The sequence below is a fragment of the Colius striatus genome, chromosome 2 (genome assembly GCF_028858725.1).
Source record: "Colius striatus isolate bColStr4 chromosome 2, bColStr4.1.hap1, whole genome shotgun sequence".
Taxonomy (NCBI): domain Eukaryota; kingdom Metazoa; phylum Chordata; class Aves; order Coliiformes; family Coliidae; genus Colius; species Colius striatus.
This window is the reverse complement of record NC_084760.1, coordinates 56,958,937-57,247,294: the sequence shown is the minus strand read 5'-3', so window position 1 is coordinate 57,247,294 and position 288,358 is coordinate 56,958,937. Positions and strand designations below refer to the sequence as shown.

General features: G+C 41.1%; 4 protein-coding genes and 1 non-coding gene across 15 annotated transcripts; 1 reads left to right on the top strand and 4 right to left on the bottom strand.

The window, feature by feature from the left end:
* Positions 1-71,020: 71,020 nt before the first annotated feature.
* On the bottom strand, positions 71,021-107,278 carry TRMT11 (tRNA methyltransferase 11 homolog). 6 transcript variants are annotated; one of them, XM_061990631.1, is made up of 15 exons: positions 99,279-99,360; positions 98,278-98,746; positions 96,639-96,725; positions 95,801-95,866; positions 94,602-94,675; positions 92,275-92,356; positions 92,090-92,182; positions 90,942-91,076; positions 89,490-89,646; positions 85,304-85,384; positions 84,510-84,674; positions 83,069-83,141; positions 82,208-82,339; positions 78,805-78,925; positions 71,637-72,149 (listed from the first exon to the last, which is right to left on the bottom strand). In XM_061990631.1, the coding sequence occupies exons 3-15, from the start codon at positions 96,672-96,674 to the stop codon at positions 71,970-71,972; spliced, it is 1,395 nt and encodes a 464-aa protein (XP_061846615.1). In that variant the 5' UTR covers positions 96,675-96,725; positions 98,278-98,746; positions 99,279-99,360; the 3' UTR covers positions 71,637-71,969. The 6 variants fall into 6 exon arrangements, with proteins under 6 accessions (XP_061846616.1, XP_061846615.1, XP_061846617.1 ...); XM_061990633.1 differs by lacking the exons at positions 96,639-96,725; positions 98,278-98,746; positions 99,279-99,360 and adding exons at positions 106,496-106,620; positions 107,208-107,278; XM_061990634.1 differs by lacking the exon at positions 96,639-96,725.
* Positions 107,279-108,872: 1,594 nt separating this feature from the next.
* HINT3 (histidine triad nucleotide binding protein 3) lies at positions 108,873-116,568 on the bottom strand. Its single transcript, XM_061990636.1, has 5 exons — positions 116,395-116,568; positions 115,687-115,804; positions 113,956-114,025; positions 112,449-112,575; positions 108,873-110,675 (listed from the first exon to the last, which is right to left on the bottom strand). Exons 1-5 carry the CDS (start codon positions 116,530-116,532, stop codon positions 110,628-110,630), a joined length of 501 nt encoding a protein of 166 aa, XP_061846620.1. The 5' UTR covers positions 116,533-116,568; the 3' UTR covers positions 108,873-110,627.
* Positions 116,569-118,752: 2,184 nt separating this feature from the next.
* On the bottom strand, positions 118,753-215,027 carry NCOA7 (nuclear receptor coactivator 7). 6 transcript variants are annotated; one of them, XM_061990622.1, is made up of 16 exons: positions 214,943-215,027; positions 187,952-188,083; positions 163,148-163,401; positions 144,935-145,014; positions 143,973-144,080; positions 142,507-142,605; positions 141,323-141,448; positions 138,857-139,041; positions 136,363-137,429; positions 134,948-135,116; positions 128,313-128,460; positions 123,812-123,937; positions 123,188-123,340; positions 122,560-122,655; positions 121,852-121,925; positions 118,753-120,977 (listed from the first exon to the last, which is right to left on the bottom strand). In XM_061990622.1, exons 2-16 carry the CDS (start codon positions 187,999-188,001, stop codon positions 120,842-120,844), a joined length of 2,871 nt encoding a protein of 956 aa, XP_061846606.1. In that variant the 5' UTR covers positions 188,002-188,083; positions 214,943-215,027; the 3' UTR covers positions 118,753-120,841. The 6 variants fall into 6 exon arrangements, with proteins under 6 accessions (XP_061846606.1, XP_061846603.1, XP_061846608.1 ...); XM_061990619.1 differs by lacking the exon at positions 214,943-215,027 and adding an exon at positions 209,876-210,018; XM_061990624.1 differs by lacking the exon at positions 214,943-215,027 and adding an exon at positions 209,876-210,018 and having other exon boundaries at positions 136,777-137,429.
* Positions 215,028-217,819: 2,792 nt separating this feature from the next.
* Positions 217,820-217,891, top strand: TRNAE-CUC (transfer RNA glutamic acid (anticodon CUC)). The gene has a single exon. It is a non-coding gene; the product is annotated as a tRNA-Glu (tRNA).
* An 11,832-nt stretch (positions 217,892-229,723) lies between these two features.
* On the bottom strand, positions 229,724-240,097 carry HEY2 (hes related family bHLH transcription factor with YRPW motif 2). Its single transcript, XM_061989991.1, has 5 exons — positions 239,915-240,097; positions 238,682-238,760; positions 238,492-238,575; positions 235,783-235,864; positions 229,724-230,896 (listed from the first exon to the last, which is right to left on the bottom strand). Exons 1-5 carry the CDS (start codon positions 239,995-239,997, stop codon positions 230,217-230,219), a joined length of 1,008 nt encoding a protein of 335 aa, XP_061845975.1. The 5' UTR covers positions 239,998-240,097; the 3' UTR covers positions 229,724-230,216.
* Positions 240,098-288,358: the final 48,261 nt, after the last annotated feature.

The following is a 288,358-nucleotide window of genomic DNA, read 5'->3' as shown; positions in this document are numbered from 1 at the left end:
CGATTTAAAAGCCATCCTTTTGTAATTTGCTGCCTAACATGTATTTGCAGAACCAACTGGAATAATGCTGGAGAAGAGCTCACGGGAGCTCAAACCGGAATTACATAAATTACAAAACCAGCAATAACAATGGTAAGATAAAAAGAGAAGGGAAATGGAAAGCTTCAAAATTCAGGAAGCAACACTGCCATGCACGGCCAAGGTTCAGGATAAAATTTTCTATTTTATGTCTTTCATAATTTGCTACAGAAGTGCCTGGCAGGGAGAAGTACACCCCACACATGAAGCAATGCCTTTGCATGTATGCTGACAATATCCATCATGGCAATGGGTAAAGCAATCCCTGCTCACACAGCCAAATCATGTTCTTCTACACATCACTGGACATTTGGAAAATTCTGGGCATGTTGTCCACTCTCTCAGTACCCGAATGGTGTGATTTTTCAATATTACTTCATATGAGTGAAGACTAATACCAATACAAAAGCAGAATAGTTCAGGTAGAACTGAGCAAGTAATAAAAAATCAGGAGCACTATTAAAGATACCTTATCTGTATTCTGATTAAAAAAAATATCTAAATAAATCTATCTGACAAAATACTGCACAACACACAGGTTTAGAGAGAAGGCAAAAAAGCAGTGATGCCAAGTCAACAAGCAGTTAAATTAGTACAAGAAAAACAATGCTTATGTTTCAAGGCCTAAGTCAGTCCCCAGCAGGAGTCAGGAATAAAATTGTGAAGTAAGACACATAGAGCCAAATATATTATAACCATTGCTCTTGCTAGAGGCAATGTTCTGTTCTAGGATGGAATTTTTTTGTTTCTTTTGCTGGGTAAAACTGCAACCAGGTAGTTCCAACTATTTCTTTTAACAAAAGCTTGCTAATTAAAGCAACACTACCCAGCCTCTTTCTTGGCATTAATGAAGTGCCAGAGGAAGGAAGTCTTAAGCGTTTATTTTCCTCTCAGAGCATCTAATATCCCACACTACAGCTGGTGGAAAAATGGTAACATATTTCCTGACCAAGGAAAGGAACAAAGAAAAAGAGAGAGAGAACATATATAAGACAAAATTCTGAACTGCAAAGTTTCTTTTGCAGTCTGTCTGAAAGTTGTTGAAAGAATAATGTCCTTTGCATATTTGAAAGAAACATAGGTGGTATTAAAAAAAGATCCTTCTTGCTTTACTACAGCACCAGGGTGGTTTAGGTTGGATGTTACAGGCTCTAAAAGATGTACCCAAATCTGACTGTACACAGGTTGCAGGTGTTGTGACAGAAGCACGGCTAAGGAAAACAACCCTTGACTTGTAGTCCAGGTGTGAAGAGATGCAAAGGAAGAAGATAGCTTTGGATAACTTGCAAGGTCATCATTGCTAACTTTAAGTGATTAATCTACAATTATGACTTTCATCCAGTTTTCTGTTTTTTCCCTTATTCTACTGCTCCCACCTAAGAGCTGCCTTTCATTCACTCTGGCACCGAAAAGCTTTTAGAAAGAAAAGTGATTCCTTGGACCAGATGCAAGCCAAACCAAACTTCCACCTCTAAACATTTCTCATTTAGAATTGCTTGAAATTTAAATGCATCTCTAGATCCAAATTTGGCTTTTTGAGGTCACCTTCACACATTTTTGTTTTTAAAAAAATAGCATTGTCTGATTCCCCCAACTTTTTTCAGCTTCAGCCTTTTGAGGTCAGATTGGTTTACCAGAGGCTCTGATAACCTACTGTACACATCCCATTCCCCACCCCCCCACCTTTCACTCTTCTCTTGCACAGATGAAATTCAAGATTGCCCGCTAATTGTAACAGGACAGCTTCTCAGACAGATGACTTTCCAAGTAACCTTCTCATTCCTCTCATATTCAGGGAATGAAAAAGTATGCCAGAGTGTTATGTGATGACGGATGAGGGCCAACATTACAATTTATGTTTGTGACCTGGCACACAGATGGAAACACAAAGTATGATTCAGTGGTTTTTGCAGCCTTAATCCCTACTAAAGAGTGGCTCTGCCAAGGTAAACCTGACATTTTAAATGAAACTGCTTTGCATACACTGCATGGAACCTGAGATCCCACTTTTGTGCTGCGGTTTCCTTCTAAAATGTAGCTACTGCCTGACAGGGCAGAGTAAGTGTAGCAGTCTGGGCTCCCCTGTGCTAACAGTATTTGGTCTGCTTCGGCAAATGGCAGTGACGAGTAGACCAGGCAAAAGGAGTGAGATAAATGTCCCAAATTTCCCAAAGTTGAGAAGAGAAGCAAAAATAAAGGCTGGATCCCACTTTCCTTCTCCACCCAGGCAACTCCCAAGCAACAAAATCCAAATTAGGCCCCACATTTGTAATAACATCACATTTCCTGGTAAATCAATCATGAATCTACGGAACTAGGAAAGGCAATACATCTCGTCATTATGTCCACAACTCAAAACAAGGTTTTAGCGCTGGGAGTAGTTTCCTCTTTCTCCTCACCATTGCTTCCCTTGTGCTCTTTCTGAAAATAAAATATTGACAGCTTTGAGAAAAGAGGAAGGGAAAGTATTCAAGTCATTCAGTGTTCATTATAGCACCAATCCAACCCAGCACAAAAAGCTTTCCTCTGCTTAAGTATACAAGTAGTCAAAATCAATGAGATTTATCCAAGAGCTTAAAGGCACTGCACCAGAGCCTGAGTATATCCATCTGAGCCTCTCTGCACCACTGTGGCAGGAACAGTACTGTTTTTCCTCAGGCAAAACTCCACGAAAACACCTCACAAAACACCTCATGTTAAAGTCAGACAGTGCCTTGTGCTTCAGACTGAGAATCATAAGTACAAAAAGCTATTTAAGGGCTTGCAGGTGGCAATTCCTTGCCCAGATTTACCTTCATGTGCACCTTTTCAAGCACTGGCTTTTTGAGCCTTCACAAGAGCTGCACTGCCTCATCTCCCAGGTCCTGACAGAAAGGAAGGAGAGATTTCTATTTATCTTTGAACATGTGACTGTCCTATGTGGACCTATTAAGACTCAGGTAGCTGGTTTGTCTCTGAAAGTAGTTTATTCCTTATGCACTACTAAATGTGTAATTTTGGAAATAGCTGCAGTTTCTATGCAATCTCTATTTCTATGTTCCTTTTGTTAAATGTTACTAGATAAGACTCTTTCCAATCATGTCTTTGATCTAAGCTTACTAATGAAAATGCTACCACCCCGTCTACCCAATCTTTTCAACCTCTTAATACTGCACTTATAGGAGAGAAACAATGAGAAATTCCTCTTCTTTCAAAAGAGGACAGTGAGGAAATAGCAAAGAAGTTCATGAAGAAATGAAAATCTGAAACATTCAAAAGACTTGATTTTCAGGTCAACTTTCTTAAAAAGATTTTGAAGGACAGAAAAGGGAATAATCCCATTATTTTTTTTCTAGCTAAACAGCAGTGAAATGGGCACTTCCTAATCTCTGAGACGTGCCAGGGAGGTGTCCCTGGTGTTTTACCTTAGTCTAAAGTCTTTAGCTTTAGTTCTAGGTATTTTAGCTTAGCCACTGTTACTCCACCTCTGCTCTCCTCCTTTAACTTTCCCAGTAAATCTGTCACTGACCAGCTGTATGCAAATACCACTTAGCAGGGATAGCACAGATTTCTGATCCTTTCACCAGGGTCAGTTTGTACTTCAACCACATTTCTAGAGAGCTAGACACAGCATTCTCTCTCATGAAGCTATAAGTTTTTCCTAATGCAGCGGAATCTTCTACTATTTAAATAATTTTTTCCAGAGTACAATTTAAACAGGATTGGCCATAATTATATATGTTTTGGAAACTGGAAAAAGTGTATGATAGGAAATTTATGTTTCCGCTTTCTGCTGATCTTGAGGCTCTGCAAAGCGGTCTCTAAGCTTTGAAAAATTTTCTTCTGCTTTTACTAATCATGGATTTTTGATATTAAAAGTCAAAATGACAGTTTACAAGCCAACAAGCCCACCACATTTTCTTCACTATACAACAGAACAGTATTACATTTCAGGAATTGTGATATGACAAAGTTTAACAGTTTTAAACTAAAAGAGGGCAGATTTAGACTACATATAAAGAATAATTTTGTTACAATAAGGATGGTGAAACACTGGGACAAGTTGCCCAAAGAGTCAATAGATGCCCCACCCCTAGGAACATTCAAGGACAGGTTGGACAGGGCTCTGAGCAACCAGATCTAGTAGGAAGTGTCCGTGCTTATTGCAGGAAGATTCAACTGGATGACCTTTAAAGGTCCCTTCCAACCCAAACTATTTTACCATTCTGTCTGTTGTTAGAGCATAAGTGCAGATTAAAAAAAAAAAAAAAAAACAACAAACTTGAAATGCAACTGGCAACAAGGAGAAGAAACAGCTACAGAGGGATTAATTTAAAAACAAACAAACAAAAAAGCAAAAACAGGACAAAAGATACAGGGACACAAAAGCCCATCCATGTATCTCTCTCCCTACCCACTAGTGGATCATTGTATCTTAGGGATACATCACACTGAAAGGATAAAAGACCTAAAAGAAGCTTTGAAATATTGTTAGCTGTAAAGACTATCCAGGTACAAAGATGTGTAACTGAATCAGGATACCCTCCTCTCATTGCTTGCTAAATGTTTCTGCAAAGATAGAAAAAAAAAAATATACATTGTAACATAGGAAGATTATTTCAGTTAGCCAAGCTGTAGTATAAATTTTGTAAACACACAGATGTTAAAAACCTTTGGACTGTGCATTATCCCTTGTAACTAAGTAGTTAGACAGTAACTTTAGAAACATATTGCACATCATAATGTTTAGGAGCAGATTTTATTGGTGTAAGAGCCCATAAGATTCTCAGGTCACTTGGAATTTTTATTTCCAAGAAAAGAAAAACAGAGAAGTTGCAAACAAAAGCCCCGCCAATACTCAAACGAGGAGAAATGTAACCAAAGCAGTAGAAATCAGAAACCACACATTCATAGTTGTGTGAAGGTGCTGGCGTAGAGAACCAGGTCTCCAAAGCACATGCTATCTGTTTTTAAACCAAGAAGAATTCTTGTATGGTTTCCTGAGGGACTAAAACAGTGATAGCTACTTCCAAGGACTGGAGCACTTCAGGATAATATCCTGAGCAGCTCTCTCTGTGAAATTCTGCAGATGATGAAGGTGGCACCCTGTTCTTTAAATCTTACCTGCAGACACAACCAGATTTACACAAATGCTAATCCAGTTCTCCTTCAAATATACAACCTAGATTCATTTGTTCCTCCCATATAAATGGTCGCTGGCTATTTCCATCTTTATTCACTTTATGTGCAAAAATGTATGCTCTGCAGAGACAGACACACAAAGCTGTGCTGCAGAATCATTTTGGTGTGTGAATAATATGCCCGAATAAGTATCTAGGAGAAGCATGAAAAGTTAAAGACAGAAGTAACATCGGTATCTGCCTTTGGATAGTAAAAGATTAGAGCAGAAAGCAAAAGGGACTGATCAGCCTATAAGGAATTAAGCCCACTCACTGCTTAAAAATGCTCAAATCACCAAATCGTAGGGTACGCTGGGAAAGAGCATTCCTCATTCTCCCTCTTGACATTGAGCCACAGTGCAGCTGGGCATGCAAGAGCTACAGCAACAGCCAGAGAAAAGGCAGCAAGGAATATGAATGTGAGCTAGTGGTTAGGGCACTCGTCTTGGAAAAAGAGGGTTAAAAGGCCTAGTCCATTCTTCCAGATATGTTCTGGATTTCTTTCACCCACAATAAGTCCAGTGACAAACTGAAGGGAAATGCATAACCATCCCAAGAAGAAGGGTCTTACTCCTATCTTCATCTCTTCATATTCAAGTAACTAACTAATCAGCTAAAATCAACATGTCTCTTGCTGCTGTTTCCTGTTGTTGCCCTTCAACAGAAAGAAGAGATACTCTCACAGGGAATACAGTATGACCTTGCAGCTGACAGACCATAAGAGATGGCACTGCTCACATGACTGGCACAGAGAGGGATGAGGAGGCCAAGCAGATGACGAATACACCTAATGCTGGTTTGTGCATGTGTGGGTGTGTGTTTAAAGACACATAAGCATCTTCAATTCTAGTGATCTCTCAGGTAACATCATGAGAAGTTGACACACCTATGTCCACAGATACAGTGTAATGATCCAGCCAGACTGCCATAAGGTTTTGGTTTCTTGATGAGACTTAGATTTCTGAGTTTGCTTAATTCCTTGGAGCATCACTTTACATTAAACGTGAGGCATCTTTTCTCACAGCTCTCTTTTCTCTCACATCAAACTTATCTCAGCTGAACAGATTATCTATTGTCCAGTGGGAAATGTCAATTACATAACATTGTTTGCAAACTATGAGGGAGGAGGGGAAAGAAAATAATTGTGACATTTTCCAGGCAAAACTGCATTTGTTCCCTTCATTTGATCTGATACAGTGGCTCGTTACTGTCAATTATAGATCCAGTGATATGTTTAAGCAGACCAAAAAAAAAACCCTCGCACGTTTCAGCATTATAACATGAATATAAATTTAATGTACAACTCACTGAAAACTGATTTAGGGTTTTAGTCAAGATATAATATCATTCTGCTCTCCCTTGTAAACAGGTGCTTGGAGTATTTCAGAGAAAATGTACCTGAATAAAAGAGATAAACATCTGTCCTGTTCTACTTGTGTGAGATAGTAAACAACAAAAATTTGGAATTTCAATACCACTTAAAGAAAATCTATATGTTTTCACAAGTAGCACAAAGTGCCTAGAGTCTTGTCATCACAAATGTAGGACTATTGATGTTACAATGACATTTAGGAAGAGGCAGCTCATGAAAGGGAAGTTTCAAATTTTTTGCTTGCTGCCTTGTTCCTTGCTCCCACATGGCAAAGCTACACCTAAGAGCCTACCCAGAACTACTTCACAGGAGTCAAGAGACAGCAAAGAGGAGGAATCATGCTCCTGGCCATGCTGCTGAGGTCAACAGGAACAGTGTCCCCAAGGTCTATTCCTTCTTATATAGAGGAGACAGCTGGACTCTCCCACTACACTTTAACTGTCTCAGTCCAAAAAAGAGCTGAGAGGAGAGACGGGGAAGAGTAGGACCCTCCTGTAACAACTAATCCCCTTCAAACTAGGTGCTATAAATCCATTTTGCTTCCCAGCTGTGTGCAGTCTGTGTCTGATTCACAAACAGGAAAAGCAACCTTTTTTCCTAAAGGAAAATTGCTTCAAACATGGAAAGTGTGGGAAGACATAGCAGACCAGACTATACAGCATGGCAAGGTCTCTGACCAAAATAACCTTAATTGCACTTATAAAATTGACCAAAATAGCTTTAATTGCACTTACAAAATGAACAAAAGTTGCAGAAAAAATAGAACTTATGGATGATCTAGTAGAAACTTTTCACCTAGGAGATCTAGTATTGTTTTTGCCATTTCCACATATTACTGAGAAAATCTGCATTTCTGCAATGCATTTACATTTACAAATTTGCACATATGTTTAGTGCAGTGCTCTGCAATAGCATACCTACCTCACCAGAAGTACACTGGTGAAGGAGCTGGCAGAACTGACTGGACTGATTTCACTTTACTGGTTTCACTTGAACTTATCAATAGAGAGAAAAAAAAAAGTAGGAATTGTAACACTGCTGCTATCTCTTATCATGTAAAATTTGAGTGTGCATCTAGCTGTTCATGAAAATCAACTTAATTTTATGATCAGACAACCCATTCACATAAATATTTCAAAATCTTTTCTTTTCCGTTTCTTTTTTTTTCAGTATCAATCAGCTCTCTACCCTTCCCCTAAATCAGCAAGGGTGATCTATTCCAGAGAGAAGATTTACAGAGCAGAAACAGAAAGCAAATTACTAGAAAATAAATAGCTGGAGACATTACTTTCAAACTGAGGAGTGCAAAAGCATGCAGCAAGGCAGATCTGTAGATCAGTGGCTTAGAAAGCTGTAGAGGACTACAATGTAAGTGGATGTGAAAGAGACAATGTTTGCAGTGCTGCAGATGTTTAATCAATTCAATGAGTAAATAACAGTAAAAGCAGTCTACTGGATGTGATGAGTCTGCAGGGATGCATATACATGTGGAAGAAACACCCTTCTTTTATTAGGATCAGAGAAAAGGAATCCTGAAACTCCCCCTTTTTGTGAGTTGGGGTCACAGTCTGGAAAAGATTGAGAACCACTGTGTTAGAGAGACTCAGTCTCTGACACTAATCAATCCAACATCTTTCCTGAGTGGTAAAAGAGGTGATTGCCCATCTAAACTGCCCATAGATCACTGATAGCAGTCTAGCAGGATTACTGATTAGCCAGACATCTCAGTAATATACAAAATGAAGCAAAATAATTAGCTCCAGCTGTAGATTTTAAACATACATCTAACTAAAGCATCTCTCTCTTTGAAAGCATGTCCTCCTCTGTCAGTCTTGTAAAGGCTCTGTTGAACAGGCCTGGTCTCCGTGGTCTCTCTATGTCTGGCAGGCCTGGTACTACCAGCTACTCTGCAATCTTTCCCATGTATTAACTGGAGACTCACAAGTCCATTGAATTCCACTCAGCAATAAAGCATGTAAGTAGAGACACTGTCTTCTGCTTCTTGGATTACTCACTTGCTTTGTTTTTGAGCAGTGCGTAAGTGCTTTTCTGGAACAAACCAAACAGCTCACACCATCCAGGATCTGGCTTTGCAACCTTGCAGTTGCATGCCCAGTGTTCTACAGAGAGTTGCATTTGGGGTCAGAAAATGATGAATATTCATAGAAGAGTAGGTAAATTACAGAAGATATAAAGGAAGATGATCAGAAGAAGTGTTACACTGGTGTGATCTTTAATGTAAACAAAGAAAACCTTCAACCAGATGTTTTTAAAGATTTTACTCTACACAGAATACACTAAAGGGGAACAGTCTGAGTTTCACAAGGTACACAATGTGCTGGAACAATCTAACACATTCAGATGACAAATTTAGCCTGAACATTACAAGTTAAGCATAAAATCAGTTGGGCAGAAGTGCAGACTCTCGAAGGAGGCAGATAAAACCACAAGATCTGCAGCTGTGCAAGAATCAGTAAGATATCAATGGGACACGAACCAGGGCATGGTCCCAGACGTGTAAGAGACCCTTTTCTGGATCACCCAGGTCGACATATTTTTCCCTATCCGTTGACAGACCAAGCTTGCTTCCATCGAAGTCAGTGGGAATTTTGCCACTGACTTCCAAGGGAGCAACAGCCCTATGGTTTGGATGTGTAGAATTTCAATTAAAAAGTCTATGAATCACATCATTCTGCTCTTGGCTACTGAGAGATGAAGACAGTGGGATATGAAAAAGGCAGCTCAAGCAAATGGAAGTAATTTTTCTATTGAACTCTTTTTTCTTAAAGGGAGATATGCAGCATAACTTATTCCTTTTTTCCTTCTGTTCTGCTACTAATAACTATCTGGTGTGATTGAACTCATTCCCATACAGAAAGAGTTGTCTTGTTCAGGGTTCATTCAAGTCCCCACTCAGCTCGATTTTGACAATTTGGGCTTTGGCTAATGGCACAAACTTGTGAACAGGGCATGGGAAAGCCTCTCAGAAGTCTTTCTCTGAGCTGTCAGTAGAGCCAAGTAGTTGTTCAGATAGGAAATAGACTTCTGACCTTCCACTACCTCTCTGTCACAAGTACCCAGCTCATTCAAAACATGCTGTTGAATGTGTATGCTTGCAATCTTGAAGTATGTTCTACAAAAAAAAAAGCCATCCTGTGAACACAACTGCAGTCACACAAAGAGCTTTCATATACAATATTTTCTGAAGAATATAGGATTAAAATTGATGTTCAGATAGCCTTGGCTCAGCTCCAGGCTTCCTAAATGCCCAGGTACAAGTCATTAGGAAGGTGCCAATGTAGGTCAGTAGACAGATGACTCTACCTGATTCCATCAATGCTATATTCAAAGCTGAAAAAAAATCCCAACCAAACCCAAACCCCAAAGAACTGCAGGAAAAGGGTACTGAGTATAAGTGAACATAGATGGGGGCAGGCCTGTCCAATCAGTCTGTGGGGAGGCATTCCTGTGGGCTCAGGGACCCTGCTCCACAAGCCAAATGATTCTGCATCCCCTCCCAGTCAATCCATCTGTCTCATCTCCATGGTGATGCATGGTGTTGACTCAGGCCAGTTCCAGCACTGGTATCTCGGATGCTCGAGGCACTTGGATGTTTGGCTCTTGCTGATTTCAGTGGGATTTAAGTACATAAAAGCAAGAAACATTTTTGAAGATCTGGGCTTCAAATCTCTGCAAATCTCCATTTTGATCTGTAAGACCTTTTGGGTACTTTCTTGCTTTGTGCATATGCAATGTTTAGCACAGCAAGGCAGCAGCCTCTGCATCTATTCTCTAAACATAATTCTAACATAATATTAGTAAAAATAGCATATATGTTTTTATTGGAAATCAGCACTGACCTTGAAATAAAACTTCCCTAAGCCTTCAGAAGCAGTAGCTTGCTAACTTCAGGTAAGTACTACCAAATGACTCCAAACGTAGCTAAGGTCATTGCCAGGTGCATTGACTCAAATATACTGCAAAGATCTTTTCCAAAAGTGTTTTTCTAGAGGTAAAATACTACTCTTACCTCTTTCTCCTAATAGTATCTGTATTTTGTACCACTGTGACTTTGTCATTATACAGTAAATTAATGGAGGTATTATGATAATTTTTCATCTCGTAAGAAGAAAAGCATCAGAGCTGCAGTAAGGCTTAACCTCAGTGAAATACACTGATCTGAAGTTGAACCAAGAGAATATGAGATAAAACACTGAGTGCAGTGATAGCCAGCAACCTATTTCAGCAGAGAAATACTTGATTTTTTTTCTTTTATGAAGGCCTCAAGTCATGAAGGAGAGTCTAAAAATCTTCCAGTCTATAAATCCATTTATCCACAAGGTCTTCTTCATATGTGTGCCATGTGTCCCCTGGTAGTCCCTCTATTTAATACTCATAATCCACGCTCTCTTTCCGTAACACTCATAATCCTTTGATACTACATGGCGCAGAGTTCAGAAGCTTTGAAAGCCAAGACATTTTTAGGTGATTTATACAGTGAAGTAGAATTTCCTCTGCCCACCTGCAAAAGCTGAAGCATTTCTGTGATTACAGTTCATTTTTTAAAGTTTCCATTCATGTAGGGTTTTTTATTAAAAAAAGAAGCACATTAAAGAGATTCCTATATATGTGTCTGCTACTTAAATCTTCCACGAGTCTCACAGCGTGCCACTTGGAAAGACAAATCTGATTTAATTTGAAACAATCTGCTTGCTACACGCAATTGTTTTAGCTGTAAATGGTTTTGTTGTGCTATAAACAAACAGAATATAGGAAAGGAAAATATCAATTACACATGTAGAATTTTTCCTCTAATAGCATCACCACGCACTTGTTTTTTATTGTAGAATGAAGTAGCAATCTGTTCATTTTCATTAGCACCGTCTCACTCTTAACAGCTTTTAAAATCACTTCTTAAGGATCAAATTAGAGCAATCAAATGCAAAAAAAAAACAAGCAGTCTTTCTCATTCAAAAACATTCCTTTAACTTCCTCAGTCTAGATGTGGAGCAGCAAGATAGTGGCAAACATTTTCATATCCCATTGCCTACTCCCTGAACCACACTGTCCCTTGTTAACAGAAAAGAATCTCAGATTGATCAAAAGGATAAGTAGCAGAGAACACTCTATTTAGAATAAAAAGAGAAATTATTAACAGTATCATAAAATCACAGTTGGTAATTAAATATCTGCAAGGATTGCAGGTAAAGAAGCGATGCTCAAAACTCTAAATCAAACACAAATAAAAGGCATTGTGGAAAATTAAGAGAAGCCTCCCTACTTTTAAAGTGTATGGAATAGGATATCGAAGAAACTAGCAAAAGCAGTAACCATGGAAGAAAAATTATTACAGAGTACATAAACACTAGTTAGAGGAATAGCATGGCCTTCTTCCATCTTGGAAGGCTGTTCTGTTACTAAAAGGCAGCAGTAAAAGATCAGAGCATTGTTAATCAGCATGGAAGGAGAAGATCAGCCAAGAACAGCAAAAAATAAATATATTTTTAATGGCTATTAAAAATCGCAGGTCTTCTGGCCAAGCAGGGAGTCTGGGATGTCTGGTTACCTCACTCTAGCAGGAGACACGGTAATTGAATTTACCCTTTGGTGCTTATACAGAGGCCAGTTTTAGCAGCACCTGAGGTACATAAAAGCAGACAGTACTGAGAAACCCAGAGAGCTGCTTTGTCTGCCCTCTTGGTGTTGGCTTTGGGAGGCAACAGCTTCATCTGTTTGTACAGAGTAGCTGAAGAACCCCAGGATTCTGTGTCACTGAACCACTGTTCATAACAATAGCTTAAGCCCACAAAGACTAAATTCCACTTAAGTTTAACATACTGGGTAGTCTTCTTACAGGCTGCTCAGATAGGTTGTTGAGTCTTCTTCTCTGGAAACATTTAAAACCCACCTGGATGAGATTCTGTGTGACCTACTGTAGGTGGCTTGCTCTGGCAGGGGGGTTGGACTAGATGATCTTTAGAGGTCCCTTCCAGCCCTTGAAATTCTGTGATTCCTAGACAGAAAATACCCTGCATATGTGTTTCCATCTGGATCTGTTGAGGCACAATAGACAATAGAAAACACTGGAAATTTCAACTGCTGAAAAGACTGTAGAGTTCAGTGAACAAGCAATACGAAAAGAAACACATCAGTGTTTAAGACTTACAGATCAGCAATGTACCTGTTAGAGGAGCAGGACGTGGGATCACCACGTTAAAGAAAACATCTAAATCCTACCCTCCTGGAGGAGAATCTCACTGCTTGAGTTTTGATATCCCCTGTGGTATTTCAGGAGCTGCCAGGCATCTCTCCAGTGAAGCTTCAGGCTAGACTTATATCCAAACACCATCTCATGAAACATTTTCAAACATTTAGGGTCAGATTGCTAGCTCAAAAGTATTGGGTATTGCTTACATACTAAAGGGAATTGTTCTGCACATTGTGACTTTCCTCACTCACCTTCTAATACAGAAGTGGCTCTATACTTCACAGGAGTTTCTGAAGTGAGACAGAGTTAAAAGCCTTATTTCACAGGAATATGCAACAAGAATAACAGCAGGCCTTACACCACATAACAGCTATGGTTTCAATACGGCTTATTGCTCTACATATGACTCTGTGACCAAGGCATTTCACAGAGCTGATGACACCCTACTCCAGGGAAAATGAAGACTGAAAAATAAAAAGCATCTTAAATATGATACTTCTGTTGAATCATATGCCAACAAACTGTCTCACCCGTGGGTCATTTAATATGCAATTTCAAAGCAGATATATTTTTCCTAATGCTATTTACAGATCTCTCAAACTACAAGCACAAATACTTTTGTTGTTCAAGCTTTTTCCCAAATGAAATGTAACACTGATACAAGTCTGGGTGTTATTTTAGGATGTCTCTAATCTTTTTATTTTTGTCTTCCACAGCTTGTTAAAGATTTTTTTGCTCCCATTTTAAAATCCGTGGAAAATACAAGTGGATTTACATTTCAATAAGAAACTTTCACTGCCTGTTTTTTCTCCTGGATAAATCTTTCCTCCTATTTTCATGTTTTCATGGGAGGAAATCCATTTTTTTTCTGCAGTTCCTTATTTTTGTTTAGTTCATTTTGAAAACTTTAAGTTATCTCTTATTCTTTACCTGATTGGGAGAAAGAAAGGATTCCTTTACTTATCTCTTGTACTGGCCATTCATTCTTATCAGGATCTCAAAATAATACAGATTATATTGTCAAGTAATATATTGTTATATTTTCTACTTACATAGCAATTACTGGATAGCTCTGCATCTTTAAAACTCTCTCTTTCATTCAAGCAGAAAATTCAGAGGCAGTGATGACATTGATCTATGTGAAAAGCGGCTTACTCTAACCAAAGGCAGTTCAAGAAAGCAGTATTTAAGACCCATGGTATATTTCAGCTGGGGTTCAGGGTCTGGATCTGAAACAGAACCAGAGACAAGAATAATGCTCCATTTATTTCTGTGGCTTTATTTCTCATTTAGATTAAAAAGAAAAAGAAGTAAAACACAAAAGTGCTGTAAATCTCACAAATCAAATGTAGTCAGAACCATAGAATATAATCCCACAGGTTCAAATTCAGGAACTAGAGCTTTAATTTTCAAATGCATGGGTTTTACATTTGATGGTGCACTTAAGATGATCCAATCTAGGACTTTACTGGATTATCTTATTTCTTACCAGAAATTAAAATAAACCATGGATTAAATGCTCTTGCCTAAAACAGTGCTGTCAGACAGTGTTAATATCAGAATAAATTTTGGCAGTTTCTGTTGAATGTTGCACAGGCTACAAGGATCTGCTACATATAATATTGCTTTAATTCATAGCACTAGCAGGAGGCTACTCTTTGACAGTTCTAATTTCAGCTCAATTTTGATGAATTCTTGGAGTTAGGACTATCCAAAGATACAAAATTCATTATGTGAGATTAGAAATCTTTTGGAAGTGGACTTTACCACCTGCTTTCTAGGACTTCATGAAGTCTGGGACTATTAATAGCATCTCAGGACCTGTGCTTTCACTCCTGATCGCAACCAGAGAAATTTGAGAAGCACTTCAGCATCATACTGCTTTATTCAGTTTCAGTTATGGAAATAACCTATATTTTGCAGACAGAAGCACTGGGGAGTCAATTATGCCAGACTAGTTCATCTATCTATGGTCTATATCACCTGACTCCAGTACTTAATACAAGCCAAGTATTGTATGTTTACTGTCAAAGGTGATAATGCAAAATCTTACCACTTGCTGCTTCAGCTCCTGTCATTCTTTCTCTGCAGGATGAAGGCAAAGATCCTCCTGTTTTCTATGTTCACCTGCGACTTTGAAAAGCATCTGTAGGACAGACCCGTTTGAATAGAGACAAGTTTGGGTATTCTGATAAGGATGTAAAAAAAAAAAATTGGCCTGGAGGAGAAGGTGAGAGGAAAACTAGGTATTTTCATTTGTGTGGGGTTTTTTTTTCTGAAAGAGGCTCACTGCACATGGAGAAGCAAACCAAACCTGCAGACTCAAAAAGAAAACAAGCTTCAGGAGAACCCCATTTGAGACAAGAGTAAATGGTGAGCTCCTATATGCTTTTCATGACAGCACATTTCTGCTTCTTCAGGCTTCTTTGTTTACTATGACCTGAAAACAGAGACAAGATTTCAAGGTTTTCACTTCATGAACAAAGCACAGAAAATTTTAAAAGATGGTAGATCCTATGGGAAAATAAATCTTTACCTTCTTGTTGTTCTGCTGCTTTAAAGACTTTCACCTAATTTATTCAGATTGTTTGGCTCTTATAGATTAAGAACCAGATCTACAACACATAATAAATTAGTGTAGCACTGCTAACCAAGTCAGGTTCATTTATAGGAATCCAGATCTGAATCCTCTGTTGCCTTTGGGCATGTCTTCTGCAGTAAGTGATTTCCCCAAACTGTTTAGTCACTTTGGAGTGTTAGGATATTTTTTCACTCTATTAATGAGATTAACTTTATTAGATCTAAAGTTTCAAAAGATGATGTAATTTTAAATGACTAAAGCAATAAAGTTGATGAGGGTTTTTTTTAATACTAAAAAAAACCCCAAATCCTAAAAGGTTTGCCAGCTCTGTAAAGTGAAAAAGAAGCAGTCAGAACTGGCAAAAACTTCAACATGGATGAGGCAGGTTACTACTGGGAAATATGGAAAATTATTTGTCCAACTGCATAATGACTTAATAAAAATATGTACTTTACACAGTGCAGGCTACTATATCACCATTTATACTTGTAAAAACAATCTCTCCTTTTATCTCTCCAGGCTGTGGAACATCTGGTAAGCAGCTTCCACTCTGCATTCTTTGTTGCCCACTAAAACTTGAAGGTTTGAGGAAAACCCATTACCCTACTTGCCCTTAAAAAGTAAATATTTTAAGAGATCCACCAAAATGTCTGAGGATAATTCACTTATTTATGGACATGCTATTAACTTTATAGTTCAAGCCAGTTCTGCCTCAATGGTTCTGCATCTGATGGTGAGAAACCTGTTTTTCATGGCAGAAGCATGGGACGAAGGATAGCCCTTCTCAGAAGGAACACTTCTAACAGCTTTTGAGAACTGAGCTGTGCAGTGCAACTCAATCACATGTAATAAGCAGATCTGAACACTGGGCTTCTCAAAAATATTTCCACCATGGCTGTCTTTGGAAGGGAATTTTCTCACAAGTATCTTCTTCCTAGCTCTGTTTTTTCTATCTGTCCTTGAAAAACTTTATGTGCAAACTCTAAAACCCCTCTGACCTGCCACATCATTGTCCCCTGGGGTGGTCATGCTTTTCCCTACTTTCCTTAGCTGGTTGTTCTTCTTTCAAGTTCTCTCTGGTCTTACCTATGGGTGACATGAGGAGAGCTATGGGGCAACAATGGATCTGAGCTTGCAAGCCAGATGCAGCAAGTCTTCTTTGGAGTCTAGCCTGGTCTCCTTAAAAAGTGAAAGATACAGAATGGAACAATATTGTCCAACCTGTTCTAAATCAAACCTGCATATTTAGTGCAGCTACATAACTGACCAATATTTTCACATTTCCTTTGCTTCAGAGAGGCAAATTTTGAAACACTCATATTTTTATGTGGTTTGACATTTGCCTAACTTAACTCCCAGCTTGCAAAGGATGGCTGGATGCCATGAGATGGAGGGAGGCAGAAACAGTTTTGCAGCAACTTGTTCCTCCAGGCACACTGTTGAGGCTATGTCTATGGCTTAGTCCTCACCATGCTCAGTGGCATCTGAGCCCATGGACCTATCAAGGGTGTTAAGCAGCACAGTATTCAGAGCTGCTTGTGCCCAGCCCTTCCAGAGGAACCATGTCAAGGGATAAGCTTTGAGTTCTTCCCTCTTCATAAATTTCTAGGGCTAGGCCTGGCTTCACACCAAAGAAAATTTCTAGTGATAGCCTGAAAAAAAAACTATATGGGGGCAGTTGCTCTGACAGGAAGATGTCTGAGTTGCTAACTATACGGTTTTGTGTCAGGAGCCTGGGCAGGATAGGCCAAGGAACGGCGTAGTCCTAAGGATGAAAGGCATTGAAGTTACATCATTTCTAGACATTGCAAAGGGACACTGAAGCATGAATCTGAAAAGTTTTGCTTCAAATTAGCATTGAAAACATATGCACAGGTCCTAAATTGAGCTCTTATGGCTCATACGATTTGTTATACTGGCACTTCCCGCCCCTGGCTTTGTTTAATCTTACCCAGATGTGCAGTAGTACAGAGACCCAGACACAAGGCATGCACGTTTACTGCTCCAGCCCAGCCCTGCAAACTGTCCAACAGGTGGGATTGCTGAAGAGCAATATACCCTGGTGGTACTAAACATGGACTAGGAGGGAGATGCTCTGGGTTAACAGGAAGATAAGAGGCAGGGGAAGGAAGTTTTACTTATTTTGACAACTAAGTGGCAGGGTTCTCTGGAGGGAGCCCAGGATGTCAAAGAGAAGGTACAACCTTCTCCTATGACCTCCCTCTGTTCCACTACCCCCATCTCAACTGCCTCCCCTTTCCTGACTTTGAAGAGGAGAAAGGAAGGAGATCTCTCTTGTTCTCATGAAATAAAACTCTCCCTCTTACTCCTGCCCTGTGCTGTGGATGAAAAGAGAGGATGAACCCGCAACATTCCCTCCCATGGGGCTCCTGGGCAGATTAAGGGGGCACTGCTGGCATGAGTTTCCTTGTTTAACTTTAGGCACACAGAATTGCATTTATGTCCTTAGCTTTTAGCCTGTTTCTTTTTAAGAGAACATGCTGGATTAAAGTCATTGCTTAAGGCAAAAAAAAAAAAAAAAGACACTGGGCTTTGAGTTTCATTCAACTTATTAGTCCAAGCTGACTTGTGGTATAATTGTAATTGTGCCAGCTATCTGGTTAAATATCCAGCTTTCTCTGGTTCTGTGACTGTTTCTCCTCAGGGTAGCTTGTAGTTGGGTAGAAAGGATATGAGTCTCAGACAAGGAGAACTATCACTTTTAAATTCACAGGTTTCAGTATTTAAAGGGTGAGGTGTTTTTAATCTGCCTATGCTTCTCTTAAAAAGTTCTCTTCTTCTAAAATGATCTATTGGAATCCAAACATAAAAAAAAAACCCCTAAAAAAACCCAGCAGAGAATGGCAGCAACAGTAAAACACTGAGAAGTAACAATTTACCTGTAAGAAACAACAAAATATCAGAAAATAGGATCCAGATGAATAAATACAGTGAAGTGTTAAGTTTAGCCTACAATAGTACTACAGACCTAGAAAAAAGACTCTTGGTCTGTCAGCACAGCTACCAGGAAAGCAGCAGGTCCTGGACAGGGGGAGCTGGGATGCTCTGCCTCATTCGGGAGCCAGGGTGGAGCTGGCTTCTTGGCAGCACACATCTCCCTTCCCAGATCTCCAGGAGACCTCTCTGAATGCCAAGAGTGGTTTTCAGACATCTCTTTATTTGCAGATCCCCCCTTAAAAATTACACTGGAGAGGTGGAGTACACGATACTGCTTTAAATCCTACTGCCACTAGCCTTGTTTTTCTTTATTACCACTCACTGGTCTTTTCAAAGCAGTCTAGAGACAGTCCAGAGGCTGAAAAGCACTGCATTTGGAACCTTGCTTGTGGCAGCAAGGCAAGGCAGAGACAATGCCAAAGCTGAGAAAGCATACACCCATCAGAGGCAAAAATCCAGGATGGGAAAAGGTTCACACAAAGTCCTAAGAGAATCTGCCATGGCCCTGCCCAGGGAGGTATTTAGGACTACCCTGGGAGCTGCATCAGCTGCCTTTATGCCAAGAGGCACTCCCTTAGGAAGATTGACAAGATGATAGAGTTCATCAGAAATGCCAGAACATGGCATACAGAGAGCCTTGTTTCTTCTGGTATCAGACCTACATGAGGTTAGAGGTTGAAAAAACTTGTTCAAGAAATAAAACTGCTCTCTGTCCATGACAGAAACGTGGCCAATTCTGCTTTGCTTCAGCTGCTTTTGAAACAGGTATAATAACCTTCACAAAGCACCCAGAAAAAGCACACGGGAAAGGGTACCTTGCTCTTGAGTTCAATGAAAATTCACTATTTTCAAAGAAAGTAGCAGCAGCTCTCTTCAAAGCAGAAGTATCTCTCCAAGAGCCCACAAGGATGGTCTGATAAAGTGAGAGAGGGTTTTGTGATTTTAGGATGAAGCCCTTTGGGAATGGAGATAGTAGAAGGTTGGGTAATGCTGACAATATTCCTCTGTACATTTCAGTCTCCATAAAGCCCTGGACACAAAGCACTTCATTTAATTAGGAATAGAACGAGAAGGCCATGTTATGGTTTTGGCTTTAAAGAACTACAACAGTCAGGTTGTGATTTGCACAACCCAAATCAGGGGTGGTTTAAATCCAGGTTCCATTTTTAAACAAACCACCAAAGTCCACAGGGGACAGAGGGCCCAGATAAAAGGTTTCAAGTTCAGTCTCATGTCTATAATGAACAAACTGGAGTGGTTTGGGTTTGGATTTTGCAAAACCTCACCACTCAGGTTTTGGTTTTGCAAAAACAAAAACAACTTGGGGTTGGTTTGGATGTTCTATTTTATCTGAATCATTAAATTTAGGGGATGGGATGGGGTTGGCTAAAGGCTCCATTTATGCTTCATCTCCAGTTTTAACAGCATTGGGATTCTTCCTGTGATTTTTCAGGAGACAAAACCAGCCAATAAAACCACCCCAAAACAATATGGATTATGAAATCAATTTAGGACACATTTTTTTCAAGATGCTAAGCAATTCTGCAATGTATCAAGCTGACACAGCTGCCAGCACCTTTGGAAGATGTTGAAGGAACATGGTATTTTGTGGGGGACTAAGACACTGGCACTTTACAGGTCAGGACTTTGATTAGCAGAGCTGTCACCATGTCTCTCAAGCTTAATAGCCAAGGACCTGCTTCACTCAACCTAATTTCACTGTTGTAAGTCCCATTTATGAAGACTGTCAACTTGGAAAGAAGTAATTGGAAGTAAACAGAAGTAAAAGGTTAGAGATTTAGGAATTCAGATGACATTTGAAACTGAGAAATTTTTATTCTCTAAGCTGAAAGGTTAACACTGTCCAGTACAGGACATGTGTCGGGAATAATTGGAAAAAGAACATCTGATTTGTAGTTATGAAATAACTTGTTTAAACAATGCTAATCATAGTGTAATTCAGTTAAGTTTTCTTATTCTTTCTTCTTCTGCCTTTGTGTTGATTTTTCTCCAATGTAATTCCATATATAAAGCAAGTTGCTGACATTTTCAGAAATCCATCCTCTTTGTGTCCTCTAGAACAATTTTGCCTCCCCCTTATTTGATTGCTCTGTTTTCAGAAAGTGAAAAAATAAGATAGATATAAATAAATATCTTTATATATAGCTATTGTGAGCATTACTAAGAATCGGACCCAAGATGCCACATTTAGGTACTTTTAAAATTTGGAGTGGAACAAGGGCTAATACAAGGTTCATTAAAGATACCTCCTTTCCTCAAATCAATGTTGGATCAGTTCTGCAAACAATTACAATGAATCATAGAATCATCGAATGGTAGGAGTTGGAAGGGACCTTTAGAGATCATCTAATCCAATCCCCCTGCAGAAGCAGGTTCACCTAGATCAGGTCGCATAGGAACATGTCCAGGTGGGTCTTGAAGATCTCCAAGGAAGGAGACTCCACAACCCCTCTGGGCAGCCTGTGCCTGGGCACCCTCACCGTGAAATAGATTTTTCTTATATTTAAACAGAACTTTTTGTGTTCCAGCTTCATCCCATTACCCCTTGTCCTGTTACTATCTACTATAGAAAAGGGATGTCCCAACCTCCTGACACCCACCCTTTAGATATTTGTAAATGTTAATAAGATCTCCCCTGAGTCTTCTCTTTTCTAGACTAAACAGCCCCAGTTCCTGCCACCTTTCCTTGTATGAAAGATGTTCCAGTCCCTTGATCATCTTGGTGGCCCTGCGCTGGACTCTCTCCACGTCTGTACATGTCTGTACATGTCTGTAGAGTGTTATTGGACTAATGCACAGATTATGTGGTAGAGCTGGGCCAGCAGAGACATGTACTCTACACAGTTTTATGTCTAACCTCCTTCGATATATCCAGGATTCCAAAATGTCAGGGTCCACAAGGAGCCTTCTAGAAGGCAGAGCAGATTGAAGGCACTTGTGCTCATTATCTTATTATTAATTCTTGGTCAATTTTCCTGACTGTGTAATATATTCATCAATCTCATTGTTGTCTTATCTATTTTCCCACTTATCTGGGTCTCTGTTTTTTATACATTCTTTGTCTGTTTTGTCTTTTCTTTCCTTGCTTTCATTTATTCTTTTTCACTTTCCCAACTAACTTCTTCCTATGCCTTTTTCCCTCCATCTCTTACCACATGTCCCCCATATCCTTGCTCTCTCTTCCCATCGACATACCTACACCCTCAATACCAAGGGCATATCTCACTCCCTTTACATGAACTCATATCCCTTACACTGTTGTACTAGAATGACAGCAAATTGTCTTAAGGAGTTGCATGCCCCCTCACAGATAAACCAAAGATTATGGCTTTGGTTTCACACACCACATTGATCCCTACAATTCTTATCTGTGTACTGGCAAAGTTTTTCACTGAATACTGTCTTGAATGCACTTATCAAAGACACAAAAGCAGTACTATGATTTCACATTTTGTACATATATCTATCTAGATGTGTGTCTGAAGAAGAAACATAACCTTACATCTTTCCTGGGTGTAAAATAGCATTTTACATCACAGCTGAAAGCTCTACAAATACCTTGGCTTTGCTACGAATGCACTCCCACTAGATGTGTACCTAGTCTCTAATCTTCAGCTTTGAGGGTAACAGGTTATTAGGCTCCTTATGTTCTTTAGCCTGAGACCCTACAATTCCTGTTGATGTTGCCTTCAAATACATAAGGACCCTCACAGTGCCTTTCTCAATGAAGTACTGCCTGTTGCTAAACTCTTTGTTGTTATCTTTGTACTGTGGAATGAGGTACAAAGGGGAAAATGATTAACTCAAAAGAGCTGCTTTGTCCTGTGGTCAGCTTCTGCTCCAACAACCTTATCAGAAAAAAAATTGAAGTTTTGCTGGCAGTATGTGGTTCCTTGTCTTCAGGCTCTAGGCCTTACTCCTTTCCTGACAAAAGGGTGTTAGGAGCTAATTTTAGTTGCTGAGGATGAGTGATCAAAAGTATTAGACACTTTTCAAAAACCATTCCCAGAACGTTTCTCAGATAAACAAAGACAACTCTGGGCTATGATAACAGTACATTCCTCTCCCACTTAATGTTAGGGAAATTAAAGAAACTCTCATGAGATACAGGTCAATCTCAAAGAGCAGCTAAAAGCATGAAACCTTTTAGTCTTTTTAGCATGCTGGGAATATAACAATGGACTGTTTCACTGAGCAAAAAGAGGATGCTGACGAATGCCAGGTGGTCTGCAACCAGCATTTTAAAACAGAAAATTGCGATAGCTGTTGGGGTGAAAATTCTCCTTTGTAATACCCAAAACAGACCTGATGTTTACATATTCTGGCATAAGTGAATTACATAGCATGAATACTAACCTGCATTTTCCCAGTTCTCTACCTCAACATTCTCTTTAGTAGACTCGGGGAAAAAACCAAAATAGTGGAAAAGCAGCAAAAGCATCTTTTTACAGATGGCAAAATCAAAACACAGAAGTCAGGGGAGATGCCAAAGACTGATAAAGACCAGAAATAAATCCCAGGGCTCTCATTCTTCCCTGAACAAAATTCCACCTGAGCCAGAACTCAGCTGTCAGTGGGAAAATGATAGTGGCAGGAAGGGCATTGCATTTCCTCAGGCCTATTGAAAAAACATTTTTCTCTTACCCTAGTAATGAAGGATATATGAGGTTTTTGGAGAAAAAGTCAAACAAAGCTTTAAGATGGAGATGTGTTAGATTGGCAAATTTTGTCACAAAGGGTTGAGGGAATTATTTTTTTCTGCCTTTAACTAAGGAAATGAAATGCAAACAAGTCTCCTTTATAACTCATTCGAGATTTTTAAGCACTGAGAACTCAAGAATTTCATTACTAACATTCCCACAGCAACAGTAACTTTTCCATACTGCACACGTATATAGCACCATAAAAACTAACACTCCAGACAGTAACAGAAAATTTCTGAACAGTACTCTTGTTCTATGGCAGTTATTGCAGAAATTAAAATGCTGATTTCTGTCCTACATGGTGTATCATAATGTCAGCCAGAAGGCTGAAGTAACATTGTATAGTTTTCACTTAAACATTATGTATCTGTCTTAACGTTCTGGGAGAAGCTCCTTTAACATCTCTATTATCCCTGAACCTTTTCCAACTTCACCTGTGAACCCTTCCCACCTTTACCCACCATCATACTGTCTGTGGCTGTTTCCACTGTCATGAGCCATGAGATGAGAACAGATGTAGATTTGTTACATGCATGAGAGGATGCAAAAGGCTGGTAGCACAGTCAGTGGGATTTACCATTGACCCTGTTTCACAGGATCAAAAGAACAAGTAAAAACAGAGGTGGCATCAGTCACATTGGCCAACAATTTGGTCTTACCTACAGATATGAGATGTTAGGTCATTATCCTACTTGAAAAACAAAGCTTCTCCATAGGCTATGGGGTGAGTTTCTCTCTGTTTTGCACAAATCCAGGATTTAGGGCAGTTAAACACAGCAGAATCAGAAATCTGATTTGTTTTTTTTTTTTTTGTAACATGGCCTTAAGGTTACACTCAGTCAACATGCATCTGCATTAAAGAAGTACTAATAAACCTTCTGTGAAATGTATAGTACATAATGGGCTACTCATAATACCATCCTTCAACTCTGCAATAGCAGCTAAGCTTGTGGAAGCCAAACTGAGTCAAGAAAAATGCTTTTTCTTTGCATCTGTCTAAGCAGCACAATCCAGCATCCACGGCTGGTGAACCACTGAAATGCTTGTCTTGGTATCACTGCCTGTCACATGGAGGCATAACAATCATGTAATATGTTCAGGTGACCAACTTCCTCACGGGAACAAAGGGTGTGAACAGCATGTGGGTCCCATTGAGCCATGGAGGAAGGCTTGAGCACACAACTAGCAGCTGTCAGAGAGCCTGCTTTTCCTGTATCCATGTTCTCACTTTTTTTGGTCTTCCTTTCTGAAATATCTCTGCTGCCTTTTGCTCTTCTGCTCCCTCCAGCACTGCTCCCAGAATGGGTTTTGCTGAGCATCTGGCTCACTCCTCCAAAAAAAGTTCCCACTGGGTAAAACATGCAGACCGTTGGCAATTGAGACCACATGAAGGCAAACCACAGAGGTGTCTCCTATTCACAACACACCTCCTTTTTCTGGCCTGCTGGCAGAGAAGGGAGCTGTGGATGAGGAAGAGATCACTACATGTACAGAGCAAGTCATGAGGATGAGGGAGCTGGTATTTTGAAGAGAAGCTGAGGATGTTGGCCAGGGAGCAAGTGGAAAGATGAAAACATGGCAGACTTCTGCTCCAACTGCATTTTTGGCAGTTGTGGGACTGTCATTGGCTCGGAGCACAGTACATGACTGGCACAAATAACTATTTGGAGGAACAAGGGAAAGAGAACACTATATATTTCACATACAATTTGACCCACCATAATCAAATTTGTTAATAATAACCAGCAAATAGTTGAGCAGTAATGAAATGACACAGAACATATTCTGTGGAAATTTCTAGACATCACCAAAATTCTCATGCTGAGTTCTGTAAAGCATCATCCTTTTAAGGAGGAAAGAAGTCATTTGAAAAACAGCCTTCCCATCCTCCCATCGGTCAGATGCAGCAGATGGATCCAGTTATGGCAAAATCAATAGAATAAAGAAAGGAAGCAAAAGCAATCAGGTAGCTGAGCATTAATACATCCAAGCAATAGAGTGAAGGCAGCAAATAACATATTGCCAGCGACAGGGAGCAGAACAGGGAAAATGTCTGAGGGAGAGGGAAAATGAGAGGAGTTTGTGGCAGAGAAGCAGCAAAACAGAGCTAGAGACACTCCCAGTCCTGGAGGTTACCCAAGCAGCTCTGTTCAAGTGGCACCAAACAGGCATAGTATAGCTGCGCATACTATGGAGGAATATTAGCCAGTCTCTAGCAAAATCTGCCTTGCATGGTGCTAGCCAGGAAGAACACCTTGGGTTTGAAGACACACACAGAGATCTAACAGGGATATAGAGAGAAGGCTGAGAAAGAGAAGTCCACTGAAATCAAATAAAGATTGTAAGCAATGAGGAAGCAAAGATAAGCAGCCATGCCAGTCTGATTTTTTAATCAGATGAAAGAAACTCTGTGAACTGGCCCTCAGTATATGGTACTCCATGACTCACATGACAGAGAAGTCAGCAATATTGATCATTGCAGTCTCTGATGGCCTTACGTTTTATGAATTTCTGAATTTCCGTTTGAAAGTACTGTCCTCTCTCGGGCCCAGCAAGAAATGCCATGGCCAGTAGCAGTTCAATGGCAAGCCAGGTGGGAGGAACACAAGGAGGGTAGTCATGAACAACCAGGCAGTGAGGCTATTGCAATCACTTTTTAGGCTACTCTTTAGGAAAAATCTTAAAAATTTCCCGGTGGTTTTTCGGTGTGTGCAAAAATTAGCTGCAAGATCCAGGTCTCAGCATGGGGACAAGTATCCAGGCCTGCCTGGGAAGGTTCTGCTCTGCAGCTGCTCATTTTGCACTGCTTATCTCACAGCTGCCACACAGTTTTGTCAGCACAGTGCTGCTTCCTGACTAGCGCACTTCATGAATCTTATCTACTGTCAGTGCATCATGTGGTGAGGATTTTGTTTATATACACACATGCACATGTGACACAGCTGTCTGGAGCTGGGTACATTACAACCTGTGCTTTTGGCCTTCTTCCTTGACTGGCTTTGATCAGAAGGCAAGATTTTTGTTGAAGACTTGCTATATATGCAAAGTAGATTTCAGGCAGAGTGATAAGGATAAAGCAGCAGGATGCTAGCTGAACAAACAAACAAGCAAACAAACCCCAAACCACTTCTAAAAATTGAATTTGCTGTCACACGATTCTGTTTTGTCTTCTGTTTGCAACAGTTAGTGATAACCACACTGGCGGCTGACCTTAAAGAGCCCAGCTACAAATCCCTCTTTCACTTTGCTGTCTTCCTCTAGGTTATCCCACAACCCTGTTTTCTCTCCTTCATATTTTCCCACATAGATCACTGCATTTGTAACAGTAATATTTAAAATAATAAACATTGAACTTTTTGCCTGTCTGCCTGGAAACACTGCAGCCACTTCACCCGCGTGCACATTCATCTGCTGTCCTTCCATTCCACTCCAACTGCTTCTGAAGCTGTGTGCCACTTGTCCTTGAGGATGGTTCAGGAGATTGTGCCCTGCATAAAGGGAGAAGTGCCCTTAGCACAGCCCAGTGACATGAGCAGGGCCCCAGAGATGCTCTAGTCCCAGGAGGAGTCTTGGTCATGGCTGGTGCCTGCTCAGCCATGGGATACAAACCATACCTAATTAGGCTCATTCATTCCAGCCCACGGGGAGCCAGTTATTTTTAAAGGGAACTACATAGATCCTGGTCCCACATGGACCGTCTGTGGCCCCTCCTAGGGTCAAATGGGGTGTCAGTGGAGTCACAGTTAAAGTTTACAAACATGCCTCAGAGTAACCCAAATGGAGAAGGCGGCTGCGGGAAAGCCTGTCCCTCCCCACCCCATTCCCTGCTGCACTCCTGTGCCACCCGAAAAAGCCCTAGAAAGAGACAGGAAGCTGAGATCTCTCCCTCTATGATTCTACGATTCTTGCTGTTGTTGTGGGCTTGTATTTTTGTTGCATTTGAGAGTGGTCAGAAGCAAGTTAAGCTCATTACACAAGGTAGGGTGAAAATAAAGGTGAAAGTTCCTGCCCCATATATGCATCTGCTACTTCCCCAGGAGGTGTGTGGGTCTTCTGATGTGCTGTCTTCCTTTCTTTTGTTAAGTTTTTGTACAATAACATTCTCAAAAGTTTCTGAAGCTCCACTTAAACATAAACATCAAATTAGATCTACCCAGGCACAACTGTCCTTATACCTTCAAATAAACCTACAGTTAGAAACTGAAATCAGAGACATAGCTACCTTTAAATTTTACTTTATACATCTGAAAAAGCAGTGCCTGCCCAGATTTCTACAAATTATGTCTCTTGAATTTGATTCTCAACTTATCATACACTGAAAATGAGAAATGGAGGAGAAAAGTGCAAGGGAAAACCTGACAGACACTTCACATTGTGTTTTGCAGTGATCACTCCGTCAGCTAAGAGGGCTGGCTTCCAGTTAAGGACTCTGACCTGTAAGGTGTTATGTCACTTGCAGGGTTATTTCCTCTGGGCTAAATTGTTGGCATAAGAGGTCTTAAAGTTCACATGAAAAAGCAATAGCTCTGAGAAGGGCAGGTACCAGAAAGTGTGGGGTTTTTTAAAATCACTGTTATATTCCTAACACTTGTGCAATGACCGTATCCTGAATGGGGTGGATTTTCTGTCTTTCTCAGACCTGATTGATTTAGATCAGAATAGTTCTTTGGTTTTCAAAAAAGAGTTATTGTTCCCATGTGCAGTGATTTTTATATGGCCAACAAAGCTTTGTGATGTTTCTAGCATATGGTGTGAAAGCATTTACTTGACAGCTCACTTTATATTTAGTCCAGAAGCTTGGGTTAGAAGTGGGAAAACATAAGCAGTGATTAGAAACTCCTTAGCTCTCACCTGGCTCTTCTCATTGACTCCTTGTGTGGCTCAGGATGCTGGGATAGAACAATTTTTTAAAACAGCCTTTGAGCAGGACTGCCAAGTTTCTGGCTAATGTTGAGACACTGTAGGCCTTCTCCTCACATTGTTGTAAAAAAATCAAATGTGGTATGGTGGGGTTTTTTTCCTTTCCTGAAGTGCTCCCCTAACAACTTAACCACCTAAAAGTTACTGGGCATAAATGTCCATATCAGTTTCCCCATTTCCAAATGTAATATGCTAATATTAATTTTATTCATCGATATGGACTGAAAACCAGTTATTTAAAATCTATACAAACCTTTGATGTTCACTTTGAATCTGTTCATACTCAGTCTTTCTTATTTCAATACAGAATTAAAGTCAAGTTGAATCAGGGTGTACATGTGCTATACAGCATAAGGACACTTTCCTTTACTGGCAATCCAGAATGGTCTGTTTCAGACCAGTTCTAATGCCAATTGAAGTGTTTACTGCAAGTCCAATAAGTCCCAGCTGCAAGAGTCTTTGTGCAAATGTGCAGGTTGGCTTATGCACCTATGCCGAGTGACCTTCATACAGGATTTCTGGACAGCCAAACTAAGCGACAAGGCAGTAGAGAAGCACTAAAATCTGTGATCTACTACCAAAGCTTATAACGCCAGCAGGGGTAGAATATCACTGATTGTATCTGAAAAAGGGAATTCTTCCAGCATGAGCTGTCTGAACACGAGTTGCATTCTGGTGATTGCTTCAGGTGTCTACTCGCATGAATCACAGGCATTCATTCACTTTTTTTCAATCATTGATGCCCTGCTGTGTCTGGAGAAAGTGGCAGGGTTATGAAAGGGCTACTGACCTTCCTTACAGCAAAGCATCACACACATAGACTTCAAGCATTTCAGAAAAGAGTAATCAGCAACTCACAGGTGACCTGCCACATGGAAATGCTGTCTGCTCTCAAGTATCTCAGGCACTCTCCAAGGCCTTCTTCTCTGAGTCTCCGTCTCTCAGTGCTGAGGTGGTGAATGCTTTGCTGTGTTTCCATCATTGTCACCCTGGGCCACAAATAAGACGTCTGTTGGGATGTCTTCCGGGCTGAGGTCTTCTTACAAGTTATTGTGTTGGTCTTGACTGGGATTTTTAGTGGTCCTGTGATGAACGAGAATCAATCCCCTCATCCGTGTCATCACACAAATTATGCTTTCCACAGAGAAGATATGAAAGCAAATTAAGCAGTAAACCTCTATATGAGGACAATCCATCACATAATGTGGCATGGGGACCAGTGCTGGTTTGATATCTGATGACAAGCAACCCCTTTAGCAAGTATTGTCCTCTTAAAGGCTGCCTACTGTTGTATTCCTAAAATTGCTAAGATCTCCTTAAATCAGCCAGACATGGGTGATTCGCAAGCAGTTGTCGATTTCTGAGTAAAAGTTTGGAAGGGCCTTTGTTACTAAACCCTGTTGACTTTTAGTGGCACTTAGAGATCAAACACCTGGTCAGGTTACTCAAACTTGTCCAGCCAGGACTTACCAGAGGTTGTGCATAAGCTGAATGGCAGTAAATGTCTGTGTGCATACAAATACAATGTAATTTGACCTAATTTAAACCTCTCGTGTTATGAGGCACGTTCAGAGCTGCCACAGACTGAAAGCAGACACTTGGAGAGGTATTGCAGCTTAGCAGACATGTGGTAACCTGCTATATTGTGGGTGATGGGTGGTTGATCTGGGTTTTCAGATTCCCAAATGCCTTTCCAAAATGAAGCTCAGGCACTCAAAAAAATTTTGCAAATCTCCCTTTACGTTGACAGCCTAAACTCAGCTTTGTGAGCACCGCGTATCTTTGGAGGCACTTTTGGAGATGGCTGATACCGATAATCATGGCACTTGAGGGGAAAAGGGCAAATAAGGCTTTCAAAAATGAGGAGGAACTCTGACAGTTTCTCTGTGCTTCTGTGATACCCTCGACTGAAAGGACTATGGGACCTTGCAACTTAGTATGATTCCTGACTCCCATGCAGAACACAGCAATATCCCTCAAATAGTCACAGTGAGTAGATAACTCGGTAGTGGAAAACTTAATTACCATGTACTTAGCTTTATTTTCAGAGGGGTTTCTGATGAACTTATCATGTAATTTCCATAACAAAGTGTGTTATTATTCCTCTTTTTCTATTGTGGAGATTTAATATTGAGTAGTAGCCTCCGGTCCACTGCTAAACCACATGCTAAAATAAAGCTGTTGTTTTGTTTGATTTTAATTCTTAGACCTAACAAAAGGACACCCTGGCAGAGACTGTTTAAAGTGGAAAATTGGCTACATCCCTTGAAGCTCAAAGAAAATGTAATTTATTCTACAGTCTTCTCAACATCTTCATAAGCATTGTCCATTTTCTGCAAAACCATGCCAATAAATCAGCCACTAATTGTCGTTTGAATGTCAAGCTAAAGGTTTTGTTTTTCTTGCAGTTGACTTCTGTAGGTGAAGAAACATTTGGTTTCATGGCTACACGTTCTTGGAATTAATTTTCCACCAGTTCTCATGCTACTGAATGTCAAAAATTTCTGCCTTTGAAACTGTCACATCATTCTGAGGGACTAAATCTAATTGCCACCTCCTTGAAATGTTTCTTTGAGTGTTTCTGTGGCTTTTTAATTTTTGTCTGTATTCTTTCCTCTTCTGCCCTTGGCACTTTTTCTTTTTTTTTTGGCTCCAAAGATGCTTCTGAATCTGAGTGCCTTCTTAAGAACCAGGCTAAAACCAAAAACTGTAGAGTGAAGCTTCACTGCTGTGTGCTGACTTCCTTAATACTTTAGAAAATGGTCTCACATGCCCCACTGGGCTGAGGGGGGGAGTGTGGGTGGCTGGGTGGAGATGCAACCAAGAGACTTTGCTTCATAAATACAATAGTCTGCATGGCAATAGATGTAGTGGATAACTGGACAGACAGAAGCATTGACAGCAGCTGACAAGAAGAATACAAAGGAGCGAGCAATCCTGGAAATCTGTCTGGCCGAGGGTTTCCAGGCTCTAACTGTGGGCAATAGAAGTGCTGTGGGAAGGGCTGCCCAAGAAAGGCAAGAGGCCATGATGAGAGTCTAGCAAGCAAGGTGAACTGGAGTCTGTATGCCTTGAAAAGGAGCAAAAGTATTTTCAAGGACCCAAATATCTGGTTTTACCTCATATAAGGGGCTGGTGGAGGGAACTGGTGTACGTAGGACACTATCACAGTTTCTTTCCCATAGTGTGGGTTGAGTTATACACCACTTGGCATTGTTCCCAGGGGGCTGGCTGTACCAATGTTCATGAAACTCTGGCTTTGCAGTCCACTTCTTTGCTCCCTATGGTAAATAATGGTGGAAGGGTGCCACATCACTCCTGGCACGGTGTGCATCGCAGCATCCATTCTGTCATGGTCACCGAGGCTCATCTCACCTACTGTTAGATGTGCCAACAGACATCTGCACTTGGACTAACTGTCTAAACTCACTCTATGGTTAAAGGGGAGAAACAAACGCATCTGAAATGAAGTTCATTTCTTCCCAAGACAGACATCTTAAACAGGGCAGATGAATTGCTCTCCCAACACATTTGTTTCTTTTCTTTGTAAAGGACGTGGGCTCTGTAAACCTCTGAAGTTAGTTTACCTGAATTTGCTGTGCACATCTGTAAGAACTAATTCTATTTTTACAATGTTGACATGGGCAATATTTGCTGTATTTTTGCTTCTTTTTACTCTCTGTTCTTTTCCAGGCCATTAACTCTTTTTCCATATTTTAATCTCATTGCCTTTGACATATGTATGAGGCACAATGTCTCTGTTGCCTTGTGGATTTACTAGGTACCAGCAACATGATTACGTGCCAGTTCCATCACAAAATATTCACTATGAATTCACTGACTAAGCAAAAGTAGATCTCCTGGTACAGATGTTGACATTTGGACCAATGAACCCCACTCTAGGTGAGACTTCTTAGATGCAGAGCCTGGCAGTTGCACAATGTTTCAGAAATAGAGAGAAACTCTTTTAGTGAAGAACTCTTTTCCAGTCGGGAGAGGCAATTAAAATAGCAAGGACCACACGGCAGATTGGGAACAGATGATTTCAGAACAGAACTGAATTTTGGACAGGACTGTTTGGATGTGTTCGATGGAAAAGAAAAATCTGTGTCTAGTCTTCTAAGGAAGGAAATGAAATCTTTGCACATAGACAGGAGAAAAGATTAAAACGAGAGAAAGGATTAAGAATGTGAGGAGTGAGTGAGGGCAATCTGGGAAGAATGGCTATAAATCACTCTTATCTCCCGCTCTGCTACAATTAGACACAATTTTAGAAATGCTTGATAGTGCCTTCCTTCCTTGTGCCACCTCTTCCTACAGGCAAGTGTTGCTTGTGTCATGGTGCTGCCTGTGCCCATGTCCCTGAGGAGAGAGCCTGGTCTCCAAGAGCAGCCAAGATGAAAGGGGAAGAAAGGACTGCATGAAGAGATTTGAAAAAATTGTTCAGCTCTGTTCAGATGGGAGGAATTTATAACCTACTGAGGTCTAGAAGAACAAATGGAAATAGTAGCCATAAGTTTTGAATAAATAAAACAAATATTTTAAAAAAAACAAAACAAAACCAGTTCTGCAGTTCTAAAGAGAAAATAATATTTGATTAAAAGACAAAACATGTATGGGGTAACTTTTTCATATCCTGTTCATGATGAAGGTATTACCAACATTATTTAAGTTGTGTTGAAGACTTATAACTAGAGTCTAAGCAGATATAAATGTTCTTTTGGAATGTTATTTATAGTTCCTTGGTACCCAATGCCAAACATTAATACGGTTTATGAGAAACCAGTGGAGACTGTAAATTGTTAGACTTCTAATTTAAATCATGTTGCTGACTCCATTTGTTTCCTACACATTGATCTGACATTCAGATAAATCTGACAAAATTCTCCAAGCTGGAGAGCGATTTGTTTTCTGTCAGTGGGAATCTAACTATTAGAAAGACAAGGAGTGAGGTTATTGGGACAAAGCCACAGCCAGTAATATACCACACTTGAATACTTCTTTTTTATTTATTTAAATGTTACAGTATTTGATAAATTGCTTACACAGCCATTTAACTGACTCTTCTGGAAAGTGTTTATTTGCAGTCACCTCAATGTCAGCAGTGAAATAAGCCGGGACTGAAATTTCATTAAGAAAGTCATATTTCATTATTATGGCTCCAACGATCATCACTCTGTATACATTAAGTCCAAAACCTATAGAATGTTTAAACAATAATACATCTATGGCAAAAGAACGGGCATGAGCCAGACAGGATATTCACTGTTAACGCACTGGCCATACCAACAGCTTGGGCTCTTGTGGGACAAATAGCTGAAAGAACACGTGGATCTTAAACTTCAAATTTCCTTTGATTTGCCCATTTCAAATTGCAGCCTTAATTTCCTTTAGTGCAAGGAAAACCTCAAGGTACCTGCTCTGTGCCAAGTTGAGCCCTCCTGCTGTAAAATCTGAAGGAGAAGGCCAAAACAGGAGAGGAAGCTTATGAGGATCCTCCTTAGGATGTCTCCTCTGAACACTTTCCTTAGGACAGAAGGTGGTTTCCCTCCTGCGAAGAGTGAGGTTAGAGGTGGGTCAGTCTGAGCCAGAAGCTGGTGCCCTCCTGCTTCTGAAAATCCCAGCACTTTATTTTCATTTTAGAGTAGCTAAATGCAGTCTTTTTCTGAACTCCTCCATAATGTGTGTCTACAAACCAACTTGACCCAGTTCAGCTAAACTGGCTTAAGCATTTTGTCTTCCAGATCACAAGCCTACGTTGTATGGGTTTGGTATTCCTACAGAGTGACCTGATTCAGAGCCTATGAAGGCAACAGAGAGAGGGACAAACAGGACAAAACAGAGGCAGGCAGGCAGAGCTGCAGCAGCTGTGTTGGCCCAAAGCAGGTGAGAATCCATGCACAAAGCTCAAGGCAGGGTAAGACCCTTCTAGGAGGGATGTTTTGCCCAGGTGTAGTCGTGCACCTTAATTTTTCTTACCATCCCATACCATGTTACCTAAGGGGTCTGGTGCACTGCAAATGTCGCACACTGCATCAGAACCAAGCTGCAATATTTGCCTCTGAGCATGTTAAGAAGGTAACTATGAGTTTAGAAGTCTCATTTTGAGAAAAAAATATTTAGAAATGACCGCCTCTTAAGAAACAGGACATGGAGCACATTTATGGCTCCTTACGCCTTAGAGAGAGTAATGATATGTGGAGTTTTATTCCTATTTTCTGTTAGTCAGGAAAGTCCTCAAAGAATACAGGCATACAGAAATGAACATAAACTAGATATAGTAAACAAAATAAACCATAGAAGGTAGAGTTCTATTGAATAAACCAGATTAAAACCAGAATATCACAGGAAAATGAGACCAAAGGGGACACTGAAAGACAAGCAGCTCTTAGACAGCTTATCTACACCTACCCTCCTAACAGTTTGATTTAAACTCTGCAGAAGTTGATGTATGTCTTAGGCTTCAGTGGCTTTAAGTCAGTTCCTCAGTGTTTTACAGTCCCTCTGGAGCAAGAGAAATCTAACTCACCTCCTCCCATACACCAAATAAAGTTTCCAAAATGGCACCTCTGCCTTGCTGACTACAGTCTTTTCTGTTTTAATTGTACACGTGTATCCCTGAGAAACCTCACTCCGAGTTCAGGATAAACTCATGTTTCCTCTACTTGCCAGAAGAAAATGAAAAGTAAAGCCCCATCAATTTTATTGCTCATAATTGTGGATAAAATGCAATATATTTGGCTCATATAAATTTGCTAGCAAATTATATTCAATAAAACCCTGGTGAGCAATTTAAAAGCATAAATCCCCCCATGCTGAAAAAAAGCTCATAAATTATACAAGAAAAAGGAGTGATTTCATCAAAGAGCCAAGCTCTGCCCATGGAATGTTTCAATAGTACCGGATTTATAGTTTTCTGGGAGACGATTTATGATCCCTAATTTTCTGCAATAAAAAGCTCAGCAGGGATTCTCTGAATGAAATATCTATTAACAAAGAAATAAATAAAAAAAATCCATCTGAGAGTGAATGCAGACAATGCCATTCTTGGAGGGCTGCCCCTTTCGTGTTCTTGTTCCAAAATTAATCATGGAAGACCCTAATAAAGATTGCATACTGAGAAAGGAAGACCATTAGACTTTGAAATAAATGTATTGCACAGTTGGAGAGGGCATTTTTAGTAATAAATTCACCTGTGATTCTTTATAGCCATTGTCTTCAAATAAGAACAAAAGGATCAGGCTGATTTACAGGAAAGGTTAAGCATTTCCAAAACACACAAGGATTATTTAATTATATAAATATCATAGAGGAGGAGGTTGTATGTGAAGCCTGTGCACAGATACGACATGTAATCACGGCTAGATGCTCAGAGAGGATTCACTCACTTCCCCTAATTTTAGGGTTCTGATTCACATTCCTTGTCAAATTTAGTGGTGGTGGATGAAGATGTTGCTGTTCCCGCGGGCCATCAGTCACCAGGCAGTAGGGACCATGAATCAGAGCATGCGTCTGTCACAGGTCACAGACCAGGGCATTAAGGTGAAGTGAGAACAACAAGAGTTAAGTTAATATGCCAGGCTGTGAATTATGACAGCTGAGGAGGAAACTTAATGTCTCTTTGGCCACTAAAGGGATGGGATAGAAAAAAAGTCTTCAATTGCCTTTTAATCTCTCACATAAATCCCCAAGGTTGTGACCAAGAACTCTTGCCTTGAGAAACTGCTACAGGGTGGTAAAAAAAAAAGAGGTAACGGGCTGGATGGGCATTTGCTGTAGTACACCATGGTTCTTTCTCAAGATGTTACTATTCCCATTTTATTGATAAGCTGAAGCATATGAACATGTAAAGATCTGTCTGATTGATCAGACAAGCAGACCGAAAATACTAGGATCTTAGCACATTATACTACAAGTCAGACTGAGGACTGTTCTCCCTTTCTGCCATACTAGTCATCTATACAGAGATCATGATCCTAGTACACAGGGATAGCCACCAAGATAACTGGGAGTAGTAAAAGTACCTACTGCTAAGTACCAACATCACTGGAGACAGTAGAAAACTCTCAAAATTGCTGTCTCTCCAGACTTTCAGACTTCGAGAAACAGAAAAAAGGTGAAAGTGCAAGTAGATTTCTCATTTCTGTTAATTGGATTTTCCCTGTTTATTTCTCCTGAGTGAGGGCTCCAATCTAGGCCTCCAAGCTTTCAACGTGCATGGCAAAAAATACAGACAGAGGCAGTTAGAGGCTGATCCAAAGCTCACGTGAGCCTGCAGATGAAAGGATTCTATTGCCCTTTGCTAAGTATTAGATTGAGCCTTTGCCTAAACCCACATAACACAAATTAAAAGAAAACGCTCACAAAAATTTTGACAGCAAACCATGGACAGAAAAGATTGGTGAAGGTATGTGGCTGATCAGTCTTTTTCTCATCATTTTACTATGAAATAGAGTGAGAATAATTGAAAACAATCTTTGTTTAACTAACTCTTTATAGCAGTACATCAGACTCACTTGACAGAGCTTCAAAAAAGAGGGGTAAGAAAACTGCAGCAAGGAGAAAGATTTTTCAAGAAATTAATTCAAACTCACATTGTGGCTCTGGAAGACTACCAGCTGAGAGTGCTGAGGCAGAACAGCTGGCTGAAAGGAAGGAAGTGTGTCTTTGGAAAGGTAATTTGTAAGTATTAAGTATGTAAGATTTGCTATCTATCATCTATCCCTGCTCCAAAACACTTTACAAGCACTGGGCACATTGCCCATGTCTGTCTGGCAGGACCTAGGAGTACTTCCTTGCTCCTCTGCCTAGATACTCATGCCAGCTACCTCCAATGCTCTGTTGAGAGTAGATCCAGCTATAGACTGGTCCCTTCATCCCGTGGAGTCAAAATCCCAACTTATGGCCCAGGAGGTACCTGCAAAGTGCCCCTGCCACTCCCCTGATCTGGGCACAGAGGATGTGCCTGTAGCTAACTTACCCCATTCTATTAAAGCAGTTGTGGCTGAAGCAGGCCAGGAGAAGGCATTCATCAACACCTCATTCATTGCTCCTTTAGGGAAAAAAAAAAAAGAAAAAAAGAAAAAACAGTAGACTGCAGTTTGATCATTCACTGCTCTTATGGAGGTTTTTTTGGTTGGGTTTTTTTTTGGTTGGTTGGTTGGGTTTTTTTCCCCTGAGGATCTGGACTGTACTTCTGATTGACCAAAAATGCAACATAAGACCTTTTTTTTCAGACATAAGTGTTCTAGTTACATTCAGATATTCTAGTAAATATGTCTATATTCTTTTCATCCACTATTGATAACAGAAAAGACTGGGAATGCATACATATAGCCATATATTAACATGTCTACTTGGCATCCCAGTGTACCAAAAAAGCAGCATTTTCCTATGCAGACAGTGGCGTCTGGCTTCCATATCAAATAGCAATAACATTTATTTGACATAAGTAGAAACATCGCTACAAAACAACAGCTCCCCACAAAATAAAGGCATTCAAAACTAGAGCTCTGTGACCCAGTCAGTTGACTACATTAAATTCCAGAGACAAAAATGACGTTTCTTTTTCAAATATCCTGGAGATAGTTCCAACATTTCAGTGATGAGGCTTACCACTGATGCTGCAGTGTCCTAGTGTGTTCCCTGAAGTCCCTCAACCGTCTGACCTAGGCAGAAGCTGTTTCTCCTTAGGGATTGTTGTTCCTGAAAGAGCCTTTTAAATACTTATGTAGGTAGATCTCTCTGGTACTTTGCCACAACTTGGTGGGAAAAAAGTGGGGAGCAGAAGGGGGAAGAAAAAACCCTCACATAGTTATTTTTCTTGATCCACTGAATAGATCCAAACCAATTCTCCAGACTTTTACGTGATCTCATATGGAAAATCATGTCAATCAACATGGTAATTGTTCATGGCATTGTGAAGCCATAGTGCATTACTGCAGGCTCCCAGTGATCTGCAACAATAAAAACAGGATTTTTGAACAATCCACCCATTATTGGTGCCTAAAATACCAGAGCTGTACTCGCAGAATAGGTTACGTTCAGAGAAGTGAAGGAACCCTGCCTGAAATCTTTCTCTTTTTCTTGTTCATCACAATCTAACTGACCTACCAGAGATCTTGCAGCTACTGAAAAAGTATCCAAGCAAATAAGCTGATTCCTCAAATTGAAATACCTTAAGAGGACATCCAGAAGGAGACAAAACAACTAAAACACAAATATACAGCAGGCATAAAAGAAGCAACCTGAGATGGAGACCAGACCGCATATATAGACTGAAAACATCCACAGACACACTGCCTGGGCAGGGGTGCAGCTTGAACAAACAGCCTCACAGGCAGCATGTATAAAATGCAGAGTAACATTTTTGCATAGTGTGTTCTAATAAATTGAGAGTTATAAACATCCCAGAAACAAGACTGGAAGGGATCTCAAGAAATCACTTACTCTACACATTTAGTGTGAAGCAGGCTAAATGCAGTTGAGAATGTACGGTTCAAACGGTTCTTAAAAATCTCTGATAAAGGTCGATACACAGATAAACATAGAGAGTAAAGGAAGGCAATTCATTCAAAACCCACTACCTGCCTTGCAAATGGCTGGGTTCCCCAAGCTGACCTATATGTTATCTGGAAAGTTGCGTTATTGGGGTAGTAAGCTATGTCTTTATTGTCAGTTACAATCAGAAGCACTGGGTATGGGTATCAAATCATCAGTGCTAATGCTAGGTGTCCTTATTTTCTCCAGAGGTGTCAGAAGTGGATAAGGAAGAAGCAGGAAATAGCCCCTTTGAAAAGTAAATCTACTGTTATTGACACAAGAACACAAGAAATATCTCAATGTGACAAGGAGTTGGCAATTGGCTCCTGATGCCTACTTAGTGTATCCAGGAACACCCCAGAGTCACAAGCCTGACCAGCCGTGAATCATGAGTTATGATCCTGAAGTCAGCCTCAGAGAGGTCAAGATATCTGCACATCATTCAGATTCCAGGCAAAAAGGTTTTTTTGTTTGGGAATCTTTCTTAGAGCTGAAGGCATAGCAGGCTCTTCCCAAATATTGTGTATATATTGTGCTTTGCTAAGGATGCCCCTGGTAATGAATCAATAGAAAGCAAGAAAACAAAATACCTGGAAGAATACCTGCATCCTAACCTGCCTACAAGCCTACTGGGGCAATTTGATATCTCATGGTGATTCTGGACCACAGTGAGACAAATTGGTGCTGATGTTCATGCCAAGCCACAGATACCACACTCAATTTGTTAAGGAATAACCCTAGGTCTTTCCAGCAAAATATTCACTCCTTCCATATCCTGTCAGTGAGCAATATGGAAAAATTTCCCTCTAATGGGTGAGTGCTGTGTCCTAAAACAGGACTGAGAAACCATAGCTTGTACTTCGTGCATGAAAGTACTGGACAATTAGAAACTCAGCTGAACCATGCAGATTGTCTGCTGATGAGGGTAGACGCTTATTATAAAAGCGTGGAGGAATTTATTCTTTGAAGTTTACAGCTGTTGCCATTTCAACCACAAGGTCAAGATTACATCCATGACAGCCGAAAAACACAACACAGAAAAAGAGATCCAGCTTGCTAATTACATGACCATTTTCCACCTTTCTGAGGGAGGCATTTGTTTCCTTCTATTTCATTCGCTTTGACAGGGCAAAAGATGATTTGCTTCGTACCCCAGGAAGATGAAGTCTCTTGTAGCTGGGACAGAAAGAGTGCCTTGGAGCAATTTCTGTCCCCTCTGAATGCGAGGCCAAGCTGTTTTCAGTATGAGTGTGATTGCTAGTCTCTCCTCTCCATAATGCCTTCCTCCTTTCACACTCCCCATAAAACTATCTACACCAAAAAAGTATTTCCCTCCCAGAGGGGAGCCATGATGGGACTCAGAGATGAAAGACCACACTGGTGTCCATGCTGATTTTCATTTCGAGATCCAACAAAGACTCTGGAGATGTGTTTTTCTTGTTGCCAGCATAAAAAGCTTATGCTCCCTAGTCACTGCAATGACATTCTGACATCATACGTTAAACACAGTCTGTTGAACAAATGATAGCAACCTTCCACTACTTTGATGTTATAATCTTGATTAAGCTGAGCTGTTGCCTGTTAGTACTTCACCTCAGAGTTCTGTGATCTCCTCACTGTTGTTTCAAAATCGGTAAAACAAGATTAAGACCATCCAAGACCAAACTTTAGCATTACCGCATAGTCTCAGTTCAAATCTTAACAAAATCTTTTTGGAAACATCCCTGAACCTGTAGATTGCTTAGTCTGATCAGAAGAGCACAGGTGTCAGGGCAGAAATCTCTTCACGTTCATCATGCTGTGTAAATGTGATGGACACAGAGGTAGTCTGCAATGATTTTAACAGCTTGTGTTGGCCTAATAGCTGTTTATTGCACAAATATTTTGGTTAAGTTTAATAGCAGACTGTAAAGAAAACAATCAGAAAGGAAGAAAAATGGCTTGAACTCAGCCAATCCTGCAGTTAACACAGGACAATGAGAAAGTCATGGGCTCACAGGAGTCTGGTTCAGCTTCCTGCAGGGCCTACTGAACTGGTTGGGAAAAACAGAGCCAAAAGTCTGACAACCGAGAAGCACAAATGAACTCTGGCTGCATCAGCAGGTCTCTCTTTTCAGAGCCAGGGGAATCTTGGGGAGCTGTTCAGGGGCACCAGACCGAGACACAGGCACTCACCGTAGTGTCTGCAGAAGCGAGACCTGCCTCAGTTGCCAAAGGGGAAGAGCTCTGGATAACTTGGAGAAGGGGGAAGAATTGCTCACATTATAAATGCATTTTTCTAAATCCTACTAGCAACCCTATAGTTTTGAGAGAGTGTTTTTGACATTTTTGCGGGCATTGTCACATTATATTCGACAAAAAGGCCAGAGACATCCAAACATGGCTGGACATTTTGGTGAAAACTTTCCATCCCCTGGCAACTCAAGGAGAAATAAGACCCAGACTCTTGAAATCTCCCCCAGCTGGCCAAGGCTTCAGTACCGAAGGTGGAGTCAAGACCAAGTTGCCAGTAACAAACTCTAGTAGGACTATGAGTCCATCCTTTGAGCCCAACAGCCCAGTTGGTCCTGGATCACCCTGGTCAGACACTGGCTCCTCCCTATCTCTCCTGACAATAAGAGCACCAGACAGTGCCTGATGAGTCAAACTTTTTCTTCCTCTTCCTTCTTTCAGCCCATCAGAGTCCCAACATTGGAGGGGTAAAGGTGTTGTTAGTCCTCCAGTCAGTCTGAGTGGGACAGCGTGCTTGCACAGACACATAGGACAAGCTTATACCATCAGGAGAAAGCATTGCCTATTGGTGCTGAAGAAATGCCTCTAGCTAGAACCTAGTATCTTTTGCTCTACTGTAAATAAGTAAGCTAGGCTAGCCCAAGTCACTTGACATCAAGTTTAATCTATGGGCATATTAATGATTTTGCTTTACATTTGCAGTGGGGTATGTACCAGGCCTGCTCAGTTCCTGCCTTCCAGCTCCAGGGCAGTAACAAGAAGTGCTAATGCATGTCCTCCTTGTGATCATTTGAGCATATCTTCACAGCATTGCTTTTCCATACTACATTTTAGGGCTGGCAGTTCACCTCTTCCAAAGCCGAACCGCTTATTTAGATGAAATTTCACTAAAACTTCTTTGAATGTTATAGATGCACATCAGTAACAAAGTCCTTGCTGGACAACAGCAAACACTCACTAGCTTATGTATATGAGGACAAGTGACTGCTAGGTCATATTTAATTTACCCTCACCACACTGACCATAATTCTGTACAAGCAGAAGAAAACATTGCATGATAGGGAAAACAGGCAGACCACAAACTAAGTATACACCACAAAATCCAGTACAGTGTGTTGAGTAAGCAGATGCCACTGGAAGGAAAGTACAATACTGTAGGTACTGAAAACTTTCAACTAGCATCTGTGTTTATTTCTGTCTAAAGGTCTCCTTTAAAGCCGGCTTCATGATCACATTTTTATTCCTCCAGATGTAAAATGATGACAGCTTATATGTGCAATTATCTGAAAGACATTTTTCTCCTGGTTAGAAAAGCAGGTGTCTTCTTGTTACAGGTGAATTAATCTTCATCTGATGGATGATTTCTGACCAACACTTGCAAGTTACTTTAGAGAAGGTCATACATGATCATAAATAAAACAACATCTAGCTGAAGAAAGAGTCAGCAGCAAAACCAAAAGATTTGTCAGCCTTAGATAACCTAAGCAGCACCTTGACTCTTAGCAGGGAGCTAGTCTTGAAAAGTGATACAAACAAGGGAGGAACTGGCCATAAGAGTAATAAGCTTTTGTCTTCTGTCCACAGTTGCTCACAGAAACTACAGCTCCAAATCTCAGCAGGGAGCTGGTTGCCTAGCACCTCATGCTTTGGATGCACAACTGGAGAAACATTAGAAGGCCCCAATTTTAAAGAATCCTCTCAAAAATCAGGCTTTGTTTTGAACATCATAATCTACTCAGCATTGCCAGTCAGATGCTGACATCTTGGCTAGGAAGTACACCTTCCCATAAGCAGTATGCACATCTTCACAACAGGACCCCAGTCTGCTGTTTGTAATGCTTGGCATTCTCAAGTAACTACACCAAGTAATCTGCAGGATATGTCTCTGAGCATGTTTACACGGTAATAACGATGTTAAAGCAGAGCGGCCGTATGATTTATTATGCCTCGTGAAACAAAGCAAAGCCAATCTTTTCCCACCATGGGAAGTACCATCAGAGTAGAAAATGGAAACAAGAAAAAATTAAATACCACCCAGGCCCAGTTCAAACATGTAAACTTTCTAATAAAATATCAGAACCAGATGCTGCTAAAGATGAGTGATAATTAAAGAAGATAAATTAAAGAAATGTTTTTCCAGGGAATGACTCCACTGCACACAAATTGTTTCAGGATGGGGGAAAAAATATAATAAAATTACCGCTGCTCCCTGTTCTCAAAAGTTTCCGTTAATGAATCAAGGCAGGTTCCCTGCTAAATTCCCTCCTATCCAAGCTCCCTCTTTGCCTCTGTTGGTTTAATCTCAGTGTGGTTTAGCAGAGTGAGTAGAGCACTGAGTGCCAGGAACTCAGTTACGGCACTGACTCACTGTGTGGGCTCCCTTATGTCATGCTCAGGGCAGGTCAGCCCTGGAAAGCACGTCTCTAAAAATGGTCTTGAGGGGTTCAGAGCCTGACGGTCTCCCCACTCTCTGTGTCAGATGTGCACAGTTCACCAGAGGATATTCCCTGACCGTCAGCCCAGCAAACTGATCTCCGCCTAGGCTGGTGTGATTTTTATTTTATTTTTTTGGTCTGGTGTCCGATCGCAAGAAATGAGCACACTGGAAGCCAAATTATGCAGACACCTGTGCAAACTCACAGCAGGAAACATGACTGGAGCACTGAAGATGAAGGGTGGATTCAGCAGACCTGCTAAGACCACCCTGGAGCTTTATGTGCTTGTGTATAAACTCATCTCAGTCTAGGTTGTTTTTAAGCTTCACCTTAGCTAAACAGAAGATGAAGTTTAAGCCCCTCAAAGACTTTTCATTTCTTTAGACTTCTTGCAGCCAGAAAAGTGCCTATCCAATTGCCGTGGGCATTTTCAGAGCAAGTAAAATAACATGCTGCACCAGGAAAGGAAAAGAATAAAATGAAACCATGTAAATAACATGGCCTAGTTCCCTTTTAACCACATGTTCCCCAGGCCCATAACCTCTGCAAATGCCTATGAGGAACGATGTGGTTTGCAGTGTGCCTTTAAGGTCAACAAATCCGTCCTGTTTCAGGCTGACTAAGGGCTCAGACACAAGATGGGGTTGCTCTTGGCTCATGAGCTACCGTGCAGCAGGCACAAAGTCAACAACACAGCTTTGGCCCATCTCGCCCTGGCTCCTACCTTGCTTGCCCTAGGGGCAGAGAGGATATGTATGGCAGGTCACTACGGTTCAGTGGCCTCGTGCCCGCTCCGTAAGCCAGGGTAACCAGCTACGTGTCTCACACACCAATGCCAAAGCAAAGACAGCTTCTTGAAGGACACTGAGCTCTCAGCTCTGTCTCCTGGATAGCAAAGTCAAACAGAATGGATGAATGCACACACGGTCAAGAACAGGGACGGGCCTCTTGAGCACGCAAGCTCCCAGCTATTTGCAGATGTTTTAGTTAAAATCAGGAATTTATACTCAATTCGAGACTCTGTGCCAACTAAATCTGTCCACAGGCCTTCGCCTGCTGGCCCCAGCCCAACCACCCACGTGGCAAGGCCAGCTGCATGCTGCACCTTCTCCTTCCCAGCCTCCTGGGAGGGAGGCTGCCGCTACCACAGCAGCACCAGCGCAAGGGGATGAGGCCTGAATGTCAGGAGGCAAGGCTGCTTCCAAAACAGTAACGGCTGTGACCTGTTGGCCAGATTAGGAGAGAGAAGAGCAGTGCTGACCACAGCTCTCACTTGATCCACTGAAAAGTGCATTTATTATGACCCTCTACCCATCCCCGGATCTTTGAACATGAAATAAGAAGTTTTGGTTACAGATCTCATAGGGAGCCTGGAGATCTGTCCTTGATCTCTGCCCTTGAGTCACTGTTCTTGCCTGCTGGATAGGCTTCCCTGGAGACATCAGAGAGACAAGAGTTAGTGGAGGGGGAAAGGAGAGGAGAAAAAGACAAAAAACGTAAAGGGGAAAAAAGACAAAAGGGAAAAGGAGACATGAATCTGGGTGTGTAACTTATATTTGAGGGAAAGTTTGAACCAGTCTGATTGTCAAGAATACAACGTTACTAAAAGCCACAGACACGCTAATTGGTGAGTTGTTTAAGTAAACCCTATTGATCTTGCAAGTTTGCCAGTTTTCAATTTTCACTTTTGCTTGAACACAGCTCAGAAAATAAGACTTAACTAGAAACTCATGATCAGTGACTTTTTAATCCAATTTTTTAGCAAATGTAACTTACCTGTCTTGGGGGGGGGGCTTTTGTTTGACCAAGGTTAACAGTTACAGATAGCTTCTCTTTACTCACCCAAGCCTCTCCCAACAGGGGCTGGAGATGCTCACTGAGAGCAGACTAGGTCCTATATGCTTTCCTCCTGCAGCTGCAAACCAAGATACTCTTTTCAACCGGTTTTTGACATATGAGGAATAACAACCAGAGACCCGTGATATCGCCATGGCACTGCAGAGGTGGGGCAATTCAAATGGTCAAGCTTGGCTCAACTAGATTTTCTGCAGTTCTCACAGCCACATGCAGCACAGGAGCTCAGAAATTTGTACTGACATCGTCATCTTGCCGACAGTAATTGAACGTGACTGACGTCTAACAGTTCAAGGATACTATGGCAATTCACATAAAGGAACTTATCTCATTATCCCCTTCCTTATTATTTAGCCTGTAGCTAAGGCAAACTTGACAGAAGTGGCCAAAGCAGGTATCCCTGGCCATCCACCCTGCTCCTCTGTGACAGGTTAGGAATGCCTCATCCTCCCCGAAAGAAGCACTATTGGCTGCCAGGCAATCCCGAGCTGCCACAATGGAGGGACAAGCTCCTTCTCCCCCTCAGAGAGAGCGTCAGTAAGCAGGCACAAGCTTTCCACATTCCTAAGCAAAATATTTACTTTACAAGTGCTGAAACAAAATTTGGAAAAGTGAAGAATAATATTTATTTTGACAATGTTAAATTGCATTAAAGTTGAAAGTGAAAATTGGATGCATGCACATACATTGAGGGCATTATCCACTAATCACAGGAACATGAAAGAACTGGAAAATATCCTCCTTCACTGCCACTAGGAAAGTTGGTCTGGACTAAATTACAGAGAAAATGTATAATTAACCAAGCTATTATTATCCAGTGTCTTAGCAGATGCTGACCTCGTTTATGGTGATTTGGATAAGAACTCAACCAAGGTTTGATTTCACAGCTGTGTCCACGATGTCTTGGACCTGTTGTACTGCCCCAGAAATTCCCAGCATGTTAGCACTGGTGTCTCAGTGAGGTGCTTACGATTTCCTATCCTCCTTGGCTGCTGACTGAGGAACTTTTCCTTAGCTTATTGGGAAGCAGAAAATGGTTTTACTGATCCGTCAGCCAGGTTTTATACTTGAAACCTGTGTTTAATTACTTTGAAAACAATTTAATATTCCACCACTACACTGAGAGGGGACCTTCCACTGCTGTTATTCCCTTATTTTTATTTTTTTGCAAGTGTAGGCTTGTGGCTTAGTTACTGAAATAATAATTCTGTTGGAAATATCATTGGCATGAGAGATGAGCTGCCAAAGTGTTATGGGCTCAGTAATTTGTACATGGAAATGAGGATTCAGAGAACAACATGAACATCAATGGCCCGAGGAGCTTATGATTAAAACATGATGCTGAGCTTTTATGATTTCTACAGCTAATTAGCAAGATTTATAAGCATCTAACAAAAAACAAGGCTGAATATAGTAATGATGCTTATTTTCCACTTGGAGCAGAAAACTACTAGGTTATAAAATAGGGAAAGGAAGAAGGGAACAAACACCCTTATCTCTTCATTTGCCCACAATTTAGCCTAATTGCTTCTCTCTTTTCCATAGGATGAGTATGTCTTTCAGGTGGCAGGCATGAAGTCTGTGACTTATTCACATCGACGGCAATACCTCGTTTATTTAATAGAGAAAAGGTTTCCTGCTGTTTCTTTATGGCTTCAGACTAGCACCAGTTTTGTTTTCCAGTAGCATGTTGAGGGAATGTGAGACGTCTGAAAAAGCCACTTCCACCAATATATACTTGGTTGATTCTGTTCCCCAGAGATGCAAAAAAGGAAAAGGAGGGAGGGGAAAAAAAGAAAAAAGAAGAAATGCCGAGCTAGTCTGTAGTGGAATGAAGGACTTAGTCTGCAGCCGTAGACCTGTGAGGGCCCCCACTGTTCCCAGGAGGGCTCCTGGCCAGCAGTGGGCTGCGTGACTTGCCTGGGAAGCTCCCGGCACGCACGGAGGGGCTGTGCGTGACCCAAGCCCTTTCCCTACCGCTTCTGCATTTCAGGAAGCTCAAACATTCTCATGTAGTCACGGACTGGTAAATCCCCGGCCAGTGCGTAAAACTCTTCTATTCTGCCTGGACAAACCTTTCAGCCAGAAGAAGAGAAATCCTCCAGCAACTTTGATTGCGTGATTATCTCATTGCATAGGATGAGCCTTGCTCAAAGTGCAAATGAAAAAAAAAAAAGGATGATTGTTATTGAAGCCATTGGCAAAGGAATTGCTCCAGCACGGTCCCACACAACTGAAGTCAGATGTGATGACTGGTTGCGTTGCGATCATAGTTAGCTCCTGTGTACAGCACAGCTGAGCTTTCACCCAGAATGCAGCTGGCTGTTTTGGCCACGGCGTCCCTTGCCCAGGTTTGCCTTTGGGAAGAAGCTCTCCAGCCACTGCAGGCATTGCTCTTTATCAGCACCTGCACCAGGAACCTCTCCCAATTCTAGACAGAAATGCAAGGACCACAGGTGGGTCTGTGCTCCCCTGGCTTGGAACCATGGTGGGGGACCGAGAGCCCCATCGGCCCCTCAGCTGCTCCCCTGGCACAGAGCTATGTGGAAGAGGATATCCTGTGCATACAGCCATCCCAAACAAACCTTACCTTCAGAGGGCTGTACTTCATTTTTTTTGTCAGTTGTAAACTTCTACTGGCAGACATAGCATTTTCCCATACTCGTGGAAAGTGCCTTACCCATTTTGTGTCCCACCACAATGCAACAATTAAAAATACACTGTCTTATTACACAGTTAGTGTGACCACAAGCCCATTTATAAAGCTTCATCTATTTATACTGGAGCTGTGTTTCCTCAGCTTAGAGATATACAAATACTTGTATGCCATGCTTAATAGTATACTAGCATTTTGTTATTTTTTTAATGAACTGCTGTCATCACCTCCTCCAGTATCTTCTTGTCTCATTCCTGTATTCCTGGACAGTTGGCCTAAATGGGTATAATAGGATAATTTTGACTCCAGCAGTGGTTTGGCACTTGTGTTAAACAGTGCCTGAAAACTGGCACATCCTTGGGACGCAGAGTTTGCTAAATTCTATGGTGAAACCCTCACTGGAGTGATGCCACTTTCACCTCCAAAACTAGTCCATTTTTATTGGTGACGTAGGTGGCGAGCAACTACATAGAAACATTTTTGAGAGTTCTTGATCTAACATTAGATAGGGAGGTTTAGCCAGAAAATTTTCACCCAGTGGCACCCAGCATCCTGCTCTCTTGGCCAGAGGTGCTGCAGACCACAGAATGTCACATCGGCATCTCCAACTGCAAAACGTCCAGCATGAGGAACATCATCAGATCCTGACCTCATTCTGCAAACCCAGGGCTGCTTATAGACACAAAGCTCTCAGAACAGGGCTGTGAGTGAAAGGATCCCACCCTGATGGAAGGCGTAAGGAAAGCCCGTGCTTGGCCAGTGTCACTGGGATACTAGCAGAACTGGGGCTAGCACTAGCAGCAGCAGAGGGGGAGTAGGGCAGGGGATGTCCCACGTAGGGCAGCCCTCCTCACCCTGCAGCACAGGGAGCAAGGTCCAGCCTCTTTTACAGGTGTGCAGGGAAATGGAGGAGTGACAGGCTCCCGGGACTCTCCTCCCAAGCATGTGCGCTCCAGATGTGCCAGGAAGGAAAGCCAGCCAATGCGGAATATTATTTATATTAACAATAATAACAATATTAATAACACAAGAACATCTGGTAGTGGTTTTTCCCCCCATCTACCATTTGGCGGGAGGCAGAGCATCCGGGTGACATGACAATCAGTATTTCTGTTTCCAATTTAGCCTGAGCTCAGCTGCTGCAGTGACTCAGAGACAGGCACTCCCAGGGACGTGTCCCCAGCTCCCGGGCTTGGCCAGACACCACCGAACGCAGGAGCACCTAAAACCGTCTGGCTTTGGGTTTCCTTTGTCAGCTGTTACACACGAGATTGTGAGGGGGGTTCTGCTCTTCCATGGCTTCTCTCCATCACCCCCGTGAGAAAGTTACCCAACTACAATGGTGTGCGGTTTCAGACAGAAAACAAAAGCTAGATGTTTTGAAATCAAACCAGAAGTGGATCTACTACACAGTTCTCACTATTGAAAGTAGCTTTCAAATGTGTCCAGTAAATGTATCACTTCCACCTACAAAGACTTCAGTTTTGACATGCAACTACCATCTAGCCTAAAAAAAATTAATGGTATTTTTAAGAAATGATCCTGTAGCTTTTCTTTCTTCATGATATTGACAGAGAGCTAAAAGCAAAATTACTACAGAAGCTGCAGCTGCTGCTCTTAAAGTGTATATAGAGAGTTGTAGTAGAAATCCTTTTACCCATTTTGCTCATCCTTAGTTTCTCCCAGCAGGCTGTAGCCTGGGGAGCTGCCTTCTTTGAGATCTAGTGCATGGAGAGCAGATTCTTCAGTCGTGGAACAGGCTTTCACTTCAAAGCAGATAACGCATTGCACACAGATTCTCATCTGCTATAAATTTATACAGGTTGACGACAAACTTAAAATGTGCACTATTAAAACTTCATGTTCGAGAATAACGTTCATTTAAGTATTCAAACATTCTCTCTCAAGTCATTAAAGACAGATTTATGTAGAGCAAATGAAGAGGCCCCCGTACACCTATCTATCCTCTACCTGTCTTACAGGTCAGCGAGCTCTGCAACACACGCTCCAGGACAAACCAGGCCCCAACACTCAAATTTGCATACAAAGCACCAAAGTTGCTGATAACTGAAAAACAAACAAAAAAATCTAGGCCTTTGGCTCAGCACTTGTCCAGTTACTAAAATCAGCTGCTTTAGATAGCATCGTAAATAAATCCATTTCTCCTAATGCACTTTCCGCACCCCTTCGTGAATAATAGGTTAGATTAAATCTAATTAATGCAGCTAGATCTCCTACTTTATGCAGTGGAATTTATAGGCAATGCCAGACTGGTCCCCTCACCTTTGGCTCTAGTGCAGTGATTCTTAAAATATGTGAGGTGAAAATTTCAACAGTGCAACACTAGTAGTAACTGGCAAAAGCCAGGAATTTGAGTTAATTATACCTCAAGCTTTATTTTAATCTTCATACAGGTTCCCTGTTGTCACAAATGTTATTAGCATATGAAATCTGCTGATTGCTGAAGTTTGGGGAATTCCAATAATGAAGGAATTTCCATATCCTTAAATCTGACATTTTTTCTGAAGCGGCTGCCCAGCCAATGCATATTACAAAGCCCTTCTGGTTGTTTCAACACTAACAGTAGCCGAGACCATGGAGCTCTAGTACACGAACATGAGGCCAGACTCTCATCTCTTGGCCCGGAGAGGCAATGGCTCCCCTTCCTCTTGAGGACACTCACGATGCCACCCAAGTGTGATCCCAACACTCACCTTTCTCCAGAGCATTGTGGCTGGTCATCACTGGATGACAGGGCAGCACACAAATAGACCAGCAACTTGGCAGCCAAGAAGCCAGAAAAGACGAGGAAGACATGGAGTGGAAATGAACAGACCTGGAAAAAAGGAGCTGGGAAGGAACAAAGACAGTGCTGTAATCAGAAATCTTCTGAAGTAATGCTGTTAATATCTTACGCATAACAACATCCTTGATGGCAGTCAAGGACTCTCAGCTTGGGAAGGGAACTGTCAGCTATAAAGGAGTAAGTTGTTACATAAGTTGATACTACTAATAGTACCAGTGCTCAGTAAATCTTACCTTGTGAGCTATAACCAAGTTTTTTTATTCCTGGGGCTCAAGACAAGTCCTTACAAATCCAGAATTAAGCTGTCTCCCAGCTACAGAGACCAGCAGTCCAGCTTCACAGGCAGAGCTGAAACACTGCAACACAGCACTGCACTGGTTGCATACATTTCTCAGCATAAGAAGGTACGATTCACCTTCCTTTTGCAAGATGTTGAGCCTCTCGTCTCAATTTCTCCTCTCCTTCTCATATTCTACCTCTCCAAATTAGAGTCTTCCCTCCATCCTGCAGGGTATTCCCTCACATACAAGTTTTTTTTAATGTGAACTAAAGAAGTATCTGTGACAGTCACCTGGGAGGGTGAGAAGTGGGATCCTGCTTCTATCTGAAGGATTTGGTGCAGTGGAAGAGTGGGATCCAGAGCTCCAGAGAGGTCTTGCAGCCAGGTGAGACAGCCTTGCCTCTTGCAGTGCTTCCTCTGAATGTGATAATTCAATCCTTGAACCCAAAGTTGACAGCTTCAATGGGGAGACTAAAGTCCCCCACCACAAATCTTTCTCCTAAAAGGTAGGCTAAACAGCCCTGGTTCCCCCTGGCAAAGGAGGGGTGTCAAACATGTCAAACACGGACAGGCTATTCAAGTAGAGCTGGAAGTGCCTAGATACCTTCTCAGCCCCTCAGGGTCTGCCTGACTTTACCATCAGAGGTAGGCGGTGAGCCAGACAGTCTTTGAATATTCAGTCTCTGCACAGCCAGGGACTGAATGCCTTGAGGCAGAGGTGCTCTCTCCCCACTCCAGTGTTTCAATAGTGTGTTACCACAAAATCCTGATTATTAACAGTGATTTTTTGGTAAGACTTTCATTGTTGTTTTTTTTTTTTTTTTTAATGAAGGTGTAGAATGCTGATAAAAGGGCCCCAGAGCAATGACTGTTATGGTGTCAACATCAGAAACGTAGGAAGAAAAGCAGTGATTCACGCATGTCATCTAAAAGAAGGGCTTGGTTAGTGCTAAGCATTATTCTACTATGGAGGGACAGACAAATCAAATAATAAGAGAGGCTGCAAACACTTCCAGCCACATTAAAAAATATCCCTAGGAATAAATACTGCACTTTTCTTGGTTTATGCCTTTTTCCAGAAGTTGCCTTTGAATGTCATTCACCAGCAAGACACCTTCCTGTCCTGTCCTTCTGGGCAAAAAAACAATGGGCACCAAAGCCCATATATTTGCCAGAACGTTCAGACTTGCTCTTCAGCAGAGAAAAACTGTTGGCCAGGCTTACCCTTGATTTCTAAAAACAACTTATGGTCTCCCTGAGCACCTGTACATGCACTGGAACATGTGACACTTCCATCTATGTACTTCTGAGTGTTTTGGCCATGAAACCATGAATTACTCTATCTTACCAAAGAGGATTCTGCTAGCAGCAAAACTCCCTCCTGACAACAGGTTAGTCCTATTATTAGTGATCTGTGGGGGAAGGAAGAGAAAATACATCTTGGATTCATAAAAAAGAGGACCCTGGAGTGGTCAGTAAATGTGAGGAGAAGTGAAGATGACTAGTATCGTGCTGATTGCTGTCAGCAAGTGACTCAGAGCACAGTCTCTTGCAACCACTTTATACGGAAGGACAATAGACTAGGGCTGGGGAAGAGGTGAAGCCATCTAGCCCAGTGAATCAAGACGGACAGTCCATCTCTGCAAGGGGTAAATGAATTGATCCAGCTCCTACCACAAAATAGCAGAAGCTGGAGGGCTAAGTCCACTTAACTTTAACCAATTTTTGCTAATGTGGGACATTAAACCACATGTTTTGGTTGATCAAGAAACAAGAGTGCTACTGGCTGCATTACAATGAGCAAAATGAGCAGCAAAGTGACTGCATTTGGGTAGTAAAAATAATAGCCAGTGGGAAACATAAGGAATCGTTTAAATGATGCAAGAGAAATGATATACATCTGAGTATATTTTTCACAGGCAAACTGATGAAAACTGGTCCTCCAGCAAAGCTGGGGTACAGCCAGGGACTTAGATGTTGCAATGTTTTAATTTGCAGGTTTCCTGTTGCCTAGCAGACTCCTCAGCTAAGAATTAGACAGTCAAGATACAGTTCCTGGGGAGATTTAGGTGCCTTACAACAGTATTCCTAGAAATCAGCACACTGAGCATGAGATTATTTACAGTGGCCTAGAGAAACTGCAGAAGAAAAGAACAGGACCACAGTCAGAGACAGCAAAAAATCTCTGCTTGGTCTTGAATCTCCTCCTGAAGGTGTTTAAGCCGAATTACCTGTCAAAAAAACAAAAAAAAGATACTTTGCTCTTTTCTTTGCCTCCCATTGAACTATCTTGGTAGCTAGATCAGTCTCCACAAACAAGGGAAACTTGGTTCAAACTTCTGTGCTGCTTTACCTGGGGCAAGGATTTTGTCCTGACTGCTGCACATCGCATGTGAGCACCCATGCCAAATCAGGTTCACCTGCACCCGCTCTCTCCTACAAAGACTATGCAAAGTGAAATGACTTTACCACAAAAAAACTGAGCAAGGCTCACCTTAAAACACCAGGGAAAGCAGTAAGCTGAATGCTGACAGAGGATGTCAAGTATGGCATTCAAACACTTGTTTCAAATCAGCTAGAGAGTGCAAGTGTGCAAAAATACCCCACTACCCAGGTCAGCCTTCTGTTTACTGGGTAACATCTGTCCAGTACATCCTGAGAAGCCTAATTTATGCCAACTTGCAAGAGCAAGACCCAATCTAAGTGCTGAGGGTCGACCTACAGCTGTGGTGGGGAAAACATGCTCCATTTGAGAAGCTGCTCTGCAAGAACTCAGGGGCAAGTGAGGCTCTGAAAAGACCAGCCACACCAAGACTGAAGCCGAGATAAGTATGACAACAGAGGTTTAGGTGCATAGCATGGCCTTTCAACTGTGCCTAGAAATAAGGACTTAAGTGGCCTGAGAAATCTACCTATCTGATACTAACACAACAATCCCATAGCTGCCTATGTTACACTAACATGAAGATGTAGCTAAACTTTGTGAAAGCTTAATGTGTTACCAAGTTTCGCAGCCAGCTCTTTGTCAGCACTTTCTCCACTCTTGTGTTAGGTATGGAAAACTGATAGATAAGACTCTTGGTATCTCCCCTTAAGCTTGCTACCTTGTAGAAGAATACTTTGGTCTCCCTGAGGAAGAGAAGTGCAGCTGCATATTTCTTTTTGTATTGGATGCGTTAGCTGTTGAACACTGCAAGAAATCTTCCTTTTCTTTATGCTCCCTTATTAAGTTATTATATGGAATTAGCTGAGAGCTATATCCAAAACCCAACTACCCCAAAGAATACTTAAGTGATTTTATCTGGCTAACGGTACTATGCTTCTGCATCAGCAGAATCTATTTATGCAATATTATAACATGGACAGCTGTATACTGCTTGCAGGCAACCTCTCCACTGATTTTGATTGGTACACAGATCTGAAGGTACTGAAGAAACCTGCTTTAGAACAATTAAATGTATACTTCTCATTGTCAAATTTAGAATAAAGTTGAAAGTCTAACCTTAGAATACAATTTGGGAATTGGCATGAATTATTATATACTTCAGATTTGGTTTATGGGTTTTTCTTTTTAAGACAAATGTGTGCTAAGTAATTTTCACAATGATGCTTGCAATGCACCATCACTCCCACTCTCAGACTCAGTGGATATCTGTCTCTGTGGCTGCCAGTGCAACTCTATTTCTGCTGTTGTTAAGTAATTTTTACTAGTGTCTTATCTAGCTCCTTAAACAGGCTTTTCTATTAGATAAACCGCAGCAATCCAAAACCACGGGAGGGGAAAACAAACTGCAAACATTTTGTCCAGAATGACTGTAAACGTATCAACAAGCACTCGATAAACAAAAGGACCTTTGAGTTAATGACCATGCATGCCAACAGCCATCTTGTTTTCTGCCTAGAATATTCTAGACTGAAATGACTGAGATAAGCAGGATTCAAACAGTACTGTTGATGTAGATGTTTGATTTGACCAGTTAATGAAGTAGAAACCTACTGAATCTGTTTTGAGTAAGAGTCAGAAAACAGATAATTTTTCTGACCATAGGAGACCATTTCCCACCTCTCAGCAATATCCCAGACTACTCCGTTGTTATAATTAAGGTTACATGGGGTGTTATTGGTGGTAAAACTTTGTTGAATAAACAGGACCTATTTAGCAATTGTCTAGAGAAAACAATAGCATGAAAGCAATAATCCTGTGCTGGCAGAGATGGACACTGGATGATCTAATTGGTCTTCTATGTTTGAACCTTGTCATCTATCACTGGCTATGGGCTGCAGAAGAAGAAAAATGTGTAAGATGACAACAGGTTTAACAATAGAAAAAGAAAACACAACTGCAAATGCAGAATGCAATACAATTGCTCAAGATGCAAATTATAACCAGACCCAGAGACAGATTAAGAAATGATGAGTATACTCAGAGTGCCAGAATTCAAATAGTAGGTTACTGTAATGCCTGCTTTTTAACCCCACTCTGTCACTTTAGCCAGCAGTAACCTCCCTTTGCAAGACTTCGAGATCTTCATGTTCAGGATCTAGGTAGAAATGCACGTTCAAAGCTCCATTTTTATTTCTAGGTCTATGGTGTATTAGAGACAACAACTTAGATGTCACTTTACAACTGGAAGAGTCACAGAAAGTGGCTTATCTCATCCGAGGCAGCCGAAGGTTGGATAAAACCTGTGTTGGTGTAAGATGCTATAATTGACACATCACCTCTGAATACAGCTCTATCAACTCTGATTTACCACAGTTTATGCAAGAGGCTACACTAACGGTAATGGTGCAATTAGCTGGGGGGGGGAAAAAAAACAAACCCAAAAAACCTTGGATTTCTACTACAATCAGCCTGAAAATGTTTGGTTTGTAGAACAAACCAATCTGTATTGCTTCCATTTCTGAGTTTTTTATCACTTTGTGTGCATCCTGCAGCCAACCCCACCACAGCCTAAGGAAAACAGCATGCCAAGTGCTTCTCAACACTTTCACTCCTTCAAGATATAAACATAAAAGGATTCTCCATCCTTTTCCCCAGGCTCAAGGCCATCACCTCATCAGGCAGAATACAAAAAAAAAAAAAAAGAGACTGTTCTCCTGCTCTAGAACTGCTCTCCGTCCTTCCATTGAGAAACATTGGATCTGCTTCCCAGTTCCTGGTAAAGAAACAACCCTAATCCATTCCCATTTTGTCCAGTTGAATCTCAGAAGCAAAAATGTTATGAAAGAGAGAAAAGGAAAAGTGTTTACTAGGGATCTCAGCTATGCTCTCTCTCTTATCTCCTACTCACCTCAAGGGCCGCAGAGCACCAGGTTTTCTACATTAGGAACATCAGGAAGCAGCTGGTAAAATGACTATACCTTGCTTCAAACATAAAGTTTCCAAAGGGATTTGCTTAGAAATGTCACAACCTGCTGGAGAAAACAGTGGGAGCCGGTCACTCAGCCATCAGCTTTTATGGGTTGGCAAGACTTACTGGCAGGTGTGATGACATTTTTATTATCAATACTTCTAATCAAATTGTTTGATTACAAGATTAAGCTAGAATTTTGCAAAGTGATTAGTTCAATTGCCAAAGATTTTCTTATTATTGACCTTTTTAAATAACAAAGACTGGGATACAGAAAGTTTCATAGACTTTTTTAAGACTCCATCATTCTTCAATTAAGCAAGGTTGAGAAATACTACCCTTATTCCAAATATTCAAAGACATTTACAAATTCCTCTGCTCTCTGCCATATGACTTTCAAAGCTAGATCAAGAAGGGGAAAATATAACCTTAAAACAGATAGATTGACCTCTCCCAAGATCTTAGCTGCAATAAGAAATGGAGCTGGAAGCACGAGTGACCCAATTGCATGTGCAACACAACAGTTTCCCAATTTCTTCTATTGCAAGTAGAAGGAATAAAAGTTTAGGTTCATTCTATTCTTCAACCTCTATAACAAAAGCAATTTTTCTCTTCCATCTCTAACAAAAGGTCTCCAATCTCAGCACTACAGCAATAGCTCTAATAAACAGTTACAGGTCTCCACTGAGCAATTTCTTTGCAAATCAGATTGACACAGAACAATTTCCTTGGCCAAGAAAACCAAAAATTCAGCCAAAAGTAGAAAAAAAAAAAGCCCCTTTTCCCCTCAATTTTCAGGCAAACACACAACTGTAATAATATTTGAGCATATTTTATCATCAAAATCAACTACTTCACTCTTAAACAACTTGCACTATTTAGCCAGCCATCTAACTAAACTGCTGGTCTGTCCAAACAATTAGTCATATTTCAAACCAATGATAACAGGCAAGATCGTGGTTTCCACAATAAATAAAGTGATCATTTTTAGTAGAACCCAGACTTTGTTTCGCCAATACATATGTTTTTGTATGTATATCGATGTAGTTAATACTCGGATGACAACTAATGGGAGAACAGAAAGAAACCGAGCCTGGCGTAGATCCTACCTCATCCTGAGTTTCTGCTTCTGGGACAGAAGTCAGAAAAATGAAAGGTCTCAGTAAACTTCATTCTGTCAGATATAATGAGTAGGAAAGAGGAAGGTGAAGCCACAAAGAAACAAGAACAAGATGTGACCTTGGGCTTTCAAACTTTCTTCCAGCTCCTATAAAGAAAGGCTCTTTCCTTGGGGTTTAAATCACTACCTGACCTTATTGCTCTGCTGCACATTGCAAGTAGAGATCTCAACCATCTACCTGACTGAATTACCAGTCATATGTTCCCACAAGAACTGCTACCACCATGAGAACTCAGGTCATCAGTGCCAAGCCCAAGAGACAGGTTGCTCTACCACCAGCAAAGGTGTGGGAGGTTTTATTGGCACAAAGCGGACACATTTGCAGCCAAGCACGTGGCACATCTTGGTCCTTTAAAGCCCCACACCTCAGGGCACAATGTCCTGCCTCAACAGAAAAACTATTGACAGCACAAAATAAAGCAGCTCAACACACCAATGCTGGCTTCCCACAGTGGTAGGGAGAAGGGGAGGAGTCTCTCTTGGCCTCTGACATCTGGGCTCTTTCCTCTCTAATCATCTGACTAGGCAGGTGCTAAGAGGGGACCTGTCACTGGCTGATGGTGAGTCACCCTGAAGTTGTCCACAGCAGGACATCTTTTTTCACAAGGGCCAGCTGAAACAAAGACTTGAGACCTTCAGAACACAAATCCAGGGTTTGGTGGGGTTTATTGGGGCTGGGTTTTGTTTTGGGGTGTTTTTTCAGGCAGATATTTCTACAACAAGGAGCACCTGAACCAACTGAAATCTTAAGTAACAATGTGGGTGAGAGGAACAGGGAAAGGAGTGGAAAAGCTTGGTCATCAGTAATTCCTTACCTATAATTCTAAAGCTGGCTAAGCACCTAAGCATGTGCAACACTGCACAGACTGAAGTCTTCCTCTGGATTACCTCCAAAACATTAGTTAGAGGATTTAGAATTTTAAAATTTGCATATACATTTAGAGTTAATGAGATTACAGATTTCATGAGATCCTATTGTTTCCAGCAATATGTAAGAGCAAGAATTTTGGAGGGGTTGCCCTTTCCTACCCAAAGGACTTGCGCCAACGTAAAATTACTAAGTGGGAGGAGAATTAAAGCATGTCACTGGAAACGGGACAATTTAAGTCTCTGGAGATATACATCTGGTTTTATAGTTCATTCCTTGATATTTTTCCTTAAAAGTCTTAAAAAGTACAGGCAATTGAATACCAATTAAACCATTACAGTGTCTGCCGGGCTTTTTTTTTTCCACTACAGGCTAGATAACCTAAATGGGGCATTTTAATTCCTTCTAAGGAGTCCAGATTTACAAAAACACACCACAACACCACTTATCCACCCACACCCCTATACACACAGCCCCCCAGCCTTTGAATGTTGAAAACTCTAGTTTATAAAATCACATATTAAGCTCAGTTCTGAGGAAACTCAGAAGCAACAGTGCAGTTATGTATCTGACAGACAGCGAGCAGATAGGGGTAATTTTGAAGAAAGACACTCCTTGTCTCTCAGAATAGCTATAGTTTTGGCAGTGAGTCAAATTGAAGCACATTCAGCCATTTTAGCTACAAAGGCATCCTAAAGTTACGGCAGGGACTACTGTTAAGTTACACTACTTGTGCTTTGAGCTATAAATGTTGCAATCTGAGTTCTTAATGTTTGCGATTCAACAGAATATTCTCCACTCTGTTTTTCAGAACTTGGGTATTACAACAGAGTAGTTGGGCACTTTAAAAACTGCCCTATCCAACTTCCCAGATGCTCCAAATCTACAAAGCAAAAAGCATCTGGTACCAAAATAGAGTCTGTACCAAGCTTACAGACTGGCAAAACCTTAAGCCAAGAAGCGGTTAGGTTTCCTGCTCTCTGCCCAGACTATAAAGAGGATGCAATATTTCATGGTAAAAAGATTGCCATGGAAGATATTTGCTTGTACTTTTTAAAATAAAGTGTATTTGGCAGCTATAGAAGAAGGGACCATTAGGTATTTTTCCATCTCTAAGTGTCTATTATTCTAATTTCATCTAGGAATAGCAGTCCCAGTATTCATCTGTAGCACTGAAGGCTAGAAAGGTAAAGCACAGACATAAAAACACAGGCTGCTGGAACAGCCAACATGATCAGTTGTCCATATCTGGTAGCTAGTAATCTGATAGTCCGTCCTCTTACCTTTAAGACTGAAAATATCCATCATCATAGATTGGGAATTCATTTCTAGAAGAACAAACAGAAAACTTTGAAAATAATCTTCTAGGCATGTGCTGGAGGTACCATACCACCCTTGTCCTCTCCCTTTGCACTGATGTGTTGTATCCTGTGAAGAAGGCTAAGACAGACTTTCTGAAATGCTGTGATGTTTTTCTCTTCACCTTGTCACAGCTCTGCTGAGTGACGGAGGAGGATCTGAATGGTCTATTCTCTCTGGAGTGAGAGAATAGTGTCAACACTGCTCTAGATTTCAGATCTGGCAAAATGTGCCTGAAGGTGACATGGAAGAACGGTGAGTTTTAAATGACATCTCTATTCTCGTATGTCTCCTATGAAGGTCTGCCATTAATAAGATAAAGCTTCCTTAAAAATTAAATGTTATTCTTGTGTCTCTCATACTGAGTATCTCTGCACACCACCAAGTTAAATAAGGCAAGCACTTATTTTAGATGTGGAGTGATAAGCATCAATTAATCGCTAGTTTTAATGAAACTGTGGGTACATTTTAGTCCCAGCACCATCAGTGCTCGCAGACCAGCATAGCTACATAGATAAATTAGCCTTTCTTGACATTAACAATCACAAACATTCAATCTTTTTCTTTGGAAACCCTAACATAGTTGGACCTTTCGTGGAAAAATTTTTTCAGACATGCTTTGAAGACAGCTACTACAATAAAGGACTAATTATTTTAGTTACCTAGGTCTTGATCTGTTGGCTGTAATGCAGTGTAAAATAAAGAGTATCTTCCTTACAAATGACAAGTCATAGTGAATGAAACCAATTGTGCACATAACAATCTTTGAAGCTTTACTTCAGCTTTACTTTACTAATTGTCCTGAAAAAATTAACAAACATTGACAAGTCTGCTTGCAGTGTTGCTTGTGGTACCAAGCAGTTTACATAACCTGGATTTTGTTCAAAAGAATGTGATGTATATTGTGGACAATTGCTTTACAGTTCACCAAGAACTTTCCCACTAATTTTAAAATCAATCTTTTTTTCAGGTATTGTCAGTACACTCCTATCATTGGTTCTTTCCAGTTATAAAGTAAATTAATGTAAAGGGTGCCCAAAAGCACTAAAATATTAAGTGCTAAAACAGAACCCTGCAAAATTAGTAGTTTCACAGATAATCCACATTTAGATTTACAGATCTAGAACATTTTGCTTCCTTGGTCTCCTAGCATAGAAGAAAATCCAAGTGGATGTATGGCATTGTGAGCTGGTTGTGATCAACTGTAGAATAAAAGATGGTGAAGTAGTTTGGGAGCTAGCCTGAAACTTAGGAGATGTTTATTTTCCTGTTTGACCATGAATTCATGTACGACCTCGGGCAAGATACATTTGTAAGTTCAGAATAATATACTCATCATAATGATGAATCCTATTTCATAAGGATCTAGTGAGGAAAAACGCATTCAAGAACGGCAAGACACTCAAATCATAGAATCATCAACAGAATGGTTTGGGTTGGAAAGGACCTTAAAGTTCATCTAGTTTCAACCCCCCTGGCATGGGGGATCCACAACTTGTCTGGGCGACCTGTCCAGTGTCTCATCACCCTCACAGTAAAGAACTTCTTCCTAAAATCTAATCTAAATTTACCTTCTTTCAGTTTCAAGCCATTACCCCTAGTCCTATTACCACACTCCGATAAAGAGTCCTTCTCCATCTTTCCTGTAAGGCCTCCTTTTAAGTATTGAAAGGCCACACTAAGGTGTTCCCAGAGCCTTCTCTTTAGGCTAAGCAAACCCAACCCTCTAAGCCTGTTCTCACAGAGAAGGTTAACCCTCATCATCCTCTCAGCGCTCCTCTGGACTCACTTGAGTAAGTCCACGTTTGTCTCATGCTGGTCGCCCCCGAGCTAATGGTTTACATAAATAAATATAACAATTGTGCAAGCTGGAAGCTTTGCAGGATGAGGAGTCCTAAATTCCTGTACAATTTGTAGAAAGAATGGTCACAGCACTATATGAAAGGAGTCCTTATTCTGCATTCCTGATGTAGATGTTTCGCAGTGGACGATGTTCTCAGCCTCAGTGATGAATGCCTACTTGCATTTCACACATAAAAAACCCCTTCAGGCAGGATACAAAATCTGGGGTACCCACTGCAGTCACAACTACTGCTCTGTCACTCTTATACTGTTTCATCATCTCAGCATGTAAGGTACAAAATCCCCAACGACTATATACACAACATCTGATTCCAAATACCTCTCAAAACTCCTCTACGTGCTGTTGTTTGCTGGGTAACTGACTTAACCTGCTACGCAGCTTGAGAGAGAATTTTTGAAAGGAAATCAGAAGTATTAATTAGGAGGTACTAAAAACCAAAACATTGAGTACCTAAAGATCCATAATCACACACAAACCCCCAAAATTTTTGCTGCTGTGACACACACTGTGGTTGGACATTTCCACATCTTAAAAGCCTACAGAACCTGAAAGGAGGCTCTCCAAGGGCCCCAGGGCTGCAAATCTCATCAAGTCCCAATGCAATGCTAAATCTCATGGGCCAAAAGTCCAGTTGTAGCTCCACTACTGATCCTCATGGTTCCTCTGGGTTAACTTTGGCGCACTCAGTCCCTGGACCACAAGAAGCAAAGCAAGTTTTCAGTAGCCACAACTCAGCTCTTCATTAAAAAGAAAAACACTGTAGTTTATGTAGTTTATCTTTTCTCAAAGATATGGTCAATTTGCATTGATAAGGGCAGCTAATGACTTTTCTTCAACCTTCCATAATATTGCACTTAATGGAGCCCACTGTGACACAAAAGACCATCAGCTCCTTTCCCTCTCCTACTAGGAGCATCTTAGATGCTTCAGTGAGGAACTGCAGTCTTCACAGCCAGCCTGAGGTCTAGCAGCAATGTGACAGAGACCACAGTTCCACAACCACAGCAAGATGATCCAACAGCTCACCTCCAATGGAAGGAAATTCGCTCTTTGAAGTAATCTTTTTCAGAAAAAAATAAAACAGTTTTCTGCTGGCTCAAACTGGCACAACAGAGGGTTCAGTAAGAATTGGAATCAGTGCAAGAGTGGGCAACTCTGCTGAGCACTGTAGAAAAGCCAGAGTGTTGAACAGGGAAAAGGCATAAACCTCTCCTTTTAACAGTCCTGCACTGTCACATAAGCTTCCCTGCTTGTGAAACCGCAGGCTGAGGACTTGCTGTGGAGCTATAACTCATCTGCAGAACCTTTCATGAAATGTAATCTGGTACTCGCAAACGGGATTCATATCTCACCCATCAGCTCCCCAAAGCATCATACATATAAAGTAACAATCTAGTGAAAGGGGAAGTAAAATTAGCTATATAAATACTTAGACAACTCATGAAAAAAAGAAGTAGGCAGCAACTCATAGAAAGCATAAGCCAGAAAACTGATAATTATAAGCCAGAAAATTAATAAGGCAGTCAAAAGGATGAAGGGAAATAAATTCTGTGACCACCATAAGACAAACTGGTTCATTTTTGGTTGGACAAAGTATATGAAAATGAAGAGACAGAACTATTTCATAAATATTCTCATCCAGCATTAGAGAAGGAACAGCTGATAGGCACATATGATGTAGAGGTGAGTTAAATGGCCTCAGTGTAAACAAAGGGTTTCAGTAAAAAACTGATGTTGCCAATTAAAAAAGAAAGTCTGGGTCGTGTCCATCCAAGAGCTCTAGAAGGGCACACCAACAAGTGCTCTGGACTTGTTCCTCCCCATTGACTGGAAAGAGACTATTGTAACTGTGTTAGGTACAGAAGCTAACATGAAAATTGAGGCGGGTCAAACCTCAGTGTAAACACTGTCTGTGTGTTGTGGGAACTTAAAATATCTGGAATAAAGTGAATGTTGCGCCAGTTTGGCAAAAAACGAAGTATTGGTCTGCCAACTTGATCAATAGTACCAATCTTGATATGAGACCCGGTTAATTAAAAACTTGAAGGAGATTAAAACAATACCACTCAAAATGGGTATCTGGAAGGCAGGCTTTCTCAAGCTTGTAGTGATTCCTGAAAGCTTGCTATTTCAAATTCTAAAAAACTCAGTATTTTTTGGCTTGAATAACACAAATTTTGGAACTTTCACTGCCAAACCATGACAGATTTCCACAGAACAGGAGAGAATGAGGTATCATGGGAAACAATAATCTATTTTGTTGCATTCTTTAGTAGCAAGTTAAATGGATAGCTCTCTTGATAATTAAGTATACATTTCTAAGGTAAAAAAGACTCTTAGCAAGATGAAAAATCACAGGAAGGATTAAAAAAATCTTCCATATCTTCTCATTCTTGTAGAATTGCAAGAAAACTTTTATCATATTAAACTAAAATTCTAGATTATTCATTATTTCCTACATCACTTTGCTAAAAGCTTTAGCTTTTTCAGGGAGTTCATTCCAATCCATCACAAAAGCCTTACTGTCAATAAAGGACTTTCTGTATTTTCTTTTACTTAAATTCTCTTCTTTCAATGGCAAGCATTATCACTCCTGGACACAGTGGGAGTGGCTCATGCAAAAAGAAATGCTCCTTGTGGCTTATGTTACAGACTTTTAGATTCTGACATGCCAGCCTAAGAGTTACAAGTTGACGGGAAGGCAAAATAACCCATTAAAATATTTTTTTATTATTTCAAAAGCAGGATTCAAGATCTGCTAATATTTGATAATTAGAAGATGATAAAACAATGTATCTTTTTAAAGAAGCATGTCCAAATTTGTGTCTAGTTTTTGCATCAATACTATGAACAGGTGGATTGTGGCAGATGTTTTTGAGAGCAAAGTCTGAAGGCAATAGCTTTATAAAGAACTTGCAAGGAGAATGTATTATCCTGAATAACTCTTTCCTTCTACTCATAGTAGGAGGTGTAGAAAAAAATGCACTTTTTGCATCCACAAGATGCAAAATGCATTTGCAAAGCTGACAGTCAGGGAAGAAGTCAGACTACACATTTGGCATGGAAATATGCAAGATAATGGCTAAAAATACATCCCAGTACTTCCCCTCCTAACTGAAAATACAGGATGGACTTCAGCTGAGGCATTTGACTTTCCTCTTTCTGCCTCGACAGGCAGAAATACCTCAAGACATCCTGAGAAGGAAAGAGTTCAGTCACTGTGCAGTTGCCCTGTTCCTTCAAGGCAGCTAGGAGGTGAGCTGGGGCAGCCTGACAAGCATCTGCTCACACCTGCTGAACAGACAATGGAGAAAACCAGCAGCTAATGGTGACAACGATCACACTCTAAAAACAAAGCCCTCAGTCCATCAGAAACGAATGGAAAGGGTAGGTCTCCCCCAAGAGATCCGAGGGCCTGCATGGCTTTCCACGCCAGCAGTCACAGCATGGAGACAGAAGATGCTGCAGCCAATGTTTTTCTCCATAATTCTTTAGCAATGATCATCTAGACAATCTCCAGGTTCACCAGAAATTGCATGTGGTCCATTTGGGAAAGCTGCTGTTGCTGTTGTTCATGATAACTAACAGAATATGCCCTAAATATAACTGGTAGTATTTGTGTATGTGTGCAGGAGGTGCTCCAGGCAGGTGAGCAAGGCATTCAGAACATCTGCAGCAAGGAGCTCCTGCCATCCCCTCCAGTAAGAGATCACATCTAAGCCAACGTGCTCTCAGGGTTTTCGGATGCCCTCGTGAGCTGCAGCCTCAGACCTGGGGGTGCTATGCTGGTGGACAGGGCACTTCTGGCCTTGCCAGAACAGCCTGTCAGCATCCCGTGGCACTGTGGATGTTTGGAGCACTGTTTTTACTTTACAGAATGGTTGTGAAGAGAGGAACACAGCAAGAAAGGTCTTAGCAAGCTCACAAGCTTCCAGAAGACTCCTGGTGAGAGGGAAGAGGAGAAGGAACACGGGCCACTTGCCAGAGATCGATCTGTCCAATTTGAAGAACTTAATTTAATTGTTTGTGGCAGTAGGAGAGCTTCCAGCTGCTGGCTCCAGGAAGCCCTGGACAGTAAGAAAACAAAGTGTCAATGCTGACAGAATTAAGCAAACAAGGTGAGTGCACAGAGGGCTCAGGAAACTCAGTGGCTTCATGTCCCCACAACAACAGGCTTGTACATCCACCTTTGATGTTTGGAACAGTCACTTCCCAGCATGGCCACACTCTAAAATCCACACAAGCTGTTAACATATAGGGTAGCTGGTAAGAGACAGCACTTAACAAATCCTCTTCATCCTGCAACCAAAACCCCATCCTGCAAAAGCCAGAGGTCTGTCCCGCAAAGGGGAGCCCCGGCAAGCTCCATGCCCTGCACACAGACTCCCATCGCGTAGGGAGAGTAAAGAGACAGAGAGTGCTAATAACTGTGTAATTACAAAATTATGTTTGATTATTTTGGGGGTTTGGGTTGGCTTGTTTTGGTTTGTTTTTTTTTTTTTGCCTCAGAAGATAAGAACAGTTTGAGAAGTATATGCTGTGGGGCCTCAGCAAACCTACTGCCAGGAATTGCTGTTTGAGGCTTTCATCCATCCAATTTTAATCCAAATTAGTAGGAGCTTCAGAAAGGGATTCTGGCAAAGTCACAGCTGGAAAGATTTTCATCATTAATTCTGCCAAGCATATAAAAATACAATTAAAAAATAAAAAAGAGAAAGGGGGTGGGATATAACAGTTCTTGGCACAAACATGTTTTTATTTCCTTTTACAGAAAAAAACAAAAAGCAAAAGAAAATTTGCATTTACTTAAGAAATAGTCCATACTTTTGTCTTCTTTGACAACTTTACAAAAGGCTAAAAATGCTATTCTATGGTTATTTCTCAGTGAGGTAAAAATTTTCTTTGCTTACGAAGAGACAATGCAGCTGGGGTTGAGAGGGGAGGTCCTGCTTCCCTGGCCTCAGCAGCACAGGGCCTGCATGCTTTTTTGGCAGGTCATTCCCTGTAACAAACAGCAGTAGTTTATCAAGTTCAGCCTGCAGCTTGTCAGGTCGCTCTGGGGAACACCGAAACGGGGAGGCCAAACAAACACAGGCAGTGCTTGGGCCACTCGTCATATTTGCCCAACACAGAATCGTTTTGGTTGGAAAAGGCCTTTAAGATCGTGTCCAACCACTAACCGAACAATGCCAAGCCCAACAATAAACCATGTCCTTCAGCATCTCATTTACACCTTTAAATATTTTTTAAATATCTCTAGGGATGGTTACTCCACCATCTCCCTGCACAGCATGTTCCAGTGTCCAACAGCTCTCTCAGTGAAAACATTCTTCCAAATCTCCAATCTAAACCTCACCTGGTGCAACTTGAGGCCATTTCATCTTGTCTTATCCCTTGCAACACGGGAGAAGAGACTAACCCTCACTTCACTACAACCTCCTTTCAGGTAGTTGTAGTGAGCAATCATGTCCCCCCACCAGCCTCCTCTTCTCCAGACTAATCAACCTCAGCTCCCTCAGCTGCTCCTCATAGGACTTGTTCTGCAGATCCCTCATCAGCTTCATTGCTTGTCTCTGGACACGTTCCAGCATAACAAAATGCGGCCTCACCAGTACAGGGGGACAATCACTTCCCTGGTCCTGCTGCTCACACTATTTCTGATATAGGCCAGGATGCCATTGGCCTTCTTAGCCAGCTGGGCGCACTGCCGGCTCATGTTCAGCCGGCTGTCAATCAACATTCTCAGGTCCTTTTCCGCAAGACAGCTCTTCAGCAACTCTGTCCCAAACCTGTAGCATCGCCTGGGGTAGTTGTGGTCCAAGTGCAGGACCTGGCATTTGGCATTGTCAAACATGCACAAGCGTATTTCCTGCTGTCCATACCAGCTGCTTTGCAATGACAAGACTGTGCAAAGAGAAGAGAAAGGCAGAGAGGGATATTGGCCTCTTCATTGTCCTGGGTAGCCACAACTCTGGGTTTTTTTCTAGGAAAAGAGGTTTCCAGAGTGAAGAGACAGCCTTGTTCAGTTTCAAGTTCAGTTTAAACTGCAAACCAAGCTAAACAGCAAAGAAAGAACACATTAGTTTTTTCTTCTCAGCTTGTCTGAAGGGGTGGAGAATCAGAAAAGAGAAACACGGTGGTGTCATGAGCTGAGCCAGCAGAGACCAACTTCTGCCTCTTGGAGACTTCATCAGCCTCCTGCCAGCTAACCCCAGAGCTGCTTGTCATCTGACAGTGAAACCCATAACCACTGTGTTATCATCTTTTCCAGTCCTGCCTACTCCAATGGGGCATTTCTGTCTCTGGAAAACCTGTGGCCAGAGGTCAGGGCAAATACACAGGGTCACCATCTCTGCGGATACCCTTCTCTGGCTGGTGGCCTTGAGGCTGTGGAGCTGTCCCAAAGACAACGGAAATAACAATTAAGAAGAACTCTAGGAAAAAGTGGTGATAAAAGGAAAGAGACTATTCAGAATTATTATGGTATTTCCTCCCTATAGCGTCTCCACAGTTAACTAATATCAAAACAGACTGAAAGCCCATATTTTACCTTCTTAGCAGCATTTGTCAGTAGTTTTGGACAAGTGAACCTTGACTGAAAACTCACAAAAATTTGACTGCCCTCTACCAACTGCCATGTGTATAGATACCAATGACCCTCCTAGAAGCCACAATTGTGAGCTAAAATACTAGTTTAATGGAAAAAGAAGAGATGTTAGTAAGTTAACGACTTGTATCACAATCTTCCAGCCCCACTGAACAGGTAGAGACAGAAGAAGGATCCACCAAAACCAAACTTCAAGAGTTGCTGTTGAAGTGCTCGTATTCAGTGAGTGGACAGTTTGTAGTGCATGGTTCCAGTACAAAGTCCAGCAACGAGTGTTGAGGCAACAAAAAGCCTGCTCTACTAGACGAGACCCAGAGTCAAGTCAGATGCTGTCCCCATAACAGGCACAAGTTTCTTTGGTTAGTTTAAAGGGAGGACTGCACTTTCCTGAAGATGTTCAACAAACTGACATATCTGCGTGACTCCTCTCATCAGAGCGATAAGGAGAGCTACTAAGTTTTTGTGAGTTGGCCTCATAGCTTGAAAAAAAGTGTAAAATTCAGCTAACACCTTTATGTTCCTTCCAAAAATACTCTTTGTATGCTTTTATTTGGGTTTTTTTTCGTTTCAAAGAGAAGATCAAGAAGCAGCACTGGTTGTCACAGCAGCAACAAAACCCCTTGGTAACAGTTTTTGTCCCTCGGTCTTGTTTCCATGAGGGGTCTCTGATGTTTAATGAGAGCTGAACTCATGTAACAATCTTTTCCCTGGAAGAGATTAACTAGGTCCTTTTTTTTTTCCCCAACATCTCTATTTTAACAGAATTTGTAGCTCCCTGTTATCTGTGAGACCTCACAAAACTTTGACCTTCTGTCACACTTGTTCAAAATGGATGCTAATTAAAAAAAGTATTAGAGAAAAACAGCAGGTAGAGCACACAATTAATGCAGAGGAAAATCTATTTCCACTACTTCTAAGTTTCCTCTTCCCACAGATCCGTGGGAGGCTTTGGCAGTTAGAAACACCACCACCAGGAAAAGGCATTCTCTGAAAAGAGGGGCCTTTTTCCCTTTGTTGCCTCGACAAATGGCTCCCTACAGCAAGAGACATCCTCTGTCCGTATGACCTCGCAGCCATTTTCAGCTCCTCCCTCTGCTCAATTTACTGCAGCGCAACAAACACTCCAAAAATAACGTTTATTTTTCAAAACTGGAAAATGGCACGAACCACCCCAAAGGAGAGAATGACAACGGCATGAGTTCAGCGCGGGCTCGTGAACTGACCCTCCCTGCCAGGGACAGGAAACTGGAACCTCATGGAAAGAGACTGCATGGAACCAGATCGAAAGAAAGCGCCAGAAATCGCATCTGTCCACCTGCCCGTGGCCAAATCCTGCTGAGAGGATCATTCACCTGTCCGGGGGCCTGCTGTTACCCCCTTGCTATGAGCACGAGGACCAGGTCACGACTCGGCAGCTGCAAACACCGCTGCTCTGCAAGTCTGCAAGTGCCCTAGGCTAGACATTAAGAGAAAAGCAATTTAAGGATCAGAAATATTCCCAACAGATAGCTTTAAAATTGAGGAGCAGCAGCGCTTCAACATCTGATTCTGATTCCAATCCCAAACTACTTTTGATTTGCGGGTGTTGACACAGTACCCCAAACGTACCTACAGTTTCTCTTCAAAAGGGTGTTCTTCAGTAACGATGGAGCTGTTATGTATGAACTGCTAAACAGAGGCCACACCACTGCTGCTGAAGGGACTAAAAGTTGGATCAAGCGGAGGAGAAATAAACTAAATCATTCCCTTTGAAGAGACAGAGCCAGACGTGCCACTACCTTACATCTTGTATAACCATTTAGATCATGTCTGCATAGGGTAACTTTTATGAAAATGAAGTTATAAATGCATCATAAATCCATCTACAAAAATTCCTTGCCCATGAAGAACAGAGAGTAATTTTAATTTGTAAAGTAATAAAAGCTGAATGCCAAATTGTAATGCTGAAATTGAAGTCAGAAGTTATACGAAGACAGGTTTTCAGAAGCAGTAATTTTTTTTGATGTAATATTTGAAGGTGATCAATTCAAATTCTGCTTTTGAAAAATTGTCTGTGCTTTGATCTTGCTCCAAGTTTATCCCAGAACAACTATTATACAGTTGACATTAAAAGTCTCAAAATAAAGTGATTTATAATGGAAACACAGAAAATAAATCACTATTTCAGAACTTCCTAACACACCACAGATTAGATCCAGAAGGTCAGACAAAGTTGTCATCAAGTATGTGAGCTCTTCCTCCTGCAGCTGAGGACTACAACACACAGAAGAGCAAATTCAGTTACTGAACTTGACCAGATATACAGAGTGACATGTGCTTTCCCCAGCATACAGATTTTTTTCGGAAAGGCATTTAAAGATAATAATCTACAAAGACCATAACGTGACAAGAGTCGGCAACTTGCAGCAAGTTGAGAAGCAAGGTTTCCTCTGGCTGAAGCAAGCAACCACATTCTCCAACACCCTGCTGAAGAAAAGCTGACCACCAAAATGAGAAGAGCCATTAACATCTTGAATTAATGGTCTCAGTGGTTTTCAAACGGGGTATTTTCATGATGGACATGGTGTGGATTCAGCACAGTTTGCCCTTTAACAAATTCAGCTTCAATTTCAAAGATCTGATTAGGCTTAATACCATTAGGGAATCGTTGCTGATTTTATGCTCTTCTTGTTACTGCTGTAACTATCAGTTTCTGAACCAAAAATTGCAGACAGTTGACTTGACCAAGAGTCAAGGTTTAGGAATGCAAAAGCAAATCCAAGGTGCAGATGAGCTTCAGATGTGGACAGGCTTCACAAGGTTTAACAGGCTCTGCAGAGTTTGTCAGGTCACAGCCGCTTATTTTTGGAGGGGAGGGCGGGGGAGGGTGCACTCGTGTATTTGTTTCTTTGTGCTTTTTGTTTGTTTTAAACACTTCTGGCCTCAGTCAGTGCAATTGGAACTCAGATGAGCAGCTATTGCATGCAACAATTAAAAAAAACCCTCACAACAATCTTTTGGTTTATTGTATACCATTTACAAAAAAACAAAACAAATGAAAATGATCTTAATAAGCAATCCTTGATCACCACCACGTGTCTCTAAAACAGCCAGATGCTCACAGCTTAAGCAGCCAAATAATACTACTATTTTGTAAACAGTAATGGTGAAAGAATAATAATAATGGTTTTAGTCAATCATCATTAGTACTTGAAAGTACAAATATAAATTAAATAAGACTCAAAAACCTTGTACAATAAAATCTGCTATAAACAAAGCTAATTAAAAAGAACTGCTCCCAACCTGTGTTGTGGGTTTCGTCTCGTTTTAAAATTAAAAGCAGTGTTTATTTTTCTGAAGCATCCAAATGAATGTTCATATCCAGATGTCCTTACAAAGAAACACGCTCTTCATTCTTTCCTCATTTTTTTAATCTGTTTATATTATATTTTACTTCTGATTGTCTTTTTCTTCCTTGGCAATCCTCTTTGTCACACCACTGAAATACTTCTCACGGAAAGAATTGTGTCCCCTGTACGGCATGTATTGGTCATCCAGCAAGTAAGAATTCTGATCCTGATCCTGCATGGTACCAAAACGCAAGCATTAGATGTTGTGGTATTATGTTCAGCATGTATTGCCATTAGTTTTCCTCCAGACTTTTTCAAAACACTTACCAGCAAGAGTAAAGCTGTCGGGTTTTTTTACAATTCAGTGCCAAACATTTAAGTCACTAGATTGATGAAAGAATTTCAAAAATAGAATGCTAAGGTTTCCATTAGGATTAACAAGAACATACACATCCTACTGCAAAGTCCTAACATTTAACAGAAATGAAAAACCATATGCAACGGATTCTCATTTGACGTTGATCAAATACAAGGCGTAAGCAGACAATGTTTTTTTGTTGGTGGTTTTGCTTAGGTTTTTTTTTAATGTACTTATTCAAATTTTCAGTATTCTACCATGTATGGCAACATAATGCAAGTTGTTGGTATCAGACATTTGAAGTTTTGACAGCATTGCATCGCTGGAAATGTATCAGATAACATCACCAGAATCCTGCATGAGTGATTGAGAGCACAGGTACTACACACAAAGACTTTTGTAAAGGAAAATACAGAAATTAGTTTCTGAAAAAAAAAAAAAAAATAAGTCACTCAGAGGTTTGTGGAAGGCAGATACAAACAGAACAAGAACACAAATGACTAAAATTAGTTCCTACAGTTACTGAAGCCCAACCAGAGAGTTTTTTTCTAGTGTGTTATTCACATATTCCAAAAGTTAAAGTTGACACAGTAAATCCCTTACACATAATACCTATTTGACACCAACCAAGAACATAGTTTAGAAAACCAGTCCATTATATGCACAACGGTTTAGTTCATCATTTACTGTGGCTTTACACAATTAAGATACTTGTCAATACTGTAAGATAAACAATACATCAAACTTTCATCTGACTGCTAAAGAAAACTGACGGCAACTTTTAGAAACAGTTTTTACACTCATGGTTGATGTCAGTTTACTACCCTAAACAGCCACAAGGATCTGAGATAAGTAGTCTCACTAGAGCAGCTGAACTGTGCAATGAGAAAATACAAACCAGCATGACAGAACTAAACTACTCTTCCACTAAATGCTGCTTCTCAAAGCATCCTTGTTATTTTTTTAAGCATAGTAGAAACATACTGATTGGTTCATGAGTTAAGTTTACAGTTTAGGGTTATTTGTTTACATTTGAAAATAAGGTTACTGTGGAATGCTTTTGCATAAGTAGTAGGAACATGGAAACAGATGCAAGTCAGTAGTTTTGTACTACAAAAATATTTTAATAGAAGGAGTGGGCAATCTCACCCTTGAGCTCTTTTGTAGGCTTTCCAGGCTTTCACCTAGCAAGATCGACAGGGCATTTTGCTTTGGATATCCTAATATGCATTCTAAAGAAGTGAAACAAAAGGTTTTTCAACAGAGCAAGATGTTTGTGTGCATGTACAAGTGCCCTCTCCTGGACACAATGAGACATTCCTATGAAAGTAGCTCTGCTATCCTAGCAGATACCAGAGTGCCACTGGCCTAAAATAAACTTGCTAAACCAAAGTGCCATGTGGATATCTAACATGTAAAGCATGTAGACCAGTAGCAGCAAAATAGTTCTATTTAAATACTGCATTGTTGGAAAAATAGCAGAATATGACCTCAGGAAACTCACTACAGACACAATACTATCTCTTGTCTTTCAGTCACCTATGACAGACTGGCACCTCCAAGACCATTTTCCAGCTGATGATCACCAGGCTTTTAACATGTCCACAGGAAAAAAAAAAAAAACAAACCACAACTAAGGGCAGACCAGGGAAAAAGGAGGATTTAAGACATACTTCTCTCATAGACAGCCTGTACCCAGTTTTCCAGGTCTCTTATACAAGACCACCCAGAGGAAAACACCACTTCTCTTGCCCTGAATTTGCAGGTCAGAAATCCTTCTTTGACCTAAGCATATATTTTTATGCCTATGGGATGTCTTTTAAAAATAATTCTACACAAATTGCTTGTTTTGAGAAACAGGTGGGATACTTGACCCTAAAGGATAATGATATATGAGCCAACAGTACTTTAACATAAAAATGAATCCCCACAACCTCTAAGAGATCACATTTCTGTAAACCATTCATCTTGATTCCTGAAGTAACAAAAGGCGAAAGGAGGAAGGAAGAAAGGAACTATCATCCCCCTCTACCCTCAAGCTGGTGATGGCAAAAGAGAGAATATAATATGTAAGAGAACAGACTTCAAGTTAAGCACAGCTATGAGATGCATCTGCATTCATCTGATGGAAAGAGGTTTTAGTGCATCAGTCCACAGGAGAAACCATTTTGTAAATCGAGGCCTCATCAAAAGCTCCACAAATCATTCATTGCTCACTAGATGAGAGGAGACAGGCAGTCAGGCACAGATTTCTTGGAAGAGCTTACAGAGGAAGATCCTGGTCCACATCACTAACTCCAGCTTAAGAGCTTCCATTCCCTACCTCTTGCCTGTACACATGTGACTTCTCAATTGCTTTAAAAGGAACTAAAGGATTGGGAACTACTTCTTAAAAAGGAATAAAGAAAAGAAATCTTGAACCACCCAGAGATGCTGACATTTACTGGACAAACAGTTTTATGGACAACATAAGAAATGGTCAAAGTAAAATGAATTCTTAGATTTCAGAGACTAATGATTTTTGAACAAATTCTAACTTAAGGTATTTTACATCTACACAGGGAGCTGAGTGGCCACCATCTGACCACTAGAGGCTGCCTGCATTTAACTCTAAAGAAACAAGCACTTATGAGAAATAATCTTCATGAAGTAATTTGTGGTGACTATTTGCACTAGAATTTGCCCGGGCATCAGGCACCAGCTCGTTTCTGTAAGAAAGTGAGTCAAACATCCTCAGTTAAGCTCTATCTTGAGTAGCATAAATTGGTAGAATATGCACTCTAAATATCTGAGAGGAACCTTTTGTAGTAAGACAAGATCTCTTATGGAAGGTGTCAGTGACTGTGTCAGCTCTTCCAGTGCATTAACTGTCCAGTGTAGTTAAGATGGATGTTTATGGGGTTTTTTTAGGAAAAAGCAAGAGAAAAGTTCAAGTTCAGAGAACAGAGTTGAACCATAGCGTTTTAAGGGAAATAGTCTCTCTCCTCCTCTTGACACAGCTTGTGATACACAACTACATCTAGAGATAAGCAGCTTTTTTCGCTCGTTTCCTTTGAAACAACTGTACATAGTTTAAGGTATAAAGGTTGTAATTGGTCAACACAAAACAGTCATACTTCCCAAGAAATCATTTCCAAGAGTGACCAGAAACTATCAGCTTTCTTGGCTCTGCCAGTTTTCCCCAGCCTACCAACACTACCAAAATGGCAAAGACCTCTTCCTTTATTTGCAAAAGACAGAACCGAAGTTGTTCGTTGATCTCTGGTCCTTCTTTATCATCATTCTCGTTTCTCACTTTGAATAACCTCAGCTTTCAAAACAGCAGACTAATTAGAAACAAAAGTTATCACACAAAATTTTTCCTCGGAAATGTTTTACGATGACTTCTGTGATAAATGAAAATCAACAAAGCTCTTTGGCAAAGTGTGTGCTGTCAAACTGCTTTTAGATAAATTTTCAACTAAACACTTACTTGTTCTAAAGATAACATTAAAAAAGATACTACAGATCTCAAATAATGAAAGAGGTGAGAGGAAGATCAGAGATAACAAGAAAGCTTTATTCTTCTTTAAACCTTGGCAAATATTGATATTCTATAGTTTTTTTGTGAATCTAGCATGCCTCAATTCAGACTCAGTGTAATTACCCACATGCAGGTTTTTTTGTTTAAAAGGAAAAAAACCCAACTTCCCAGCCATTCATATCCAGGAACAGAGACTAACAAATTTGGTAGGAAAAAATTCTACACCAGCAACGACTCTGGAGTGACCATGTGATGTGAAAATGCTGACCTGTTTGTATGCCCCAGAGTCCTTTCATGGACAGCCATACGCTCAGAGTTTGTCCTTCAGTCAAGCTTTTTGTCTCATCTTGCTACAATATTTGTAGCTGTCTCTTCCTGGTCAATTACATATCTCTCCTCCAGTATTTTTTAAGAAGTTCTGATTACAAACTTCAGAACTAGATAGCATTAACCAGTCAAAGAGGTAAAAAAATACTCCTGTAGGACAGCCAGCAGAGGAATGAAACAAGCGCTTCATCAATAGCTGAAATCCTTCAGCGCAGGGAAATCAAGAAGCCTCAGAAAACAGAAAGCTAGACATGCTGTTGTCAAGAAAGTGAACACCAAACAGCTCTACAGTTAAACACTTAGTAAGTCTGCTACTTTTGAGAACAGTTTGTTGATCACCAGATAGATTCCCATGAACCCCTGGGGTAATCAGGCTGTAAAAGTTTTTATACTCCAATTTTTCTACTAATTAACCACTTACTAGTTATTTGACACATAAATTTAAAAAAAAAAAAGTGATGACAATTCAGATACAGGTGGCACAGAGTGAAGCCTTTCAGCTTGACATAACTGTATATTTGAAGGCTTTAGAAAAATACACTGGCACAATGGAAGGTAAATTTTCGTTTGATTTGGGCAGGAAGAACCCTTCCCTCACCTAAAGCAGAAGACTGGACACCTACTAAGTCACAGTTAACAGATATGATGATACAAATCTATTCAGTCAACAGCTTCTCATTCTTCCAGCACCACTGTATTTCAGTTCTTACATGTAAATGCTTACAGACTTCAGGAGAGCTGAACTGCTGTTTTCACTGCTACAAAAAACCTCCCCTCACAGCTCACTGATGGAACATTCACACACAGTCCTGCCCACTGTAACATCAATTAGAAGGTTTTATTTCAGGTATAGAGAGATATGGGGGAGATTCATATCCATTTAATACCAGAGAAGAGATGCTATGTCCATAGAAAAAAGTAACATATCAGGCTAGTACGCTCTCACCTTGCATCGCTTCTCATTTGTCCCATTCCATGCTCCAGTTCTCCACTCCTCTAATACTTCTGCCTCCAGAGTTTTAGAAGGCTAGAAGTCACTAGCTGGCTACTGCCAGCTGCCCTCTACAACTGCCTTCACTCACTTTTATTATTATCAGTGTAGTTTAAGACTGGGGAGGAGGAGTTACTAATGACCACCATGACTGTCAAAAAAGAGCCTTAAACGTTAAAAACCAAATAACTCTATTGCTCACATTTTGCACATGCTGGAAAAATCTGTTCATATCAACATTGTGTTCAGTAAGAAATCTTTTCCAGTTGGCATGATTTCATTGTAAATTTAAGCAGAACAGACTGAATGTTTAGAAGACAGTGAGTCATATACCACCTTTTGTGATGTTTATAATACAATATTTATGTTCTTCATGCCTATGACTAACTATGATGGATAAATATCTCAACTAGACATAGTCACTTTTTACATTTTTACAAAGGAAACACTTTGGTCTCCTTTATATTAGAAGCACAATCAAATTGCACCACCAATTTCAGTCAGTAACTGATTGAATTCATCTCCAGTTTAGGCTGTTAATAGTGAAACCCAATTTACTGTGAAACCTGCAATTTGCTATTAGTGATACACACAGGGAAAACTAAAGGACTGTATAACGACACTACGTGATCTGTAAAATTCCTTAGCTGCTTGTGAGTACTACGCTAAGCTGAATTAAAAGGTATTTGTGAGTGCCTGTTACAGACCAGTTTAGCGAAGCAGACAGGAGCTGTCTGTAAACAGAAATGCTTGTGTGATCATAAAAATTCACTTTCATTTAGGAAAAAGACAGTCAAAGCTCCAACTATTGAATTTTATGATCCTGTCTGGTGAGTCAGAAGTATCCAATCCAAAAGTTGTTCAGAATACTAAGGAAAAAACATGCCTGGATAATGGACACTGGCGTGGGGAAATCTTAGATAGGTGGAAACCAAACAACAAGACCCTAAACCAAGCAGGCACTATCTAATGAGTCAATATGTATTTTGTTATTTAGACAAGTTTTGCATCAAAAACAGTGCATGTGCTCTGGTATCTCTAAAAAACATCTGGAATCCTGAGTGTAAGCACCTGCACAGTTCTATCCAAGCTTGCCAACTAGACTCAGGTGCTGAGAGCTAAGCATTTCCAGATATGGATCTGTCAAAGCATGTACTGATAAACGAGTGATGTACAAAGCAAGATAATAAATGAGGGAAGTCTATTTGCAAAAGGGTGGATATATATTTTTTAAATTAGAACATGCAGCCACCCTGCAACACTTGCAGAAATAAAAACTCCCACAAACACCCTAAGACATCCATGTCAAAAATCGTTCCTAATTTATCCCCTTGGTTTGCTACCAGTGAAGTTGGCAGCTCTGGCTCTGAACTCCACCTACAATGATTAAAAATAAATAAATAAATAAAACAGGTGTTGCTTAAGAATCTCACTCACCATAAGCATTATGAATACAGTCCTGAATCCCTGCTGTGTTATTAGTGCAAGCCCCATGTGGATACAGCACTCTGAGTGTATCACCTGTCTCTTAAAACAGCTCCTCCAACTCACAGGGAATGTACTAAAACCATTTGCCCGCCGTTTGCATATGTCTTCATTAAGAATTTGTTTCACCTTTATTTAATATCTCTTTTAACAGTTTTAAGTGACAGAAGAATCAAGAACAGAAAAGAAACCTGAAGGCAATATTCCTTGGTCCCACTGTCTCAGGAGAGGCACTTGGTATGTCTCAAAACAACAAAAAAAAGCCAATGTGCTTCACTGTACTTCTGTCACAGCTACAATATTGTTTTAAATGCTTAAAAATATAACTCTAACAAATAAAGAAACAGAACTGAATACAATTCACCTGTGCTGCAATACCCAAAGGCATTTAATGTTTAAATCAATGGCATCCAGGCATCTCTGTGGATGGGATTCAGAGTTGTTTCCCAAGAAAATCATATGCAACTTTCACAAGTCACCATAAATGCAATTATCTCTTTCAAACTACTAAGTAGCTTGCTTGGGATAAAAAGTTAATTACAATCTGAGGAGAAAAACAAAAAGACCAAGACCAAAACAGTCCCTTAAATCACTGCTCAATTTTAAAGAAATGTGTAGCTACATTACAAAGGCTCTAACTCTCATCATAAAAAACCTCAAGTGTGATAGAAATAAGGATAAAATGCTGAATAACACAAACTTCTTATGAATGCAATAGCTATTGTACACAATATAATTGAGGATCCAAGCTTACCTTGAATTCTTTCACCTTTTCCATGGTTATCAGGCGCCTTGATGTGTGGCTGGAAAGCATCTGCTCACAGTTGCTAATACGTTTCAGGCACGGGTGGCGGGGAATTATCTCTTCTGTATATCTGGAGGAAATAAACATTCATAGAGCTGTAAGTTCACAAATTGGAAGACTCTGAAACAAAATTCATATAGATTTTTTTCAAAAAATGGTTTACATTAGAAAGTTACTATAGGTTTTAATCTGACTGAAGGAACTCAGGTATTGGTGCTCCAGAGGTTTTATATCATATATTCAAATCATCTTGGGACATAAAATCTGCAGAACAAATTAAAACCTCACAGCAAACAGACAACACCACTCCCCTATTTTTTACAGGTATTTACATTATATTGATGTATGCACGGAGGCCTGTCTGTACAATTTCAAGTAGAAAATATCTCAGCCACTCAGGAGTAATAACTTATCCAATCAGAGATGTGATTTTTATAACGTATTCCACAATTACCACATACAAAATTGCAGGAACAAGAGACTTAACCCTGTCTCTCTAAAAGGAGCCTATTACACTTCAGTTGTAAATTGCAATAAACCAGTGATGTTCCTGGAGTTCTTTCAGAATTCAGTGTTAGAAACTTTTCACATTGTAATTACTTCTTCTAAAGAGAAGAAAAAGAATCCACTATCTTTTAACACAGATGGTAGCAACATTGTCTTGCAACTAAATCCTGTCTATAGAAGTAAGCACTTAAGAGTATTTTAAACATCTCTATCTCATAAGCATACTATTTTCTATAGAAATATCTTTATCTAGACTGCTTTCAATTCTTCAGTTTCTCCAAAAGATGAAAAAGGAATTAAAGGATTAAAGAGCTTTGCACATTACTGTAAGAATACAGGAAGTATTGACCTAGCTAATAAGATAAATATGAGATCAAATATCCTTCTTATATACTGAAATGTGGATCAGTCATTTAGTTCTAGTTTTCCTAACAAGCTTTTCTGTAAGTTACTACAACACAATACAGAAAAGAGTATACAGTACTATCAGCAACCACGATCTAATATAAAATGTTTGCTCTCATGATTCCCTGGTGCTTGGGGTTTAACAGAAGTCAGACACTAAAAATGCAGAACAAACCAACTTTACACCTATCACTTGAACTGAAAAGATGCAAAGAAGAAGCTTCACAATCTTCCTGTAAAGAAGTCTATTTTAGAGAAGTCAAATGTAATAACCCGAAATAGGATCCATCTAGGTGCTGATGAAAAATCGGCATTTCTTAAAGGCAATAGTGAGCTCATAAAATAAGTAAGAAAATATCAAATACAGACTTGTAATCAGGAAAGACCCCAAACAGTATCACCTCTTCACATTGTTCCAAAACTTCCAGATAGCAAAACCACCTGTCAGTCACTTCTCATGTGTGGAATCAAGAACCTACTTCTGCTAGACAAAGTCAGAACATGCTTTTCACAAAGGAGAGTCAAATTAATTCCCAATTATTTTATCTATTACACAAGACTTTTGATGCATCTAGTACCACCAAACTGCCTATTTCTCTTACAAAGGTAGGCACTCCTGACACATTCTAAAAGTTTCTCTTCATAACCACACAAAGGCCTGACTGCAAAGGAATTAAAAGAATTCAGACTCAACAATGATTTCAATGTCAGATTGAAAGAGTAAACTTTGGAGCGAGATGCTATCTTGCAGAGGGAGAGATCACTATCACTTTGTTAAAAAGCTTTGTCTGTTAGCATTAATGCATATATTTCTATGTTCCTTCAGGTAAAACTCAGAACACTATCAAGTAAGAAATATAATATCAGTGGTTTTTAACAGACATCCATTTTGATCCAATTTTGGTTTTAATTTAAGGTAGTACATAAGGTTCTCAAACAGCACATGAACCTGGTGGCAAGTGTTGCAAAGGGATACATGACAACAAACATATTACTAGACAGCACCTTACCTTCCTCTCATATACTTGCTTTAATGTTTTTTCCTGTGTTCATCATTAAAACTGAAGATAAAGTGACTACATTAATAATCTGTACTAATATAGTGACTGTAGGATTTCAAATCACAACAGTATGCACAAATTAACTTTTTAAGAGGTAACTCCACTAGAGTTTGAGAGCTGATCTCCCTAAAACAGTAAAGTAGTTATCGAAATCTACAAACTTTATACTGCTATACTGAGGAAGTATGCTCTTACCAAAGTTCAATGATTAGACAGAAAGCTCTGGTGTGTTGACAAACAGAATAGATTCAGTAATTCTAAACAGAGTTTGTTAACATGGAATTCACAACTGCACAGTCTGTCAGGATTAAGTATGTATAGACAGACATCTTGAACAAGTAGTTAAAATACTAGCAATGGCATTCATTGTTGTTTGTCAACAGTCTTACAAAAAAAAAAAAGACTAAGGTACCAATTCTATCATTAAAAAAAAAGCAATCTACTAAGTGTGCTCTTTTGTTACGAAAGCATGTAACAGAAATGGCTCCTTTAGATTCCTAAATTTTCAAAACAGCATGTAATAGTCATATATAGGACTGTCACAAGCTACTTCCACATTGAAATCAGGGACAACAACCACTGTATATATCAGCATAGTTCAACTGTACATAGAAACGTATAACATTGTAGAAGCTACCTTCAGAGTGCACCTGCATGATACTTAGAAACAGCTACTGAACATTAACTCCCCACTTTACTGTGAAATAGTTTTGGGGAAAAAAAAAGCAACCAAAAAAAATGCCTCAAAACCTTATCTGTTGATATGCAAACAGATGACTTTTCTTTTAAAACCAGTTCTAAGCCCAGGCTGCGCTAACGAGCATACAGCATCGTGCGGTCTCTGCTGGCCTCCCTCGTCCTTAACAGGGCTGCTCCCCTATGCTTCCTGCCTCTCACTGCCATCTATTGGTCACTTGACTTGAGACTTCTCAGAAGAAAGCTAAGCTAGTAGTGCCAAACCCCCAAAAGCCAGGAATGTCCTTTGACTGGACCATGTCATGCACCTCTATCAACTACTCTAGTAGAAACATGTATCAGTATTAAGAGCCTTGCTACTACTATCTTGAAAATCTATCTGCACCTTGAAAGTCTAATTTTCTAAACTTCTAATTTTTTAAACCTCAACCCACTGGACATGCACTTGCTAGGACATGTGAAGGCTTTTTTCTTTTTGGTAATACTCAGGAATCATCTCCATCCAAAAAATACATTTTAAAATCAGCTTTCCCTTATATGAACTTTTATAATAGAAAGTCTAATCATTACTCTTAAGTGCTAGCACTATGGAAGTTCCAGCTGTACTACACACCAAAAGAAAGCACAGCGAGAATGTAGCATCTGTTCTGACATACTACATACCAGAAATCAGAAATACATACTCAGGCCTGTATATCGGCAGCCAGTAAACTAATCTTCCTCCGATCACCAGATGCTCTGCTGCAAACTTCAAAAGGTCAAAAAAGATGTCACTTAGATGATAATTGGATGAAACGAAGGTGTTACTTTCTGTGCTAAAAAAAAAAAATAAGAGAAGTAAAAACATAAAAGCATGGGTAAAACCTGCATTTTTAATTAAAAAAAATCAACAAACAACTAAAGAACCTAAACCACAAAAGAGCACTACCTGAGAGTTGCAAAACTACCTAGGACATAGGACAACCCAGTCCAACTTCTACTGAGGAACACGACTTCTCAAATTCCCCTACTGGGACAGTCCCTCTTCAGACTATCATCTCCAAAGAATCACAATTGTGCTGGGATTAGTTATTTTGCACAGCACCTTCCTAAGGGCAATTTAGAGTAAAAGGCAGAAGATAAGGAAGGCTAGGCAGTGAAGAAGCCACACGTTATCTCTGAAGAGAAAAGAGTAGTGGAAATCCAAGAAAATTACGGTAAAACAGAGGTATTCCATTTCAGACTGGTTCTGCAGCTTCCACAGACTGAAAAGAACTTCCTGAGAATAGGAAATACAAGGCAATGGAGGCTCACAAAGATGAGAAAGAAGATTTGAAACCTGAATACATATATGCGAACAATAAGTAGGGAAAATAAACCCAAGAGGATTTCACAAAGTGACATTCTAGTTTTGCAAACAGAACAAAAAAGATTTTTTCTTCATTATTATTACTGTCATTTTCTAACTGCTGACAGTCAACCAAGAAATAATACAGATTCTAAAACTGTGACTGGGTTTCCATGATGACATTTATATTCTACAACAGACAAGACAGCTTACTTACCTTTTTTCGGCTGACTTAACTGTCTCCTTTTGTGAACCTGTTCTGCGAGTAGCTTCTCTGATACCATAAGGTGCTATATAAAGCAAACACATAACACAGAGATGAGAACCTCACCCTCTGTCCAAACAAAATACAATTATGTCATACATACACGACAGTGCACAACCATGGCTTACGCAAAGCTCAAAAAATCAGACGCTTTTACAAAGTAAAAGCAAGGATAGCTTCCTGTTCCAAAAGGTTACTTTAAAACTGTTTCAAAGAAGGTCCTTCAGCTAACTGTAAGAGGCTTCTAGCAGTTTAGACATTTGGTACACTACTAAGGACAATGCTTTTCCGTTTTGTTAATTAAACAACCCTCGTGTTTTCAGCTTGTGACAAATAATCCCATCCTCTTTTGTTTGACTGACACACACACTTCAGCACTTCGCTAACCTTCTTCAACATGAAATTGTATATATTAGAATTTCTTGGCAATACATTACATAAATGGTAACTCTCAAACAGACAGATAAGAAGAGATAGAGATGACTTTTTCCGCATACATTTTTTGCACGTTTCTAATACTTATTTCCTATTCAACACATTTAGTTTTGTGAGACCTGTTTCTGCATTACAGAATCACCAACATCATTGTGTCATAAACACAGAAGTTGTGATACAGTTTGTAAAGTTAATTTTAAGTCATGTTAATATTCTACATCATCTTATTGTCAAACAGGCCAAGTAACAGTTAGCAATAAAAATTATCTGGTAACTCATAAAGTCATACTTCCTATTGTTAATTAATATGAATGTGTTGTCATAAGAGCCAACACTAGACATCAGAAATTGCTGTACCAACATCTTTTATGCATTCCCTTAGCCTCCATTCCCTCTCATGCATGACAAATGCTGTTAAGTACACAGGTTTCTAAAAAAGCCAAGAATCCTTTCAGACCACCAGTGCTTCCAGTAGTTAAAGGTATCAGAAACACATTAAAATTTCTCTTTGGAAGCACTCCAATAAGCACTTAACATAAGCCTCCAGAAGTCTATCAGAGCTGCACAGCAGACTCCAGTGTGTTGCAGATCAAGTCCTAACATCAGTATGGATCACTCTGATCACAAGTCTCTGTGCATCAATAAATGATAGGCTTTTACTGAACGACACTCTTAGACAGATGATTTTCAGCCATATGGATTTCTACTGGTGAACATAATATTCTTTCCATGGAAGAAGTAGTATTGCCAGCTTTTTTGTAAACTACCTTTAAAATAAATGCAGAAATGTCAAAGGCAGATCCAGGTTCCACACTGCTGCTCTCAACAGCCATCTTTCATCATATGGAAACAGCACATCTGAGCACTCAAGACATTAAATCAGCGTACATAGGCACAAATATAGGCAATAACATTTTAGTCACTGTTGTTAAGCAACAAAAAGCATTATCAAACTCACGATCTGTAATGATTGCATCAAACAGCATCCCTTTTCGCCATATTGGTCTCGAGGAATCAGAAACTAGTGCATCAAGATAATATTTCTCTAAACCATACTGTCGGAGATTAGCTCTGATGTTTTCATCTGGCCCTCTCCATTTCTGGTTCTTTCTGCTTGCCTTGCCTGCAGGGGGGGGTGGGGAATGAATAAGAAAAAAAAAGCATACTATTTTATAGGAAAAGCTTTCATATACGCTACTATTTATTTTAAAGGAAAATACCTAAACTCTGGTTTGTATGTGACATTTATCTCCTGCCTTATTCTACTCACCGTCATAAGTATTTGTGATAAGCTTCACAAGTGGCAAAGAATAATGAAAATACATGAGAAAGTTTCTACTGCACCATCTGAATATGTTGTCGCAAAACACATTTATGAATGTGTTGGTTTGTGAGGTGTCCTCAACTCTAATAAGCCAGTCCAATAAGTCATATATAATTTGCACTGCAGTTTTTCAGAGAAGCAAGAATGGGATTAGACTTCCTAGGTTAAGTTATGAGAAGCTTCCTATACCACAAGCTAAGAAAGTACACAGCTGTTCTAACTATCTAGCTTTCTTTTGGTTTTCATGATTCTTTTGATTAACTATTTCCCACTTAGAAAATAAGAGAATGGCTTAACAAGGATACACGTAAACTTGTCAACAAAAATAAGCAGGACCAAATAAATTCTGTGAAGATTAATCTTGCTTTGAAACTCACTATCCTCTGCTATCATCAGTATTCTTAGCAGCTTAGAAATATGTAACATACCTAATCCATGGATTGTGTTGTAATCTATATCAGTACCACACACATATGCTCCAAAGTGAGCTGAGGAGATTAGAAGGCCACCTACAAAGGGGAGAAAATAGAAAAAGTATCAACGGCTTTCATAAATGTTATCTGTGTTAGGATTTTTTTCACTCAGGAACTTCAGGAGTCTACATCAGTTACACACCAGACTCAAAGCTAGACTCAAGCAAAAAGAAAGAAAGAAAATGAATAAATTAAAACTATCAACCAGTTAGAATGGCTACACAACTATAATTAGAGGTAGTAAACCTAAGTCTCCAGTCTGCTAGACGTGATCTTGGCTTGTCATGCTATGCCCACTGTCACTCCTTATCTCTGGAGATCGTTTTTGGGATTTTGTTCATGGTTTTCTGTATTTCAAAGCAATAAGACCTTTTAATCATTATATGAACCAAAACTTTTCATTCTACTCTGCAAGTAGCAAGAAATTCAAATTGCTGACAAACAATTTGAAAAGTCATCACCAAATGAATGGCAACTCTACCATGTCTGCTCCCAAAGGCAGTCTCCTCAACTGCACCCAATGTTGTATAACATAGTGATTCCCTGAGTAAGAAGCAATGGTCAAAAATCCTGTAAATTGAAATATATTATGTGTGTGTATATACAGATATATGTATATTGTATACATTTATACATCTATATAAACTTAAATATACAATACAATGTAAAGAACAACAGCAAAAAAAGTTTGTTATTGTTTTGCAGTGTGAAAGGTATCTACAGATGCAATTTTTCCTATATGCTTCCTATTTTATCAGTGCATTTAGTAGAGTACTCATCCTGCAATAAAACTTTTTTTAATTACCTCTATTGTGATCTGCTTTCCTATTTACAAAAAAAAACCACCACCAAAAAAAGCATGTGCGATTTTCTCTTAAAAACTGGACAGTAGTTGAAAAGCCCACAGAAAAGAGCAAATGACATTATATCTTTTATAGCTTCCAAATTGGAAAAAAAAAAGGATGGGAGAAGATTACCAAAGACCTGTGATACCAAGTTGTTCATAAAGAAGTACGCTGCTAACACAGTGGTTTAAAACAGAACAGTGGCTGAGAACAAGACTGTGAATCCCACACTACTGATGTCAACTGATTATGGTTACAAACAGTCCTGCTAAAACAAAGGGGCTGGTTGCTGCAAGACAAAGAGTTGACCAGCACAGGGAACACCACCGACACTGGCTGTGTGGGTGACACCAATTCTCCCTTTCACCAGCAGCATGGAGAGGAGCATCGCAACTGGCTGCGCTGCCTCAGGCCACCCACTCAGCACCAACAAATCTCTAACACATGCTGTGTGTGCAGGCTAAAGATACCATCTCAGGGCACTAGAAACTCACAGCTAATGAACTGTACTGAAACTGAAGGTGAGGGAGAAAGGAAAAAAAAAAAATCTCTGTTTTTTTCTTGTGAAATGGATCAGGGAAAAGCAAGGTTACTCACCCCAGAGGAGTCACCCATTTCCCTTCTTGGCTGCAATCCCTCAGAACAGATGGGCAGTACTTCCAGAGGGTCAAGACAAATTTAGCTAGCCCTGACCCCAAGTATGGCATACCACCCAGTCCTATAAAAAAAGTAAGAAGAAAGTACTTTGCCCATCTAAGAATGTTTTTAATCACAAGGGGAAAAAAAGTTAGGAAAACATGAGCTTACAGCTTTTAATAAATGTCAGCTGAACTAGTTCAATTATGTTCATGTAATGAAGGTGCATGAATACTCAAATATTGTACTATGGCCAACTCTTTGCCCTGCTGTATCAAATAGATGTATCCAAAGGGTTAATCACAGAATCATTTTGTCCCCTCATGACTAGTAGCAGAATGATGACAGAACAGAATCTTGTACGCCATTTCCTTCATTTCTTCAGCACAGATGAGGGTCTGCTCATACTACTATCCTCCAGGATACCGTCCTCCAAGGATGGCCAAGAAAAAATGCCTGTCATTTGCAATTACAGAGCACTTTTTGTTCCAAGGATGAATTTCAGTTGTCCACTCTTAGACTACTGTGGAAGACTTGAGATTTGTCTCATCCAGCAAAAACAGTTTGTTTCCAACAAGCAAGCATCATTTTTGCAAGGTTAGAAATTAGAAAATTTGGTACTATTTACCTTTTAAGCACAAAACCCAGGAAGAAATCAAACCAAATATTAAATTTGCACCAATAAAGAAATCTAAATTGCAGTTTCTTCAAAGCACTCCTCAAATACCGAATGTATGTTCTTTCCAAACCCATCAGCTCAAACTTCCTGCACTACTCTCAACTCTGAGCTACCTCCCAATATTCCAGTGGCAGGGCACTGCTGCACTGACAATCTTGAAAATCCTCTAAAGGACTTCTAGAGACTATTGAAACTCCTGGTGTTTACTCAACAAAAGTAGGTGCAAAAACCATTGTTCAGTTGTTTAGTCATAAATACATTTTACTGACAAATGACGTGCCACCCAGGATCTCCATTGTTCCTATGAACCTTTAATCTCGACCCTGTGTATTACGGCTGTGTAATGCAATAAAACCACAAAAATCAAAATTAAAATCATATGGGAGAATTTTGTATATGTTACACTTTTGAACTGGAACAACACTTAACATTTATCTTGAATTTCTACACTTTCATGATTTTTCTTCCTCTAATTTTATTCTTTTTTTTTTTTCCCCTTCAACTTTCACTCCTGAGAGAATGAATGCCCTCGGAGAATTTTTTGTGATTCAGGTTAAGCAGATTTTTGTAAAAAGACAGAAACACTGAAATGAAACAAACTGCTTAGAGATTAAATAAAGAAATTTCCTCAGCCTTTCAAAGAGTACTACCTGTCTGCAAGTAAAAGATTCATAGAGAGCTTTGGGCTGGAAGGGGCCTTAAACATCATCTAGTTCCAACCCTCCTATCATGAGATGGTACATCTTCTACTAGACTAGGTTGCTCAAAGCCCCATCCAGCCTGGCCTTGAACATCTCCAGGGATGGGGCATTCATAAATTTCATAAGCCATTATTATGCACACAAAAACACAGGTGATATGTGAAGAAAAAATTAAGACAAAACCATACAATTCATTGAAGTCCCATGTATATGATACTATCACATCCCTAGTCTGTTTTCTATGGCAAGGTGAAGCCACATGCTATACGACCTTGTGCTACTAGCAACCCTGTAGCACTGTCTTCTCTCTCAATAACTTCTCTGCAGTAATTTATGCAGTGAATTCTCTTCATCTTTCCATTAATGTAAGTACTCTTTAATTGCCTGCATCTCACACGTGGTGACATTTTAGCAAAAACCACAGCCTTTGCTATGCTTATGAAGAAACTAATAGAGGTAGCTTAAAACAATATATTCTTGTATGATGAAATGGCACAACCTGACACAACAGATCTATTTAGTCTACAAAACAGATGAGTTTCCCTTAGGTATTTCTATGTCACACAGAGTAATACGTGGAATAAAAGCTCCCCCTCCTGGTGTAACTAAGAAAAGTTCAGCTGGAGGTAACTACATGGTATGAACAGTATTACCCTGAAGACAAGCCATGATGGTATGAAGAACTGATCATTATTGAATGCTATGACCTAACTACTGCTATGTTGTGTTATATGCCCCGAGTGCCTTCAGCACTCCTCTGAACAGCCACCTCCAAACATGCTGCTCCTTGTAACATTCTGAAAGTAGCTGCAGGGAGTGTTCTAACCAACATTTCAGCTCTTAGTCTCTGGATCTTAAGCAGTCAATGGCACTCACAAACTGGTGTTTAAGCTATGTTATAAAAAATAATACAATAAAGACAGACTTGTCAAAAGAGGAAAAGAAACTGTTTACATCTTCTGAAGTTAATCTCCTTTCCTCCAAACTCCCCTTGAGTTAATAAAACATCCATCTTATACCCCCTGTTTTGCTTTTGGAATCTCATCTCAAGTCTCAGTTGAGCACCAAAAGCTGCTGTGCTGGGTAAAAGTGAGCAGTCAAAGTGAGCAGTAATACTGTATTGGGTCTGGGGTGGTGGTGATTTTCCACATTTTCTCCCCTCCCTCACTTGCTGAGGAGAGGGGTGATAGAGTGGTGGGCACCCAGCATCCAGCCAGTGTCAAACCACCATAAATGCACTTTCCCAGTTTTTCCCATCAACAGAAAAACAAAATACACACCTGTTCCAACAAATGGGTCATATACTACATCATTGGGTTTTACTCTCCCATGGTTTGCCATAATGAAAGAGAGGCAGGCATCCATGCTAGTATTTCCAATAAAGTGTCTCTTTTTTACACTGTAAGACTCAATAAGTTCTCTTTGGCCATCTGCAATCTGTTAAAACATGTAAAAATCACTGTCAGGTCTTAGATACAAGGTATAAGCACACAAACTAACAGACTTGCTTGAGTGACACCATCCAACAAACAAGTAACTTCATAACATATCATGTTTCTTTTCGCTATCTTTAAATATGATAGATTTCTTTCCAAGCAACAGATATCTTGGTTCAACACCTAGATAAATTCTTCAAGACAGAGGTAAAAAATACACAAGCAATTTAGAGGGAAAATTCTTTTGAAGAAATAACAATGAAAGCAACTTTGCTGTTATTCCAGAGATCAGAAAAACAATTTCTGGCAACTCAGAGTTACAAGAATTCCAAAGTGATGAGAGCAGAAATGCACGCTAACACGTGCAAGCACGTACACATGCACATGCTTGAGGTCACACATCTCCCCTGACTTTTCTGTCACACTCAAAATCTAAATTTAGGATAGCTTTAACAGATAGGAAAAACAAAGAAGGATCAAATGCTAACACTTTTATATGAGATTTCCAAACTATCTTGAAGAGGACCAAAACAGTCTGGAAGAAAATAGGTTCAAAAGCTGTTCCAACACTATCCCCCAGCTCCAGTCAACATTAGTCTTACTGAATAAACAAAATACATACTCAGGATATCCTAATAATGCAGTGGGTTTGGAGCAAGTACACCCAGAAGGCAGGCAGGAAAATTTGCAGTGAAGACCACGGATGGCAAGCTCCAGATGTTTTCTGAAAGTGGTTCCTACTGTACAGCAAGCACTGCACTGTCAAGAGTCTCCCAGGGCAAGCAGCCACCTGTGGGATGGGCTTGCTGATGCCCAATGCTGCAGGCATTAGTCTGTGGAGATGTCTGTCAGGATCACTTGAAGCACTTGCAGAATGTTCCAATGAGGCTGATGCAACTCAGCAGAGCTACAAGCCATCTACAGTTCCTGTCGGTCTTTCTTCACGTTCGAAACAAGCTGCTGCTGCTTTTTGCTCCACCTGGGCCCACAATAATATAATATACCAACAAAGCTGTTTGGTCTCACTGCTATCTTGAGTACTCTGAGTGGAAGGCAAGATAAGGTGTGCTCCCAGACACAACTTCAAGTTTTTCACCTCTAAATTACTCCATTAACCTGTTTTTTCCTAGTTGCAACAAGGACCTTTAAGATTTCATATTATGCAGTGACAGAGTCAAACATAATTATATTGTCTGCTTCCATTAAAACTCATCAACAAAATCTCCTACATTTAAATGGAAGAACATCTTCCTGAAAATACAAGCTCTAAGAACCAGCGCAAGTGTACTCACGCACCCATCTACCAAAATACAGATGAAAGGGCTCTTCTGGAACATTATTTGGATCCATTCCGTAATCTTCCAAAATCCAGAAGATGTGTTCTGGATTCTTTAAATTTACTTTTCCTTGGAATGGCAGAAATTCAAGAGCCTATGAAATACAGAAAAGAAGAGTCAAAAATAATGGGGTCAAAATTTTTAAATACACATCTCCATAAAAACAGAAAGAGAAAAAACAAACAAAAGCCCAAAGTATCATTTCACTTCTGAGAAATGATAGATTAGTGCCAGAAGTAAATTTGCAGTATTTTTGAAATGTCTTTCTTGTGAACTGAGATAGCACACTTGATTAAGGATTAGAAAGTAGGAAACAACATTTTTTATTAACCAAACAAGATCCAACTTTAGAAGAAACAGACTGTGCATATTAATGATGCAATTTTCAAGTTATAATAACAATTTCAGCAATGTGCAGCTACACCAATTTACATACCCAACATTACTTCATGTACACAAAAATAGAATGGGAAAGAGAAGCTACTATTAATACAGATCATTTTAGTCTCTGTAAATGAAATAAAGCTGATAAACAGCTGCTAAAAATAAAGTCTGGGAAGAAAAAAAACTACCAGTAATTGGGAAAAAATCCTAATTAAAGTATATTGATAGAGTTAGGAGGAGAGTACAAGTGCAGGCAAGAGTGTAAGGAATCAGAACACAAGAAATCAGCACACAACACACAGCTTGCAACTGAAGTCACTCCACTGGACTGTTCCACGTTCTGTAACAATAAATGTCTAATAAGGAGATCAAGCAATAGATTTTCTAGAAATCTAGCAACTAACTGAAGTCATTGGAATCTTATAGTTTTAGACAAAAAACTTCAGTTTCCCCAGAACACTGGGCTGATACCAGCAGTGATAATTGCTTGGTTTTGTACACGCCTGATGTTGTTTTTTTCTCTAAACAGACCAAGTAATTAATTTTGAGAATGTTACTTCAGACACAAAGATCTCATTTAGAGCTGATAAGGCATAAGATGTAAACTGCATTAAGATCTACAGGAAACTCAAACTTAAATACAGTCCAGACAACACTGATAACATGGAATAAGAACAACATGAATAGATTAAACGTCAAGAGTTTTCTTAAACATCAACTTACATCTATCTTTTTAATTTTCTGTGCTTGAGTTAGTGTTTTATTAAACGTATGGATGTGTACTTTGTAGGTCGAGTCTGACTGTAGATATGGAAGCTAAAAAAAAAAAAAAGGCATTCATTAGTATAGCTGCAGTGCTATTCAGTGTGATTAAGGAACTGTGTTTTCCAGATTTTTCATAGGCATACCATCTTGTCCATTGGATAGTTCTTCAAAGATGCATAGAGCTCCCCTGCAGATCTTCCATGACCCCAGAGTTCAAAAACAGACCTAAAATTACAAGATTTTTTACAGAGCAGTCATATAAGGAGGGAAAAATGTCTCGCAGATACTTATTCCTTCTAACCTTCCTGGCCAATGTATTTAGGTTTTGCTTGATGGAGCATTGCAGTGTGTTATTTAACTCTTAGCACAGGCTTAAGTTTTGTTCTTAACAGTGATATATTTATTTTTAACCCTAAACTGGTATTTCGATGAAGCTTTTTTGTTTGGTAACATACACTGAAAGTTTCAGTCTTATCACCCCTGGATATCACCAGGTCTCCTTCTAGTACACAGTGATACTAGCAAATGAAGCAAAATTCACTTGTACCTACCATCAATTTGATGCAGTAAGCAAAGACTGAAAAAGGTCAAGAACAGACTTTGAAAGTGTGATGCTACCCAGAAGTAACACAAAGCATGAACCTCTTAACATCTTATGTATAATGAAATCATCAGAGGTTCTATTCCATTTCAAGATGTAGTTATGATGTGTGATATTGTCAGATGTTTAAACACTGTTGTCTTACACTTTTTTTTGGTTTGTTGTCATATTGCTGGCTTTAAGAAAAGCACTGCCTTAGAAGATAACTGATCCTACTGTTATGAAGGCACAACACCCCAACATAATAGACCTTTCCCCCAACATTCAAATACCCAAACCAACTGCACTTTCTGCATCAAAGAAAAAAAAAATGTTTTAGTACAGGAATCCTAGTGTCATTGCATATATTACTAAGACACTCTTATGTGCATTGCAACACATCATAAACACAGCCTTTAAGGATTAAAGTGCCATGTAACACCTTTTCAAAGATGACTTCTGAAAGAAAATCTTCAGAATTTTCAAAGGTTTAGCTCACTCAAGCCAAAATAAAACAGAAGCACATTTTACTAAGTAATAATAGAAGATCCCAAGGCACAATGTAAGATATTTTGTTAAAGTATTCCTTTCCTGAATACATAAAAGGCTACATTTGTAAACTGTATTTACACAGAAGAAAAATATACACTTTTTTCCAGTGTCTAATTTTTGCTAAAGCATCTGATTCCATCTACTGTGAGAATTTAATCTATATTTCCAGATGAAGCAATGGAAATGGTGACAGCATAGCCTGTATTACAGATAATCAAATATTCTCCTTTTAATTCAACTGACAGAAGCTCCTATAACACCTTCAAGCCCACCTCTTACTTTTCCACTTATATATGTACTAGATGAAAAAATTCCAACAAAATTCAATTTTTATTCATTTTTATTCATTAGCATTGCAATGGAAATGCTCCAGCAACCTTTCCCTAAAACTAACATATCTCCCCACCACCAGTAGTAAACCAGGAAAAAACAGAGGACCAGTTAAGCTTTCTACATAAAATAAGCATAAATTAGTGGAAAGAGCACAACATATGACATCTGCCAGATGTTTCGTCATGTGTTACTTTCTTAGTTGCCTACAGTCGCCTTTTGAGGAGAGGTACAGTTTATCCCCATTGGAAACATAGTATCATAAAGACGATTTTGCACACATAGGGTTTCTTCGGGCAAGAATGTACAGCTCAAGTCCCTACACATAGAACTGAATGCCTGACACAGGAAGCACTCACTGGAACTCACACAGTGCTCTGCAGAGGTGCCTGAACTAACCCCAGATTCAGTATGGGCAGAGCTCCTTACCACAGCTATTCTGCTTCTCATCCTGAATCATACACCTCCAAGGTATCTCTCAAACCTCACTGGAAAGCATGTTACTTAAACAACTCTAGAAAGGACTAAAAGCCACTGGAACAATCACTCTCTAGCATATTCCTATGCTCTTGAACTTTCTAGGAGAATCTGTGTCGTAGTGGTCTGGGCTGAGCACTAAGATATCAGCACTATGAGAGTGAACACAAGGAATCCCCACTTTTCCCTTCCAAACTTGATTTTCAGTTTTCAGGTATCACTGCTTCTATCTTTTAATTCCACGTACATTTTAAAACAAGCCACTAACTAAAACTTATTCAAGGCAACTAATACATCAGTGACACTGCGAGTGCTGGCTCTGCACTGATGAACACCTACATTGTACACTAAGTAAAGAGGCCGGGTATGCTACATAATCAGTCCTACAGGCTCCAGTAATGTCTCCCTGATTGCAGAAGTAATCAAAGACCGTTGAATTTAAGACTTTGCCCAAAATTAGTATTTGCCACAATATAACAGAACAATTTTCTGTTGCCCACATTATCATTTACAAAACTTTTCACGTCTTACTTTGCACATACTGTTCGTTTCATTAGTCCTCTTGCCATCTCTTCAGAAGGAATATTGAGAATCCAAAATGGAGACTGAAATAAAGAGAAGATAAGTGATACAAATACCTAGCTGGAGGATGTCACGTGAGTTACACAACTACACCACTCTTTTCTCTGAAAAGAGAACATGCATGCTGACATTTTTAAAAAGAGTAATAAATCCATTGACTGCACAGAGAACATGAGGATAAAATACCTGATTTCATGTGAAACTGTATACTCAGCTTCAATGTCTGAGAAAGTGTATTAGGTACTTCAATTTCCCACCTTATCTTTGACTTGGTAAATAGTAGTAACTAAAACTAGCAATGCTCTCAAAGCATTCCAGTCAGAATCACATAGACTCTTAGCTTCACTCGCCCAGATATGACATCTCACTGATTTTGAGACAAGCATCAAATTCAAACTGCTGCTGAATGTCTTCAGCTATTCTGAAAAGGAGAGTCTCCCAGCAGATGGCAATGTTTCTTTTCAACTTGTTACATGAAGACATCCTGAGGTGCATTTTGGGCTCAGTTCTAAGTCTTTACCTTAATGAGCAAAAGCAGACATACAGAACGGAAAGGCCTAAGAAAGTTAGAAAGACATGATTCACTGTAAACTAACAACATGGTAAGAAACCTCAGCTCAATGGAATTCAAACCGTTCATTAGTAAAGGCCTTGAAGACCCTGAAAGCTGATAACTAAGAAGCTGGTGTGCAGACAGCTGCAGATAAGAAGGACTTGGAATGTGGAAAACAGAATTGTTTGCATCCTGCTCCACAGCATGGAAATCTACCAGAGACACTAAACAAGTGTAAGCTCGAAGAGGACATTAAAATAAAGATTGGGGATAGGTCATGAATATGTAATAGGTGCTTATGCATACCCCTACCTGTACCCTATAAGTAGCCCTTTGTTAGACAATAAGGTGCGAGCTGGGCAGAATTATCTCCCTCCCACCCGCTGGCACAATACATATCTGCTTTATAACCCTTAACTTTGTTATAGAGTTTGTTCCGCAGGTCAACCTGACACTGAGAATTGCTCGGTTTTGAGCTTACTTTCCTCAGAAACTTCAAAATTTACTCAGTTATTCACATTTTATAAAAACATTATAAAGAATACACTTGTGTACTATAACATACATGCACTCAGCCAACTCAGTAGTCACTTACATTTATGCGAATTTCCTGCTCACCACTGAACTGTCCACCATACAGCGAGAGCAAAGATGTTATTTCCTAAAGTGAAAAATAAAAAGGTCAGGCTTTAGAAGCATCAACTAGAGCTTTGAAGAAAGAAATAAAGGGGAAAAAAAAGCAATATACCATAAATTCTAATTGCAGATGGCAACCTCCATAGGGATTATGAACAGAACATTTTAGAGACTAAGAGAAGCAAGAACAGTGTTTATTATTGGCTTGCTGTGGGAACCAATAGGGAAACACTCTCAAGAGTAGTTGTGTGGACAGTGCAAAGGTTCAAAATTAAATTCAGCTTGTATGTACTATTCACAAATCAAAAAATTTAGACTGTGCTGCTACAAAAGCAGCTGATTACTTGTCTCAGAATTCAGTTAAAAGCTCAGAGGTATGGTTCAGAGCTATGGTTAGGTTATGCAAAGCTGTACGGTATACAACATAGTAATATCAAGTCAGGCAAGGTTCAATAACTAAATCTCACTGTTCTGCATTTTCTCTTTCTTCAAAACCTTTACTGTTCAATTCTACGTACTCATAACAATATTCCTCTTACAATATTATTCTAGCTATTCTTAAAACATTTTTTCTGTCTAATTCACGTAAAAGCAATGCCTCACTAGTAACACTGACCAGGGCCAGGTCCAGCACTGAGCACCAATTTCTTTTCTGTTACCTCTCTGCTTTACAGATATCTCAACAGGTGTTGTTTCCAGAGTAAACTAAATCAAAGACTGTAAACTGAACACAAAAACCAGCAAATCTCCAAGAAATAAACTATAAGTAATAACTAAGAGAACAACCTCATACTCACTAAAAAGACTTTTGAACCGAGATGAGAGGTAAACATTGAGGACACTCTTCATGCAGCCCCTTTGCTAGAAATGACATGCTGCAGCCGCTGAATGTCATTAGCAAATAAACACAGATGCAAATTATTACGTTGGCTTAAATTTGGAGTGTATAAATTAAAAGATTACTATTAAGTTACCAAAAGGATTAAAAGATTACTATTAAGTTACCAAAACAAGAGGGAAAGAAAACCCCAACACAATACCAGCACACAGCTTTAGTGGGATATTATCCCATTAATTTCCATCTTCCCATTTGTCTGGAAAGGACAATTGCCACAAAAAACAGTGTGTTTGCTCCAGGGGAATAAAAGTTTAGGCACACAACTACTTCATTGTATAGTCCTGGGATGCAAAAGCATCTAAGATTTTACACATGAACTAGTGGCATCTCCACACTACCAGTAATATTAATCTATCCACAGGAAAGTGACAAGAATGGGAAGTGGAGAACACACAGTCTGTGAGGAAAGTCTTGGAGAGAAACTAAACCTCTAAATATGCTGAAGGTAAAAGGAGGTAATAATCTGGTTTTTTTTGTTTACTACAGAGGACACAAGAGCACTGGGTTCACACCAAAAGAGCACTGCTCTGGATGAGAGGTTGGGAAGACCCTTCCAAGTGCAAAGACACTGAAGCACTGGAACACTACCAAGCACTATGTGCTTGAAGATATTGGTAAGAAAATATTTGACACGCATCTATCTATCCATTAGAGATTTCCTATATGCTGGAAAACAGCATGCTTGATGCTACCTTCTCAGTATCTGACCTAACCAGAGAGATCTCTGACTACACAGCACAGTTTCTCATTGACTAAGAAACATGAAAAACTGTTTCTTCTACAGACACTTTAACTAGAGACTTCAACAAACACCTTCAGGTTTGACCCAGCACCACTACCACGAGAAAAGCAGTCCTCTATATCCCCTATGCAGGCGTGGTAGAGATGGAAATCAGACAGTTCATCTGGCTGAAAAATCTGTCCTTGCTTATTTCGTTTCCAGACAAATTAGGTCAGACTAGAAGATCGCTAAAGATCCCTTCCAATCCCTAACTTTCTATGATTCTAATGCAGCTCATCACAAAGACGTGCCTGTGCAGTCACCAGAGGGAAACGGAACCGCTTCCTTCAGCAGCTGTATCAACCAAGTGCAACTACAACCTTGGTGAAAAAAAGAAAAACCTTCTACATTACATAGATCTTCTTTTTTGGACCACAAAAATCAACGCATAAAAGTAAGCTTGAGTGAAATCAAAGAAAGTAAATGATGCGATACACATCAAATACTTGAAAGCATGTGTAACGATGGCTCACCAATTTTAACAAAATAACTGCATTTCAGCACAATTCTACACAATAACATACTACCTGGGATAACATATTATCAGCTTTTCAAAATAGTGCCTAGAAAAGCACTTAGCATATGAATATTTCTTACAGTGTGTAATACCTTTGCAAGTTATCAAAGGGGGAAAAATAATCACAAGCTAAATTTAAAAACAAGAGAGTTTTCTTAAAAACACAGCAACTGAATGAACGTTAAACTAGACATTTGCCAAAGACTCATAAAGTACACAAAGAAGCTTCAGGTAACTTACAATTCATTTCCGTTTGATCCGTGGGACTATTACTTATTGAAATAAACTTAGTGACAGGAAAAAAACTCTGCACCCCAAATTTTGCAACCAGTTGGCATAAATGTGCCAATAACAAGCAACCTGCAGCACATGAGACAGGACTTGTGGGCTCCCACAACAGACACGCTGCAGTCCCACTGCAGAAGTGATTCTACTCTCTGACCCTGCCTTGGGCAGCGTGGCACAAAACCTTCTGACTGCGTGCAAACCAACGCTCAGAATCAAAAAGTCCTCAGTGCCACTGATGCGGTGTGGAGGAGGGAGGCTGGTGACCAGGACGCTTGCCAAGGCCTTGGAGTCCTCTGTCTTCTTCTGATTCAAGAGCCAGGTGCTAAGGCTTCAAAGAAGCTCCATCCTTGCTCCTCCTCAAGTCTTCCTCCAGAAAATGAAGATATCCATACCTTCCTGCCTTACACGGGGTCACAAACACCTGGGACAGAGAGGACCTCGTGTGTCGCCAAGACAGCACCAACCATTTCTTTCCCTTACCGGTGGGAGTAGCTACATAGTTGAAACAAACTAAAAAGTCATTAAACATTTTCTGCAAGCCTAATTTTTCCCCTCCCAGCGTCCATTTCTTATCTGAAGCCCCAGGCATTTTACCGGCAACCTCTTCTAGCTCCGAGGGCTCTCGAAAACGGGAAGGAAAGCGATGCCTTACTAAAGCCCACACGAAGAAGGTCTCCGCGGTGGCCAGTGGCGGAAGCCTACGCCCGCGGCAAGGCCGAGAGAGAAAGCGGTAGCCCCTCGCCCAGGAGCCGCTGACCAGAGGAGGAGGGAGCTGCTAATTAAGAGCCTGCGGCAGCCACGGGTTCTCCAAGCCCTGCCAGGGCCACGCCGTCTCCCGCGCAACCCCGAGGCCACGCTGCCCCAGGGCGCTCGCTTCCAGGGCGCTTCGCCTCTCCCGCGTCCCGGCCCCGGCCCCGGCCCCGGCCCCGGCCCCAGCCCCGCGGGGTGCTCACCGGCAGGCGGAACTCAAGATGCTCCTGTGCCAGCAGCAGCAGGTACCGCGGGAGCGCCGGACCCGCCCGCGCCATGTCCGGGCCCCCCCACGTTCCCGGGCCGCATGCGCGGACGGGCGGGCCCAGCGCCGCGGCGGGAGCGGGAGCGAGAGGGGCGGAGGCGGCGGGAGGGGCCCGCGAGCCCGCCTCGGCAGCGCCGCGGGTACCGGTAAGCGGGGTGTGACAAGACGCAGCCGCACTCCCCCTGCGCCCCGTGCGGGGCCGGAGCGTCGCCCGCGGCGGTGTCGCCAAGGGAGCCGCCGCCGGCCCGGGCACAGAGCACTGCTCGCGCTCTGTGTTAATTGCCGTGACTTATCTTGTCATCCTTTGGAGTTTAACATACACTTTGCGTATTTTAGAATGCGCGCCGTGGGTGTTACACTGTAGTACCTGTGTATGATTTATAAATAAGTAAACATAGGTGTACGGGTGACGGATGCTTAGCGGGGTTTTGTTGATCGGGTCGTGCGATTGAAAGACTCCCTCCGGGAGGGCCCGGAGCAGGGGCACCCGGCTGTTTTGGGCTGTGCCATCTCTCCTTCCACCGGCAGCAGCCTCCCCTTGCTGGCATCGGTGCGGCTGGGCGTTAAGCATCATTAACAATTAACAGGCGCCGAAGGAGTTGGTTCATTTTTTCCGTGAGAACGAGGTCAGCGCCGGCAACGTGGGTGTAGGAGCAGATAGAGATGGGAAAGACAACCCCAGGAAAGGGGGACAGTTGTGATCACCCAACAAAGGGGGGGAAGTTTTGGTTTTTTTATATTGCAGCACATATTGTGTTTTACTTTAGCATTTACACTCTATAATCCCATACTCACTGATCTCCCTGTTATGTTGAGCTGAAAGGTTCAGTTTATCCAGATTGTGATAAGCCTGTTATTAGGACCAGGCCAGCTCAGCTCTGAACTCATGTTCTGTATTTTTTGTGCTGATTTTTGGACAGCTTTTTTTTCTAGATGGCTAAGATTGTGTTCATGACCTGCAAGCACTGTTCAGGCTGTGTTCTTTTGCATCTCCATAATCTTACCCTGCAGCTTCTCCAGATTTCTCTTCCTGCAGTAATAAAAACTGGGGTTTGCTATGAAGCTTTAGAACTGACAATGGACATCAAAACAGTTCTAAAGGTGAACTTTCCTGGAAAAAAATGGAAATGGGTAGATGTGGATCAAGCAGTTGAGTGCTGAGACCCAGCAATAAACATATTGCTGAACTGTTGACAAATCCCGTGACTCTGAGATTGCTTACAAAGTCTTGGGATTGCTGAAACAAATTTAATGGAAGAAGTCTGCTTTGTTTTTTTTCCTCCACCCTCAGTGTATCTCACTTTAAATTTCTTAGCTGTATAATTTCCATTTTAGAAACTCCTTTAGAGGGGTTATTGGTATTATTGTTTAAGCTTAATCTCACTGAGACTGGCTCTTAATTTATCTGCGTTACTTTATCTGCAGAGCATTGCTGTCTGTCATCAGAAGGTGAATGCCTCCATTTTCCAGTGATACTGTTTTCTACAGAAGAATTTAACTAAAGCCTTATTTTTTTCCTGCTTTTGACTTGAGGATGCATGCGAAATCACTGTCAGTCTCTATATGTTGGTCAGCATAGTTAGAAAGTGTATGTATATTAATAAACAAGACTTACAGAGTATTTGATCCTTACATAAAAACAAAGTGCCTTTCAAGTGCTGTGATTGTAAACTTAACATACAGTCCCATCCCGCATCTGAGGAGAGTTGAGACGTCTGTTAGTGTGGGTTTGGGGAGTCATTTTTACATTGACAATATTATTTAACTACCTTAGGGAAGGAAAAGAAGAACAATTCTTTTTAGCCTTCGGGGGAATTTTAAGTATGCAAAGTGTAATTACTCAAATTGAAATTTATCCAAGAAGCTAGACTGAACCACCCTCCTCTCTCAATATAACAGCAGGATCACATGATGATCATGAGCTTCAATTTAGAAGTCAGAGTGGGAATGAAAAGCCATTATTTAATGTGTGCTGCTGTTTATCTTTCTCGTCTGTCTTTTGAGGCTGTTGTGTTGCCATGTGCTTGCCCATGTGCTCTCCTAGACCCAAAAGCAACACAAGTGTTTTTTGACTGATTTGCACAATCTGCTGGGGCACCCAGCTGCCATGCAGCAGCATGAACATGTATATCTGGGCAAATACCCATGAAACCTTACTAAAAAAAACCAAACCAAAACAAAAAAAAAAAAAACCAAACCCAAACCAATGATGTTAAAATATAGAAATGTCTAACCTGTAATTCATTTATTAAATTGCTCAGAATTTGCATTTTTATCCATTTCCCCATAGAAAAGCCAGCACGAATCCTCTGTTTTACCTCCACATGTCTGGCAGGAAAAGTACCAACACACTATATGGAAACTCTAGTTTGTGCATACCAACAGATCACAGAATCTTAAGGGCTGGAAGAGACCTTGAAAGATCATCTAGTCCAACCCCTCTGCCAGAGCAGGACCACCTAGAGTAGGTCACAGGATCTTGTCCAAGGGATGGGATAGGGTAGAGCAAATGGTTATAACACAGTCAGATCTCTAAGGGTATATAAAAGTCTGTCCCTAATTCATCAAAATAGTTATATACTGCACAGTCCATAGCCTAAGTACATGTAATTTCTTAGGTGCTGGGCAGCCTGTGTGCCCAGAGGGGCTGGGCAGTTTCAGTTCTGAGTGCAAGCTCCCTTTCCTGCAGCCTGCCTGTAGTTCAGCTGGCAGACACGCTGTGCAGTACAGCCTTTTAAGGGAGAACTGTCTATTCTGGTTTTGCATTCTTTGCTAAATAGGGTGTTGCAAACGATGCTGTGCTCCATAACTGGATATGTGCTTCTCTCTTCAGTGCCCAACGAGGAAAATCCCCCTGCACCCACCATTTGTCGGCGTTTTGGCTCCAGGTAATGTTTTCTGTGTACAATAACTTGCACAGTGTGTGAGGACTGCGTCAGCACAGTGTGGGTTTGTCCACCTTTAATCAGAGTGCAGGCAGGAGAAAGAATTCCCACCCCTGTGCATGGGTTGGTGCACTGCTTCTGGTAGGAATGGTTTGCTCTCTCTCCCTGTCAGTAAGCCTGTGCTGAACAGGTCAACCAGCACTGCATCAGATTTGGGAAGCCTGCAGGGGCGACCAAGTGTGAGGATAAAGTTCTTCCTTGTCTGAAAAGTAAGTACTGCACTAGGTTTGGGTCACACTGAGGCTGTGGGGTACGAATGGTAACTGTGGGGACCAGTGGTGTGGCTGTGTCACCTTGTCAGCATCGCCTGGACTACCCAGTGTTACAAAACAGCTTTCTGAATTCCAGCTGAATCACTTCTGCTTTCTTCATTGCTGGAGAATTATGAGCGGACTTAACAAAATCTCCAGATATTTAATGTCTTTTTTAGCAGCCTTGCCTCTTACTCGGACAAAACTCTTCCAGAATTTACCAGGCTTATTTATTCTTTTTCCTTCACAGCTGACAGTGCTCCCAAGAACCAGTTAAAACCGATCGTCCATTCGTTTCCTGCTTGAGCACCATAAAAAGTTTTCAAGAAATGGAAGAAGATAAAGGGCAGAGTGCTAAAGCCACCAGCGCGGTGGGTGACTTGAGGAAAAGTTGGCAGACCTGGGCAGAGGATCACATTGAGTATCAGAGAAAGAACCCATTCAGCAATGACCACAGGCATGCATCTAAACCAGTGAGCGCTCACAGAGGAGATCCTACCTACGGGAGACCCCCCGAAGGGTCTCGGACAGAGCAGAGAGGGAAAGATGCTCACTCACACGTGGGTAAGGAAGTGGAAGAGCTCTGCTTGATCATTAGAAGCACTGGAGAGGTGAGAGAAGATGGACACGTGAGTGTGACATTCGGGCAACTGTTTGAAACATATGTGACTATTTCCAATAAAGTAGTGGGAATCTTGTTAAGAGCCAGAAAACATGGTCTGGTTGATTTTGAAGGTGAAATGCTTTGGCAAGGAAAAGATGATGATGTGGTCATCACTTTACTAGAATAAGGCTTTGTCATCCAGTGAATTCTGCTGTGTGGTTCCATTTGGAAAAACATCGCTAGATACCATCTTGAAAGAGGTTTTCATTACAGCATTTCAACTTGGCTACTTGCTGGGACATAAGCAAGAGAGAAAGCAGTCGAGAAGGATGTAAAAATTATAGGGATTTGGACAACGAGCTAATCCATCATGCTGCCTTTGGACTGTCCTTTCTTTATTATCATCCACTACCAAGTATATCCAGGTTCTTCCAATAACTCTGCTGGCTTACTGCTTTAGGTTACTGAAAAGTATAAATTACTAACTTGCTACCACACTACGCCAATTCTTGTAGGTTGTGAAATACTCGCTGTCTGGGGGATTCGAATTGGTAAAACATGGAACTGAAAACTTTTATGGGAATTCATATACTTCTTTTTAAAAAAGAGCCTGGTTTATACACAAACTTTAGGTTATTTTCACATGGGGAAACTGAATAAATGAAAGCTGTTTTCATGAAGTATGTGAAAATTCCCAAATTTACAGAAATATCACAGCAAGGATGTTTGATGTTTCCCAACTTAGTTGCATCTGGCATGTATTTTGTAGAGCTGCACTAGTCCTGGTATTTAAAAGTTTACTTTTATCACCGTATCTTCACCAGACCTCTGTGTCTCATGTTCTTTTTCCTCTGTATCTCACACCATTTTCTTCTAATGCTATGTCATACCTGAGAAGTTCAGTAGCCTCTTGGGTGAATTCAGGCATATATATCCCTTCATAGAAAATATGGTGCCAACACATAACAGTGTTAATGATGACAGAAACTGTATATTGGGGCATTATGCATTTTTGGCCAGGGGGGGAAGGCATCTTCTTGTACTAAAATGTAGCAATGTTGTTTACAAGAGGAGGAACACAGAGATCCTATCGTGCCAAATGCATAAATAAAAGTGTAGTGGTACACTCCCATACCCCATTTATCCAAGGCTGAGCTGTCCTTTCAGAAACTGAGAGAAAAAATGATCAGCTAGTTTGAGACTGAAAGACAACTGATAACAATTTCCTCCATGATTCTTCCAGAAGAAGAGGAACTTTTATCTGTGTTTTTCTTTCTTTTTTTAAAAAAACCCAAAGGATTGGTTACATACAATAGTTGTAATAATATTAAAAATATTCAGGAGCTGTATTTACAAGAGATCTCACAAAAAAACCTGTGTGATTAGAAATACAAACTCATTTACAAATTTTTTTACCAGTGGAAATAAGCTTTTATGTGGTGTTAACTACACTCTACTTGACAGGTCTTTTAAGGATATTCTCTTGCCTCAAAAAGATGTTGAAATTTAATATGAATTATGAACTTGATAAAAGTGATAGATGATTTTAGAAAGGAATGGGTTCTTTTAAGAAAATTAAAAGAATGAGGTTTTAATATTTTCATCCAATGAGGATTTGCATCAAAATAAGCTTTTTGACTGAGCAAATAAAATATGGGTTTCATTATCCCTGTGACTCCTTTTCCTAGTGAGAAGACAATGAGAATAGAAAAAAGGGAAAAAAATGAAGTACTGACAAAAGTGTATCGGGGTGACAGAGGAGTCAGGTGCAGGTAGAACACGGATGCAGAAACAAAGGGTGAGTTTTAATCACCACATAATTTTACCACGTTGAAAACGAGGGAATATGTGCTGCACCAAGCACTGCTGGTGCATGTTCCCTCAGTTTTCAAACCCGTTCCTTCTTTCTAAACAAATTTGTCTTGCAGCTAAAAACAGGACATACAATTTGTGACCTTAGCACGTTTGAAGTACTTTGTTCTTCTGGAAAAGCGTTTCTTACCCAGCTGACTCCAGCAAACCACAGTGCATTTCAGCTCCCATTAGTTAATGCTTGTACACACATTTGATTTCAAAACAAATGAAGCTTTTTATAATACAGCTGTGGAATGCAGTTTGTTTCATTCTAACGATTTTGAAATCCAGTCAGTTCTGCTGTAGCATTAGTTCACAGCTTGTGGGAAAGTTATCAGGCACTTCAGGTGTCACCAGCTGCCTAACAGGATGGTTAATATAATGCATTACTAGATACTGTATAAATAATACATTAAAAGACCTACAGTTGAGGTAGTGTGTAACCTGAGAAGCCTAAGATGCAAGTCTAGCTTATGTAAACTTATTAGTTCTTAATTAAGGCTGTCTCGAATAGTTAAATGTCAGGAATCAAGGCCTCCACTGCCATGTAAGTAGTTAGTGTTAGATGCTTACATGGCCTCTGCTGCACTCTTGCAGCTGGTTGGTTTAAATATCACTTGAGCACATCTACAAGAGCTTTAAGCACACCTCTGATCGTAACAGAAGAACAAACCCTAATGAAATGGTGTTACCCACTTTGTAAGCAACTAAGTAAAGCTTAGGTCAGGGCTGACTCTAGGTGTACAGACCAATATTTAACCAAGGGGAAGGCACTGGAAGCTGCCTGGTCCCCTTCACATAAAAATAAGATGTGTTCTTGGCTTGGCACCCAGTCTGACTACACAATTCCTTGGTGGAAATTGTTTATCAGCATCTCTTATTACACATCCCTGTGTATTTCAGAGGCAGTGTTGTAGCAATGTGAGGCACGTGCCAAACCTAACTCTGCTATGAGATAGGTCTTCACTTCTGTTGTGCATGGGGTAACTCTTCTCCTTTGTTTGGCTGGTCAGTTTGGTACAATTGTTTTCTCACTGTGTCTGGCACCTCACTGCAGAACAGCTTTCTAACCTTGGAGGACTTCTCAATAGGTATGTTCCAGCTTTATGGATTCACTTCTTTCTGCCTGATCCTCCTATGTTCAAGGAAGGTCCTTTACTCCAAAAATCAGTGCATAAAGGCTTGTGGATGATCTATTTTTTTTCTGTCTTTTCTGGTAGCATTGCAAAAAAGCAAAGCATGGGGGCAGCTCACCATAAACTTCTCTTCTGCAGTTTGACAGGCTATGCCTATGTCCACCACCCCATCTGCTTAACCTTCCTAGGAAGCTCATGTTAGTCTTTGGGCTCCAGTGGATGGTTTTGTTTTTCCAAAAGCCTGGCACAGTACCACTCATGCCATTTTGAATAAAATCAAAGATTGTTACAAAAAAGATTATTTATAGAAGGATGGAATTTTAAAACAAACAAACAAACAAACATTATGGGGCCAAATTTCCTACCTGACAGCATTAGATGAGCATTCTCTGAAGAGTGACTGAACTCTTCCTATGTCCCCACAAAGATGATCAAGGGACTGGAGCATCTTTCTTATGAAGAAACACTGTGGGATCTGAGGCTATTCAGTCTGGAGAAGAATGAGAAGTCTCATTAACCCAAGTATTTAAAAGATGTATGTCAAGAGGGTGGGGCAGCACTTTTTTTCTGTTGTCTCAAGTGACAGGACAAAGGGTAATGAGCACAAGCTGGAACACCAAAAGTTCCACATAAGGAAAAACTACTTCACTGTAAGGGTGAGGGAGCCCTGGCACAGGCTGCCCAGGAAGGGTGTGGAGTCTCCTCTTGAGGTTTTCAAAACCCACCTGGATGTGTTCCTGTTCCACCTGACCTAGGTTGACCTGTTTTAGCAGGGGGCTTGGACTGGATAATCTCTAGAGGTCCCTTCCAACCCCTACAATTCTGTGATCTGTGAGTACAAACACCAAGCTGTCAAACTGGGTCAGTACATGGTTTGACAAATCCAGTCTCGTGATTCCAGCAACAGAAACTTTGCAACCAGCATTTTTTTTTTTTTTTGCCACAGGCTCCCAGCAGAGTAAATGGAACAGAATTTATTAAATTATTATAACAAAAATTGTAGCACATGAGGTTTTTTAGTATTGCAGATTATTTGGAGCATTAAGTAAACTGTGACCTTGTAAAAGATGTTCTCACCCTAACAAGTAACTTTCAGCTCTTCAGATCTCTCCTCGGCTTCACTTCTTTGTGGCAAACTCCCTCAGTTGTCTTTCCTCTTCTTCCTCTTGAAGCCCTCAAATTCTGCATCTGGTTTGGACAGTACATTGCACAGGGACTCTCTGTGCTTTGTCTTGTCAAGCACTGAAAGCACTTCTAGCACTTCAATAAATGTTGCACATCAGTTTGAACTGACAGTGAGTTTCTATGCAGTATTTTATTGCTTCTATGTTTCTCAAGTTTCAAATACGATTTTCACTGGTTTGCTCAAACTTCAGACTTCAGAATAGCTTGAGGAACTATTACCAATTTAATCACATTGAAAATGCTGCCCTTAGTCAAAACCCAACAAGGTTATGTAACTCATTTTTCAGAGGGGGCAGCACAAAAGCTTTGAGATAAAGCGTTCTTTTCTGGGTTTGCATTAGGTCAGGATTTTATGTAAAACAATCGAGCGAAAGAGTACAATTACAACTTTGTCATTCCTAAACAAAAAAAGCAGCTTTTCTCAGGGCTGCTAATACTAGATCAAAGAACAACAGAGCCAGGGGCAGTGGCTAAGCAACTTTTTCTTCTGCAGGCTCTTAGAGAGGAGGAGCTGCTGAGTTCACTCTCCAAGAGTATTTTGCTGATCTTTGATCACTCAAAAGGTCTGCAGATGACTTTGGAAGTTTTAAATAATTATTTAATGCTGTTGTAGAAGAGGGTTGCATAGTTAGCGGTGTCTGCCCCTTGCCTCTTTCAGGGGCTAGCCCATAATTGTGGAGCATGTTCAAAGCATGAGGATGTGCTGCTCAGAAAAATATTTCTTCACCTAATTAAAAAAATTATCTGCCAAGTCCGAGAATGTTTGTCAATATGGAAGGAAAATGGAACACGGTTCTAGGCTGAAAATCACTAATGAGATACAGAGCATTCATCTCTGTAATTAACATGGCTCTGTCTGATGTTTTGTTGTGTGAGCTGGTTTGAGGCCCATCTGCTGCTGTTGGGGACAAGTTGAATTCCCCATCTTGCTCATCGGCAAAAGGCTGGGAGCTACATTGTATCCTGATTTTAACCTTTCTAGTCTCACTGTCATTAGTGGGATCCTTCTCACATATGATATAAAAGCTGACCTTTGTGCTTCTGTGCACATTTGACCACGTACCGGCTCTGGCTGCAAGGGAGATAATTTTCTTTGGAGCAGCCTGTTAAGGTGCTGTGGTTTGGGTTTGTGCCTGCAATGGTGCTAGCAACACACCAGTGTTCTGGCAGGTGCTGAGCAATGCTCACAGTCTTGAGCCCTTCTGTTCTTCCTGCTCTGCCCCTCCAGTGGGCAGAAAGGTGGTAAGGTTTAACCACGACAGGCACAACCTGCACAGCTGGCACATACCATGACAGATAACACATGCTCAGCAAGAAAAGCTGAAGAGACTTCGGTTTTGAGTTGTTGGGTTTTTTGGGAGTAAAAGGTGGGGGGTTGACATTGCTACTGGCCTTATCCAAGGTCAGAAGTGATTACTTCTGGATCACATACCTTGGGTTTTTCTTCCTCTTTTATTTATTAAACTGTCTTTGACTGCTGGGGTCAGGGGTGAAGAGTGAGCAAAGGCCTATCATCCATGGTCAACCCCCACGGTCAACTATTCCACTGCACTGGAAGATCATTCCAAGTTTAGCTTTTATTCTGCTTATTAATCCTTTTTGACAACAGTTCATGTTGGTATTTTAAATGTTACACATCACACTTTAAGTACCGTTACATAAATTAATTACAAATTGGAACACATACACAGTATTAACTCTCAAAAGATCTTCATGTACAGATAATATTTCATAAAGCTAGGTGCCATTTCAAACCTCCTTATCTATCTATCTATTGCACAGTAGGCACAGTTCAGTGGCTTTAATTCACATTCTTCCTACCTAATGTTATAAATTAAAACCCTAAAGGGCTGTGGGCCCCCACTAATAAGAACAAGAAGACATCAGGGACAAGCTCTTACAGAAAAGGGAGGCGTAAACTCTTCTGGGTAGAAAACATTGTTCTTCAATAGGGTGTGAACTTTCTGAAGTACTATATGTAGTTTTCCGTAAGAATATTACAATACATTGTACCACTAAGGCAAAAGGTGCTGGATCAGTGGAAAACACTGAGAAAATGACGTTCAAGAAGCTTGTGGGTGCAACAGACCACCACCACCTCAGCTGCACCTAAATGCCGCAGCCAAGGACACTTGGTTAGTTCAGCACCACGAGACATGCTCTGCAAAGAAAGAAAATCTACTCCGCGTGTTCTGGAGCTTTAACTTCTCAAACAGCCTGCCTTAATATGGTACTGAAAAACAGAATGCTACCATCACTGACTAGTGTCATACGGCAAAGGCAAATGCTCAGCAGGTTCCTTAATGCAACCCAACATCTGCCAGTTTTGGGCTGAGTCCCTGCTCTCCCAAATCCAAATCAGATTGCTGTTATGCAAGCCTGCCACATACTCGCTGCACTAAAGACACGTTGCTCTCATGACTTCATTTTTAAATCAAATTTAGCCACGGCATTAGTAATCTCCAGGGGACGTCCAGTGAGGACAGTATCAGAACCATATAAAAATTTGGATTTTCTTTCCTACCACTGTGCCAAAGAGCAGTATATTAAATCAATTCCTCTGAACTCTTCAGCCTTTTTAAACAGACAGTAACTAACTTAAAATATTGTGCACGTAAGAGGGAAACAAATTTCAAAAGTCCAACACACAAACACCGACACACACATTTAAAGTATATTCTCTCTCTCTCTATATATATCTCATTATCACATCTTGGGCACCTATTGTATTATTTACTATGTCATTGTCATGCAAGTAAGATGGGTGAATATATTAAGTAATTTAGCACCAGAAAATTAGTAGTGTACTTTCAGCAACGTACCTACTAATAAGTAGGCGTAAGTATCATATTACACAAATACAGATGGAAACATAAATGTTTGAATTCCAGAACAATGCAGATCTTTTAAATAAAAGCTTGATTCTGCAACAGACATTCCCTTTGGTACCCAGTCTGTGCTGTTAGTAGTAACCTGTTGCTTTAGTTGGTATACATTCTGCTGCTACAGCCTGCCTTCTACTAGGAAAAGTTCTCCGCGTGTGTGCATATCTCTCTGTGTGGATTATGTATGTATACGCACACAAACATAAATTTAGAACTGAAGTACATTGCCTCATTGTCAGAGAGGTATGCAGACTCAAATATCCAAATGGGAGAACTGGGTTGGCAGCTACAAATTCTATGTGGATTTCCTCATAAGGAACTAAGGCTTTTTTTATCCTGGTGTATTATTGGCAATGTCAAACTGTGCACCCTTAAATCAGAGTTCAAAGAACAAACTGACTAGCAACAGAAGGCTAAGAGAGTGCTTTCAGCTGGCAGCATTTTCAGCTTGCAGTCGCTCAATCAGTTGCTCAGCCTATGAAAGAGAGAAAGCAATACATTAACCACACCGTGGACCTTCCTGAAAATTCCAGTGAGTGACACTGATGAGGCATTTACTTTTCCTTTTTACAAAGCATACAACAGAGGCAGAATTCAATGGTTGTTTTCAACAGCAGACTCTTTTGCGCAGTTTCCATCCAAGTCCCATTAGGTGATCAGAAAAGGAAACACAACCTATGAAAGCCAGAGGATGTTTGGACAAATAAAGAGCAGATACAGCAGTGTGGTTTTAAAGACCTCAGAAAACAGCAGTGCTCAGAACAACCAAGCTATGAGACCTGGAATTCTCTAGGAGATGCTGTAGAAGAGCGTGTTGTAGCCTCTTGTCACCCAGCATCTGCACACCAGGCACATGTGTTGCTGAGGGATGGAATACATTCACATACATGGATCATGTCACGAGACATACCCTCACACCTACTTTTTCTAAGGCATACCTGGGACAGCTGTACTTTGTGTGTATACCAGCACCAGCCCACACAGTCCTCAGGAAGGCTCAGAGCAGAAAGAAGTTTGCCAATGTTGCTCTACCAAGCTAAATTGGATGAACATAGGCACTTCTGAAAAAAAATGGGTTTACTGTCAGCCCTTTTTATTGGCAATCCTGATTAATTAATTTGAACTAGTGCCTGAGGTTTTATTAAGACCTCCAAAGGAACCACGTTAAAAGGTGAAAAACTACTTAGGGTAGGAACGACTTCACAGGACTTCAGTAGCTCTTGCAGTTTAGTTGCAAATAACGCTAGATAAAGGAACTGAAGTTATCTGAATCTTGGTTTGTGTTCTTAAACAAGTATCACATGAAAGTCATGATAATTAAAAAAAAACAAACCAAAACCAATTCAAGAAAATTTTCCAATTGGACAACAGGGCAAAGTATCTTTTAGAGTGCATCCATATTGGATAACTACATTTGGTGGAGATGTCTCTGAGCTAATCCAAGATAGTAAGCATGTGAAACCACATAGCTGCACTTATTTGAGGACCAAATATCTGTGTCATGCTCTACAATATATTAGAGACATGTCTGTTTTTTTTGAGCTAGGTGAGATCTCCAGCGAGGTACTGCTGTGACAAGTGTCTTCTCTGTAAAAGGCTGTCTATATTTTTTAGATGAGATTCAGTATCTTTCAGTATCTAATTGCAAGGACAGGTTCTCTGCTGCATCAAAGCAGTGAGCTTTAGCCCTCTAGAGAGATATTTTTCAGTGATTTAGTCAGTGCCAGTTCAGTCTCACTGCTTATCTCTACTGACATAAATCAGCACAAAGACTGTTTTTTGTACAAAAAGTAGGCACTTATTTTAGCCCAAAGATGATAAGAAAAACCCCAGGAAACAACACAAGCAATCATTAGGCAGATATGTTTTTCAGATAAATTAGATGAACCAGAGTGTGAACAATACAGGCCATCACACTTGAGTATATCCTTTGAAACCAAAGAACAAATACTTTCAAAGAGTCCTCAGAAGCACATCACAATAACCTGAGTTATATATTAGATCCAGAACTACTCTACCGTTTGCTGTTGATGTTATTGGCACTCCTCTCCCCTTAATAAGCATAAATATGGAGGGTTTTACCAGTATATTTTCCCAGACAGTTAATGCAAAATACACATAATTACCAATTACAGTAATGTAAAAAATAATTGCTGAAAGAATTTATGGACATGGTTAAAATGTTAGACATCACATCTTCAGCTTCCAGTTGAAAACCCACCAAAAAGCTCATCTGCATTACACTTACCGTGATAAACCAGTAGGAATTGATTCTGTACACGAGTCTGGATAAGAAGCCCAACTGGCTGGCTGGGGCCAGGACGTGAAGATGCAAATGAGATATTGTGCAGAACGGGGGCCAGTGAAAACCCATTCTTCAGAAAAGGAAAACAAGTAAAAAACCAGTAGTGATGTTAATTGAGGAAGAAGTGGAACACTGCAAGTTATTTAACACAATCAACTGATTTAACAACTCATCACATTTTTCTTGTATGTAAAAGGCAGGAACAAAAATACACCTCTTCCTTTCCTTATGCTCTCACGAACCTTTTCAAAAGGTTACTGTCCTCCTTCACATCTCTTTATTGAAGATGCATTTTTTTACAGAGGAGGGTTTAAAACATGAAATGTATCTTAAACGTACCACATCTAGATTTTGGCTGGGAAGCCAACTGTCACCAGATGAATACTTCTACTTGTTTTAATCTTGAAGGCCCAGTTCCCTATACTCACAGAATGGTAGTGGTTGGAAGGGACCTGTAAAGACCATCTAAGTCCAACTCTCCTGCTCACGCAGGTCCACCTAGATCAGGTCACTCAGGAATGTGTCCAAGTGGGTTTTGAAAGCCTCGAGAGAAGGAGACTCCACATCCTCCCTGGGCAGCGTGTGCCAGGGCTCCCTCACAGGAAAGAAGTTTTTCCTTAAGTGGAACTTTTTGTGTTCCAACTTTTGTCCATTACCCCTAATCCCATCACTGGACACTACTGAAAAAAGTCTTACCCCATCCCCTTGACATACACTTTTTAAATACTTGTAAGCATTAATAAGATCCCCCCTCAGTCTCTTCTCCAGACTGAACAGTCCCAGATCCTGCAGCCTTTCCTCATAAGGAAGGTGCTCCAGTCCCGTGATCATCTTGGTAGCCCTGCACTGGACTCTCTCCAGAAGTTCCCTGTCCCTCTTGAGCTGAGAAGCCCAGAACTGGACACAGGACTCCAGATAAGGCCTCACCAGGGCAGAATAGAGGGGGAGGAGAACCTCCCTCAACCCACTCAACACTGTTTCAATTATGGTACAATAAACTTTGCCTCCCAAAGACATTGGCTTAAGCTACATAGCACTGAAATCTAGTAGGTGTGACTACTAGCGCTGAAAAGTAGGTGTGACTGGAACACAACACAGTGCCCACTTGATTCAGACCAAGTTTACCACTCTTTTGGAATCTAGGATTTAGAGTGTATTTTCTGCACATAATTAAATAGCAGCCTTTTAGCTGTTTGAAGTGCCCTTCTTGTCCCAATATGTGGTCTAGAAAGGATCTCAGAGCCTGAACACAATCTGTGCTGGAAATTCATCAGAAAAAAGAAGTTTATAACTCAATGCAGCACATTCTACTTGGGAAGTCATGCGATGAGTGAATGCAGACCAAATTTCTTCAAAAAACTCACACACTAGTTGTTGCTACCATCTCTAAAATAGCGTTCAGAAAAGCAAAAACCATATTCAATAAACACAGAAGGTTTCCATTACATACCGTATGTCATTCAAATCACTAAAATTGTTTCTCTGGAGAACAGCTTTGCCAACTTCCATCATCCTCTTCACTATTAAACACAAAGACATTTCATTTAATGTTTAAGTAGTATTTCACACATTGTACATCATCAAAGAATCAAAAAAAGGTATTCTTCAGAACACCGACTTCCACAAACTGATTATGCAGAGATCACAAACACGGGTGTTTCAAAATATAAATACTGTAGCTACCTGTAATGGAACAAAGATTGTCAAGACAGTCTTGTGCAATGACCAACATGAAAATTGCCAACTGTGGCAAATTTCCACACTAATGATGCTTTTAAGTGTGGTATTATCCCGAGAACTTTGGCCATGGCTATGCTATCACCAGACCGTTATAAAAAACTCTAACAAATGACTGACGGGTCAGCATTATGATGTTTACACTAATCCCAGTGTTATATCTCTACACAGGTACAGGACTTTGATCTCTAGGTCTTGTGCAGACTGGCCAAAGGAAGTTTCAGAGATGCTGCACAAATTAAAATAGAACACAAGAGTCAGTTTCTACTTATTACTAGGACAAAGTTTCATTGCTGTGTCACTGAGGAAAGAAGTAACCCTAACACAAAATCTGAAGGCAACAGTATAAGGAATTATCTTGAAGCCAAACACAGTAAAAACTTGTTTCTGGGGAAAACTATGTTTAGAAGATAAATACAGTGATGCGGTATTTGCAACATGCAACTGTAACTCTTTTATTGCATCACTTGTAAATTTCCCTAAGGTGGTATCTCTTCTTGCATGTGTGGCTATAGTTTATTCAGTTACTCAACACAGTTAGCTAGGTCATTTCTTGTGGAAGAAATGCCAGAACAATGTTTTATTAAGAGAAAACAAAAAAGCCTATCAACAATAAATCATAACTTCACTATTTTAGAATCCCTGCATCTTTTACAAAAATTACTGAAGTTTATTGGAACATCATTTCCCTCTTTCTTCTCTCACCTCCTTTTCCCCTGAAAGACAATACAGCCCTTACTACATAAGACATATCATTTAAAATTGCGTATCATAGAATCACAGAATGGTAGGGGTTGGAAGGGACCTTTAGAGATCATCTAGTTCAAACTCCCTGGCAAAAGCAGGTCCACCTCGATTGGGTCACACAGGAACATGTCCAGGCAGGTCTTGAAGACCTCCAAGACTCCACACCCTGCCTGGGCAGCCTGTGCCACTGCTCCATCATCCTCACAGTAAAATAGCTTTTCTTGTGTTTAAGTGGAACTTTTTGTGTTCCAGCTTCATCCCATTACTCCTTATCCTGTTGCTAGATACCATAAAAAAAGGGATGTCCTAACTTCCTGACACCCACCATTTAGATATTTGTAAATATCAATAAGATCTGCCCTCAGTCTCCTCTTTTCTAGACTAAACAGCCCCAGTTCCCGCAGCCTTTCCTCATATGAAAGATGTTCCAGTCCCCTGATCACGTATCTAAGAAAACTCAATGAAGCACCACATAAATGCTTTAAAAATAAAGCTGCATTTCCAACAAAGTGCAAAGGCACCTACACTCCAGGAAAACAAATGACATTTTGTGCACACTGCAATGCTTTTCTAGAATTGCGGAAAAAAAATGTGTTCCACCAAATGGTGCTCAAAGGCCTAATTTACTTGTCAACACACCATTTAAGGCTGAGCAAAGTTATTTTCCTTTTGGTTAAGCACACGTTTCCAGCCTTACCTATGGGTATGTGCTCCCTCTTCAGTGTTTTGCAGTTTCCCATGTGCTCCACTGGCACCACCAGATAGTGGTGGGGGGCACCAGGTCTGATATCTCTAAAGCAAACAAGGTCTTCATACTAAAAAATGAAGCAAGCATAAATTGACTTAAATTAATATATTAGCAAAGAGTAGGTAACAAAGTCCATCTTACCCATACCCTTATGATACTTAATGTCCTATTTGGATCAACCAGCTCGAAAAAATCTTAAGACTTTTGGGGCCAGCCTACAGAAAGACTTGTAAGCTAGATTTGTGTCCTCATTTGACCTTCTGCTGTCCAGATTCTGCAGCTTTAAGGTTTTAGCTGTTGTGCCAGCGCTTAAGGGTAGCAAGGTCTGCTATTAAGGCTGGCAACGATGCCTCACTCCCATCTCCACGACAGGGCCGAGGACCCCGCAGACTCCACAAACCCACTACAAGCCTTTCCAAGCACCACCCCTCGCCGGCAGCCGGCGCAGGCCCCGCCTGAGCCAGCGGGCACACGCACGGCTGCTGGGTTTGCTCTGTCACCCCCGCGCCCACCCCTCGGCACCCCGCTGCCCTCCGGAGCCCGGTCCGCGCCGCAGGCCCCGGCACCCTCACGGCAGCCCTCACCCCGGCCAGGGCTCGCACCCGCCCGGCCTCGCTGCGCGTGCGGGACAGCGCGGCCGGGGCACCCCTCACGCACCTGGCATGGGAAGAGCGCCGTGCCCGGCTCCTCGCGGCGGGCGATCCTGCAGAACACGCACTTGCCGTCGTACCCGCCGTCCGCGGCTTCTCGCTCCTTGTCGGCGGCGCGGGCGACCTCGGCCTCCTCCCCCGCCATGGTCTCTGGCGCCGCCGCCGGCCGCCCCGCGCGCCCCCTGCCGGCGCCTGGCGGCAGCGCGTGCGGGCGGGGGCGGGGCGTGGCCTCTCTCTCCCGCAGCGAGCGCCAATGGCGGAGCGCGACCCGGAGGCCGCCCTCAGGCGGACACGTCAGCGCGCCGCCCGGCTCCGCGCCGCAGGGCGCGGGAAGCTCCGCGTTCCCGCCGGTGCTCCTCTGCAAGGGACGGACCCTCCTCCCCGCTAAAACCCCCCCGCGGGCTTTAATTAACTGTTACGGAGCTGCGGTTGGAGAGTACCCCGTCTGAGCCTCACTCCTGGGAAGGGCAGGCTCAAATGAAATACTACATTGCCACAGTGGGTGGAAGCACAGCCCCAGGCGCATGCTGTACCTCATCCCTGAAGCACCGGTAACAACACCGTGTCTGCTCACCACAAGCTTTTACTAAGGAAAAAAAAAAAAAAGGAATAAAATTAAGGTAATGCAATCTGACCTCAATTCACAGCAATAGTTTAGGCTGGAAGTGACCTTTAAAGGCCAAAGATCAATCCCCACTGCAACAAACAGGCACACCTCCCAATTAGATCAAGTTGCTCTGAGCTCCATCCAACATGACTTTCAATGTTTCCAAGAAGGGGGCATCTACTGCCTCTTCAGGCATCTCATTCCCAGTTTCACCACCCTCATCATATCAGCTGCTTTCAAAGCTAACATCATGTAGTAGTTAACATTCAGTTTCTAAAAATGTTTTCTTGATAATTTGTATTTTCAATTCCTTGCACTTTTCGTTAGACCAGAGTTGCTGAGCTGCAGAATCCTTGACCACAGAATTTCAACGTTCACCTTCTTTGTGTGGCCCAAATGGCATAAAAGCACTCATGCCACAGATAACAGGCCCCAGTGTTTAAAGAGGTAAATGAGATGCAACATTTAGCATGATGTTTTTTAAAAAATGCATTTCTTTCAGTCCATGCAAGCTGTGACACTATCCTTTACAATGAGCTAACCTGCTCCTTTTTGTCTGATAAAAATAGGCAGGTGAAATCTTTAAAGTTTACATACAAGGATTATTCTCAAAGTAACTGAATTTTACTTCACTCTCAAGCCAGCTTGTTACAAAACATCTGGTGTACAAACTGCAGCACTGAAACCAGAACCAAAACGAACATTCACACTTATCTGGGTGCTTACAAGACTTACAGAGAATAAGCATTTCAATGCTGTCCTGAATCATAAATCATTCTCCAAGTGCCACTAAACTACATATGTTTCATGTTGCAATTACAAGCTGGTCCTCTCCCTCTGACAGAAAAGCTACCAGTGACCAGACTTTTCCTTTTACTTTACATTATGGAAATTCTTACTGCCATTTCACTCAAAGCAAGGTTCACAGACAGTATATTGTTTCCTTCCATGTGTAACTGCAGTTCATTTTTTCTGAACGCCTTTATACCATAAGATCACTAAAAACCAAGAACCGAGTATTTTTAAGACATTGTGTGTCTTAGAAAAACACTTAGAAAAATACACGATGAACACTTCAGCAACATAAAAAGGTAGTATGCAAAAAATGATGAATACAGGCTTTGGACTTTCAGGAAAAGGTTAGCCAAAAAAGATGAAGGAATACACGTCATTCACTACTGCTGAGAGAAGCAGTTAGAATCACAGAATCATAGAATCCTTTCAGTTATAAAAGACCTTTATGATCATCAAGTCCAACCATTAACCTCACACTGCCCAGCCCATCACTAAACCATATCCCTTAGCACCTCATCTACATGTCTTTTAAATATCTCCAGAGATGGGGACTCCACCATATCCCTGGGCAGCCTGTGCCTAACAAAACCCTCCTCCTTTTTCACAAAGTTCTTCCTAGTCTCCAATCTAAACCTCTCCTGGCGCAACTTGAGGCTACTAGGTCAATTGTTTAACAGTATATTGGTATTTCTTAGCGCTTTGTCACACTCTGTCTTCGAGTGAACTGAAAACACAGCTTTATTTTAGGAGATGCCATACCACATACACAAAAAAATCCACCTTCTTAGGCATTCTTGTAAAATATTTTATTTCTGGAATTCTCTTTCTGAAGGGAAGGCATGGGTATCTGTCAGTATAACCTGTAACCCAAGCTGCATCCTTTCATCTTTAAATTGTACTAAAATTTCTGAATAAAAGAGAAAATCTGTGAAAAGTTGCTGAATGCATAAATTCCTTTATTGAAAATATTGTGATAACATTGCATTACATATATTCAATATTCATAGTTTCAAGGGTCACAGAATTCCGATTGAACAACACTGTTTCAAATATAGACCACGGTGTTTAGATATGCTCTGACAAGGATAATATAATGGAGTAAGTTGTAGGTAGCAATAGTGAAATGTATGTAAAATGTTGAACTTGGTTGGTTTGGGGTGGGGGTTTTTTTTGTAACTATTAAGTGGTCTGTCACCATTTACAAGAGCAAACACTATTAGATATTCCTGGTATCTTCAAAGCGTTACGCTGTTAAAGACTTCCAAATTATTTCACAGCATTACCAGTAAGAACTCTATTTATGGCTGTAGCAGACCACACAGAAGGGAAGCGTGAAAAGCTCACGTGCAGTGTGTTACAGGCTTGCTGTATGTAGCGTTGGTTTTAGACTGTGAAACTTCTGTGCAGGATTAAGATTTAGTAATGCTTTTGAAAGAAAACCACTTGGCTTTCTTTTTGTTTAATTCTTTAATCTATTAAAAAAGGGAAAAGCAGTAACTAAATTGAGTAGTATTACTCAGTTAGTAATATTCCAAAATTGGACTGTACTGCTTCAATGCATGGAAGTGCACTACCATTTCTAAAACCTGCCTTTCTCACGACAATGACGTGTTCAAATCTAGGGGCAGGACAGAGTCCTCATATTGGTGGGTCTGGATCGTGTAAACAAAACTGCATCTTAATGGGACAGTAGAATTCTTTAGCCAGCCCTCTGACACACTCCCCCTGTTTAACCAAAATTTTCATTTTGTAACCTGAAGTCTTTTCTCTTCAGCATTCCAGGGGAGGAAATATCTGATTATTTCACCAAAAGCAAAGAATGTTTAGTTGCCCGTTAAATCCTAAACCAGCCTGTTTCTTCAAGTCTTTTTCAGGAAGGAAATCATATATATAATCACTAAGAAAACAAGTATTACACTAACATGACCTGGCTTGTTAGGGAAATAGCATTCTTTACATCTCGATTGTATTTCTCCTTAACAAAGCACTTATTCTTCAATTTATAGAGAACTGCTCATAAAAGCACAGTGGGTGGCTTATTTTGAATCATTTAGTGGTGATACAGAAAAACAATCCTCACTAAGAAATGTCCTTGGTAAACAATCAAATAACACTAGGGCAGATGCTCAGAGCATGCTGTCCCAATTCTGTTGGCTGCAATCAAGCTGATACAGTCTATACCAGGTGGCAGTTTGCCCAGTGTCTCCACGCACTGCCAAAATAATGATCTATTAACAGGAATGTGGCAGTGGAATTAATAAGAAGCACCATCCCTCATCTCAGAAAAAATCCAAAACAGAATTATGCACTCAAGTGTTTCTGCCAGAAAATAAACCCTCTAATTAAGGGTAAAATGAAAATCAAATTTCATTTACAAAATAAAAATACAAAAATTAACTTCAAAAATCAAATAAATTGATTCAGAATAAATGCCAATGCATAAGAAGCCTATGTGAATGTTAATTATGTATCAAATTGAGATTTGAAACATTAAAAGAAAAAAACTCACAGTTCATACATTTACAAAACAAAAGATCTGCTATACAATAACAATAAATAAAAAGATTTAAAAAACATGTTCCCTTAAGTGCTGCATACACCTATTTCTGATTCTTTTCCATGGCAAACAGTATGCTGTAGATTTTGGTAAAGTAATCTTTTATTTTTGGTTAGCATTTGTACGTTGAACATAAATACACATGGAATGTAGTAGATAGTTATAGTTTTCCCACAGGATCTTTTTCACAGTTACAGAAAAAGTTTTCAACTTCTACACCATGAATGTTTTTGTAAGTGTCGTATCTTTGATGGAAGAATGTTGGAGAAGGAAGTAAGAAACACTTCAGACTTATCTCTTACTGTTCTGTTTCTTACTGCCTCTCAAAACCAGCTCTGTTTTTCTTGAGTTGGTTGTTTGGCGGGTTGGGTTTTTTTTGCGTAGTCATGCTCTGGTACAAACTTGAGGAAAAAGCGTGTAACATTGTGAGGCAGCCTGCACCTTCTAGTTAGCTTTACTTGCCCAATGGATCCAGTCCTTAAGGCAGTCAGTATTTCATTCAAATGTCCATACTTCTACATCTTGTATTATGAAATCTTCTTTCTTAGATAAGATGTCATTGTTGAATGTGCTGCAGGCGTTGCTTCTCCCGTGATATAGATCTGCATCTAGCCATAGGCCAAACTGGCCACTGAAAGGAAATAAACAACAAATTTCAGCTTATATATAACAGTAAAAATACTGGAAGCTGCACAACCAACCAGAGGAGTGATACAGAGGAATCTAGGTAATTCTGAGGATCTCTTAGACCAAACGCAAAGAGCTCAATCTTGACAAAGTGCTTGCCAAGAAGCTCTTGGAACAGTCTTCTCGCTTGACTGTCATGTGCCCGGGGCCCTCTGTGCCACTCAGCTGATCACACTGCCAGCCAGTAACTGGGGCAAACACCAGGGCACGGATATGAGGGGCCCTTCTTCCATCCAGCTCTTTGGATGTGGACATGGCCCCTTTTGGTTTAGGCGAAGGAGTGTTTAAACACTCCCCATGCAAGCAATGTCCAGATGTCCCATGGTACAGCCTGCAGTGAGCTTTAGTTACGTTAGCCTTAGCTCTGGATTTCATACCCAATGACCTTTGAAACCTAAGACCTGATTAAGCACTGCCTGTATCCTTGCTCTGGGTATCAACAGAATAATGACAATTTAATAAGAACCATGTGCAAAACCTTAGAAACTGATGGCAAAACTGCCATTGGAGATTATCTTCCAGTGGTAAACCTCTTCAGCAATGGGACACATATCTAACCAAAACACCTGGGGGTTTTTTCTAGCCAGAAAAACCCAAAACAACAAACCCTACTTCCCTAACATCAGTCACTCTCTTTAAGCAATGGAAATTGTGGTGGGTCTGTAACAGAAATGAGATTGTTAAAGTATCTGCTCTAAATGGTTTACTAAAAGTAAGTCCAGCCATTTTACTGATTAACTTTTTCTTCCAACGACCACTGTTCCTAATCTCATTTAAAAAGAAAAAAAGCGCTACACAATTTGGAAACATTCACTCACCCTCCACCTCCGAGCTCCAGAGAGGTGGTGTCTCCATTGATGAAGTAGGTGTTTTCTCCACTCCATTTGAATACCTGAGGTGGGGAAAAAAACCCAAATATATTTGGACTGTGATGATTCTTGTACTCTAAAACTACTGAGGACCAACTCTTATTTTATTGTATCTTTTTCCTTGAAGGGGGACAGAAAGAGGTAATACACAGAAACAGAAGGAACAGCACATATTTTAAACTATGAACAAGACATCCTAATCCTTTCTAAAATTTTGCTTGCATCTCTAAATCAACAGGCATTCTGTTAAAGTATGTTTAATACTGAAAAATGCATAAGCCATGAACATTTTGGGGCATTTCAGTAGCACTCTTATCTCTGGTTTGTTGTCACTGTGATCCTAAGCACACATGAAATTATAGCTTATTCTTTGTATCATCTTTATTCTTCCAAGAAGAGTCTTTGACAGTCTTTACTCCTCCCTGTTTCTACCTTCAATCCACTTAAAACCATCTCTTCATCATTACAGACAGTTGTCTCTGCACTTCAGATAATTACAGCCACTTTTGCTTAAAGCATTGCATTGAAGCAACAACCGACTAATTGCATTCATCAGCAGCCAGTACATCTTCCCAAACTCAAATACGCTATCTTCATAAAAATCTCATAAATAGTGAAACCCAAAAATCTTATTTGAGAAAGTGAATATCCACTTACCTTGAAATTTGGACTAAATGTGTAGAGGAATGTTTCACCAGTGCCATAGTAATGGTCACTAAATCTGAAGGGATGGGTAGCATATGCTCCAAATATCTGTCAGAGTAAAATGATTAAACTACTTTTGAGAATGGTGCGAAACAAACAAAAAAAAAACCTCTAACACTTCAAAATATTTTTTAAAGAACAACTGAGTTGGTGTGCCATGTTAGAAGAACCAACTAGTAAAGCGCATCAGATAAGCAAATACTCCTGGAAATGTTTTATATCCTGCAAGTTAAAAGCCATGACAATAATGGCAACAGGAATGCCAACAATAGGAGCTACTGAAGTCTTAGATCTCCACAGAGACAGCTCGTTAACTGAGACACCTTAGGAAGACATTTCTATCGGTACTACTAAAAGGAGCACTCACTTCAGTTCTCAAGCTGTGGGTAGGCTATTTTTATTGGTGCTGATGTACCTTCCCGCCTGTAAGTTTAGTTTAAGCAGCAGAAAATATAAAAGAAAATGCCAATATTTTATTTTGGTATGTGACTCGATGGTGTGACCAGCACTTCAGAATGATCCCTTTTTACAATGTTTTCCTTCCATAAAGTCCAACCCCCACGGCATAAACGCTCCTCACCTGATTGTCCATATCCTTGATGACAAGGAGAACTGGACTGTCGAGAGATGCTGATTTACGGTACAAGGTCTTAAGGCTGGTCCCGTGCTCCAACGTGCTGTATGCAAGCCGCCATGGATACCCCTGCACTCGTGCAGGCAAGCGCCGGGCCAGCTGGGCAATGAACAAAGGGAAAGGGTTACATGTTCAGCAGGCGATGCTCCAGATTATTCCCTTTCTGCAGGGGCTTCTGAGCCAAAAAATGGTTGTGAAGGGAGCAGCTGATGCCAGCATTTTAACAATCTCCACCACATGCATGCAGCCTTGTTATCTGAGCTCAACTGTGTGCATTCACATCACTTGTGAAAGAGATTTCAAAACTGGTATCCCCCTCTCGGAGTACTGAAAGAGCTGCCAGTCCTTGATATCACAACTCAAATTTCAAGCTTGCAGAACACAAAAAATAACCTTTCCAGGTGAGGCAGTGCTGTAGCAAACAGGACCTTGCACAAGGACACTACAACATACCAAGTACTTTCCAAACTCTTAAAAAGCATTAGCATTGCCTCCAGAAGGCAGAATGTCCCACACCTGGTGGGGACAGCACCACAGCTAACAAGGAAACTTTATTTTTTTTAGCCATACCTGCTCTATGTGCATATTTTCCAGGAGAGCACTGGGATGCTTTAAGACAGGTAAAGTATCATCATCTTCTTCTTCATAGTAACTGCAAACACTCTTTCGTCGTTTGGCTTCTTCTACAGTAATGATCTGAGGCAAGAGAACAAGTGTCCAGCCTAAAGCATAGCTCTTACACTGTCAGTCCTCTACTGAAGCAAATTAGTTTAAAACAACGTACTTCTCTGCTGTTACACTGTGAAGAGCAAAACCACTGTATGCAAGGGTTATATCAAGAGTAGGCAGACTTAACCAAATAGGGGAAATTTTAACTGACAAGGTGTCTTTGAGACAACATGAACAGAATTTCTTCATGTCTGGTGATCTCCCACAGCTGTAAGTTTCTTTGGGATTAATAAACATTGAGGTAACCAGGTGACATTGTGGGGTTGGTATCAGACACGCTGTTCCAAGTCAGAAGGTTGAAGAGCACCTCCGTCTGAGCCACACTACACTCATCTGAACTAGATATCTTGTGGGAGTCTAAATGAGAAGGATACAGAAGCTTGTTTCCTCTCATGTAGCTAGTTGAGTACACTATTTCCTCAGGGGCTAATGCATGAGAATATGAAAAGGTTTAAAATTTCACTTCTCTTTTTTACTAAAATAGAAGCTTTTTCCTCATTTGCTTTACAGACTCAGACATAGTTTTGTGTACACAAATTGGAACTGAATATAGCAAAGAAGTAAAAATATAAATAACGTCAACAGATAATTTGAGTTCTTGTCTTGCAGGAAAGGCACTGAAAATGATTTTGAGAACTCACTTTACATAAGTTCTTGAAAATACTTATTTTGTGAGTCAAAGCCTTTATAATATTCTTAGTTGAAAATGATTAAACAGTTCTTTCAAAATTTCTATCTATTCTTTTGCTTAAGACTTTATAAAGAAAACACACTGTAATATTTCAAAAGGTGAGTCCATATAGATATTTCTAACACCAGGTTTGAATTTAAATATTTATAAAATGAAGTAAAAACTTCTGTCCAGCAACTACACTTTTCCCATACAGCTGTAAACAACATAAGAATGTGAGTCCACGCACTTAAAGCTTGTCTATGGAAGGACTCAGCAGCCTACAAGGTGACAAGAGAGAAAGGGGACCAACTTTGAACCCCATGTGGGCAGGCTGAAAACAGGAGCCCAAAGGTGGCACAGGATAGGAGCTCCCAGGCAGACATCAGGCACGATGCCTAGAGCTCATTGCAGAGGGGACGCTGCCACCCCCCAACAGCAGTCGCCCATGTGTCCTGGCTCCCCACAAACTGCTGCGAGGGCGCTCAGCCTCCCAGCTGGCAGAGAGCACCATCATCTAGCATAGCTGGGAAGCTGTTATCCATTCAGTGCAGCTCAGGGTGCTCAGCAAGCAACAGGAGCCTCAGCTCTACACAGCAGTGGGAGGCAAGATGAGGCATGCTGCGTCTGTCAGCAGGGCTTTAGCTGGGGCTCGGTGCCACCATGGCAAACAGGAAGCAACAGCAAGGCTCACAGATGGGGCTGAGCAGAGAAAAAAGGGAAGCAAGGAGGTCTAACTGCAAAACAAAAAGAAAACCTTAAACTGTCATGCTTCCATGAACATATCACCCCAGAGCTCTTATCTTGGAGCAGGAACCTCAAGATGATGGCAGAGCTCACTGTGCCACTGCCACATACCTCCCTGCGACACAGATTCCAAAAACTTCCATGTTACACGTGGATAACGTTTCAGGTAACTCCTCTGTGCCTTCATGATCACTGCTTGAACTTGCAGAAGCTGTCAACAGTTAAGACAATTGCCAAGAAGTGCCTGGAGGTCCTACACACCTGCCCCACAGGCAAGGAAGTAAACGCACTGACTGACTCCAGGTGCAGATTCAACAACACTACAACACACAAGAGATTTCCACAAGGACCAGGACTGATGAGGAGTTGACTGAAAGTAGGATAAAGCCCTAGTACCGTCAATTACACCCAGCTTCTCCAGTGGGACGCAAACAACTTGTCTGCAGGATGCACTCATGTCTAGCCCGCTTTCACCTGTGGACACCTGAAGCTGAGCCCAGGGCAGCTGCCCCAAGCAGGGCACCAGCATTCCAATATGCAGAGCAGAGTTAGAACAAGAGAAGAGACAGGGAACACAAGGCCAAATCTGACGTGCAGAACTAATGTTACATGCTCCTGCACACCTAGGTAGTACAGGTATTCCTGACAGTGATGCTGGAAGAGCTGTACAGCTGCACCTTGCCCTGCCAGGCTCAGTGGTCTCTATTCTGAGACCGCAGAGAATGCTGTGCTGGAAATTTTTTCATATGACCAGTTTCAGGGAAGGTTTGCTCTGCAAATTAAGATCAACTAAAAAAAATTACCCCAACAAACTGTTAAAGGAAAAGGGTCTTTCTGCTTTTATCTTTGTTCTATTTCCACATCCTGAATGATTTTAAATCCCTCCTCATCTCCCAAGCTACTACTTCTATTCATTATTTATTTTAATGAACGTCTTTTTAATCTTAAATCAAAAGTATCCAACTCCTCCTTCAAAGACTATTTTCTATTAATAGTTTCTCCCCCAGGGGAAAAGTATCACAACAAAAAAACCAGCAATAGCTATCTCAAGCAAAATGCAACTAAACTCACAAACGTAGGCAACCACAGAAAACCTGTTAACACAGTTGTAAATTGTGAACTGATTCCAAACACAGACAAGTCCTCTCTTCATTGCATAGATACCTACTTAGTCTGTAATCAAAGGGTACATTTGAATGAAGTTCAGAGTCAACAACTACAGAAAAAGGATTTGCAAGAGCAGGTATTTACAGGTCACATAGAAACAGAAGAAAAGAATCAACCACTACAGAAACCAGATCTACAACATCAAGATTTTATGGGATTATGAAAGCAATCACCTGGAGTCAAAATACCCTGTTAAAATTATAGTCACATTTTTCAAACAGGGACATAGTTCAACATACCTCCACAAAAGGTTCCTCCTGGTCAGGTCTTGCACAGTAAAAAATTTGAATATTCAAAGCCTTTTGTTTCCCTTTCATCATCTAACAGTTTATGTTGCAGTATCCACTACACTTCCTTGCTCTAGTGGCAAGCGGTCTTACCACCAAGCATGACAGACGGCTACTGCCTGTGGCACACTGTGATAAAACTATGTGCTTCTCTACAATCACTTTCTGTTTCCCCACAAGGGAGAGTGAAACTTTCACAGTAATCATGCCCAAATTTGGACTTTCAATAGAGATTTCCTGGCAGACCTACTTTAAATTTGTAAAGCCTGAACATATTACAAATAAAAGAGGCACACCTTTCTAAAGCACTTCCCAGCTAATTCTTCTGCCAATACATATTTAAATAAAACAATGCAAGACAAGATCTCAGTGTAGCCAAATCTCTCCCACCTCTGCTCTTTGGATCACTGTTCCTCCTCCTTCAGTTCGGTTTTACAAAAATGGCATGCAAATAATAACTCAACAGTGAAACTGAATGCAATAAATGACTGCACTCAGCTCTGGGCAAAACAAGGACTGATGACTTTTTTTTCTTTCATATGGCAGTTTACATAGAACAGCCTTAAGAAACTACAAAACTCTAAAGATAAAAACTATTTGGGATTAGAGGTGATATTGCTACATTTCAAATGACTTTTTAACAGGACAAGATACTTTGAAGACAGAAATGCTTAAAAAAAAAGGCAGCAGTATAATTTTAAAAACAAGTTTATGCTTAAGACAAATAATCAAACCATTTTTAAAGCACTATCAAGGTATTTCCCACTTTGGGGTTTCTTTTTTTTTCATCTATCCCATATCCTTGGCACAGCAAGTGCTTCAGCATTCAGAAATATCATTAGAAAATGCATGTGAGCTTAATTTTCCCTTAGAAACTAGGCTTTGTATGCACAATAGACAGATAACAAATACAGGCATGACAAGTAGTTAAAACATTGCAAAAGGCTTCATAGGAAAAAGACAAAGTCCAAGGATAAAACTTCTCCACTTTGCAACTAATACTGAAACAGTATTGCTTTGTGCACCTGAGAAACAAGGGTCTTTCACATCATCACATACCAACCCATTTCAACCAGCACACAGAAGTCTGTGTTGGTGTTTACATGTATATACACATTTTGGAGACTATTTGTCGTATATAAATATAATACGAATTTAGTAAGGCTGACATACATACATACATTTTTGCAAAAGGCTAACACCATGTAACAAAAATCATACACAATTTCTGCTGGGTGCATACCAGAAAGCTCCCAGGTGTTTGCTTGCTGTTTCCAGAGAGAGAAGAATGGAGGATTGAAGGAATGATGAGTACATTTGTGAGACAAATACAAGCCTTGAGGAGACTTCTATATGAAGCAACAAACATGATAAAAAATCCTACGAAAATCATCAAAAGAGTGTTAAGTTTCTTAACAGAATAGGCACACTTCACAGGTACATGCTTCATGTAAAGACAGAAAGCACTCACCTCCCAGCTTTTAGTAGTGGGCTCACTGAAGAAGTTGTCTATCATGTCAAGCTCCTCCTTTTCTACCACAACAAAACCTTGCTCTTTGGCATCTTTCCCATATATTTCTGGTGACCACTGAACAAAAAATGTGTACAAGTGATCCACCCTGTAAAGGCAAGAGGAAGAGAGCTGCTGTTCAGTGGTCCACGAACATAGCACTGCCAAGTAGTACAGTAGTTTTGCTCAATGATAGAGGGACAACCACACAAATAGAACACCTGTGTACTTCCACATTCACATAGCACATAAGGCAATAGCTCACTCCACCTAGCAGCCTGAAGCACTTAAATGTTTCTATGCTTTCATTCCATACAATATATTTTTCTCCTCCCTTTGATATACACACAGGCATCATGGTAAAAGCTAAGTAGCTTGTCCAGTCTCACACAATTAATATTTAGAAGCGAAATTGATTGGTATTAGGTCATACTCAATGAAAGTCTGTAAAAAACCCTTGCTTATTAAAACTCATTTGCATAAAACAAGCTGTTAAGAGATCACCAGTAAAGTCTTCTTGTGGTTTAGGCCCAGTCAGCAAAAAAGCATCATGTGTCTACTTGCTCACTCCTCCCCCTCAGCAGGATGGGAAGGAGAAAATACAATGAAAGGTTTGCGAGTTAAGACAAGGACTGGGGGGAGCGCTCATCAATTACCATCATAGGAAAAAAACTGAGTTTGACTTGGGGAAAAAAAACAAATCCATTTTTTACCCAAATCTTAAACATCTTTCCTGCCCCCACTCCCTTCTTCCCAGGCTTAACTTCTAACTGCTCCCCCCAGCAGTGCAGGAGGACAGAGAATAGACGTTGTGGTCAGTTCATCACAGTCTGCCTCTGTCACTTCTTCCTCCTCAGGGGTCAGACTCCTCACACTCTTCCCCTGCTCCAGCATGCAATCCCTCCCATGGGAGACACTCCTACCCAAACCTCTCTGACATGACTCCTTCCCGCAGGCTGTGGTTCTTCATTAACTGTTCCGGCATGAATCCCTTCTAAAGCCACAGTCCTTTGGGAACAGCCTGCTCCAGCATGGGCTTCCTACAGAGCCATGGCCTTCTTTGGACACAGACACCCACTCTGGTGTGGTGTCCTCCACGTGCTACAGGTGGATCTTGGCTCTACCATGGACCTCCAATGGGTTGCAGGGGCACAGTCTGCCTCATCGTGGGCTGCAGTGGGATCTCTGCTCCGGCACATTTCCTCCCTTCCTTCTTTGCTGACCTTGGTATCCACATGGTTGTTTCCCTCCCTCCCATCCCACCCCTCTCTCTGCTGCAGGTTTTCCCTTCCTAAAAATGTTATCACATAAGTGCTACCACCACTGCTGAATGGCTCAGCCTTGGCCAGAGGCAGGTCAGACTTGGAGCCAGGAAAGCTTCTAGTAGCTTCCCACAGGAGCCACCCTTTCAGCCTCTTTCCCACTACAAAAACCCACCACACAAACCCAAGCAGAGCTAACTTCAAAGTTACAGGAGGCTTCAGAATCTTCTCCGTTTGCAGTTGTGAAAGTCTCACAACAGAGATTCCACAACCTCTCTATGCAACCTGTTCCATGCATAACAGTCTCAAGTTTTTTTATGTTTTCTCTTCCATCTAATCACAGTTTCATGCAAAGGCACACTGCTGATTTCTGTTGAGTTTGCTCCTTTTCTGCAATTAGTCTCCAGGCCACTCACCCTCAGACTGTATTGCTGCAGGGACTCCTCCACCCCAGGAGCACAATTTTACATTTGCCTTTTCTGAACTTCCTGACATTTCAAATCAGCCCATTTCTCCACACTGAGGTCCCTCTGAACAGCATCCCTGACTTCCAATGTCTGAACACTCCCCAAATTTAGTGTTAATCCCCAAGATGAGAAAGGTGCATTCTGTCCCATTGTTCACATCATTGATAAAGACATTAACAGTAGCAGTCCCCAAGGAAAACCACTTGCACTTGGCTGCCACTCAAGACTAGCTATCGATTCTTTGAGCCCAATGGTCTAGTCAGCTTTTACTCACCTTGTAGTCTACCTGTTCAGATCACATCTCTGAAATTCGGCTCTAAGGGTACTACGGAAAATGTGAGGAAAGCCTTACTAAGGTCATGGTAAAACAATGTCCCTTTGCTCTCAACTTGTTCACAGAGCTAGCTAGCCATCTCAAACAATAAAATCATCTGGTTGGTAGAAAAACAATTTACCCTTGGTAAATCAGCAATGGCTATGGAAGATCACTTCTTGCCCCCTCCAGGTGCCTGGAAACAGCATCTGTAAGGACTTTCTTCATAATCTTTCCAGGGACTGATTTGAAGCTGACTGCTCCATGCTCCCACAGATCCTTCTCTGTTTTTCTGAAGATGGCTGCAGCATTTGTCTTTCCAATTATTAGAGACCTCTCCCGGTGATCATAAACTTTCAAAGGATGATAGAAAGCAGCCTTGCAATAACATCAAACAACTTCCTCAGAACCCAGAGTATTTCCTGTCAGGCCCCATAGACCTGTATATGCTCAGTTCATCTAAACAGTCCATAACTAAGTTTTCCTCTACTGTGGACAGATGCTAAATAAATCTAGATGCTCCAGATTTAAATGGTAGCATAAAATAAGAAATAGGTAACTGTAGAAGTGAGATCATCCTGAAAGGAGATGCAGAGCACCCCTTCTCTACTAATAAAATGATAAAATTATGCTATGGTGGTATTTCTAAGCTATCAAATTGAAAAAAATGGACACTTTTTTTTTTTTTTTAAACATGCTTGAGGAACTCTTACAGTCAGCTTGACAGCTATCAGGAAATTTATCCTAGAACTCAATAGCTGTTTTGATGATCACATGCTTATAAGGGTGTCACACACTAACACAGAAACATCAGTAAAATGAACTTCTTGGAAAGGAACAACTTCAGAAACCTGAAGCTAATAATTCCAGGAAGAAATTACTCAGGAGGAAAAGATGACAACAGGAAACTTTTTAGAATAACTCAAAAAAACAAACCAACCTAAGAGAAAAATCAAAATAGAAAGATGGAACACTAATTAAAAAGGAAACTGCCCCCAGCTGTAGTCTGATTAAAAGGAAAGTGAATACACCTACAAATATGTTCACAGAAACACACACAGAGGGCACAAAACAAAAGTAAAAAGTTTATAGTGAAGGATATAAATTCCGTAAAAAACTAATATTGGAGAGTACAAAACATGACTTAAAGATTGTGACAGTAAAGTAATAAAATTAGTGTAAGTCAAAAGCCTGGTATTATGCTACCGCATTGCTTAGTAACTTGAGTGCCATCAGCTGTGGGTGTGAATGCATTTGAACAGAAGAATAGATGCCAGAGAACAGTGAGCAGGAGCTGTGTTTGCAGGACGGTACTTTAGCCTTGGCAGAAGGACCCTAGAGACCTGGGATAATGGTGCTGAATTTTGTAGCAATGCTGATGCCAGTACTTGGTGCAATCTGAGAAGCAAGGCTTAACCTTACTCTTCCTCCTAAAAAAATCTGCCTGATCTCAAAAAAGAAACGCCCAAAAAAGCTGATGTCCTCCCAGCACCATGGTATCAGTGCAATGTTTTTAAAATCAACATCAATGCAAATTATACATTCGTAAACCAAACCTGTCTGCCAAATGTATATTATAATGAATGAGACTTAATTCTAGACTGATGAAACAGTCTATGCTAAAATTACTGAATTATTTGTTAGGCCTCATGTTTATAAACAAAGAATTTCTGCATTACTGCATTTGTCCCAGTGCAACGCATTTTCCTCTGCAAGACCTTGAGGAAATCTGTAACATAATTACTAATCCACTACTACTCAAAATCAGCTAGGGTGGAAAACCTATATACCATTTAAACATAAACCCACACACTGAGAGCATGCACAGACTTACCCTCTAACACTGTAAACTATACCCATTGCACGACTTCTTAGCAAAAGAATCACTCTGTTTATTAGCGTGAAAAAGCATGAGTGGCCTCTCTGCTCAGCTGAGCCCAACAACAAACTACCCTAGATTGAGAAATCTGTAAATGAGGCAACTTAAGATGTCTGTCTCCTCTGCTACGTGTGAGGGCAAGCGTCACTGTGAGCGAGCAGGTAGCACAGGGCAGCCCTGCAGTCGTTGATTAACTCGGCCACACTGAGTGGGTCACGGGGTGACATATGCCACAACACTCTCAGTACCTGAGGAGCAATGTAGGAAGAGAGAAGATCTAGAACAGCCACAAAAGGCAAACAAGATTTAAGACTTATTGACAGTCTTCATAAGGAATATCCACCTGACAGTCTTCTTTCTGTATTAATGTTTCCAGAGGCTTCCATTAAAAAACAACAACTTACATTTTAAAAAGTAAGTACATCTCTCCCCCAGTACAGCTTTCCCACAGCCTGCCAAGGGCAGGACAGCAGTAGCACTCTGCAGAGGGAAGAGTAGCTCTGCTGGAAGTGGCAGGCTATGGCACCCAGGCAGAAAATGGAGCCATTTTTGCAACTGATGATATAAGCTGTTTTAACAGCAAACAAGAGTCCATGGAAAAATGTAATTAAATGCAAATCAGACAAAGACTTAAGTTACATAGTGATTATAGTCATAAACATCAATTTCTTCACAATCTCAATCCAGGTTTGTTCAGTTTGTTTAATCATTACAAAACATTAAGACGCTGCACAAGTTACTGAGTGCACCAGACAAAGTGTTTTAATTACACTGCTTTATGGCCAATGAGATCAGAGTGGTTTTCTTCATATTTTCATACATGAACATAAATTACATTCCAAATGTTTTAAAATTAGTAATTATTTTGATACACTGTCTCAAAAAATACAGTGCAAAGCTATCCCAAATGACCTGCTGTCCATGGTACTCTAAAGATGCAACACTAGTAATTACATATTATGCAATAAGAGTATCACCAGAAGGTAGGAAGTGACACATTTTGCTTTGGGAAGGTATTCAAGAGTTTGGAGAAAACGTTGACTTTCTTAGGTAAAAACACGTCTTGCGTTAATGCAACAGAGTGAGTCTCTTAATTTTTGCCCCAAGTTTGACACCATTTTTTATGTACCTCAATGGCACTAAACCAGGTGTGAATAGCACCAGAGTGACTCAATCTTGTATTACATTCACCACTAATTTTGGCTACGATCTGAACAGCAGCCCTGACACCAAAGATCTGGCCCGTCAGCACAGCCAAGTGCTGCTGCAACAGCTCACTGCAGAAATTACATTTTTCCTAATTCCAAAGACTGAGGTATAAACCAGTTGTCAACACTTCTGTTTATATATGAGTTAGGTCCCCTCACTGTACAGAAAATAACGAACAGAGCAACTTTTGTTTCAAGTCTGTAGTAAGAAGCTTAATAGCATTATCTATTGTTGCACAGAACAACAATCAGAGACAACCTCAGTTCAGCTCAGTAGCTTTAATTCAATGTTAGATACTCTATCCCCAAAGCTGTAACTGACCTTGTGTTTATATTACAGCATCATTCAAGTCTTTGAAATATTTACTTTCAACCTAGAATTTTCTGAACCTGCCCTTTTGCAATCCCTGAGGAGCCAAGGACGGGATTCAGCAGATAGCAAGCAAACGAAAAGCTATCTTCAGCTACACTATGGCCACATTCCAGCTGGATTACACCCCTCCCCGTCCTCCTCCGCGTCAGCTACTTCCACACTACTCATCTGCCCAAAACTAAAACACTAATTTCTAAAATATAAGAAATAAACACTTAAATCACCATACATGTTACAAATTGAAAAATAAAATTAAATATACTTTTTAAAAAAAAGAGGAAAAAAAACCCCCAAAACTACCTCTACTCTGAAACTGATCACCTGTTCAGATTATTCCTTCTTGGTACTTAACTCAGCAGAAGTGTGATCAATGGTTTTTCTACTTCGGTTCATCAGTAGACTGGAGACTTGCTATAGCTGTCTTCTATCAAAAGAAGAACCAGGGATTTGGTTCCTCACAGACAGTCAAAATTCTTGGGTGATTTATGTGGAAAATCACAGGCTTTTTTTTTTTTTTTTTGGTAATAGTACTACTTATACATACAATATACCTACACAGGCACATAAAACATAAATCAGATTTTATCACGAAGCAAGAGACATTTTTTTATGGGCCTAAAGGCTCAGATAGACACACTCATCCAGTTAAGAGTGTCTCCCTTTTCCACATCATGCATTTGCTCACATGAAATACCTTTTTTTTAGCACTTGCATCTTACTGGATTCCTTGCCTCTCTTGCCACTGGTCCCATTTTCCCCTTTCCCTCACATCACAGACTGTGGCCAAAACCCGGATGATCTCCCAATGCTTTTATTGTGTTAGCTGCATATGTATACCTCTATTTGTCTTCCAGGAAGCACCTGATCCCTTCTTCCTTTCCACTGGGAACCGTATTAGACCAGCCACAAACACTGCTTTATCTCTCTGGCATGAAATGAAACAGAAGCACTCCTCTCCTCATCTTAGCATCCTCACTGCATTTCACACCTTGTACTACTTAGGTAAAGTCAGATTCAATTCTAGAAAGCACTACATGCTTAAAAAAAAAAAAAAGATAAACAAGCATGTTTTCATGCTATGCACTATAGCTTACCTTTCCCGAGGAACAGCAAACCAGTACTCTGGTTGCTTTATCTTTTTACTGTACTGCTGGGACATGGTGGTACTTTGAGAGACAAAGGACTTTCTCATGGGCTTGCCTACTTTAATGCACAGAAACATTGGAGGAGTCTTGCTCTTCTCCTCTTTTGAAGGAAGCATATCTGATTGAGACAAAAGAAATGGGCTTCTTACAGGCAAGAAAGAATATTGTCAAAGTTTAATATCTTGTGCAAAGAATACTCTGAGGCACCATAAACAGAATTAAGCCTGACATGTCATTCAACAGAAAAGCTGGTTTAATAAATCCTTGTTCATCCTCAACTCTGGTCATTTACTCCTATTTTGTCACAGCCTGTTTCCCCCTCAGCTGTACAGCTACCTACAGAATAGCCCTGTAAAGCATATCAGGGCTTTACACATATCACAGTGGGTGCAACAAGAAGTAGGCCAAAAAAAAAAAAAAGGGGATAGTGTTTGACTGGGTACAGGAAATCCAGCCAGTCAAAAGGTAAACCTGTGCACACACACACAATCAGTTCCTCAGCTCTTGACAGTCAGACAGCTATTCAAATATCTTTTGTTCGCACAGGACAGTCAAGTGTAAGAACAGTTTAACTTCCTGAGATTGCCAGAGGGAGAAAAAAAAAGCTTATTAAACTATAGCCTTGACCACACTGAAGTCTCATTCATTTGAAAAGTATAAGTACAGACATTTTTTTTTAACTTGTCCCAATAAGAATGATCACCAAATGCAATCATCGAGATATAAACCATTACCAAAAGAAAGGAAAAATCACTTTAAGATCAATTGTTTTTAAAATAAGATTTCCACTCTAATCATCTCCCATGATCTGATATAAATTGAGGGTGTGTGCACTGGTTCATTAAACTACCAAGAAAAGCATCAGTGTTCCAGGATGGCCTAGTGCTTAGAGGCACTGGGCTGTGGTAGAAATAATATGTGTACATGCTACCTAAACTGAAAATTCATTTTATTGTATGTCTGAACTTTATTTATGACAACTCAATGACCAACCAGGACAAAATGATCAGTCATTAAAAGACTCTATATGATCAATATGGAGTAACAAGTCCTAGGCCATGTCCCTGTCAACATTTTAACTGGATGACATTTCATTGTCCTTCTTAAAGCCAGTAAACAGAGGTGAAGGTTATATGAAGAGTGATCACTGAACATAGAGTACATAACCTATTTAGCAAACTAGAATCTTAGGGTATTTGAAGAGTTGTTTTTTTCCTTCTAGATAGCAGACAATACAAAAAATATACAGGAGTAAAAAAAAACAGACAGAAAGTGGAATTCTAGAGTAGAAGGCTATCAATTCAAAGGTTACCGTGGTAATGCTGTCCAAGTCTCAGAGGAAACAAGGATAACCAGAGACCTACCTTCAATTGGCACTTGAATTTTCTGCAGCAGCCACAGTCTGATTTCTGATTGATTGTCTAACTGTGTTTCTTGACAGGTCTTGTCTATAGCTGGTACTAATGAAGAGTCCACAGACTCTTTCAGATCCTTTTCCTCTGCTGCTGCTGAGCTGATTTCTAATGAAGGTGCTTTCCTTTCAACACAGCAGGAATCAAGCTCCATACTTTTAACTGTATGGACTTCATTAGCTTGGGACTTTGAACAGCTAAGTGTAAGGTCTATGCCAACTGCTTTATTGTTTTCACCTTTCTGGATTTCAGCCTTGTGTAAGTCTTCAGATGACCGAGACCCATTCCCATCTTTATTGAGGTAAAATTCAATAAGTTTATCTTTCTCTAGCTCGCTCTTAGTGTCCAGTGCAGTCTCCACCTTACCTGTCGGGGAACTGACACATTTGTTTACTTCTGGAATAACATCTTGCTTTTCACACAGTTCTAAGTCTAAGTCAGCTTTAGGTTCAACACTGTCCTTTTTTTCCAAGGAATCAACTGTCAAGTGCTCCTGGACTTCTGTAGGGGGTTTGGTTACCTGCTGCTTAGTTCTCCCCAGTTCCCTGGGGTCAGCCAGCAAGCCTTCCATTACTGAGATTTTTCTGTCCAACCCTTTATCCACACGATATGACACCTTTTCCAGCTCAATGAAGTCATCCTCTCCTTCTCCCAAAAGGGATTTTTCTTTGGTTTTGCTATCCGAAGCATTCTTTTCCCTAGAAGGCTTCTTGGCACATGGATCCACAACTAACTTTTCCAAATGTTCCGTGTCAATGGTGTTGTTGGGAAACTCCAGCAAACTTGATTTGATTGAGTCTGTACTTTCAGATGACTGAAGAACTTCAAGATCAGCTGACTTATCTTTACGTGAAGGCTTTTTCTGCTTGGCACTCAGAGCAATGGATGGATCCCCATTCTGCTGCCTCTTTTCCTTGCTAAGGGATTTGAATTTGCTGAAAGGATTGATATCTTTCTCAGAGGACAGGTCTTCCCATTCTCCTGGCCTGTACAGAGGACAAAGATCCTTTGGTATGTCACTGTCAGGGAAAATGATGGATGTACACAGGATGTTAAAAGCAAAATGGAAACAAAAAAGAAAAAAAAAAAAACAATGGAAAACTAAATCATATACCAACTTAAGCTCTGAAACTCAATGAAAAATTACTTTCTCCAAAATAAACATACATCAGTGGAAATAAGTGACTTTAAAGAAAATGGAGAAAAATGTGGAAAGGATAATACTGAAACGAAAATGGGTAAACTATTTGGCAGAATATGTCACATGAGTGAGGAAATGTTATGCATCTAATAACAATGTGCAAGTCATCAGAAGTTCAGTTAGTAAAGAAACCCCACAAGACATGTTTTTTAGCTGCTGGATTTTCATTCATACTATAATTAATGTTGTTGTTTCCCACACCTGACAATGAGTCAACCTCTACAACCATCCATGCTTCCTGTCATTACAGATGCATTTTTGAGAAGAAAGCAAATGGGAAATAAGTGGCACCCTGTTTGAACATGTTTAATGCAAAACAGTAACAGGCAATAGAGTTGGTAGTTTTCCCTTTTATTCTTCTCAGTTACTCAAATGTACTGTTTGAATGCAAAGATTACTTTTTAAAGCAAGACAATCAAAAGATTTAAAAATGGGCAAGTCTTAAAAGTTAACAGCATAAAATGAGCTCTTCATTGCTCCCAAAACATCTGAGGTGAATGAGAATACAAGATTCTCATTACTTAAAAGTTACTAAGAAATTACTAAACACTCTAGTAATGAACTTAACAAATGGCTGAACATTTTTTCTTGAAGTGAGAAAACAGAGGGGAAGTAGATGAATTTTGCTGATCAAGGAGGTGTTGCCTGTAAGGACAAAATCTTGCTTAGAAGAAATATATAAGCAGTACCTAAACTACACATAAATGAAAGCAGTCCACCCCAGAAAGTCTATTAGGCTTTATAAATTGAAACTATTAATGCATTTCTGGTTGTGAAGTGGAAGTCATCCACAGACTGGCATTTCTGCAAGTCCTGAAGATGGCAGCTAAGGTACTGTTATCTTCAAAGTTTTAAATACTCCGCTCAGAACAGACCTGGTAACACAACAAATGGTACAAGTCTAACCTTCTTCATTTCCACTGAGATAACCTTAGAGATTGGTCAATGCAAAAGCCCAATCATAGAATGCCACCAATGCTTATAACTACTTGTTTTACTGGTCTCCTTTGCACTTTGGCTCTTATAGTTATGACTCATTTCTCTTTACTGCCAGTGAAGTGTTCCAAAAAGAAAGTGGAAGAACACAGGTGCTGACTTTTTCCGGCACTTTCTCTCCCCAGTTTTATTCTGCTGCATTAAAACTCTTCCCCCCTCCATTCCACACAGAACCCTTTCCTCTCTTCTCTTCTTCCATGACGCTTACTGAAAATCTGTAAACATAAATTCAGGAAGACCACTCCTTACGATGGCAATGCATCTTTAATCTTCATGTGAGAGATGTCATTGTAGAGAGCTATTGAGACAACTTCCTCCATGGGGCAGATGAGCCCATATTCTTCACAGCCATTCTCAATTACCAGAGGATCAGATTTATGTGGGTCAAACATGATATTGTTTGGAGTTACTATCATGACTCCTCCAACCACGCCCTATAATAGGAGAAGGAAGAGTTAGAAAATCACATATAATTAACTTATCATTTGGTATTGGATTTTAGACTACTATCCTAAAAAGAAAAACTTCTCTCCTGCCTCTTTATATCCTGTCATGCAACATTTGCTAACAAAACATTTTCATTTCCAACCATGTTAAGTCAGACAAAGAAGAGAGCAAAGAAGAAAAAATTCTTAGTAACACTCAAGCTCCTGGCTGATAAGGAGAAATATCCTAACTATTCAACTTTTAGGGCTGACTGCTACAAGCTATAAAACCACAGACTGGTTAACAATTCAGACAAAATAGATTAGTGATTTAAAAAAAAGGTACTATTTTGTTCTGGATGCAGCCACCTTCATTTAACACATGAATTTATATGCAACCATCACACCTGAAAGCAGTCTTACTCAGAGAAATGTCAAGGTTACTATGCTAAGCTACATTATATGTCCCCTTGATGTAGACTCCCAGAGGTACATGAAAAAAGCATGTATTTAAAGGAACCTGATAAGAAACAGCTTCTCCCCAACCTAGAAGCTTCAACCACTGATCCAAGCACATTTAATACTTCAATGTGTGCTCTAGCCATGGTTTTGATAAGAGGCTGCACCAGCCGTTATCCAACATATGACTCATGGGGGAGCAGAGATGCACCTTGCCAGAGCAGGTGCAGCAAGTTCCTGGCAGGACCTGGGAACCTGTGGACAGAGAGGAGCTCATGTCAGACCAGGTTTGCTGCCAGGACTTGTGACCCCATGGCGGACCCACTCTGGAGCAGTTGGTCCTGAAGGTCTGTCTCCCCCGTGGACGAGACCCATGCTGGAGCAGTCTACGAAAAACTGTAGCCTGTGGGAAGGACCCACATTTAAGTTGTTCATGGAGGATTATCTCCTGTGGAACGGACCCCATACTGTAGCAGTGGAAAGTGTGAGGAGTCTCCTCCCCCTAGAGAAGAAGCAGCTGCAAAGACCATCTATGATGAACTGACCATAAAACTACCCTGTCCCTCTGTGCTGCTGGAAAGGAGGAGATAGAAACCCATGAAGAATGGTGGGGTGGGGAGAGGTGTTTTAAGATTCAGTTTTTATATTTCATTTCCATATTCTGTTTTGACTGTTAATAAATTAAACTAATTCTCCCCAAGTGGAGACTGCTTTGCCTGTGACAATAATTGCTGAGTGATCTTCCTGTCCTGATTTCAACTCATAAGCCTTTCATTGTGTTTTCTCTCCCCTGTCCAGCTGAGGAGGGCAAGTGATAGAGCTGCTTTGGTAGGCATCTGGCACAGGAACTGGGGCTGTTTAGTCTGGAGAAGAGGAGATTGAGGGGTGATCTTATTAACATTTATAAGTATCTAAAGGGTGGGTGTCAGGAGGTTGGGACATCCCTTTTTTCCTATAGTAGATAGTAGGAGGACAAGGGGTAATGGGATGAAGCTGGAACACAAAAAGGTCCACTTCAACGTAAGAAAAAACTATTTCACCGTGAGAGTGACGGAGCAGTGGAACAGGCGGCCCAGGGGGGTTGTGGAGTCTCCTTCCTTGGAGGTCTTCAAGACCCGAGTGGACATGTTGCTATGCGACCTGATCTAGGTGAACCTGCTTCTGCAGGGGGGTTGGACTAGATGATCTCTAAAGGTCCCTTCCAATCCCTATGATTCTATGATTCTACATCAAAGCAGATAGTTCAAGAAGATAGTGTAATGCAGCCTTGAGAAGAGGGTTAAAATACTGCCCAAGCTTTGTGCCTTCACTTCTAAAACAGTTGCTGTTTACCTTTTATTAGCGTTTGCATGACATTCATGAGCAAGTGCAGAAGCAACATGGACAAACATACTTGGAAACACTGTTCTGGAAATAGTTAAAATTTAGCTTAAAGTCATAAATGAAACAGATAGGCACATGCTCACTTTATAAAGCTGTTGCACAATTCAATAGAACTGGACAACTAATTCTGATATGTTGTAACTCTAAAGTGCAGTTTCTCCTGTGTATCTAGCAATATACAATTAAAAAGACAATTCTTGTAAAAGACATGGTAAGGGAATGAAGAACTATTCTTTCATAAAGCAGTCATCATAACAGATTAAACAATTCAAAAAACAAAGTGATACAGCATATTGTCATGGTACCAATAAACACAGTAATGATAAAGCTACCATAACATTTACATTCTTTATAAACATGGAGCATGTTTGACTTTCACAGTATTCATCTCACTTTTCCAGGACTTTCAGAGAATCTCAAACAATACCCAACAACAGGTTCCACCTACCTTACCATCTGTGAAATAACGACAATTCATTTTTAAAAATTTGACGACCACAGGCTCGTCCTCTTCTGAAGTAGAAGACAGGACTCTCTCAACCGGTTTGAAGGCCTTTCTTGCCAAATCAGCATCCTTGAAAAAGAAAAACTTCAGTGCATAGCAATAAGACCAGAATCATATACTTGTAAATTTTGGGAAGCGAAAAGGCCAGCTTTAACCTACTATTTTCCTTTTACTTAAGGAAGAAAAGTTATGGTCATGTACATATGTACACTTTCCACGGTATCTTGTATGGACAAAAAATTTTGTAACATTACAAAAGAGTTCCACATAGGTAACAGGTAAGAAACTTAAAAAATGCCAAGGTGAATCAGCTCACTGAATTTCAATGAGGAACTCTCATTAAGAGGGCCTGTCCTGACACATCATTTAGACCGAAGACACCTCTGCACATAGAACACGGGTGCGATTTCTCAAGCTTGGTGGCAGAGAGCCATAAGACTAATGTTAAACAGTTATTAACTCCAGGCTTCTCTTCACTTTCCTTTTCATTAGTTATGGATTTGAAATGTCTAATTGCTTTATCATCAGCAGGTAGACAGCTAAATTCCCTAAAACTACTATCTAAAATCATCATGGCAAATCAACTTTCTCAGGAAAATAAAATATCAGTTATGCCAAGACCTTTCACAAAGACTAAATGCAGCAGTCTCATGTATATAAGACAAGTATATAAATGGTTATCACCATAATATGCTGAACTAGAAAGAAAATGACTGCTCAAACTAACAGCCTCTGAGCTTGAGGACCCCAGTACATGATGATCAAGGCTCTGAACTGCAGAGCAGCATAGAAATTTTCAGGGTGAAACACCAAATAATTAATTTTTAACTTTCTCTACTTCAGAAACTATACACTACATAATTTTCAACTGTTTTGACAAAACTCTAGGCCCAAAGGAACTTGTACTGGGTTTCTATGCTCAGACAGAATTCCCTTAATTTGCAATATTGAAAAGAGATGATAAAATTTTGTAGTATGGAAAATTAAAATTAATACCATTCAATATGCTACAGAAAAAGTCTGAATTGTAACCTCAAAAGCTTGCTATTTACACAGCCTTGAATCTCAGTTTCAGAATCAGAAATTATTTTGTGAGTCTAAGACCTGTGTACCAACGTTTGACTTACAGGGAGTTTATCATACTCAGCATCTGATGATGAAGGAGAAATGGGAGCTCCAGGACTGAAAGACAGCCTTGCAGCATTTGTTTCTGGCACAAAGAGAATCTAAATATGAACACATATGTCAAAACAGTAAGATATAAGCTTTAAAAAGTAATTTCCTATAAATTCTACATTCTACTAGAAAGATAACCAATATTGATAATTTTTGATTGAAATGAACCCAACAACTACTTATCTAGAGTCCTTCATCAAAGGTGGTGATAGCAGGGCATGTCCAGGTTTAATTAATTATAGGATCAAGCTCTGTGTTTTGTTTTGCAGAGCAAGCAAGAAAATAAAATATTTTGCACAGAATAAGAACTTTTTTTTTTTTGGTAAAATTTACACCTCCAAATTGTCTTGCAAATATTGTAACTATGAAACAAGTAATTGTAAAATGACTATTCATAGTCATTAACTTGTAACAACAAACTCTGGTCCAAAGAGAAGCCACTGATGAAAATGAGGGATTTCTAGTCCTAAAAGCTTGTAATGCTTGGCTATAGGTTATCTGTTTCCACAGACATACTTGCATCTCCAAATTCAAGAAAATATTCTTTATATGAACCAACATTTTAGCATCACGTACTACATTCAAAAGGAAAAGAAAAAACTAAAATCTTACACTAATACAAGTGTATATAAAAATATAAAGCTTTGTTTGAATTTTCGTATTCCCTCACAGTAAACATCCAGATTTTTAGTATCAGAGTACTAAAAGTGCAGCACAGCTTTGGACCTCCACTCCAAATAAGAACAGTCTCATTTGTTGGAAGAGTCAGAGCACAGAAAGATTCTTGTAAATTAAAAAAAATGTTCATGGTTTAGTTTTAAAGTAAATATATTCATAAAAATAAAACTATTTTTCTTATGCTAACTATTCTTAGGCAAGTCACTCCATCTCTTTGTGCCTCAGTTTCTCCATCTGCAAATCAAGATACTTGAGTCTCTTCGTGTCTGCGAAGCAGAAGCAGACACCTGCCCTTCATGAACCAGGTGTTAGCCTTCGCATTTGTATTTCCATTTCCTTCTATTCTTACAGGAAATTAACTCATTCCAATACAATGGCAAAAAGCCATTTCAATGACTACATCTCTCTAAATTACACATATAATACATTAAGAAATTATCTAGGCTTCCCAAGAATTCAACTCTCCTGCAACAGCTACATTACTCTCTTAAGCTTCAGAATCATCTTTAAGCTTTAATGACAGCAGATAATGAAAGCCAGATCTAGCAATTACAGAACTACCCCTCCAACTCCAGGTAACAATCTAGTGAGTTCTCCTCTCAGGCATTTAAATTACTGTCCATTATCCTTGTATGCTTGCATCCAAGCATCTAAAATATATGTGAAAGTAATAAAAGGCTTTTAAATGTGCAGCAAATAATCATGTTTCAGGTATAAAAAACAATCATAATAGATTTACCTGGCCTGGCACAATCGTCTGCGTGAAAAGCTTATTGAGCTCCACAAGCTTGTTTGGGGTGATGTTAAACTTTAATGCTATGCTGTTTATGGTGTCCTGATTTCCAGCCTGAAGAAAGAAAGATTTGAAGCTGAAGATATCATAGTGAACACATTCAGCACACCAGCTGAAATAAAACCATCTAACAGACTGTTTGCAGGGAATGCATTTGAAGATATCAATACATCCTCTTGTGTTTAATATCTTACGTAAATATTGTCTCATAATATACCGTAGACAAAATGGAGAGGTGTTACAGATCTATCTGTCCTTTTCTTATAAAGAGTTCAAAAAACACCACCTTATTTAGAACTCGTCTGGCAAGTGATGAAAGGACAGCTCATTGGAGAGCTCATTACATCTTCAGTAGTCACAGCACATTAGGCATTTGTGCTTTTCCCAGCTGGGACACGTATCTTCGACAGTCACTCTACATGATGGAATGGGGGGTGTAGCCTCCAGTCACGGACCTATCTAGCTCAGACAGAGACTTTCTGGGCAGGACTAATCCTCTGAGCTGCTGCGGCAGCACACTGCCACCCTGCTCTGGCTTAGAGAAGGAGGTCTCATGTCATCTCAGGACCAAGCACGGGTCAACTACTTGATCACCTAAGCAACACTGTGGCATAGAAGGGTTTTTTATACTACCAAAACTGATAGCTCTATTCAACACCCATGGTGCAGAAGTAAAAATAGGACTGATAGCTGCAAGAAGAGGTAGAGGACCTGAGTTGAAAAGTAGTTCAGGATGTAAGGCTAGCTCCCCCAATACAAAGATATTTGGAGCAATCCCTGTTGAGGCAAGTACAGACTGCAGCCAGGAGACACTTAGTGCTTTCAGTTTTATGCCACTGACTCCCTTTTGACCTCAGCAATTTCACTTTCAAAAAGTAGACATGAACAAACCACACATCAATACTTACAGTATATTCTATGGTACCATGGGGTTTCTGAGAAACCATTTTTTTCTCTTTCTTTTCATTGGCTTTGTTTTGATTGTCATCTAAAGAAAAGAAAAAATTACTCAAGTAATTGACTTACAAGATGTTTGTCTATCAATATGTTTTGAAACATCTACCAGATGTGCGAATTGCAGCTCTGAACAAGGACAAGAGAATGCATCAATAATATCTACTAAACCTTGAAATTGCATTGCAAGACAAGTAAAATTTTAGGTAGGTTTAGTAACCAGTCAGGAACTCTGCAGGAGTAACATATACATGATACTGTATCAATACAGAACTGTTCCCATGTTTCTTCTGGGATTCCAACACAGATTCAGTTGTTGGATACAAGTACTTCACCTGATGAGCTGCTATCAAGGCTGAGGTAGAAACTTCAGGATGAGTGCATAATGTGCCAATGAATAGATTGATATTGTATCAGTACAACTGAAACAAACCTAGTTAATCCCTTCACCGCTAGCAAGCCACACTTAAATACAAAGTCCTGCAAAACATGCATACATATACAGCCAAGTGTTAGAAAGCATAAAGCTTCTTCAGAAGACATTTTCCATCAGCTGCACCATGCAAAAACTCATGGCATTTGCAGAAACCCTTGTGGGATCCCAAAGGTAGACACCAGCTCTCAGAAGTGAGCAAGACAGCTATTTTCAATTCTTAATACAGCTGAGGGTGAGCCAAGCTGAGGACTGAGTAGATGCCAGCCGCCCAGTCAGCCCCAGCCCCACAAGGCTCACTCACCCTCCACACCCAGAGCCCAAACCCACGTACCTGGGGGAAGTGAGGATAGCATGTATCCCCAGCTCCAGGAGTGGGGCCTCAGTGTGGAGAGGCCATGCATGGCTGTCCTGTTTGTCCAGCCTGCTTGCCCCCAGCCCCTCGGGAAGGGCCTGCTGCCTCCAGCAGTGTGCTCTAGCCTGGCCGAGACGGGGAGAGAAGAGAAGGCAACACACAGTTGAGCCTGGCCAAAGCAGCAGCCAGGGCCAGGAGTGGTGAAGACACTGAACTCCTGGGGGGCCCCGTTTCTGCTGTCAAAGCTGCCAGCTTCAGAAGGAAATCAGAAAGGACAGGACAGGGAATGGCAATGCAGAGCTTCCGGCTCGTATTCAGGCTTTGCTGCAACCTTTGCTATTTCCAGAGAGCAAGAAGCAGATAGTAAAAAGAAGGGTGAGGACTCGCTTGCCCCACTGTAATGTACACAAAAAGAAAGGAGGGGCCCAGAAGCATGTTGCACCTGACCCTTGTCAGCCCATTTCTACAGTCAGATTAATGCTGAGGGCTGCCTCAGTGTCTTCCAGAGGCTACACAGTCAGACTACAGTCACAGAGACTTCTAAGAGCGCTGTACATACATCGAGGAGTTACTGCAGGCATACGCCATGTGCTGTCTGCAAGGGATGCAGTCAGAAGAACATCATGGTTAGTGATACAATAGAAAGCAAAGATGTTTTTCCTACTACACAATAGAGGCAGACAGCACGCAGGGACTACACACACAATTTAAGTACATATGGGTAGTACACATGGCATAAAGGACATAGGTAAGAAGAGGAAAACAAGTACAATGGTCACTTTTCCCTGATAGTATCATGGAACAGAGCATCACTGAATGACCTCAGACATTTCATTTCTGAGACTGAACACCCACAGTAAAACTTCTAAAATTAGCATTCTTGCTGCTGTTTTTTGACCATTCCTATTTCTACCACTGTCACACTTTTTTCCTCTAATCAAAATCAAGGCAGTCTGTGGTGAAGAATGGAAAAATGGGTAACGACAACATTAGCAAGGTGCAGTATTAAACCATCAGAAACACAAAGCCAACGTGACAGACAAAGAAGTGGTAAATACTGTATTCTTCCTTAAGCCATTATTTATGTACGATATGGAAACAATCCTTCCTAAAAAGCTCTCCCAGCTAACAATGCATGAATTCACACTATTACGTGCTACTCAGGAGATATCACTGCCATTACTCCAGGATAACTAGAGTTGTGTATCACACACGTGCAGGCAAATTACCTAAGCTACCTGCAACCTGTCACTGGAAAGTGACAAGGGTTTATAGGTAGACATCATCCTCTAGTAAATCAATTAATTTATCTGGAAAAAAAAAGTAGACACATTTTCAGATACATTAACGCTTGCTTAGGGCAAAAAACAGTAGGAAACAGTTATTATTATTTCCATCAGTAAGACTGTGGGGTGGAAAGTAAAAAATAAAGTAGCTCAGAGAGATGTAGATAGACACAGAAATATTTTGTACCCATTGAATGTGAAAAAGTTTAAATCTGTGTACAGATGGTAGGAATAACAATATGCAATAAAATTAGTTTCTCTACAGAGCTTATGATGTTTGGTACTAGCTAAACATTTTCTTTCCAAAACTTTGTCTTTGGAAGGCGGGATGGTGACTGAGAGCTGATGACAGCAACCACTATGCCAACATGGGACTAGAAGACCACAAAATACTCCAGTAGAAGTTAAGTTCCTCCTCTACAGCTTACTACCTAAGAGACGATGTTCCTCCCTCTTGCATCTCTCTCCCCCTGTAAAATAGACTGTGTATTTCCAGTCTCCCTAATTGCATTGGCTGCAAATATTGAGAATAAAAAATACCACTCTTTGACAAGTTCTAATCTGAAATACTGTGTTGCAATGAGTCATACACTACACTCTAGTACTCGGCTGACAGGAATGTAGGTGCTTGTTCAGTAGGGCCCCCGACAGAACTGTGGTTCAATACAGAAGAATGAGCTAAATACATATAATTGAAACCCCAAAACTGTACAGACAAAAGAAACAGTTCAGAAGTTTATGCTAAACATACTACAGTCCTCCTTTTGACAACGAAGGTTAAGAACTCCTAAAAAAGCCCAACAATTGGATGGCTTGCTTTTCTTTCATATCTATGTGCAAGAATATATGTTGTATAATCTGTTCAGCTACAGACTAAAAGAAGTAGTCATAGCCTGCAAACCTACCTGTCTTCTGAAACCAGAAGTGATACTGCTTGTTTGGACACTTCTCCCACTTTTTTTTATTTCCCCTTCCTTTTTTAATTCCAACAACAGGTTCTGAACACCATCCTTACACTAAGCATAACTACTTGGCGATTCCTAACCATATCGTATCACTTTGAATAGTGGAAAGTCTTAACTTGCCTGTGGTTTCAATTGTGCTTATAAAGATATTAAATAATTAACTAAAAAATTCAGCACCTTCAGAGGAAAAAAAAAATCCAATAAACCCATTAAATTTCACAGGTACTGCTAAGCACACTTACTGTACAGATAGCAAGGCCAAGCTCACAAATTATGCTTTAAATGAATGGTTACAGCAGATGGGGTGGAAAGTCTGGCAAAGGAAGCAAAACACCAAAATATACTTTTTCTCCAATTCCCTAATCCTCTCTCATTTTTCCTTCAGGAAGTCAAATGTTTTCTGACATGACCTGAAGGCAGCTAGCTCTAGTAGTAGTCCCAAAGGCAAGCAGAATATACACAGGCGTGATGGAGTCCTCACTGACCACTTTCAGACAGAAGTAAATGGAGGAGCTGCACCTTTCCACAATCTTTAAAACAAATGCTACTGGCTAGTTTTTGGACTTAGGCATTTTCCTGCTGATGAAGTGATCCATGGTTCTGCCTCTCAAGTTTTCCTGCACCGTGCATACACTAAGATGGGAACGTACAAGCAAGGAACTGACTAGGTGTTAATGCAAATTTGATCACATTGCATTTTCAGGAAAAGGGCAGAGTGGGTGGACTGAAACTCTCTATGATTTCAGGAAACATGTAAAATAAGAGTTATGTAAAAATAGTAAAATTATTGAGCAATGAGAAGAAGAATGCCAAATGAGAAGAGGCAAGAAAATACAGGCCTATTGAAAGCAGACAGGTCTCGAATGGAATTTTTTCTGCCCTTATTGATACACTTATAATCAAACTCAGGTTCCTAGCAGACTGTTTAGATTTCATTTTGCAATGCTTTGGGAAACCTTACAGAAGAGAGTTACCTAGGAATAATTTGGAAAGCAGCTATTGAAGGAGTATGACAAAGAGGTCAATCAGTTTACCATCCAAAAGACCTTGACTCGTGACAGGAGAATTATACCCTGCAACTATGTAAATAACTAAGTACATAGAACAGGTCAAGAAGCATCAGAATCCCAGGCTGCTCACACCAATGTACAACATGCTACTGCAAGACAATACCATCGACACCAATGCCATAGACTAACCTGCTGCTGGCTGGTATCAGTGCGAGGTTTGTGGTGCTGGAAGTGACAGCTGAACATGCTTGACAGTTCCCAAGCCATCAGCCAGCCTGATGCCTGGTAATGTTAGCAGGAATGCTTAAGCAAACAAGGGGCCAAAGGACTGACCACTTCCCACACTAGGTAAACAAACTCAGGAGTCTGAGAGAATAGAGGCAATGGCATACTTGGACCAAAAGTCCATTTTACTCATTAATCTCCGTCTTACTAAACACACGCGGCATGTAAATAGAGAAATCTTGCCCCTGACTAGCCCTTTTGGCTTCTAGAAATCACGGATTTTCGAGAACAGAGGCACAGCATCCACTAAACTGCCCAGTCCCTTCAAGACCTCCACATCCGTCTTATGGCAATGAACCCCAAAATACCATGATGTGCTATATAAAGTAGTGTTTCCTTTCTTGTACTTCATATCAGATTAATTTCACTGAGCATCTTAACAAATGTTATTTTAAGGGTGAACAAATAAATAGTCCTCATTTACCTTTTTTATACTATTCACAATGTCACAGATTTCCAGCATCTTCTCAGCTTTCTCACTTTTTCAGCTTGGCCAGTACTAGCACACTTTAGACTCTTTCCTCTTTCTCTGATAACACAGCTTGTTCTTCTCATTAGTTTTTTCTTATTCTACTGTATCTTTTTTGAGACAGAGGAAGGCAAATCAATTGCATATTTTAAGATGCAAAAAAAACACATTAATTTGTTTCATGACATCATGAAGAGTTTCCTTAAAACTATAAGATACGAGTCCTATTTTCCACATTACTGAGTACATCACTGCCATTTTAAGACATTCCAGTCTTACTTTTCTATGACAGATTTGCTAGAAGGAATTAAAGTATATTACTACAGTCTAGCGAAGCACCAGTACTAATGAGTGAAAATCTGAAGGTTGTTTACAAGAATCTGAAACAGTAAATTCAGAGAAGAACAGTTACCACTTTGAGTAATCTAATCAGAGTACTGATAAGGAATTAAGCAAACAAGGCTTCCTGGGGTGAGTTCCTTTATGAGTGAATAAAGACTGATACCAACTATCTTGACAGAGATGGAGTTGTACAATAAGTACCACTTAAGTCATTCTAGAGAGACACAGAGACCTAAAGAATATGAAAGTCTTGCTTTCATATTTACAAGTCTGCTTGGGCTTGTAGAGGAGGAAGACAAATCAGTTCATCTGTGCAATTTTTTCCATTTCTGCTTTCTAGTCTGACATTTTAATAACTTTCAGCCATGCTCTTTTGTGCAGAGTTGTATAGGACAATTTAATCCTGTCTCCACAAGCACCTTTCTGGCTCTTCTCACAGCTCCCAAATGGAGCTGAATAGCATTCACGTTAATATTACTTCAAATGAAAAGTCTTCCCTAACCCTAATCTTCCACCCAGTCTAACATTCCAGCACTTCCCAGACACCATGGCAACCTCATTCCCTCCTTTAGTCAGCTGTAGGAGCTGAGGTACACTTCCACAAAAAGGTGCTTTGGTCATCTGATCAGATCTATCTCCCTGAAGAAAAGACAGCAAGTTAGACAAACTTTCCCTGCTCAGGTTTCGGTAGTGGACTGCTACCATGATAAAAGGGAATAAAAAACTGCCAAAACCAAACAAAAAAAAATCCACAATGTCCCATCGTCTCAGGTGTTGGTTTTTCTGTTCTGCTTGCCACATTTCCTACAGCCTCCTACCAAACCCTCACCTTCTGTATATTTTTTTTCTCTACTGAATTGTATCATTTGGCTTCCTCCTTCTCTTGTGCTAAACTCACTTAAAGGCAGCTGTTACTCATCACAACCACACCTGTGCTCCATCAGTGAAACTTCTGACATCAGGGAATAGCAATTCTCTGATCTATACAAATCCAGGTACACAATTCTGGAATATCTAAGTCTTGAACAACTTTTCTCTGTTCTCAGTAAAAATTGACTGTGATTCTCCACTACATTTTCCAAGTAAGTCTTTCAAAGGAATAAAGAGATCACCAGAAAATACAGGGCCCCAATAAAAAATGACAAGTAGTTCAAAGAACTAATACAAAAAAAGGTAGTAACTCCTTCTGCTATAAATGGAAAAGGTATTTTAAGGCACATTTAACTAAGAATTTGGCTACTGATATTCATGCAATATTCATATACTGCAGTTTTTATGTGAAAAAAAACCCTTATATTCCCTCTTTATTTACTCCTCCTCAAAATGTGGCTTTAGTTCCTTTGCAGAGGTACAAAGCAATGCTACATGTTATACATTTAACAGTTTATTAACCACCTGAATATCCTACTAAAGTATGAAACAATCCCATCCCGCCACAGTCAAAGTAACAGAGGATCCATTGCCATTCTTTCCCTGGAGCTGTGTGCAGGTCTGGAGGACAAACAGCATTTGTACTTGGGCAATGGGGTATTTTTGGACAACAGGACATGCAGAAGTACCTGCACACCCAGAAAGCCTTCCAGCTGAGTGAGGGCAAAGGGTCTCTGTGTAGTAGAGTTCCTCCCACCAGAAGGCTTGCAAGAAGACATTGTCCAGGACAGCATTTGAGCACTTAAGGGATGGCACAGGGGGGATGAGTGCCCATCAAGAGTGCCAAGCTCCAGGTAGCTCAGCAACTCTCATGTTTAAGATGGTAAGATGTGCAACTCTGCATTCAAAGTTTTTTTCTACTTAAAAAGCGATATAAGGTAAGATCTAGTTTAAAAGGTCACTGAGGTTTTGAAAGAGGGAAAAAAACACAAGTAAACCCTGTCACTCAGTTTCGGAGGAAGGTAGTTAATACACTCCAATTGTCAAGAGGAAAATTTGACATATTATTGTAAAAAAAAAAACAGTGAGATGCAGTCAGTGCTCTAAATCTCAGCTGGAAAACAACGTACTGAAACCAGAATATTTGTAAAGTGGCACGTCCCCAGAAACACTGAAGGGGGGTGACTAGAAGACTAATTATTCTGAACATTACAGTCAGAAGAAAAGTTCAAAGAGGATGCACAGTGCTCGGAGTAGGGAGGGCACAGAAGACGTCCGGTAAATGGAGAGGGTTCCCAGCATTCACTCTAGGTTCTGTCTGAAGACAGGAAGGGTTCAGATCAACTGATAACCTCATATCAAACAGAAACCAAACCCACTTCTGCAGGTAGAGACCAGTACTTAATAAATAAGTCATGGTGATGTTAGCCAAAGTGCAGCAAGCCTGTAGAGAGAGCTATTCTAGATGCACGTGCCTGGTTTACAGAGACTGAAAAATCCATCCTCTGTTAACAGGGGATGCTGATGGGCAAGACAATCTCTGCCTCCAGCTCCTGTGAAAAGGGAGACCCGTGACTCCCTGGGAGCTCTCACTCACCTTTTTCCAGGTGCAAAGCAGTCTATCTGCAACGTGAGTATCTGGAGTCATAGGAAAGAAGGGAGGAAAGAACACAAAGACAGGGCGTGGGCATGCCCTTGTAGACAAAAATAGGCAAGACAAGACTATTGTGAGAGGCAACAGGTTTCCTACAGAGCAGTGAATATAAGCTGGAAAAATCAGAGAAGTCTTTGGGATCACAAACACACTTTTCAGATCTGACAAGGATCAGGCTTTTCTGCTAAATACACATTAGGAACAAGTTAAGATATGTATCAGCTGGACAGAAGAATAGCTCCCAGCTTCAATGATCTTATCTGTCTTTACCCTTAAGTAAACTGATTATACAAGCTTTTCTTTTGTGCTGGGGGAAAATGTTCTACACTGTGTAAATGTTCTGTATCCAAATCCCCTCTGAGACTGGGTGCACGAGCAAACATCTTCATCTGTCTGTGGATCAAAACAAAAAACACATTCCCATTTGGGCAGAAATGCAACACGCTGAGCCTGTTTTTAAACAGCTAGTTAGATTTCCAGAAATAATTTTGTATGTCCCTAGGGAATGTAATGTATAGATACATAAGTATCCTGAACATCTCTCTAAAGTGACAGAGTGGTTCATGTTTCAAAATGCAAACTGGAAATAGGTAAGAGAAAACAATCTTATTTCTGCTGTCATATTCTGAGGAACAGTTCATATAATTTTTAAATCAAGTCTTCATGATGAAACTGGAATGCTCCTGTAAGCGAAGTTCTTACAGATACAGCAGAATACCACCTTATATGAGGGCAAAACATATACTGAGGCTGAACAAAAACCTAACAGTTGTTAATTGTATTATTAAATCATACACAGCTTTGCTCTTGGAGGAGATGTAACTGATGTTGAGATATCAATCACTGCTTCATTTTGGGTGGGATCTGCATAAGTCCTTAGGTCAGGTTTTCAAAGAGTAATTTAGGACTCCCAAAGTAAGCGCAACCCTCTTGGAAGATTTTGCACTAGAGTATTCTGAACTTTTCGTCCTTAATTTAATAGAACTGTATTAAATTCTAACTGACATACTGTAATATTGTCAAATATGACAAAATGTTTGTCAAAAACATCAAATGCAGGTGTCAAAAAGACTAGTGTCAAAACCAAAAGGGATTGCTCAGATGCTCAACACAAGCTGCACATCTGTAGACTTCTGTGACTTGTCAAAGACTGTGTGAAGGGATCTGGGCAAAGAACATGACTGCTGAAGTAGTCTTACTTCATACTATAAGTAAGGTCAGTATTTTAAAATTCTTAGGAGATACATCATTCGTAAATTTGTATTTGTTCAAGGCAATTCTACAAATGAAAGGCAGAAATAAAAGTGGTACAGAAATAAAAATCCTAAATTGGGTAAAGACATTGTCCTTATGCAAAAGTAGAATACCTTAGGAAAACAGGGCAAGGGGGAGGGAAGAAAAGTGTGATCAGCTCTTAGGAAGTATTTAAGGCACACTAAAAGTAAATGTTCAACATCTTGAGCTCAAAAGCAGTGAATACTTCTTATGTAGAGGAAAGCATTTACAGGATGGACCAAACTCCCCCATATGCAAATACCTGAAGGAAAATGAAAGACTCACACCTCAATAATCATTTGGGTTCAGGGGATGCAATAGAAACAAAACTCACACAGCTAATGAATTTACTTCAGTGAAGATGCAGCAGTCTATTAAGAACAGTTCAGTAGCTTACTTTTAACCATAGCTTACTTGAGGCAGAAAAAAATTCTTCATGTAATGCAGTACAATTATACAAAGATTTCCAGGATCAAAATTCCAAAAGATTTATAAAGTTAGACTACAAAGAAGTGTATGTCTTTTGTGCTCTGGATTCCTTCAATCTTATGTTATTCACCAGTGACAGTGACAATGAATTCTCCAGGGCAGACTCAGGTATAGCTTTGTAAGCAAAATTAATAGTAGACAAGCTGATATCTCCTCACATCACTTTCTACCTTGGACTCCAAATAGCATCTGATCCCCTAGAGAGACTACTCAACTGATTAAAAAAAAAAAAGAGATAACTGGTTATTTTAGTTTGTTGGTCTAGTGAATTGTCTCATTGTACCTTGTGTTTAGATAAATGCCTGTGCTAATTTGTTAGGGGGAAGCATTCACCACACCCCAACCTGCCTAATCCTCCTAGGGCACAGCAGCATTTAATCAAGCTTGGTGTCAGCATGGAGAGTGAGAGAGGGAAGGGAGGGAATGAGCAGGAGGAGACTGAGGGGATGGGAATGAGAAGGGTAGGAGTGTCTGGGGGAAAAAAAAAAAAAATCAGATCCATCACAGCTGAAGCAGTTGTGTGGTACATCCTGATCCTAACTCTATTCTTTCCTTTAGATAAAGACAATTAAAAAAAGACAATTTTCTCTCTTCAGTATCAGTCCTAAGTCTGATATATGTTATTGCAATTCTTTTTCTGAAGGTTGTCCTTAGTTCCTACTGATGATATCTGGATACAAAGATATGTGTGGTAATTTAAGCCTTGCATTCCACAGCCAGGTGTCCTTCTGCACACTCCTGCACATAGACAAAGCACTGGTGAAAGAAAAGAACATCTTACTGCACAAGTGTGACATTTAAAAGGAAATGAACAGAAAACTTTAGATGGGAAAACATTTGCAAGTGCCCTCCCATATTTTGCATACATGATCTAAATGCGCTTAATATTAAAGTGGTGGCCCTGGATAGTCGCAGTGAAATACTGAAATGTCTAACAATATGAAGTGATAATCATTTCTGTGACAGAAGCTTGTTCCCACACACTATGCATGGCTACTTCATAATATCATTAAAATTGACTCTTCCTGACCTAGTTCCAATTTACTACTAATAACTGTCTCCCCACTGCTATTTCACCAACCTCCAATAGCCTATGTAAGATGGACTTGGGTGCATGTTACTCATCCAAGCTATCTACAAGACAGGCCAAAGTCCTACTTCATATTGACACCACTTGAGATTGTTGCAGCTGCCAAATACAACATCTTCAGCTAAGTGCTTTATCCTCCTTCAGAGCAAAAGTTTATAAACCACATGTGTCAGCCACATAAAACATGACCTGTAAGCAATGGATGTCTACTACCTAAGGGCAGATTAAATAGCTACCATCCATGAAGTCTACAGCTACCAGGGAGGTAATAATACAACGTGCAGGTGCATATGCTATCTTCCATCTAAGAAGTGCAAATAACAGCCAAAGCAAAGATGCAGCAATAGAAACTTCAGCATGGGCTGATAACAGCTCACTGTGTACATAATCCAATGTACTCAGCAAGTACTCCAAAGCTGCATTACTATATCCTCCTGATTGTTTGCCAAAAATATGGTCTACCTCCCCACTAACAAAGTGTAAAGTCAGCCTTCCACAGAAATACCAACTTGCATAAGATAATCCAGACCCAGCATCAAGAAACCTCCTCCCCATCCAGACTTCAGCTTTACTCATATAAAATAAACACAACTCAAGATTAGAAGCTGTTCACACCATCTATTGTCTATCTTTGTCTGTCTTCAGTTTCTAGTTCAAGATAATTCAGTCTATCCCAAGACCCCTGTATTAGACAGTCTAAAATACCCTCCTCTCCTTATGTATTTGTGTAGGAAGTAAGGCTGCTTTGGGTGCACTGATAAAGCCAAGTGGAGCCACAGGACAAAATTAATGTTGCACTTTGCCAGATTTATCAGCCAGGTGGCTCTTAGCTGTCTTGCCACATCACAACAGTGACCATGAACTTAAAAGACAAGTCTACATCCAAAAAATAGCGAGGCAAATTGCATGAAAAAATAGAAAAAAGAGTATTTCTTTAAAATCAAGGTGGGGGGGGAAACTACATTTTTAGTTTGATTAAGGCAGTAATAAACTATTTGGTAAGTGCTTTCTTGGATCACGTTTCCCCTCATTATTCACTGCATGTCTAAGTTTTTCTGTCTTAAGTTGGTCTCCTGTAGATGTATACTCAATATGTTAACAACTCAAACTGGATCAAACCACACAGCACAGCTTAAGTATGTCAGTCTTTGAAAGCACTACAGAAACATGATGCATTATTGGGAACCGAAAGAAGAAAGCCACAAGTGTCCTTCAATCAGACAGAGAAGGCTGTTCTCATTTTCTGCCACTTGCCCAGATGAGCTTTTTGGGCACTTGGTATCTTTGTGGTCAGAAACCCAATTCCTATGCAAATTCTAAATGCTGCTTTCAGTTTCTGAAGAAAATTCAGCTAAAGGAAAGGAAGCTTTCACACTTGCCTTTCTTGGGCCTCTGCTGGATGAGGTTCGTTCGGGTTAAGAAACAAAATAGTGAGAATGAGAAAAAGCAAAGACTTCCATTAGGAAACACCAAAAATCCCCAACATACAATTTAAACTGCACATAATCTGGGTCGGGTTTAGGGGTTTTTCCTTTAGAAAAAAACACCAGCTACACTTTTCTGACTAGGCAATGCCTGAACATAAAAACTTTCACATATCTAATTTCTTGATAGTGACAAAAGCTTAATGCACATGACTGTACAGTTCCCTCGAGAAGAGATACATTTGTCCCTCTGGAGCAGTATAGGATTGGGCACAGCTCCACAAGCAGCTTCAACCAACCTACAACAAAGCTGTTACTGAAAGGGGTAACTCCACTGACCTTCTTCCTTCACATGTTACTGCTACTAGCCCTGTACTAGCTGAGGTCACTAGATGCCAGTCTAGGGAAAGCATCTCCTGACTCTGTGCTGGTGATAGCTGAAGGTCCAGACTGGGACCATCCAGCTGGGCTCAGGAGAAGAATGGGAAGGACATTCTATTTTAGCAGCAGCATGGATATCTTAGATTAAACTGTTTATGAAAGCACACCCTGGGAGGGATATGGTGACAATCAGAGATAGTTCCAGGTTTTATATGAAAGTGGAGGTAAAAAAGATTAGTGATTATTTCAAGAGATGAGGAGACGCAGAAAAAGAAGGTTCAGTGAACTTTCACTCACTTTAGGTCTAAGTAGGCTCAGGAGCACTTTGGAGATGGGTGGACAAGAAGCTGTCTACTGGTCTTTCTGTGCTCTGACAGATAGCACTACCTGTGAGGTCTGTTACATTTCAGTACCTAAATACATATACCACAGAAGTACTACCCTGACTATTCCTCTACCTCAGAGACTCACCCAAAGACACTATAGAGTGATGAAAATCAACCTGTCAACACAGCAGGGCTGAGGGAAGGAATACTTAGGCATCACAAAAGATGACATGCTCATTTTAGAAAACTGTTCATCCATTTTGCTGCTTGAACAGGCAGCAGCTGGTCTGGGAAGTTGTGTCATGTAAGTTGATCAAAAACACACTTCAAATCACAAGGCTGTACTGCCTTGTCTAATACTGGGTGACTACAAGCTCACAGGCTAAAACCGTGGATGAATATCACAAGGACTCTAAAGATATGTGACGTTATTTTCACGGACAGAGATGGCAACAGCATCTGATGTGTTGCTGACTGCCAGTACTTCACCACACAGATCCTAAGGAGTGACAGAAAAGCATAATTCAAGTTTATACACAGTAGTGATCTCAAGTGCAACCTGATTAGTCCCATCACAGACACAACAGACTGGAGGAGGCAAGAGGAAACATCTGTGTTGAAAGCTGGGAGTGTTACAAAATAAAAGAGATCAGATAAACTTGGTAGTAGTATTTAAATGCAAGTGAAAGGAGTTCTGCTTTTCAGAGTATGTGGGTTAACTTCCAACAACGTATTTCAAGCACAACCTGAGAAGTTGTTGAAGAAGATCAATTAAAAGCCTGCCTTTAAGAAACAAAGCTTGAGTTACATAGACTCTCTGAGATTCACTCCCTCTGCTTGGAGACCAAAAGAAGTGCATTTGAAACCATATTGCAAATCTCATGTTCTTTTTTGTACTCAATTTATGAATATTTCTGTCTTAAAGAGATAAAAATCCTACAAACGTAAACTGCACATCTTAAACTAAAAAGAATAGGCTTCCCACACAAACTGTGCCTGACCCAAGCAGTCAAGCCACAGAAGTAGGTCAACTAGGTTATCCCAAGGAGAGTATTCTGGGCACTGAATACAGTGGCCAAGGTACCTACGCAACCATTGCTTTGTGCTAGAAATCATCCTTACAATTCTGAAAGTAGATTACTGCAGCAACAACAGCAGAAATGGTAAGACAAAGTTCAGAAGCCAATTACCGCAAGAAGCCAAAAGATGAGGCAAAAATAAGGAGAAAGGAGTGTTATTTTTGTTGGTCTTCAGAACAAGAAGTAATACGGGCACCTCTGTTGTTTTAAGGAAAGAAAACAAGGGCCATATCTGCAAAGTAATGTCTTACAGGGTGAGATTTGGAAACTAAATGACACAAATTATTCCAGAATTTCAGAGCCACTGAAGAGCAACATAAGTGCTAAAAGGAAAGGAAAACATGAGACTACATTGGAGAAACCTCCTGTCAGCAGGATCTGTTCAGCCATTCAAGCACTGCCTCAAGTGATCAATACCATCATACTGGTAGATTATTTCTAACAGTGCCAATACAGTGCTAGCAGATATACTGTACCAAAAAATCTTGGCTGGGGAGAGGGATGCCGGGGGATCCCTTTCTAGAGGATGTCTGAGTCGCACCTCCACCTCCTTGGCCCGGCAATGCCACCCGCCGGCTGCAGGCTGTAACGCAACACCGCAGTTGGATACTAGCCCAGGAGCTCCTTGATCCATCACAGTGCTCTCATCTTCTTCCAATAACTGAAGTATTTAGCCACTCTCTTTCCTACAAAGTCTGGCAGGGAGCACCACCACCTTCAGTTCTCCAAAGCTTTCAGAAACTGCATTACAGTCTTTCCACCAGAGAAAAGGAACTTATTGAGTTAACAAAATCATTCTGATGGGAGTATCAGCCCTTGCGTGAATCTATTAAAGTGAATGACAACATTCATAGTGAAAGAATAAGGGTGTCAACTGTCAGTGTTTACAAGTTCATAAATGCATTCATAAACTTCTAATGAAGGGATATGGTGTGCAAGGAACAAATTATAGTGAGATGTGATGTTACTTTCCAATCTCTTAGAACAATAAAGAAAGAAGGATTTATAGTCCTGTAAAATATGAAAGGGAAATTATTCAGAGTACAAAAGCTTTCATTCTGTTAGACTGACAGGCATGACCCTTTTAGGCTCATAGCATCTTATGACAAGATCTCCATTAAGACACAAAATAACGTATATATACTCTAACAACACAAATGAGAATATGCAAGCCTGTTACTACATTTAATGCGTTTTTCTTTTGACTAGGAAAACTAAGCATTCTGGCAAAGTACAGAGAGCATTTAGAAGAACAATTAGTATTCCTGCATCAGATTTTCTTAAAGTTTTAAACATGAAATCTAAGCTGGGTAATCAGAAACAAACAACCATCAAACAAAACCTCCGAACCCTCGATGCAAACACACATAGAAAAATCATTAACCATACGTAAGAGAGACTATTTTAGTCAGAGCTTCCCAAAAACATGAACTTCTCAGAGACCTCTCTGAGGAGAAAAAGTCTCATGGAAAAAAAACAAAAAAAAGTTGGAGTATACTCATTCATAGTGTTAAATAATGAAAACAACTATATATGCATGGATAATCCCTCTTAGTGAGTTTCATCAACCACTAAATAATGAAGTCTTTACAGACTTTCAATAGTTACTGCAGCTAACACATCTTCCAGCAGGGAAGTGCTGAATACACACCTTCTGGCTGAATTCAGCTCAGCAAGGCAGATGGTTTTGTCCTCTGCTGCATGTGGGTGAAGGCCAACTACTTAAACAAGTACAGTTCTTACAAGCTGGTACAGGTGTAGGGAGGGCTCTTGGAAATTGCTCTGGATGTTAGCAAAGGCAGCAGCTTTCAGGAGAGCAGCAGTAACAAACAGCTAGGCAGACAACCACTGACAGCTATAGCTGCAGTGGATGAAGGCATGTCTAAGGCATGCAGTCATAGTGTGGCAACTAGTGATTCCACTGGAATTACTTCATTTTGAAAGTTGCATAGGGAACATGAAGCTATTCACTTCATAGTCAAATGTTTTCCATTTCCTTTTCTACTTTCACTTCCACAATTTTAATGTTCCAGTTGAGTAAAAGTATTTATTTAGGAACAACCAAAAGTGGGCATTAAAACAACAAAAGAGTTTATCTTTCTATGGATTTTGTCAGTGGAGTCTGTACTCAGCACAACAGCAGCATTAAATTATCGTATTTCTCAACAGAAACTTTGTATTTCTGCAGAATCAGAGGCTTTGCACACCTGTACAATAGCCAGTAGCATTTCAAATCAATCCCACAAAGATGCCAGTGCACACAAAACACGGGAATGCTTACAAAACAAACATTAGTAAAACCTGAGTTCGTATCAACTGCTGAATCACAAGCCAAAAAGAACTTGGAGAGCTTTACATTCTCCCTTGCCACCTCTGACACATGCTTCAGTGAGAGAGAACAAAGCCACCATCCCCCTTTTCTGGCACCTTGAGATCACAAGTGCCAACTGTCACAGCACTTCTCACAAAACTACTGAAACAATTAGAGAAACAAAATCAATGTACCCCACGAACCCCCAGCTTCCTCCAGCTACAAACCAGCAATAAATCACTGATATTAGCAGAAACATTTTACTAGGAATACAACAGTTTGTATTTTGGTGTGGGATTTCTGGCTGTTCTCTGTTTTTTAAATTAGCATACTAACAAAACAGAAGGAATTTGCAGGTTCATTCATGAATAATTCTGTAGTTTTCCTTGTACAGATTTTAGTTCAATAACAGTCTAATCAGATCTGCAGACATAAGCAAATTTTCCTTTTGTTTCCAAATTAGTGATCTCACCATATTCAAACCTGCCAAAAATTGTGGACCAATCAATAATTCACTGTAAACTCTTCAGCTTGACAGGAACTACTAGTATTCCAACGTTTATCTTCTTTATGGTAAGGTTTACGTTACATCATAGAACACGCTCTTCAGATGTGGACTAGTCTGCACGCATCAGTTGCAGACTCGTTTCTCTCTTCTAAAGAGGACTCCTCTTACAAGTCAGATATTCACACACATGCTGTTAGCAGGAAAGAAGTCTGCTTTGCAAGTAGACACAATTTTCTATTTTCTTCCTTCTCTTTAAAAAAGGATCCCTTATGAGATGGAACCAGAGCTCTCTTAATCTAAGAGTTCATTCCTACAAAATAGAAACAGGAGATCCGGAAGGACTTCAAAGAATCACAGAATGGTAGGGTTGGAAGGGATCTTTAGAGATCACCTCATCCAACCCCTATACCGAAATAGGTCCACCTAGATCAGGTCACACAGGAACGCGTCCAGGTAGGTCTTGAAGACCTCCACAGAAGGAGACTCCATAACCTCTCTGGGCAGCCTGTGCCAGAGCTCCATCACTCTCACAGTGAAATAATTTTTCCTTATGTTTAAATGGAACTTTTTGTGTTCCAGCTTAATCTCATTACCCCTTGTCCTGTCACTAGATAAAATAGGAAAAAGTGATTCCCAACCTCCTGACAGCCACCATTTATATATTTGTAAATATTAATGAGATCTCCTCTCAGGCTCATCTTATCTAAACTGAACAGCTCCAGATCCCACAGCCTTTCCTCATAAAGAAGATGCTCCAGTTCCCTGATCACCTTGGTGGCCCGGTATTGGACTCGCTCCAGAAGTTCTCTGTCTTTCTTGAGCTGAGGAGCCCTGAGCTGGATTCAGGACTCCAGATGAGGCTTCACTAGGGCAGAGAATCTCCTCCGACCTGTTGGCCACACTCATCTTGATGCAACCCAGAACGCCATCGGCCCTCTTGGCCACAAGAGCACATTGCTGGCTCATGTTCAGTTTATATCTAAAATTACTTCAATTATCTAACAAATTCCAACCCAGAACTGCAAATAAATGTGTATATGACTCATCTCACATATTTACGCACAAACTTTTTTTTTCCTGAATTACTTTTAAGAATAACTCTAAAAAAGGTATTCACAATCAACTGAGATATTGATACAGTTGAGGGGAGGTGATGAAAAACAAGCTTCCTACCACATAAGCTCTTTGACATACTGTTTAAAAATATGTAGTTCATTTACTTACCTGTTCACACTTTAGACAAGTCTGAAGTCTTAAATAGTATACATCAATTTACAAAATAGATAATCCCATAACAACAAAAAAACGCCTCAATGTCATAAAACACTGAAGAGAAATCTTAAAAATAAATAAAATACAAAAATAAACTAAACTGTTACCTATAACAACACTGAATTTTAGAACTGAGAAACAAGAAGTATGTATTCATGAGAACTGCAAGTTTTAAGTTAAAAGCAGATGATACTCAGGACTACATAATTTTGTTTGCATATTCTTACCATAAAAACAAAATCAATTATTCTTTTAAGGAAGGTCTACAGAATATGAGAAAAGTATATTAACAAGCTATCAAAACAAACATATTTCCAAATACTACAGTATTTATATAACTCACCAGTGGTATAGTATCGCTTAAGTTCTGTGCGTCTGATGTCTTTCAATTGATTGTATTTTTTCTTTTTCTTTTCTTTGTCTGGAGCAGTTTCCTTTTCTCCAGTAAACTTACAATTGTCTTCAGAGGAACTGATTTGCTCCAAAATAACTTTACTTTCATCATCTTTCTCAGAAGGTGTTTTCGAATCAGGAGATCCAGGGGAATTGGTAGAGACAGTTTCAGTGTTTTGTTTGGCTTGCCTTTTCTTTTTCAAACTAGACAAAATAAAAACCCACAACATTAAGATGTAGCCAGCTTCTTCAGACAAAGTAACTCATTTGCTAATGATTTTTTAAAAGTTAATTTAATATCAGAATTCCTTTCAACTCAGTAAAAAACACATACTTTGGATCAGTAACTTAGTAATTAAGATCACCCTGAAGCATACTCTTCAATCACATTGTCTCAAGGGTATTTTCTCAAGTATAAAACAAAAGGTAATAAAGTTTTTACTGTTGTTTACTGAGGAGGAGGAACAGGGAAAAAAGAAACAAAAACCATCAAAAAGTTGTTTTGTTTTAAACCACTATACATCCAAATGTAGAAACAAGATACTGAATCATGTTTTCAAGATGAAGCTTGGGATAAAATAAAACCTCAGACCACAATGTATTATAATGCAATAGCTAACATGATTTCACAGTCAACTACTCCTGCTTTATAAAGCTACTTGTTTTCATATAAACTTGTTATTTCTTTCCATTTTGTTCAAGGTTATCTCCCAGCAGTCACCCATGCTACTCCACAGCTGTTTTCACACAACCCACACCTGGTACTCCCAAGTGTTACACAGCAGCTCCTTACACAATGCCACTGATGTGACTGTAAACTGCTTGTGTGGGAACATCTTTCAGCTGCTATAGCTCTTCTGAGAGAAATCTTTAAAAGCTGCCTACAAATCTTCCAACTTATCACTATAGCAACAAGCATATTTTCTTTTCAGAAGACTCCTTAAAGTACAACTCAAGTGAAAAAGATGCTTCAGGAATCCTAAAACAGGATTTTCTGCTAAATCACCATCTTCAGCAATGACTTTGCTTAGTGAGAGCAAAAGCTAACTTTATGGGCTCAGAGTCAGTGTCACTGAAATAGTTCTCAAATAAGAATCACTGACACATACTCCATAAAATGTAAAACTAATCTATCTAATGGTCCTTCTCTCCAGTACATTAACTTCTTAGCTACAATGTACCTAAGGGAGAGAGTAGTATATCAATCTTGTTGATAAAATTTTGTTAGGTGTACAGGAAGAATTATGCATAGAAAATACAGTCAATCAATGAGTCATCGTGAATGGGAAAAGGTTACATGATCTCAAAGCAGTAGTTTACGGAAGGGATAACTTAATACAGAAAGTTATTAATACAATGCAGGAATTTTAGAAATTCTTCATTCTGCATTTTATATCTATATGCTGCCAACATATTTTTTTCAGGCTACAACATAAATACAGAGCATTTGAGAATTATAGTAAGACATTTCAGGATACTGATACTTTTCTTTTTTTCATAAAACATTAAAATCAGTTCCCAAGTTTAGAATATCCAGCTTGAGACCTCTGAGATGGGTCAGTTTCTCAGACCATACATAACCAACACTTTCCAATGAAACATTTCAAAAGAATGTTTTACAAAAGCTGTGTTTATCATGTATGTATGTATGTATATATAGTTCTTAAACACTTCCCAAAATACAATAGCAGGAGATTCATATTCTGTAGGTAACTCAGTGAGGATGCTGTGGTCACCCATTCATTCAAACCCACTGATTTGTAAGACCAGTAGCAGCTCATGCTTTGCACAGCAAAAGAGATTTAACGTGTGTGAAACTTTACAGATCAGGTCCTGACTACATATGAAAATGACCTACAGGCATTTGTAAAAGATAAAAATGGATATAACTGTGTAACATTTGAAGTGTTTTGTTTAGACTAATGATAATTTGCATACACAAAGGAAGCTTATTTTTTACTAATAAGCCATAATCTTGATCAAAGGCTGCTGTAGCAACTGAAAAATGTAACAGTCACATTGTATACACAACGTCTGTATTTAACCCTGGTAGAAATATTTGCAAAGCAGCTCTCTGAAATGCCATATCCATTTTAAATATCAATATGGCATCGTTGTACCTTATTCCAGACTTGTAAACCTGACTTTTCACTCTAGTGACTCAATGACCTTTCTGTACATGCACATATCACAGGGTAGTCAAATATCTGCTTCAGTAGGCAAGAACTGGCAAGCACCTGCTGGCAACCTCATTTCTACTCACGTGGCATCAGAAACTTCTGTTCTCAGAATCCCTGTTCATTTGTTTTGATCACAAACTCTGTTATGTGAGGTTTCTGTAGAATAAATGTAGTATCTCAAAACAATTTTAAAAAGTCACTAATGGAAACACAGAATCCTTTTTGGGAGGAGAAAAACAAAGAAAGACAAAAACTCCTCTAGAGGTCAACAGTCCTCATGATGATACCAACAGCTTCCATTAGTACCTTCCTTAAAACGTACTCATTTGAACTAGTTTTCAAAGTTGCCCTAGGCAACTTTATTCTTAAAGAACTAAAACAAAACTGGTCCATTAGTGATAGAATCTGAACTGACTGCAGCTCACTGATGCTTCTTTCCATAGTGTTTACTCCTCTCCAATTCCCACACAGTCAAGCTCACTGAGAGCTCATCACATAAAGGGAGCTCTGCTGCTGTGAATGGGGAGTGACACAGGCACTTTTCAAGTAACAGTGATCAAGAATCTGGGCACGCCATAACTTCTACACTGTCTTTATGGCAAGCATCAGATTTTTCAGACAGTGCCAACTGTACTCCTCTTGCCCACCGCTTCACTTCAAGGCAATGACCATCCAACTCTCAAAGCAGCAACCCTGAAACTAGAAAAAATGTTGGATGAGGACAAAGTATCTGTGGCACTCAACACAGGATGAGTTACTCAGAGTTACTGCAACTCTGCCTAGGCTTATGAACTCTGCTCAGAGGATGCTGCTTTTAGAGGTCTCTTAAAGCTTGGTCAAAATTAACTCAAACCTTCCATTTCACTCACTCTTGAAAAACCTCAACTATAATATCCCAAGGAACCAAACAAGCCTTCAACAGCATTTAGAACTACAACAGCAGCCTCATATTTACTCTGTTTTTTTTGATGTTACGTGCACCTTCTTAATAAAGCAAATGCAAAGTCCTGTACACACACAGGTCGATTCATTATTGACACACACTGGCACGGTTCAGCAGGAATCATAGAATGGTAGGGGTTGGAAGGGACTGTGAACATTGGGCTGTGAAGAGCACAGCTGGAAGGTTTACTGCATCTTAAAACTCCTTCCTGTGGCGGCACCCCTTTCAGCCTCCACTCACTTGTCTCTCAACACTGACCTTTGCATCTCAGCAAGGCAGACTGGGCACTCACACAAGCCTCCTGCCCTTTACCCACTAGATTTCAAACTCATCACCTCCTGAAGAAGCTGGAGGCTGAAGGTCTCATCCGCTCTTCCCTCAGCTCCCAGATATTTCCCACCCTTCACAGAAAAGTGGAAGACAGACTTCAGAACACCATTTGTCAAATTATTTACCTTTTTTTAATACGTTGGAAGACTTTGAATGGTTTTGTTCAGTTTTAAAGAGGATTTCTCTGAACAAAACTATTATTCAGTCTTGTCCTAATAATTATGAGAGCAAAAGGGAGCTGAAAGTCAAACAAATAAATACATAAATGAAACCCCTCGGTTTGACTAGTGTCAGGTTTTGCAATTAAACTACTTTTTCAGACAAAAAAACCCCACATCTTTTCTAATGAATGGATAAGTTGTTACTGCAGAAAATGTTTTTCAGCATCAGAGTCAACAGGTATGTTGTATTTCACTAGGAAAGTTGCTGGGAGAAGGAAGATGAAGAGAGAAAAAGGAAGGGCATGAGAAAGAAACAGCGTCTCTACAAAAACATTCTGGTTTCTGAAGAGTCTTACACATCTGTAATTTCCTTTAGATGCCAGATAATGTTTTTAAAGCTAATTGGTTCTGACAGGCAAAACACTTCTTCTGAATTTATAGAGACACTCTTTTTATACCTCCTCAAAATTGTTTTCTGAGCAACAGCTGATAAGCCATTTCCTAAGTCTGTCGAAATACAGAGTTTCCCAGTAAAAGTGTTCAGTCTGTTACTGTGCACAGCAGATGGCACAGGGACTTTTCCACCGAGTCCCATGAGAATCAGAGGAATTGGTTTTAATGGGTACTATGAGCTGGCTGCAGATATCTTTCAGGTATCTACCCTAAAAAAACAACAGGAAGTAGAAACTTTCTGCAACACAAAGACCATTCTCATACCATTTCATAAAGACTAATTATCAGAAATGGACATAAACTCAAGAGTAGGCAGGTAAAAATAAAAGGTTAGCAGTGCTCAATTTGCCACTGGCTGCTTAATAGCTTGGCCAGTGACTTACAGGAAACATTTCAAGAAATGGCCTACTACATCTTCCAGACTCAAGTCTATCCAACTGACTATGAAAGGCAAATAAATCTGCATTTTTAGAATAAAACGGTCTGAATTTCCCATTACACTAAAATGGCAGGTGGTTACTGTAAAAAGAAAACTGATCAGAGAAAGGGGGGGGTGATGTTATCTGCACAACTATCACTAGAAGACTATAAGCAATCAGAAGTAAAGCTATGCAACTCTGACACTGAGACAATAAAGAACAGAAATATGATAATAATTTTTCTAGAAATTTCATCTGGCTTTAGTGAACACTTGTTCATCAGGGATGCCTAACAAACAATTGAATAGGACCTCATTTGACATATAATCAATCACAAAGAGCACTAGGCCCACATCATAAGATGTTCTAAACTCCTAGAATAATAAGGCATGGTTGTTATGATGTATTAGATTAATAAAAATCATACAGCATGGACAACTCTCATTCTAGAAAAAAAAACAACATATAAAAAAAATGTCCCTCCAAAAATATTTTTTAGAAAGAAGAAGGAAGGGAGAAGAATTCTTCATTTTATCTTGAAGCTGACATAGTTTTCCTTTTGGGAAATTTTCCACAATGTGCATCCTCTAAAATGAAATCTGGCATACAATCAGCCTAACATTCTGCACAGCACAAAGAGATCATGTTCTACCAATGCTGTCTTTTTTAATCCATTTATGCATATATGCAATAAGATTAACAGAACTTATAAAAAAAAAATGAAACCACTTCAAACACCTTGATCTCTTTTGATCCCATCAATTTACTTTGTATACAAAATTATACACATTCCAATTACTTCATTCTGAATGAACCATTTTCATCTAAGTCTAAATCTCTGCAGTAAATATAACATACATTCATTTCTTTGCACCCTATATGCCTTTCTCCACCCATCCAGAACTGCTAAATAAAATTTATTACATAAAAACACCCCTATGTACTGAAATCTTACAGTAAAAATCCTCATTAGGCACCCATTCACCTACTCTATTCCAGCCCCCACAGGTCATCCATCCATCTCCTCTTTAGCCAGCTCGGTGTTAGCACAACTGACCCAGGTTCAGGCTGATGAAGAAGCCATCTCAGGAAAAACAAATCATTACTGCTTGCCAAGCCAAAGGAAGCCACACTGCTTGCCAGACCGTACTGCTTCACTCCCAACTTCCTCAACACAGCTACTTTCACTTCACAACAGAAATGAATACAAAACTGTCCGTCTTCAGTGAAAAATCTTCCTAAAACTAAACATCATTCACCCTGCAAGAGAGTCTGCTCCATGAAACACCAGCCATTTCAGGCTGCTATGCATCACGTTTTCGAAATCTGCAAGTTCATTTACTATCAGAACAAGATTGCCTGTTAGGGTAAAAATAACAGATGGTACATGGTTTTTTTTATTATTAGATTTTTAAACAATTAACTGCAGGGGGGAAAAATAATAATTAAAAAAAAAGAAACTCTGAAACAGTTATCAGGGACAACAACACAGCTGCAGATACTGAAAAGTGTCCATGCTCTGGTCATTCCAAAGAATGCACAGCAACTAGAGACCTCTGATACTAGTAATGCAGGCCAAAGCTGGAAAATTCCACTTTTATTGCAATTCCTGTTACTAATTTACAACAAATGCCAGCATCAGGTTTCACACATGGTCAGTCATCGGCAACGCTCAAGAAAGCAAGCTGGCATGGTCCAAAAGATTAAAGAACTATACTGACAATCAGAGTATGTCATTTTCTTCCTGATACTGCCATTATCTTAAAAAACAAGGCACTCTACTTCTGATTTATCATCTGTAGCATGGCGGGAAGGACTCATAGTAAAGTTATTCTGGAATTTTAAAGGCACTGTATCTCCTGATAGAAAAAAGTTCTTAGATTAAATGAAAATATATTCATTTTCCCCCTAGTCTTCTGATTTATATCAGTATTTTACATATCCCACCTGAGCTCTCTTCTGTTCAGGGGAAGGGGGAACCAATCATAATTTCCAAGGGTAGAACTCCAGAGAGTTTTGAGCTGTCAGAAAATGTTTGTTTTCTTCAATTTAAGAATGCAGAGTTCCCACATAATTTAACAAACTTTCTGTTTTCAAAGGCAAAAATTATCCTTTCTGTTTACTTAGTAAATGAGGTTATGATGTATTCAGTACTCCATTGCCATGACAACAATTTAATAAAATCTTTTCCATAAGGAAAGGATTTTGGAAAGCTGGTTTGTTTGATTTAGATAGCTATTTAATTCCTTCTCTTGCAACATCAGTTACTGCAGGCTCTCAAAGAACAGCTTTAGGCAGAAGGCAAAATGAAGAAATCTCTCCCTTTGGATGACTCCTTAACTTTGCCTAAAGTTCACTGAAAAGGCTTGTTCAGTTAAATCTGCACAGCAGATCTGTCACAAATACCAGACTGACTCTTGCCACACTGCCATCCTGCTTCTCCTTTTCTCTGCTAACAAATGCCAGATACTTTCTCCTACTATGGTGTTGATTAATGACCCCAAACCACTCCTACACATGCAATGAATTCTTCTCAAAGCAGCTCTTCAAGACTCTCTTACTGGCCAGGGGGAACAGCCCTGACCTCCAGCCACTGCTGGGCTCCAGCTGCTCTCTCACACTCAGTGCCTGCTCCTCAAAACACCACTCCCTTAATATAGAAATCATAGAGTAATTTGGGTTGGAAGGGACCTTTAAAGACCATCTAATTTTCTACAGAGAATCAGGCACAGGGTCACCAACATGATCAGGGGACCAAAGCACCTTTCTTAGAAGGAAACGCTGTGGGATCTGAGACTGTTCAGCCTGAAGAAGAGCAAACTGAGGAGGGACCTCATTAGTGCTTACAAGTATTTGAAAGGTGTTTGTAAAGAGGATGGGGCAATACTTTTTTCTGTAGTGTCCAGTGATAGGACTAGGGGTAATAAAAAAAAGCTGAAACACAAAAAGTTCCACTTTAACATAAAGAAAAACTACATCAAGTGTGACAGATAGAATCATCGAACGATAGGGGTTGGAAGGGACCTTTAGAGATCACCTAGTCCAACCCCCCTGCAGAAGCAGGTTCACCTAGATCAGGTCGCATAGGAACATGTCCACTTGGGTCTTGAAGACCTCCAAGGAAGGAGACTCCATAACCCCTCTGGGCAGCCTGTGCCAGGGCTCCCTCACTCTCACAGTGAAATAGTTTTTTCTTATGTTTAAGTGGAAATTTTGTGTTCCAGCTTCATCCCATTACCCCTTGTCCTGTTGCTAGCTACCACAGAAAAAAGGGATGTCCCAACCTCCTGACACCCACCATTTAGATATTTATAAATGTTAATAAGATCACCCCTCAATCTCCTCTTCTCCAGACTGAACAGCCCCAGTTCCTGCAGCCTTTCCTCATATGAAAGATGTTCCATTCCCCTGATCATCTTGGTGGCCCTGTGCTGGACTCTCTCCAGAAGTTCTCTATCCCTCTTGAGCTGAGGAGCCCAGAACTGGACACAGGACTCCAGATTAGGCCTCACCAAGGCAGAGTAGAGAGGGGAGAAGAACCTCCCTCGACCTGCTGGCCACACTCTTCTGGATGCATCCCAGGATGCCATTGGCCTTCTTGGCCACAAGGGCACATTGCTGGCTCATATTTAGCTTATTATCAATCAGGACTCCCAGGTCTCTCTCTGCAGAGCTGCTCTCCAGCAGTTTGATCCCCAGCCTGTACTGATGCATGGGGTTGTTTCTTCCCAGATGCAGGACTCTGCACTTGTCCTTGTTGAACCTCATGAGGTTCCTCTCTGCCCAACTCTCAAGCCGGTTGAAATCCTGCTGAATGGTAGCACAGTCTTCTGGGGAATCAGCCAGTCCTCCCAGTTTGGTGTCATCAGCCAACTTGCTGAGGGTACATTCTGTCCCCTCATCCAGGTCGTTGATGAAGATCTTGAACAAGACTGGCCCCAGAACCGATTCTGTGCCACTGATCACCACCCTTGTCCTATCAGCTGTCTGAAACTCTAAGTAAAAGGAAACTGCAGTTACGTGGCAAAGGAGGGCATGTTACAGGGAAGCTGCACAGAGTCTGCATATGAGAGTCACACCATATTAAAACTACTAAGACTATTTGACAAGGAAAATAAGCAAGTGATAATCATGTTGGCTGAAACACATCTCAATTTCTCCCTGAAACTTTGATAAACTCCCCAACTACTGACTCAAATACTCTTCAAGAAACTGAACCTTGACAAAAAAAAAAAAGGAAGGCCCTTTTAATTTAGTAATTGATTAATATAAAGAAATAAAGAGAAAGCATTGAAAACTACACAAAAGAAGGAAGATGATGACGGGGCACACAAAGAGCTGTGGGGGATGAAGTGTACTGTCATCACTATACTCTCCCTTTCTGAGATCAGGTAAGTGCCAAACCTTCCTGATAACACAGAGCCAGATTCAGTATTGATTAAACTGAGTGAAAACAGTTGGAAGGAAATTTAGCACTCAGTGACTCAAAGGGCAATAAACATTTACGATAAAGCAACAAAACAACAGATGAAAGTCAATGGTCAATTAAAGCAAAATCCACAGGCCCTGTGCCATAGATCAGGCAGCGGTAACGTAGCTGGAACTCACCTCCAGAAAAAAACCTTTAGCGACGTTCAAAACCCACCTGGACGAGTTCCTGTGTGATCTACTCTAGGTAGCCTGCTCTGGCAGGGAGGTTGGACTGGAGGGAGGTTGGATGACCTTTCAAGGTCCCTACCAACCCTTAATATTCTGGGATTCTGTAAAGGTATTACATTATGCCTTATATGAGATGTACCAAGGGCCCCCCATTAAATTCTTTCAATAAATACTTTCAGATAAGGTCAAAAGCAGCTAAAAATAAATAGCTTAAGTATGTCATTGGCAAACCCAGCATGATCAGATACAAAAAGCAATTATGAAAATTCATCATGGTAAGGTCTATAAAGGGCCATGGAAAACAGCCATAGGAATAGAGCTCGTTTTGTGTCTGGGATTTTTTCTTCTTCTCAGCAGCTACCCAATACTGCAAACTGCTAGAAGCCCATACACCTGTGAGAAGACTCATGAAGGAATCCGCATGCATTCACTTTTTCATTCTTATGCATTCCCAACTAGTCCCTGTCAGCACAGTGATAAAGCATGGTGAGCACAGTGGTAATGGGGTAAAAAACACAGAAAACCCCTAAGATTCAGGAGGAATATGGTACTATTCAAGGAAAGAAGACTTTGCTCAAAGACTGTCATGTCACTCAAGTGTTTTAAGCCAGCTTCGTCAGCAAAAGCAGGCATCTGTCTCTCTGTTCATCATTGATCCTGTCCCCAGGAATCATCCCCATTCTTGCACACAAGCATTTGTTGCAGCTCCATAGGGACCAGATCTGAGAAATTATCTACATTAAATATAATCTATCAAAAGGGGCCATATATAAATTAACTTTTCACAATCAGATCACTCTCCCATTAGATCCCACTTGTCTGTGCCACTGTTTCTATGAACAAAAAGGTGAATGCCAAAAAGGGAGACAAGACTGTTCCTTCAAGTAGCAGTGCCAGATCAAAAAGGCACTTTGCCCAGAACAATGGGCTTATCAAGCTACAACCCTGTTTGTTCTCTGTAACATTAGGCTGAGATCAGCAAAAACAAGAAGTCAGAAAGCCAGATCAGACACAGGTCATATCATGTCCAACAGGCCTCTGGACAGGAGCACTGAAATGATTGTGGCAGCTTCTTCCCACTTATCCAGAAAAATGTGCTTGATGATGGGAAATCTTCATGAAAGTTTGCCCTGCTAGAGATGGGAGACAAGAAGCTTCCACTGATGCAAAAAGCAAGGAAATGGTGTCTCTACGTCTCCCAGTACCAGCAGGGAAGTTAACAAATTGTTGTCTTTTTCACAAAGATGATCTAAATATTGAAGAAGTTGACTCAACTCGGTAAGATAAGTTACTTGGCTGACTTTGCTGACCGGAAAGGTTGGAGGGATGCAAAAGTAGCCATGTTCAAGAAGTCAGTGATTGAAGCAAAGTAAAAAATTCAATTATTTCTTTAAATGATGACTAAAAGGGCTATCTTAGAGAGAGGTGGCACTGAAATTTAAAGTACTTGTCTGAATTAGCTTTTGCTTTTATTTAAGAAGTTATTTTGAAAACTAGCATTTGTATGTCAAAGCATTGCATGATGCATCATTGCATCATTCTATATGGCATGAAACTACAGATTTAAGATGTAAAAAAAGGAGCTTGAAGAAAAGCAGAGAAAAACATATAATTTTTAATTTTCTTAATAAAGACTGAGATTAGAAAAAGATAACTAAAAAATAAGAAAAACTGTCACATATTTGTGTGGAGACAGTTTTTGCTTATTAACAGGAGGAAGGGAGTTGTAGTGCTGGTCCCAGTAAGCAGTTCTCGAAACATCTCCCTCGCTCTAGGGTAGATCCACCTCCAGCTCAGCTGGGCCAAACTGGCACCTCTGCCATCACTATTTAAGAAGGGAAACCTGAGCTGGAAGAGAAGGTAGAGGAGGGGTACAAGATGGAGGCGACCATGTAGACTCCATTGTCAGAGAAGGAAGAATGCTGGACTGGAGACCCCTCTGCAACCCATGGAGGGCAATGGCAGGCATGAGAGCCACCAGCAGCTCTGGCTGAGTGCACCCGAACGGGCAGGAGACTGTGTGAGGAGGCAGCCATGGCTCAGGCCATGCTGGAGAGCCTATGGACCCCAGAGACACACACAGGAGACAGAGACGAGCTGCAGCCCTTGGGATGAATGCACGTTTGAGAGGCCACGCAGGGAGCCTGTGCTGGAGCAGGGAGAACCAGTGAGGAGCCTGTCTGTTTTGAGGCGACACAAACAGCAGGAGTCATCAGGAAAAGAACAACTAAGACCCCTCATTCCCTGCCTCCCTGAGTTTTTGAGGGGAGAGAAGGAGATAAAGACATCAGGACTGGGGCTCTGAGCCTGGGAAGTGGGGAAGGGTGGGGAGAAGGTGGCCTTAAGGGCTGGTTGTGCTCTTCGTCACTGTACTATGTTGTTTTCTGTTTGTTATATTTTTGGGTTTTACAGTTTGGTTGGCAGTGGATTAAGTTAATTTGTGTTTTCTTCCCCAATTTGAATAGTCCTGTCTGTTTTGCTTGGGACTGTAAGTGGCAGTTGTGCCTTCCCTGTCCATGATGGTTCTTCGTTCCTAGATGGGCCTAAACCAGGACAAAACCCAATGATTTTAAATGCTATCTTTCATGATGACAGAAGAATTATTCAACTGCTACCATGTATTTCTTGATTTGGTTTATCTCATCTGGAGCTTGCAACATAAAAGATGCTGTGCACACGCTTACAAACAAGTTGCAAATTCCTCCGACTGGGAATAAATTTACAGGAAAATGCGTTGAGACACAAATGGAAAAAGGTTCTATTCAAAGTATTTCAGAGAAATTGTAAAAACAAATCTCAATTAACAGACCAGGTGTCTGTCTCCATTCTATGTTTGCATTCATTGTCCCCAAACAACTGGTAACTTATTCTGCCTGTTGAGCAGTTTTATGTGCCTTCTGAAGAAAGTTCCCATTAACTGACACTCACTCAACACAAAAGAGGAAATGCCCAAGCATAATGAAGATCCTGTTACATGGGTTACAATTCAAACAAGCACTCAACAATGCTGATTAACAGATAGGAAAAAGAGGAATCTGTAGCTTTAGCATTTGCAATAATGAGGGATATTGTCTCATACAATATTTCATAAGCTAGAACGATAATCCCCCTCCACCTAGAGGAGGTGTCTGCATCAATGCTTCTATACAAAATAATATGGCACCATGTTTTTAATACCAAGGTTAAAAATTAACTATTAACTATAAAGATGACAGAGTAGGGCTTCCCCTACATAGGACAGTGACACAGCACAAATATACCAATGCAACTTCTTATATACATTTACCTTACACTAAAATCAGTACTTGGCATGGTCTGGTATATTTCAGTAGCCCTACCATTACACTAGCAAGTGTACTACACATGTGCTACACATGTAGCAAGTCCTCCATTATGTTTACCGTGAGACATAAAATGTGAGCCAATTACTACATCTTGAAATTTCTCTGTGGTTTGCATGTTTCTTTTTGATTGCAAAATAGTTTTATTTTTTTCATTTGCTCTTCAGCTGAAACTTTAACCATGTGATTAAAACATTTACAATTTGAAGAAGAGCAATTACCACAGGTGAAAAACAAAGGCAAAAAATAAATCTTGCCCTCCATCAGCACAATGGAATAAGAGGCAAATGGAGGACACAAGAGGTTCTGCTACATCTCCACATTCATAGGACTCCATGAGTCCAGAAGGTTCTACCACAATTGAGTTCACACTGAACTAGAATATTAAACTGAAGAAACCAGAAAGTTACAGTGCTTTTGAACTCGATCTTAAAAGGCAGCCCTTCTGCTTAAAACTGATTGGCCTCCCTCCTGGCAGCAACTGCATGCACCCAGGCTGAGCATGGCTGGGAGATGAAGTGTTGGCTCTACCTCACAGAAGCAGAGCAGGAGGGTGGCAGGGAGAAGTAGACCAGCTATCTTCAGTCCCCTGCTGTGTTCAAGGGCAACAGCCTCCTAGCAAATCCAGCCAGCCAGAGCCAGATAAGACAGATGGCTCTGTGACACCCTGTCCTGACACCTGCCACTGTCCCCCTCTGCCCTTTCCTTTCTGGGATGGCTGGAAGAAAAGCTCCGAGACATGCAGGGTCCTACCCCTGCCATGGCAGGGGGATGGGGAGCTGCTGGATTTCCCTCACCTCCTGTGCCCTGGCATTTCACCCTGCAGCTGCAGTGACTTGGACCTGCTCCTACTACCCTTTCTACAGCTCTGTTCCTACAAATAGCTTTCACTGTTCTGTTAAACATAACGGTAGGATTCTTCATATAAATTAAATGCATCAGTTCACACGATCAGAGTCATACGCTATAGCTTTAAGATACTCTGCAGGACTGCCAGGAGAAAAAAACAGAGTAAGGGGTTTATTTTTGCAGCATTTATAACACAAAACATCTCTGTAATATCAAAAATCCCTTCTCAGCCACAGGCAAGCAGAACTACTACCTGCAGCACCTGCTATGGTCCAGGTGGAAAGAAAAGCATCATCTTTTAACACAGATATTGAATATACAGATAAATTTCCTGCTTAAAGAGATTTCATTTTAAAGACTGTCCAATTGAAACACATGATTAACATTCTGAAGCCATGTATTTATAGAAGCATTACTGAAAGCAAAAATCCAGAGGCTGAGAGAAATGCACTGTTATGTCTAAAACATAAAATATATTTAAACTAAGTTTACCTGTGATTGGCTAAATGTTAAGTTTATGTCTATTGATATGCAAGCAGCCACTCCAAAAACAGTGGTAGAAACCTGGGCTTATTATCAATATATGAAGTGCCATACAAGTTCTCTGTGCCAGAAAAATACTGAGTGCATTAAGACACTCAGAGAGCTGATTTGTCGCCCATTCGTATTACAAAACTTTTCCAGTACAAGGGCAATTCTCTCCCTCCTCCACAAATTCCTAACCAGTTCTGCTCTGTCCTTGGGATTTTCTCTCACATAAATCAACAGGACAAATCCCATAGGCCTGAATGGAATAGTATGAGAGGCTTAGAGCACAGCTAACCTAAATGCTTACATTTTAGATGATCCTAGGCAACACTCCATGGCTAGACTACAAAGTAGGACAGAGAGAAAACATCATAAACCTACACTTACAATCTACCTCCCCATAATCAGATTGGCAGGAGCAGGGATGTGTGGGGAGAAATCCCTTCCAAATCCCAGCTGGATTAGTGCTAAGGGTATGAGAGCTTACCAGCCTGGCACCACAGGGAATTTAAATACATCAGGAATAGCCACATAGTCTCTTACCCTGTCCAAAGCCTCAGGGAAGAGAGAAAACCCCTCATTTCCTGGTAGAAGCAGAAGTGGGGAGCCCAGTGCCCACAGGCACGTAGCAGAAACTGCAAAACATGCAACTAATAGTTCACAAACAGTGTAAGCACAGTCATCCAGTGTTACCATGCAGAATCCACAGCACTTTTTCTCTCTTACTGACAGAATCCCCTTAGTTAGCTATATAATGCTTGCCAGTCCCTTAGTCAAAGGAGAAAAAAACTACCTAACACTCTCCAAAAGTAGATTCCTGCAGGGATCCTTCATATATTTCCCTTTAAACATGATGCACTGTTACCAGAAATACCTACCAACCAAACCAACAATCTAATGTAGTACAGCACACTAAAGAAACAAATGGGAAAAATTCTAGAATCACAGCTGCAGATAAAAGGCAGGTACCGTCATCTGTGGGCCAGAAACACCAGCAGCCTTCCCTAAAGAGGCACATCTAGCTGCTTATCAATCCAAGTTTTCTTCAGTCTAGCAAACTCTAATATACTTCACAATGATGACTCTTTCTCAAAATACTGCACACTCCACTCCCTACTAGCATGTGATACAAAGCACAAGAGAGCTTATCACGGTAGCTGTCATAAGGTGGGAAGATAACTGTTATTTCTCAGGCCACAAGCAAGTGATGATTAACAGTATCAACAAAAAGTCAGTAGCACTAGGCCTCTCTAAGTGTGTGCCTCCATGTCACTTAAGGAAAACTGTGTCTGCTTCTGGAGCAGCTCCTTGATGGCAGCTCTGCTATCTGTAAGATAAATGGCAAAAACAGAAGGCTGAGAGGGACCACCTCTTTTGGGCTACGAGCATCTTACACACCATCACTTTAAAATTGACTGGAGAACCACATATCTGCCAAGTCCTAATGCTAATTTTACACTAGCATTTAAGCTAAGCTTAATTTTAAAATAATTCACTGGGATTAAGCAGAATTTTCTATAGTAGGTCTGAAGAGCAGAAGAAGAGAGAGGTCCGGGAGGCTGAAGAGACAAGACTAGCAGACACTACAGAAACAGAGTATAATTTTTAAAAGTAACTACAGAAATTTTCTATAGACAACAGTAGAAAGTCTCTATTTCAACTATCCAGAAAGCCATCTTTTCGTAGATTTATAGACCATTTCAGTTGGAAAAGACCTTTAAGATCATCAAGTCCAACTACTAACATAACACTGCCAAACACTAACCTAACACCACTAAACCACCTCTCTCAGCACCTCATTTACACGTCTTTTAAATATCTCCAGGGATGAGGACTCCACCACCTCCCTGGGCAGCCTGTGCCAGTGTCTAACAACCTTCTCAGTGAAAAAGTTCTTCCTAATCTCTAATCTAAACCTCCCCTCCTGCAACTTGAGGCCACTTCCTCTTGTCCTTTCATGCATTACTTAGGAGAAGCCCCCAAACTTTAAGATATGTCTTTAAATCCAAGAACAAAAAGGCAAATGGCACAGCCCCCCAGGAGCCTCCAGCACACCCTGTATGCCTGACATAATGCAGTTGCAGGGAAGGGAAGGAAGACAAAATACATTACAACTATGTTAATGGTAACTCTTATCAAAACTGCACAGACTCCTACACTAAAAGGTCCATCCTGTAACTATTTATGTTCTAAAAAGGAGGCTAAATAAGTTTCTTTTTTTTTTTTTTTTTTCATTTTTAAAGCTGATAAGAGACACCCAAAGGTCCCTTTGGGAAAAGCAAATATAAGGTAACTGTATGCTTGCTGCCTTAACAAACCAGCCTTATATGTATCTTGCAAGGTGGTTAATGAAAATTCTGAAATCACTGGTGTGAGGCAGTATGTTTGAAGATTTAATAAAGAGAAATTCTTCTTCTGTATGTCCTGCAATATAACCTTCAAAGAAATTGAGAACATCATGAAACTCTGCCTTTCTTCTCTTCCTTAAAAAAAGCCTCTTTAAGTAGAGCCTACACTGTTAACCAGTCTCACTTTGCATGCAGAGGGAATGGGTGAGGAAATTAACCATGCTTCTCATCTTATGCAAGCTTTGTATCTCCATAAATAGCATTTCTGTTACTGGAAAATTTTGATAAACCCCGAAGAAAGCCTCAAGGCCCTATTAAATTCTTTCATTAACTCTGTTATCCAATAGCAAAATTCTTCTTCAACCCTAAATGACTCTACTGCTCTTCAGTATGAAAGCACTGGAAAGAACCAAGGCTGCAGAGGAAGCACTCACATTGGGAATAATGATGTGAGACTCGCAGCCTAAGTAGAGGATGTTAAGCCAGATTCTTCTGCTCACTCTCATCCTGCACCACAGAATTACACGACTAATAACATAAAAACCTCAAAATTCAGAAAGCAATGGCAACATGAGATGAAGATACAGTTCCCAAACAGATTGTTCCCTTTCACTGCAACACTTCTCAGAAAAAGCAGGTCCATTTTTCACCCCAATTTTTATTCTCCAAGTTTACATCTGTGATAAAAAGAAAAATTTCTTACTTTTTACCTATACAATCGTGAGTTTATGAACAATGAACAATGTGTCTTGAACATCTGAGGGACCTGACCAACCTCCCAAAGCTCTACTCAAAAGCTCCTTGTGCTGTTGTGAAATTCTAGACATTCTTCAATGTCTAAAAACTACAACAGTTACAAAAGGTCAGCTGAAATACTAACCTACACAGCAGCAGGCAGAAAGTCTGCTAAAAACATTGGAACATCTGAGTTTTAAGTAACTGGAAGGTAAATTATGATACTGTATGCTTCAGAAAATATTTTATGGCTTCTCTCGACATCTAACATAGAGTATCAATTATCCTACACACACACTCCTAAATAACTGAGCAAATAATACCCATTGCACCCCATAAATCTGAAATAGGGATATCTTCAGCCTTTTCTCAGAAACTAAAATACCTCAGGCATACATGTTATTGCTTGAAACAATATGAGTAAAATGCAATACTGTTTTTAAGTTTCAATAACAGGATTATGAGGTAATGTTTATATGCCTGGAAGCAGAGCTAAGAAAGTTCCATTATACAGATGAGCTGAAATGATGTATTACTTCCTAGAGTCATTTAAAAAAAATTAAGCATCTCCAGGATCTTGGCTTGACTATTCTTCACGCCCAAGATAAATCTCCGTGATGGTTTGTTTTAAAAACAATGTGTGGAAACTTTTCCTTTTAAAAGCAAAAAATAAATTATGGGTGCTACAGGAAACTTAAGCAAACATCAACATTTGGCTCTGCAGAGTAAAAACAATTGCAAGGAGATGACTGTTGGAGAAATAAGTGATCTGAGAAGCACCTAACATTTGAAGCCTGTTGCGTGTATATAAGAAGTCTGTCCAACAAGAAAAGCACATAACAGAAAAGCCTATGACAAAGGCTCAGGTTCAAAAGATGTCCTCAAGAAAGTGTACTTGTGCATATATTATTTATCTGGGTTTCCCTCCTTCACAGTCACCACTGATATCCTCTCTTTCCACGCATTCCTTCTGTGCTCACTGCATTTGTCTCATTTCACCACCTTCCTATGTCTTAATAGACACAGGAATAAAAAATTATGAAGCATACAAATACTGAATATGGGAATAATTCAGAACAAAGACAAAACAATCGAAACAAGAAGATTATAAACCTTTTAGTTTGTATCATGCAAAAGGCTGACTTGAGTGACCATGGTGCCTCCGACCAAGGGTCTGTGCAAGTCAACATCCTGCAGCCAACAGCAAAGACTAGGAAAAGACTATAACAATATGACAAGCATATATGATTTTCTCCAGCTAAGCTTTCCAGAATCTAGTTGCTTACAGTTCAACAACTAGGTATTAATGATTTCTACTGCCAAGGGTTGTGAATGTTTAAAAGGAAAGCTAAGGTTAGGTCATAAACCACTAATGTTGTATACCACATGTTGTATGGTTTGTTTTACTTATTTTTAAGTACTAAAAATAGTTAGAATTTAAAAAAAGCAGTAAATTAGAAATTGGTAAGAAGTAAATCAGGATTGTACTAAACACTCCTACACATCTTTTTAAGTCTTGATTTCAATCCACAAATCTTAATCTGTATGAATGTAAATTTAGGTATCTAAGTCAAGAATCTAAATTAAATTAAAACACACTGTGAAATCCTTTATTTCCATTAAATCGTAACATTATAATGCAACACAAGATGAAAATCAGGCTGTAAAACTTGCTTCAGGTTCTGACAAAGTATTAGCAATCTGGAGCTAAAGGGAGTCTCTGTCTACTCAGATAGGCTTTGGAGCATGTCCCAGACATTTATGTTATTTTCAAAAGAAGGTTAGTAACGCCACCAATGTAAATTCAATAAACACAAAAGCACCTAAATCCCAATGACAATATTTTCCCCTAGTTCAAGCACTTAATCTTTGACTTTAGAAATCTTGCTCTCCATGATGACCAAAAAAAAAAGACTGAGAATTAAAATTTGTAATTCCCCTGGAAGCTATTTAAACATCATTCAATGTTATGTATCAGTTTTATGATTCATCTTTATACAGCATTGTTCAGAATAAGGTCATCATAAATTGGAGACATAGCCACTCAATAAAATTAAGGTAAGCACCTCTGGTGACTTGTTGAAAAGTAACATTTTTTAACTAACACACTATTTATTTGTTGTTTTCTGATATGAAAGTAATAGAGAGATATTTGACATAGATCATATAAAGCATGGAAAATGCTGAGTAACTAACAATGAGGAAGATTGAGGCACACAGAAAACTTGAAACTAAGAGTCCCTTCTGTCATTTTTTCTTTAAACTCTTTTCTTGCTATTTCTCATCTCCTAGAACTTCTTGTCCAAATATATTCAGTTTCACACAACAGCACATACAAAGCAATTCCAGTTTCAAGCTGTACTTTCAGCGTTCCAGGTTACCAATTCATATTCAAGGCAATTCTTTCCATGAATAGTTCTGCTGTTCATTTCATGAGGTGAAATACCTCTGAACTTGACAGTAAGCAACAGGCAGGGGAAAACCAAGAGATTCTTCCTTCTATAAAGGGTGAAGATAAAGGAAATACAGGTAGAGGGAAATGGCAAGTTGTACCAGTGTTCAAGGACACATAGCCACAATAAAAAGCACCAAATGTTACAGTAGAGTCAGAGACTCAATATACATAGATGTGCCACTGTATATCTATATTACACTGTACTATTTATTTTTGAACCAGCTGGATACCAGGACAGACTTCACAGCAAGAAGAGGCTGTTCTTTGCAAGAGCTGGAGTAATATTGGTCCATTTGTGTGCTAATGACACAGAAGTCAACAGAAGAGCAAGAAATTAGGCAAGAAAACTTAACTACACAGAATAATCTTCAAGTAGGAATAGTAATCTTAAATAAGGACCTATTGCATAAGAAATTTATGCTTGCGTGTTACTCTTTTACTTCTTGCTTGTTAAACTCCTACGAGCTGTAACATCTTATCTGCATAAGCAATCTAAATTGGTCTTTTAAAAGTTTTGTGGAAATTTCTTCTTTGTTTGAAAAAGTACCTTTTTCATGTCTTGCCAACCAAGGCAAAAAATAAGTCCTCTACCGTAACATACAGTGGTTAAACGAGCATTTGGTAAGAAGCAAACATGGATGGTGGGCGTTTTATTTCAGCTTCACTTGCAGCATAGAATGAAAGAGACTCAGGAAAACCGAGGCACTTGGACTACGGAGATCCATAATGGAAAGATATGATGGTGGAGTGGCTCTTTCATAGCAGAATATTTAATATTTTAAAGGATAAATGTTTAAATCAGCTTATTTATCACATTTAATTTGAGGGGCAGAGATGCAGACAGTTATTTCATGTTAATTTTGCTTCCTCTCTAGTAGTTCAGGAGCTAATTTGTCAACACTCAACTATAAGTATCTTGGGGTTCTCAAGTTCACCTTTCCAACAATTACTAGCAGAACCAATCAGACACTGAGCACCACCTCTATCAGCTGTCCAGGAGGGGCCAATATTCCACACATCTGAAAGCCAGAAGCCATCTTCTGATGGGAAGTTAGACATTTTGGGATAATGGCAGGGTAGCAAGGCTGCTGCTCGTCCGGCTGTTCAAGCCCACATGCTCCCCTGCTCCTCTAATAGAGAACTTGGTTTTCTGTTAGCAGGAGCTTAAAAGAAAGAGGGATCATCTCAACATTGTTCAGTTCATGACTTTGTCCTTGTTATTACAGAATCACAGATAACACAATAACCATTCCCCTCATATGAAAAGAGTGGAGTTTTCCATTAATATTCCTGTATTTCTCTTAAAACTATCTGTCCATACAGAGAAGGGAGAAGAATTTAATGTCTTCTTTGCCTCTGTCTATACTGCTGAAGACTGTCCTCAGGAGCCCCAGACTTCAGAGGAAGTCAGGTTAAAGGAAAAGTTTTGTTTGGCTGATGAGGACTGGGTTAAGGATCAGCTGAGCAGTCTGGATATACATAAATCCACGGGCACTGAAGGGTTGCACCTGTGGGTACTGAGGGAGCTGGCAGAAGTCATTGCTAGACCACTCTCCAACATCTTCAGTAAGTTGTGGAGAACAGGAGAGGTGCCTGAGGACTGGAGGAAAGCAAATGTCACTCCAGTCTTCAAAAAGGGCAAGAAGGAGGAGCCAGGTAACTACAGACCAGTCAGCCTCACCTCCATCCCTGGAAAGGTGATGGAATGACTTATCCTGGGTGCTGTCTCCAGACATTTAAAGGACAAGAGGGTCATTAGGAACAGTCAACATGGCTTTACCAAGGGGAAGTCATGTTTGACCAATCTGATAGCCTTTTATGAAGACATAACCAGGTGGACAGATGGTGGTAGTGCAGTGGATGTGGTTTATCTTGATTTCAGTAAAGCATTTGACACCATCTCCCACAGCATCCTTGCAGTAAAACTGAGAAAGTGTGGTCTGGATGACCAGGCAGTGAGGTGGATTGTTAACTGGTTGAAGGGAAGAAAGCAGAGAGTGGTCATCAATGGAGCAGGGTCTAGTTGGAGGCCTGTTTCTAGTGGAGTCCCTCAGAGATCAGTGCTGGGACCAGTACTGTTCAATATATTCCTTAATGACCTTGATGAGGGAACAGAGGGCACTGTCAGCAAGTTTCCTGATGATACTAAACTGGGAGGAGTGGCTGACATATCAGAAGGCTGTGCTGCCATTCAACAAGACCTGGACAGGCTGAAGAGTTGGGAAGGGAGAAATCTAATGAAATTAAACAAGGGCAAGTATAGAGTCTTGCATGTGGGAAAGAATAACCCCATGTACCAGTATAGGCTGGGGAATGAACTCTTAAGAGTAGTGTAGGGGAAAGGGACCTGGGGGTCCTGGTGGACACCAGGATGAGCATGAGCCAGCAATGTGTCCTTGTGGCCAAGAAGGCCAATGGCATCCTGGGGTGTATTAGAAGGGCTGTGGTTAGCAGGTCGAGAGAAGTTCTCGTCCCCCTCTGCTCTGCCCTCATGAGACTGCATCTGGAATATTGTGTCCAGTTCTGGGCCCCTCAGTTGGAAGACAGGAAGCTGCTGGAGAGAGCTCAGCGCAGGGCCACCAAGATGAGTGAAGCATCTCCCTTATGATGAAAGGCTGAGGTAACTGGGGCTCTTCAGCTTGGAGGAGACTGAGGGGTGATATCATTAATGTTTACAAATACGTAAAGCGCAGGCGTCAGGAGAATGGAGCCAGGCTCTTCTCAATGATGTCCAGTGACAGGACAAGGGGTAACAGGTACAAGCTGGAACATAAGAGGTTCCAAAGAAATTGCTGCACTGTGAAGGTGATGGAGCAGTGTAACAGGCTGCCCAGGTGAGTTGTGGAGTCTCCTTCTCTGGAGACATTCAAAACCCACCTGGCCAAGTTCCTGTGTGACCTACTCTAGGAGGTCCTGCTCTGGCCAGGGGGTTGGACTAGATGATCTTTTGAGGTCCCTTCCAACCCTTAAGATTCTGTGATCAGCACTGAATATATATATTTTCTCCTTCCTAACCTGGATATAAACAGGATCATCATTCTCAGCACCAGGTAAGGCAGAGTGCTTTTTCCCCACTTTCTTGTCAGTTTTCCCTCCTGCTGGCAAAAAAATATCTAATCCGTTTCCCATTCTCTTCCTTGGTTAGCAGTAGAGTGTTCTCGTGTGAATATCTGATCATAGACAAAAGTAACAAGACTCAGATAAAGGTGCACAGGAAAGTCCTTGTCTCCTAAGAATGTTTACTATACATACACTTGGATTTTGTAAATATTATTATTATGTTAGGCTCAAAGGATCATGGTAATAAAAGGGTACATAATGCTAATAAAAGGTAAAGGGAAAAAGCCAGTAATGGAAGTACAGGGCTGCATGTGTGCAGAACCATCTGAGGTTGCTCTTAGCTATACGGCCAAGCTGGCAAGAAAAACAAGGTGTTTGAAGTAGCAAACAAAACAATATGAAGGCCAAAATTTACTAAACTTAGGTGCTTAAATTTAGGAGAGAACAGCTGTTCACAGATTCTAAAATACAAAACAACCAAAAGGAACAGCAAAATCAAAGCATTAAATTATCATGGAGCAGGATTAGAAAATCTGTATTTTAAAAAGCTTCAAAAACCAGGTAGTGACATTGTTAGATCTGCCCCTGTACTAAAGGCAATATAAGGCAACTGTTATTTTAAGGTATTCATATGATACTTACATGGGTCATAATGTAAAACATTCAAACCATTCATCTGCAGGATGCTGTTATGCCTATTTACTAGAGGAAGCATGCTAGACTACATGCTAGGCTAAAATCTGCTTCTGCCCCTGACTTCACCCACAGACAATGTATCTGACGGTAAATTGAGCATACTACCTTCTGGCCTACCTTAATTTCTATTAAAATGTGATTTCAGGGTCTGCAAGGACATTCTTGTAGAAATCATAAATGGGTTTGCTTAGAGTGCAAACTTCATTTAAGTTTGCAACCTACATAATGAAAAAAGATGCAAGCCAGGCAGTAAAGAGACAGATTATTTTCCCAAAGTTACATATCAAGTAAGTGCTACAACAAAGAACTGATTTCAGGTCTTTTTGACCCTTGGCTAATGTCCTGTGCCCATAAAAGGCACACTGCCCTTGTGAATTTTTAGAAAAGAATAGCCACAGGTGACATGGGAAAGCTGCAAAACACATTAAATAAAATGTCAAGGACTTTGGTGAAAGCTTCTTGTGGCCTTCCATTTTGTTTAGCAGACAGCATTTAGAAAGGCCTCAAAATATAATCTTCAATACTAAAGCAACTTGGACAAAGCCCGAGTCTTCCTTAACACTAAATTACTTGTTCTTTAGCTACTTTTGCTTTATCCTTCATAATACCTCTCTGCTATAGGTGTCATTGTTTATTTCTTCTTCTCAAAATCCAAAACTGCAACATTCCTTTCTGTCAACACCAATATAATTGCACTCCTCCAAATGGAAGGCAAGTTACTTGGCATTAACACTTGTCCTTCACCACAAAACATTAAGTCTTTAGCCAGCAAGCACTATATACCAACTGAACAGCAATAAGGAAGTACTGTAACTATTCCCCATACTTCTAACTACTAAGTGGTGTGACAGGTATGTCTCTACATGGCTGTAATGCATTAAAGCTAGTGTTTTAGTGCAGTTTCAATAATATTTATTACAAAGTGGACAAAGTATACACTTTTCTTCTTCAACAGGGTAGAAAGTATCTTTGAGTCAATACTGATTTCCTCCCCATCCTACCTCCCACAAGGTTAAGTGAGCTTTGCTGCTTCTTGTACATCAGAGCCCAGAGATGATCACAGACTTGATAAATAAAGACAAGTTACTAGGAAACCGTCACTTATTGCTTAAAAATCACCAATCATAAGCTCCAAATGATAAAAGTTGACTGAAAAAACATTAATTTATAAATGCAATAAAGTCTAAGCAGCTTACACTTTCTTAGTTGACCTTATCCTATGAGACAGTAGTAGTGAGACTGTTTGCTTTACTTGAAATCAGACAAGACTTTATGTTTAGATATGTTTATGTTTTAGATGTGGTTGTTTTTATAAACTCTTTTCAGGAACTGGATGCTGGAAGCTTAAATGCAGTGCAATTTGTAAAGGTGTACACAAGAACAGTGCTGTGTTATAAATAACTATCATTAATTCAAGTTTATTTCCACTACCTAAAAGAAAAAAAAAAATCACCACTCCAACAGCAAGGAAAGCATTTTCTGGACACATAATGCATCGTTTTCATACATATTGGAAAAATCATAAAGCCTTGTGAAAAAAGGCGGAACGACGAGTTCCATATCTTAACCAACATTAAAGTAAACTCTGTAACCTTACCGAGCAAAGTAGCCTTGTCTCCGTTCCTTTTTCTCTTCCTTGGTCTCCATAATGTACAGGCAAACAGGCAAGATGAGCAGCCAAGAGTGATGCTCTTTTTCCCTTCAGTACCTCATATCCAGGGAGAGACCTCTGTATAAAATAAAAAAACCAGGAAGCTCATAAATCAACACATCAACAACACCTACAAAAAACAACTGGGTTGTGGAAATGCAATTGACCTAGTGACAAACCAAAGTAAAACTTTAACTAGCTAATGCTTGCCATGTCATATCTATTTAGTATATACAATGAGACAAAAAACAATAAATGCACTCAAGCCAGTTTTTCCATCAGTGAAAGACAAATACTGCAAAGCAGATAATCCAAAGAGCAGTAGCAAGCAAGTTTTGAAACCTTGGCAGGATTAAAATCTTTTACAAGCTGATAAATAGTTTATACCAAAACATTTTCCTGGTTTCATAGGTTTTATAGACAGGAAGATCAAGAGAAGCTTTTGAAATACCCAGTACAAATAGTATATATAACCAGAAAGACATGTAATGTTCATTTTATAAAATTCTTTAAAATAGTGAGAAATAATAAAGTTTTAAACCATGTAAAGAAATAAAAGAGCAATCTACAGTCTTTGAATAGGTTTGACTGTTGTGAACAATACACAAGTTCAAACAAGTATACAGGGAGAAACACAATGGACCTCCTGCTTTCCAGATGAACTGCAGTCATCTTGAGAAAGATAGGACTAGGAAAGGTTTTCTGAGAAGTTCTAAGAAAAGAAAAAAAGACACCAGTAACTCTGGCCTTTAACACTGAAATCACCACGTCTCTGCAGAACGCTATACTGAGGCACTTGGGGACCGTGTGTTGGGAATTTCAGAACTGTTTGGTAATTACTGTAATTAGTGCCACACCACATCAGTTGCTGCCCAAGATTCCTGCCAAAACGTTTTATCCTCTTCCCCTCTACAATACACATTCAGCCTACCTCAAAGGCTTATGCACATGCACAACATAAGTTAACTTCTTATTTAATCAGTATTCCAGGCTGAAGTTCAAACCAGAAGTTACTACTAAACGTTTCTGTCTAATGGGCCATGTAACAGAGAAATGGAAGCCACATAAATTATGGTTCGCAGCAAAAGAAGAAAGATTCCTCAAGGACCTAACCAGTTTCCATTATTTCCCCCTGCATTAGAAGATTATAAAATACAAGCTGCCAGATGTCAACAAAAGAGATAATGCAGCAAAAGTAGACTAATCTACCTGAAAAGCCCAACACACAATGCTTAGATTCTACCAGATATACTTGTCACAATTTTCCCTCCGTATTTATGGGGCATCACCCCCCGCAATTAAAGTACATGGCTTCAAAATGTACTTTTTCTTACTTCATTAACTTTGAATACACTCAGTACATCAGAAAGAATGTAGTCTCTCTGATCTTTTATGCATCAGGTAGAGTCCTACTGTAATGTCCACTGTTTAAATGGCAAATTTGCCTACAACATCTTTGGCTTGATAAAGAGAATACTATTTTATCTCTGCAAGTTAATGCATGTCACCATCTTCAGATGGACACAGAAACCAACATGACAGTAACATAAGAATAGCATCAAAACTACTGTCCTGCTCAGATGTCCAATCTATATGAAGCTATTACATATTTTCTGAGAATTTTGCTGCATCCTTAACTTCCCTGTTGGGACAGGCACCTTAGATCTTCAGAGGATCAAAATCAGTGGCTTTGTTAGCACCTCATTTAGAATTACAATAAACCTTTCAAAGCATACAACTACAATCTCTGTAACAAACTACAAAGAGTTTACAGAAAGAGGAACCACTCTTTCCTCTTTTTCTTCATTACACTGCAGTGTGTGTGCAAGGGCACTGACAGGACAGAGCTGAGTCTTGCGCTTACAAGTATTAAATAACCACAGAGCACCAAGATAATATTCAATCCAAGACCACAACGACAACTGGACCCACAGGAACAAAAACAGGGAAGTGTGGAGAGCCCCTCTCACCTCACTGAAACATGGTCAGTTAGGACAAATGAATGGAAGTGAGAGCTGTCCTAAGGGCCTCACCCCACGCAAGTCAGCAGCACATTCCTTCCACTTACTCTTTTCTTCTCCCATCATCTACCTGTTCCACACAGGGAAACACAAGCCCACTCTGGCATCGTGCTGACAGATGAAGGGAGCTACTGCCCAGGAAACCAGGAATAAACCCTCCCTGCCCACAGCCCTGCCTTGCCCAATGCCAGAGCAGCCACCTCCTGTTCCAGAAAAAAAAAAAAAAAAAAAAAAAAAAAGAGGCAGAGAGGAGGTCCTAGACACTGCAGGAGGTGCCAGTGCGGCATTGCCTCGCTGTTTGCTTCTATCTGCACTAAACAAAGCTAGCAATGACAACACAGGTATGCAGCCTGTTCTTCCCACATCAGCTAACGCAATTCCAAGTCCTTTCACATGGTGAAGGGGAATAAATCAAGAAAATTTTAAAAATTGTATTCAGAAGAGTTGGGCACTCAGAAAACTGGAACATCACTCACATACCAGAAGTGACAAAGGCGTTCAGCTGATTTCTTTTTTATTTTGCTAATATACAGGGATCTCATACTCAGTCACCAATTAATGAAAATGTTCACAATAGAATAACATCAGGTCTCGCTCTGTTGACTTAAAAACTTATTAGGTTACCTTCTTTAAAGAAACAAATGTGGTCTTCTAGGAAAGCACATTTAAGTCTGAAAATTATACTTTGTAAACATAGTACTATGCAAAGCAAACCTATTAGGAATACTGACTTCATAACCTTTGAGTTCACTTTTGCTGTTAGAATTTTTCATGTACTAGTTGGCTTTAAGGGGAAAAAAATGCCTGAAAGTTAGGAGGATCACAGCATAACCTGTAGTAATTGCTACTGAAAGCTAGTATTTGTGAAAAGTTCTTTTCAATTATTAGTTCTTTAAGTAGTAACAGTAAAAAAGCTATGTTTACTTGTTAGGTTGCCACTGACATTTTTAAAGTTACAGCTAAAAAATCCAAATCTATTCCACTCTTCCCCTCTATCTGTCTTCTGATATCTCCCAAGAAATCCCAAGTATTCTTTACTAACATTAACTGAGTAAAATGTTATTAAGGACATATGATTTAAATGAATCTTGGTTTCCTTGTAGCATCCTTCTGGTAGAGATAAAGATTGAACCAAGTAGGCTATTAAAAATTTACGTATTTGGGAGATATCTATATGCTGGGAGATAGACATCTTACTCATGTATCTTGAGTACAGTCCAAACTCATATGACGATGAAGCTGATTTTTTAGAAATTTCAGGCTCAGTTTAACTCTCTCTTGAAACAGAAATAGCTTGTGAACAGTTTGTACATCTATAGCAATGTTAATTCTTTTATTAGGTAATTTCAAGATGTTATTTTAGTGTTTCAGTTTTCCCAATGGGCAAGCAACACACTTAAGTAAGAATCTGTTAAAAATTTCCCACTCTCCAAATTTAAATAACATCAGTATCTGATAATTATAAGAAAATACATTAAAATATACCATAGTTTTTCTTGTTAGTCCTGTAAGTGAAAAAATCCAGAACAATAATAGCTTATTTTTGGATGCTTGTTTTGTCTGTTTAGGCTTGCTCCAGAGAGTTTTGAGGATGTTACTGGGAGTCTGTAAGAAGGGTAGGAGCACAGCTGCCAGAAAGAACTAAGTTTTAAAATAATAAAAATCCCAGAAACAGACTGAACTCCTGACTCTGGGTACTTACACCACTGCAACTGCCACCATCCTCCCAAATCCTCCAGAAATGCTGCTTCTAGCTCCTGCTGCCTGTTTTGCCACCTGGCACTGCAGGATAGCAGCCTCCTGTCATGGTACATTCAAAGCACTTGAAGAGGAAGACGTTTTAAGTGTGAGGATGAACTCTTGTAAAGGGGAACTGTATTTTTGAGTGGAACATTAAAAATAAATAAATATGTGAATAAAGATTCCTAAGTTCTCCAAAGATTGATACATTTATGAAATTAATTTTTTTTCCCCTCTCTCTTCCCTCCCTTCTCAGGCATGAAGGGTAATATACTTTGGTACCGGCAGTTTCAGTAGTTTACATTTTCATGAGACAACGAAAGGACTTGCTTGCTGTGCTCAGGGGTAAGCACCCAGAAATCCTGTTTGCTAGCTCTAAAGCATCAACGATTGATCAGTCCTCCTATTGTGAGCATTACTTTCCAAAACCATGCACATGAACAACATCACATCCAACAGCACTAGTAATGAAAAAGCCAATGTATCGGATTGATTGTTTTTAGACTATTCAATGAGCTTGATAACTTGTCTCTGGCCATCTGTGCCCACTGCAAGTCCTGGAAAGACATACAGAAAAAAACCCCAAATATCCAAAATCATGCAGTTCTCTGGATATATTTTCACAACCCTGCAGAGTCAATCTCTCTCACCCTTTCACGAGGTAGGAAAATGCTGTGATTTCCTACTTTGAAAATAGGGAACTGAATCACATGAAGAACCTCCACATGCTCAAAGGAGAAAGAAAAAGCACTGTGTTCAAGTATCCCACTAGTTTTAATACAAACAGTCTCAATAACTAGTACTAATGAAATCAAGAGAGGAAACTACTTTCTTAAGGGCCTATTTGTTACTTTCTCTGTAATATTTAAACTGACAAACTTTGGAGACCAATAGCATGCTCCTGCTGAGGAAATAGGATGCTGCCTAGACACACCACGTAGCTCTCGCCTGCTCTCTGGTGCATTATTCCACACAACATTTGGTTTTTATTTTTGCTTCTCTATGGTACCTCTGCCCCTAAATATTGTACACACCTCATACCACTGCCTGCTTCCTTACTATCATCTGCTGTAATGTGAACATTCAAATATTGTCATTTTCAGACACGAAGCATTACTAATGATTCTGCTCAGATTTGCAATTCTGCAGCAGAATGTCTTCTTACGAACAACAAGCCTTCTGGGTACATGTGTGACAATTCCAGCATCTAAAAAAAAATGCACCATGAGAGATTACAAGAATTACACCAACAAGTCAATATTAAGACCAAAAAACAAAAGGAAAAGTATGTATGTAGTACTTCAAGAACAATATTAAAAATGTCTATCAAGACAGCAGAATAAAAAATTGCAGGAGAAATCACAGATAGAAGGGAAGCATTCTCAGTGCACTAGATCTGAAACTGAACTTGTGAGTTTCTGTGTGCACCTATGGCAAACCCAAAGCTGTTTCCAGGGCACTGTGTAGCTACAAATACATATAAACACACACCAACAAGGTTGTAGCATAGGATCACACAGCACCTTTAAGTGTAAAGCAACAGAAACAGGTTAACACAGAGGAAGAGATGCATTATTATTTCATACAAAGTCATCTAAATGCATATGATTAAGCTTCACAAGCCAAAGTACTAATAGCAACTCTAGCATTCAACAGACATCCCATTTTTAAAAACAGGAAAGTGAAGGCACATTAGCACCTTATGAGAAATGCTAAACTTTGCCGTATTTCATTAATGTCTCTCTGACTGACTGACCAGGTTGAGTTTTACTGCTTTTATATTCTGCTACAGTTTTTCATTCAATGTAATAGTAAAGACAAAAGTTTCAGAACAAACACTAGAGCATCTCAAGATGAAAGGTAACAGAAATGCACAGTCAGTAGAGAGGAGCACAAGCTACGACTTTTTTAGTCTTTTCCTCAGGCAGAACAACCTAGCTAAAAGTGAGCTCAGAAGCTTTCAGGAAAGCTCTAGCACAAGCCAATAAAACACAGCACAGGCTAATTACATTAAGTTAGATTTAGCAGCATGCACAAAAAAATGTTTATTCAAAAGCTAACTTAGTACAGAATTATGTTAATACATCAAAATCCTGTTTGACCAACCTAATAGCCTTCTATGAGTGCATAACCAGCTGGCTAGATGAGGGGAGAGCAGCAGATGTCATCTACCTTGATTATCAGCAAGGCTTTTGACACTGTCTCCAATAACATCCTCATTAGAAAGCTTAAGCAGTGTGGCTTGGATGAGCGGACAATGAGGTGGATCAAGAGCTGGCTGAATGAGAGAGTCCAGAGGGTGGTGATCAATGGCACAGAAGTGAGTTGGAGGCCTGTGGCCAGTAGAGCTCCACAGGGATCAGTTCTGTGGCCAGTCTTATGTAACATCTTCATCAACGACCTGGATGAGGGGACAGAGTGTACCCTCAGCAAGTTGGCTGATGACACCAAACTGGGAGGACTGGCTGATTCCCCAGAAGGCTGTGCTGCCATTCAGTGGGATCTTGACTGGCTTGAGAGTTGGGCAGAGAGGAACCTCATGAGGTTCAACAAGGACAAGTGCAGAGTCCTGCATCTGGGAAGGAACAACCCCATGCACCAGTACAGGCTGGGGGTCAAACTGCTGGAGAGCAGCTCTGCAGAGAGAGACCTGGGAGTCCTGATTGATAATAAGCTAAATATGAGCCAGCAATGTGCCCTTGTGGCCAAGAAGGCCAATGGCATCCTGGGATGCATCCAGAAGAGTGTGGCCAGCAGATAGAGGGAGGTTCTTCTCCCTCTCTACTCTGCCTTGGTGAGGCATCATCTGGAGTCCTGTGTCCAGTACTGGGCTCCCCAGCTCAAAAGGGACAGGGAAGTGCTGGAGAGAGTCCAGCGCAGGGCCACCAAGATGATCAGGGGAATGGAACATCTTTCATATGAGGAAAGGCTGCAGGAACTGGGGCTGTTCAGTCTGGAGGAGACTGAGGGGAGATCTTATTAACATTTATAAATCTCTAAATGGTGGGTGTCAGGAGAAAAACTATTTCACTGTGAGGATGATGGAGCAGTGGAACAGGCTGCCCAGAGGGGTTGTGGAGTCTCCTTCCTTGGAGGTCTTCAAGACCCAAGTGGACATGTTGCTATGCAACCTAATCTAGGTGAATCTGCTTCTGCAGGGGGGTTGGACTAGGTGATCTCTAAAAGTCCCTTCCAACCCCTTTCACTCTATGATTCTATGATTACATGGCTGCTCTATAATTACCACATAAAACATAACATTCTTTCTAAAACACTCATAAGCTCTAAAAATATATTCCAGTCCATTATATATAACTGAAGGGTGCTAAACTACTAAGAAAGCTTTTTCATCTCAGTGCAGTTGAGGCTGATGACTCAACTCTTTCTCAGGTGAGTAATCCTTACTTATGCACGCAGATCCACTGACCTTTAAAGTATTAAGCCTGTCACGTTTCTCTTGTCCATGATGTCCAGTGATAGGACAAGGGGCAAGAGGTACAAGCTGGAACATAAGAGGTTCCAAAGAAATACAAGGAAGAATTTCTTCACTGCGAGTGTGATGGAGCACTGGGACAGGCTGTCCAGATGGGTTGAGGAGTCTCTTTTACTGGGGACATTCAAAACCCATCTTGACAAGTTCCTGTGTGACCTACTCTAAGTGATCCTCTTCCGGCAGGGAGAGTGGTCTAGATGATCTTTTGAGGTCCCTTCCAGCCCTTAAGATTCTGTGATTCTGTGATGCACTCTTAAAATCCTCAGATAATTAACATGCAAAAACTAAGAAATCGACAATAAATTTGCACATAGAAGCAAATTCTAAACTTGTTCAGATTAAACACAGTATCACAATTTCTCTGTCTTCAAGTGGGAAAAGATGTAACGTGGCTGCTGTACTCTCTGAACGCTCAAGGATAGTGAAGGTAGGTAAAGATCCTTGCTCTTGAGGAACTGGGTGCAATGTTTAAGCTACTATCCACGCGACAGAGGTGTAGTAAGCTAAAAGTCCAAGCATTTTCATTCTACTGTTGCATACTACACATGCAGTAACAATAGGGTAAACTTTGATCACTTTCAACTCACCAACTGGATCTGCAACATAAACAAAGTTCAAATAAAATAAATAAGAATCAATGTAACAAATATTTCCCACTCAGAAACAGAACAACGATAACAAAATTTGATTCAATTCCAATGGATTCTCCAGACAAATTATTCCTATCTTACTTAGGAGAAGACTTTCACCCACTAACTCAGGCTGTCAAGTTTTTCACTATGTGGAATTTCTGGTAGCATTTTTGCTTCCTCATCACCAGTAAGAGTTGTCAAGGCAGAAAAACATCCAGATTTAATCTTTCCTCATTGGCAGCTGAATATCACCTGATGCGCATTTTCCCTAAGGAGCAAAGTATTTTACTGTGCAACTCAAACACAGCTGCTAGACAAAAACTGGTTACAAAACACAGTGTAAACTATTAACAGGTAGAGTGCTATGCCACATCAAATGTGAAAGTGCAGTGCTGTTTGAAATCTGGCCACTTGGGAAGACTTTCAAGTCAACAAAAACACTGCTGCAGAAGTTTTAAAATAATTTATATTTTCATTTTCTTGTATCTCCATGTTCCATCTTACCCAGTTCAATTATGTGTCAAGCCCAAGCCTTCTGAACGTCATGGCCTTTCACACTCACAATGTACCAGTATACGCAATACACAGAGTTTAAATGTCAAATCCTGCATCTTCATGGATCATTGACAGAAAACATTGGTCTTTGCCTACCAAATGCTGTAACAAAAGGTATAAGGCTGCAGAAAAATATTAGCATTTGGATAAACAGAATGAGTTCTGGAGGCACTGAAATACAAAAAACATCACACGTGAACAACAGAAACATCCAAGAATTTACAGGATGCTCATTCCATTTTATTGAGATTCCTGCAAATTTTAGCCACTTTTATTTTAAAAGATAAGCCTTTCAAATATTCCTTGTCAAGAATATTGCTTTCATTTTACAGGTGAGAGACTGGAGATCCAAAGGACCTTGTATCATTTTGTAATAACTTTCCAGAGTCACTACATCTTCTAATTCCAAGGCAAACGGCTTACCCTTTGTGTCTTTCTTTCCTGAGACACGTGCTGAATGAAATCAAGTCTGCGCTTATGCCACATACTAAGGCATCTCTATCACAGTTTATGTTGCATTTCTGAGTCAGATCCTGGATTTATATACAGCATCAGAGTTCCACAACCACAGAATAAAAGGAGGATGCAGTTTACCATATCCAGAGAGGACAAGACAGATGTCACTGTTCTCTTACCTCTCTCCCTGGAACACACAGGCACAAACACAAAGGACTCTTATGTGTGTGCTTAGCAGCATTCAACTAAAACATGAAATACTTGCAGTTTTCTAAAAATTAAAAATTTATGAATATTCAACACAGCTAGAGTTTAGACAATCATTCTCCTTATTTGGCAGTTGACACCAGCCTGTTCCTTGCTTATAACAACTTCTAGCTTAGAAACATTTTAAAGAAAGCCTGCAAACCTGTTTTGACAAGGTTCAAATACAACCATACAGATAACATCATTCCTAGACCCAATGAGTTACAGGTTCTTTACCAAGTTTTTAAGGGACATGACCAAGTCCTCCTTAGATTCCCCTCTCTGAACCAAGCAAAGGGACAAGACACAGAAGACAGAATATACAGAACACACTCCATTCTCACCACTCCTACACAGCAGTGAGTTACAAGAGCAAGTCAAGTAGCAAAGAAAATGAGCAGAATACCTGGTGCCACCTCCGTGCCAAGTGAGCAACCATAAGATCTATCCTACACCTCATATACAGAATGCTGTTAAAGGTCATTAGATCTACAGTATCACATATGAGGCCCATCCATATATCAGAGGTGCTTCTATGAGTTAGCTTACGACGGACTGAAGCAGGATTTGCACTGGCGAAACAGCAGCACCACTGCAGGCAGATACACAGCAAATGACTTTTGGTGATCAAGGAGACCTTGTCCAGCCAAAGAAAATGGGCTTTTGTTTGCCCCTATCAGGCTGTCAAAATATATACATGCAGCAAGTGGCTGCCAGTTTGAAGTTTCCTTGCCCTTTGCCTTCTTCCTTTCACCTACTTCAGCTATTTGCTACCACTCCTCCACCCAAAATTACCACACAAATTACTTGAGGCTCTGTATCTGCAATTCAGCTTATATCTTGCCATGCCAGCTCACACCTGCTTCCAACAGGCTTTGCTCCACGCAGGTGAACCACAAACACAGCCTTACTTCTGCCACTGAAAGCAGACCTGCAGCATAATGCTTGGGCAGACAACCACCATTTCAACTCCTTGGGCAGCAACTGTTTGGTAGGGGCTCAGCAACCATCCACACTGCAAGACAAGTGCTGCCAAGACCTACAGCCAGCACTGATGAGATGTGAAGCAGACTACAAAAGACAAATGCGTGTTCTCAGCTTCACAGCAAACCTGCTCTCTCGCTTCTCAGCTCCTTGCTCACCAACCCAATAAAGGCATTTATACCAACAGTAAATAAAGCAGAGGTACAGCAGAAAGAGGCAGGTGTTTAAACCACAAAGATACAGCTTGATGCTTGGCACAAATATTTATGCTGTAAATCACAGGTATCATAAACCATTTGCTATTCAAAATAAGTTTAGGTACTAAAATGTTTAAGCGTAAAGTTAGGTTTATATTGGTATATATTCCCATTGAACTCAATAAGACTTGGTTAACATGTTCTTAATGCTTTAGTAAGGCCAGGCAACAAGAAAGCATGAAAATATGAATAAACCCATCAATCTACCAAACTGCTCACTACTTTTTTTTCTAGGTCCATTTCCAGCAATATTCGTAATCAAGTTTTTAGAAAAAGATTAACTTTTAAATACTTCCTTGTTTCAAAAAAAAAAAAACCAAACCCCAACTCAAGAGCTACTTGAAAGTAAAACCGTAACTTTTAATTCTCAGCTTAACATCCCTTTTTTCTATTTCTTTCTATTGACCCCGATTCACAGAAATTCTAGACCATGGCTTTTCCTCTGGCACCTACCTACCTCTCAACTGAGAAGCAGCAAAAGAGCTGAGGACTGGGGGTAGAAAGGAGTCTCACAGTAATTCAGTGCAAATGGTTTTCTATCTGAAAACCTGTTAGCGGAACCAAAATACCAGGTTTCCATAGCAACCTCAACTGTGTTACATTGCATACACTGTACATTAAGTAACATAATGAACACTTTAAAAATCCTGTACATTTGTAATGAACTAAATTAACACTGGAAACCTCACTGTTTATTTTTTCAGTTCCTTAATGTGTAACACTTATTGCATTACAGTCTGTTGAGCGTGACCTTTTACTACTCCAGCACATGCAGCTTCACAGGTGCTCAGATGTTGGCAGCAACAGGCACATTAAAAGTACAGTGATCAACAGTAAATCTTAACCTCTACCCACTGCATAGTCTGAAGCCTGTTTTAAAAGCATCAATGTTTCTAATTATTTCCTTCCTCTTTGCAAAATTCCTTAAGGTATTGTGTAACCAAAAGTGATTTCATTCTCTTGGCCTTCTGAAACATCCTTAGAACTTTTATTATCTCACCATTTTTCCTTCCTCCATCTCTGGACTCCTGTACAACGCTACACACAGCTTCTGGCCTTGTACCAAGAATCACTTTACATTATACACAAAGCAAAAACTCCACTCTCTCACCAAACTCCCCTCACTATAAATCATAGCACAGTTACATTTACCTCCGTAATTAAAGAGTCTCTCTTAATAGCTGCCTGCTCCTTTGGATAAACAGAAAAACAAGTTTTCTCTGCTTTCCTGTGGGTTAACCAATTACTATTTGCTTGAAATATTCAGGTAAAGGTAGCAAACTGTGTCTATGTATGCAGAAAACAGAACAGAATGGTTCATACAAAACAGCTACATGGCTATCCTTTTTTCAGTGTATCTGATCTGGACCTTATTTGCTCAACTCTGGATGTATTCAACCTGTGAGATGTTTCAGAGCTCAGTTAAAAAAAAATAACAAAAACCCTCAAAAAGTTAAAAATACATTTGAATTAAGGTTGGGTAACATTGCATAAAAAACAGAAGTGTAGAAATTTCCCAGTAAAACAATAGCAATATATTTTACTTTCAAATTACACAGGTGTTACAAACATTACTATTGACTAGAGGTGCTCTTGTTAAGCAAAACCAGATGATTCTAAAAATAAACTACACCAAATCTAAAATTCAGACATCTGACACCACCAACAACATAATTCAGCATTTCGGAAGCTAGATATTTCTTTTCCATGGAGGAAAAAGAACCTTCACAAAATTTGACCTAACTTTACAAATTTCTTCAATTGCTCTAATGCTTCCATGATGGAAGTCATCTCAACCACATCACCAGGTAACACAACATTGCGGAGATTTCTGTTTGTGTACCAAGTGCATTCAGAGGGACTACTCACTCACACAGTTATGTCTGTAATACCTTAGCGTGTGTGTGCAGAACTGCAGCCCAAAATGAGACCTGCTGACTTTCCATTCACCACAAGTTATGCCTGACAGGGATAGTAAAGTGTTTCAGATTGCTTAAAATGCTTCAAACAAAACCTTGTCTTCACTTGCTTACAGATGCATCAAAGTAATTGCTTGCCCTTGCTCAAGTTGAAGCCAGTGAAGACAGCTAACGCACTAATGGGTTTTGGGGTGGGTTTTTTGGTACATGTTAAAAACTACTTTTTTTTTCTGAGGGGCTGCAATCCTTCCAGTTTTGGTGCTAAAACTTATAATTTGGCAGAGAGCAATTCAGACCTTTTCATAGTTGCCCGAAAGAACCTGTCCAAACTGGGTAGACCTACACCTTTTATAAAAACTAGGAAACGGGATGCGTATCCCATCTGGGTGCATTAATGAGTTGTAGTTAAGGTCCGTCACATTACCTGTGGGAAGTGATCACTCTAGAGCTAGACTCACATTCTTACCAATAACTATTACAAGATGTAGGTTTAAAGTGCGAAGTTTCAATTCCTAACATATGGCTGGGCTAATATAATGAATAGATAATACCTGGCCGTAGCTTCTGTAGGTCAAAATTGATTTTCTGAGCTAACTTGCTGGACTCCCTGAAGTAAAATGAAAAAAAGTGAAGAGAAGAAGGAAGAAAGATGTTTCAAGTCCAGATAAAGTAAATTCCAATGTATAACATAGTATTCTGTCATCCTAGAGCCCTTCAGTGAGAAAACAATAATCCACAGCTCTTTCATCACAGAATTCACAACAAATAGTACATGAGATGAAGAAGAAATCAAAACTATAAAACAGTTATAAAACAGTACCAGGTAAGACTTTTATTTTAAATGCACTATAATGCTGACAGCAAAGCAGTTAAGCATTGAAAACTGTACTCAGTACTGAAGGTGAAATTCTGATTTCAGTGATATCCATGGAAGTTTGTTTGTTTACAAAGTTTCTAGATACTAAAAAAATTCCACAGCAGAAGCTTTTAAAGGCCTGTTAACATTTGCTGACTGATGACAATAATTTTGCTCAAGAAACAGAACTTGAAGCCCTTACATCCCAAATCCTACACTGTTCCATGCGACAAATCCTATACTTTACAGTTATCGAGTACAAAGACAGCACCTTAAACAGGTTTGGTGCTGCAGGTGTCTCCTTCATCTCTGTCAGCTTTCTTTTTGCAAACCACCTCAGCTCTCTGCTGGCATTTCCACAGGCTGCCCACAGTGCTCCGCAATCATGGTTTGCTCCTAGCAGAGCAGGGCCCCACTCAGCAAGGGGCAGCGTGCCCCTGCTTTGCCGTGTCTGGGTCTTCACTTCCTTCAAAAGAGAACAAAGAAGGGAATGCACTTTCTTTAATCTTCTCACAAGCTTAATTTAAAGCATGAGTTGAGCAGAAGGACTAAGAGTCACTCTGCTGGGTGAAGTCTTTTCCCATAGCTCAGTATCTGTGGGGCCCAGAAGAGCTCTCCAACACACATTACTGCATAAGCTCTGGTTGCTTCCTTGGGTTCATGTTCATCTTCCCACCCTGCTTGTAGAAGATGGTGGACTTTCTTTTACTTGCCCTACTATTTTGGTCTGAAGATACAGTCCCCTTGCTGTAAAACCTGCCTATTACTTGCCAGACTCTCTCTGGGGCTGTGAACTACCAGAGCAAGACTCAGAAAGGATAGACAACTAGTTGACAAAACACTGAATCTTACTACTCACACAACAGGATCAAGTGCACAGTGTCAACACAGCAGGAAAAAAGAAAACTAATCTCTACCTCTTCAGTCTCTTCATGACAAGCAATGTGTTACTTCTACTAACAGAAACATGCATTACAAACATTCAAAACAAATAAATGACTTAAAAATCTATCCACTCAGTGATCAGTTAGCAGCAAGGCTCAATATTAAGGAGTCCAGAATTCCTGTATGTAAGGAAACAAATGGGCCCCCACCATGAGCAACCACGTTGTGATTAGTCCAGTGCAGGAGACTTGACTTTTCATGCTGTAAGCATGACTGTATCAGAACACAAATGCAGATGTCACAAGTTTCGGCCTAGTCTCTATAGAGGGATGCAATGATGCCAGCAACTTCCCACCACCAACTCACCACTAACAGTAAGGCATACCTAACAAATACAGCTCAGCAATATACACTGAAAAGCCAAGAGAATCAACAAAAAAAAAAACCCAAAAAACCAACAAAAAACCCAAACCACTAAAACAAACTACCTGTAAATCAAACGAAATGTCTTCATCTGACACCTAGGCAAAAGGATGGGAGAACAACCCACCACACTGGCAGAAAGTCACCTTTATCATTCTTTCGTGGTTCTCAGTTCACATCCTAAGTGCTCCAATGACTACTCAGACTTCTTATTACTTGGATCTGCACATCTGGGTGGCATGTTCATTGACTGTTGCATAGCTGTTAATCATGTGGGCCGTATCTACACAATCTGACTGACTTACAGCAGGCAAAGTCTATCTTTCATCACATACATGGACACAATTCAGCACACTGTTCAGTAACAAAGTAAAAGACAAAGTTTTATCTCCTTGGTTCTCCAACCACTGTCACCAGGATGTCATCATTTGCAACACACATTTACTGGACAACATCTGCATTTCAGAAGCTGATGGAACTGACTGGACTTTTTGTGACAGATGATCACAACTGCTACCTTTAGCCATCAGACTTCAGCAGCTTCACTGCAAAAGCTTTTACTGGCAACCAGGATGGAAAAAACAAGGAGTACAAAGTCAAACATTGCTTATATATTACAAGTGACTTTTTTTTTTCAATATGTATTTCAAATATCATACAAATAATCTTAATGTGTAAAATTCATAGAATCAAAGAATGGTAGGGGCTGGAAGGGACCTCTAGAGATCATCTAGTCCAACTCCCATGCCAAAGCAGGTCCACCTAGATCAGGTCACATAGGAACGTGTCCAGGCTGGTTTTAAAAACCTCTAGAGAAGGAGACTCCACATCCTCCCTGGGCCGCATGTGCCAGGGCTCCCTCATCCTCACAGTAGTTATTCCTTATGTTTAAATGGAACTTTGTGTTCCAGTTTCATCCCATTACCCCTCATCCTGTCACTAGATACAACAGAAAAAAGTAACAACCCAACCTCCTGACATCCACCATTTAGATATTTGTAAATGTTAATGAGATCTCCCTGCAGTCTCTTCTTATCCAGACTGAACAGCCCCAGTTCCCACAGTCTTTCCTCTTTAGGAAGATGCTCCATTCCCCTGATCATCTTGGCCCTGTGCTGGACTCTCTCCAGAAGTTCCCTGTCCCTCTTGAGCCGGGGAGCCCAGAACTGGACACAGGACTCCAGATAAGACCTCATCAGGGCAGAGTAGAGAGGGAGAAGAACCTCTGCTGGCCACACTATTCTGGATGCATCCCAGGATGCCATTGGCCTTCTTGGCCACAAGGGCACATTGCTGGCTCATGGTTAGTTATTATTGACTAGAACTCCCAGATCCCTCTCTGCAGAGATGCTCTCCAGCAGGTCAATGCCCAGCCTGTACTAGTGCATGAGGTTCTTCCTTCCCAGATGCAGGACTCTGCACTTGTCCTTGTTTAACCTCAGGAGGTTCCTCTCTGCCCAACTCTGTAGTCGGTCGAGATCCCGCTGAATGGCAGCACAACCTTCTTGGGAATCAGCCAGTCCTCCCAGTTTGGTGTCATCAGCCAACTTGCTGAGGGTACACTCTGTCCCCTCATCCAGGTCGTTGATGAAGATGTTGAACAAGACTGGCCCCAGAACCGATCCCTGTGGAACTTCACTGGCCTCCAACTCAATTGGTTCCATTGATCACCATCCTCTGGGCTCTGTCACTCAGCCAGCTCTTGATCCACCTCACCGTCCCCTCATCCAAGCCACATTACCTGAGCTTCCTGATGAGAATGTTGTGGGAGACAGTGTCAAAAGCCTTGCTGAAGTCAAGGTAGATGATATCCGCTGCTCTCCCCTCATCTAGCCAGCTGGTTATGCACTCACAGAAGGCTGTCAGCTTGGTCAAACAGGATTTCCCCTTGGTGAATCCATGTTGACTCCCCCTGATAACCATCTTTTCCTTCATATGTTTAGTGATGACATTTAGGACAAGTTGTTCCATCACCTTTCTAGGGATGGAGGTGAAGCTGACCGGCCTGTAGTTTCCTGGGTCATCCTTCTTGCCCTTTTTGAAGACTGGACTGACATTGGCCTTTCTCCAGTCCTCAGGTACCTCACCTGTCCTCCATGAATGTTCAAAAATGATGGAGAGCAGCTTCACAACCACATTAGCCAGCTCCCTCAGCACTCTTTGACTTATGAGTCAAGTCTTTAACCTCTTCCTCATCCACCAAGGAAAAGTCCTCTGTTGTCCAGACCATCCTACTATCCTTGCTGGACTAGGATTCCTGAGGGTCAGTCTTGGCCGTAAGGACCAAAGCAAAGAAGTCATTCAGTAGTTCAGTCTTCTCTATCACCAGGGCACCCTCTGTGTTCAGCAACGGATCCACATTCTCCCCAGTTTTCCTTTTGCTGGTCACGTACCTGGAAAAATCCCTTCTTGTTTTCCTTTACTTTCCTGGTCATGTTTAATTCTAAAAATGCTTTAACCTTCCTAGTTGCATCCCTGCATGCTCTGGCAATGTTCCTATACTCTTCCCAAGAAATCAAGCCCTGTTTCCACCTCTCATAGATGGCTGCTTTATCCCTGAGTTGTCCCAGCAGATCTTTGTTTATCCACAGAGGCCTCCTGCCTCCTTTTCCCGCTTTTCTACTTGTGGGGATACACCAACCTTGGGCTTTGAGGAAGCAGCGCATGAAGACTGACCAGCATTCTTGGGCACTTCTATGATCTAGGATCCTCTCCCATAAGAACTCTCCAAGCAGGTCTTTGAAGAAGTCTTTGAGAGGTCTTTGAAGAAGCCTTTGAGAGGTCTTTGAAGAAAAATGACTGTATTCTCTAATGCTCTGAATTTTCTGAACTTTTGTAAGAAAGTATGAAGGAAAAACTCAAGCCACTCTCTGGCTCTCCAAAGCCTACAAAGCTTTGCTGAGCTTGTTACAGCTACCAATACCCGCATAAGTGATTATACTCAGCTTTATGAGAAGTTCCCAGGTCTCTGGCATTATTATAGGTACTTAAAAAGCATTATAGAAATGCAGCTGAGGCATTACTTGAACACAAGACAGGTAGCTACAGCAACGGGCTACTGCTACTTACTATGTTACTTGTGCAGTGACTACTGACACAGGATGTGAGCCGTCCTGAGCCACCGACTATACTGAGCTGTTCCCTTTAGCACCCCTCCAAGAAAAAACCTAGGCAGATCCCAATTAGTTTCTGCAATCACAGTATCACCTGACTGGGCAGGAAGCCATACACACCTCCTTCCCTCAGAAAGAAGGTGTTAGTGATGGCTCATAAATATTCATAGTTCTTTTCTATCCCCTGCATTAGTTTAGAGTATTTAAAAAGAAAACAAATCAGAAAATAAGACAGATGGCATGTGGGACAGTAGCAGAAAAAACCAGACAGGAGTAGTCGCAGATAGAGCACTGTCAGAAAAGGTTATGTTTTCTTGAAAAATGACTCAGGGAATAAATTACCTTTTCTTAAGATAAGGCTGAGTCCAATGAAGCAGTAGCTTTCACTGTGAGCTTCTGTGATTTCCTCTAACTGGTGCACCCGGACAGCTCTTTATCTGCCTGGAGAGTCTTAGATTTTGGGCTAATTTGTCTCATATCTACAGAAACACTATGGGAAGATTCCAAAATCAGTCACTAAGGGGGGAGACCACTGTTAAGAAAATTTCCTTTCTAGAAATTGGTGACTATTAATAAAAGGCTTTTAAATCCTGCTAAATGAACACTGAATGAAACACAAATAATCGTAATTTGACACTGTAACCAAAAGGTAAACACAAATCTTGCCTGCATAAACACACATAACTTCCCTGCTCAGCCTGGATGTTTTCTGTTCCTGTAAACTAGGTTAATATTACCATTACTTAAATATGACAGGTAGTCATAAAAACCTGTAAAACATACATAGTAGCTATAACAAAGGCAACAAAAGGAAAAAGTAGCACCTCAGTAGGACCTACATGTAGCATCTCAAAGAGGAGGCCTAATGCTTAATTACAATACATGAGTACTACAGGGGACAGAAAAACTGGGAGCAGGGAACAGCCTCATCTAGCTGACAAGGTCACAGAACCACATAGCACATGGAATTTGAGGTAGGCAACTGAAAGCATAACTTGCATCCTAAAAATGAGACAAACAACAATCTTATTAAGGCTTACTAAGATTATGATGAGTACTCTCTGCATTGCAAGCTCCCAGTCTAAGCCAGAAATCTTCCTAAAGGAGAGTTCCATGAGAAGTAACTAAGTCTCAAGGAAGTACAGGCAAGTCACTAGAATGCTATATGGTACCAAGCTGAAATACTGATACTATTTCTGCAAGCTCAGCCACAGACTAGGAGCTGCACAGGTGTGAGAGCAAAGCATTGCACCTGGAGTAACTCACCCTTCTTGGCACTTACTGGTACCTTCTGCACTGCAACCCATCACACTGCAGACTCCATAAAGCCTGCCTGCACCCTGCCCTTGCAGGCAAGCAGAGAAGATACCACCGGTACACCACCACAGCCCCCTGCTCTGCTGCAGCATGCTGCCCGCTCCAAAACTGAACAGTCAGTCCATAACAGACACCTTCCAGCAGCAGCCCAGCCACCCACGTCCACCTGACATTTTCATCAAGAGCAAAGTAGTATAGCTTTCTGCCTACAGTCAGAAGGGTTTGCAAAGAAAGAGGGAAGGGGAAAGATTACTCCCATATATGTGTTTAACCTATTGATTTGACACATTATGTTTGTGGGGCAAATATAATTCCTCTAGCTTCATGTGAATTTTGTCATCGCCTCACTGTTTCATGAGCCTGGCTAGGGAAAGATGACTCAAGAATAAGGAAATCAGTCAGATTTAAAAAATAAAAACAGAAAAACTTGTTTCTCCTACCCTGGTTTTCCTTCCTGGTCAAAGGAGGCCTAGCTCTAAGTGAGTGCTCTTAATGCTGACTTCTCAATTGCTATGTTTCCTCTTTTGAGGAAAGCAATCTTAACTCCCAGGACAAACTCACAGCAGCAAGGCTTGTGCATTTTTTTCCATGAAGGCAGAGATCTCAAGGCTCAGTTACCTCACAGCAGGGAGTGAGAAACCACCAACTTCATGGCAGACGGCCATCTCAACTGTCAATACCTACATTAGGCAAGTAGATATCTCACTAAAACAAGAATTGTGCCCATAAAACCTTAAGACTTCTTTAGCTTATTGATCATGAGGAGGAAGAGATTTGTCAATCTGATGCTTCTTGGATAATGACACTAGATTTTACTGTGTCAACAGAGCTAAAGACCACAACTACTGCTGAGACACAGAGGGCACAAGCCAGGTGCCAGACAGGGAATTCTACCATTTTTCTAAACATTAGTTATGTTGCAGCTTTCCTTCAATGCCTACTAGAAAGCAAGGGGAAATTGAGTCCCTTCATCCCTCATTTCTGTCGTCATTACCATTTGTAAACATCTCCAGCTGCCTGGAGAAGAAATTTCTTGTGTCAGATCACTCTGCAGAGGCTCAAGCTAATTTCCCACCTTTGAAACACTCATCCAGATGCATGACTGCAGGACACAACTCTGAAGTACCCATCTATAGGATTCTCACAATTTTATCAAGTATCTTTTTGAAGGAAAGTCCAACCCAAATCACTCTCCAATTAGTTCATCTCCATTTGAATAGAGGGACTTATTCCCTAACACTGTAAGAGATATGTAAGCTCTCCACTGAAGTCAAGACTATAAGCTAGGCAAATATTTACTACAGCAAATCCCCAGTCAGTTTTGTTCTTTCAAAATGTTGTAGACAAAAAGCAACAAAGGTGTATTCCTATAGAAAAGACATGGACTGTTCCAATCAATTATGAGACAATTTAATTCCAAAGAGAATCGCTTATTTCAACAGTAGACATGACAAATCCAAACAGGAGCAGGGAGAACTGGACACTGGGCAAAGTGAAGAGAGAGATTTAGAGGCTATGCCTCACAACTGACTTAATCAGATGTTCTAGAAGTGTTTCTTTTTCATGACATAACATACGACAAGATAAGAAAGGTACTGAATTTAACAGAAGCACAGAATTTCCTTCCAAACCAAAGATTTTGATCCATTAAGAAAAAAAAGCAGGGAGAGGAAGCCAATCACGCAGCATTTTGTCTACCAGAAGTTGCATCAGCTTCAACATGACTCTTCACAGGGCCAACATTACCTGCCTGTTCAGACCCTTAAAATATTTTATGTATCTTTATCAGCATTTCCCAAGTAAAATATGAAAGAGAAAGCAGCCTAAAATGCACTAGGACTTACATATTTTTAACCACAACTTATATCTGAAGACATATATTCGTGATAATTTCATTCAGAAATGACATACACATGCATACTTGTCTTGGCATTTTCTATTATCCTCTCTGCTAATTTTCTGAACTCTATGTGTGCATACATACACATTCAAAACAACATTAACAACACATGATTTCCACACTATGTAAACAATATGCTAGGAGAGGCCATCAATATCCATTTTGAGTACCATCCCAATACAGGCCCTTAGTCTGGGTCACAGCATTTGAGACAAACCATAATCAATTAATGGGCACCTACTTCTTAAGTCCATCATTATGCACTAATTCAAGAAATGTATGACTGCTTAATGGAATAACAGTAATTGTGGCAAGTAAAGTCATGGTAAAAGCGTGCTATTGAGAATAAGTGTTCACCATCTTACTTCATCACTTAGAAGACAGTTACAGTACCCTTTAGCACCATAATACTACACACACACATCACCAACACACAGGTAAGTTACTCCAGCCAAAAAACAACTCTGAAGTTGCATATGATGAGGAACAGAGGGGAAAGTCCGCTGCACAGAATTAACAGACAAAAATCAGTTACTGACACACCTCTGGCACCCGGTAGTGCTTCTTAATCATGACAAACTGAGACTACAAATTAATAGAGAGACTGGAACATTCCAGTAAATCATCCAAGATCTGAGGAGGGAGAAAATAATAAGGCTTGAAGCCGTGTATGCCAATAAAGCAATTCACTTGGCAGTACGGGCTGGTTAAAGGCGGTAGCAGAGGAGAAAACCGGGTCTTGCAGGCACTGAACCGCAGGCAACGCCGCTTGGGCCGGCGGCCGGGTCCCTGCAGCCTCCCCGGCAGAAATACATCACGAGCGCGACCGCCCCTCACCTCCCCAGCTCTGTTCACCGGCCAGCATGTAAACGGCTCCTCCGGCACCACAACACCGGCCGCGCCGGACCCTGCTCGCCCCGCCGGTGTTCAGCTCCCGCCCCGGCCGCCCCCCGCTAGGGAACAAGGCCGTGGCCGAGCGAGCAGCCAGCCAGCCAGCCCGACCGCGCCGCCCCCCGCCCTCCCTCGGCACGGCGTAAACAGGAAAATAACGCGCCCTCCCACGCGGCGCGCACCTGCAGGGGGGCGAACGGGCGGCATAGCGGCCCCTCGGCGCTGCGCCCAGGCCCCTCTGCCGGGTGGCTGCGGGAGCGCCGGCTGCAGCGCTCCCCTCTCTGCCGGAGCAGCGTCGGCCCTGCCGCTCCCCACGGCCCGGGCCGCAGCTGCGCCCCGCCTCCCTCCCGGCTCCGCCCCGGCTCCAGCGGACCGCGGTGGCCTGCAGCCGGCGCAGTGCTCCGGCAGCGGGCCCGCACCGGAGCGCTGGGCAGGCTTTTCCTCAGCTGCTTCACAGAGCCTTGTAGTTACCACCCCACCTCACGGGCAATCGCTGTCCCGGGGAAAGGGGCCTGTCTTTCGGGCCAAAAGAAACCCGAATGTACCATATTTCTTTACAATGCCCAAGCGCAGGGCTCTGCCTCTCTGCAGAGGAGTTTTCCCACAGGCAATGCTAAACCAAAGCAACCAACTTTGAAACTGAGGTTAACCAAAGCCTTTAGATCCATGAAAAAACAAAAACTACAAACTTTGTCTGCTGTTCCCATGCTAGCTTCTTCACCCAAGCCCCTAAAACCCCAAACCTGCTGGACATTCCCCTACCTGAGGTAACTCCAGGTTAAACCCTTCCAGACAGTTGCAGCCAGCCTAAACAAGATCTAGCTTCCTATTCCTTCCATCGATTGGTAATCAGCTCTGTAAGACTGGAAAGCTGGAGGAAAGGCCTATCATATTATCACACCATTAAACCCCCGATCCTGCAGTTCAAAGCTTGAAGATAGGTAGAGGCCTGCATAAACAAAAAACAACACAAAGTGCACACATACACATGCGTATCCGAAAAAGACATGCAAAAGTAAAACACCAAGTGGTGCACAGGTGTCTCAAGATAAGAATCCTTCTTCTTAGTAATCACAGTGGTACAAATTAAACAAGTTTTAATTTTAAGAGCGGTTGCCTGTCAACAGCCTCTTTTTCAGCCTAACAGCTGCTTAAAGATCCATTTTGAAATGTTATATGTTGATCTAAGAACCAAATGCAACTCTGATAGGACAGGCAGCTGACTTCCACCATCACCCTATTCGTACCACATGCTTTCTACATTCAGCATCAGTACTGGGACAATTGTCTTGACTCCCCCACTAAACTTGCTGCTGAACTTCAAGCTAAAGTTGAAGTTTGCATCTGAGGTTTTTTTCCAAGGCAGTTAATTTAACACGACAGGGATCTTTAAAACAAAGTATTCTGCTTAGAGAATACATTTTGATAGCACATCGAAGTTACTGTATCTTGTGTCTTTACCCTAGCAAAAAAAGGGCAAACCCAGAGTTTACATTGGTTAGAGTCTCAAAGACCTCACTGGCACAAAGGTTCTCTAACAGCACAGAAGGATGGGGCCCTGCTCTCAGCTACTCCTCTGGTATGGCTTAGGTAACAAAATTGGAGAAAAAATGGGGAGAAAACTGCAGACATAAACCAATACCACTTTCTTGAGTTCTTTAGTATTTGCCCAGTCACAACAGAAGATATGCAGCCCTGTCCATCAAAGTGGTGAGAAGCCTACTAATCTCTTGTCTGAACTTGCACACTGAGACCAGTAACAAACACCTTATTTTAGCTCCAGGAAAAGTTGTCTCTGACCTAATGTACCAGTTCACTGTCCATCTTAGCTCCAAGCACTTCTACTATGTGGTGGAGAAAGCTCTATGAGAACAACGCCTAAGTTCCACATAGCGGACAAAGAAACAACACAATTCTACAGTATTTATGTTGCCCCAAGCATTTCAAACACATATTCTAGCCTACTGGCATGGGGAAGACATCACTCAAACTCCTGTCAGAGCAGCAGAATAAACTGGCCAGGACTGGAATAGAAGCCACATACAAGCTCTGGTTACAGCATTGTGGGTTAGTGCCTGGAGCTCAATCCACAGACTTTGTGTCACTGGAAAAAACTATGTGAGTGGGATCTAATACATTATTTTATTTGGGCTGTGCAACTAAGAAGTTATGGCTATCTGCTAAAATGATTAATATTATACTTACATACATACACACACACACACACATCACTTTTGAAATAAAATGTAACTGTTTTTCCTGCAAACCCACTCAGCACCCTCTGGCCTACTTAGGAGCCTGTTGTGGGGTGCAAGGGGACTCCACCCTGCTCAGGTACCATTGAGAGGACTGGCTGATTCCCCAGAAGGCTGTGCTGCCATTCAGCGGGATCTTGACCGGCTTGAGAGTTGGGCAGAGAGGAACCTCATGAGGTTCAACAAGGACAAGTGCAGAGTCCTGCATCTGGAAAGGAACAACAGCATGCACCAGTATAGGCTGGGGGTCAAACCCCTGGAGAGCAGCTCTGCAGAGAGAGAGACCTGGGAGTCCTGATTGATAATAAACTAACCACGAGCCAGCAATGTGCCCTCGTGGCCAAGAAGGCAAATGGCAGCCTGGGATGCATTAAGAAGAGTGTGGCTAGCAGGTCAAGGGAAGTTCTTCTCCCCCTCTACTCTGCCCTGGTGAGGCCTCTTCTGGAGTCCTGTGTCCAGTTCTGGGCTCCCCGGCTCAAGAGGGACAGGGAACTTCTGGAGAGAGTCCAGCGCAGGGCCACCAAAATGATCAGGGGACTGGAGCATCTTCCTTCTGAGGAAAGGCTGTGGGAACTGGGGCTATTTAGTCTAGAAAAGAGGAGACTGAGGGGGGATGTTATTAACATTTATAAATATCTAAATGGTGGGTGTCAGGAGGTTGGGACATCCCTTTTTTCTATTGTAGCTAGTAACAGGAAAAGGGGTAATGGGATGAAGCTGGAACACAAAAAGTTCTGTTTAAATATAAGAAAAATCTATTTCACGGTGAGGGTGCCCAGGCACAGGCTGCCCAGAGGGGTTGTGGAGTCTCCTTCCTTGGAGATCTTCAAGACCCGCCTGGACATGTTCCTGTGCAACCTGATCTAGGTGAACCTGCTTCTGCAGGGGGGCTGGACTAGATGATCTTTAAAGGTCCCTTCCAAGCCCTACCATTCGATGATTCTATGATTCCTACAGCACAAAGGATGGGAGACAGTTTGCTCTTTCCTCTGGAAACATGTTCCATGGGAATTCATTTGAACACAAATGATCTTAACATCGTTTAGTTTGTTGCTGTTGTGGTATCAGCACTTAAGAATATCTCTACCTGATAAAAAATTAAATTAATTTTGCTCATCCATTTCAGGATTAGGCAAATTTGCCTTATCACTGATTGTATTATTTTGATGACGATAAAATGCAAGACTGCTGTTTTAATCACTTCCAATTGGGGAACTCTTACCCTAGAAAAATACTTATCCCACAAACTCACACAGAGGACACAACAGACTTGGGATACTTAAGTAAAATGTTTGAATGGGTTTTGCTCTTCTGCAATACACACGTCAGTGCATATGAACAAAGCTGTATACGTTACAGAGAAAAGCATATTGTACTTGTGACAATGTTTATGGCCTGCACTCAGACCAGCTTCCACTAACATCAGAAAAAAATCATATTGCTCATGTGTGGTTCATGTAATTAATGTTTTTTGTAACATCTGCAACTATTCGCTTACAGCTTGTTTATTTAAGACAACCTGCCAGAAAGAATTACACCAACAAGCTGGAATACCATAACAGTTAACTTTTGAAAAGGTATAAAAATAAAGGTGGCATCAATCTTTTCTTTCTCCATTAGCAGTCATCCTGCTTTTCCCAATTACTCTCACAATTTTCACCATAAAGTAGTCACAAAAAAGGTTCCACACAGGCAACTTTTATGCATAATTGAGACTTTGCTCCATCCTACCATGCACTGAGGGTTGACTTCTGTAACAATACATTGCTATTTTTATCTTTGTTTCTGTAAAAGAAATTTACTGAGATATTTGAAGAAATTATTAAAAAGTTAAATTTGTTTCAGCTACATTATTTTTTTTGAGCTCAGTGGACACTGGATGAAGCACCTCACCATCATACTTTATCCCAAACCCCATAATCATTTTAACATAGGCTAAGAGGAAAAAAAAGCTGACACAGGTTTTCCCGGATCAAGTACAGTGCCAGAGAAGAATGGACGATCAAAAAAACCATACAGGAATTTGGAAAAGTATTTCTAAAATATTACTGATGGGATACCCCCCTATTTTTCTTCAAGATCTTTAAAATATTTTCTGTAAACACCAAATGACCAGTCTACACAGTATTAAGACATGACATTGCAAATTCTCACACACTGCCCTCTAGCCCTATTTAAATTAAACTGCATGGAGATAGAGCAAGTCATTGTGTATCTTGGGAGATAATCTTGCAGCCAGGAGTATCAGAATTGCTGTTAACATTTGGACAATACCTTTTGAGGATTTTCCTTAATTATTTCCATAAAAACACCTTTATGGTGAAAACAGATGTAAGAAATATAAACTACGATACTGTTTTCCCCCAGAAAATCATTATAATCTAACAGTTAATAATTCTGACCATACATGGAAATTAAATATAAAATAGCAAATGTCTGTGCATGATCTTTTCTTTCCCCCTCCTCTTCACCTCCCTGAAACTGGGATGATGTACTTTTAAAATCAGGCTAACTTATAGAAGGAAAGCTGATGTCGGGTCTTTCCAGATCAAATGCACAGTTGAGCAAAAGGAGTGATAAACGCACACATTACGCATAGTCATAAATATAATTTACAATATCTGTGCAAATCAAGGATTTTCACTACTGCTGAAGCATGTACTACCCCAAGTAGTAAAGACAATTGGTACCTACCATTATATAGCAGAAGCATACCCAAATAATATACTTCCAGTAAATTAGCACATTACTTTGATGTTACTCTTACTCATTTTTACATAGCAAGCCTACTGCCACACTTCAATTAACATGGCAAATTAGAGTAGTAATAATAATATGTAATATATTCGTACAGAACAGACAGGTTAATTGCATGCTGTTTTACAGCTTGCACTTAAAGTAATCCCTCTGATTTTTCAGGTTCCAAAATTCAGCTTTGCATACCAAACTCTGAAAGCTGGGGTACAGTACCTCTGAGCACTGAGCGTTACTCACTTGGTTTTACTGACATGCCACTGTTCTGTTACGTGAAAAGAAACATCGGCCTCTGACATTCCTTCCCTGGTGCATTGGGGAAGCTCATTCTTCTCCAGCTAGAATGGCAGGGATGCAGGCACAGGCACTGGCTGCTTCCGTGCTGTCAGGAGGCTGAATCGCTGACAGTTTCACTGATGCGTTTCGCTATCGGATAAAGGAAGCCAGAGACAAGGCATAATCTTTTGTCAGTGCACATGACTTGTACAGAAAAGACAGCTATTTCTAAAAATAACTAGACAGCATATGACTCTCAATGCTACTTTCCTGGTGTTCCAGTGGTCAGCTCCCCTGCCCCCCACAACTTAGGTTCATGTCCACAAAAAGATTTCTTATACCAGTGAAAGTTCTCTAGTACATATATTAGAGGTCCTGCTACTCTTACCACTGTAACCAAGAAGGCTTTCACTGGTCAATAAATATTTTGTATGGTACATCATTTCATATCTTGAAAATAACTTGCTATTTGTTAAGCACAGTGATGGAACAAGGGGTAATGGTTTTAAACTATCTAGATTCAGACTAGATATTGAGAAGACTTTTTTTTTTTTTTTTTTACAATGAGGGTGATGAAACAGTGGAACAGGTTGCCCAAAGAGGCAGTAGATGCCCCATCCCTGGAAACATTCAAGGTCAAGCTGGACAAGGCTCCAAGTAACTAGGGATGTTGGACCAGATGACCTTTAAAGGTCCCTTGCAACTCAAATTATTTTATGACTTTGTAACAATAGAGCAAGAATTACTTGTTTTACATCTAAGAGTTTCTTAAGACATGGACAAAACATGTTTGCCTGCCCTACCATCAGCCACAAGATCCCATCTTTCATATAGTCACCTATTTTTCTGAAATTATTGAAGGGAATATTTAGTCTATCTTTCACTCGGGCAGCTTAAGAATCAGGGCTCACTCCTGCCTTTCACAGAGGTGCCACACAAGAAAGAACAGTGGCAACAACTCTTCGGTAATACACAGCTTCAATCACAAATGCAGCTGCCCTGGACCTACCCTAGTTTTAACTTAGCTCTGTGAAGTGCTGTTAGCATCACAGCCACAGAAATATAGAAAACCTATCTGAAATATAGAAGCACCCATGATGACCAAACCTATGCTTTTAAGTATGACATCCTGCCACCAGTGAAGCACATAAACTCCTTTAAAAGTAGCTCAGATTTTGCAGTATAGAACCATCTAAATATTTGCTTGTGTTTCTTGCAGGTTCTGGACCAAAATCATCACAGTATTCACAGTGGCAAATTTTCTCTTGCCCGAGAGTTAAAGAAGACCATGTCCCACTTTGCCTTGTTTTTCATCAACGGGCACAGACTAACTGCTGGATCCAGGTGGCCTCTCTCACCTAAGCATGTCCCCCACTTTACGGTGGCCTCAGGCCCTGGTGGTGCCTCAGTCTGAGCTGTGCTCTGCCTCCAGCACTCCCCAGCTTTGTCTCCTCAAGGCCTGGAATGCCTTAGACTCACCAAACAAGCTATTGATACACACACGTGAAATGCAGTTCTTACACTATATATAAGACATCAGACTCTTATCTAATAGGGCCTCACATTTTGTACGTTATCTATTTCATTACACAGTAAAATTGCCCAGTCTAGCCCAAAGGAAGCTGCATTGCAAACACTGGTGAAAGAGAAACGAAACACTCAAACCTCCTGTATACCTCCCTGAAGAAAGTGGTGTCCATTTGCTTTCAGACTCTAAAGCTTTTAAAGATAAGCTCATTCATATTTGCAGAGTTCACAAGCATATAATCTAAAGCTTACCTATCTTAACATGGAAAGGTTTCCTACACAATGTACTTCAGAGGGTTTGAGAAGCAGTGAAATTTGCTTTGGTAGAACAAGCCCTCCTACATTTTGGACACTTCTTAAATAGTAAGGAATATTACTTTTGCTAGTACAGGTCGCAGATCTGTTCTGTTCATGAAATCAACACACCAGGGAAAAAAACCACTTATGCAGACATAACCTGCATCAATGGCAGAGTTTTCACTCCTCTCATAGAAACCTTACCAAAAAAAAAAAACCCCAAAAAAACAGTCATAGCTTCATACCTATCATGTAAGGAGGCCCTGGCTGCACAAGGCAAGAGAACTGCCAACCTGGATTCCCTCTGGGAAGCCAAGGGCTTCCAGCTGAGGGGGCCTTTGGATTGGCTCTCCTCTGCAGATCAAACACCGCAATCCGCAGCAGCTGCGGTCTCTTTGCGCCCACCCTCTGCCCACAGAGGGAATCAGGCGGTGCACAAGCACACGCCGCCAGCACGGCCCTTCTTCCCGTTCGTCAGCCGCAGCGCGGCGCCTTGGCCGACGAGGCCCTGCCCGGGGCCGTTACAGCAGCGCCCGCAGAGGAATTGCCCTGTGCGGCACGGCGCGCGCAGACCAGACGAAAGGACGGCACCCGACCCCGCTCAGCCCCGCTCCCGCCGGAGCTGCCACCCGCCCGGCGGCTGCCACACGGACCCCAGCAGGCGGAGGGACACCTGCCCCGCCCCGCGTTTCAGCGCCGTTCTCCTAACGGCCCGGCCACGCGGCTCCTGCACCGCCGGGCTGACGGCGAGGCCCGAGGTTCTGTCCCGCTCCGCTTCCCACAGCCATCTCCGCCTCCCGCCCACGGCGAGGATCTCCTCACCTGCCTCGCCTGAGGCGCCCCCTCATCCCCTACCCCGCAGCCTCCCTCCCGTTCTGTGGAGTAGAATGGAACGACCCTCCCTACACATGGGACTTGGTACTGCCCAGAAAAGGAACACAAAGTAAAGACATCAACAGAAGAAAGCGCTGAGTAGATTTAGGTCTAGTAAAAGGAGTTAGAAAGCATGCCTGTGGATCCCTGGTGGTCTAGTGGTTAGGATTCGGCGCTCTCACCGCCGCGGCCCGGGTTCGATTCCCGGTCAGGGAAGGTGACTTTTTTTCCCGCCCCTTCCTGCGTCCATTTTTACCATTCTCTCCGACCCTCTCTTGATTTTACAGTTCATGGAGCATCTGCCCGGCTGCCGTGCGAGCCCGAGGCGTCAGTGCTTCAGCCCAACAGCGGGTTTAAAGAAGCACTTAGTAGTTTGAAGGAGTCGTGCATGAAAGGACTGTGCAAAGTCTCAGCAGCCTGTAAAGGTGTTGAGCAGGCAGGGGAAGGCTGCCCAGGTCCAGCATGTCAAGAAGTCTTCCCTTCACAAAACTGTGTGACGTGTGGACATGGACGTCCCATGCCCACTTACAGAGTTTCCAGGAGTCAGCAAAAGGCCACTGAGCAATGCTTGCCTAGAGGGGTACAGCAGGGCTGTTGGCCAGCACTCAGAAATACCATATTTTTCTGGGGATTTTTTTTGGCGTTTTTTGGTATTTACACACTTTTACCCCAAACGACAGTCATTTGCTGCCATCATGAATCTTCAAGTCATGGTATCAGGGGCCCCTGCAATTCCCCACGGTGTTTACTCGCCTGAGGAACAGACTTTCTTTGCTGTGTATTTGTGAAGCCCACTTTATGCAAGATTGTTTGGTATGTGGTTAAGGGAGCAAGAGGAATCCCAGATATTCTTTGGGAAGTGGAAAAGAAACAGAGAGGGCAAAGGAAGTGTTAATACCTCCCTGTCATTAGCATCTGTTTCGCTCACTCTTCCAATGAAGCTCACACTACACCTTCTCAGCTCTTAAAAATTGTGTGGGTGCCCTGGCAGGGGGGAAGGAGAGGGGTGATGAGACATAGTAAAGCCTCTTGTATTCCAGTGTCAGTGGGGTGCCTTCCCTCCTCTTCCCTGAGCTCTCCATTCTGTCCTGTAGCACAGCACATCAGCTGTGCATCCAAACCCACATGTAGGGCTCCAGCAAGAGCTGCTCTTCTTCGCCTGTAGCCTCCTATCTCCCATCCCTGCCCATGATTTGTGGGGTGAGAGAAAGACCAGTGTGAGGACCTTTTCTTTCATCTTGGCTGCATGTAGTGGGCTGACCTTGGCTGGCCACCCACCTGCTCTCCCACCCTGCTTCCTCAGCAGGACAGTGGACGTAATAAAACGAAAAGCTCATGGATTGTGTTAAAGGCAGTATGATTAAAGAATGGCACACATGGAAGAAAAGCAAAAAAAAAAAAAAAAAACAAACCCAAAACATGAATTTATTCTCTACTTTGCATCAGCAGGTGATGCCTGTTGACTTTGTAGGAAACAGGGCCACAGTACATATAGCAGTTCCTTTGGAAGAAAAATGCCTTAAAAATTATTCCCTTTCCCTTGGCTGTTATTACTGAGCACAATAGTCATATGATAGGGACTGCCTCCTTTAGTCAGTTTGAGTCAGCTTTCCCAGCAGTGTCCCCTTCCAAACTCCCCCCACTGCCCCTCAGCCTGAAGGCCTTGGGAAGAAAGAAGTTTTGGAGAGAGAGCCTTGATACTGTGGGAGCACTGCTTAGCAGTATCCAAAATACTGGTGTGTTATCAACACCTTTCTAGCTATCAGTAATGAGCACAGCACCATGAAGACTGCTATGGGGAAAATTAACTCAAAAAATTACCAGTTCACGTGAATTACACTGAGACAACTGTGTAGGAATCTCAAATTCTCCCCCCTCTCTTGGGTCTCAGCAAAGTGTCTTACCAAGTTTGTGGAAAAAGTTGCTGTTTTCTACCTCAGAAAATGATATGTCATTATAGAAACAGCTAAAGGGAATTTCAGTCACTAACAAGTTTCCTAGAAAAGGTATGATTTTACAGAATAGGAATAAAATAATAATTTCCTTTCATTTTAACTCATTTGCAGTAGTATGTTTGCATGCTTTTAGCACCATGAGTCATCTGAGAAAGGATAATCATATGTAAGTTTTTCGAACCCTAGAAAAAGTCACCAGAATAGCTCTTGCACACAAAGAGTAGAGGTTTCAGTAATTTGCTAGGAATTAAGAGGCTTTTCCCAATGCCTTTTCAGTCTGATGCCAGGACCTGAAACTTGCCCATGTGCAAAGCACAAATACCCACTCAGCAAGGAATAGGAACCAGCCCTCTACCTTGATGTCCTGCCACTTGAGTCCCACTGTGATTAGTCCTGGTTTGGGATGAAAAGGCTCCAAGATCAATGTTCACCTCAGCAGTTTCTCACTCCCTGGCTCCTGGGCCTTAGAGTAATGTGATGAAGAAAAGAAATGGGGTGCTTGTTTTTAACAATTGGAAGTATCTTTCCTAGAGTCTTTGTCAATATTTTTGTTTTAAATAACAAGTAACTTTAAATAACAAGTAACAAGACACTGTCATGCTGGAGCCCCAGAAAAGGTAGACTATGTTGCAGAGGACTGGCAATAAAATTAAAAGCACATTACAAAAGTGATCTGGCACATGGCTGCATAGGCTAGAATAATTTCAAACAAATATAAGATCAATATGATCTTCTTGTTGTTATAATAATAATAACAACAACATTGTAAACAACTTCGTGCTGTACTCTACATGGGAACAAGACTGCTGGTGGATAAAAGTACTGTTTGAACGTGCCACGAGGTGGCACCCTGGTCCCACGGCTGCCACCACCCACTTGCACCTCCCAGCATGGTCCTTGCTCCGAAGATTTCAGATTTCATTCCATGGGTTAACATTGTGCTGGTTTAATTCCAATGAGCTATAAAGTAATGAAGACTTTTTATTTGCTGATAAAGCCAACTTCATGTACGGAAAAAGCTGTTATTAAACCAAATCACATGCAATGTGTTTCCATGAGTTCTAAGGCTGTGCATAGATGCTTCACAAGCTGTCTTTGAAATAGCCTTAATTCAGCATTTAAAAAAAAAAAAAAAGAGAAGTTACACAGGATTATCAAGAGTATTACTTGGATTCTTCAACACCTCAGTCTATCAGTGGCATTTGTACGTTGGTGATATATACTATTAACCTGGAACCACGTGGCCCTGGATGTGTTGGTCTTTACAGCTGCTGTTATGGGCCAGCAGCATCTCTACGTTTTATCTGTAGATTTTGAACTGAAGATCATGCTGCAAGTCTGTGCCAAGGCAAAGGAGGGAACCAGAATTTCTCCATCCCAGGTCAGGATCCCAGGGCACGATGATCAGATGGCCAGGGAGAAAAGAAGGGTCTGATTTTGTTCCTTGCTGCACTGATTCACAAGGCTGGTGGACCTTGAAAGCAGTTTGTGCTATGACACTAGTGCCGTTGTCATATGGCAGTCAAAGGACACAAACAAGGCAAAGTGTTTATTTAAGTACCAGAGATGGAAGGAAAAGTACAATCTCTTCTGTGGACCTTTTAATTTTTTTTTTTAATCTTTCCTATTATCTCTCCTAAAGATCCTTTCTGTAAAATACTGGTGTCTTAAAAAACAACTGTAAATCTCTTTCCTAGGTACAGATTTGCTGTAGAATACCTCCTGGACAGTAAGATAAAATAAAAAATAACAACCTCATTTCAAATCCTACTAGGACTGTTCCTTCAGAACTAGTTGGGAAATTTACTCTGAATCATGTTTTAAGATAAATTCTTTTATCCAAATTGAGGTATTTTATTTAAGATGATTGTAACAAAAATCCAATGTGGATTTAATTACCACAAATGTGTCTAGATAATACTATCCAAGGACCATTTCCCAAAAAGTCCTTTTACAGGAGCAATTGCCATGTCCTATTAAGAAGTGCTCTGATCATGAAATTATGAAAGCTCTGATCCTTTTAAATGCTTGAACTTTTTCACTTACATGGTGAAAATCTGCTTTCTAGACTCCTTTTATTACTGCTTTGTGGATATAGTCAATCATTACCTTCTGCTTTTGTATGGGTTTTTTTTTCCCATGTGCTCTTTTGATTAATCACATTTTCATAAACTATGTTGACAATGTTATTACACTGTGCCTAATCTTTCTCTTGCTGGCAGGAAAACGGAGCTGAGAGGTGCCAGCTTCCCCCAAAAGGAGGAAAATAATAGCAGGCTATAAATTGATATTACAACACACGCTCTGGCTGGTGGTGCTGCCTGCTGTGTGTGACAGGGAATAGCAGTGACCCAGGCGGGGCCACGGTGGCTGATGGAGCGTGGCCCCGGCAGGGTGCCTTCTACAGCTCTGCCTCAGAGCAGCTGTATGCGCAAACTGGCCCTGCCTCCTTTGCAGGAGATTTTTTGATATAAATGACAACTCTGTATTCCATAAATAGTATCATTGCTATTGTGTAAGTTGCAGTTCTGCACAAGAGATCCAGAAAAATAAATGAAAGAAACGGGAATTAGCTTTCCCTCTGTTCGGATGAGAAGCTGCCTAATTCCAATGGGATAAAGTTTTGCAGTATATAATCTTCAATTTGTTAATTTTCTATTCCAATCTGGGTGGAAAGTCACGTCTTCAGATTTGTTTGGACAATGCCCTTGGGTCCTTCGACATGGAGCATCTTGCTCTTGCTGGATGGCTTTCATCCCTCCAAACATACTGTACTCTTCTCCCCTTAAGCAAGCAGGCCAAAGTTGAGTGTGAGGCATGAAACAATGAGCATGAGGTCCTGTCACCATGACTTCCCTGGCTGCTGCAAGGCTCACAGGGAGCTCTTGTGTGCATGCCAGACCCAGTTCTGCAGTGTTCACCTTTGAGCTTCCCACTATGACCTCTCCAAGTCTGTGTTTGTTGAGAAAGAAGTGACAGGAGCTGCTGACGGCTCTGACTGTGAATGCAGGCAATACGCAACAGCTCACTGTGACATGCTGCACTGCCACATTTCCTCAGAAACACAGAAGTTTAGAAGATGCACCACTCATCCTCCACCTGTCTGCTTTCTTGGTGACTGCACTCCATTTCTGGTCTGCTTGTGATGAGTAACTCATGGCAGTGTGAGAAAAACATGCTGCAGGTAGTGGGAGCAGGCAGTCACTGCCCACAGGCAGGCAAGAGGCACCTCACTCTAAGCTCGGATGCAATTACCCTGTGACAGCTCAGCACAATACTAAGAAGTAGTGTCTTCTGCTTATTCATTCCCATCTTGTTGGTGTGCTTACAGGTACTTCAGTGCTTTTGAAAACTAGGAGTCTTAAAACCTTTTGTACCTGCTATCTATTACAGTTTGCTGATCCTACTTTAAAAGTTAAAAAAAATGAATAGTTGAAAGTAATGTAATAAATTCTATTTCTCTTCCGTTAATACAATTTGAAGGGGATTTTTTTCTTCCACGTCATCCCTTATGCCATCAGAAATTTGCCTCCCTCACTAGCATTTGGGCTCCAGGACAGCTACCGTCTTCTCTTAACTGAAGACTTACAGTAAGGGCCAGAACTCTAGCTAAGGGTGCTCACAAAATGATCATAAGTTTGGAGACAATCTCCTTCCTGGAGTCTGAGGCCTACTTAGACAAGATCAAGGACAAGAAACCAAATAACACGGTTCCCACTTTAGAGGTGGGCAGCCAAGAAGCAGAGTAATGACCGGTTCGATTTCTGACGTGTTGAAACAATCAAAAAGAGATTTACACATAAATATTTTTACAAATCAGACCAATAAGAATGCATCCTCTACAGTTTTGGTCCTGCAGAGGCTTAGAAACAAGAATAACTTTATTTATATGAATAGTCTCACTGAAGTGGAATAGTTTTCTTAGTAAGTTTAATGACCTTATTCTCTGTACAGGATCGGCCCTTAAGTGCATATTGTTTCTGAACTATCAGGCTGATTTTGAAATGCAACTGAGAGTCTTGCCTTAGACAAAAAATCATGTACATAATGGTTTTTAAAAAATATCCTTCTAACATGCCCAGCATTTCTTCCCTTAAAGAGTAATACGCGGGAATGAAAAAGGTCTCTATTTCTCTTTTTTCATTCCAATTTCAGCCACAGGCACAGAATCTACCTGGCTGCAAAAGCCAGGCATACAGGCAGGCAGTTTTTACATATTTATATTGAATTATTACTTCTCCATTGTTCTGTTGGTGGCTATTGCTGTTGAGCATCCTTGGGTTTTGACGGTCACATCAAAGGACCTGCTCTGGCATGAGAACTGGTCAAAGTGAACTAGATAATTCATGGATTGAGGTCAGTTCCCATGATTGTCAGTGAGCAGCAGCCACTGCTGTGTTGCAATCCTCATTCTCTTGGTAAGGCACATACTGCCTTAAAAAGGTTTAATGATCCAATAGTGATTTATTAAAGAGAATCTTTCTTATGGGTTTAGTAGGACTTGAGGAGGACAGGGCAGCACATGAAGGTCAGTTTTCAGTAATATCAAGAAACATTCTTAGTTGTTTTGTTTTGAGATTCCTATTGGCAGCATTTTTATCTGCTAACTGCAATAATAAAATGAAGGGCTGAAAGTCAGCATAGCTGGGCAAGTATCAGTCCTGTGATAATGCAGGGAGAGAAGGAAGCAGACACTGCTGATGGCATCTCACAGCTGAAGACCTGAGGTAATTATCAGAGAATAGCAAGAGATACTGGAACAGCCTGATGAAGCCACAGTCATTTGCTATGGTTGCAACCTGCTTGTCTTTCTGTTGGGAAAGGAGGGAGGGGGCTGCCCAATGCCTGCCCAAAAAGAGGGCAGGGGAGGGAAAAGGTGAGGAAGTAGCTTTGCCTACCCAGAGGAAAAGAGATACTCCTCATTCCCAAGGAGCCAGTGTGTCCCACCATTGCTCTCTCTTGCCACCCTGGTGCCTCTTCAGAAAAACAAACCCAAACAAAATAAACTCCCTTCTCCTCCAGCAAAATACATTTAGTACCAGAAGGAGAGGGTGTGGGGAGAGAACAATGTTGTTTTATTTTACAGCCTGTGTATTAAACCCAAGTGTTGTGCTGGGAAGTTTCATTAAAAACTATTTAAACTATCCACACACAATAGGCCTCATCTTGTTAATCTAGTTGCAAAAGTGTATATTAAATACGTAGCATTTTGTTTTATACTCCTTCAGGGACAGTCCTTCTTGGAAAGAAAAATAGTTAGTTGCCTCTCTGTTATAGGAAAAAAAAACACGGCATTCAGAGTTAAGTGAAAACTAAGAGAGGAAAAAAGTGTGGGGGATCCTTTCAGTAATCGTAATTTTGTCTCTTTAGGTTTATGGATTGTCTTGTAGTCATTTATTAGATTTTCACTGACCACACAGTAATACAGAATACTATCTATGAGTTTTCTTTACAGGTAAAAAATACTTTATGTCTTCCAATAAGAGATTGTTTCCTGGTGCAGTCTGCTAATTCCACTGAAAGAGGTCTTACAATAACATATATGAAGACAGGGGCAGAGTTAGAAATTTCCGATCTATTGGGCAATTGCAATCACAATTTCAGTGTTACATCAAGGTATTTTTTTCATCCTGAAGACTCTCCTTGGTAGGAGAGAAAAATGCTAAAAATGGACTGTGTGGAAAGCAAAATTTTCAGCACCTTAGAACTACTTTGCTTTATAACAAGTAATAGCAGTGTTCAGATGAGAGTTGTTTAAAATATTCAGCTTTGCTTGAATGCTATATCTGCAGGTGTAAAATAAGAATCTGCATCTCCAGACCGTGAAAGTAATTCAACTAGACACGTTTCCTTTAATTTCCCATATTCATTTCCTTTTGCTTCTGACATTTTGATTTCTAGGGTACAAGAATGTGTCCAAGTTTTGCACTGCCACCACAAATGCAGAAAAAGATCCTTTTAAAAATAAATTATCAACATCTTATAATCACCACTACTGCTGCAGCAATACCGTGAAGAGAAATGATGAAGTTAGTGTTGAATGAGGTGTTGACTGGTCTTAGTTTTACAAGATTTATAGATGATAACACATTATCATCAAATGATTTTGATACTGTTCCGTATCATATGTGAAAATATTATTAAGCTTTAAATCCTACCTCTCCCCAGAAGATACAAGATAGAGAAGGACCAATTCAGTTGCCTGTCCATACTCAGTGTCACTTAAGCAACCTTTGGTTTCCCAGACATTTGCAGAGGGCTAGCAGAGGTGATAAAAGACACACAAGAGACCTGTACCTTTCAGAGTGAGAACTGGAGCCCATCTTAGGAAGTGGCAAATATTCAGGAATCTGAATACTAAGTGATTGTATTAACATGTTAATAGCACTTCACAACTTCCAGTAGTAGCAATTACTACGGGCAAAAAACCCCCAAACAAACTAAACCCAAACCAAACCACCCTTTTTTAAGATGATTATCTGTCAAAGTTTTGCTTCATCTGTAAATCATGAGAGCCTGGGTTTACTCTCAAGTTTAGATCTCAGCATTTCTAGCACCTGCAGGGTGCTCCTCTGCTTACCATGTCCACTTATGGTCAGATGTGTTGCTGTGGTCATCCCTTTTGAGACCTTTATGTGTTAGCTTCCGAAACACAAGACTTTGCTGAATATTAATGGCGAATCAGAGGAACAGAGCACAAGTCAAAATTTCAGCATGGAGCAAAATCACACTCAGGTTCAGGCAGTAGCCTCACACAAATGAGGCTGGGCACATGAAGCTTGCAAACAAAGCTAAACTAATTTCTTCATCTTTTCCTGACATTGGACAAAACTACCAGTGACTACGAAATCACTGAGGTCCTCATTTGTGTGATCTTAGGCTATCTGTGCCTCTAGAAGTGGATGACTAATGTGACTGGTGACTACAGAGCTGGTAACAGTCCACTTCATGCTTAAATTCTATTTTCTGATGTGGTATCTTCTGATTAAAGGACACTTGTGACTATTTTCCATTATGAAGAAAAAAATGTTCTCACTTGCTATAGCCCTAAGAATTTTCCAATATTCATGCTCCAGGCTTTAGTAAATGCCCTTTACTTATGATATCGTGGTTGAAGTATCATCTTTCAGAATAGCTGCAAACCAACACTTTGAAAGCTTGCACTAAGGAGACAGACAGCATGAGCTGGCACCTCCTGGCAGTTGTTCAGGAAGATGTAGTCATTGCCAGGATACGATTATTCTGATTTGAATAAATGCATTCATTCCTCAGCCACAGGAGTTGTTTTTTCTTCTGGGACAATACCTTGTGCTGGATTCCCTACACTTGCAATTAAAGCAAAGAGAAGACAGACAGCACTGCCTCTTAGTTGCCTATCTCCTCTCTAGGGCAATAACCTTCTTCTATTGCTGTGTGACACAGTCCCACTGCTAGAGCAGCCTAAGTGCTTTTTTATTTGCACTGCTGAGGGCTAAGGTTTCATGCCTGCTAATGCTGAGTGACAGAATTGGTTTTTAGGTTTTTCCTCTTAAGAAAAGCATTCTAGGAAATTGCATAACCTTATTTGATCCTCTTGATAACTGGAATTTAAGGTTGCAAACCCACCCCTTGAAAAGTTAGTCAAACTGTTGAGAAAGCAACCTGAATTGCTTTCTTGTGCTATGTGCTATGATCCAGTCCTAAATTACATGAATGAAAGCCTTTCTTCACCTTCCAGGTTCTTTCATCATTGAATGCAGAATAAGATAGAAAAGGACGGAAGTAAGGTTGTATGTGCACAGCCTTTTGTCTTACCTTTTGGATCTTCTTTATGCCAAGGAAATAGCTTTTCCTTGCTCTGTTTTAAAAATTGCAAAGACTCCTTCAGCTCTGACTTGTTAGCACAGCTACAACCAAGGCCATCAGAAGTTATTGCCATCTGATGTCTTTCCAACAGTGCATGGGAAATTTGCTGCTTCTCCATTCATTCCTCACTTCGGAAATCCTCATCTGCTCTCACAGAGGTAACATTCCCAACAGAGGCTCAGGATTAAACTGGCACTAAGGCGCCTAACTCATGTATTGGTCCCTTCAGCTGATTCACATTAAAACAAAAGATGACAAACAAAACAAAACAAAGCAAAAGAGTGGAGACATAAGCAACTTGGTGTCCGTGAATTTCGCTCGTTCTTTGTGACTGAAAATGGGATAAACCCAAACACACAAATCCACCTGCGATGCATTAGTTCGGGATGATAAAGTCAGTACACTTTCATCTAGTCAGTTTCAGAAATGTATTTTTCAAACTCCTTTTTTTTTTTTTTTTTAGAATGAGGCAAAATCTTGCATTTGGAGGAACAAGTGCTAATTTGGGGTGGGGGTCGGCACATCAATTAGATCAAAGCCCTTAGCTCGAATCAAGTCAGTGTCTGCCCATTTTTAACATCATCTGATGCATGGGAGACCTCCTACCAGGCTCTTAGAGGGCAGGTTAATAGTTAACAGCTTAAAGTCAAGCAGGGCTGCAACCTGCTCTTTCTCATGTAAATAAAGCCTACTTTTTATCTACTTGCCAGTTCACTAATGTCATCTTTATTCTTGAAACTGCTCATATGAAAGTGAATGGTCCCTGAAGCAGATGCTGCCAAACATGCCAGTACAGCATGTGTGTCCCAGATGAAAAAATGTCTAATTCTCCCACAAACAACAAAACTTTAAAGACTATTAAGGATGATTTAGAGCTCAGGGGTAGAGCCTTCCTCTCTATCTCTTGTCCAGTTTTCTCCATGGGACAGCATGCTGTTCAGGCAAGTCACAACCTCTCCTTGCCTGGCTGCTGGAGGGTGGCTGATGCAGACAGGGATGGGTTAAGTGTTTGATATTTGAGGGGATGAGATGATGAGGAGCAAGCCACAGAGCTAAGGCTGCATTTTGTCAAAAGATGAAGTCTCTGTCTGGCTGTAAGGTAGTCATCTTGCTTCTGTAGCAGTAGAGGATGGAGCAGGTGACAGTGGCAGAAGCTAACTTTGAGAGTATTCCTCAAGAGCAAACAAAAACTGCAACAAATCATCCATAAAACGCAGTCAAAAAGGACTTCGTTTAATTAGTGATATGTAAAGACTTTTGCATAGAAAAAAGGTTAACAAAGTAATGCATAAAAGACCGACTAGGTACAGTATTTTTAAAACAAATATTTTAAAGTATATTTTGCATAATGTTTAACATTCTCGATGCTTATTGCTTTCTCCACACAGCAGAGAAATCAAGTGCATAATAATACATGCTGTGTTTTATTTTTTACATAAAATCTCTAGTTCTTGACTGGACGTATTAAAATACTTAGGTTATTTTAAGTCACTGTAATAAAAAATGAAAGCAAACCATTTAATGCAGCACTAGTTGTCTGGGTATTGACAAAATAATTTACTCACAACCCCTTTAATACATTCATTTTGGTTTGGAATCAAACCCACATTACAATGTTGGCGTGTTAATAGCCAATTTAAAAATTGTCCCTACCGTAACTTCATTCATACCCAGAGTGATCATTCTCCCAGAAGCTGATAGTGAAGAGAGATCTTGCACAGAATCATCTAAAAGTATATGTCCAAATACAACTAAATAAGTTAATCTGAACTCTTACAACACTGAGTTTCTTGTATTGGCATGAATCAACTGTATCCAAATCTGCACACTTTAACTAGGTGGTTACTTTTGGGTGCATGACAAATTTGATGTTTGTGCATATACGAGCTAGCACCATATTTAAGCCATAAAAAAGGGTGCCTCAAGGCTCACAGGCAGTGCTGAAATGTTCATTAATCCCAGCACTGATAAGATAATTGCTTTTACCAATGCTATGCTAGATGTCACATTTTGGCAAGTCTGTACAAAGACAGTGAACTAAGGAAGCGAGAACTAGGCCTACCAAATTCAACATTCTTCCTCAGCAATCTTTTGGCTAAAGAAACTCTCTCCCCTTCCAGAGCAAACTCTTGCCTGGAAATGTATCCCAGTTCTGAAACTGAATGCACAGTTTCACCTTTCTCCAATACCATTTCCATAACTGTGCAATGTTATTTGTTTTAGCAGAACACACACACACACACACACATATATTTTATTATTATTATTATTGATTCAAATATCAGGCACTTACGAAACTTGAACTCTTTCTCTAGCCTTGGGAGGCCTGGTAGGTGTGATCTCTCACCTCTGCCAAACAAGAATGCATAGCTGGAGAATTATTAGTTCTAATGTTTACGCATTTCTATGTATTTCCCAGGAAACCTCTACATGCTGATATGGTCACGCTGTTATGAAAGCCACTGCTGCTCCCTCAAGGTGCCTCCAGCAAAACAAACTGAGAATAAGATATGGCCCTGTATCCTCTCTGGCACCTGAAATGAGGAGAATAGCTGTGCCATTCCTTGGAGGGCTTGCTGACACCTCTCAGGGTGAAGTAGGCTGCTCGGCTGGCCTGAGCAGGAAGGACATGCCAAGTCTTGGAGGCTCCCATGTGGGTGTGTGGGCACGTAGGGGTGTGTGTGCACGCGCGCATGTGCTGAGGGAGAGGAAGGAGCTGGACTGGGAAGGGAAAGAGGGACTTAAAAGGCTCCAACTTCAGTCCCCCACGGCCGGTAGGTTTTAGTGCCGCCCCCGCTGCCAGCCTGCTGAGTGCTGGCTGTGGCCGATACGGCCAACGGAGGGGTGATGGCCGTTGCAGCAGCCACGGCAGCGGCGGCTGCGCTGGGTGGAAGCATGGGGAAGGCGCTGGTGAAGGAGATGGGGAAGCTCTGGGCAGCGGCCGTAGCTGCTGCCGCTGCAGCATGAACAGTAGCTGAGAGGGACAGGAGGGAGGTAGAGAGAGGAGGGACACAGGGAGCGACACTGCCGGCGGTGGGGACTCTGAGGGCAGCGTCAGTGTGAGCAAAGGTGGCCGTGAGCAGGGCAGAGCCGTGGGGGGGCACATCTGAGGAGAGTCTGCATGGGGTGGCCTCGGAGGCATGGAGTCCGTTCGGCTGCAGCAAAGCGGCTGGGAGGTGGTGAAAGGCAGCTGCCCAATGGTGCGGGTGCAAGGGGTGGTGGTGGTGGGCCATGGAGGAAGTCATCGCAGCAGCTTCCCTCTGAGAGGCACAGGTGCTCAGGTGAGACACGAGTCTAACACGCAGCGGGTCGGACGTGTCGAGACCTTCCACCGAAGTCAGGTACCTTGCGACTTCTGTCAAGCACTCCCGGAAGCCAATGCTCATGAAATCCATGGCCAGGGAATGAGCATCAAAATAACCTGCAAGGGGAAGGCAAAAGATGTGTTGAGTGTCAAACCATCTTCCCAGCCTACACAGGTGACACAGCTAACCCAGCTGCCAGACTCACCATTCACATGTTAAGATTTACAAGATGAAAAGTTTGTTCTCTGATCTGTAAATGATTTGTGTGACTATTCCTGTAATGCAATAGGCCACAGTTGTTTTTTCAGGCAACATGCAAATGAAAAGAATTAAGTCTGTAAGTACTCAAGATACACAATGCCTCTCCTGAAATTCCTCAGCAAGCTGCTGCAGTGCAGTATAGATCCTGCGCGTGTGTGAACGAGACATTCATCCACACAAAGAAGCAGGCTGGAGACCAGAGAGCTTGCATGTACTACCCTGCCTTTTCCTCCCTACACTGGCATTCATCGTAATGCTTCCAAACTATTTCTCGACATTGTGAGATAGTTGTTGTAACTGCTGCCAGGGTCTCATCTACTTCACAGAGTCATTAAGACAATATGACATACGGTGTTACTTAACTACAAACTAAAACCATCTTGTCATGACTCTGCACACACACAATAAAAAGCTTCTCTGAGAAAATGTTTTATGTAATGCCATTGCTAATTTGGAGATGGAAGACTGACAGTCATATGGACCATGAGGTATTTCAACAAACAGCAACTGGAGCTCCACAGGCTTGGGACAAAAAAGCATTTGAAAAAGAAATTGTCTTATTAAACGCATATGAAAAGAGATTCCCTTTCTAAAAGGGTCTACCATCAAATCTAGTGCTTAAATTGAAGATCTTCAACCACAAAACCTATTCCAGTTTTGGGAATATTTCTATTTTAGTTTAAAGGTAGTCTCCTTGGGGGAATAATGTGCTATCTACTCCCAAGCTGGCATGCCGTTTTTTCCTCTAGCTTTCAGTTAAAATTTTTAGGTATGAGTGACTATGATGTGTTTTAGCACAGAAGGATTGAGTGCCCTTCTTATGGGAGAGTGTGGCAGCAAGATCCACGTAAGGCCTTGTGCTCTCTGGTATAAAATAATGTCTGTCTTCTGCAAAATGCTAGCACCTTAGGTGGCTTTTTCCACTTGTATCAACTTTCAAGCTAGAAAGGAGCACTTCTGTTGCTGCATGCCTGCATTATAGAATTAACCTGGGCGCATTTATAGATGATACTCCAAATCCCCTGTCCACTATACACCCCTTCTTGCCAAATTACAATGGCACTTTTGCTGCAGGCCATTTTATTCATCTGTGAGTGTATAAAACTCAAGAGAAACACTGGCTCAGCCAGCTGACCAGCAAGCATGAGGGGTCGAGGGCTTGTCTCAGGGAGCACCAATTCCTTACAGCTTTTTTCCTGTCAAGTCCTCTGTGACCAACCAATCTGTGGAAATGCTGCAGTTTGAGTGAACTCCTGAGAAACGAATGCCGGACAGGCCAGCAACAGCAAGCTGGCAGGGTACCTGCTCGGGTGCCAAGCAGCCTGGTGTGGGGACTCCCTCTGTGCCAGAGGCTCCAGGACCCCCAGCAGCTTCAGAGGGGCTGACAGGCTGCCAAAACCACCTCCCAGCTCTGGCCATGAGTCAGCCAGCCTGGGAGTCCTGAGAGCACATGGCTCAAGCCAGGCCTTCCCAGTCTCCTTCCATCCAGACCGGAGGAGACGTGGGGGATGTGGTTGTCACCAGCTTCCCCTGAGTCTGAGCTGCTGGCTCTGTGATGAGCCATCCCAAAGCCCTGGTGATCCTGACTCCCTCCCAGACTCCTATGGTGGCCAAGACATGAAAACAGAGGGGAGGTGAGAGCTAGGATTCCCAGACTCCATTATGTTTTGATTTTGATGGTTATCTTTCCCAGGTTTCCCCTTTGCTGGCTTACCCCTTCAGAGAGAGAACTAAAAACGTTTCTTTTTTTCTTTCCAAAACCCAAGAATATCCACTCCCGCCCCTACACATACATATGCACCAGTGTTTTGTAGCAAATGGGAAGTCTCAGTTTTTACTTCAGCTATCCTGATAACCCCACCTGCTCTGCATGCAGGACACTGACTAAGTCATCTGAGCTATTTTAGCTCACGTTGCTGACCCAGGTGTCAGTCACCCAAGCTAAATTTGCAGTGAAGCTGCAACACAACCACACCGAGGTCCCAGCAAGCGACTCGCTGTTGACAAATCACTCCTCTGCAGTGCTTGTTTACACAGTCAGCGAAAAGCTCTGGCCTTGGGCCAAAATAATAACTCAACGTGAACAAGAGACCATTGCCTGCACCTGTGACAGGGTGGCGGAAATGCGGAGTCTGCACAGGACCTCAGAGGCAGCAGCCTGCCTGCCCGGGCAGCTCCGAAAAGCAGAGAAGGGACAGGAGCGCGTCGGGTTTCCTTCCACCATGCCTGCTGCGGGCTCAGTACGTTAAACTGTGGCCAACTCCACCCTTGCTTGCTTAGCCCCAGGCATTCCCCGTCGTGGGTGTCCTCCACTTCTGTGTGAGGAAGAAGATGAGCTCTCTCCAGACCTCAATGCAGGGGAGCATAAGGGTATCCAGGACCTTTTTCTCCCTGCTGTGTTAAGAGCTTTTGTCCATAGGAAAAAATATGGAATTTATTTTTTTTACTGATTCCAAAATTTTGTGTCTCAGAGGATGAGCTACAAAGTGGGAATAACTATACTTGCAAACAAACAAACATCTGCCTTAAAAAAAGCCCAAGAAATGATATTTAAAGCTGTTACTCAGATTGCAAAGTAAAACATTAAGTGAGCAGGAAACACAGGCTTAACATTTGCCTGGTACTAACTTGCAAATCTCTTTTTCCTAAGGTTTCTTAACTTCACTGCTACCTCTGGGTTAGAAGGAGCAGATAAAATCATAGTATCTGTGAAGCAATCGGGTATGATACTGACATGCCACCCACCATGGACCACAGTGTGGAAACAGACATCACTTCCCCTCGCACCCTGACATTGTGTCCTTTCCTGCACTGCCCTTGGGCAGGCATAGTGATGGTGGCAGACCAAAGAACAGAGTGTAGTGCCTGGGACTGCTAACAAAACCCAGCTCTTCCCATCTCCGACTGAAGCTGGGGCTCTGCTGACTTCTCTCTCTGCCCAGCAGCTCCCCTCCCAGGCACTTTGTCGCTTCCTCCATCAGCTGAGCAACCTGACCTGACCCATTTATAAAATAATCCCCCACATACTTTTTTTTTGGGTGGAGAGGCAGGGGAAGGAGGGTTCCTGTCAAATTAGACCTCCAATGGAGTTCACCATCTGACCCTCTTGCCGTCGCTGTGGACATCAGAGGGGTGGGAGCTGCTGCAGCTCTTCAGAGGAACGATGCCAAGCACAAGGTGGGGGTCAGGCTGGGATAGCTGAGCAGCGGGGAGGACAAAGCCAACCAACCACCGCTTCCCTCAGCAGCAGAACGTTGTTCACCCCACACGGGGAGTGAGGCAGAGCTTGCAGAAAGCTAGCGCACAACTACGCAATTCAAGACAGCACCGTCAACGCACACACACACGAGCATCTCGGTTCAAATTGCACAAGCACGATCAATTCTGGCATTTCGTAACTTTCAAAAGCGTGGCCTTACCAACTAAACAGAGTGTTTTAAAGGACGCTTTTAGGTGTCAGAAAATAGCTTAGTTTTTAAATTTTGCACGTTTTCCAAGGAATCAAGAGGCATGTCCGTTACATGAAGGGCAATAAAATTCCGTTCACCTCTTAGACAACAAATTACCCAGAAATTTTAAGCTTAAATGGACTCCTAGCAAAAGTGTCTTAACACCTAGAAAATACATATGTCTGTTTGGTGTTAATTTTCACACGTATCAGAATATCAGCCTTTCCTACAACCATTTGTTGTTAAACGTGCGCTGATTATAAGCCGAATTCTGTAACCACCATAAGGAACAGAGAGGAGCAGCACTTCAGTCATGGACTAAAAAATTTTTAGTTTAATCAAAAAAAGGAAGACAGGGAGCAGCAGCTACTTGTTTTCTAGCCTTTACCTATGTCGCAGAACAGGTCAATAAAAAAATCAGTTGGTTTCCATCGCACTAATTTCAACCATAACCACAGCTGACGGCATGGGATGTGGGACTGTGCTTACAGGAGGCCAGCAAATTTTTCACTCCAAATAAGTTCCAAAATCATGACTATACAGAATACCTCGTGGGTGGCTGAAATAATTTGGCCTCCAGCCTCGGGACTGCCAGCTTGCACAAGCGAGGTACGCTCGACTCCCAGCAGCCAACTGGTCTAATGGGTCAGGCAGTGCAGTCCCTGTCTTGCCAGCACCCATGACCAGGGAGCTTCCCAGACCTCTGACACACATATATAGCATATAAACAGGAGTGCAGAAAGCACTGCCTGCCGCCTGCCTGTTTGCTTTGTCAGATAAATGAAGCTGCATAGAGCAAGACTGGGTTTTGTCCTGGTGAATAAGACAGCTCTAACCTGGCATTTAAAAGTCTTTCCAGAACAAAGAAAATACATAAACAATAATGAAAGTTCCTCTGCATCCACTTCCTTCGGTATAGCTACTGGATAATGAGGTTTAGTATTGGTTCTGTGCTACACAATTGTTGCCACAAACCTCCTGTTTATGTTTGGTGTTTGTGTATTTGTTTTGTCTCCCTGTGCAGATTTCAGTGCTCTTTGGAAACCCCAAACAAATCTCTGACTGGGCTGCCTGTGAATGAAGCCTTTACTCCCACAGTGTTATGAAAGCAAACACAAGCCCAGGGTCAAGTGCTTCTTTTGTCCCTGTAGTTCTTTCCCACGAGTTCAATCCTGCCATTAGCATTGATTTCCACTCCTTTAATCTGGAAACGCCTATCACAGCTCCTCGAAAAATATTTTTTTTTTCTGAGATTTCCCCAAATATTAGAAAAGAAACCATCAGCTTCTTACCTTTACCTCCTGTCGCCTGCAGCATCTTCAGATGATCCACTGTCATTTGCAGTATTTCTGCTTTTTCTAATTTGGCAGATCCCTTTGAGATAAGAGACTCGTATAAATACAGGCTTACAAGTACTAGAAACTTTAATTTGATATACTTTCCACTGAGTTCAGCCTTATGTTTTCAATTTCCCCTATCTTTAAGACATTCCCAGGGTAATTCTTTCTTCAGCATCTGCCTCCCAGACTTTGTCTAAGGGCTAATGTCTCCACTCTGGTGATACAAGCATCATCAGCACTGCAATTTTGCTTTATTAAGGCTATAGCTGAGCATAGCCCTGGCCTTGAAGATAGTGTAGAGACGACACCTTCTTGAAATGAGAGAAATATGTAACTTTCTGGACCTTCTTTTTAACAGCAAACAGCAATGGAGAGCTAGCAGGACAGGCCAGCACAGCTATCGATGAAAACCTTGCTGCAACCTTTTCCTTCTGGTTTTACCAGTAGGTGTCCCTGTGAACACATACCCAGCTGTATCCCTCTTTCTTACTTGCCTCTTATTTTCGACATGTCATTTGGCTGCTGAATATTCTATTCTCATTCTCAACTGAAAAAAACAACCGTGGAGTTTACAGTATCTTAAGTTTGTGAGAGATCTGATTTGCAGGGACATGGAAATTAATACTGTGAAAAAGTTTATCTCCTCTGCCCATAAAAGTATTTTCTTGTTAGTGATGAGAGCGGCTCACAGATCTACAGCAGATGCTGGAAAAGTATAAAATACAACACAAAAGGTAGCATTAATATACTAATCTATAAATAAAATTATTTTGCATCGTAGCATTCCCTTCAATATCTGGAGCATGCTCAGATGACTGAATTTACCACACAAAAGTTATTCCAGTGCAAGAGATCATCCCTTGGCATCAGTTAAAACCAGAGCTGCACAAGCTGCAGCCACCGGCAGACCGCATCCTGCAAAACATTGTTTTTTCTCTTAGTTATCATCCAGGCTGCCTCACTGCCGTGGGACAGCTTTGCTCAGTTGGCACACATGCAAGTTAGGTATGGCTTAACACCCTCCTCGAAGCCCTGATTCGCCAGCACTAATCCTGCAAGGGACTCAGGAGAGCAGAGCTGTGATTTGGGGAGGGAGGGAGGGAGGCGGAAGCGAAACTAAACCTCCAACTTAGAAACTTCAGTGAGCTGAATGTCAAGGAGCTGGAAAAGGACTGATGACTTTGTTCTTGGCATATTGCAGAAAAATGGTGGGGCTTTCTGCACAAAACACAGTGCACGTTCGTTTTTACCCCAAAGTATTTTTTTTAATCCCCTTATTGCTTTTGGTGCTTTCTTCATGCAAAGGTTGAGGTCAGAATTCGCCCTTTTACGTGCGACTATATCCTCTGGTTTTCTCAGACTTCATCTTTTCCATAGACATGGTACAAGCTGTCTCAGTGAGAGTGACTAATAGCTAAAAACTGCATGGCGCTGGGTAATTTCCAAAGGCTCTGTAGGACTTGTTTTATAATGTTTGTGGTTTTCGAGAAGTAAACAATAAAATGGGACAAACAACTGTTGTCTCTTGCCCCTGTTTATCTAGCTGAAAATACCTCTGTCACTCTGCTTTACTAGAACCTACACAAAAGCACAGTTACAGCTACTAGTTATTAAAACCATGTTGCAGGTGACACAAGGGATGCTCTCACCATGATTAGAATAATTAAAATTTCTTTTTAGCCAGCTTTTGTTCAGGTCAGGAATGTAACAGACCTAACAGAGTACGGTGCCTGCCATGCAGTTACCATGGACATTCAGCACCTCAAAATCCTGCTCACAAATTTTAATTTCTGGGGCTTTTTGTACTAGTATAAGGAAGTCAGACTCTTTATTTCCAGTTGGTTCCTTTCTATTTGAGATAGAGTCAATTGCACGTGTCAGTAGGTCTTCAGATCCATCCAGCAAAACAGGAGCAAGCCCCAAAAACCAAAAATCAAGCTATGGGGAAGTAAATAAATACTCTGAGTGGTATAAACAAAATGCCCATGTTTTACAGGATAGATTGTATTCTAAGCTTTTGGTCTGTAATTTCATGACCAAGGAGCTGAACCAGTTAGATGAATCCTTCCAGCCTTCCTGATGAGTACTTCCTCACCTGAAGTCTTTGAACATATCACTGACTTCACTAGCTCATGTGACATGGGCCTGTTGCCCCTCCTCATGAGCTGGTTCTAAAGAGTAATTTTAAAATGTGTATAATCCAGACTGTTCCGTTTTCAGGAAACTGGACTGATTAGTTTGCAACTGAAATTACAGATTAAAGTTTTCTTAAAGAAGGAGTGAAGGACATTACATGTAAATATTTAGACAGAAGGCTAATTGACATACAGGTTTAGGGGAGTTTTGTTGAGTTTTGTTTTGTTTTTTTAAAATATGGAGTAAAGCGCATTTTTAACAAAACCACTACTGGAATTCATCGAAAGAACAGAGGCAACATGAACACAGTTACCCTTAAGGGAAAAACAAGCCAAAGAATGGAAATGTTTTTCAGCCTTATAATGAATTATGTTCCTAATAGTTTTGCCACAACAAAGCATTTATTGAAATGCCTGCTTTGTGCCAGATCAGGACACATACAATATTATTTTAACGAGTTTTACAAGAGAACTAACTTTGCCAGATGAGATACAGAATGAAGGGTAAAAAAAAAAAAAAGCTTACTTGTTTTTCAAAAGCAGTTGGCACAAGCCTCCTCAGCTCTGATAAACTGTTATTTATACGATCACGGCGCCTTTTTTCTATAATCTATTCCCAAAAAAACAAGACACATTAAGTTTATAAAAATGTTGAAGGGCAAAATCACAGCACACATGCAAATTTTCATGTGGGAAAAGAATGAAACACAACGTACCCCTCTTCTTTTCTTTCTGGCCATAATCTGAGACGTTGTTGTTGGGGAATTTGATCGAATGACAGAACTATTACTTTGCCTGTGAAACAATAAAAAAGTATGTCAGGTGTTGCATAACTTGACACTGCTCTTGGGAGACATCTTAGGTCACCATATTCAGTATGCACCATCCCTTTCATGACATTCTCAGTGCTTAGAATATGTTTTGCGCTATACAGTATTTTTAAAGAGAGGGATTTCATTTTTGACTGCACCAGCACATAGTTTGAATTGACAGAAGGCTCTGTTGGGATGAAAGTCTCTTTCTGCAGCTAGTTCACTGTCCAGCACAGTGGATTTAGTTTTCGTTGCATATACAGTCTTGATTACCAAATTCAGAACTGAGTTCAAAACCATGTGAACCGTCTCTGTATATTGACAGCAGTGTATCTGATCCCACAACCTCTGTCTGCCTGCTAGGTTTTGACATTCCTGCCCGTTGCCACATGCATCAAAAGACGCTCCAGCACAAAACCAGTCACCCAGTCCAGGTCTGTCATGTTGTCCTGCAGCAGGAGCTGAATTCAAAACCCACTTTCAAGTCTACCCACGAAAACAGAAAGGCTTTTATTTCACTATAAGAAAGTGAAAAAAAATCCCAGTAACTTTTAATACTCATTTAGCCACTGATGTGGACAAGAAAGGGCCCCTGTGCATGTACTTCTTAAATGGACATGACCAGCTTCGAAGCCCAGCGCTGGCCCCCCGGGGGCCCTGGGCCGGCCCTCCTTTCAGCCACCACAGCTCACCCTCGGCTTGCACCCCGGCTCTGCTGAAGTTGCCGTTGAGCTACTGCGAATCCCTGCTTACTTTTCACAGCTCATTTCCCACTGGCGCCGATTCCCAGAGGTTGTTCGGCCTACTCAGGAGCTATTTTGGAAATGATCTGATTGAAAATGGCAAATTAAGTAGAGCTAATGAACCGCAGGACGGTGGCTCACAAACTACTTGAGCGCTCGGCATCATTTTGAGGCTCGAGCAGCTAGACCGCGGGGCAAATTCTTGGGGGCTATCAAGAAGCTAGGTGACCTAGAGAGAGGACAAAACCTCATCCCACTTCGCACTCAGGGGCCCATCACCACCACTTATCACCATCCTACCGCCCCCCCACCCCCCCCGAACCCCCGGGGCGGCCAGGTCTCCGCATCGCGAGAGCCCCGGGATGTGTACGGGGTGTGTGTGTGCCCCACTTACCCCGAGTAGTTGTTCTCACTCCCCACGTCTATCGTCTCATCCATGTCGCTGTCTGAGGTAGTTTCCTCGCAAGGTCGCTTCATTGCGGTCTCAGGACGCGGCGCAGCTTATAGCCGGGGTGGGGGCTGAGATAAATAAATCCGAGTGCGGGAGGGGGTGGACCAGCACAGCTCGGCTCCGCACCGCCAGCAGAGCAAAGCCTCTATGAAGCTCTTTCCCACGCCGCGGCTCAGTCTCACGCCCGACGGCCCGCCCCCGGCAAGGCCCGCCCCGCCGGGGGTGACGGGGGGGGGTGGCCGCCCACCGCAGGGGCGCGGAGCGGCACGGAGGAGCTGGCGGGCGCCCCGCGGCTTCCCGGCCGCCCTCGGGCCGCGGCAGGCGGGAAGTGGAGCAGGGCAGATGCCCCCGGCATGGAGCCGAGGCGAGGGGGTGGTCCGGGGCGTCCTCGGGGGTCACCCTCCAGCGGGAAGAAGCGGCATTTCCTGCCCTCCCGTGCCGCCGGAGGAAGGGGAAGGGGGATAGTCACGGGGCAACCCCACTGTCCAACCTGGCGTTTGGGGGGACCTTGCTGTCTGACCTGGCCTATAAGCCTCCGAGGTGGATCAGTCCCGCACCCTGTCCTGCAAAGCCCGCGGGGATGGCGGCAGCCCTGGCTGCCGAAGTCGTGCCGTGTCTCGTAGCGGGTCTGAGGGCTGTGTAAATCCCGGGAAAGATCAGAATCCCGTCGCGGGCGGGCGAGCGGCCCCGTCCGCCCCTGCCTGCGGGGCATCCACTGGCGCGCCGAGGCGCGGTGGGCACTCACAGGGACGGGAGCCAAGCGCAGCGATAATCCTTGCTGGAAAGGACTTGGAGGAAGTTCAGCAGCTCGATTACCGGAGGATTCTGTAGCAGACGTGTTTTATTTTGCTTTTGTTTGGGATTCCCTTCCCCTCCCCCCGCCCCGTTTGTTTGTCTTATGTTTTCTAATTCCGGATTCCTGACAAAATACATTCGGAGTAGTACGTTCTCAGCAGAAATTTAGTCTTTCGCCTTCAATGACTGTCCTCCTCCTCTGCTTGTATCCATTCCTGTCCCCTCTAGTACATTCCTGGGGACACTTTTCTCCCGCACCGGCCGAGTGTTATCCAGTCTCCCCGGGGGACACAGGGAGCACAAACGCCTGGCCCGGGAGGGGGAAGCGGACACTTTCCCGGTGAGGCTCCGCTTCTTTGCGCGGGCGGAGTTTGCCCCGGCTGCCTTCTATTTGTCAGCCGATGGTGTCAATGACTGTGTTTCCCACTCGATTAAATCCTGATGAAGGTACTTGGGTTCCTTTCCGTGTGTACGTGTGGGAAAAGAACCTTGGCGAAAAGAGAAACCGGAGCCAGGTTGTTCTGTGTTTTTTGGTTTGGGTGGTTTTTTTTTTTTTTCCCTGTGAATACCCTCCGTCGATGCAATTATATTTGGTGACACGTCGGGTGTTTGCTCTTTCATGTGGATGCTGCCACTATGTAAAGGAACAGCGGGATTTCATGCCTCATTGCTCTGCCGGGACATCCTTTTCATGCCCATGTTTGCGGAGGTACTAAAAGCTCCGCGGCTGCTCTGACACGACAGAGGCGAGCGCCTGTGGGAAAGGCAAGGACAGCTCCCGGGATCCTGGGACACATTCCCCACAGTTGTCTTTTTGATGACATCTGACAAAAAACCCGCCAAAACCAACCAAACAAACAAAACCCCCGACAAAAAAACAAACCAACGACAAGACGTATATAGATAAATGGAATAGCGGGAGCAGCCTGTGGCGCCCGACTGCAATTTGAAGCACAAGCGCTTTAGAAATCTGGGAGCAGACTCAGCCGTTTTACTGCTCGTCATAGAGTTTTCTAGATTAGAAAACAATAAATAGAAAGAAAAAAAAAAAAAAGCAAAAATTGCCTTTGGTTGTCTGGGCTGTAAGGAGACGGGGGAACCTGTGAGGACCGGGCCCGCTCCCGCCGCCGCCCGGGACCGTCGGGTCGGGGTGCCCAGGGAGCGGCCGGAAGCGGTTGCCCCGCCGCAGAAATCGCCTTGCGGAGAAGGGTGAGATGGGGTAGGTCTGAGTAAAAGTTCTTGTTACCTTGCCTAGGCTGCGGCTGCTCTGGATGCGCCTGCAAACGCTTCCGAAAAGGGGCAACAGGCTTGCGGGTGGGTGTTTGAAAGTCCGCTAAAATGTTTTTTCATCATTCGGGGATATTGCTGCGTTTCCGAGCTGTCTCGGGGTTTTGCGCAGAGATCTTTCATGTCAAGCGTCGGTGCCACCGGGTTCGTAATTTCTGCTCGCTCTGCAAACTAGTTCTTGCTGCCTTACCATTTTTAAAAATTTGTATCCCCCCCACGGGACACGAGTCTCCCGTGCTTTTCTCCTACGGAAACCTGAGCTATCCTATGTTTACCTCTCCGAGTTGAGCTTGTCTCAGTTGTTTGTTGTGAATCCGGCTACTAAATCCTCCTGGCAGCCTTGCTGAATTCCCTCCTCCGGAAAGCTCCTAACGTTAGCTCTGTTTTCATTTTGCCTAGTTTGTTTGTTTATTTATTTAGATCTACCTGTTCCTTGGGGGAGAACTTAGGGGTTCTCCCGAGGGCAGGCCCTTGCACCCCGCCAGGTCCCGGGCTCGCCCGCCGTTGCAGGTGCGCTACGGTGAGCGGAGGCTCCGTGGCGGCTCCACGGCCACGGGCCGGGCAGAGCCAGCAGCGGCTCCTCCGCACTCGGGCAGCTGCCGTCGCGGGGCCAAGCCTCTCGCTTTTGCTTAGGACCTAATCCTGTGACACGTGTGATTCTTTCTCCCGTGGCCCCGTACAGCCTGGCTCCCCGGAGCATTTGTCACAGTGAGAACACCCTCTCTGCTAGCAGCAAGCTGCGCCGGCAGACATGCATCTGAAGCCCAGAGAAACGCATCTTTCTCCTCTCCCCAGTACTTTTCCCTCCAAAGAGAAGAAGCCGGATCTTCCGCCGGCGCTCCCTGCCTAGAAGCCCCCGGGCAGCCCCAGGCAGGGAGATCCTGGCCGAACCCTTCACTCCCGGCGTGCTTCGAACAGCGGCTCCGGGGACGGGAGACTGTCTCGCCGCCGCGGCCGACCGGGGCAACGGGGAGCGGCAGCTACCTCTCCTTCCCTCCATTGGTTTCGGGGTGGTTTGTTTTTTATCACTCTTGAAAAACGTGGTGCAAATAAAAGCTCGGTATGGGTCCAGGGCCGGGCGGCGGCGACGGGACGTGGCCCTGTGGGTCACTCGGGGCCGGCCCCGGGCAGGCGGCGCGGTGGGGCCGGTGCCCGCCGTGAGTGACTGAGCGGTGCAGCCGTTTCGAGAATTGGCTTGCGAAATAAGGCAAGCGGAACACTTCTCACTACATGTATCGAGCCGGCTCCCCGAGCCGGCTCCCGTCGAAAAGCAACGCTTGTCTGCTCCCCCCTCATCCCGTCCTGTCCCGTCCCGTCTCCAAAAATGATTCTGCCATTTCCCCGAGATTTCAGAATTGCGCCTTGTCCGTAGCTGTGAGATGTTTAGGATTAAATAGGAGTTTTAAGGAACATTTGAGAAATGAGCGTGGCTTCCTGAAGGAGCTGAAGTTTTGTCCAGCTCTCTTCACGAGGGCCCGAGATTGTCCTGAATTTCTTCAGTGGACACGGAAGGCATCAAAACTTTTAGTCATAAAGCTGTTTTTTAGTTCTTTACTCTCTCCTTCTTAAACACACGTTTGCATCCCAGTTCCTTCATCTGGTAAGCAGCCTCTTAAGGATAACCGTTATATTACTTTTAAGTTACTTTCTCCTACTAGGAAGCTCTACAGACAGTAAGGAAAGACAATCTGCATTCACGGTCTATGGAAAATGACGCTGTGTATTTTTTTTTATTGAGTTATTGTAACTGAAAATCGAGAGAAAAGCCTTTCTTGATTTTTTTTCTCTGACATGATTGCAACTAAAAGGTTAAGATGATTTCTGGGTAAATTGATACCAAGGCAGGATTGACAGCCTGAAGGAAGAACAGAGAATAGAGGAAGCCACGTGATACAAAGCTAAAAGAAACAATGCACAAAAAGGTGGAGAGACCTTAAAACGTGTGGGTTTGCCTAGAGGATGGCTTCACACGAGTGGAAGTGGAGGCACAGCATTCCATGCATTTTTGCATCATGAAGTGTTTCACTGTTAGCTGTACTGTAGGTCTCTTGCACCTGGGTCAGGGTAGAGGCTGATCCATAGGTGATTGCTGTGGTACTACACTAACCACATGGATACTGGTAGAAGTACACTGCCCTGAGGCGGGTGCCATCACTCCAGGAGCTCACTTCAGCTTACTTCAGTTTTGAGAAGTATAAACATTGCGCAGAGACTTACTGTAAGAAATTAAAATTTGAAGCTGAATGTGGTTTTTTTTTTTTTTTAAGTAGGAAGGAAGATGCAGTGGCTATTTATAGGTCATTCTCACTGTTATCAATGAGTTACACCTCCGTAAATCTGATCTTGGTGAAGCAGTGAAGCTGACTATAGGCTTTTTAGGCCAACTGCTGAAAATGTAACTCCGTGTCCCCTGAGATGTGTCACACTACTTCTCTGCTTTTGGTGCCTACAGAGGTCAATGAATGTACACTTCTGGGTCGAGTGCTTCCTCCTGGCCTCTAGTCAGGTGCTGCATGTTTGTCCATTCCTCCCATCAAATGCATGAAATGCTCTCCCTGAGATCTGTCATTACATTGTAGGTGTCAGGGAAAGACAGGAATACCTCCTCCAACTCCCATGGACCCGGAGCTGTGCTGTCTGGTGATAATGAAGATGGTTGAGCAGCACCCCAAGTAAGGGCTGCAGGATAGGACTTCAACCTTAGCACTTTGCACTTTGGCAGATTTCCTAAGTGAGTTCAGGAGCTCAGGACAATTAATTAATGTAACAAAATGTGTAAATTAAAAATATCTGTGAATTGTGTTGAAGCTCAGTTTGTGTGCTCTTATTCATAACAGAACTAGCTGCAATTTGATTGAAATTAATTCATATTCAGAGTAAAACAACACTGAATAGAATAAAACCAGCTTTAGTTTTGAATGGATGTCTACATAGAATTATTTGTGGTTTAACTAATCCACTCAGTTAATTTTCCTGTGCATCTCCATCTAGCCTAGCTTGCTTTGTCTATTTTATTCCCCTGTCAATAAAATGGAAATAAAAGTTGCCTCCTATATAAATAAATATGTATAAATATAGCATTTTTCCTGATATCTTTTGCAAAAAACAGGTCTCAATTTTCTACACATTTGCAGAATTTTCATGTGGTAGTATTTTACCAGCAGTGTACTATGTATGGCCACAGAAGACGTGCAGCAGTTGAGGAGAATCGAGGCCTCATTGTGCGTTTTAAACTTTCATTAAACATCTTCTTGGCTTTGGCTCTGGTTTTTTTCAAAGACTATGGAGCAAGATTTAAGAACTTCCTGACTTTAGTTGTCTTAATGAATGGCTTCAGTGGTGTTAATGGGAACAGGACACTTTCTTCATTAGTGTAAATCAGCCCACCTAACTACCTCACAAAAATATACATAACCTCTTCTCATGGTTTCATGCACAACACAATTTATAAACTTTAATCTGTTTTAGAGGTAGCTCTATTAAAATCCACAGAGCTGTAGCAAGAGTAAAATTATTATAACGGAAATAGAGTACTTGTAAAAATGAGTACATGAGCACAGCTTTCACATTTAAACTCTTTCCGTTTAAATACATTTCCACGGTGGTGAAGCATGGTTCAACTTGCTAGTACCTGTGGCAAGGCTAGATAAACACATCCTGTCTTGAAAATGGGGACCTTCTTGATTTTTTTTTTGGTCAAAACTTGGTGGATTTTTGACTGAAGGAACTCTATCTTTTTTAGTTCCTGCTTCCTAGACAGCTTTTTCAGTGTTTTCCTTTCTAGAATGTTTTCACTACAAGTGGGGCTTCTTTTCTCCTTTTGGGTCACCAAAAACTGGAGAATTGTCATCATTTGTGTTTTGTTGTTGATTTTTCTTTTAAAATAAAAATCAAGGAGTTTTCCAGAGAGTTAGGAAAGAACTAATTGTCAGGGAGTGCTGAGGAACCAGTTCTGGCATTAGCTGAGTTTTCTTCATGAGAGAAAATAGCGCATCATCTTCAGGGTTCAAATCAAGATGTTAATAATAAAACACATCACCTGATGCTCTAAAAATGTGCCTGATTTTTGACTATGCATATTATAAGAAACCTCAGGTATTCTGGCTACATTGGTGATATTTTAATGAATTTTCTCAGTAACAGCAGTGGCACCTGGAAGTGACTGTGAAACTACAGATCCTATAAACCAAGTAAGTAAACGTCCACTTATCAGTAGAAGGAGCTATGATCTCTGGAAAAAAGAAGAAAGTTATTAATGAAAACATCTTCCAAATCTTGGCAATGAAACATGTAGGGTCAAAATGAATACTCACCTTGATTTGTACCCAAATCATGCAGGCATAAATCCAGTCAAGAGCCAGAGTCTTCCACCACAGAAGAGTTTGGATCACAGTCTTAAACCAAAGAAACTGCTTTTCCCCAAACTGAAAGTTTTAAATACAGCCATGAATATGTGTCCATACAGAGAACAGTTATTATAAACTGCAAAAAGTTCCCTTTAGTCAATAACATTCATTATTCAAGGGAAAGAAATTACTTCTGTCTTGGTTGCGTTCAGTCTTGTGTCTTGTGGCTGCCTGTGCTTAAACAAGTATTTTTGTGATTCTTTAGTTAATATCGCATTTGATCACACTGAGCTTAATCAGGAAAACCTGTGTTAACTGAATATGGCTTTTGCTTCAACAAAGAAATTGAACAGCTCTCTGTAGCAGGGCCTAATTCCAATTTTCTTCTAATTTCTTCTAATTTCTAAAAGAAAAAGAATACTGTCAAGGTATTTTTGATTTGTGGAGATAAACATTTTTATCTCCTTCAAAATATTGTATTACTTTGGTAGTATTTTAATTAAACATATTTGTGATTTGTTTTCTGTATACCTTTTTGTTTATACATAGTTGAAAATAAATATGACATGTCAGAGGAAAAAGACATCAGACTTTGAGAGGAAAGCTCTGCAGCTCTGAGGACAGTCAGATTAATTGTCAGTGACTTAAAAAGTATTTGCTGTTCTTTGTGGTGCAAGAGATGAAAAAAAAACTGTGCAGACTGAAGGCTTTCCAAAATGCTTAAATGCTTTCTTTTGCTTGGTAAGTTGTTTTCTTGTGTTTTATGTTTTTTTTACGGCAGATGTTAACTAAAGGACATTTATAGTTACAGTGAGAGAGCACTTTGCTTTTGGGGCTTGCCGGTTCCACGTAGGTGTTGTTGCTTATCCTTGCAAGGAGCAGATGTTTCATTTTCGGACCTGTGCTGGTTGTGTTTTGGGCTCTATGGGAGAACCTGAGGTGACTGGCACAGCTTCCTCAAGACTGTTACCCTTCTGCAGCTGCAGCAAATGGATACTTCCCCTGCCAAAACACTGCGAGGTCCCCAGCTCTTTTTCTCTGGGTGTTAAGGATAAAAAAGATGCTACTATTTCATGTTTCTTCCCTTCAGCCTCCAACTTGGTCACAATTGTGTTTGTTTTGACCATGGCATGCTTTTTTAAACTGAAGATGTTAGCTTCCTTTTCTGAGCCAAATCTCAAGTCCCTGAAACTATCTCTCTTTCAAGCCATCATCCCATGCCTTCTGCAAGTCCTCCTCCTTAGTTTATTTTCATGCTTCTGATTGTCCCTTTATTTTCTACTACTCTTCGTGAGACATGATGAGGTCTCCACCTTTGCTCCCTTCCTTTTTGCCAACATTATCTCTCAAAACAGCCTGAGGACCACTTGTGGACCACAACTTACAGAACTCAATTTTTAGCAATAACTTCTCCCCAGCCACACAAGTAGCTTTTACATGGCATGTTTTATTTTTTTTTTAATAGGCACTCCTTCTTCCTAAGTCCTTCTCCCATCTTTGACATTTACACAGCTAGCACTGAACAACCTTTAAAACTGTCATCTCCTCTGCTTCCTTGGACAAGGATGAGGATATCAGTTCTTCTAGTCTCGGTGAGAAAGACTTATAATGCTGCTGTCTTCTCTGCCCTTTTGTTTACTTAGATGTGAAGGTTGTCTCCAAGTGCAGTTATCGGGTCTTCCTAAAAAAGCAAAGGATAATCTGACTTTTCTGGTAAATAGACTAAACTTTGTCCGGGCTTCTGCATGGCTTCCTGAGCACACGTCCTCTCTCTGCTTCTGGACAGTTAGAAAAGCTGTTGGCTTCATCCTTCTGGTTAATAGCTCTGGCCATATAATTCCTGTCACTTCCTCTGGCTCACTCATTGCTACACTGCCTGAAATACCGTGCCTTCACCATCTTGGCCCTTCCCAACCCTTCCTCACCTCTGTCTTTTCACTTTCTGTATTCTCTTCTCTCTTCTTCTACTAGTCTGGTCAAGTTAGACTTACCTGCCTTCTCCATTCCTGTGCATGCAGTGTATCCAAGGCATTTTTATGTATTTTCCACATAGCTCAGGATTAGTGGTGGTTGTGTGGGGCTCCCAAGTGTAAGGACTATGATGGTTGGCTGTGATGTCTCCTCACACTCACCAATACTGATTTTCCAGACTGAGCACATACTCCCTAGCGCAGATTTGCTTCAGTATTTTCCCAGTAATACTACAAGAGCACTGCTAGTTTAACTCCTGTGTTACCATTATATTGTTTTTGGGCCTAAGCATAGGTGCCATAAACCCAAAGTTACCCAAGGGTTACAAAGTATGTCCATGTCCCTAAGTTGACAAAATATTCCCCTCGGCCTCGGAACTCCTGCCAGCTAGAAGTGTCCTACTGAGGTACTTTGGCATTCATGACCTTTTTTTGTGAGATGAGGTATCACGTCAGAGCATCAGCACTTGGACTCCATCAGCTGTCCACTTCTGTGGGAGATTTTGGATTCCTGCAATTGGGGGATTTCTCCTCTCTGATAGGAGAATTCCAAGCTGGAGCTGCAGCCCACTGGCCCTGTCAAGGAGGAGGGAGGTGAGAGGGACGAGCTCCAGAAATCTCCCTGCTGCTGGCCTTCCTTCGTTGCTGGTGGGGAGGGGAGTGCAGATGCGCACATGGCACTGGGGAGGGTGAAGGGAGGTAGGACATTTCCTCAGGCAGAGTCTCTGCTGAGGAAATGTACTGGGCAAGCATTCCTGCTCTGAGAGAGTTTTGCAGTAAAGAGAACAAAGGAAGATCTCCTCACTAGTATTGAGCAAGGAGAGGGGACTGTCACTTAGAACAACTGCCCTGCTGGAGGCAGTTGTCAAGTACCTGCCTATCTGAGATAAGTTCATACCCATGCAATGGGTATGTCACTTGCCTGCTCTGCTTCTGAAGCCAGGAACCCTGCAGAGCTCAGTGGATCTGAGTATAGTTTCACAGAATCATAGAATAATTTTGGTTGGAAAAGAACTTTCAGATCAAGTCCAATCACTAACCTCACACTACGAAGCCCATCACTAAACCATGTCCCTCAGCACCTCATCTACAAGTCCTTTAAATATCTCCAGGGAAGGTGACTCCACCATCTTCCTAATCTTCCATCTAAACTTCCCCTGCATGGGTGCAACTTGAGCCCATTTCCTCTTGTCCTACCACTCATTACTTGGGAGAAGAGACTGACCCTCACCTCACTACAGCTTTCTTTCGTTTAGTTGTAGAGAGTGATCACATCTCCCCTCAGCGTCCTCCTCTCCAGATTAAACAATCCAAGCTCCCTCAGTTGCTCCTCCCTCAGTTGCACCAGACTCTTCACGAGCTTTGTTGTCTGCCTCTGGACATGCTCCAGCACCTCAGCGTCTTTCTTGTAGTGAGTGGCCCAGAACTGAACACAGTACTTGAGGTGCAGTCTCACCAGCAACTGAATACAAGGGGAACAATCACTTCCCTGGTCCTGCTGGTCACACTATTTCTGATACAAACCAGGATGCCATTGGCCTTCTTCATCACCTGGGCACACTGCTGGCTCATATTCAGCTGGCTGTTGATTAACACCCCCAGGTCCTTTTCCGGCAGACAGCTGTCCAGCTACTCTGCCCCAAGCCTATAGTGTTGCATCGGGTTGTTGTGGTCCAAGTATGGGACCTGGCACTTGGCCTTGTTGAACCTCATCCAATTGTCCTTGGCCCATCTATCCAGCCTATCCAAGTCCCTCTGAAGAGCCTTCCTGCCCTCCAGCAGGGCTATGCACCCACCCAGCTTTGTATCATTTGCAAACCTACTGAGAGTGCACTTGATCCTCTCAACCAGATCATTGATAAAGACACTAAACAGAACAAGCCTCAACATTAAGCCCTGGGGAACACCACTGGTGACCAGCCAACAACTGGATTTAACTCCCTTCACTATGACTCTCTGGGCCCGACCATCCATCCAGTTTTCCACCCTTTGCAGAATAGGCCCATCCAAGCCATGGGCAGCCAATTTCTCCACGAGGATGCTGTGGGAGACTGTGTGCCATCCAGAGTGAGAATTTTGCTGTGGTTTCAAAAAGGCTAGAGTCCTTGTACTCTATGAGTCCATGGGCCCATCCGAAGTCAATCACTTGTGTTGTTAATGAACCAATATTTCTTCTGTACAGCAAAATATAAAATAGCATGAGTAATGTGTATTTAGATTTTCAGGACCCTTCTTCCACACAAAGTTTCTCTAGAAATTGTATCTTTCTGTTAATTAAAATTATCTTGGATAAAACCACTGCTATAAAGAGAGGAAGACAGCTAACAGACCAGATGCAAAAGAGATGCCAACAATGCTTTATGGTCTGGAGAGAAGTGCCTGAAGGAATCCAGTGATTGATCCATGGATTTCTTCTCTACTGGTCTTAAATGAGAAATAAGCAGACTATTGGAGTGATGCTAAAGAGAGTGTATAAGATTACTTAAATTTAGAAGACCTGGGAATAGTAGTGAGGACATGGGCATGACGGAAGGCAAGCTGGAGAGCTCGGGAAATACAGCCCAAGGTGCAATAGGGGTGCATTCCAGCAAATGGAGGGGCACAGACTGCCTGTAGCAAGGGCAGCACTTTATAAAGTGGCCACCACAGCTCTGCTGATCAAATGGCTGTACACTTGTGGAGCAGACCTGCACAGCTCCCAGGGGAATAAATCGTCACAGTGTAGCCAGCTGCTGTCCTGCTAGTGACAGAGCAGGCCTCTTAGCCCACTCCGAAAGCTGAGGAAGAAAGAGGATGGCACAGGTTGGTTTCCATTGTGTGTTTCATGCTATTCTTGCCTTCTCACTCAAGTTACAGTTACCTTGTACAGTGACAGAGCTAAACCAGGAAATATTTAGAAAGGGTGATACATGTGTAGAAAAAGAACAAGGTTTAATTGCTAGGGACAGAGGTAGTACAAAGTGCACTTGTTCACACACTTTTGTCCACACAGCTGCTTCTTGCCTTCCCCTTCCCCATGAGCATAGAAAGCACTTGCTTTCATATCACCACATGTCTCTTTTGTCACTTGTGCCTGCACAGGTTCAGACTCTTTAGTGGGGCAGAATTTAAGCCCCTTTAAAGGAATGGAAGAACCTGTTTGCATTACTTTTCAGTGTGGCCAGTTTTGCAGTCTTGGGTTAGTTGGACTTCCGATGTTTAGCTGGGGTTTCATGGTTGCTGGCAAAATGGCCAGGGAACTATTTCACAGAGTTGTCTAAGGGAGAAAAGAAATCATCCTAACAGAACACATTCCATCAGATGACTAACTTAAAAATATGGTTTGATATTTGCTCATATAACCGTCTACGTGATACCCAAAATCATTAATGAATGGGAAAATGCACCACTGAGATCTGTTTTCCTACATCATCAAGTATCTTGTCTAGTAAAGCTGTGTTCAAAAATCTCTTGTGAGAGAGCCCTAGGAGTATAGGCAGTGATAAACACTTATTCTGAAACAATGGTGTAACAGATCTGCTGATATTTTGTATTTTAGTGAGTTTTAGTAGTCCCCACAATGCCTTATCCAAAGACCTCTGATATTTTAGTAATACTTCTTCATTAACTCCTATTTTAGCACCATTGTGTAGCCTAGTTACTAATAATTTTCTTACCTATTAATTAACTAGATTAATAACTAGTGCTTAAAAATCTGCATCTTGTGAACATGTAGCGAGTCATCTTTTGGGCATGGTAACAATTCAAGTTGAAATATTTCCATTCTATTTTTTAACAGATTAAATACTCTTGCTAGACTCAGAATACCCAGACTTAGTGGCTCCCACATAAAAAAATAAAATGGTTCAAATGGAAAAGCTGCAAAACTCCAGTTCAAAGGGTGAAAGTTTTGCAAAGTGTTCCAGTAATAATAAATGTAAATTTTGGTATGACCACTTGGTGTCATCTAGTCAGAGCCGGTTAGTTAGCTTGTTGTTCTAGACTTGGTTTTAGTGTGAAAAAAAATCACATTTAATTTTGATTATCCGAGAGCCAGGGGACCAATACTAGCTCTTATTCTCTTCAGATGGGCTCTGCGAAGACAGCATTGCAGGGTCACCAGAAGACCACCAGCCTTAACAACTGTAGTCTCACTTAGAAAGACTGCTTTGGGAGCAGACCTAGGCATGCAGCTGAGACTTTTTACCCTAACTGCAGAATTATTTTGCTGTCAGTGCTGCTGGAGAGCAGACAAGGTGCGTACATCCTGCTTGCTATACCTGAAATCAAATGCAAGGGTCCAGTGTTCAGTAGACTGCACTATTAGGTGACACAAATGGAGCCCTCAGGACCTCCCATGCAAATCTGGTGTCAGCTTAGGACAACTTTTGACTCAGTCTGCATGAGCCCTCCACCTCTTTGCCAGTCTGCCAGTAAGAGGAAAACACTCAGCCCTCGAATGAGACAAACAACTCCAGGTCTCTGGGGGAAAACACATTTTTCAAGAATTCCTTGTGAGGTGAAACACTTGGATGTTTTGTTTTGTTTTGTTTTTTTTTTTCTTTGTAAAGAGCCTTCTCTGTTCTGTTCTTCAGTTGGGTGACCCTGCAGTGAGTTACACCCAGCAAATGGGTAATTGCTTGGAACTTGGAATTGAGACTTGGAAAAACTTTTTGTGTTTAAATCTGTACCTAATCAAATATCTACCCACTCTGTGAGGAGCAAGAACATAGAGCAGAAAGGGGGAATATTTCACATCAACAGAAATAAAAAGCAATGTTTTGATTTGCTTTCTTCGCTGCTACTTGAACTCAGTTTACCAGGAGATGGTTTTAGAGAGGGAATGCTTTTGAAAGGATTTTAATTGTTTCATATATCAGAGTTTGCTGTGTTTTAGATATCTATGGCAATCACCTTTGCTGCTGACAGACTAAAGAATCTGATTGTGTCTGGTACTGTTTACCATTAAAAGTGTAATATGGAGAATATGACAGAACTGGGAAAAAATAGAGGTAGAATTAAGTGGAATTAGTAAAATGTAACGTATGAGTACTTGGTTAATTACCAAGTAGAGAAAGGGTACACCTTGTCAGCACTGCAACAATCCAGTTATTCAAAGATCAGAGTATTGCAGATTGATGTTGACAAACTGGAGGGAATTCACATAAAATATCTCAAACCACTGTTGGACTTCAAGGGCTGGTTTATGGGAAAGATTAAAACAGCTAGATAAAGCCTGTCTGTCTAAGTACTTGCATAACAGTAATGAATGTGATATATTATGCTGCGTGGTGAAGGGCTTGGTGGAAGCTAAGGGATCCAGTAACCACTTACAAAGTTGTAGGCTGTAAGCATAAAGAAAGGAAAGAAGTGGGTAAGGATTGCTGAAGGAGCACAAGTGCTAAGATGAAAAGGAGGAAAGTTCATGCCAAACACTAGGAAATATTACCTCCTGTGAGAACTGTTAGGCTGTGGTCAGAAGTTATACAAAACCCCTCAGCTGAGTCATTTAAACTGAATAGTAAAAAACACTCTAGAAAATATGCTGTATTGGCACAGGGAGAGCCTAGATCGGGAACAACCAGCCTACTCCTTGGTTTCCTTTTTCCCAAGGGCTCTTCATGGCTAGTATGGTAGATATTAATTGACTTAGCAAGCAGCAGAACAGGGATGGCTGGAGGCAAAGAGGGAAAATTCAGTACATGAGTTTTGTGCAAAGTGGAGCTCAGCATGGCCACTCTTATGCAGATGCAGTAGCCCTATGGACATGGCATGTCACATTGACAGGCAGGAGCCAAACAGGACCACAATGAGCTGTTGTATCAGCTCACATCTAATCTTCATTGTATCATTGATCATAGGGATCCATGCCAAGAGGAGCTGCTAGAATACATAATGAGGCAAAATAGGGGAACTGTGACTGTCACTCCTATTGCACCCGTGTTCACAGACAGTTGAGCCTGTGGAAGGGGAGTGGGTGGCCAGAGGCTTGCAAAGACACGTCACTTTGCTGCACTAATGTGTTTTCACCTCTTTCTCCTACCACCACAGATTTCCCACAGTTTTAGTTAGGAAGAAAACCAGTTGAACCTGTCACAGAGCATTTTATGTTTCCTTCCTTTCTTTTATTGATAAGGCAAGAGTTACAGGGATTTGGAGGAAGGCTCTATGGCAGTTGGAAACAGTCTGTAAAAAAGAAGAATTACTCTCTTGGAATCCTTAGGAAAAAGCTACTAAGTGAAAAAAAATTGTTCTCTACTGCATGGAAAATGATGAGTCTACTTATCCTGCAGAGGTCACTGTGGAGGACTGGTACTGCCCAGCTGCACCCATCATACACGTCCAGTTAGTGATACTTGCTGCTCCAAGAGACTTCTCATGGCTAGCACCATGTTCACCTGTCCAAAATTAATTTTAAACCTAGTCTTTAGCATAAGTACTGTCTTTATTGCTAGTGAATATTTATGATTTTATGAAGTCTCAATTATCAGTTCACATTTGTTGGAGAGTCTTTGTTTGCAAAGGACACCTCAGAATATGCTGTGAAGGTGATGAACAGGGGTCCTTATTTCCCTATAGCACTGTGCTGGTTTTGACTGGAATAGTGTTAATTTTCTTCATAGTAGCTGGGACAAGACTATATTTTGGATTTGTGCTGGAAACAGTGTTGATAATTCAGGGCTATTTTTGTTGTTGCTGAGCAGTGCTTGCACAGCATCAAGCCCTTTTCTGCCTCTTACCCCATTCCACCAGTGAGTGAGTTGAGGATGCACAAGGAGCTGGGAGGAGACACCGCTGGGACAGCTGACCCCAACTGAACAAAGGGATGTTCCAGATCGTAAGACTCACGCTTAACATAGAAAGCTGGGGGAGGAAGGGGGGATGTTCATAATGATGGCGTTTGTCTTCCCAACTAACTGCTATACATGGTAGAACCCTGCTGTCCCAGCTGAACACCTGCCCACTAATGGGAAGTGGTGAATTAATTCCTTGTTTTGCTTTGCTGGTGTGTGCAGCTTTTTCTTTACCTATTAAACAGTTTTAACTTAACCCATGAGTTTACTCACTTTTACTCTTCTGATTCTCTCCCTCATCCCACCAGGAGGAGTGAATGAGCAGCTGTATGGGGCTTAGTTGCTAGCTGGGGTGAAACCATGACAAGCACCTATAACTCCATCATAGCAAAATGACCCCAAAGACACAAAGAATTAAGCACCTCATGGACTTTAATGTTCTTTATATTCACAGTACTCCTCCAAGCTGCAGAAATGTTGTATCTGGTGAAAAATGTTACTTTATTATGCAGATGGGCATGGGATGAGGTAGGAATAGAGTTCACAATGGGTCACTGAAGTTTTGACTCTTGGCATTGGCTAGCAAAACCTATGCCTTTGAATTGAGCTTCCAAGGACATACAGGCATGTCATGGAGAGTGAAGTAACTCTAAACAGCAGTCACACTGTATGATGTGTAGTGAGATGTGTAGTTGATGTAAATCACAGAATCACAGAATGATAGGAGTTGGAGGGGAAAAACATCCAGGTGGGTTTTGAAAACCTCCAGAGAAGGAGACTATACAACCTCCCTGGGTAGCCTGTGCCAGTGCTCTTTTAGCCTCACAGTAAAGAAGTTTCTCCTTATGTTCAAATGTAATTTCCTGTGTTCCAGCCTGTGCCCGTTATCCCTTGTCCTGTCAGTGGGCACTGCAGAAAAAAAGACTCACCTTGTCATCTTGACACCCACCCTTTAGGTATTTATAAGTGTTGTTAAAGTCTCTCCTCAGTCTTCTCTTTTCTAGGCTAAATGGCCTCAGGTCTTGCAGCCTTTCCATATAAGAGAGATGTTCCAGTCCCCTGATCATCTTGGTGGCCCTACGTTGGTCTCTCCAGAAGTTCCCTGTCCCTCTTGAACTGGGGAGCCCCAGAACTGGACTCCAGATGAGGCCTCATCAGGGCAGAGTGGAGGGAGAGGACAACATTCTTTGACCTTCTGGTCTTATTCTTCTTGATGCATCCCAGGCTGCCATTGGCCTTCTTGTCCGCGAGAACACATTGCTGGCTCATGGTTAGTTTATTATCAATCAGGACTCCCAGGTCTCTCTCTCTGCAGAGCTGCTCTCCAGCAGGTCAATTCCCAGCCTGTACTGGTGCATGGAGTTGTTCCTTCCCAGATACAGGACTCTACACTTGTCCTTGTTGAACCTCATTAAGTTCTTTCTGCCCAACTCTCAAGCCAGCTGAGATCCTGCTGAATGGCAGCACAGCCCTCTGGGGAATCAGCCAGTTCTCCTAGTTTGGTGTCGCCAACTTGCTGAGGGTACACTGTGTCCCCTCATCCAGGTCGCTGATGAAAATGTTGAATAAGACCGGCCCCAGAACCAATCCCTGTGGAACCCCACTGGCCACATAAAAAAATGATGATTAGTTGTTGATTAGCAGGCTAGCAGACCACACTATGGGTAAATCCAAGCCGCAGGCCATTTCTGGATCTTGGATACTGACACAGGGGTGCTACTGTCCCCTGCGGTTGGACTCTGAAGCATCCTGTGCTCGAGGTTCTTGGCAACGTAGCCAGCCTGATCTGAGGTGAGCAGTGGAAAGATTGGATTTGCTCTGGAAAGAGAAAAGGGAGAAGGAAAGGGCAAATCTGAGGCAGAGAGTTGGAAAAGAGCTCCTGCTCATGGGTGCATGCCTGGTGGAAGAAAGAGGGAGGATCCCAACAGCAGGAGCTGGTCAAGCAAGGTCAAACAGCAAGCACAGTTTCTCAGGACTGTGCCACCAGCAGAGCAGACCACAGGGCTGCTATCCTCAACAGGCAATGGCCCTCCTCAGCGGCCTACACCCAGTCCCAGCTGTGTACTAGAGGCAGTCCTTTGAAAAACAGCCAGGCATATCTCTTCCTTCCAAAATCTGCTTAGAGATGGAGTCCTTGTTCCTTCCATGACTCAAAATGGATGGATATTGGAGGAAATATTCACCTTTGCTTCTGTTGAAGTTATGGCTTTTTTGAGATGACTATAAAACACCCAAAAGAATGAGTGGGCCTGTTCTTTGCATGGGCAATACTCTTCTCAAGACTCACTGCCAATCTACTGACAGCCTGGCGTGGAAGAGGAAAGTTTCATGGATTAGTTAGCCTTGTGTCCAACAGGCATAACCATCCTTTTCTATGTAGAGAGTAATAGTAATATCTCTTAATTAAAATACTTAATACTTTTCAGGTATTTAGAGTTTGGGGTATATTGACCTTGGGATCTTTCTTCTTGTGATGTATTACAGCAGGGGAAGCCAGACTCAGCTGAAGATTTTTTTGCTCGTATGAGCATGCGAGTTGCAAGATAGCAGGATGCTCTGCAGGAGATGTCCTCTGTCAGAGCTTCTGGTCTCCATACCTGAGTAGGTTACATTCTGACAGAACTGCAAAGGACCAGCCCTTTTTTTTCCGGTCAGACTTACAGGCTGGGCAGCAAAAAAGCAACTTTTAAACTTTAATGGGGGTCTATAGTCTGTTTATTTGATAATGTATTTTTAGCAGAATATAGTTGAAATCTTTTTTTTTGAGCGATGATTTCAGTAAAAAAATCCAGTGAATAAATAAAAGGTTTTTTTCTTCGACACTATGCTGCTGTCAAGTGACTGCAAAATTCAAAGGGATCATATTGGAGGTTCCAGAAACCTGTCATACAGATCTGATTTTTTTCCCTTGTATTTGTCAATGTGTGACTAAACACAACTATTGCAGGAAACATGTAAATGTGTGGGCTTTAAAGAATGGCTGTGGAAAAAGACCTCCCACTGATTAACAACTGCTGTTTAATAAAAATAATTTTTGCATGTCCAAATTGCTGATTGTTCCAGTGAGGGTTACGTTCTGACCAGAAGGGATCCCACCAGCCCTATGTCATCAGCCCAGGCTCGTTGAGAAGAGGCTTTTCTGCAACCATTTCCTGCTCCAGAACAATGGAGAATGAGAGATGCCCATCTTTGCTCCCTGTGGTGTGGGGATCTGTTTAACACAATCTAGGGTGGCATCAAAACTGTGGGAAAAGGAGCTGGAGTGCAAGGAAGCATCTTTGTTTCAGGGATGTGAACCATTGGATGATTAGGAAGGCCCAGCTAGGATGGAAAAAGAGAGGATATCTTACGCTTGCTGAAATGTTGAGGGTCAGCAGGGTGCACTGGGAGCTAGCTGGGAGGAGAGAGTGGGGAGCCAGGAGCCCACATGAAGTTTACCCGTAGCTTCTCTATTCTGGAGTTCTTCCCTCCATGGCAAGGTGCTAGCTCTCAAAGCTATCCTTCGCAGGGCTGGCACTTGGGCTGTCCACTTCACACTAAAGTGCTGGCTGGCACTCAGGCTGTTTTATTACAATCCTGCCAATTCATGGGCTCACACTCATACACACATGCTTTCATCTCTGTTATGTTTTGTGCCTCTTTCATGCCAACTTATGCTGTGCTGCAAGGGTTGGGTCTAGTCCGACTGTCTTGTGATGCACTGATGGAGTGCTGCTGGATGCTGGACAGTGTTTCAGAGATGATATGCACAGCTATACATCCAAATTCTTCACCTAGAATCATGGCCTCATTCATGGCATGTCCGATGCACTCCTAGCAATACGTGTTCCTTTTGACAGTTTCTTTTTAGGCACAATACACATCTACAGCTCCACGCAGTTGTGCATTCTCAGTCTAAAACTAGCTGAAGGCAGCAAGTTGATGCAACAGCCCTTTTATTTTTTTTTCCTCAGGCAGCCAGCAGATGCCAGGAAGGATTGCTTATTGACATTAATCATTATGCTGTTGATAGCCCTGGGCAGGCTGTTTTAATTGACTAGAACTGAATCCAGTAATCATATCGTGGAAAATATACATCACATTTATTTCAGTAGCACATCTGAATTACAGTAATATGAGTTCATGGCAAAATTCTCAGCGACTACATCAGAAAAAGGAGCAGAGCCATTGTGTACTAGCACAGATGCAACTGAGCTGTGCCCCCCAGTCTGCTGTGCTTAGGCAGGACAGTGAAGCTATATCCAAAAAGTCATAAAATTATCCTCCACGATCTTGCAGCCCAAACCCTATTCAGACAAATAAAGAGAAGTCTGTGCATGGTGGTTGTAGAATTGTGTTTTCCATTGTTTTCTTTGAGTATTGCCCTTCAATAGGAGGGATGGCTACAGTCTCTTCAAACAGCAGAAATGCTCTAATAAGAATACATAAAAGAGACCGTCCAAAATGGCAATAATTACAGAAGCATCTCCTTTTACCCAATAATATACAGAAAATGATAGTTTAAAAAAAACAGCTGAGAAAGTAAAGCGACAACAACAAAAAAAACCAGCTGAGATGTAGTTTGATCACTTTACGCCTGAGAAAAAGAACAAGAAATTAATTGTCAAACAATATTTGTATATTGATTAATGTGTTAATGAATTCAATTTTTGTTAAATAGCATCAACATGATAGATATTACATTGAAAAGAAACAAGAATGAATAGCTAGCCAACATAGTCAGTTGAGACTCTTTTTTTCCATGATGAATGCAAAGTCTATGACCTTTGTTCAACAGAATGGTTGAAAGATGAGGCTTGGGACTATGTTAAGTTACAATGAATGGCAGAATCCAGGGGGAACAGATGTGACTAGTTGTCTAAACTTGACTGTGGAGGTATATGTATATTCCTGGGGACCTTCTATCATCTCCTTCCCTGAAACACACAGCCTAACAGATGAATATTAACTACAATTAAATTAAAATGTGGAGCAAGATGCTGATTTGTGAAAACTACTAACTTGATGATAAGGAAGTCCCTTATCCCTTGGGCTGCTGAATGTGAATGTATCATATCTGTTTCCCTTTAGGTATTAACTAAAAGTATTTGTGGTCGTTATAGTGGTTAACTGACATCAAAGCTCTAAATAGCCAAAATGTCACTTTTGGAATGCTACTCTATAAACCAGGAGGATTATGTAGAGTATCCCAAATATAACATGTGTAACTTTTGTTCAAATAAAACACAGAAGGCCTTACAGTAAGACCTGTACAGTTGCTTCAGATATTGAGGTAGTTCATTACTGTTGGTTTTTAAAGCAATGCTGATGTATTTCTAGGTAATACCTACCCCCTTCAACTTGTCTGATTCTGAGAAAAGAGACAGAATACACTGAAAAGCAGAGGATAAACATGCAGTAAGATGTACAATGAACATCATACGTATATGCATGTACTGAAAAGGTAAGTAGTCTTTAACTTGATCATTGCCTCCTTTCTTGCAGGAAAGGTGTTTTAAGTTATCAGGAGAGATCTTCAAGGTTTCCAAAGGGGAAATGGGTGAGGGCATTGGTGAAACAGATCAGAATAGCCTGCCAGTACCAGTCCAGGAGAGTTTCAAGGGGAGGCAGAGCTGAAGCAGAGACCAGAATTAGTTTTTATTCCTTTATCTTGCAGTGTCTTAGTATGAAATTGTTTAAATACATCCTCTTTAAAAGAATGAGGAAACACCTAGAGATAGACTGATGTTTGTAGCTGCCCTGTCTTCAGGATGAAATCCACTTTTGGGGTGCTTTAAAATTCTTCATTTCTTTCATCTTTTCATCTTTTTTTTAAGCCATCGTGATAATGCATAAAAACTAGACTATGCCCAGGATCTAACCTTTTAATTTAATTTCTCTAGTAATGAAAATATCAGAGCATATAAGACAAAACAGCTCTCAGAAACTACAAGCTTAAATTGATGGCTGACTTTTATCTGGATTTTGGAATCCATGCAAATTTTAATGGAGAATCTCAGTTTTCAAACCTTATTATTAGTAGCAAGAGAGAAATTGTAGTAACATTTTCAAATATTCTCTGACTTGATCTGCATGGGATTTCTTTAGAAAAACTTTCTATGTGTAGATTAGGCTCATCCTTGAGTGATTTGTTGTCTCAGAACCTCCCAGTCCTGGATGAATGTGCTAAGGGATCATCTGTTTTTCTGGTTGCAGAGCTTTGATAAAGCAATCAGGAATATAATAAAGTCGGAATTTGCCTTTCCATGACTTTATCCTTAACTCTCTTCTCTGGGTAGACCTGCTCTTTAAAGCACTGGTGAGAAAATTCACAGTCCCACTGCCTTCACAGTGTTGTAGAAATTGCTGTCAGATCAATAAGTTATAGCTCCAGAGGAAAAATTAAAAGAATGAAGCTATCAAGACTAAAATTCTTTTTGTTGTACTTCCAGAAAGGGTTGAATTAGATTAATGATGGTTTCATGTTTGAATTTTCCCTGGAAGAGTTGTAGGGACAACACGTGTGTGAATGACTTCTTGTTAATGAAATGCTCACCTAATTGTCTGAGCTTCCAAATTTTCCTCTGTTAGTGCTCAATAAATGTGCAGACTCTTTAAAATTCACCTTTCCTCATTCAGATGCCCGGTCCCGTCTGTTTTTCTAAGTGCCAAAACTTTGCTAGGTGAAAAAAAAGACCCAAAAGAATATGATGCTACTTTACGGAGAAGAAATCTTCTCTTTCTACTCTGACATTAAAATATTGAAGGTGAACAAAGAGGGAAACGTGTCTAGAAATGCACAAAGAAGCTGAGCTAATTAAGAAAGCTCCCACTGCCCCCCTTCATGAAAGCTGCTATGCTTTTGAAACCCTAGAGATGGTTTCACTGTGAATTTGTGAGGTTAGGAATACAGCTGGGATGCTGAGACTGTGGGCTGGGTGGTATGTATAGAATGTGTTTGATCAGTTTCCCCAGTTGTATTAGAAAGAGATGGCATAAAACAAATGGGGTGGAAATAGGCAGAGAGGATGAGCAGTTCCGTCTGGGATATGTCTGAGCTGATTTAGATTGTGGGAAATCTGGGGTTTTATGTATTGAATGTATTTTTTACTGGAGATTTCAGTGAGAAGAAATTTTTTTTCTCCTAAGTTTTATCAATGTCACAGAGAATATCTTTTTTAGCCTTCTGAAACATGAAGCTCAAATCTTGCAGTTAATTCTTCCAAATGTTAACATGGCATGCCATAGCCCAGCTTTTTATATGGTGACACGCAAATAGTTTGCCAATCTTATCTTGCCCATTGAATTTTGCACTGTTACTATGATTTCTACTTGTTCTTAACCACTTTTTGCTATTTATCCCAGAAAAAAACCCCCTTTTCTTGCCTGAAATGTCTATGCTGAGGTGGTAAATGAACAGTGCTATCTCCAGGTTAAATATATGTAATGGCGGCATGTTGGACAAACGGAACCTGGGTGATACAGGACATAGTGCCTCTTTTTATAAGCCACTGAAAATGAAAAATGAACCTTCACTGCATCCTGTGAAATCCACCAACGTTAAAGTTGCCCTGGAGATCACAACACCTTAGTAAGAAGGTTCATATGGCACGCACTTAGTCCTTTTAGTTACATTCACAGGCAATAGCTCCTTCACTTCTTCAATAAGAAGAGTATGAACAAGTCTTTTACACTGCTCTGAAATGCACTAGAATCTTTGTGTCTCTTCTTCCCAGTGAGCCCAGCTGTGATCATCTGATTCCTGTACCAGCAAGGAGGGATTTCCTCACTCAACAGGACCATGGATGTTCTTGGCAGTAAGTAAAGAGCCTTAATAATAACAGATGTTGTAATGTTTTGCTATGTTTACAAGACCTCCGTGTGCTCCATGTATCACTTGAAATTATATGGAAATGATTGATTTTCATTTAATTAATATAAGATAAACCATTTGCAGAATAGCTCAAGGCTTTTTGAACATACAAATAAAGAACTCACAGCCTGTCTGAGGAATTCTGTATTTGGACCTGACTCCACCTGTTAAAAACTGCTACTTGATTAAATGGCAAACTGGAATTTTGTTTCAGTTTTCTTTCTTTTCTGTTGCAAAGACAAAAGCTGCACTGAGATTGTACTGGGAAAACAATGCCAATTAAGTAAAAGTAAGGCATCAGAATTAAGGGAAAACAATTTTAAAGTTTGGTTGAAAACTTTTGCAATCATTTATGACTGCCTAAGCTTTTCTTTCAATATCTCTTCTCTTTGGTTTTTATTTATTAAGCTTCTTAAAAAAAGCATATGTCTTTCTATAAACAGGCAGCAGATTAAAACCCTTATTGATCTGAGGTAGGCACAGTTACATGTTAGTTTAACTTAGAATGATAAATACTTGCTCATAGTAGCACTATGCAAAACTTAATCTTTAGCTTCATGAAAACTCTGGCACAGGAGCAAAGGACTTGGAGTCTTGCATAAGCCTCTCGAGAAGTTCCCCATGTACATGTTGCATTTGTTTAGAAGATCTGTGGATGATCCATGACTCACTGAACAATTTCTAGTGATTCTAGAAACCTGAGATTTCTGGAACAGCAGCAGGAGTACCAACACATTTGTCAAAGGAAATGGACTAACTTTTCTTTTTCTGCCAACCGGGGGACATCACATTCTCCCTCAGGGTGTCAAGAAAGGGACTAGCAGTCACTCTTCGAGTGTAAGTTTCTTCCTGCTTTCCCACATGATGGTTTGCAGTACAGGAGTGATGCAGCACTGGAGCAAGTCACATACACAACAACCAAAAGCTTTTGTTTGCAGTTTTCATTAAATGAATGAACTAGTTTCACCTTAAATTGTAACAGAAAGTTGAGACATCCTCAAACAATAGTTTGCAGATTCACTGAAAGGGATATCTAAATCAGCCTGAAGCTTTTTGTGCATTTTTTAATCTGAATATTACACAGAATGAAGCAGAGAGAAAAGGTAATAGATTACTTACCAGTAACAAGCACTCTTTGAAACAAGCAGCCCCTATGTACAAATACTCAGTGGGTGAGAGTAGATATACTGGTTCATACCTGAGCCTCCCTCCAGTTCCCCAGGCTTGCTAAATGCACACCAACACAGCACCATCTTGACCGTCATATTCCCAAAGAGGCAGATTTAAAAGTCTTTGATGGAGAGGGAACCATACATTTTGAAACATTCCCACTACTGTTGCTCATATCTTTGAGTCCGTATACACCTTTATACTGCAGGTCACTCTAATCTATAATGCCATGCAGTCACAGTTATCCCTGAGTGGCTTTCAGAAAGTAGGGCTTGGGCTCCAGGTAGGTCCAGGTAGGTCCAGGTAAAAGACCAAAAAAACCCACAACCTCAAAATCTGACTAAATAAGAGTGCTCAGGAGTGCTCTATGGCAATGCTGGTCTTGCACTTTTGATAAATTGTTCCTTCAAGAGGCAGAGCCTATGAGAAGCAGAAGTGATTGTGGTACCTATGTCACCCCTGGGAAGCCCAGCCACTGACAGCACCATTGCTGCACAGAGACAGTGAGTGCCACAACCACCTAGATGCCACTCTAAGCAAAAGGTCAGGAAATTCAACCCAGTGAGCAGTGAAAACCTGTGCCCTGCAGTCCCTCTCAGGTGAATAGCCTCTTCCAGATGGGGAACAGCTTTGTGTGTCCCTTTTTAAGCACTGCCACCCAAGAGGCATAAATCTTTTTTCTCCACTTTGACAACTAGAAGATTTAAAAAAATGCTTTCCTGGAGTCAGGCTCTGAGTAGACTCAAATTGCTTGAACCACTCTTGTAGTGCAAGAAAAGACTGTTCTTGTTCTTCACCATATACCAAAGCATCTCATGTTTTTGTCCTCCTTGTCCTAGATCCATTCTATCAGCATTTCCAAAATGTATGTTGTCTGTGCTTCTGAGAAGCCTTCAGCTGGCTTTAAATTAAAAAATACTGAAGTCAGCTGAGTCCTTTGGAATGTGGAGGCTGAGGAAAATTTGAGTCATGAGCAACTGTATTATTTGAGTGAGACTCCACCTGACTCTAAAAGAAATTATCTGACATTTTAGGTATAGGATAATTTTAAGAGGTGGGTTGGATTTTTTTTTTTCACTCTTCACTCCCTAGGTTGCAATTAAGCTTAGACCCTATATCTCCCCCCAGTTCATATGCTGGTTTGTCACCCCTAGCTCCATCTTGCCTCCTTTACAAGCAGTTGGTCTTTGTGTATAGGCAATGCAACAGTCTGAGGTATGTTGATCCAAATTTTGGCTATGGCAGCAACACTGAGGTGAAGCTATGTTGACAGATTTGGGGCCTGTTGTATTGCTTCTCTGAGCTTTATGGTAATCTGAAACACAATTGTGGTATTTAGCAGTAAACATTTTAAAGAGAAGGAACAATTTTCAGTAAACTATAGTGAGGGTGGGAGACTAGCGTTGCTGTTAGAAAAGGAAGCTGGAAATAAAGGCTTTTGTTTCTTCCTGCATGGAGAGGTCACTCAATGTCTCTGAACTTCCAGTTACCTCCTATAAAAAGTATTACAGCTGTTAATGTGAACCATTGTAGTACCCAAGTACAAAACCAGACAAGCTGAATGGCAGAGCTGGTCTTTGGTTGCTTTTTTTTCCCTCCTCTGGGAAGTAGGAAAAAAGAAGCAGAATAAAATGGGTGCAAATTGTAAAGTCTTTTCTCTTCATTTTAAATTGCTGTAATAAAAAGGGCCAATATTTAACAGCCACATAGAGAATAACACAGAGGGGGAAAGGAATGGTAAAATGGCCTTACAGATTAAGAAACAGAGCTCATTGAGATGGGTGCAGGACTGCATTAATGCAGAGTTAATCTCCCTTCCCTACAGCAGGTCACTGAGGTGTGATTTGAAGATCCCTACAGGGTGGATGCACAGATTCTCCTGGGAGGTGCTCAGCTGGGAACCACTGTATGCATTGCTGGGACCACTTTGGCTGCCTGTTCCTACTTCTTTTTTTTTTTCAAGAGACCACTGGCTGCAGGCATAAGTCTGTCTGTCCCTCAGCTTGAGTGAGAAACCCAGCTATGGGTTGCAGAGAAGGGAATGAGGCAGCAGGATGAAGCTGTCTCTCCTGGGCAACCCATCTGGGTTACACTTGCTCTTAAGGGCCTCCTGGGAAAAGTGGGAAATGGAGGAGTTAACCTGTTTTCTGCACTCAGTGTCTCTGCACACTCACATACACCTTGGTTGGTCATGCCTATCATAAAATCTCTGGGCTCCTCTCTAATTCTGCAGCAAGGAAGCTGGCATCAGCATGGAATTTGCTGACAGATGGATGTGTCCTACTTGGAAAGCAGCACTTCTGCTTCCTGGCTTCCCAGTCTGTCCCGGCTGCAGAAGAAGCCTGTGGAAAAAACTTTAATATCATGTTTGTATCAGAATAAATGTGTATGAGGGTCTCTGATGTCATGCAACCTTGCTTTTATGCTTCCTGAATTTTAAGTGCCTAATTTTGCACCTTATCAATATTCATAGTTTTTTTTTCTTCTTTTACATTTTGTTATTGTTTTGGGAAGTTCTGGCTGCCCATCAAGCACTCTGAGCAGTCCCAAAGAAACCCACAGGTTATTGGGAAATATATTCATTTGTTCCAAATCTCACATTACTTATCACCATTGACTTTGGATGCCAGCAACTTTAAAGCAGAGTTGCAAATTGTTTCAGCATGTTAAAACCCACAGTGGTGTGTAAGTTCATCTCCATACGCCATGTGTCTTAAACAGAGATGTGCATTTAATGTCAAACATTCAAAATGACCACTTAAGAACACAGGAATTTATTTAAAATTTGGCAGCCCAGTAAGTGTTTGACTACATTTCCACTAAATAATAATGACATCAAGTGCTTTGTTAAATTAACCACAAGAGCAATATGTATTTCCTATGGCCAGGGTACGTCCAGTACACTGATCCTTCCAAAAGGCAACATGCTAAAATATTGCAGGGACTGAGTACATGTGGAGTAAGATTGCAGCTGACAAGCAAGTGTCAGGCACTGAAGCCCAGTGTAGAACTACATAATTTAAGATTATTACTGCTATTCTGGAATGTGAAATAAATCCAACATCGGTTTGATGTCGGCCCCTGGTGTGGACTGATCACTAGAATATGTAGCTGCAGATGCCCTGCTAATGCTGGGAACTTCACAGCACATCTGCTTTCCTATCTCTTGTGTATCATTGGGTTTCAGTACTGAAAACTGCTGCCCGTAAGTAAACTTTGGCTGCTCTTTTTTTTTTTTTTTTTGGTATGTGTATGTAAGTTTGTCATTACTCAAAGATCTAACTAGAAAGATTGTATGACTTTCACTGTCTAGTGATGACAGGTTTTAGAGAATTGATCTGGTGATAAAAGTAATACCATGTGAGTTAGGTACAACACAAATAGCATGTACTTTGATAAAAACTTACAGTAAATTTCTTACAAGTAAAACAAGTTGATAAAATGCAAAGCTCAAAACCAGTTTATGAATGGGGAAAAGGAATGAATTTGTTATGTTGTTGGGTACAAACTGTTTGCTTAGGTCTGGTGCTGAATGAGACAGAAAGTTACAGTAGTATCTAAATGGTGTCTGGCGCCAGGTGCACTGAATATGAAGGGTGTCTGCGTAGGGCATGGCATCTCCTCTGGCCCATATCTTTCTGCTATTCCTGGCCATTGCTGGGTACTGCTGCATGCTCACAGCTTTGCCCTGGGGGTTAGGGGTGAAGAACTGCTCTGCTTTTTGATAGAAACTGCCCTGCCCATCAAATAAGAAGCATCAAAGATACTGTTGTGAGCAGTCATGCTTCATGATCTGGAGACAAATACCTGCTGCTCCAAAAAAAGCTGTGAGTGTCTGTCAGTGATAGTTTGCTGGGAGATGGAGGAGCAGAAAATGAACGGAATTCTGTGTAATAGTTCAAACACTCAGGCAAGGGAAAATGGGAGTTGAACAAAAAGAAAGGGAGGGAAAACACTGTAGGCACAGAAAAACTTCAGTGGCTGAATGTTTCTGACTTTCTCTTTCATACTGGTCTGATAGGGGATATCATGTCTATTCTCTTCATAATCAGCTTCATAACTATGATCTCAAGGAAGTACAGGAACAGAATCTCACTAGTAAGTTGCTATTTAATTTTTAAAATTTCAAATAGCCAGGAATAATGCAGGCATACACCATCAATGATAAAACATCTGAAATCACCGATAACATGTGTGCAGGGTTTTTGCATTGTTCCTTCTTAATATATCACTTTGATTCTCAGTGTTCACTTTTTGACAAATTCTTTTATGAGTATATGCCTTTTGTTAATAATCACTAGGATTCAACTAAACTTTGTGGTAATACTTAAAACTGACTGTGCTTCTAACAAGTCACTCCTTCAGCCTATTTAGAAGCATTTATCAGTGGTACAGCATCAAAATTGTGGTGAATTCCTATTTGACAAAATGACATAGTCAAGCCTTGCACTCAAATAGCATTTTAAAAGATGACATTTGGCAGGGAAAGAAGGACATCATTGTAATGATGTTGAAAAGTGCAATTTTTTTTAACATAAGAGCATTTTGAGTGTTATGCACTCTGATAACATGGTAATTTGAAAAAATAATGAAGGTCGGTCTTAAGGAAGTGCATTATTTTATACGATATGCACATGTGAATGATATACCTGCATTAAAAAACCAAAACCTCTAGCAGCACCATTTGTGATCATAAAGTGAGTGGATACTACCACAACTGGTGCTAAAGGAGATAACTACTACTGACAGCAGCCATAGCAACAACTTTTGGCTCCATAGCTGACTCTTGACAGGTCAGAAGATATCTACATTTCTTTCTTCCTTTTCCTACAACTTTGCACCCTTTCCTCCACCAAATGCATACCAGCTGTCTATTTCCTTCCATGCTTCCCATACCTGAAAAGCAGTTGCTGTTGAATTGCTATTACCTAGCTGAGTTAATTGAGCGTGCAAAAGCAGTAGTTGTCTGTGTAGAGTTACCTGCTGTGATGGCAAGCATTTACACCATGGATAATCAGCAGCTGCTGATGTTTCCCCTGATAGAGTGATTGGTATATCAATTGGGTAGGTGTAGCACAGGCTGGAAACCTCAGCTGCAGGGTAAGGCCTTGACGTAGGTAAATCTGACTCCATACTCACTGTCAAGCATCCAGGTAAGTCAGTTGTGTGGCCCAATGTAATAACTGTTCTGGTATTTTTTATCTCTCTCAGTGCACGATGGCATTAGTAAACTAATATTGTCTTTGTGGTATCAGAAATGCAAGAGAATAAATCTATATTCCCACATGGCTCCTTGTGGTATAATGCTCAGCAGAAGCAAGGCATGCTCATTCTTGAGGTCTTGGGGGGTTGCCAGGGCAACTGTACTGCAATACAAGATTATGATAAAGATATTTTGGGACATTTCTTTTCATATTGCCTGGTTTCGCTGTGAAATATCATTCCGCTCAGAAAGCGCACAAGTGCATGTAACAGGAGATCACATTTTTACTGACTAGTGACTGTTTCTGGTATATGCCCACTAGATGGCTGCAATTGTTGAAGGTAAATACCTTAGATGTTTTGAAGGAGCTTCAGGTGACAAAATCTACTTTCTCTGCTGAGTTGATGTCCTTACTTTGATTACTTAGAGATCATGAAGAACGGAGAGACAGCAGACAGCTGGAATTTCTCAGGTCAAAGATGTAAAGTCTACCTCTAGGTGTAAAAAGTGTAAAATCTTTCTCAAAGATGTAAAATCTATTTCATCTTTGTCAAGGAAGAATTTGCAGAGAGAGGTCGAGTTGTGGCCTGATTAATTGTTATGTCAAACAAGAATATATGAGTGGCACTTGAAGGCTACAAGGAATAGAAAAAGGGCCTGTCAAGAAATAAGCCTTTTTCTGGGTCTTTGAAAATGTAGTGGCAAAGTGGGAATTTCTAGAGGTCAAGCTCTTGATTTAAAAAAAAGAAATTGCAACAGGTAAAGCAAAAAACGTAAAGGAAAAAAATGAAAATAAATGCATCTCCTGTGCATAAGGATATTATAGGGTTGAAAGATAATCTAAGTATTGTGTAAAAGCTAAACAAACACTTGATCTCAGCTTTCAATAATGATGAAGTCGACCATGAGGTAAAAAGTGGGAAAGTGAATGGGAGTAGGTACATTAGAATGAGTGTGGCAGAAGTAAGTCTGAGATAAGCTACTCAAATAAGATATGATAGAGTATGTGAGCATGTAAGAGTCAATTCACTGGGTTTGACTGAAAATACATCTTGCTATGCTTCCCAGTTGAGGAACAGTTTCCAAGACTCCAGCAGTTTGTGGCACAGAGACTTATATAACCAGAGTAAGCATGGGGAGGGTTGTGGTTATTGACCTTCAGTTGCTTCCTCTTTCATTGACTTATTTATTCACCTCCTCATTTGTTTTTAACTTTAATCACCTACAATGTCTCAGGACAAGAAATTCTAGAGGTTACCTGCAGCTTGACTGAAGTACAACTTGCTTGTGTTTGCTTTGAACCTGGAATCACAGAATCACAGAATGGTAGGGGTTGGAAGGGACCTTTAGAAATCATCTAGTCCAACCTCCCTGCAGAAGCAGGTCAACCTAGATCAGGTCACATAGGAATGTGTTCAGGCAGGTCTTGAAGACCTCCAAGGAAGGAGACTCCACAACCTCCCTGCGCAGCCTGTGCCACTGCTCCATCACCCTCAAAGAGAAGAGACAGTGAGGAACATCTGGTGTCCAAGCCCTCTTCAGATACTCAAGTCAAGGCAGTGTACAATCTTCACTTGTAAGACCAGGCAAAGAAGTATAGCTCTAGCAGTGGGGATTTTTAGCACAGCCTACTGATGACATTCAGAATAGTTAAATAGTTAAATTTGAGGTAAATAGAAAACAGGACAAAACATTACCGTGGCTGCATAAACCATTGCACGTAGAAATAAAAATTATCTTTTTAAAAAACCCACATGATTTTTTAGCTAAAAGAAATACAGTATGTCTAGTATTCCTAGTATTTTGATAAGTATTTAATATTGTACTACTTGAGAAACTGTCACACTGGAGAAGACAGAAATTAGAGATATTAGAAGACAGAATATTAGAGATACCTGAGTTGCACATAAAAGGGAAGGGAAAAGAAACCACACTTTACTGAAAAGAAACCTGCCAGGATGCAAGGAGGTGACTTGACACCTGTCCTGGCACTGGTGTCACTTAATGTTTGTTTCATGAGCATGGCATAGAAAACAGGAATAAACTGATGAAAACTGACAGTGATAAATAGAAAAAGAAGCACATCCAATACAGATGAAGATCAGAATACTGCATAAAGATGACTTTGAGGATTAGTTTGAAGATGATTGCAGTGGAAACGGGATAGAATTTAATAGTACTAATAGAAAAATCATTGCATTTAGGAAGCGATCAGAACATCTGTTATAAACTGGGTCTCTGTAAGAGACAAGAGGGACTTAGAAACATCACTGTGGTTTGTGAGTGAAAGACTTATTTGCCCTCAGACATTTTGTCATGTCTGACATCTTGAATGGAGGTAGAGACATATTATGTTGCAAGGTGCTTGAGAGTTATATCTGAAATTTCATCTTCACTTTGTCTACCTCACTCCAAGAGAAACTAGTTTGGACCAGAGTGGGTGCAGAAGTGGAAAAGAAGAGTCATCACGGAATCAAAGATCTGATTTCCAATAAGAAAATAGCAGAGGTTGGTGTGTTAGCTTAGTTGGGGGGGAGAGGGATATGATTACTCTCTATAAACACATGGGGAGGGAAGATAAGCTAAGTAAAGCAAATTTAGAAACTAAATGCCAATGTAAACACAAGAACAAATGGCTATAAACCTACTGTGAATAGATAGATTTTTTTTTTTTTAATGGAGTTAGAGAAGAACATAAAACTGCTTATAACAGTTCCTCTGGCAATAAGGGAATCTGGGAAGATCTTCATTTCATCATTTTCTGCCACTGACTGATAAGCCATTTGCCTCTGGCCCTGCAGACTCCTTGTTGTACTGGCAACACATGCCCCAGTGAAGGGCACTGCCTGTTTGGTGATACCTTTCCTGGTACAGATTATGTGCCAGCCTTGAGCAACTGCCAACAAAATGTACAAGAGCCTTGGCACATTCATCTGCGGTTGGTTGCACCAGTTTCCAGAACACAGTGTCCTTCCCCTTTCTTTTGGAGAGCCCTGTCTAATGCTGCCTATTTTTAGCTCCCTTTTTGCCTACTCTCCGTGGTGAGGGGTTTGCCTCCAACTTCTTAAAATGCTCTTCGTGTTCTCTTTCCATTTCCTTCATTTCTTTTTTTCACAGTCCTCTCCTTCGCTATTTGTAAAGCCTGCACAAGGCTGTCTTTGAGATTTTTCAAAGAGACACAATACTCCTTAAACAGAATGCCTTCCTCTTTTCTATCTAGGGCCGTATTATCTGGTACATCTACATCTTGTCGGATCAGCTTGATTGTTTTCTGGTCCTCCTGTTAAGATTCTGAAAAGGCTACAATAATCTTATATGCCTGTAGTGTAAGACACACCTGGGCAGGTCTTAGTAATTGCTTGAAAACTATTGCTCACAGTGAGTCTAAATTTCAAGGGTTCACAGAACCTTTTTTGCATGTGATTGTAGGGCTGGTTTTGTGGTTTCTTTTACATTGCTGTTGAAGAGCCTGAGTACAGAGTTCTCTCTCTCCCCTCACTGTCCTGCTCTGTTAATTCATCAGACCTGGGATCTGTTGGAAAATGCTGGAGGCAACTCCAGCAAATGCATCTGGCCTGCTTTCCCTTGGGACTGAGGGTGTGAGGGAAGGAGGGAGTGAGGCTGTATGTCTGGGTTCTTGTTTTGACTTCCTCCATAGGCAGAGTGAGGGGTTTGGACATGCCTGAGGCATGGATCTGGTCCCACAGCATAGTCTGGTGCTAGGTATAGTCTCACCTGTGAGTAGTATCAATTCATCTTGTGGTAGTTTAGGTTTGTAAAGTTCATTTTAAGGGAGGAGCATGAGAAGTGTGGAGAAAACACCTGTTTTGCCCAAAGCTGTGGCAAGTCTCACGTTAGACTTTAGAAAACCTTATCCCCATATCCCGTAATAAGCAATCAGATAAGCAATGAACTCATCAACATCATGTTTGATATTGAGATTTTTTTTCCCCATATTTTTCTCTTTGTATGAGCAAGCATATAGTCTCCCCACTCTTCATTTATGTGCATTGCATGCCATGAGATGAAAAATCCACTCGTGGATTTCAGAAACAAGAAGACTTGCCATGATTAGAGAAGCATATGACAAGGTGCCCTGAGTTAAAGTGCTGTTTCTCATTACATTAGCTACATTAGCTAATGTCATGTTTCAGCAGTGTAGATGATGAAGGGTATGTATGTAAAGTAATAGATGACAGGCTGGTCTATGTCACTGTTATGTCACTCTTCTGTGACTTTCTTTGCACATCGCATTTTAAATGACAAAGTGACGTATGTTAACTCCATACCAAATGATTCCATTTTCCATGCAAGATGCACAAGTAAAAACCAAAGCGGTCTGTGGGAAACTACCTCTTATTTTCTGATTTTCTTGCAACAAAAGACCTGTTTCAAGTATCTGTGAGACATGTATTCCAATACAAACACACCACAATTAATGCTTGATTTGAAACCCATCACAGACATCTGAAACAAAAGTGTGTCCATAATTTATTTCTTATTTTTTTATTTCTTACTTTTTGTGACAGTTTGCCAAAAGCCCTCACAACATTTTCTGTAATCCTCTCTTTCTTCTTTTATAGCACTGTTATAGCACTCATTCAGAGAATGAGATTTTTTTTTCCCCTGAGCTTATGACTGTATCATAGGCTGCAGAACATAGAGGAACACTTTGGGTTGTTTCAGTTGTACAGAACCCTGTCAGCTAATTTTTGTGAAAATTGATAGACAATGCTGATGTTGCAATTAACAACTGTGGGGAACTAGGAAAGGAGCAGGTGGACAGGGACTGGCTTAGGCTATCATTTGGTATCTCCAAAATACATACAGCTCAGGGAAATATTTATTGAACTATTTAAAGGAATGTAGGGACATTCTGAACATATGCCACCAGTCTGTACTCAGCAGATGACCTTGCGTCACCAGTGACAATGTTATTAGAGTAATAAGGGATACCTGGGAGAAACTGTTAAGGAGGACTGATCTGCTTAGGCATAGCTAACACATTTTCTCAACATTGAGAAGATTACCTTCCTGAAACTCTGGGTTGACACTTGATATTCTCCAAAATAGGGCAATGGCTGTTCTGAGATTGATTTCTTGGACTGAATATCCTGCATGACTTCTCCCAGCAAAGCTCCCCCCAGTGACTCGGAGTGCTGGCTAGCATAATAGTGGGCTCATGGCAAGGAAAATACCACTCCCTTTTGTGACTGAGTCCTTTTAGGCTCCCCTTAGTGCATCTCCTGGCAATGATTAGGAACATCTACTTATTTTTTTTTAAAGGCTACTCCCCCTCCCATAGACTCCAGTCCTGTGAAGTCCTTAGGAAACATACCAAGATCTGAAAAGCTATTGTTTGGTATTTCAAATCCTGTTCCCTTTATGTCCAGCTGGTGGGAAAAAGAGGAGAGAGAGAGAGAGAGAGACAGACAGAAAGAAAATAGGAAGGCAGCAGCAGGGAATGGAGGGAGAGTTAGGAGTGCAGCGCAAAATGGATAGAACTAAGGCTACATGGACCCAAAGGATGGAGAAAAGCAGGACAAAAGTGCAGCAAGGTATTCTTAGCATTGGTCTTGCCAGATATTTAATTAGGGACTTTGTGCAATCGTGAGATGGCTTGTAGGGAGAAGTAATTAAAAATACAGACACCTTGATAAACAGGGCAAAGAATTAAAAAAAACCAAACAAACCCAAACCAACCAACTAACCAACCAAAAAACCAGAATACCAGAAAGAAAGAAAAAATATCTAAGAAATATCTGGAATATAAAGGCAGGAGAAGAGAACAAACAAATAGCAAATATTCTGTAAGGGGCTTCCTGCCAAGGACAGATGATTTTATCTCTCTCTGCCACAGTTCTTCCCACTGTAGAATGGATCCATGGACACTTCTACAATTTTTCAGAAATATTTGAAATCTAAGAGTTGTTTGGATTGCTAATAATAGTGGATAATGGAGAGAGAGGGAGGAGATACAGAGATGGAGTCATTTTGGGAATATCAGGACAAAGACAACTTCATAGCAGACACCAGATGTAATAGTGCTACCGAGACTTTATCGGAAAAAACAAGGACATATTTGATGAAGACTAAGAAAGCAGTAACAGCACGTTAAAAAGAATGAACAGTATTAGAATGTAAAAAATTGACTTGATTTTGTAACTTTAATATTTTCCCTTCTTAGAGTTTAAGAACTCTTTTTCCCTACTCTTTGAAGTATAATACAAACTTTTCTTTTGGTTTGAGTTCACTCCTCCCATTCCCCTCCAAGCTGCAGGTCATCAGATTTGCTTACTGTCTATAATGGAAAAATATTCATAGTAAAGACACGGAGTATTTACAGAGTCTGATAACCTGAAGCAAATGGAGTTGTCATCTTCCTGATAATGTGATGTTGTGCTTCTGATAGATGTGTAAATTTACAGCTACATGAGAAGCTTTGTATGGGATTGTTTGGCAGATATTTGGGTTCTTTTCTTGGCTGAAATGAGTTTGTGAAATGGCTTGCACTAGTAACAGCTGAAAGTTATAATAATCTCTTTCATCTTTAACATCACTGAAAAACACATGGCTATTCACTATTGCAAAATCCTGATGATCTTTGTCAGTTGCTTGAAACTTGGCTATGGATGCATCTTCCTTACTGATCTCTGCAATATCTAATTTCATTTCTATCTCATGTGCAGTTATGTTACACGAACTGTTGGATGATGCTTTACTTTTGTCCAGCACCACTATAACTTAAAATGCACTCGAGTCATGGCAAAGTTTAGGCCATGCCCAGAAAAACAATGTCAGAAAAAGTTTGGATAAGGTTCAGATCTCTCATATTTCAAGTACTATTTGTCTGTAATGAAGACAAAGAATTATGACTGAAGGATTGCATTTTCAATACTTAAGAATCTAAAAAGATATGATAGATAAGAAGTAGTAAAAAAGCACGATATTGTAGCTGCATTTGTATGAGAGCCCCAAGGCATTGAAATACCATTTTTTGGGGGGGAGGGAGGAATCTGTTTCTCTGTCTCACAGATATGTGTGTGCAGAATGCTCAGCCATAATTAAGGATGGAATCTCTCCTGAACTCCACTCTTTTGGCTGCATGAGGAGGCCTGCTGGTGGTTTCATTTAATGAGGATGGCCTGACAGAGCTTCAGTCTGCAAAATCCTGGGACCAAGAAATAAAGAATGCAAAAACTATGAATACTGAGGAGGCTAAGATTTTTCTTATTCTACTGATTTACAAACCAAGTGTGGACTTGTTGTTTTCCAGAGCTGGCCTGTGGAATTCTCTCACGTGTACAAAATTTTGAATTAAGAACTTGATGACAAGCATTCCTGGTGGTCCACAGACTCTCAGTGATCCATGGCTGCCTGGATTTAGGAGCCACTCATTGGTTTGGCATCAATTTTTACACATCATTCTTAGTGAAAGAAACCCAAATGTCTTCTAGTGATGCCTGATGTGTGGCTATATAGCTGCAACTTTTATCTCATTCTTCTTTTCCAGTGCTCCATCATAGCAGGGTTGAATGTTGAATGGTTAAAGGCAAGGATGAAGTTCATTTCTCTACAAAAATAAGGAGTTGCTGGAAGTTAAAGTGGTACTTCTATCTACCAGCTGGCAGCATAGCTACCACATGCTTTTAAATATCACTGCTGCCATAATGGAGATATTGAGTCATGCTCCATGAACTACATTGTGAAGGGCTGAGCAAACCTGACTGCTTTTACAAATTCTGAGTTTCCTGCATAGATCCTTGTGATCATTGTAATGGTATGGCCTACAACCAGAGCAGGAAAGAGAGAATTGCCAAGATGCTCAACAGCAGAGAATTGTTTCAGGTTTAATTGAGACTTCAGCATTTGTCCTTAGATTGTGGTGTTAGGGATTGCTGTAATGTTACTCTCAGTAAAGTACTTGCAACCCCATGGCCAGAAGCTTTGGGAAGGAAAAAGCTATCTCTTTCTTCTACTGTTAAAAAGGAAAAAGTGCTGTCATGTAGAACTTCATTTGTAATAAAGAAATTTAAGAACTACTTTATCATAGTTGCACTTGTGCTTTGGGAGCTCAATAGAAGTGTTGACTTGTAGTAAAACTTTCATTTCTGTGTTGTCAAGACTCTCTGAGCAAGGTTGCTGCAGAGAACCCAATTTCTGGGCTCTCTGTTGCAATGGACCAAATGCTAGTGTAGGTGATGGCAGGGAGGTGGCACATGGGGCAGCAGCACATTTCTCTTAGAGAATGTCTGAGTAAGGGAGTGATTCTCTCACGTTACACCCTAAGCAAGCTGGACCCCTGAGGACTACAGACCTGCCAAGATTAACCTTGGCTACTGCTCTGCATTGATGGGGTGGAGCTGAGGGACAGTCTTCATGACTAGAGAAAAAGTCTATAACTTCCTCTATACATTAGAAAGATGTAACAGGGTTACTCTATTTACCTTATCTACCGTATTTCCATGGTTTGGGGTTTGTGGTTTGGTTTTTGTTGTTGTTGATTGGTTCCTGATTGTATTCCCCATTCTCTTCTAAAACCTTTGTTTCTACAGTCTGCGTGTACTTGAATGTGAGAAACAATGTGGGGAATAGTCCTAGAGAAGGCACACTAAATTTCCCAATATTTCTGTATTAGTCTTTAACCAATTCTGGTATTTATCACAAGACGACCCCACAGATGCTAACATCTGAAAGACACATGTCTCACTCAGAGGGTGGGCAGTTGAGACTGCTGCCAGTGCAGCTGGAGGATGATTAGGCAGCCCTTTCCCTTTGCAGGCCACTCAGTGTGGCGTGTTCCCAGGATGGCTTCCCAAGGCTTATCTCATGGACTTGTGACACCAGCTTCAGGGCAGCCTTTTGTGCTTCTAAACTGTTATCTTCTATTGGGGTGAAACTTCACAAACTAGCTGAAGGCCAGAAGTAGAAAGAGACAGCATTTCAGAAAATGCAGTGATTATGGGATTTTGTTCTCTCCCTTCCTTCCCCCCTGGCAGCTCAGGCAGGACCCACCACCCACTCATGGCATTTCTGCTGCCTCTATGGGGCGAGAGTGCTCTCTGTGCCATAGTAAACTTTGTCTCTGTTAAATCAACCCTAGAGGCTTAAAATACACTTCCAAAGGCCCCTTTGTCTGACTGGTGCAACATCCTGTATCCCTGGTGCCGATCACATTGTGTCGGTTTTACTTGCTGCTTTCTGGCTATCTTTACAGCATTTTGTTTCTGAAGTCTTCTGCCAGCAATCCACTTGTACTGCTGTGTCCCAATCAGAACTGGTAAAATGCATTTAAATTAAATTGTTTAAACCTGTGAGTTTCTGCAGTGCTTTCATTAATTGGAGAGACTAGTGAGCTGAGAATGACTAGTGATCTTATCATTTTAGAGAATCTGCAGCTTTCACCAGAGGTTCAAGTTGGCGGGAAGCACAACTTGTGGGATACATGTATTAGCTCTGTGAGCAGTGGATTCCTCCATCAAAGTACAGGAGAGGATGTGTGTTTTTTTCTGGAATGTGAAAATACAGAGTACTTCCTCAGTAACGGCAAGGTGCTAAAGTAGAACATATAAGATACATATAAAATTATACACATACACATCTGTATTTGCTCATATATTTATTTTTTAACTTGACTACTTTCTGGGAAAGAATAGAGAGGGAAAAACTCAATTTTTGCTAGGAAAAACCCACAGCTAATAGAAAAAGTTATCCTTCTCTTTTTTCAGTGTGCAATGAGAGGTAACTGTGCTTCCTCACCACTTTTAAGTTTACAAAATCTTCCTTGTTTCTGTAATCATGTGGGACAACACTGCTGGCTCTGTACCTAAGAGCTGCAGAAGTGAATGTTTTATTTCGCTGCCCCTCTTCCCTGTTCATTCTTGTATCTATTATAATGATCTGTTCTTTGAAGTTCGAAGTGTCATACCTTCAAAATGAATGCTGGAGGTATAGCCATAGGTTGATGTGTGCCATTCATGGCTTTAATTGTAATCTATGCCCTGGTTTCTCCAGGGAATGTTTGACCTGATGCTGCACTGAATTTATGAGAGTGAAATCCCTTCATAAAGGCAAGTGCTGAAAGTTTATTACATCTGTTTCACCTTGTGGGAAAATTATGTGGTTTACAGAAAATCTAAAAAATTAAAATACAGAGCATCCTGGAAGCAGGTAACTTCTGCTCTACTTGGAGTGTTGTCTTCTGACACCTCACAAACTGCACAACAATGTGACTGACCAAAATACAATCCCATGACTAAAAATACAAGAAACTGGAGAGCACAGCTGAAAGGAACAGAAAGATAATTTATGTTCCAAAGCTAGTGCTGGAAATAAAAATGCCAAACAAAGTCTGGGTCTGATTTAATCTACTATCAGTGCATTTTTAACACAGCTATGACATTGTAAGTCGTCATTATATGTGTCCTCTATGATAGCAGCAAGGACCCTACATAGCACAGTACTTCAGCTTATATTTGTATTTTGGTACCTCTGTAATACTAGTCATCTCAATTTCATCCTCCCTATCATTAAGGAAAATCCTAACCTAAAGTGAGAGAGATGCTCACGTGTTCTGCCTCATCTGAGAACTGTGAAGGTAAGAAAAGTTGTTTCTGTTCTCTGTGGTTGGTATACTGCAAGAGTAACATCTGGTCCATCACACATTGTCTTTGCACAAGTCCTATATCCACCCTATAGATATCTTACAGTTCTGCATATTGCCATCATTGTCATTCCTGTTACTGGTTTGGTTTTGCTTTCATGATTATTTCTGAGACAGCTAAAAGAGGATAAAAAAGACTTACGGGAAGGTGGAGCTGGAAATCCCTACATAACCCGAAAAGCAACTAATCAGCAGTATTTTCCTTCTCTGGAAGGCAGGAAGAGACAGTGAGGACGATACTATTTGTTTCAGTAAACAGCAGCACTGCTTCCCCCATTTAGACAACCAATCCACTGCTTTCACTATGCGTGTGCCTGAGTAAGATGGGCCAGCATCTTCCCATGCTAGGTGCTGTATAGCATAAAAAAGGTTTTCAGAACATTCTGAGTTGCCTTCTGCTGCTTGATGGCTGCCACGCAGGGAGCCTGCAGAATGGCTGAGTCTAGGAGATGTTGCCTTATTTAACTCGTATAATTTGTGCTAATGCTGTGTGTATGTTAGCCAGCATATTATTCTGCTCTCAATGCTTTACTCATCACTATTTCTAAATCCAGAGGTTTAGGGAACACAAACACTTAATCTGGGTCAGCTGAGTTAGGGCCAGGTGTAGAGTATTTTAGTTACAGAGACCCTGAGTGAAGAGGCCTCAACAAGTAGATGACAGGTCCAAAACCAGTGCCCATGTGGTCATTCAGTACCAATAAGACATATTTTTTAAAAAAAATATTTTCACAATTCCATGTAAATCTATAAATTACTGCTTCCACATCTATTCAGAGGAGCTGGCATGGGACTACCATCCTGTTTTGAGAGCACGCAATGCTGAGTGCACCCTCGCGCTGGGTTTTGTGTGCTATGCTCTCCAGTGCAGCAGAGGGATGCTCCTCAGATGTCACAGGGAAGGTTGTGGCACAGGAACACAAGGGAACAGAAATCGAAATCAGGCAGCCTGAGAAAATGTAAATTACAGTAATTGTTGTTGAAGATACATCAGGGATCAGGCAACCAGCTGATCTCAAGCAGCCAAGGATCTTACTCTGTATTTAAATTTATATTGATAATACATTATTCTAAACATGATCAGCAGCAACGTGGTCGTTTGTTGAAATACAGATATTTATCCATGTGTATTTTATTTCAACCATGTATCTTTTATATCTTTAAACTTGGCTTTGAAATATTTGCACTGTTATCTGTTTTTCATTGTGTGTGGGATAGCTAAGTAACAACATCTGTGTTTACGGTAGCTGCATAGGACTCTCATGTAGAGGCTGCTGGATGCCAAAAGAACCTACATTGCCCAGGAATATGCATTCCGACTAGCAAAATTCCCTGAGTGCCTGCAAGTCTGCCTGGCACACCCTTCAGGCCCTGTCCCAGTTGGTGATTGCTGCAGTAGATGTACACAATGATCTGTAATTCACACACTTGACCTGCCAGAAGAAAGGGTGATGAGTCAGAATTGGAGGAACGGTTGCTCAGAGGTGGCTTCAATAGGTACCACATCAAAGGACTAGGAAGAAGAGAACAATTATGGGCATTCCCTGCAAGTTGTTGCTCAGGAAAGGTCTGAATAAAAGACAGTATGCTTGATGTGTAAAAAAGCTTTTGCTGAGACACCTCTCTCATACCCTTCCCTGTCAGATGGATCACTCTTTTCTCTCCCCTTGTACCAGCTATCAGTGATCTCACCTGGTCCACTGCTGTGCCTGAGCTGTTTCTCACAGCAGCCAAGCAGCGTGTTAAGTTTCTGTGGCCAAAGCCCATGGCAGGGATGGAACAGAGCTGGCTGCCGAATGTGTGTGGCTATTTCAGAGGTAGTGTTACACCAGCAGCAGCACTAGCACTGTCCTCCCTCCAGATGGTCACTGCTCTCTCTGCTCCTAACTTCTGACACCTGGCACTCCAATGACTGAGGACACTGCCCAAGCAGGGACTAGGGAGTCCCCAGGTGCCACAAGGGTTCTCTACTCATCCAGCTGCCTTTGCTATTCATTCACATATTGCTCCTTGATAGAGCAAATGGGGAATATAGTTTTTAGTCCCTTACTATAGAAATGGTATCAAATACCAGGATGGACTGAGAAAATCCACCCCACAGCAGTGTACTCAGTAGCCTCATTGCTATCCAGGAAATGAAAATCCACCCCACAGCAGCGTACTCAGTAGCCTCATTGCTCTCCAGGAAACGTTTGAAATACAGAGGCAAACCAATGTTGACTGTACTTTCCTCGTCTCACAGTAACTCAAAAAGAATGTATTTGATTTATTCTAGTATTTTTCCTGGATAAGTGACTGCCTTACAGTCCCGTAACTTTTCCTCTTTCTGAAGGTGTAAGTGCAATTCAGCTTACATGATGTGAGGCGTTGGAACATTACATGTCTAATTTGAAATAGTTATCAAGGCTCCCTCTAATTATGTGAGAGAGATAGGTGCCTCAAGAGTGTAATTTTAAGAGCAATTTTAGGATGAGAAAATTACCTTCTGGAGAAGACATTTGTCTCCAATGACTGTGCAATGTGGGTTGTTAATGGTGCCTGACTCTCAGATGATCCATGTTGGGTGGCATAAATGTCCATTATGTCTTTGCCCATCTGAGTCCTGTGAACCCTCAAGGTGGTTTCAGCTAGGTCTTTAATCAGACCGAGATAAAATTAATCAGGAAGCTGATCTGGGAAATGACATAACTGAACAACTAACTTTTCTAAATACTCTTTGTCTTCCTCTTGGCCTGAGACTTGAGTTCTGGTATAAACTGTGTTGCACGATTGCATACAAACTTTGTATTGAAGAGTGATACAAAGATTTAATTATTCTGCCTTTTCCTGTGTGATCAAGTGGTGTCATTCCTTTTACACTGCATGGTGGTCCAGCTCTTCCCAGCTCTTTCCTTTTACTACTAATGTATTTGGAATATGTTTCTTTGTTGTCTTTTATGTCTAATGGTATGTGTATGCTTTAGAATTATAATTTTGGCTATGTAGTAATCTATTTTGAATGACTACTGCATAGCCGCCTTGTAAACTCTGACATGTCAAATGCTTTAGGAATACAGACTGGGATTAATTCACATCATAGACTAATCTGCTGCAAATGTCCTATTAAAAAGTCTTTTATATAATTCCTCAAAGAAAGCATCAAGCAATAGAAGAAGAAAAACGAGTGAGACAATACTGAGAAGAAACGAGGTTCTTTTTAACTTCAAATGGTGTTAACTAAATTTGGTGGGGTTTTCCCCCTCCATACTTCTAGACTGACACAGTTTGGAGCATATACTCCAGAACAAGTTTGTGCTGTCATTACGCAAGCAGGTTGTTTTGCACTGATGATCTAAGGCATGTAACTTTTTTTTTTGCTATAATATGATGGTAGTCACTAAAGTAAATTTAAAGAAAGAGCATGAATGTTCTGCTATGGGTTCTACTGTAAATATAGCTAAGCAGTATAAGGGTATTTGACATAATTATGTCTTAACCATGTAGGAAAGAGCTATATTCCAAAACAACTACTCAGTATCTGGAAGTTTTATCATATTGCAACAGCCAGAGCGTTGTAGCCTGCGTGTGCTGGAAGGGCAGTGCACGCACTTAGCCCTGGCAATGCTCCTTGCCTGCCTGTGGACCTCTCGTACATCAGGCTGTGTTTCTGTGCAGCTGCTACCTGGGCTGCTGAAAGTAGATGAGGCAGATGCTATGTGTAAGGCAAAGCACATAGCTGTGATATATATCCTGCTATCAATTTTTAAGCATTGTTGAAGAAGGAATGACACAGAGTGGTTGTTAGAACTAAATGCAAAGGATTAAGTGTCCTAAGTGGGACTCAACAACAGCAGCTAAAAACAGTGACAAAACTCTGTATGACGTTTTCTAAACTGCTAGGCAACCTTTTCCCTACTGCCATGACAGCCAGGCTGTGCCACTTGCAAGCTAAGCATGGCTCTAGGATAGGACATCTTGCAGGAAAACTAAGTGCTATACAAGGAATAATACTCTCCCAATAGTTTGTTAAGGAAGAGGTTGTTCTTCCCTGGGAGTACGGAATGAATCAGTGTCCTGGCATGAAGCTAAGGACTCCAGACCTCCATGCTCATTGCCATAGTTCCAGTACAGCTTCTTCTAACAGTATCTCCTCTAAATTTCAGGCAGTGAAATTATGTTCTGGTTGCCTATTTTCCTGCAATGGTTTTATTGGGCATGATATACTTATTGTCTGTAGCTGTTGCAGTGTCTCTACTTGTTCTCATAGCACATAAAATATTCTACCTTAGAAGCAACCACTTTTCAGGGCTAAATAATGGCAGCATATGCAGCAGATACAGTCCTTTAAGATTCCATGCCATGAAACATCCTAGATTTTGAAGAATTGTGCTCTTGTTCTTTTAGGCCTCAAACAGGAAATATTTGAGTGCATTTTTAATTAAGTTACACTGAAGTTAGTATAATTGAAGTCCATATTTTTAACATATGTTTCTAATTAAATACATTCAAGAATGCTTTCCTGCTCAGGGGTCTTCAAGTCTGAGAAAGTGTAGATGTTGAAGCGTTCATTTTCGGTTACTCTGGGTGCCTCTACCAGTATGTACATTTGAAAGCAATAGTCATATCCTCTTTCTTCCTCAGTGCTAGGTTTCAGGTCTGAACTGGGAACTGCAGCTGTATCTATCAAGTTCCCCCCTCAAAGCTATGGGTTGCTTAAAGCAGTACTGGAAGGGATGGTGCTTATAAGTTACACACAAAACTATCAAACACACACATAGAAAAAACATAACTAAAGAAGCACTGAAGTTGAAGTTTTCACAGATTAATTCAATCTTTCTGAAATGCTGGTTCGAAAGGACACACCACACTGTAGTCCTGATCTGGACAAAGACAGAAAGCTTGGTTTAAGAAATCACTAGTTTGGTCTGTCTGGAAAAAGAGAAAAAAAATCACCACAAAGCACCAATTTGAGCTGAGCAATAGTGATCGTGCTTTTGTAACATAAAACACAAGTGCTTTAAGCTACCAATTCAGGACTACATTAGGAGGGAACGCTGTGGTGTATGCATACATTGAGCACTGGTTTCATCTGTCTATTCACTGGAGACTCCATTATAGTCCTGTCGCATAAATGAGGTATTTGGACTTTAACATCTTGAGATCACTGAAAGAAAAATTGAGTAACAGACTAGATCCATCAAGATTTATACTACAAAGTATCTGCTGGTTAGATAGAAATGTTTGTTAGTGCAGGCTGCGTGCCTTTATGACGAAGACTGTCTTTTATTATCTTCTGTATTATGTCAAGTAAGGAACATGACACTTTTTTTAACCTTTCTTCCTAGATTTGCAGTTAAAACCACAAATGAACAAATTTACTTCATCAGCTATAGATAATGACAGCAGCAATTCTTTTTCAAAAAGAAAGACATAATCTGGTTGCGATTTTGTGAACATAACCTGACAGTCATTTGCTGGCTTTTTACTGTGCTCATCATGTTGTTTTTTCAATAGCTCATCAACTTGTGAAAAAAAAAAAAAAAACAAACCAAGAACAGAAGGAGATTTCTGTATCTTTCTCCATCTCCTTTTTTTTTTTTTTTGAGAGAGAAATTTTCTCATGTGTTTTTAATTCTGGATTCTAAGTGGATGGAGAATTAATGGCACGCTATGTTTCTGCATTGTCTTTTCAAAGGCTGTGAATGTTGATATCTGAGCCTTTCTTGCTGACTTTGAGGAGCATGTGCTGCAGCTGAGGGCTGACTGCTGTGGAGCCCCTGCCAGCCAGGCACAAGGCATGGATTCTTGACAGCTTCATTGTCCCCAGGAATGAAGGTGTCATGAGAAGCTGTTATCCTTTAGACTTGGCCCACAGGTAACTTTGATAGGTCTCACAAAGGTTTTTGACACAGAGGACAAAACTTAGGGTCTGTTGAAGGATGTTCTTATAAAACATCAAATAACAGACTGTAAAATGTGATAATAGCACTACAGAGGACATTCAGCCAAGTATCTGCACAAAGATTGAGCAAATCTAATTCACTGATTTCATCTCAAAAAAATAAAATACTATGCTCATCACTTTTAGTATGATGAGTGCATTGCAGAATCCCAATGCATTTTGACTTCTGATCATCCAAAGAGTACCACACTATCCTCATGATAGCCTTATAGACTTTGTGCTGGTCTCTTGGGGTAGTAGCAGTCTCAGTTTATATATCTACTCTAGTTCCAGGCACACCCGTGCTGGAGCTCCAACTTGCCTCTCTGCATGTTTCCCCTTAAGTGGACAAAGATAACAATCTGTCTTTCCCTGGCACTTGGGACTTTCTTATGCCAAACTTTAGCATCTTTCACCTTCCACCCTCAGCTCCCTGGAGACTGGTTTTGTGATTTTAACCTCTCATTTTCTTTGTTACCAGTTGTAGACTTCAACTCTTCTACCTTTTCTCCAAAGCTCCAGATTGTCCAGCTAAAGCATCATGCAGATAGCTAACCATAAACAAACTCTGGGACTATTCCAGTGTTTCTGATATTGTTTGCAGCAGGAGGAACACATTTTTTATGCCTTCATTTCAGAGAAGCTTGTTTAACTCCAGAAATTATTGCATGACGTTAGGCCTTGTAGGAATTATTTAATATTACATATTCCTTGCTAACATATACCACAATGCTGTACTTATTATTTAAACTTTTCTGTTAAAAAAAACATTGTTCATGAATTAATTTGATAAGACTTCTATAAATAGAGAGCTGTGACCTTACATGTGAACTATTCAGCCTTTTTCATAAGAAATAATTCCTAGTGTTAAAGGCTTCCTCCCACTACACAAATCATTTTTTTTTTCACTAGTTCCTTGCCAGGGAAGATGTTCCAAGGAATGTCAGCTTGTTGGCTAAGGTCGCTTCAAGTATTTGTACTTTGAGAACACATGAAATGATAAACCCTCGACAAACAGAGATATCATTGCTCATTTCTGCGCTCTTCCTGCTCTCCCAAAAGCTTGTGAAGGTTGTATAAATGTACTTTATATGGTTTAAGAAGTGTGCAGGTCTATCCCTAACTGGCTAAATACTCCATATTAGACATATTGGAGTGCCATCTGGCTCCTTTGACAGGATGGATGGAGCCCTGTCTCCTGGCAACAGATGACTGGGCTTCCTTATCTGCTATTAAAAGCATTTACAGTAATTTTATGATCCTTATGGTTTATTTGACCTGAAAAAAAGGCTTCTCTACACCTCAGTCTCTTGAAGTATGTCTTTTAGACATGTTTCATAATGCCTATTTTAATGCTCCACCATGTGCTTTGTTGTTTGGTAGATAATATCAGGGAGCAGCGAGCCTGCTCCCCAAGGTGGATGGGCCAAGAGCCAAGTGGGATACCAGCAGAGGTCATACCTTCACAAACAGGTGCTGTGCCACGGCGTCTGATCATGGTGGACAGGTCTGTGGGCTGTAACAGCATTCATCAATAGACCCCAACATGGCAAATGACAAACCAGAGCCAGTGTCTGTGCAGGTGCTACCATCAGACACAAGAGGAGATAGGGCAAGCCTACAGTATAGGTCCAAAGTACATCTGGGGACAGAGACAGTATTGGAGACTTGTTGCAGTGTACATCCAGGATCTGGGCTGTCTATAAGGTACATCCAGTCTATCCAGGAGATAGGGCTGAAAACCAGCATTGCTACAGTGCCTCTGAGGCAGGAATAGAATACATCAGGTCGAGCTGAAATGGAGTAGGACTAGCCCCAGGGGAGGATGGTTGGGGACAGTAAGGCCTGTGGGTGCCCTCAGCAGCAGCGCAAGTAAGGGGACTACTGACACTACTGTCAATGACATTACTTGTGGCTTTGTTTTACTTAATGGCTGGGTTTTCTAGGAAATAAGGCTCCAACATACTACTCAATGTGGTTTGCATGTGTTTGTTCATATTCATGTCTCTCAATACCTTTCAGTCTGGCAATTGTCCAGCTTGAGTTGGTAGAGTTCACCAAGATGTTAATGATATTCTCACAAGCTTCATGAAATCACACAAGCCTAATGTATCACTCCAGCTGAGAGAAGCGCTGTTGAGGGGACGCAACCCTAGTAGACACCTGAGAATCCACTGGAGACAGACCTTTCCAAAGAAGAAACTTTACTCCTCTCTGGATACCAGCCTTGAAACACAAGTCTATGGGAAACCACATGCCCTTTGAGCTGGCACCCGGAGTGACGCATTTGGCGGGCACTACACATTTCCCCCCTTGCACCTTGTTTGGCAGCTGCTGACTGTGAGCAGCCAGCTGGTCTGGTCAACCCACATTGTTCTTGCTTTTCCTTCTAATGGAAAGGTGCATTC

Excerpts from the sequence above, each read along its gene's own strand:
- HINT3 (XM_061990636.1), bottom strand. The coding sequence starts at position 116,532 with ATGGCGGGGGAGGAGGCCGAGGTCGCCCGCGCCGCCGACAAGGAGCGA. Across the intron at positions 114,026-115,686 it reads GAGGGAGCACATACCCATAG|TGAAGAGGATGATGGAAGTT; the intron begins GTAAGGCTGGAA and ends TGTGTTTAATAG. Across the intron at positions 112,576-113,955 it reads AGTGATTTGAATGACATACG|AATGGGTTTTCACTGGCCCC; the intron begins GTATGTAATGGA and ends CCTTTTCTGAAG.
- NCOA7 (XM_061990622.1), bottom strand. The coding sequence starts at position 188,001 with ATGGAGACCAAGGAAGAGAAAAAGGAACGGAGACAAGGCTACTTTGCT. Across the intron at positions 144,081-144,934 it reads ATGGTACCATAGAATATACT|GCTGGAAATCAGGACACCAT; the intron begins GTAAGTATTGAT and ends TTCTTTCTTCAG. Across the intron at positions 122,656-123,187 it reads TCAAGGATATGGACAATCAG|ATATTTGGAGCATATGCTAC; the intron begins GTGAGGAGCGTT and ends TTACTCTGACAG.
- HEY2 (XM_061989991.1), bottom strand. The coding sequence starts at position 239,997 with ATGAAGCGACCTTGCGAGGAAACTACCTCAGACAGCGACATGGATGAG. Across the intron at positions 238,761-239,914 it reads AGTGAGAACAACTACTCGGG|GCAAAGTAATAGTTCTGTCA; the intron begins GTAAGTGGGGCA and ends ATTGTTTCACAG. Across the intron at positions 230,897-235,782 it reads GCAGGCGACAGGAGGTAAAG|GTTATTTTGATGCTCATTCC; the intron begins GTAAGAAGCTGA and ends TTCCCCTTGCAG.
- TRMT11 (XM_061990630.1), bottom strand. The coding sequence starts at position 99,353 with ATGGCGCGGGCGGGTCCGGCGCTCCCGCGGTACCTGCTGCTGCTGGCA. Across the intron at positions 84,675-85,303 it reads CAACACAATCCATGGATTAG|GCAAGGCAAGCAGAAAGAAC; the intron begins GTATGTTACATA and ends CCCCCCCTGCAG. Across the intron at positions 78,926-82,207 it reads CTGCCGATATACAGGCCTGA|ATATACAGAAGAGATAATTC; the intron begins GTATGTATTTCT and ends TATTTCCTCCAG.